Below are 269948 nucleotides of genomic sequence, written 5' to 3'. Positions count from 1 at the left end.
ATACAAGTGAACAAATGTGGAAATAAATAGGGAACGAAAGCCCCAGGCACTCTGTCTCAGCCTATATTATGGAGCACACAATTAAGCTTATTCACAGATGGGATTACACTTCATTGTGCTTAAATCGGATTTGAAAAGATTTAAGCTCAAAATGCTGAAAATATTTGGGGGGAGATTTTATGTGCTAGTACTTTGATTCACTATTTTTTTAGCAATCTGTGTCTAAAGAAATAAGTATTACTACTAACTGGAAGGTTGAAGCTGATGTCTTTTAGCATTGTTTTGGGATTCTAATAATAAATCTATTCCTCATAAAGCGCTAATGGGCTTTTTCTGCACATCTGCAAGATTAGGAATGTAATATAATTGGAAAAAATGAATTGTTTATTTCCAGTTGGAAAAAGAGGATTGGGTACTCAGAGGAAAACTCATTATGAGTATTCATGAAAACAAATAAATAATGACCAGCCATTATTCTATGGAACATGGATCTCATTTGCCCATTATTTTAACTAGGGCAGCAAACATTATTGCCCACTTGTTTCATGCATAATTTATGGTAATATTTGTAAACTAATCATTAAATAAATAAATCTGGATTACATTGGATGATTTTTTTTCCTGTGTGTTTCTTGCTGTGTTGATTTCATGCATCTGGCTTTTATAAAACTAACAATCCTTTTCAAAAGAAACTGATGGGAACAAATTTGTATTTTTTAGCAGTTGGAATAAGCATTAGTATATTCCATCTTTTAACCATACGAATCGGAGACCTTCAAGTCTTGCAGCTATGGCTCCCTCCAATGAATCTCCATCAGCAATGTATTCTTCCTATCTTATCACTTTCGCCCTTACTAAGCATTAGTGTCTTTTCTGGTGGGTCATGTTTTTCCATGATATGGCCAAATTCTAACTATCTCAGCCAGTCATCTTGACTTCTAGAGAGATTTCTGGACTGATTTGTTCTGGGATCCATGACTTGTCAGGGAGCTTTGACTGTGTGATCCTGCATGGCAGAATGGACTGGATAGCCCTTGTAGCCCCTTCCAGCACCATGATTCTATGAGGGTTGAATGAAAAGTAATGCCTCCACCTTCGTTATTTGGATTTGGATGGGAGTATTTTAATAAATCAAACGCAGAAATAATCCTTAGAATGTGCTATTTAACTACCACTATTCACTTTTCCACATAATCATCAGACAATTGGATACATTTCTGCCAACGATGAACACGTTTTCTGAAGCCGTCATGGAAGAAGTCGACACTCTGTTTCCGCAACCAACGTCTCACAGTTCCCATTGTGCACAGATCTTCCGATAGCCAAGCAAAGAAATAATGTGACCCACACGTTCTTGTGAAATGCCAATTATGCTTGAAATTTCTCTCTGAGTGATACGACGATCGTCCTGAATCAATCTGTCCACCTTTTGCTTGTGAAACTCGGTGGTTGCTGTCACAGGATGTCCAACTCTTTGTTTGTCACGCAAGTCCGATGCTTATTTATTTATTTATTTATTACAACATTTATATCCCGCCCTTCTCACCCGAGAGGGGACTCAGGGCGGCTTACAATAAACACACATATAAAAATTATACAATACACTATAAATCAAATTAAAAATTATTAACTTACATCAACATTCATAAAAACATTCTAAAATACAAATGGACATATTCAAGTTCAAAAGACTGGGTCTGTCAATTGAGTTCTGGAGTGCATAATAATAATTGGTGCTGCTGATTCTTATTCCCACCTCAACATCCTTAAACTTACTCACCCAACGACGCACTTATTCACTCACATCAACACAATCACTGTAAACAGCTTGCATTCTCTGATGAATCTCCTTTGGGGTGACACCTTCTGCTGTCAAGAATTCCATGACTGCACGTTGCTTGAGTCACATTGACCGACCATCTGCGTAGGGTTCCATACTTTGCACTTTGACAACACAACTGTTCAATGCTAAGGCTTCCCTCACATGGAACTGTAGAGGAGAGTCTACTGAACAAGGCAGTACCTGTCGCATACGAGTACTACCATTTGTTGAGGAGTTACGAAGGTGGAGGCATTACTTTTCATTCAATCCTCACATTTCAGCAAAGAAGTAAATTCTCCCATTTAGTGCAGTAAGACAAATGAGTTGGAAATTGCAGCCTTAGGTCCCCTTCACAGTACCCTATTATATCTTAATTAATTGTCATGGTCCTTTTCTGTGGAATCAGGGGATTTGGAGGCCATTCACGGTTCTCAGCCAGAGAACTCTCCTACAAATAAGAATCCCCAGGATCCCATAGAACGTAGTTTTGGACGTTAGAGTGGAATAAGCTTGTGTGTATTTTTAGATCACCTTTAGTGAGGCAGATTAAATGTTGTACATTGCCTAGAAAATTTAGGAATAATAGTAATAGGGTTTTGATTTTAGCATACACTTCTCTTTTATATCTGCAAAGAGGCAGGTGCCCCTGTTTTCCCTTGTTTTCATTTATTTGTGGGTACAACTCTTGCTTGTTCCCACAAAGAGTCTTCCATATGGAACATAAAAAGAATTAGTTTTCTGTCACTTGTGGGGGGATCCTAAGGTATGCCAAAGGTTAACAGTTTGAAGTTCTGACATTTCCAGACATGTATGGAAATGAATGGAAATGCTCTGGCAGTTGGAAATCCGAAAGAACTATTGCTGCTCCATTCAAATGCACTAAATGCTGCTAACCCGCTAGGGAGAGGGCCCTTAGAAATCTTGTTTCTATTAACAATAACATCCAGAATCCCCAGTTGTTCCAGCCCAGCTTACTTATTATTTATTTATTTACAGTATTTATATTCTGCCCTTCTCACCCCGAAGGGGACTCAGGACGGATCACATTGTACACATATAAGGCAAACATTCAATGCCATATAACATAGAATAGAGACAGAGACAGACGCAGAGGCAATTTAAACCTTCCCCAGCTTCCAGCCTCCTGAGGGTATGCTTGATTCCAGCCACAGGGGGAGCAGCTGCTTCATCATCCACTGCGACGGCAACTTCCTCATTCCAACGGCGGCTGGGTGATTTTTATGGTGTTGTAAATTAGCCTCCCCACGTATAAGTGTACCTAAATTTCCTACTTGATAGATGCAACTATCTTTTGGGTTGCTTAGGTCAACAACGAGCAGGGGCTATTTTTTTAAATTTTAATTGTCGGGTGCTCAACCCGACATGGGCTGGCCTCGAACTCATGACCTCTTGGTCAGAGTGATTTATTGCAGCTACCTGCTAACCAACCTGTGCCACAGCCCAGCCCCTCCTTGTCCAAATGCATCTCTATCTATGACCCATCTCGGAGGTTAAGATCATGGCGTTTGCGAGGGTGGTGGGACTGAGAGCAGGGCCTTCTCAGTGGTGGCCCCTCAACTGTGGAACCCCCTCCCCAATGAAATCAGTACAGCCCCCTCCATCCTGTTTTTCAGAAAAAAACTTACGACATGGTTATGGGACCAAGCATTTGAGCAGTAACTGTAGCAGTATAATAATGAGTATAATTTAAAGTGGTTGACTAATGGACTGACCTTGGACTATGATTTTGAACTTGTGTGATTTTGATCGATGTTTTAATACTTGGTTTTTAATTGTAATAGTTAATTTTGAATTGTATGTTGGCATCAAAATGCTGCCTGTTGTAAAGACGCCCTGGGTCCCCTCTGCGGTGAGAAGGGTGGGGTACAATTATTTATTTATTTACAGTATTTATATTCCGCCCTTCTCACCCCAAAGGGGACTCAGGGCAGATCACATTATACACACATAGAGCAAACATTCAATGCCCATAAACACATCAAACAGAGACCAAGACAGACAGACGCAGAGGCAATTTAACCTTCTGAGGGGATGTTCGATTCTGGCCACAAGGGGGAGCAGCTGCTTCATCATCCACTCTGATGGCACTTCCTCATTCTAGGTCGTAAATTAGTTAAACTTGCCTCCCCACTTTTTTATAAGTGGTACCTTATTTCCTACTTGATAGATGCAACTATTTTTCGGGTTGCTAGGTCAGCAACGAGCAGGGGCAATTTTTTATTTTTAATTGATGGGTGCTCACCCTGCCACGGGCTGGCCTTGAACTCATGACCTCATGGTCAGAGTGATTTATTGCAGCTGCTCAACAGCCTGCACCACAGCCCGCCACAGCCCGGCCCATCTCTTTTTAGAGAGATAAAGTGGGGTAGAAATCAATCATCATCATCATCATCCAATTAATTTATGGGAAATAAATAAATACATTGCTGTCCATAGAGAGTAGGGGATTATTGGAATTTTACTCCCAAAGAAATATTATTTTGATGTTCAGGTTAGAAACAGGGAAAGGCACAAGTTTCATGTCAGTGGAGCAATGAATCCACTCCAGTCTTTGAAGGCGGTCTCCAAGGTGCTGAACCCTATTTCCAAAATAGGAAAAAGGTTAATGTTTAGGCCTTTCAAGTCTAAACAAATATCTCAAATGGATGCACAATCTTACCCAATCTCGGAACCACAAGCACCTCTAAATGGCCAAGTTTTCTTTTATCTGCCAAAGTAACAATGTAATCATTGAACAATATAGTTGTGCTATATCTTGTTGTATCCTTTCTATATGAATCCCAACACAAGGTGGCATTCATTTGTGTGTTGCACAAAAGGAAAGATTTTTAGGAATAATTTCTTGCGCAAAAGCAGGGAAATTGAGCCAAATTCCTTCCTGGAAATACATAAAGCTGTGTTCTTCTGAACAGCATCATCTAATTGCTATTTTTGAGCTGTTGGAGTTTTTGTAGTGAACAGAATAGTTAAGTGGACCTAAAAATCTGAGAGCTTTTCAATCAGGCAATCAAGGTTTTTTCTTTCCAGAACAAATATTGTGCCTTTTCTTATAATACATGAGAAAACACACATTTGGTTCAATATACTGTTTCCAATTGCAAGTAAATTGCATTCCCTAGAAATAAACCATAGCATTTGATCTCTGCAAATGCACTCAGCATGAACTTCTGTTGTGCAGATAAGGGCGATGTGTTTTGGCAACATCACTGCAATAAGCAGCTGATGCCACTTTTTTCTTAAGCCATGTTATGGCTTCTATTTACATTCCTATATATATACACACCAAAATCTAAGAAGTAAGGAGTAGTCGGGCAGGACCATCAGATTTTTTTAAAAGCACCCCAAACAGGGATTGAATAGCAACATGGCAATGTTAGAAATTGTGGCTGCTTTGGATTTATTTTTAGAGAGATAAAGTGGGGTAGAAATCAGTCGTCATCATCATCCAAAAAAGCAGCTTTCCAGTCTTAGCAAATGTGTAGGGAGATGGGAAAGAAGTCTTCCCATTGCTGTGATTTGGATCCAATGACCATGGCATAGTGAATGGAAGAGATCCTGCATTTAGCAAAAGATTCAGGGTCATTTTGCACAAAATATCCCCAAGAAAAACACAACTGAGATTGTGTTGCCAAAGGCATTCATGGCCGGAATCACTGGGTTGATGTGAGTTTTCTGGGCTGCATGGCCATGTTCCAGAAGCATTCTCTCCTGACGTTTCACCTGCATCTATGGCAGGCATCCTCAGAAGTTGTGAGGTCTGTTGGAAACTAAGCAAGTGGGGTTTATATACCTGTGGAATGTCAAGGGTGGTAGAAAGAACACTTATCTGTTTGAGGCAAGTGTGGATGTTGCAATTGATCACCTTGATTAGTACTGAATATCCTTGCGGCTTCAGAGCCTGGATGCCTTCTGCCTGGATGCCTTCCTTTGTTGGGAGGGGATTAGCTGGCCTTGTCTGGAATTCCCGTTTCTGAGTGTTGTTCTTTATTTACTGTCCTGCTAACCACCTCCCATCAAAAAATTCCCCCAGGCATGAAACAGCCAAGCTTTGAAGCTGTAAGGCTTTTCAGTGCTAATCAAGGTGATTAATTGCAGCATTCACACTTGCCTCAAACAGGCTAGAGTTCTTTCTCCCACCCTTGACATTCCACAGATATATAAACCCCACTTGCCTCACAACCTCTGAGGAAGCCTTCCATAGATATGGGTAAAACATCAGGAAATAATGCTTCTGGAACATGGCCATACATCCTAGAAAACTCACAGCAATTCACAACTGAGATTGTATATGGGCTTGCAGAAAGTATGCTTCGATTGTGCAATAAAATGCTGGGAACTGCAGTCAAACAATATCTGAAGAGCTGCAGTTTGCATAACCTTTGTCGTTACTTGCTAACGCTACGTATGAATGAGAGTAAAATGAGATGATTTACCAAGTGAAAGCTTGAACAATTGGAAAAGACCATAATGTTTGGCAAAGTGGAAGGCAGTAGGAAAAGAAAGAGACCGTGGGTTGATTAAATCAAGGAAGCCACAGTTGCTCGGAGGCCCCTTCTACCCTGCCATATAATCCAGATTATCAAATCAGATAATCCACATTACTGCTTTGAACAGGATGATATGAGTCTACACTGCCATATAATCCATTTCAAAGCGGATAATCTGGATTTTATATGACAGCATAGATGGGGACAGAATTTGCAAGACCTGTGCAGGGCAGTTGATGACTTTCTATCAGTTGCTTTGTTTAGAGGTCTCCCATTCATAGGGTCACCATATGTTGAAGCCAACTCAACAGCCAATAAACAACAAAAAAAAAATTGGATACAATTGCTAGCTGGGGAAATTCTGAGAATAGCAATCCAAAAAAAATAATTTTCCCCATGTACTGGAAGTTAATTTTTAGTCTACAGCATTGGAAGAGAAGCGCTCAGGCTCATGTGTGTGCCTTCAAGTCACTTCCTAACTTGTAGTGACCCTATGAATTTTATAAGCTTTTAGGCAAAGAAAGGAGGTAGTTTTATTAGTACCTTCCTCTGAAATATAAACTTTCAAGGCCACAAAGATGAAAAATGAGAGCTCTCCACAAGATCTCTTTTGTGTTCTCTCTAAATTAGGTGAGACTTGTATGTGACCATATCCATTTAAACCTCTTCTCTAAAGATTATTAAGCAGAGGATGGATGGACATCTGTTGGGAGTGCTTTGGTTTGAAAGGGCCTTGTGGTCTCTTCCAACTCTATGATTTATTTATTTATTTACAGCATTTATATTCCACCCTTCTCACCCCAAAGGGGACTCAGGGCGGATCACATTACACATATAGGCAAAAATTCAATGCCTTTTAAAATAGAACAAAGACAAGACAAACATAGGCTCCGAGCGGGCCTCGAACTCATGACCTCCTGGTCAGAGTGATTCATTGCAGCTGGTTGCAGCTGGCTTGCTCTCCAGCCTGCACCACAGCCTGGGGCCCATGATCCTATGATTCCGTGACATATGCTTAGCAAGAAGCTCGTGTGTCATAATGATTATAGTGCTAGACTAGGCCTCTGAGAGACCTACTTAGCTTAGGAAATTTATTGGATGGCCTTGGGCAAGCTTTGCACAAATCTGTGACAGGGTCATTGTAGGTTGGAGTCAACTTGAAGGCACATAACAAGAAAAGGAAATAAATATGCACAATGTTAAGCGTGATATATCTTATTTAGGAAGTATTTTTAGGATAGCAACTTAAATGAACAAATAAACTTAAGCTGCAATAAAATCATTGAGCTGGAAGAGAACCCCAAAAGACTGATACACAGAGCAATGGATTCAAAATCCAGGAAAGGAGATTTAATCTAACATTAAGTAGAATTTCCTGACAATAATAGCTGTTCAACAGTGGAAGATGCTGTCTCAGAGTCTGGTAGAGTCTCCTTTGGAAGTCTTTAAACAGAGGCTGGATGGCCATCTGTTGGGAGTGTTTCACTGCATGGCGGGGGAGCATAAACAAGTTTGCTCCATCTCCAATATGACATCCTTTCAAGTATGTTAGCATAGCTATCATGTCTCCTCTGGAGCAGCAAAAGACAAGGGAGATACATCTTTGTTATGCTGAGCAATAATCATGTTTCTGCCGCTTTGTTTTGTGTTCTTTCAAATCATTTCCATTTTATGAGGTCCCTAAGTTTTGCTGGCAAGATTTTTCAGAGGGGATTCACCACTGCAGCACCCTTCTGAGAACGAGTTTACTTGGGTTTCAGTAATCAAGCAGGGATTTGAACTTTGATTTCTAGAGCCATAGCCCAGTGCTCGATATCACTCAGACTATTACACCATACAAAATTTACTGTGGCTAAGCTATATATGTAGAAATTAGGTGCACTTTTTCCCCCCTCATGTCAGGAGCAACCGGAGTTGCTTCTGGAGTGAGAGAATTGGCTGTCTGCAAGGACATTGCCCAGGGGACGCCCGGATGTTTTGATGTTTTACCATCCTTGTGGGAGGCTTCTCTCATGTCCCCGCATGGAGCTGGAGCTGATAGAGGGAGCTCATCCGCGCTCTCCCCGGGTGGGATTCGAACCTGGCAGCTTTCAGGTCAGCAACCCAACCTTCAAGTCACAAGGCTTTAATCCACTACACTATTGGGGGCTCCAGTACTGACATTAAAGTGTATTTTAGGATTGAAGAAATAAAGTATGTGGATTTTATAGCACATTTGTTCACATCGACACCCTATCAGGCAAGCATGGGCTATTCAACAAAAAGCTAAGTTGTCATTTTGAAGGCCACAAACCTTTCTTTTTATTTTTAAAATCAGCACCCAGCTTCTAGTAATAGTTGAATAGTGTGTATGTGTAAACATAAGCACAAAAAAACTTCCCACTTGCAACTGAAAATATGTCAGTGCTGGCTTGACAAATTGAGTCAAGGAAAAATGTATTTAAATCGTGCTTGAGCAGGAAAAGCGGGGGTTTTCTGCACTTTATTAGAGGTTCTCCTTTTATTTCTTATTCCTGCAGCACTTGGATGCTTGGATGAAGATGAGGTGCACTGAAAGGGTGTGATGTATTAACTCATTTGCCAATGTGCAATACCTATATTCATCAGCAGGTTGTAGCATTTCACTAAAAAGATAGCCACTCTGAGAGAAAAAGACTGCAAACATCTTGTTCCTCCAATGACATTTTGATTTGCAATGGGCAGCAGTTGCTTTGACTTATCACAACACCTTGTGGAAGAAGGCCTGGATCTGTGATTCAGTATTTGTGTCAGGGCTGCTAGCTGGTTGAAATAATCTGGTCTAATTAAATCCTTTCACCTGATTTTGGTTCCCAACCCAACCTTTGGAATTCAGAAGCCTTTGTGACGCCCTTCTTGTCAGAAATGTGGAATCCAAGGCAGAGGATTCAGACCTTGAAAGGCATCTTGTTCAGGTGATGGTTCTCTCCCTGAATCTGAGCAAATCAGGAACTTCAGGAAAGTGAGGCCCTAGACCAGCCAGAATTGAGCAGATGACCCCATCCTTTGCAGCATATCTACAGGAGTGGCATGGAAGGAGGCTTACATGACAAATGTTGACCAGATCACCACCTGGCCTCTGAATATCAAGCAGCTATAAATTTAGTAGCAGCTGCTGGTAGTTTTTATGGTACGCAAATATTTGTTCTACTGGGCTGCCTCAGTGTGTGTTGAAGTTGCCTTCGCTGGTGGGCTTTCAACAGAGGTCGACTAGCCATCTGTCAGTGGTGCTTGGATTGTGTCTTCCTGCATGCATGACAGAATTTGGTTGGATTGGATGATGCTTGGAGTCTCTTCCAACGCTATGATTCTCCTAAACCAGGCATGGGCAAACTTTGGTCCTCTAGGTGTTTTGGTAGATTAGGCCCGGGCTGTGGTGCAGGCTGGAGAGCAGCCAGTTGCAACCAGCTGCAATGAATCACTCTGACCAGGAGGTCATGAGTTCGAGGCCTACTCAGAGCCTATGTTTGTCTTGTCTTTGTTCTATGTTAAAGGCATTGAATGTTTGCCTATATGTGTAATGTGATCCGCCCTGAGTCCCCTTCGGGGTGAGAAGGGCGGAACATAAATGCTGTAAATAAATAAATAAAAATAGATTGTTAGGAATGGTGGGAGTTGAAGTCCAAAACACCTGGAGGGGCGAAGTTTGCCCATGCCTGTAACCACTAGGCACTACTGTGATTGTCTCGGGATCAGAGTTTGGGAATGATATTGCCAGGATTCTTTGTCCAGAGGATCCTGTTGGTGTCTTACCTGTTGGACGCTGTTGTCCATTACTCAAGACCTACATCCTATTATTGGTTCAGGTTGAGTAGAACCATTGGATTAATTGAATGTGTAGCCTCAGCCTTGAAGGATGGATTCAATGGGCCTACTCTAGTTGAGTCTCACCAACAGATTCCAACCCATTGTCCTCACTGGGTTCAAAATCAGAGAAGCAAAATTGTGCATGTGCTGCCATAAGCATATGCATCTCATGTACAGGCATGCAGTGAGATTTGCATGTGCTTGAGATGTATATTGGCCTATTTTCGTTTGCTTTGCTTGTATATTCCTTCATGCAGAACAGGGTTGGACTGGATGGCCCTTGGGGTCTCTTCCAACACTAACAGGCTTCGGTATTATCTACCATTTCCTGTTTCCCCCAATAAATTCAGTAATGTATATCTCCTGCAAATATGGGTTATACTATGGTTTGTGGCTACAACAGGGGGGACATCAGATCATACTCACACTTTACCACAATTCAGTCATTCTTTCAGAGAAACTGAATGACACATTCACACTCAAACTGTTTATCAATCCATAGTGTGTTCAAGACAGCAGCCGAACTGCATTTCTAGTATTTATTTTCTGTGAAAGCGCCAAGTGAATATGTGTCTCTTGGTTTGTATCGACACACACTTTCATCCTGTATTTAGACAATAATAATATTTATATAGTGTGTTTCATTTCGTCCTTATTACAGCAGAAACCCAAAGTTTAAGAATTGCCCAAAGTAGGTGCCAAAAGACCTTGGCTGTCCCTCCTTGCCCCCAATACCTTTTTTGATCCTAAATAAGATAAATTGACTAAAAGGGTGAGGGATGTTTCCTCTGAGGTTGGAATGAGACTGTTAGGGAGAAGCAGACTGAGTTCTCTTTTCACTTCTGATTGGGAGCTATAGTGTGAGGCTGGAAGAAAGAGTGCTTTATGCAAAGGAAACATTTCGCTTCTCAAACACATTCCCTCCACTTGGCCAGAGCTTATCAGAACAGCCCTTTCTATGGCACATTCCAAAAATTATTTGCATGTTTTTTTCCAGGCTTCCATTGACGTCCCTTTGCATCGCACTTAGCCTCATTGGTCAAGATCCTAGAGCAGAATAGTTGCAAAGATCCCACACATTTGCAGGTTTTACTTTTGCGGATGAAATATTGTCTCTAGGTCCTAGAGAGACTCTATGTTCAACTTCCTCCAGTCGTGCTGGAGAACCTAGAAATTCCTAAGGAGGTGTTCTCTCAGGTAAAACAATAGCTATTTCTTCATTCATGGTTTTTCACTTTCACAAGAGACCCTATGCCCTAAACCCAGCAAATGTGGAGGGCTGACTGTATAACAGAGCAAAGTCATAAGCATCTAGGTCTTTGGAAGTCCAGAGTTCAAATCCCACCATGAAAACCCACTGTGTGGCTTTGGAAACGTGACATTATCTCAGCCTCACGGGAAGTCATGGCAAACTCCTCTAAACAAACCAAGAAATCCCCATGATCAGTTCACTTTAGGGACACCATAGGGCAGGAATACTGATGTCTCTAATAGGATGCTGGTCACTGTATCTCTATGACTTGATATGATAGCTAATCAGAATTCTGATACGTTTTTTAATCAATATCTTGATCAGGCATCTGTTCAAACTAAACTGTAACTAAAAGAGAAAAGTATGGAGAACAGAGCTGGAAAATCATTTTGATATTTTGCAGGCTTCAATCCATGTATTAAAAGTTGTGAGTTCTTATCATTTATTTCATTTATATCTTCACTTTCTGCCAAAACTGGGGCGCGAAGTTGCCTTTCACCCAACATGATGAACAATACAGAAATAAATGTCAGCATAATATAATAGATGTAAACAGGTTCTCATATTAAAACGCTGGAATTAAAAGCAATTTCATTCATTCAATTAAAAGCAATTTTAATTGTTATCATAATTAGGTTACATAAGGTGCATGCATATCTCTTTGTTTCTTTCATATACATGGCATGTGCATTCCTTTCGGGCTTTTTTAAACCTGCCATTCAGCAAAAGTGTCCAATCTCATGGTAGATCTATAGAAATGCTATATGTACAGCTGGCCCTCCACATTCACAGGTTTGGCATTTGCGGATTTCATTATTTGCAGGCTTGCCATTCTTTCCCCATGAAGACTAAGGCTACCATGCGCATGTTCATGCCTTGAGCTTCAGGAACAGGGAACACCATAGATCTCAATGGTTGTTGTCAACCAAACATGAGGCCCAAACTGCTGTTTGAATGTGTGCTGTGTGGAGCAAAAGGACTCTCCTTCACCCACCACCTGTGGAAGCCAGAGACTACATGGGCTTCAGGAGATAATTAGTGGACCATTGCTTTCCCTTGCTAACCACCTCTGCAAGCTAGCCAATGCATGGCTTTAGAAAACAGTTGGTGGACCATTGCTGCTCTTTGATCCCTGAGTCTTCAGGGGATATGCAGCAACAGTGCTTTCTCTCTCCTGCCAACCACTTCTGGAACCAAACCACTGCATGGGCAGGCCATCACTTCTCTTTGTCCTTCTCTGGATCTTCAGGGGAGAAGCGTCATGCCCTGTTTGGACAGCAAGGAGAAAGAGCAGATGGGAGTACCAGTGACTGAGATGAAAGTGAGCAACTCCCAGCAACCTGCCGTGCCCTGCTTGGAAAGTGCAGAAAACGAGCAGATGAAAGTACCAGCAGCTGAAGCAAGCAACTCTCAGTAGCCTTTGCAAGTTCCAGTGATTGAACCTGAAGCAAGCACTTCGCAGCAAATTCCAGGAGGTGTAGACATCCCTACAGTATTGTAGAGGTATCGCCAAAGGGAGATTTTGCTGGCTTTCTGAGAAATGCTCATTAATCAAGGAGAAGCTGAGACGTTGGCGTGGAGCTATGCATCCAGTAGTTGGCAGCATTTCCTTGCAGTGGACAATGGCTCCATTTCGATCTGACTTCCAACATCCATTTGTGCCTCAGACCTGATATCTTCTGGAACTGGGGATATTTACCCTGCAGAAGAGAAGGTTAAGAGGAGACATGATTGCCATTTTTATATCTGAAAGGATGTCATAAGGAAGAGGGTGCAGGATTGTTTTTTCTGCCCTGGAAATTAGGACTCAGAGCAGTGGATTCAAATAACAGGAAAGGAGATTTCACCTGAACATTAGGAAGAATTTCCTGACTGTGAGAGCTGTTCAACAGTGGATCTCTCTGCCGTGGAATGTGGTGTAGCCTCCTTCTCTGGAGGCTCTTAAACAGAGGCTGGATGGCCATCTGTTGGGGATGCTTTGATTGTATTTTTCTACATTGAAGGTGTTGGGCTGAAAGGGCCTTGTGGTCTCTTCCAACTCCGTGATTCCATGAAATATGCTTAGCAAGAAGCCTCTGTGCCATAATGATTATAGAACTGGACTAGGTCTCTGGGAGGCATGGATTTAAATCCATACTTAGCTTTGGAAATCCATTGGGTGACCTTGGGCAAGCTATACTCTTCTAGCCTCAGAGGAAGGCAATGACACACAAATATATGACAGGAGTCAACTTGAAAGCATATAACAATGAAAAGATACTAACTTGCACTATGTTGAGTGTAATTGTTAGTGATTCCTCTTTTTCAGAAGAGGAAGGGGAGCAGGAAAGTATTCGTGAATCAGAGGGGCAGTTGGAATCTGAGGAGGAGATTTTGCAAGTACCCACATTTCAGGAAAGGTGAAAGAAAACAGAGCAGAGACTTTGTTCAGCTAGAATAGCTGCCAGAAATGCAGCTGAGTAATTGGGAACTGCCCTAGCAGCTGTGAGGGGACTCAGGGCTATAAAGCAGAAGCGGGTGCAATCAGCTTTTGCTGGTAACAAACTGACTCTAATGCCTTCACTCCCCTTGTGCCTGCTTCGAGTCTGCATCTGGAAAACTGCTCCTAAGGATTTATTGCTGTTGCTTTGTCTGAAGCAAGACTGCTATTTGATTTGGGAATTTATCAGAGATTAAGAACTGTGTTTGCCCTAAGACTTCTTTGCTTTCTTTTGCATTATTCCACTGAGTGTGCTGTTCTTTATGTTTTGCTGAAGTAAAGCAGTTTTCATTTACTTACCACAGTGTTTTAAGGCTGTTCTTGAAAGACAAAACAGGACAGTAATCTATCTTCTTTAGTAAGTAGTTTTGGGATAGCAGCTTGAATGAACAAATAAATAAATAAATCATAGAACTGGGAGAAACCCCCAAGGGTCATCCAGTCCACTCTCCCGCCATGCAGTAATACACTTCCAACAGATGGCCATCAGTCTCTGTTTAAAGACTTTCACAGACGGTAGCATATTCTACACTGCAAGGCAGGAGGTTGGACTAGATGGTCTCTTCCAACTTTATGATTCTATGATTAGGACAAAATGGAACCAGAATGCCCTACCTTGAAAACCACCTCTGAAAACTGGATGCTGCATGGACTTCAGGAGACAGTTGGTGGGTCCCTGCTGCTTCACTGCCCTTCCTGGGTTTTCAGGAGAGATGGAGCAACAGTGTTTCCCCTTTCCAACTACTTCTGGAAACTCACACAGCAGCAGCTTCCAAAGGCGGTTGGCAGACCATCATTGACCCTTGCTTCAACAAATTCAGGAGGGGGTTTGTCATTGAGATTGTGGCTGCTTCACTCTATTCCGTAACTTTGGTTGAACCAGATCAGCTCTGATCTACAAGACAAACTACTTCTTGAACCACTCTGCTACGAGGACTTCAGGAGGCAGTTGCCCGAGCCCCAGAGTTATTAGCAGTTTTTCCAGTTTTGTGCCACTATCGGCCACAATTGCCTCTGTTAACAAAAATTGATGCATTCTTGGGCATGACTTCCCTCGCAGAAATGTTGGTGCCACAGCATGAAAAAAATGTTTAGGTCTCTACATCATAAAAAAGAAGAGTAGTTCAATGTGTTTGAGCAAGCATTTCATTCAAAAACTAACAATATACACATGTGAAATGAAACTGCCAAGTCAGCTAAGCCTTGCAGTAGGAAACAAAAGCATTTTGAATCTTCTAGAGATTACCTGAAAGCGTTTTCTAAGAATCTGCAGAGTAAATCCCGTGCTCCCTTGACGTGGAGTAAAGTCTGGATGGAGCGATTGTGCTGCAAATCCAGCTATGTATCATGCAGGCTGTCTGTAGCAACCGAGTCCAGATTATTTTGGCTGTGTAGACACAGATGTTGTTATGAACAAATGTGAAATTGACATAGACGGGGAATCGGTTCGTTCCCTCCCTTGTAGTCTAGAAGGTCAGAAATTATGGTTAGAATAAATGGCAAAGAAAAGAAACTCAGCATGATGCTAGGCCTAGAATAGAGTGGACAACTGTGGGAGATTATTATTATTATTAGTAGTAGTATTAGTAGTCGTAGTAGTAGTAGTAGTAGTAGTTGTTGTTGTAATAGCAGCAGTATACTGGGGAGAACTGTTCTCCATTTTTTTCTTTCATGAGGGCAACAAAAATGTCCTGGAATTGACCCCTTTAAAAACAGAATCTAGCCTACACAATAAAGGTTTATTACTTTAGACCAGCATTTCTCAACCTGGGGTTCGGGATCTTGGCGGGTCACAAGGAGGGTGTCAGAGGGATCGTCAAATACTAGTATTTTCTGTTGATCATGGGGGTTCTGTGTGGGAAGTTTGGCCCAATTTTATCATTGGTGTGGTTCAAGGGGGTCCCAGAAATTACAAATGTCAAGGTCTGTTTTCCACAAACTCCACCATTTTTCAAATTTGGGCATATTGAGTATTTGTGCCAAGTTTGATCCAGATTCATCATTGTTTGCTTCCACAGTGATCTCTGGATGTAGGTGTACTACAACTCCAAAACTCAAGGTCAATGCCCACCAAACCTGCGCAGTATTTTCTGTTGGTCATGGGAGTTCTGTATGCCAAGTTTGGTTCAATTCCATCGTTGTTGGAGTTCTGGATGCTTGTTGATTGAAGGTGATTGAAGGTGATTGATGCTTGTTGATTGAAGGTGATTGAAGACTGAAGGCAACTATAACTTCCAAATGACAAAATCATTCCCCTTCTCAACCCCACCACTATTCAAATTTGGACATATCAGGTATTTGTGCCAAATCTGTTCCAGTAAATACAAATACATCCTGCATATCAGATATTTACATTACGATTCATAATAGTAGCAAGAGGAGTGTTATGAAGTAGCAACAAAAATATTTTATGGTTGGGGGTCACCACAACATGAGGAACTGTATTAAGGGGTTGTGGCATTAGGAAGGTTGAGAACCACTGCTATAGGCGATCATTTGTGGCCAAGTGTGACTGTCTTCCAAGGTTTGTATAATAGTTGCATGATGTACTAATTTAAAATGATGTATTACCACTGTAAACCCATTATGCAGTGGGATATAAGGATGTACCCAACGTGCAAAATTACACTGTTCTTTTGCAAAGGGGATCTTCAGGTTTTATAGAGAATGAATCATTCCCTGTGCCCTACTAGACATATTGAGTAAACATCCCAACACACAATAATCACTTGTACTAATTAAGGGTTGACGATTAAGAGGGAGACGGCAGAGGAAGACGAGACAATGGAGGAGAATCCCGTAATATAAACCTCCTGCTCCTCTCCATTGCTTTCAGCCAGTTGAACCTTGCAATTGAATGAAATGGATCCCTGTGTTTTGCTGGCTGAGAGCTTCTTGCTGGAAGCTCAGGAGTGGGCGAGAGCAGACGTTCCAAAATAGGCAGCCATACAATGGAAAGAGCCAGATGTAGGTACAACAAACAGATCAATCATTCAACATACGCTTGTCCCACGCTGTGTTTAAAATGCCTGGCGCACACAAAGGAGCTGATAAAGAGGGATGGAAACTCTATGCTTCCTCCGCATCATTATACAGGGGAGGATGGATGGATTGGAAACTGTCTCTTGTAGTAAGCTTAATTAGGTTGCACACTTGTTGCCAGGCTCATATAGTATCTCGGTTAACTGGAACGCAAGCAGCTGGAATTCTCAAGCAACCAGCAAAAAGGGATGAAATAATATGTTGTCAAAGGCTTTCATGGCCGGGATCACAGGGTTGTTGTATGTATTCTGGGCTGTATGGCCATGTTCTATCAGGTCCTGGAACATGGCCATACAGCCCGGAATACATACAACAACCTGATGAAATAATACTTTTAAAGCTGTTTTTATCATACAGTTAAAACGTAAAATTATCTTATATTACTTTTGTTTTGTTTGTCTGAATTTGCTTTAATTTAATTTAATATTTTAATATGAGTATCAAGTGCAAAATAGATTTTATGGTATGGTATAGTGTGGGTTGCTCCTACTTTTAATAGGAAATCCAAACAACCAATAACTTGAATATGTGAGGATTTGTAAAAGAGGCACCATGATGTAGTGAGCTGACTGGAAAGAGCATGTGTCGACAGCTGATAGGCTGAGCCAGCCAGGAGCCAGAATTCCGATTGGCTGCTGTCTCTAGCTTAGTGCTAAGACAAACGGTTTTAATTGCCACTTTCATCTCGGAGAGGGAGGAGAGCAGCTGACTGAAAATGGTCAGGGAGGAAATGGCTGCCATATTCTCTGAAGTTTGATTATTTATAAGGCAAATGAGGCATATTTAAAGGCTGTTTAAAGGGACTGTATATTCCTTCTGTTCTCTGTGTGAATTCAGAAAGACTGCTATATATATTGTTGCCCTGTTTGAACTTTTGAACTGAAGTAAAGATACTGTTACTTGTTACACAAGCCTGAGTGACATTTGATTATACTGCAGGGTTTATTGTAATTCAGAAACTGTGGTAAAGCTTCTATTTATTTATTTCTACACCCCCCAACAGTATATTTATTCAGCATCTACCTATCCCCATTGGTGCCAATTAACTGTGTATGCTTCAAACCATGTATGGTATGCCTCATAACCTCTGAGGATGCCTGCCATAGATGTGGGCAAAACGTCAGGAGAGAATACTTCTGGAATATGGCCATACAGCCTGGAATATATACAACAACCATGTATGGTAAGTCTCCAAGTTGCAAACATCCAACTTACAAATGACTCATAGTTAAGAACTGGGGTGAGACAATAGGAAGTGAGAGAAATCTACTGCTTGGAAGGGAAATTCACTCCTGAAAGAATTATCATGGGGAAAAGGTCTCTCCACACTGAAGCTTTGTTAGGTTACTTAGGAGGGAGAGAAGAGACCTGAATCCTGTTCTTCCCAGTAGGATCGGACAAAAGCTTTCTGCTGCAGACTCTCCAAGCTTCTCTTTTCTGCCCTATTTGATATCTTTTTTTTTAAGGCAAGGGACTTTATTCCATCCATGACATATTATTCAATACAAAAATAAGCCTTTTGGGGGAACCCCTTCCTCCCTGCTTCCTCGTCATCGGGCGTAGGCCACCTCCGCTTCCTCCTGGAAGACCTGAAAGAACTTCTCCTAGGAGACCCTCTTCTCTGGGGTGAAGGTCCTCTCCAAGAGGTCGTCGAAGGTGCAGAGCATGGCCTGGAACAGGAACTGGAACATCTCAGAAGGCACATGGTGGATGTTCTTGTGGTTGTTCACCAGCCGCTCCAGCAAGACACAGGCCTGGTTCCAGTTCTCCATGTTCTCGATCGCTTGGCTGAAGGCCACCATGATCCTCCAGCTGTGGAAGACCACCTGGGAATGCGCCTGCAGGTCCCCATCCGTGTGGACCGTCTTGAAGTACTGCTTGCTGTACTTCAAGACATCCGGGAGATCTGGACCGTGGTCTTTGATAATAACATTTGATTTCTTGACCAGATTTTGATGTTGGTTTGCTTGGTTTTCTTAGTTTTCATCTATGAAAAGTCATGATCGGTGTATATATGTATACCCAGAGAAAAAGCCAACATGGTGCAGCCGTTTGAGCATTAGACTATGGCTCTGAAGCCCAGGATTTGACTCCTCACTCAGCCATGGAAACCTATGGATGAACTTAAGGAAATCACACTTTCTAAGCCTCAGAGGAAGATGAGGCAAATCTGCTAAATGCAAATCCTGCCAAAGAAACTCCATTATAGATTTGCCTTAGGGTTCCTACAAGTAAGAAATGACTTGAAGGCCCATAAAACAGCAACATACATTGGGTACATCTACACCATGGAATTAATGTTGTGGTGCCTCTCTGAAATACAGGTCCCAGAATTCCATAGCACTGATCCAAGGCAGTTACTGGTACCAAACTGCATTAATTCTACAGTGTAGATGAGTCCATAGACGGAGTAATTCTGAATGATATTTCGTGCATTTGATGAAACCAACCATAGTGCACAAAACCTTACACTGACTAGATAAATCACACAATATGTGCAATGAATTAAATAAGGAATGCATCCTCGATCTCAGAGCTTGGATTAATCAATTTGGGATGCATCTAAACAGTAGAATTAATGCAGTTTGACACCACTTTAACTGCTATGGCTCAATACTATGGAAATATGTTATTTCTAGTTTGGCACTCTTTTATGGAAAAGGCAAAAGACTGTACTGTGTACAACTACAACTCCCATGACTCCATAGCACTGAGTCATGATGGCTAAAAGGGTGTCAAACTGCATTAAATCTAAAGGATAGATGCACTCCTGGACTACTGGCCTGGATGGCTGCGGGATTTTGGGAACTGAAGTACAAAATAGTGAGTTTCCCATGCTCTCCTCTCTTTTCATCGCTTAATCTTTCATTCCTCTTTCCGTACCACCAGCAGCGAAACAATATGCCTTGAGGGTCAAGACAATAATTGTTTGTCTTCTTTTCTAAACAGATTTGTTTTTGTACAAAAAAAAATGATTGGACGAGCTTAGCGATTAGCAACATCCAGCTGTTGCTCAGAGGATTCAAGCGGGGAAAGGGGGAGTTTGCCAGGGCACAAAAAATAGATGTGGGTTTACCCACACTCCCAGCCTGGCACACACAGAATATTTTAAGCTGCTTATCTAAATTCTGCAAATATTTCTAGGTCAAAACCGTGGCGCTTTGGTCCAAAACCAGACAGACCAGCTTTTTACGCTGAAGAGGCACACGAAACCAGGTCACCGAGAAGGATTGGGTTTTTGGAAGAGCTCACCCAGTATTTCCTCCCAGTTCCAAATAATTCAATGCATTGTTGTAAGGCTTTCATGGCAGGAATCACTGGGTTTTGCAAGTTTTCTGGGCTGTATGGTCATGTTCCAGAAGCACTCTCTCCTGCAGTTTCTCCCACATCTATGGCAGGCATCCTCAGAGCCTTACAACCTCTGAGGATGCCCTGCCATAGAGTGGGTGAAACGTCAGGAGAGAATGCTTCTGGAACATGGCCATACAGCATGGAAAACTCATAGCAATCCAGTGATTCAATGCCGTTTGATTACAGTTTGTAAGTCTGGAAAGCATTGTAATTATGGGGTCCGTCTGAAGTGGTTCATCAATGTGCCCAGGTTTTAAGAAATCGTGTTTTCTTATTTAAGAACATTACCACCTTTTTAGAAAGAAAATAGGAGAGAACCATTAACTATGGATGCATCTGCTCTATATAATTATTGCACTTTGACACTACTTTAACTGGCATGGTACAATCCTATAGAATCACGGGAGTTGTAGTTTTGCAAGGTCTTTAGCCTCTGCCAAAGAGTGTTGGTCTCTCACTAAACTACAGCTCCCAGGATTTCACAGCATTGAGCCTTTGCTTCTTTCATTCAGTGGGGTTTTTGCTTCAAACCGAAGGATTTGTTTTCCTGTTAAGAGGGATTACCTTCTTTTTTCGAAAGTAGGAAAACACAGAGAGGAAAACACTTAACTATGGGTTCATCTACACTACAGGATTTCCCAAAAGTTGCCATGCATAGGGAAAATGGGAAATTGTAGTGAAAAGAACCTTTATTTACAAAATATTCATTACAAAATCTATATATATAATAAAAGTGAAATCGGAGTATGTATCAGCGTTTTGATTGGCCTGGCGGAATATGTGCTCGCGTTTTGATTGGCCACCACTATCCCAGGCCACTGAGACCAACAGGAATGACGGATCTGCACCAAACTTGGCACACTTCATCCCCACGATGCACTTTATGACCTGCTGCCATTTGGGGGAGGATGGACCACAGATGATGGGATTTGCAGTACTTTCAAACACTTTAACTCCCACAGACTACTGCAATGCCCACCAATGATAGAAATGGACCAAACTTGGCACACAGAACTCCTGTCGACCCCTTTACATCCTGATGTATATTGGGGCAGGATGGACCAAGGATGATGGAATTTGCAGTACCTTCCCTCACTTCTTGAGACCACAGCAACTGCCACAAATCACACAACTGAACCAAACCAGGCACACATATCCCAAATGACACACTTCACATGCTGCAGCAGTTGGACGGAGGGTGGACCAAGGATTATGGGATTTGCAGTACATTCATCCAATTCACCTCCCACAAACCACTGTGATGCCCATGAATGACAAAACTGTATCAAACTTGACACGCAGGTGCAGGGTAGCCCACTTTACATCCTGGTGCAGTTTGGGGGAGGAGGGACCGTGGATGAGGGGACTTACAATATCTTCAGTCACTTCCTGGGACTACTGTGACCCCCACCAATGACTGATCAAGACCAAACTTGGCACATAGAGCCACCATGGCCCACTCTACATCTTGGTGAGATTTGAAAGAGCTTGGACCTTGGATGATGGGACTTGCAGTATATTCATTCACTTCCTGAGACCACTGTCACCCCCATCAATGTCTCATCAAGACCAAACTTCAAACAGAGAACACCCATGACTCACTCTACACCCAGGTGCAGGTTGGAGGATGATGGACCATGGACGATGAGACTTCCAATACCTTCACTCACTTCCTGAGAGCACCGCGACCCACACAAATGACTGATCAAGACCAAACATGGTACATGGAGCCCTCATGACCTATTCTACATACTGGCTCTGTTTGGAGGGGGATGGACACTGGACGATGGGACTTGCATATGGGAGTTGGAGCTCACCCGCACCCACTGAATCCAGCTGACATTGGATATAGGCTACACTTGGAACACAGGCAAACAATGCCTTTCTCAAATGACCCGGGCATCGCCGGGTCTCCAAGCTAGTATATAATATAAATCAATATATTATATTAAAATATAATATAAAATAAGGGTTTGTTAACTTTGCCTATGTATGGTGACTTTTGGGACCCTCTATAAATAATTAATGCAGTTTGACACCACTTTTACTGCCATGGTGCAATGCTATGGAGGCATGGGAGTTGTAGTTTTGCAAGGTCTTTAGCCTCTCTGCCAAATAGCTTTGGTGCCTCACCAAATAAAACTCCCAGGATTCTATAACATTGAGCCAAGGCAGTTAAAGCAGTATTGGAATACATTAATTCTATAGTGTAGATGCCACTCATGTTGCCAGGAAAACCAAACATCTCTAATTGCCACGGTGCATTGTTGACTTCATTACCTGGCACAAAATTCCAGAATATGGCAACACTGACTGGCTTAATTGTATTTTATTTACTTACTTTATTGTCATCCCATCTTCCTCCCAGTCTAGGGACTCAAGGTGGCTAACAATAAGTATAAATCGATGTTCATAAAACCATGCAAATACATACAAACATGTAAAACTCAATTTCAAGAAATTGGATATTCAAACCCTCAGATTTAAAAATGTTAAAATGTATCAAAACTTCATCTCTACCTAAAACTCCTAATCACAAGGCCAGTAAAAAAAAAAACCTACCCTTGCTGTTGTAGAAATGATTGATGGCAGAGAAATGGTTTTACCTTCTGATTAAAGTCGAGCAGAATTGTAGCTTCAGGATATAATAGACATTAAAGAAGGTGGTCAAAAGAGGAAAATCCACCACTCTTTTCTATGGAAGAAATAAAATGGTACCCTATTGTGAACAGTGCAATCGGATTCAGTGACTTTGCAGGACAATTACTGCAAAGATCATGTTCTCAACCTCAACATTATGAAATATGACACAACTCCTTTGGGACATGTGCACCCACATTGCTTTTTCACTTTTTGCCCTGTAATAACCTCTCATGAATTTTGTTGGAATGTCGGCTCACTACATCTTGGGCATTAGGAGATGATTCCTCAAATTATCAAAAATCCTTTCACAATGAACTGGGAGACTCTGGGCGGGGACACACACAGTGATCTTGCATAAGAGCCCTTGCATCTTTTTTCCTGTTTCACCTGATATGGTCTGGGTTAACTTTTCCTCTCCTGTGCCCCAAACCAGACCCATACATGTGACACCCATTGGGATGATCATCACCTTAAGCACCCAGTGTTTATCCATAGTAACACCATTGTGTCAACCAGAGGTAGAATATTAACCCGATTATTAATTGTCCTATCACATTCCTTTCCAATCACACCCTCTCATGGGCATATCAATAAATGAACATATGCTTCAAATTAATCCTATGACGATATATAAAGTTTCCTGCCACAGCAATACCGTCGGGCGGAGCCCTGCACCACTCAGGGAACAGATCCTTGCAGGACATTTTATGAGTTAAAGTAGACTTCAATATTTGTTAAAACACTGGTCCAGGCCAGGGTTAGCACAGCAGGTGAAACCACTGTGCTGCAGAAAGATCCTGCTGATTGAAAGGTCAGCAGTTCAAGCCTGGGTTGGGGGTGAGCACCCGCCATTAGCTCCAGCTCACCTGCCTACCTGGCAGGTCGAAAGAAGAAATGCTAGTAGATAAATATGTACTGCTTTTAGCAGGGAGATTATAAAGACTCCCTTAAGGACATCGATCAGGAGGAAGTTCCTTGGCATGGAAGATGGAGCGCCAGTACCACCACCACCCCATGGACAGAGTTGAGCACTGCCTCCAAGATGCCAGAAATAAGATTGTTTGTCCTTGTTAATTGTATAATCGCATTGAATGTTTATCGTATGTGTGTTCTGTAAAACTGCTCTGAGTCCCCTTTGGGATGGGGTATAAATACTGTAAATTCATAAATAAACACAATAAATATGCCATGCATTTGTAATTGATATGTCAATTCTTTGGAATGTTTTCTCCGCTGACATCCTCTCAGACCATTGCAAAATAAACCTCTGATTATGTCTTCAATCTGTCTGTGTCTCATCTGGCCTTCTGGAAAGCTTGACATGTTGGGCTCCAAATCTGCAATTCTTGCCGAAGCAGGAATCACTCAACAATCAAATTTCTCTACATTAAAATCTACATATAGGAATGTATGTATGTATGTTGGATGGTTTGCAACATAAAGGCTCATACATGTCTTGATGGATCTGGACCAAACTTGATACATATATCCTTCATTATCCAACTTCAAATAATTGAGGAGTGTGAACTATAAAGACATGCCTTTCAGGCCTAGAGTTGAGAGAAAGAAAAGGATTGTGGATTGGCTGTGGCTAGGTGAAAGATTGACTGTTGCTTGTAATGTGGATATCATTGTGATGCCATGGGAAACAATAGGAGTGAAGTGGCTTGTCTGCTGCTAGGTACCATGTATGGTGGGGAGTGGGGGAGAGGGCAGAGAAAAAGAAGAGAAGGGAGAAAGAAGAAGGAAAGAAGGAAGGAAGAGATAAGAAAGATAACAGAATCAAACTTTTCAGAATCCCCTTTAAGACTCATTCCAGGAAATAAGTTCCATTTAGCTCAATTACACTTACTTTTGAGTAGCTATCTCTTGAAGTAGACTGTAAGAGGGCCAATAAAATTAGTCATAATGCTTTTATGTACATAAATAAACCACCCGTTTGCCAGGCTCAGGGTCACGTCAGGGCTTACTCACAATAGAGGATCAAGAACAGCTGGAGAAAAGTCCAAGGCCGAAAGAAAAGAGACAGCTGCACACATAATAGGTATGGTTCCTAATGCGTTTTTTTTTTAGGGGGGGGGGGAACCTTTGTCTAGGCAATATCTCCTAAAAACATGCAGGTTTTTAAAAACAAAATTAAGTTGCACACATTTAATTGACTTTCCCCAAACTGCATTTGGTAACAGTTTTTATTTTTCAAAAGGTATATCATTCCCCATTCTTTTTCCAGGCATTTCCCTTGATAGAAGAGTTTCCTCCAAAAGCATTGAGGGCCGTATCTATTGTGTGTGCAGCTGCCGTTTGGGGGAGAGGGGCTGCAAACAGGGGCTCCCTGCAAGACAAAGATAGACCCAGTTGCTAAGGAATTTGACAGACCAGAGAGGTTAATACCCTCCTTGACTCCGTGGGTGACTTTCTCCCTCATCGAGATATAGAGTTGCCTCTCCAAATTTGTGGTTTTGTGAATATTATTATTCATGGATTTGATTTAACATGTAATCTCCAGGAGGTTTTAGGTCCTCCAGTGCGACTCTATGGACAATTTTCTCCAATGGTTTGTGTTAAGTGTAGTTAGCCTTTAACCCATGGCTTGTACATTTGCAGGTTTGATTTTTATGGATTTGATTATTTTGGGATTTCAGTACAAATGCTCTCTCTAGGAATCTCGAGGTCCATCAGTACTACACTATTGTCAGTTTTCTCCAGTGATTTCTGCTAAGAGCAGTTAGAGTTTAATCCATGACTTGTACATTTGTAGATTTAATTTTAATGTACAGTAGAGTCTCGCTTATCCAGTCCTCACTTATCCAACGTTTTGTGTTATCCAATGCAGTCGGCCTTTTAGTAGTCAATGTTTTGTAGTCAATGTTTTGGAGCTAAATTCATAAATACAGTTACAGTAGAGTCTCACTTATCCAAGATAAACGGGCCGGCAGAATGTTGGATAAGCAAATATGTTGGATAATAAGGAGGCATTAAGGAAAAGCCTATTAAACATCAAATTAGGTTATGATTTTACAAATTAAGCACCAAGACATCATGTTATACAACAAATTTGACAGAAAAAGTAGTTCAATACGCAGTAATGCTATGTAATAATTACTGTATTTACGAATTTAGCACCAAAATATCATGATGTATTGAAAACATTGAATACAAAAATGAGTTGGATAATCCAGAAGCTTGGATAAGCGAGTGTTGGATAAGTGAGACTCTACTGTATTACTACATAACATTACCATGTATTGAACTGCTTGTTCTGTTGATTTGTAAAATCATAACGTAATTTGACATTTAATAGGCTTTTCCTTAATTCCTCCTTATTATACAACATTTTTGCTTATCCAACGTTCTGCTGGCCCGTTTAGGTTGGATAAGCGAAACTACTGTATTTGATTATCCATAGATTGGATTACAAATATTCTTTCCAGGAATCTTTAGGTTCTCCAGTGTTACTATATGACTAACGTCCTATAAGAGTTTATGCTAAGTGCAGTTAGAGTTTCCTCCATGACTTGTACGATTGGCCATCTGTTGTGGTAATCTCTGAGTGGTTAGACTCAATTTAACCCTCTCTGGGGGAGATTCCACCAAAATCAGCAGAGTAGCAAAAGCAAAGCTTTCAAATGCAACAGTTACTTACACTGGGCGAGCAAGAGAAACCTTTAGGATTGCAATGGACTGCAGAGTCTCAATAAAAGTTCAAAAAGTATTTATTCAGGTAAAAAGAACTCCATTGTAGATAGAAAGGCTTGGGAGCTGTCTAGTCTACTCTAGACTGGTTTCTAAGGAAAAATAACAAACATCCAAATAGTTACATCTTGCCAGGAGAGATGGCAGGATGTGTTGTTAGCTTGAAGAACAAAGGGAGACGAGAGAACCAAAATGGTTCCAACCTCATGGTCCAGTTTATTGGGGCCATAAAAGACATTCTGACCAATGGGAAGTTAGTGTCCCTGGAGAGTCACATTTCTACTAACTTCAAAGTAAGGGATGTGACGTAAACAGGGTAGAGTGAAACACAGTAAAGCCTGTCTAGGCATGCTTTGGAAACAGGGAAAGGATTCCCTCAATCTAACTCTATCATCTATCTAACTACGTTTAGACTTGAGTAGTCCAGGATGATTTCCCAACACCCTCCACATTTGCGAGTTTGATATTTGTGGATTTTATTAGTCACAGATTTGATTTTGAATGTTCTCTTGAGAAATCCCTCGGTCCTCCAGTGCAGTTCTATGGCAGGGTTTCAGAAGAGGTTTGTACTGTGTCATGTTTGCTGTTAGCTGCCTTGAGTCTCTGTATTGGGAGAAAGGCAGAATAATAATAAAGTAGTTAAATACCGGTAGATTGTGAGATTCCTAGAGAGATGTTCTCTCAGGTTAAAAAAAAAAAAACCCAGCAATTTCTTTATTCGTTGTTTTTCACTTTCTGGGGGTCCTTGCTCCTAACACAGAGCTTTCCAGACATTTCATGTTGGTGACACACATTTTAGACAAGTACCATTTCACGACACAGTAATTCAGTTTTACTAGCAAACCAGAAGTTAAACCAACTCCTTATTAGAGACACAGACACATAAAAATTGTAATAACAAAATGTATGGTGACAAAACGTATCTCATGAAAACCTTATATTTATGTTTTATAAAATGTATTCTGTTTTCTTATTTCACATAGACTAAGAGATTTCTCATTACATTCATGTGACACACTTATTCGTTGCATCCGAGACACTAAACATCTTGCAACACACAGTTTGGAAAGCTCTGCTTAACTCTAACTAATGGAGATAACTGCCTACTTCATTAAATTCTACTTGCAATATGAATTCTCTATTTTGTGCACAAGTAATAGCAATGCCAGGAGCCCCCAATGGTATAGTGGGTTAAAGCCTTGTGACTTGAAGGTTGGGTTGCTGACCTGAAGGCTGCCAGGTTCAAATCCAACCTGGGGAGACTGCGGATGAGCTCCCTCTGGCAGCTCCAGCTCCATGCGGGCACATGAGAGAAGCCTCCCACAAGGATGGTAAAAAACATCAAAACATCCGGGTGTCCCCTGGGCAGCGTCCTTGCAGACAGCCAGTTCTCTCACACCAGAAGCGACTTGCAGTTTCTCAATTCGCTCCTGACAAACAAACAAAAATAGCAATGCCAACAACAAGAGCAACAATCACAATCATACATGGCTTTGGCTGCTGCAAGGCGACATTATTTTATGGCGGTAAAGTCTGCATTTCAAAACTAGCCAATTCCATTACAGTCCTGACATTTGTACCATGTTAATTCATTCTATGGGCAAAAGCCTAAGGAAATTGAAGGAATGCACCGACTCACCACCTGGCCCCTGTATAAACCCTTCCTTGGCTTGTTAAACATTAAACCCGAGAAAGATCAGAGTCCAATAAAGACAGATTCAAGGCCAAGAAAGGTCTGCAGGGCTCATAAAAAGCTGGCCCTCCTCTCCTCCCTTTTCATGCCACTTTCTTGCCTTTGAGAAGGGTCTACCTCCCCCTTCTTCGTGCTTCCCTTCTGCAGACCCCTATTTACGAGGTCTTTAGCACTTTATTTAGAGAGGAGATTTTGGAAGCTTACCAGTTATCTGGTTTATGGAACTGGGAAGGGTAGCTGCCCTCACATCCTGCTCATGGGCTTCCCGCAAGACCTGGCTGCTTAATGCTGGAAACAAGAGTCTGGACCAAATGAGCTCCTGCCCTGATCCAACTGGGGTCTTTAGGTTGCCCATATTCGGAACAGACAGACAGCTCTCCATATTTGCTGTGGTTATGAGCATAGGATCCCCATGACAAATGTGAGTTAAAAATTGCTCTGTTTTTACACTTCTCTAGGAATTTCTAAGTCTTCTAGCAGCACACTTTGGAAATTGGGTTGTGTAAAGGAGGGTAGCCTAGAAGACCCAATTAATAACGAATAGATGTCCCAAATAACAAAAGATAACTGCCACCGATTAGTGGAAATGCAGCCACCACTATGTGGAGAGACACCTTTAGATTATAAAAGTGCTCAACCACCCAATAGCTCAGAGGAAGCCTTTTACTTTATTCGGTGTTAAAATGGTAGTGCAATTGTGCTGAGGGAGTCTATAGACGACAGAGGCTTTGATGTAAAAAGAACAATATCAAGTTTATTCAGGCACAAGCTTGGTGGTTACAAAAGATGTTTCACTTAGAGATATTCTTATTAACAGTTACAATACTAGAATTAGATGAATCAAACTCTCTAAAGTATCACTTTTTTTACTTAAAGTAGTTAAAACGTCTTCTTCTGCTTCTTTTAAACTGTTACTTCAATGGATCTCTGTGAGTCCAGCTGGGATTGGTTCCCAAAGTCTGAAACTTGGACTATCCAGTGACTTCAAATCACAGTCACCCCCGTGATATACTATCACAGATTCTCTGTGCCTTTCCAGGACACAGACTACATTAAATAAGTCACCAAACATATTTAAAACCGACTCAAAATGAACAATTGAGTCTCCTTGATCCCATCAACCTGGAATCAATCTTCCCTGTGCCTCATCAGAGCACAGACTGAGGCTTCACTTTTAAAAAACCTCTTCACTTCTCCTCCCTTCAGCAGGTGGCTCCACCCATACCTCCATGGCAACTGCCTCAGAGGAGAGCCACTAAATGGCTGCCGCCATCTCACACCTACCCAACCAAACCACAAGCACATAGTTAAACACAACAAACATGAATACAAAACTCATACTTCATTACAGGTTGCTGTGAGTTTTTCAAGCTGTTTGACATGTTCCAGTAGCATTCTCTCCTGATGTTTCACCTGCATCTGTGGCAAGCATCCTCAGAGGTTTGTTCAGAGGACACATACCACATATGCAGGTGAAACATCAGGAGAGAATGCTACTGGGACATGGCCATACAGCCTGAGAAATTCACAGCAACCCAGTGATTCCAGCCATGAAAACCTTCAACAACGCACTATGGAAATATCTAGGTCCTCCACCATAACTAGAGGTAGTTGACCACAGCATCCCACTAAAGGATCTAGACAATCCTAGAGATATATTATCTTTAGTAATAATAATCTCTTTGTAGTTTTTTTTTCCTTCACAGAGGTCCTGAATATCTAATCCCAGTAAATGTGGATGGGCTGTCTCTGTATTCTTATTCTATGGCCAACCATGAGAGTTCTTCTTGATAAGCACAGATGTTATCTCTACTAATCATCAATGATGGAACAACAAAAACTGTGGTTTGTTGAGCTTTGATTCCTGAAGAGTTCGTGGTTGGTTCAACCCATTGTGCTAAACCATGGTTCTGATTTATGGTTGCACTATATAATTATTAATGACACTTTTATTTGTTCTTGGCAGAAGGTTGAGTTTATTTTTCGGTGGGGGGGGGGGGGGCTAAAGGCAATATGCTTTTTCTGTGTTCACTTATCTTATTATCTCTTCTGATAATGTAAGCCTATCATATTTGTATGATGTCTCGTAATTCTGCCCGGCTGGTTTGGCTGGATATAGCAATGACAACGAGATCGGGATTCCATAGCACTTAAAGTGATATCAAACTGCATTAATTCTACAGTGTGGATGTATCCTTAAGCCCTAGTAGAATCATACAATCCTAGAGTTGGAAGAAAGTCCTAGGGCAGGCATGGGCAACCTTCGGCCCTCCAGGTGTTTTGGACTTCAACTCCCACAATTCCTAACAGCCTACCGGCTGCTAGGAATTGTGGGAGTTGAAGTCCAAAACACCTGGAGGGCCGAAGGTTGCCCATGCCTGCCCTTTGCCATCCAATCCAGCCAATCAAAACACTCCTGACAGCCCCTCCAGAGAAGGAGACTTTACTAATTCAGTGGTAAACCACTGTTACTGCCTTCCAGCAAGTCCCATGAAGCTAGTTTTGGGGACAACAACTCCCAGAATCCTCCAGCCCATAGTAGCTGGTGGATTCTGGGAGATGTTAGTCCTCAAATGCAACTTTTCCACACTCTAGGATAGAAATTCATTTGGTCTCTGAGGCCAGACAATGTTGTGGCTTCTTAGCTGAACTACTGCATGCTGTGCTTTCCTGCTGTTGGAGATAGCAGGATTCAGTTGAGATTCTGTTGTTTCTGGCAGACTTATCGGGAGGAAAGCCGGGTCAAAGGGATGGAGTCCTGCCTGGCAGAGTCAGGTGATGGCTGGAGATAGCAGTCACATGCCAGTGTGAACTGAGACAACCCTGCCTTGTGCCTTGCAAACCTTTGGGGGTTAGGCAAGCAGATGGGTTTTGCAAGAACTCCTTCCCCTCCTGTTTGATATGCATTCCTTCATCAGATGCTGGAATATAGCCAGCTTATTATAAAAGGCATTGGCTGCAAAAGATGGCCCGTTTACACCAGCAAAGTATTATGTCTATGTGTGCCGTACTGGATAAATGGCAACAAATCCATACTCAGCGATGCAATCCACTGGGTGGCCTTAACAACTACCCTGTTTCCCCTAAAATAAGACATCTCCAGAAAATAAGACCTAGTAGAGGTTTTGCTCAATTGCTAAATATAAGGCCTCCCCCGAAAGTAAGACCTAGCAAAGTTTTTGTTTGGAAGCATGCCCGCCAAACAGAACACCAGAGCATGCAGGATCGGTAAATGTATGTACCATAAAATGTTGTACATGGAAATATTGGTAGTAACAAGAAATTCTTGATAGGATTCACAGTTTGTCTGGTTGTGCTGGTTTGTGATGACAACTACTGTACATTATATCATAAATGTTCATTTTTTCCCCAACAATAAATGTGAATTCTTCTTCATGGAAAAATAAGACATCCCCTGAAAATAAGACCTAGAGCATCTTTAGGAGCAAAAATTAATACAGTAGAGTCTCAGCTATCCAACATTCGCTTACCCAACATTCTGGATTATCCAACGCATTTTTGTAGTCAATGTTTTCAATATATCGTGATTTTTTGGTGCTAAATTAATAAATACAGAAATTACTACGTAGCATTCCTGCATATTGAACTACTTTTTCTGTCAAATTTGTTGTATAACATGATGTTTTGGTGCTTAATTTGTAAAATCATAACCTAATTTGATGTTTGATAGGCTTCTCCTTCATCTCTCCTTATTATCCAATATATTCACTTATCCAACGTTCTGCCGGCCCGTTTATGTTGGATAAGTGAGACTCTACTGTATATGACACTGTCTTATTTTCGGGGAAACACGTTATCCCAGTTTTGTGGGGAAAATCCTTGTTAATTATATGTCACTTTAGTTTTGTCGCATCCATTTAAAATACAGTGTTCCCTCGCTACTTCGCTTTTTGCTTTTTGCGCCCTCACTGTTTTGCGGTTTTTCAATAAATATTAATAAATATTACTGTACACCATTTATCGTGGTATTTTCGCTGTTTCATAGGTTTTGGAAGGGGTGAAAGGCAGAAATAAAGGGAGAAGGGGGAGGGTAGGGAAGGGTCGGAAATAAAAAAAGGGGTTATTTAGTTTCCATTCTTCTTCTCTGCCGGTGTAGTGTATATTGTAACTGCTAAAGTAAAGTAAAGCTCTCTTATTCCCACTCCCCCCCTTCTTACTCCAGTTTGTTGTAAACTGAGTTTAAAGTGGAAAAAGTGGTTTGTATTACATTCAGTGGAATAACAGTTTTATAATGATACTAGCTGTGCCCAGCCATGTGTTGCTGTGGCGAAGTATGGTGGTATGGGAAATAAAGTATTGAGGAATTGGTGGTAGTTAAGGTAAAGGGTAAAGGTTTTACCTTATATTAAGTCCATTATAAATGGGTTATATAGCTGTGTGGAAGGGCCTTGAGTCTACACTGCCATGTAATTCTGTTAAAATCAGATAATCTGTATTTTATAGGCAGTGTGGAAGAGGCCTAAGTGAGGCCTAACTCTGCCTGTCCCCTGGGCTGAGTGGGTTGCTAGGAGACCAAGTGGGCAGAGCTTAGCCTTCTAACTGGCAGCAATTGGATAAAAACAATTATTCCTCTCCCTCTAATTAGAACTTTATTTTTCTTTTCTTTTTGTTGTATGAACGTAGAGGCATGGATGAGGGGTTGTGCTGCCAAGTTTAGTGTTTCTGGGATGTGTAGTTTTGTTGTTTTGTCCTAGGCCGAAATTTCATTACTCTTTTATATATATAGATAGTGTGATGAATTCCTCAATCCCAGCCTGGATTCATTGGCCCACATGTGTCAGTCATTCTTTCTCAATTGAATCTCACCCACAGTTTTTGGTAATGATATCTATCTATCTATCTATCTATCTATCTATCTATCTATCTATCTATCTATCTATCTATCTATGTATTGTAGTGGTTCTCAACCCCTGGGTCCCCAGATGTTTTGGCCTTCAACTCCCACAAATCCTAAAAACTGGTAAACTGGTTGGGATTTCTGGGAGTTGTAGGCCAAAACACAAAAGAACCCATAGGTTAGAACCACTGATATATGGTACAAGGGTTGAATGAAAAGTAATGCCTCCACCTTCGTAACTCCTCAACAGATGGTAGTACTGGTATGCGGCAGGTCCTGGCTTGTTCAGTTCCATTTGGCAGGAAGCCTTAGCATTGAACAGTTGTGTTGTTAAAGTGCGAAGTATGGAACCCTGCGCAGACGGTTGGTCAATGTGACTTAAGCAACGTGCAGTCACTGAATTCTTGACAGCAGAAGGTGTCACCTCAAAGGAGATTCACCAGAGAATGCAAGCTGTTTATGGTGATTGTGTTGATGTGAGTACTGTGTGTTGTTGGGTAAGTAAATTTAAAGATGTTGAGGTGGGAACATTTGACTTGCGTGACAAACAAACAGTTGGACGTCCTGCGACAGCAACCACCAAATTTCACAAGCCAAAGGTTGACTGATTCAGGATGATTGTCGTATCACTCAGAGAGAAATTTCAAGCATAATCGGCATTTCACAAGAACGTGTGGGTCACATTATTGCTTTGCTTGGCTATCGGAAGATCTGTGCACGATGGGGACTGTGAGACGCTGGTTGCGGAAACAGAGTGTCGACTTCTTCTGTGACGGCTTCAGAAAACTTGTTCATCGTTGGCAGAAATGTATCCAATTGTCTGGTGATTATGTGGAAAAGTGAATAGTCATAGTTAAAGAGCACTTTCTAAGGATTATTTCTGCGTTTGATTTATTAAAATATTCCCATCCAATCTGAAGTAACAAAGGTGGAGGCATTACTTTTCATTCAACCCTCATATCTTCCCTTGAGATTCAAGGAGAGAAATGGGATACAAATTACATTTGTTTGCATTCTAACGAAAACAAGTTAAAATGCAAATTGAATACTTGCTATGAGTATGAGTATAAGCATTGCTTACAAGAAGCTGTGCCCAGGACGAGAAGATGTGAAAGGGCATTTTCCACACAAGAACCAATAAATTACTGGCAGAGAAAATCAACTTGAATTCCAGCAAAGGGGAGTCCTGGCTGGAGGGCAACTTATATGACTTGTTATCATGGAAGGAGGGGAAAAGTTTTAATGACTTTAATGACTGCTCATCATTGACCTATTGATCATAAATTCCCCAGGCATTCGACAGGCGAGCATTCCTGAGATTAGCCTAATCCAACCAGCTGTTCCAACTGGACACAGAGAAGGAGAAAACCCTGAACTGGTGAAATCCGCTTCCCAGGATTGTACAGTGGGAATTTTGCCACGAACTCTGGCAAGATCAGCACTTTTCTATAAAACATCTGTGACAGTCGGTCAGAGCCAAGCCTCTTCCAGTGGTGATAACCGAGCTCTCTGCATCCCCAAATATTATTTCAGTGTAGTCCAACCATCACGGAGAAATCAGAACTTAATAGCTGGGCCAGGAGCCAATCGCTTTAACTGACAGATTATAAACCCCAGATGCCCTACAACACATTTCCAAGGCTGTAGCCACAGGCTCCGTGCCATGGGGATGGAATTGGAAGGGGCTGCAAGGGACATCTAGTCCAACCCCGTAGGGATACACAACTATCACACTCTTAAAGATTGCACATCCAAAGACCTCTAATGCTACAGTCTCTATTTTATTGAATGGCAATGTTATGCAACTACACCAAAGTGCCAAATGGCCATGATAATCTATGTGCAAGGCACATCCATTAATACTGCATGCTCAAGGCCAACCTTGAGCCAAATACAGCTATTCAGCTTTGAGCAAAAACATCCAACTGAATGCCACCAACAGTCTTCCAGCCACAGCATTAGTGTTTGTAATCATTTTAATGCTGAGTTAATTTGAGATCTCAGCTGCTGATGGGTTTTGCCAGCAAAGTTGCCACGAAAGCATTTAATTTCTGACAGCTAATTGAAGCAGTCCTGATTGTACGTCAATTTAAATGCTTCCCAACTCTTTGGGGTATTTGTATGTTCGTGTGCAGGATTGAGATGGAGAGAGAGAGAGAGAGAGAGAGAGAGAGAGAGAGAGAGAGAGAGAAGGAGAATATATTACAGTCAGTCCTCTGTATCCACAGAATTTGCATAAGCCAATTCACTTGTCCATGGCTATACACACACACACACACACAAACATTCATATGAGGGTTGAATGAAAAGTAATGCCTCCACCTTCGTAACTCCTCAACAGATGGCAGTATTGGTCTGCGGCAGGTACTGGCTTGTTCAGTAGACTCTCCTCTACAGTTCCATTTGGCGGGAAGCCTTCGCATTGAACGGTTGTGTTGTTAAAGTACGAAGTATGGAACCCTGCGCAGATGGTCGGTCAATGCGACTTAAGCAACGTGCAGTCATTGAATTCTTGACAGCAGAAGGTGTCACCCCAAAGGAAATTAATCGGAGAGTGCCAGCTGTTTATGGTGACTGTGTTGATGTGAGTATGTGCATCGTTGGGCAAGTAAGTTTAAAGATGTTGAGGTGGGAACATCTGACTTGCGTGACAAACAAAGAGTTGGACGTCCTGTGACAGCAAACACTGAGTTTCACAAGCAAAAGGTTGAAAAATTTATTCAGGACAATTGTCGTATCACTCAGAGAGAAATTTCAAGCATAATCGGCATTTCACAAGAACGTGTGGGTCACATTATTGCTTTGCTTGGCTATCGGAAGATATGTACACGATGGTATTGTGAGACGCTGGTTGCAGAAACAGAGTGTCAACTTCTTCCGTGACGGCTTCAGAAAACGTGTTCATCATTGGCAGAAATGTATCCAATTGTCTGGTGATTATGTGGAAAAGTGAATAGTGGTAGTTGAAGAGCATATTCTAAGGATTATTTCTGCATTTGATTTATTAAAAATTTTCCCATCCAAACCCAAGTAACGAAGGTGGAGCCATTACTTTTCATTCAACCCTATGTGTGTGTGTGTGTGTGTGTGTATACACACACACAGCTATTTTATATATGGGACACTACTTTACCATGCCATTGCATGCAATGAGAGTTGAACATTCACAGATTTTGGTATCCATAGAGGTTCTTAGAACCAAACCCTAGCAGATACCACTGTACTTAGGGGAAAAAATCAAGTTTCCTGGGGCACATCAGATAAAACTATTTTAGAAACAAAAAAGAATGTCACATATAACTGAGATCTCAAACATTTATGTAATTGTGTCTTGTGTCACTGTCCTATATACCTTTCATTAATACCTCATCCCTTTGTTATCAAGGAAAAGTTAAAATACTGTTGGGCTTCGATCATCCATAATGGATTGGGCACTTCATTGCCTTCTGGAAGCATAGAATCATAAAGTTGGAAGACATGACACAGGCCAGTCATCCTAATCCCCACCTACCATGCAGGAAGATACAATCAAAGCACCCCTTACAGATGGCCATCCAGCCGCTGCTTTAAAAACCCTTGAGAAGGAGAGACTACCAAACTCCAGGGCAATATATTCCACTGCTGAACAGCTCTAACCATCAGGAGGTTCTTCCTAATGTTAAGGTGGAGTGTTCAATATTCAAGACTCAATATTCCAGGTAGTTCTGATCAAATTAAAATATAATAATACCATTACCCTCGATCTAGATGCCATACTCCTTCCTGCTTTTGTAATCTAGAATCACATTGGCTTTTTTATCTGCTACATCGCACTGTTGACTCATGTTCAGTTTGTGGGCTATTAGATATCTTAGATCCCTTTCACATATAGCCATTTCCAAGTCAGGTGTCATCCATCCTATATCTGTACATTTCATTTTTTCCTTCCTTTCATTTCATTGACATTCATTTTGTCCATTTTGACCCAGCTCTCAAATCTGTTAAAGTTATTGTGAATGCTAATCCTGTCCTCTGGTATAATAGCTAGCTACTCCTAATTTAGTGTCATTGGCAAGTCAAATAAGCATGCCTTCTATTCCCTTGATCAACTCATTTATTAAAATGTTGACTAGCCCTGTGGAATCCTGGGAGCTGTAGTTTTACCAGGTCTTTAGCCTTTGCTGCCAAAGAGTGCTGGTGCCTCACTAAACTACGAATCCCATGCTTCCATAGCAAAGACCCATTGAAGTTATAATAGTGTTAATCAGCATTAATTGCATAGTGTAGATTCAGTATTGTTTCTCAGGCTTCTCTTCCATTCAAAGGCTGGTTTTTTTCCTGCATAACTAACATGAGAATGATAAATGCCCTTACATTGCTGCTGGAAACTATGAATAATAACACTGAAATAATAAGCGCTTGGAGAATCGGCTACTCTCAGGGGCAACCAGAGCTATTTGCAAGCAGATCTCATTAATGACATTTACATATCGTGAGTTAATTGTGACTGTTCATGTATATTTATAAGTTTGTTACATTCATCTAAAGAAGCACATGGCACACCCCTGAGATTTCAGTATTTCAGGGGGGTTGGTTGAGGACTATACTCTCCTAGATCAAAAATTCCTTGATCTAGGACAGTGATGGCCAACCTATGACACGCGTGTCAGCACTGACATGCCTAGCCATTTTTGCTGACACGCTGCTGCATGCAGATTGATTGGATAACTAATGTCTTTTGTAGCCAAATTTGGTGTGATTTGGTCCAGTGGTTTTGTTGTTTACTTCATGGGAATTATGCACATTACATTTATATATATATATATATATATATATATATATATATATATATATATGTGTGTGATGGCATCAGGGCAGCAGACAAAACAACAAAACTACAGGCCCCCCAACCTCGAAATTTGACAACACAACCCGTCATCCATGGCTCTAGGTTGATACAACAAAAAGAAAAGAAAAATAAAGTCCTAATTAGAGGGAGAGGAATAATTCTTTTTATCCAATTGCTGCCAGTTACAAGGCTAAGTTCCTTCTCCCACTTGGTCTCCTAGCAACCCACTCAGCCCAGGGGACAGGCACAAAAGTTTGGAGAGACCCCTAAGGGCCATCCAGCCCAATCCTTTCTACTATGCAGCAGGACACAATCCAAGCATTCACAACACATGGACAACGTATAAATACTATACAATACTACACAGGGACATAGACCCCCTCTACTCTCACCACTTTCACAGTACACAAACAACCAAATGCATACTAAACATAAGGACAACCATACAACAGACATTCAATACCACCACTACCTCAACAAGTTCTCACCAACACCACCAGACAACGCCACAGCAACATGTGGCCGGGCATAGCTAGTGTGTGTGTGTATATATATATATATATATATATATATCATTCTATTATTATTCTATTATTATTGTAGTATATTATTATATTATTACTATTATATTATTCATTATTCATGACTACATTGAAACTAAAATAGAGAGAAATCGGCGTGGAAACTGCAAGAGGTACCATAGATTGTTGTACATGGAAATAATGGTAGTAAATAGTTTTTTGATTTATTAAATACAGTTATATATTACATTTATATATTTTTGTTATTTAAACTATATATATTGTGAAATTATGGGGATTTTTTCTCGAAGTGACACACCACCCAAGTCATGCTAGGTTTTTTGGTGAATTTTGACACACCAAGTGCAAAAGGTTGCCCATCATTGATCTAGGAGTATAAATGGGCCCATTCACACAACACACTTATATATTCCACCTTAACTGCATGGGATTTGGAGTTTAGAAATGTGTGTTGAGAATCTGAATTGCATTTAGAATTACCAGGTAGAGAATTCTAGTGCCTTACTAAACTACTTACCCCAAGATTTCCTCAGATGCAATCATGGCATTTGCAATTGAATCACAGTGCTCTCATTGTGTTGCATGAATGATCCCAGACTTTGCTAACTGTGCTCCTACAAGTAAGAGCCAATTTCTTCTCATGTAAAGAGAGGCTTCTGCATCATTTCCAAACACTATACGTCCTCTAACACTTTGCTGGGGAAAATTCATTTGCACACAAAGACATCTATACCCATATAAAAAGCATTGGTTTTGCACAGAAGATACATGAAGCATGTACACTTGGATTTTATTGGTGCGATATGAGCATAAATTCCCTTATGGAAGCATTTGTATGTTTTTGTTTCATGCAGAATGAAGGTTGTAGAAGTGGATGCCGTTGTGCATGATTGTGAATTCCACATGGATGTACAGAGATGGGCATGGATGCAAATCCACAATGATAATGATAATGATAATGATAATGATGATAATAATAATAATAATAATAGTAATAATAATAATAATAATAATAATAATAATAATAATAATAATAATAACAACTTTATTTTTATACCCCGCCCCATCTCCCCGAAGAGACTCGGGGCGGCTTACATGGGGCCAGGCCCGATAAAACAAACAAAACAGTAACAAAGCAATAAAACAATTATCCCAGTAAAAAACATCAACATCAATAAAAACAATCATTAAAATCAACAAGCAGGATACAGTGTTAAAAACAAGAGACTAATTCGTAGATCCCAGGCGAAATGCAGAGTGTTACGAAATGGGAAAAGGAAATCTCAAGTTGAATTATTGTTAATGACAATCTACAAATCAGATTATTGCTGATCATTGACTAAAAATAAATATATATGGACGAGAGATTTCCAAGTCAATCTATCATCCATAGCTGTGTTCAGACCTTGTAGACTATATAGATATAGGATGGGTGACCACCTGGCTTGAAAACAATTCATGTGAATAGGATCTAAGAGTCTTAGTAGACCACAAGTTGAACATTAGTCAACAGCTCATATGACACAGCAGCTAAAAAAGTCAATGTGATTCTAGACTGCATCAATAGGAATATACAGTAGAGTCTCACTTATCCAACACTCGCTTATCCAACATTCTGGATTATCCAACGCATTTTTGGAGTCAATGTTTTCAATATATCGTGATATTTTGGTGCTAAATTCATAAATACAGTAATTACTATGTAGCATTACTGCATATAGAACTACTTTTTCTGCCAAATTTGTTGTCTAACATGATGTTTTGGTGCTTAATTTGTAAAATCGTAACTTAATTTGGTGTTTAACAGGCTTCTCCTTAATCTCTCCTAGTTATCCAACATATTCACTTATCCAACGTTCTGCCGGCCTGTTTATGTTGGATAAGTGAGACTCTACTGTAATATCTAAATAGAGGGAAGTCTTGATCCCACTCTCTTCTGCTTTGGTCAGACCTCACCTGGACTAATCATGTGTCCAGTTCTAGGCACCACAATTCAAGAAAGAGATGAAGAAAATGTAAGGCGACCAGAGAAGGACAACCAAAATGGTCAAAGGTTTGGAAGCCAAGAATCCATATGAGGAATGGCTTAAGAAGCTGGGTGCGTTTAGCTTGGAGGAAAGGAAGCTGAGAGGGGATGTGGTAGCTGTGCTTAAATATTTGAAAGGAAGTCACATTAAGAAGGGAGCAAGTTTGTTTCTGCTGCTCTGGAAACTAGGGCTTGAAGCAATGGATTCAAATTGAAAGGGAAAAAAAAGATTTCACCTAAACATTAGGAAGAACATCCTGACAGTAAGTGCTCTTTGGTAGGGGAATATGCTGCGTGGGAATCCAGTGGAGTCTCCTCTAGAGGTTTTTAAGCAGAGTCTGGATGGTCATCTGTTGGGAGTGATTAAATTTTGTATTCCTGAATGGCAAGGGGTCACACTGGTTGACCTTGTGGTATCTTCCAGCTCTATGATTCTAAGAGTTTTTGGAGACTCAAGGTAACTGTGACTTTTTTGATATTCTATCCATTTGAAATGTCTATCTGCAGTGTGGTCTTCTTCTATTGTCTTCTACCTTACTGTTATTGTCTTTTCTCTTGACCCATATCTTCTTACTATATGTCCAAAATACATCTTAGTTTGGTCATCCTGGCTTTTAGGGTGAGCTAAGCTTGATTTGTTCCAGGTTCCATGGATTTGCAGTTTTAGTAGCCTATGGTATGTATCAAACTTTTCTCCACCACATTTCAAATGTGTTGGTTTTCTTCCTATCACAGCCCACCTTTCGCAACTATACACACATAGAAATGGAAAAGATGATTACATAGACAACTCAGTTTTTCAGTCTAGAAGAGATTTCTGCACGTGTTGCTTTCAAAAGAGGGTGATTGAGAAGCACTTTAGAGTCCCACTGGGCTCTCCAAGACAGACCAAAGGGGCTTGTCCTCCTCCATGGTAATTGGAATATATTTATGGAACAGGAGAACTGTCTCTGGCTGGCTGTATGCCAGCAACAGCAGCAGAAGCCTTCCTGATGAATAATAGCCCAATAAAATATGTCTTTAAACACAAGTGCACATACAAAGCCATTAGCTCACATGGTGGGGAGGGGGTGTTTCTGTCTTAGTATTCCAGACACCTTCCTTTCATTTCCTTCCACAACATTCTTGGGCTCCAGTTTAGTGGGCCTCACACACTCATATATATTTATATACACACAATGGGCCCTCTGGATTTGTGGTTTTGGGGTCCACAATTTTCAGTGACCATGAATCATTGTATCCCGTATTTATAAATGGTGGTGACATGAATGAGAACTTCCTGAAGAGTGTGCATTCACATCACATCATAACATGGCCTGTGATTTTCAATATTTTTTAATATTCATATAGGCCAAATCCCTAAGGATACAGTGGGCCAAAAGAGAAAGGCAGAGTGTGCGTGCGTATACATTCATACACACACAGAGACACTCACATATCTTCACCTCGCTCTTCCACTTCCTCTTCTCTTCCTTAGACAAACAATAAAAATTATATTGTGGCCCAAGGAAAGGAGTTACAGTATTTTCCTTCCCTGCTTTTAACTTAATGCACATTTGCTTTTTTAAATTGCTTTATCCAGAACCAGGGACCTATTTTTGAAATGGCAGTCAAAAATAGGCTAATGAGGAAAGTATGTGTCCACACATTTCAATTTGTCCCACGCCATGAATAGAACAACTCCGCCCATATAGTTCTCTATATTTATTAGGGACTACCTGTTCTCCACATTTATAGGTAACCCAAAAATGAAGGCAAACACTTTGTTGATACTTTGTTGGGCCCGGGCTGTGGCGCAGGCAGGACAGCAAGCCAGCTGCTGCAATTAACTGCAATGAATCACTCTGACCAGGAGGTCATGAGTTCGAGCCCCGCTCGGAGCCTATGTTTGTTTGTCTTTGTTCTATGTTAAAAGGCATTGAATGTTTGACTATATGTGTAATGTGATTCGCCCTGAGTCCCCCTCGGGGTGAGAAGGGCGGAATATAAATGCTGTAAATAAATAAATAAATAAATACTAAGGAAGGATGTGGAATGAATATTGTGTTTTTACTGTGTTGTATTCTGCTTTGAGCTATTAGGGGACGTGGGTAATAATAATAATAATTATTATTATTATTATTATTCCTCCTTCCCTAAGATTTGTGCCTTGCTTCGAATGAAGACAAGTGGATAGACTCCACCAAGGAAGCTGTGATAATGAGTTCTCCCAATATCTGGCCAATGCAACCTTGGGTTTACAATTGGATTTAGTGGAAGGGGTAGCATCACGAAGGAACCAGAAAGCAATAGCCCAATGAGAAGAATCATTGGGAAAAGATTCTAGATGCTTCTACAAATAACTGATAAAAGGGGAGAGAAAGCAACACAAGTAGAAGGCCCAACTCATAGCTCCCAAGAACAACTCAATCCACAGTTACCCAGAACTGTTTTGGGGCAGAATGTCTAACAGAGTGTCTGAGCTAGCAATCAACACATAGATGAGAAACTGAGGACCTCAAGAGTGACAAGAAGTGGTCCTTAATGCATTAGTTGGTGACTCCCATGTCAGGTCAAACCATGGTTTAGGCCACACATCAAAGGAACTCTCCAAGGTGCTGAACCCTATTTCCTCTACCATCCCAAATTCAGCATTTTGGGGAGAACTTTGGAGACTTCAAAACTATTACTCTGGAGATCAGGGTTCAAATTCCCACTCGGCCATGGAAACTGACTGGGGGACCTTGGGCAAGTCACACTTTCTCAGCCTCAGAGGAAGACAAAATGCAAATCTGTTCTGAATAAATCTTGCCAAGAAACTCCCATGATGGTAATGTTTGCCTTAGGGTCGCTTTAAGTAAGAAATAACTTGAAGGCACATAACAACCAAGGTGTGCTGATACTGCTATCTAAAGAAAGAATAGCCTGAAATTAGGTCACTGTCAAGTGACATAAATTTCTGGGACTTCGGAATTCTAACTTGTCTCTCTCTCTCTTCTTGAAGACCAGATTTAGTGGCATTTCCAAAGTGGGATCTCAAATGGCATTGTTTGAGAATTGCTTCCACTAAAGCAATCTAGTAAGGATTAAAGTCCTACTCAGTATCTGCCAGAGTCTGGGAAACTTGTTGGGTTTTTTAAACTACAGCTCTCAGAATCCTCCAGTCAACATGATAGATAGATAGAGCATTTCCCAAACTTTTGAAAAAAAATATATAGGGAGAGGTTTAATCCCAGAGGGGATTCTCAGAATTATACTCCTAAAAATCATTATCATCATTCAAACTCTGGCATCTGTTAATGTAAAAACAGAAGTTCCATTCATTTTATTGACTTAAAATATTTATGAATCATCTCTTAGCCTACCAGGCACCCTAAGGCGATATACAATGAATAAAAATGATTTTAAAAATAGGGGAATAGAAAACTTTAAAAAACAGACTAGTGCAGTTCATTAAAATAATTTAAAATCAGATAGTTGAAACCAGCCATAGCTTGTTGAAGTACCAAAAGCTATAGGTATCACCATCTTAGCTCCATCCTTTGTATCTCCAGCATTTGTCTGCATCCTATTTTTGTATTTTGTTAGTGATCCTGGTAGGTGCTAAAAGCCCTACATTTAAGGACCTGATCACACAAAGTTGATAATTCACAATTATAGCAAAATTAGAGTAAAAATAGCTAGTCTATGTCAGCCCAATTTACCACCATAGGCCACACAACTTTGTGAACTCCAGTTGGCTTCTGTAAATTAATGTAATTATTTGTTAAGATTTTATGTCATTATATAATTTTTTTCTGACTATGTTGCTTTAATTTATATTGATGTTATTGATGTTAGACTTAATTCACTGATGTTAGGTTTAATTTGATGTTAGGTTTCAATTGCTGTTTTGATATGTGGGGTTTTGCTGGGATTTTATGTGGATATTTGTCTGTTTTTATTAAGGCACTGAATGTTTGCCATTGTATGTTGGAATCCGTCCTGAGTCCCTTTGGTGAGATAGAGTGGAATAGAAATAAAGTTTTATTTTATTTTATTTATTATTGCATCTTTGGCTGTGATTTGTCATGCAATGTCACGTCTTTCTTGTTACTGCAATGCATTTTCATCATTACTGGATCACATTTTTTTCACTGCTTGGACAAATCTGTAAATGGCTACGGTATTGCTGCTGTCAATTATAGTCAGATCTCCATGTTTGCAGATTTCACTTTAATGCATTTGATTATAATTCATAAAAGAAATGTTTTGGTGTCTTGGTTTTCAGGCCTGTTTCTGGGGTTATTTAGTGCCCTGATTCAGAAAATTGCAATAGATAGACCACATAACCTCTAGTTTCTTAGATATGGTGATCTTGGGTTTCTATAGGTAAACAGATGATAACTGCTTTGTGGCATATATTCTGTATCTCAAAATCTGATAGAGGAAAACTGGTGCCATTTTTGGAATCAGCAGGCCAATTATACTCAGAAACAGGACTAACATTTGAGGCATGTGTTGGTCAGTTTTCCTGGATATCATTAATATGTTATTTCTAGAAATCTTTAGGTCCTCCAGCATGATGTCTGCATCAGAAGGCCTAAAGATTTCTTGAGATCTCTGCCATATGTAAGTCCATATGTGACTTCATCATTTAGATTTGGCAGAAGTTGGCCACAGGTAACACTGAAGGAGTTAAGAGACACCCGAAAAAGTGTTCTCTTTGGTGAAAAAAAAAATGTTTTTCCCCTTTTCAGAGCATCCTGCACCCTTGACTCCAGAGAACTTGGAGAGTTGACTGTAATGTTTATTTTTAAAAACATATTTTATTAATATAAACCACAAATCCCAAATGCTATTGGATGACGTTTATTTTGCAGTATGTGTCCCAACATCTGTTTTTATCACTACTGCTTTCAAGATAGGTGAGTCAGTAGCCAGAAAATTCTGTTGATATCATATGTATTTTTAGTTTCTCCAGTTTTTTTTTTTTCCGTGTCAGGAGCAATCAGAGTTGCTTCTGGAGTGAGATAATTGGCCGTCTGCAAGGACGTTGCCCAGGAGACGCCCGGATGTTTTGATGTTTTTACCATCCTTGTGGGAGGCTTCTCTCATGTCCCCGCATGGAGCTGGAGCTGATAGAGGGAGCTCTCCCCGGGTGGGATTCGAACCTGGCAACCTTCAGGTCAGCAACCCAACCTTCAAGTCACAAGGCTTTTATCTCCTAGGCCACCGGAGGCTCCTAGTTTCTCCAGTGGAAGCAATTGGATATTGTTGTTTTATAACTGTTCATTGATGTTATGTTTTTATTGATATGACATTGTTTTATTGCTGACCTTGTTTTATTGTTTTATTGCTGTTATTGTATTGTTGTCGGGCATGGCCCCATGTAAGCCGCTCCGAGTCCCTTCGGGGAGATGGGGCGGGATATAAAAATAAAGTTATTATTATTATTATTATACTATGCAGAACAGAATATTAAGTTTAAGGTTGTGGGAGAAGAATTGTGCATGTAGTGCTGTTGTGGATGGCCTTCCACCATTCATGGTTGAGCATAGACACAAAAAACATAGTTACCCATGGACGTGCACTGCAGGTGGTTATGCATTGTGTATGCAGATGCACACACACACACATGCATTGTCACAAATAACACAATTTACTAACAAAGGAGACTTGTGCAATGACCACATAATTCCACAAACTTAATATTACACTCCATCTTTTTGATGTTGGACCTCAGACAATCACAATAGGAAGGCACATGAAAGCTTCCCTTCTAAACCATACAGTGCTGCTGTGCTTTGTCTGGTGGCAATGAACCCAATGAATTGCCTTGGCAGAAATATACTTCCAAGTGGACAACCTGTGACAACTTGGAAGAGGCAGAGCTGCAGTCATCCAGGCACTTAAGACTCAGGTTATTAATGGCTTCCGATGTCATTAGTTAGACAGTGAATTCTGCACATCCCATTATCGCTCCTCTGAGTCATTTGGTCTCTGCAGGTTTAAGCTGTTTACATCAAGGAGGCGGTAAAAATAATTGCACAGGAGAGAATGCTTTTGATGGACAGCACACCACTCTTTCTTCTTCCCAAAGCCCTTTTACGTCAATTTTTGTTCCTGAACTTAGCTCATGAGAGAGATATGTGACTTTTTGGAACAGCAAAAGGGATCTAGTGTCCTGCAAAAACTATGCCGGATTGCATGCTTCCCTTATCTCTGGCATTTGACCTTCTGTTCCGGACTCTTTATGAACAGCTCCCTGGCCTTTCTCAACCAAGAGTTTTCTTTCTGAGATACATAAGATTGAGTCAGGAGATGGTCCTGTAATGACATCTGGATTGTAGCTTGTTTGACTGGCAGGAACTAGCCATAAAGACCGTTTTGGGGAAATGAGAACATCTCTATCTGATATACAACCTAAGACTACCACATAATCTTGAAAACACCAAATCTTTTGCCAAAGAGTGCCTCACCAAACTACAGTTCCCATGATTCCATATTAATTAGTAACAGTGTTATCGAGCTACCACCCCTCCCCCCCAAATTAATTTCCCACAAAGTACTGTATATACTCGAGTATAAGCCTAGTTTTCAGCCCTTTTTTAAGACTGAAAAAGCCCCCCTTGGCATATACTCGGGTGAGGGTCCCGGTTGGCTTATATTTGGGTCAGCTTATACTCGAGAATATATGGTACATTTATTATTTTTCTCTATTATTATTGGTATTATTACATTTATTATTTTTCTCTATTATTGTTGCTACTATTACTATTATTATTATTATTAATACATTTATTATTTCACTCTGATCTTATTATTATTGCATTTATTATTTTACTCTTATTTATTATTACATGTATTATTTTACTCTATTATTATTAAAAGGATACATAAGCACATTTACATTGAGGAAGATGAGAATAATGATTTGATCAGAGTTGGACAGTCTTATCTTAAATTTGAGCTTTATGAAAATATTCAAAAACATTTAACCTACTGATGCTTCAATTAATGTAATTTTATTGGTATCTTATTTTTATTTCTGAAATTTACCACCCTAGGCTTATACTGGAGTCAATGTTTTCCCAGATTTTTTGTGGTAAAATTAGGTGCCTCGGCCTATATTCGGGTCAGCTTATACTCGAGTATATACGGTATATGATTTTCTTTTTCTTTTAAAATCTTTTTCTGCCTCATTGAAGTTTTGCTATTCCGAAGCCACTGAAAGCATTGGGAAGACCTAACAGCAAGTGTACCTCAAACTATATCAAGCTAGACCCTTTAATAAATGTACTGAATTATATTTTGATGCATATTGTATTAATTGTGTTTTATATTAATTCAAAGTGTATAAAGTTAAAATCAAATGTATTGTCAAGACATCTGTTCCCTCTAGTCCCCTCTATTAACATAAATCGCAATAAATGGAGATCATTGAGCATCAGGAAATATCCTTCCAGCGATCTCCCAGACCTGAAAATGTAATCCCTTTTGTGTACGAGTAAAAGACAGATAATCCTTGTATCAGTAGGGCTGTGTTTTCCATTGTTTACCTGGCCAGATGTGGCCAGAGGCTTATGGCTTCCATGGAAGGCAAGTTTAAACAAAAATGATATCCATACCTTGCACATTTGTTCTTTCAGAACTGAACATTTAAGTCAAGCAAGAGAACATCTGTATACTTACATCATCACCTTCTTTAGTTTCATGCCCCTCACAGAGGCATTTTCCCATCGTGGATAATCCTTTCTTCTGCCTGTGATACAGAGGGAACCCCTGGCCAATCAAAGTGGGAATCCTAGCCAGCTTGGTTCTGTCAATCAGGGAGAAGTCCGAATAGCTGTCAAAATGTACAAAATGTCTTGTATTTCTCTGTAAGGGTGTGCTTGTACATTTTCGAGTGGTGACTCAATACTTGCAACCCTTTTGGACCAAGTATAATAAACTTCTGTAATTTGCCTTCAGACCCGAAGTCCTGTGTTTTATCTTCTAACTGATTTGGTTTAATGGAAGCTCACCAGGCATGGACCATCCATACGTGGTCCTTTCTGAAATCACTACAATAGCAGTTAAAGTGGTGTCAAAATGCAATAATTTTACAGCCCCTAGTTGTTGTTGGGTTTTTCTCCCACTCGATCTTGGGGTCCACCAGTTGAATCCAAATTATACTGGCAAGCGTTAGGTTTTTCAAAAACTAAAATGTAAAAGAACTATGCTGCAGTTTTGAATAAAACTTCACACAGAAGTTAAAAAAACAATTAAACAAAAGTTTACAAAGATTAAACAATATAATACACAATGAAAACATAGTGAAACTGATAGATACACACACCCACACACATAAAAAAAAACCTTGTTGCTACACAAATTAACTATTTATGTAACAAGAGTGACAGTGATATATATATATTTTTAATTTCTATTTCTTCCCTCTCCCCAAGACTCACTGGAGGATTCAACACAGATAAAAAGGCAATATATAACAAAGAAAACATATAAAACCATACACAACATATAGATTAAAAATGCATAAACATAAGTCTGAAACACAAACCATAACCCATTAAAATCATCCATACACAGACATTAAAATGTCAATTTAAAATTCAGAGTTTAAAATCGACTGGATAAGCCTGCCAGAAGAAATATGTCTTTAACGCTTTTAAAAATCCAGACAGCATGTTTATCAAGCACATCCTTGTATGCATTTTACTTCAACCAGTGAATCTGTTTTTAAAAATTCCATTCACTTTTAATTAAAAGCGGAAACAGGTGGAGTCCATGGACTGAATCATCCATGGCTTGAAAATATTCCAAATAATACAAAAAAGCAAACATCGAATGTTGTTATTTGATATAAAGGACACTATTTTATTGTGCCACTGTATAAATTTAGACTTGAGCATCCATGAATGTTGAGGTCTACCGTGGGGTCCTGGAACTATATCTCAAAAGATACCAAGAACCTAGAACACGACCATATAGCCCGGAAAACTCTCAGCAACCCAATACCATGATTCTATTGTATGAACAAATCTATGGTTGAAATATGTGGAAAAAATTATGCACCAAGACGTATTGTTCTGTACCTTCCAATAGGATTATACCTTAGAGAGCTAGTTTAAAATATGGACTAAAACTCAATGTAAGTTCATTGACTCACTGGCAATAGAATCATAAATATGTGTGCGTCTACACTGTAGAATGAACACACTTCAATGCTACTTTATTTGCCATGGTGCAATACTATGGAATCCTGGGAGTTGTAGTTTTATGAAATCTTTAGCCCCCCTTTCAAAGAGTGCTGGTGCCTCACCAAACTACTACTACTACTACTACTACTACTACTACTACTACAACAACAACAACAACAACGGGCTGCTGTGAGTTTTCTGGCCTGTATGGCCATGTTCCAGAAGCATTCTCTCCTGATATTTCACCCACATCTATGGCAGGCATTCTCAGAGGTTGTGGCCGAAACGCCAGGAAAGAATAGATGGGGCAAAACGTCAGGAGAGAATGCTTCTGGAACATGGCCATACAGCCTTCAAAATTCTCAGCAACCCAATGACTCTGGCCATGAAAGCCATCAACAGCATAATAATAATAATAATAATAATAATAATAATAATAATAATAATAATAATGATGATGATAATATCTCTATAAGCAGGGCCGGCCGGAGATATTTTTTGATGTAAAGCGGGGGCGCTGAAAAGCGCCCCCGCCACCGGCGCCCTGGCCCCGCCCAGCGTGCCCTGGCCCCGCCTCCCACGCTGCGTGGGAGGCGGGGCCAGGGCGAATAGTGAGGGGGCGGGGCCAGAGTTGGCCCGCCCCCCGTGCCCTGGCCCCGCCTCCCACGCAGCGTGGGAGGCGGGGCCAGGGCACGCTGGGCGGGGGGGCGGCGTCAGAGCTGGCCCCGCCTCCCACGTTACCCCCGCTCGCCCGTCTGGCCTTGTGTAGCAGGCCAGACGGGCGAGCGGGGGTAACGTGGGAGGCGGGGCCAGCTCTGACGCCGCTCCCCCCCCCCGCCCAGCGTGCCTTGGCCCTGCCTCCCACGCAACGTGGGAGGCGGGGCCAGGGCACGCTGGGCGGGGGGGGCGGCGTCAGAGCTGGCCCCGCCTCCCACGTTACCCCGCTCGCCCGTCTGGCCTTGTGTAGCAGGCCAGACGGGCGAGCGGGGGTAACGTGGGAGGCGGGGCCAGCTCTGATGCCGCTCCCCCCCCCCCGCCCAGCGTGCCTTGGCCCTGCCTCCCACGCAACGTGGGAGGCGGGGCCAGGGCACGCTGGGCGGGGGGGCGGTGTCAGAGCTGGCCCCGCCTCCCACGTTACCCCCGCTCGCCCGTCTGGCCTTGTGTAGCAGGCCAGACGGGCGAGCGGGGGTAACGTGGGAGGCGGGGCCAGCTCTGACGCCGCTCCCCCCCCCCCCGCCCAGCGTGCCTTGGCCCTGCCTCCCACGCAACGTGGGAGGCGGGGCCAGGGCACGCTGGGCGGGGGGGCGGCGTCAGAGCTGGCCCCGCCTCCCACGTTACCCCCGCTCGCCCGTCTGGCCTTGTGTAGCAGGCCAGACGGGCGAGCGGGGGTAACGTGGGAGGCGGGGCCAGCTCTGACGCCGCTCCCCCCCCCCCCGCCCAGCGTGCCTTGGCCCTGCCTCCCACGCAACGTGGGAGGCGGGGCCAGGGCACGCTGGGCGGGGGGGCGGCGTCAGAGCTGGCCCCGCCTCCCACGTTACCCCCGCTCGCCCATCTGGCCTTGTGTAGCAGGCCAGACGGGCGAGCGGGGGTAACGTGGGAGGCGGGGCCAGCTCTGACGCCGCTCCCCCCCCCCCCGCCCAGCGTGCCTTGGCCCTGCCTCCCACGCAACGTGGGAGGCGGGGCCAGGGCACGCTGGGCGGGGGGGCGGCGTCAGAGCTGGCCCCGCCTCCCACGTTACCCCCGCTCGCCCGTCTGGCCTTTTCTAGCAGGCCAGACGGGCCAGGGCGCACTGGGCGGGAGGCGGGGCACCGTCAGGGCGGTGCCCCGCCTCCCGCCCAGCCTGACGGCGCCCCCCCGGGCCTGCGCCCGAGGCGGCGGCGTCAGCTGCCGCATGAGTGGGGCCGGCCCTGTCTATAAGATATACTGCTGGCATTATAAATTGGACACAGGCGGAACTGGACAATTTGGACAGAAAAACAAGAAAACTATTGTTTTGTATTGTATTGTATTGGAGAATGAGCACACAAAGATACTATGGGACTTCCGAATCCGGACTGACAAAGTTCTAGAACACAACACACCAGACATCACAGTTGTGGAAAAGAAAAAGGTTTGGATCATTGATGTTGCCATCCCAGGTGACAGTCGCATTGACAAAAAACAACAGGAAAAACTCAGCCGCTATCAGGACCTCAAGATTGAACTTCAAAGACTCTGGCAGAAACCAGTACAGGTGGTCCCGGTGGTGATGGGCATGCTGGGTGCCTTGCCAAAAGATCTCAGCCGGCATTTGGAAACAATAGACATGGACAAAATTATGATCTGCCAATTGCAAAAGGCCACCCTACTGGGATCTGCGCGCATCATCCGAAAATACATCACACAGTCCTAGACACTTGGGAAGTGTTCGACTTGTGATTTTGTGATACGAAATCCAGCATATCTATCTTGTTTGCTGTGTCATAATAAAATAATATCCCAGGATTCTATAGCATTGACTCGACAATTAAAGCTGTGCTGAACTGCATCAGTTTTGCAATGTAGATGTACCCTGTGTCAATCTGGAGTTTCCCCTACAATGTTTCTTTGATATCTTTGATCAAAAGGCCTGAACCTTTCTGGTTCTTCCCATCACCCTACCTCTTCAAACTTTTGCAATAGATTTCATTGCTGACAAGGGTTATATCAGTTATCCCACCAGAGTTGTCTTTATCCAAGCTTCCACTGGCAGTTGTTTTGATCTCCCAAGTTTGATTTGCTCTCAAAACATTGCCATTAATTTCCCCGCATTGCTGAAATGCCCATCTGCACAGCCTGATCTTATGTCAGGAGGCTATTAGAGCACATATTGCACTCCAGCAATTGGTGATTGAGAAGACAGAGAGAAGGAGAGGGAGGCAGAGGGAGAAATGAGGAGGAAAGGATGCTGACTCAAGCAAAAGGCAGCACGCTGGAAAAGGGACATTTGGAAAACACAAAGTGACAGACAGGGAACATCTCACTTTGCGGGGGAAAGAGAGCTATGGACAGTTAAACCACCAAGTTAACAGCCATTTGGTTAACATTTGGTGTGTAGAGCCACCTAATAGCAGTTTTCCTCCAGATTGTATATAGATGTACTGTATATACTTGAGTATAAGCCTAGTTTTTAAGCCCCTTTTTTAAGACTGAAAAAGCCCCTCTCGGCTTATACTCGGGTGAGGGTCCTGGTTGGCTTATATTTGGGTCAACTTATACTCGAGAATATATGGTACATTTATTCTTTTTCTCTGTTATTATTGGTATTACTACATTTATTATTTTTCTCTGTTATTGTTGCTACTATTACATTTATTTTACTCTATTTTTATTATTATTAATAATACATTTATTATTTCACTCTGATATTATTTTATTATGACACAGCAAACAAGATAGATATGCTGGATTTCATATCACAAAATCACAAGTCGAACACTTCCCAAGTATCTAGGACTGTGTGATGTATTTTCTGATGATGCGCGCAGATCCCAGCAGGGTGGCCTTTTGCAGTTGGCAGATCGTAATTTTGTCAATGTCTATTGTTTCCAAATGCCAGCTGAGATCTTTTGGCATGGTGGCACCCAGTGTATTATTGCATTTATTATTTTACTCTATTTATTATTACTTGTATTATTTTCCTGTATTTTTATTCTTCTTCTTCTTCTTCTTCTTCTTCTTCTTCTTCTTCTTATTATTATTATTATTATTATTATTATTATTATTATATGTATTATTTTACTCTATTATTATTAAAAGGATACATAAGCACATTTACATTGAAGAAGATGAGAATAATGATTTGATCAGAGTTCGACAGTCTTATCTTAAATCTGAGGTTTATGAAAATGTTCAAAAACATTTAACCTACTGATGCCTCAATTAATGTAATTTTATTGGTATCTATTTTTATTTCTGAAATTTACCACCCTCGGCTTATACTGGAGTCAATGTTTTCCCAGTTTTTTTGTGGTAAAATTAGGTGCCTCAGCTTATATTCGGGTCGGCTTATACTCAAGTATATATGGTAAATTAGTAGTGCTCAAGATCAAGCTAGTTTTAGAATCATAGCACCATATAGTTGGAAGGGATCCCTAGTTCCATCCAAGCCAACTCCTTTCTAGGAAGACACAATCCAAGCACTCCCAACAGATGGCCATCCAACCTCTTTAAACAGGAGACTCCCACACCATCCCTTCCGACTTGAGTGTTTCTATCTTGAAAGCTCATAGAATCATAACACCCTCAAGTTGGAAGAGACCTGTGTGAGTGATTACAGAGAAACAGTATGATGTAGTGCTGTGATTTCCAAATTTTGGACTTTATCTCCCAGAATTCCTGGCTGTTACACAACCTTACTGTTGCCCAATCAGGCTGGGAGAATTCTGAAGTCTAAAATATCCAGAAAACAAAAATTTGGGAACACTGGTTAGACTAATATTGGGCACTGGGTGTATTTACACAGGATAATTAATGCAATTTGATGCCACTTTAACTGCCATGGGAGTTGTAGTTTTACAAGGTCTTAAGCCTTCTCTGCAAAAAGAGTTGTGGCCTCACCAAAGTAGAACTCTGCCAATTCTATAGCCTTCAGCCATGGCATTTAAAGTGCTGGCAAACTGCATTAATCTTACAGTGCAGATACGCTCCAGGCTTCTGGGAGATCAAGACTTGAATCCCTGCTTAGTCACAGAAACCGACTGAGTGACCTTAGAGAAGTCAGACTTTCTCAGCCTCAGAAGGACAAAAACAAACCTCCTTTGAATAACTCTTGCCAAGGATGATCATGAATTGGAGTTGAGTTGAAGGCACATAAGGACAACAAGAAAAGATTGCATTTATGCAGACATGAATGGAATGTGTCCATTGCATAACAGCCAAAACGAGTACAACCACATACTATGTAAAGGAACTTAGATATGTGTACAACACCCACAACAGCCCAGCCTTTGTGTCTTCTGATAAGAGAATCAGGAACTGGGTGATGGGAAAACCCATTTTCAAAGAGATGAAGACTTAGGAGACTAGATCATCATCATCATCATCATCATTTAATTACTTATTAATCGCCCTCCATCCAAGATGCTCTAGGCGATTTACAAGATAAAATTGTAAAGGATAAAAATACATACCTACAAATATTGATAAAATTAACATAGATGAACATCCAACCTGAATTGACTTAAAGCTGCTTTTCATCTTCCCTTCACTTTATCCCATATGATCTAATTTCAGTACATTTATTCATCATGGGGAAAAGACAGAGAGGGACTTGAAAATATTAGTCCCCAAATAACATTTATTTGTTTGTTTGTTTGTTTGTTTGCAGTATTTATATTCCGTCCTTCTCACCCCAAAGGGGACTCAGGGTGGATCACAATGTACATATACATGGCAAACATTCAATGCCATTAGACATATGACATACAGACAGAGTCAAAGACACAGAGGCAATTTACCATTTTCCAGCTTCCGGCTTCATGAGGTTATGCTCGATTCCAGCCACAGGGGGAGCTGCTGCTTCATCATCCACTGTGACTCCGAGTCCTTGATGGAATACTTCCTCATTCTTCCGCATGCTGCTGGGCGATTTTTATGGTGTCATAAATTAGTTAAATTAGCCTCCCCGCATAAGCGGTACCTAACTTTCCTACTTGATAGATGCAACTATCTTTCGGATTCCTTAAGTCAACAACGAGCTAGGCTACTTTTTATTGGTCGGGCACTCAATCTGACCCGGGCTGGTTCGAACTCATGACCTTTCGGTCAGTAGAGATTTATTGCAGCTGGCTACTAACCAGCTGAACCACAGCCCGGCCCTAAGCCTGTAAGGCCCTAGATTCCTCAAGAACAAGTTATCTGAGAGACTACCTTCTACCCTGTAAACCACCTTAATCCTTTGTGTTAATGGGGATGAAGCCTCTGGATCTGCATTGAACATATAATGCAGTTTCATACCGCATTATATGGGAGTCTAATTGGTGACGGAGACTTAGTTATAATAACAGGGTAATACACTTTTCATCTGTAATCACGTATACTAATTGTGCTGCCATGATTCCATGTAATCACAAACTTTTGTTAATTTCTAGGAAAATATATCAAATCCAAAATGTTGCTTATAGAGGTAATATAAATGGAGACTCACTTGTACTAAGACGTTTCCTCCTATTATTTGGTAGCCTTACCCAGACTCCACTGAACTGCAGATTATGATTCCAAAACCCATCAAGATTGCCATCACCTCCAGACATGTAGAAAACATATCTTATTTCTGTCCCATACTTTCTGTAATCCAGTTATGACCAACTTTTGCAAAACCAAATCCAGACTTGGATTCTTATGATCTCTCCAGTTTAGAGAGGAGTTCTGTGTCTGTGTTGTTTGGGCTTTGGCTTTGGGTGAGTGAGCTCTTTTCATGTGACCAAACAGGCGCGAAGTGATCAGCCGTCTAGAGGAGGATCAAGAGGACATGTTGCTGCCTGCATGCGCATGGGTAAGCAGCATGCACTTTCTACCACAACAGCTGACAAGCCTGCCTGTCTGGCATGAGAAACTGCAAAGGCTGGTGGTTTCCATCATGTTGTTTCTGGTGGGCGACTCTCTTCTTCTGCCTGAATAGCCTCAGGAACTGCACAGTTTGGCTTGTCCACAGATTGGATACTTCTGTTGGTCTTTGCATTCTCCTAAAAGCCAGAGAAGACTGAGACAGAGAGTATATCTGCACTGTAGACTGAATGCGGTTTGACACCACAGTTCAATGTTATGTGATCTAGGGAGTTGTAGTTTAGCGAAGCATCAGTAGTTCTTGGCAGAGAAGGCTAAGTATCTAGTAAAGCTACACCTCCCATGATTCCATAGCACTGAGCCATGACAGTTAAAGTGGCGTCAAACTGCATTAATTCTACAGTGTAGATATGATGATGATGATGTAGGTACAGTAGAGTCTCACTTATCCAACATAAATAGAATGTTGGATAAGTGAATTTGTTGGATAATAAGGAGGGGTTAAAGGAAAGCCTCTTAAACATCAAATTACATTATGATTTTACAAATTAAGCGCCAAAACATCATGTTTGACAACAAATTTGTCAGAAAAAGCAGTTCAATACACAGCAATTTTATGTAGTAATTACTGTATTTACGAATTTAGCACCAAAACATCACAATGTATTGAAAAAATTGACGACCATAATAATAATAATAATAATAATAATAATAATAATAATAATAATAATAATAATAATAATAATAATAATTTATTCTTATACCTCACCCCATCTCCCCGAAGGGACTCGGGGCAGCTTACATGGGTCCAAGCCATGTAAGCTGGGTCCATGGGTCCACAACAATATAAAAGCAAAACAATAAAACAGATCAATCAACAATAAAAACAAGTCATAAAAAATCACATACAAAAATAAAATGATAAAATCATGGCTTGGATTAAAAGGATCTCAGCCAAAAGTGCAAAATATGTCAATGTACAATCAACATATGTAAAAAAAACATTAACTACTAAAAGGCAGACTGTGTTGGATAATCCAGAATGTTGGATAAGTGAATGTTGGATAAGTGAGACTCTACTGTATGTAAATCCTTGTAAAGTCTGTTCTAGCTGGTAAGAATCAGTATGTATTATTTTCCTTGCTGTGCAAAGGTCATCAAAAAGTGTACAGCTTTCTAATACAGCATGCATTTTGATATTTTGCACCCTCCAAATTTCCCATTTTTGGTTATAAAGCAGTATTCCCTCTGCAGGAAACTACAGTAGAGTCTCACTTATCCAAAGTTCTGGATTATCCAAGGCATTTTTGTAGTCAATGTTTTCAATATATCATGATATTTTGGTTCTAAATTAGTAAATACAGTAATTACAACATAACATTACTGTGTACTGAACTACTTTTTCTGCCAAATGTGTTGTATAACATGATGTTTTGGTGCTTAATTTGTAAAATCATAACCTAATTTGATGTTTAATAGGCTTTTCCTTAATCTCTCCTTATTATCCAACATATTCGCTCATCCAACGTTCAACCGGCCTGTTTACGTTGGATAAGTGAGACTCTACTGTATGTTTATTGTGTTTTGGTATATGTGATTTTATCTGTTTATGATTTGTTTTTACTGTGGAGTTTTATATTGTTTGTTGCCTGGCCCTGGCCCCAAGTAAGCCGTCCTGATTCCCCTTGGGGAGATGGGGCGGGGTATAAAAATGAAATAATAATAATAATAGGAAAAACTCAGCCGCTATTAGGACCTCAAGATTTAACTGCAAAGACTCTGGCAGAAACCAGTGCAGGTGGTCCCGGTGGTGATGGGCACACTGGGTGCCGTGCCAAAAGATCTCAGTCGGCATTTGGAAACAATAGACATTGACAAAATTACAATCTGCCAACTGCAAAAGGCCACCCTACTGCACTCATCATCCGAAAATACATCACACAGTCCTACACACTTGGGAAATGTTCGACTTGTGATTTTGTGATATGAAATCCAGCATATCTATCTTGTTTGCTGTGTAATAATAATAATAATAATAATAATAATAATAATAATAATAATAATAATAATTTGTACCCCCCAAATTGCCCATTTTTGGTTATAAAGCAATATTCCCTCTGCAGGAAACTTTATGTTTACAAAGGACATGTTTGTGCATACAAAAAAAAACAACCCACGGTATTTTCGGCGGAAAATGCTGTTTTTCTTAATTAATTAACCATCTTGAACAAACACATGTACTTGACCCAGTTGTCTTAGTTTTCACCTGTGAAATGTTGGGGTATATGAGGGATACTGATCCTATGAGGTATAAGATTGTCTGTCAAAAAAATAAGAGCCTTCCCTTATAATGGAGTACATTGGGCAATACTAAGTAAGGTGCATTTATATGATACTAGCTTTGCCCGGCCACGCGTTGCTGTGGCTTAGGGGAATCCTTTGTTGGCCAGGTGGAATAGCAGTGAATAGCCTTGCAGTCTGAAAGCCTGGCCGTTTTCTGGAGTAGCTGGAGCTGTTTATTGTATGAACGTAGAGGCATGGATGAGGGATTGTGCTGCCAAGTTTAGTGTTTCTGGGATGTGTAGTTTTGTTGTTTTGTCCTAGGCTGAAATTTCATTACTCTTTTATATATATAGATAATTAATGCAGTTTAGACACCACTGTAACTACTCAATGCTAAGGAATCCTGGAAGGTAGAGTTTGGTGAGACACCAGGACTCTATAGTTAGAGAATTTGCAAACCAACAACTCCATCGATCTGATCGCATAGATCTATAGCAATGTTTCTCAACCTTTGAAATGCAGCAACCCCTTAATACAGTTCCTCATGTTGTGGTGACACCCAACCATAAAAATATTTTCATTGCTATGTCATAATGGTCATTTTGCTACTGTTATGAATTGTAATGTAAATATCTGATATGCAGGATGTATTTTAATGCATTAGATGAAATTTGGCACAAATACCCTATATGCCCAAATGTGAATACTGGTGGGGTTGGAAGGGATTTATTTTGTTATTTCGGAGTTGTAGTTGCTGGGATTTATAGTTCATCTGCAATCAAAGAGCATTCTGAACTCCACTAATGATGGAATTGGACCAAACTTGGGACACAGAACTCCCATGAGCAACAGAAAATACTAGAAGGGTTTGGTGGGCATTGACCTTGAGTTTTGGAGTTGTAGCTCACCTACATCCAGAGAGCACTGTGGACTCAAACAATGATGGATCTGGGCCAAACTTGGCATGAATACTCAATATGCCCAAATTTGAACACCGGTAGAGTTTTGGGTAAATATACCTTGACATTTGGAAGTTGTAGTTGCTGGGATTTATAGTTCACCTACAATCAAAGAGCATTCTGAACTCCACCAATGATGGAATTGAACCAATCTTGGCATACAGAACTCCCGTGACCAACAGAAAATACTGGAGGGATTTGGGAGGAATTGACAGTCTTTGGCGACCCCTCTGACACCCCCCTTGTGACCCTCCCAGGGGTCCCGACCCCCAGGTTGAGAAACGCTGATCTATAGCCTTTAAAGTGTGGTCAAACTGCATTAATTCTATAGTGTAGATGCACCTCTAGTTATAATGGTTTCTGTTCCCATTTCTGCCCATCCATACACTGCTGTTAACGTTTGATGCTTCCTCCAACTTGTTTCTTTCCCTTAAAAATCACTAAATGGTAGGGAATTGTTACCAAGCACCTGCTGTTCAAAGGCAGGCGGTATACGTTTAAAAATCATGTGTACAGAACAAAGGGCTGCTCTTGGTTTTTATTGTCTTCCACCGGAGTTTATTGTGTTTTATGCTGTATCTTTCTAGATCGCCACGAGATTTGGCTGTAGAATGGCTCACATGTTTAATGAATAAACTGTAAACGGGTGAATGCAGCTAGCTTTGAACACGTTGAGTGCATTTTTCTTCTAAGTCAGTGTCGTTGGACTGCAAATCCCAGCAGCCCTTGTCATCATAGGTGAGAAGTGATGGGAATTTCATTTCAACATCTAGAATTCCATATGACTCTCATTCCATCTTCTCTCTATATAAAAGTAAAAATATGTTTGGGTTGCTGTGAGTCTTCCAAGCTGTATGGCCATGTTCCAAAAGCATTCCTTTCTGACGTTTTGCCCACATCTATGGCAGGCATCCTCAGAGGTTGTGAGGTCTGTTGGAAACTGGGCGAGTGGGGTTTATATCAGTGGAATGTCCAGGGTGGGTGAAAAAACTCCTGTCTGTTTGAGGCAAGTGTGAATGTTGCAATTGGCCACCTTGATTAGCATTAAATGGCCTTGCAGCTTCAAAGCCTGGCTGCTTCCTGCCTGGGGGAATCCTTTGTTGGGATATGTTAGCTGGTCCTGATTGTTTCATGCCTGGAATTTCCCTGTTTTCTGAATGTTGCTCTTTATTCACTGTCCTGATTTTAGAGTTTTTTTAAAATAGCGGTAGCCAGATTTTGTTCATTTTCATGGTTCCCTCCTTTCATTTGAAATAGTTCACATGCTTTGTAAATGACTTCTCTGTGTAGTCTGCCATGGCGGTTGTTGGTCCAGCATGTTTGTTTGTTTGTTTGTTTGTCCGTTTGTACCACAAAGGCTGTTGCTAGATGAAGTTGTTCTCTGTGATGTCACTGGATTGGCTGTTGCTATGTTAAGGAGTCGCTGTTGCTAGGTGAAGTGGCCCCCTGCAATGTCACCGGGCCCCCTTCTACATTGCCATATAAAATCCAGATTGTCTGCTTTCAACTGGATTGTATGGCAATGTGTAGGCTCATACAATCCAGTTCAAAGCCGATAATCTTGGATGAGATACTGGATTATACGATAGTCTAGATCCAATCCAGAAGTGTTTTGGATTTTTAATTGTTTGGATTTTGGTATTTGCAGGTATGCTGGAGATGTGATCCAACTCTAAATGTGAGATTCATTTATGTTTCACTCACATCTTATACATGTACTTTTGTACAATATTTTTGATAATTGGAGGCATGAAACAAAGTTTATGTACATTGGACCTCCAGAAGGCAAACATGTCACTCTCTCAGCCATCCATGTGAATAATTTTGGGTTCTGGAATATTACGGATTTTGTTATTCCAAATATGGGATGCTCAACATGTAGTAATAACAACTAAATGCCTTTTAAAATGTACTTGTCTTGTTTTTAATATACATATGTCAATGGCCTATGCTTTCTTCTATGTATTTTATGTTATAGCCTACCACTAGCCTCGAGGAGGCATATGATGATGATGATGATGATGATGATGATGACACAGCAAACAAGATAGATATGCTGGATTTCGTATCACAAAATCACAAGACGAATACTTCCCAAGTGTCTAGGACTGTGTGATGTATTTTCGGATGATGCGCGCAGATCCCAGTAGGGTGGCCTTTTGCAGTTGGCAGATTGTAATTTTGTCAATGTCTATTGTTTCCAAATGCCGGTTGACATCTTTTGGCACGGCACCCAGTGTGCCGATCACCACCGGGACCACCTGTACTGGTTTCTGCCAGAGTCTTTGAAGTTCAATCTTGAGGTCCTGATAGCGGCTGAGTTTTTCCTGTTGTTTTTTGTCAATGCGACTGTCACCTGGGATGGCAACATCAATGATCCAAACCTTTTTCTTTTCCACAACTGTGATGTCTGGTGTGTTGTGTTCCAGAACTTTGTCAGTCTGGATTCGGAAGTCCCACAGTATTTTTGCATGCTCATTTTCCAATACTTTTGCAGGTTTGTTATAGCCTACTACTAGCCTCGAGGAGGCATATTATTATTATTATTATTATTATTATTATTATTATTATTATTATTATTTTCATTGAGGAGAAATGGGTAAAAATTGTTGTTGTTGCTGTTATTACTATTTATATTTTGCCTCAGAAGTAGGATTTTCTTAGGTCCCTTCCACACTGCCATATACAATCCGAATTATCTACTTTGAACTGGCTTACATGGCAGTATAGACAAATATAATCCAGTTCAAAGCAGATAATGGGGATTATCTGCTTTGACAATCTGGATAATATGGCAGTGAGGCGGCCTTGGTTTGGTCATTCCTTTCTATCAGAGAGCAGGCTGTTCCCCATATTTATTCATTTTTCAATTGCCAGCTTAAAGCGTATCTATTTGTACAAGCCTCCCTTCCAGGAAATAAGCAGGTGCCTTATTCATCTGTTTGTTTTGGTGCTTATTACATTTTAATCAACTTTTTAAATTTATTCAAGCCTACATAATGCATGCATAAAGTAAATCCTGTTATTGTTGTGTGCCTTCAAGTCATTTCTGACTTTGGGTGACCATCAGGCGATCCAATCATGGGGTTTTCTTGACAAAATGCATTCAGAGTGGGTTTGCACTGGCCTTCCTTTGAGGTTGAGAGAGCGTGACTTACGCATGGCCACCCAGTAGGCTTCCCTGATTGAAAGGGGATTCAAACCCTGGTTTCCCAGTGTCTTAATCCAGCCCACAAACAACTATATTAGTTGCCTCTCGAATATAAATCTGCACCACCCTTTTTGGCAAAGATTAGACTATGCAATAATTGTGCAACTAATTGCGTGTCTGTAAATGTGGGCACTGTTTCAGCAATGCCAGTCAATAAAAAATGTCCCATTAAAGGCACCAATAAATTGTCATGCACCATCCAAGAACACACAGCTACGCATATGTCAGTTACACTTGCAAAACTCTTCTTGCTTAACTGAATACCGATATTATTCCAGGGTCAAAACAATGCAACTGCATACATTTGGGCACATACATGCGCCTAAAACCCAACCCCGAATGCCAAACAATGTCTTAGAGCTTTATAATTGTGTATTTGTCATTTGTGATTTTAGCCACTTAATGGTATGTAGATTGCTTGCTGCCCTGAATTCCTGTGAGGAAGGGCAGGGTATACATTGAATTAACAAACCAGTTTAGGAAATGAATGTATGTTTTCACCTTGAGTTTCAATCCTAGTGGGAGAGAGGTTGTTATAAAAATGTTGAATGCCCACAACACTAATGTTTTCACATTTAAAAAAAATGAAATTGTATTACAGTAGAATCTCACTTATCCAAGCTTCTGGATTATCCAAGCCATTTTTGTAGTCAATGTTTTCAATATATCGTGATATTTTAGTGCTAAATTCGTAAATACAGTAATTACAACATAACATTACTTCGTATTGAACTACTTTTTCTGTCAAATTTGTTGTAAAACGTGATGTTTTGGTGCTTAATTTGTAAAATCATAACCTAATTTGATGTTAATAGGCTTTTCCTTAATCTCTCCTTATTATCCAACATATTCGCTTATCCAACGTTCTGCCGGCCCGTTTATGTTGGATAAGTGAGACTCTACTGTACTTACAACCTGTATCGCTTCCAGTTACAGTAGAGTCTCACTTATCCAAACTAAATGGGCCGGCAGAAGCTTGGATAAGCGAATATCTCACAATGTATTGAAAACATTGACTACAAAAATGCGTTGGATAATCCAGAACGTTGCATAAGCGAGTGTTGGATAAGTGAGACTCTACTGTATACATACACTGGAGACCCCATGGTACAAGGTTTACTTGGCAGGATCTGTTCAGAGGTTTGTCTTTGCTTCCTCTGAGGCTGAGAGAGTGTGACTTACCTGAGATCACCTGCTAGATTTTGATGGATTCAAACCCTAGAGTAATAGTCCAATGTTCAAACCTCTATGCCAAGCTGGCTATAGGGTCTGCAAAAACACTCAGAGACCTACTTTACTTACCTCTCATCACCAGTGGCAGTATTATCAACAAAATACAGCAGGTGATGACTTCCCAGTGCCAGAAACCAGTTGGTCCAGTGCTCATTTAGGGCAACATGCTTTGCACATAAACCTCTTTCTTCTGGGGATTAGGTCTTGCTGACTCGTCTTCAGTAGTTCACCTGCAAGACAAGGGAGCCCTGAGTCTGAGGAGTTCCAGGCAAAAGGCACATGGGAAGGTTTCACAAGGCAAGGTGTACAACTACACAACTCCTTTGTGCCTGCTTGGCGCTGTCACAGTCATTCCACTTGTGTCTCTAAGGAAATGGCTTGAAATCAGATTTGGACATTTGGGACATGGGATAAATACATGTGTGTGTATTTGTATATGTGATGCACGCATGTGCATACACAGTAGAGTCTCACTTATCCAACATAAACGGGCCGGCAGAATGTTGGATAAGTGAAAATGCTGGATAATAAGGAGGGATTAAGGGAAAGCCTAGTAAACGTCAAATTACATTATGATTTTACAAATTAAGCACCAAAACATCATGTTTTACAACAAATGGACTGAAAGGTTGCCGGTTCGAATGTGGGGAGCGGGGTGAGCTCCCGCTGTTAGTCCCAGCTTCTGCCATCCTAGCAGTTTGGAAACATGCAAATGTGAGTAGATCAATAGGTACCACTCCGTCGGGAATCTAAGGGCGCTCCATGCAGGAAGCAGCCTCCCCAACACCTGGGCAATAGTGTGTGTGTGTGTGTATACACACACAGACACAAACACATCTGCACACACACATAATACTACTGCTACTACTTTTTATTACTTACCTGACTACTCTGAAGGTAGAGTTAAAAAACAGTAGATAAAAACATAACAGTACATGGAAAGAGAAATCCATTTACAACATATAGATTAAAAACCCATAGACAAGATTAAAATGCACAATAAAAACAACCATAGCTGAAAAATGTCCATCTAAAATGCATAGTTGTGTGTATGTGTATGTATCAGTGTGTGTGCATATATACACATGTGCATACATATTAGTAATACTTTTTATTTCTTGCCTACGTCTCTCCAAAATATCAAGTGAGTTACAACAGTTAAAAGTTTACAAAAGCTAAAACCAATCATAGCTATAAAATATCAATCTAAAAATTAATAGGTATGAGTATATGCTCATATGTGTCTGTGTATATATATGTATGTGTGTATATACATTTATAAATGTGTGTTAGGTGTATAATGTTTATATATATTTGTATGTATATATCTGTACGTGTGTGCATATATGTGTGTATACATATTTGTTTATATGTGTTTGTTATCTGTATATGTGTTTATATATATTTGTATGTACAGTAGAGTCTCACTTATCCAACATAAATGGGCTGGCAGAATGTTGGATAAGCGAATATGTTGGATAATAAGGAGGCATTAAGGAAAAGCCTATTGAACATCAAATTAGGTTATGATTTTACAAATTAAGCACCAAAACATCATGTTATACAACAAATTTGACAAAAAAGTCGTTCAATACGCAGTAATGCTATGTAGTAATTACTGTATTTACAAATTTAGCACCAAAATATCATGATATATTGAAAACATTGACTACAAAAATGTGTTGGATAATCCAGAATGTTGGATAAGCGAGTGTTGGATAAATGAGATTCTACTGTATATATATATATGAGTGTGTGCATATATGTGTGTATACAGTTAAAAGTTTGCAATAGCTAAAATCAATCATAGCTATAAAATATCAGTCTAAAAATTAATAGATATGAGTATATGCTCATATACGTGTCTGTGTATATGTGTGTATATATGTATGTGTGTCCATATATATATGTGTGTATATATATATTTGTTTATATATGTGTGTGTTATGTGTATATGTATATGAGTTTTTATATATGTGTGTGTATATGTGTGTATACATATTTGTTTATATATGTTTGTTATGTGTATGTTTATATATGTTTGTATGTATATATATGTATGTGTGCATATATATGTGTATACATATTTTATATGTGTGTGTTATGTGTATATGTGTGTATATATGTGTGTGTGCATGTGTGTACTGTGTGCATATATGTTTAATATATGTATATTATGTGGACGTGTATATATATATATATATGTGCATATATGTGTGTTTTGTGTTGTATATATGTGTATGCATATATATGTGTGTATATATTCACACACACATCTACATCTTTTAGGTCAGTGATGGCCAACCTATGACACGCGTGTCAGCACTAACACGCCTAGCCATTTTTGCTGACACGCTGCTGCATGCAGATTGATTGGATGACTAATGTCTTTTGTGGCCAAATTTGGTGTGATTTGGTCCAGTGGTTTTGTTGTTTACTCCATGGGAATTATGCACATTACATTTATATATATGGATGGATAATTATTATATCAGTCTATTATTATTATTCTATTATTATTGTGGTATATTATCATATTATTACTATTATATTATTATTATTATATTATTAATTATTCATGACTACATTGAAACTAGAATAGAGAGAAATCAGCGTGGAAACTTCAAGAGGTACCATAGATTGTTGTACATGGAAATAATGGTAGTACAGTAGAGTCTCACTTATCCAACATAAACAGGCCGGCAGAACGTCGGATAAGCGAATATGTTGGATAATAAGGAGGGATTAAGGAAAAGCCTATTAAACATCAAATTAGGTTATGATTTTACAAATTAAGCACCAAAACATCATGTTTTACAACAAATTTGAAAAAGCAAATTTGCAGTAATGTTATGTTGTAATTACTGTATTTACGAATTTAGCACCAGAATATTATGGTATATTGAAAACATTGACTACAAAAATGGCTTGGATAATCCAGAAACTTGGATAAGCGAGGCTTGGATAAGTGAGACTCTACTGTATATGTGTGTTATGTGCATGTGTGTGCATATATATCTTTATATATGTGTGTGTTCTGTATATATGTTATGTATGTTCATATATGTGTGTTATGTTTATGTGTGTATATTTGTTTATATGTTATCTATATATATAAAAGAGTGATGGCATCACGGCGACCCACAAAACAACAAAACTACAGGCCCCCCAACCTCGAAATTTGACAACACAACCCATCATCCACGCCTTTAGGTTGATACAACAAAAAGAAAAGAAAAATAAAGTCCTAATTAGAGAGGAATAATTGCCTTAATCCAATTGCTGCCAGTTAGAAGGCTAAGCTCCTCCAACTTGGTCTCCTAGCAACCCAATAAAAAACACTAAAAATTAATACAATAAAATACTATAATAACAGAAAATAACTAAAAATAATACAAGAAAATAATAAAATATAATAAATAGAAATATAACTTACAATAAAATTAATAAAAAAATGAAAATAACGTCAAATAAAAATTACACAACAATTTTTAACCAATACCACCACCACTTTGCCACAGCAATGCGTGGCCGGGCACAGCTAGTGCGTATATATATGTGTGTATATGTGTGCAAATATGTGTTTATATATGTGTGTGCATATATGTGTGTTCTATGTATATGTGTTGTGTGTATGTATTTGTTTGTATGTATATATGTGTATATATATGTGTGCATGTTTATGTGTGTGTGCGTGTGCATATATATTTGTTTACATATGCGTGTTATGTGTATACAGTAGAGTCTCACTTATCCAACGTAAACGGGCCGGCAGAACATTGGATAAGCGAATATGTTGGATAATAAGGAGAGATTAAGGAAAAGCCTATTAAACATCAAATTAGGTTATGATTTTACAAATTAAGCACCAAAACATCATGTTATACAACAAATTTCACAGAAAAAGTAGTTCAATACACAGTAATGCTATGTAGTAATTACTGTATTTACGAATTTATCACCAAAATATCATGATTTATTGAAAACATTGACTACAAAAGTGCGTTGGATAATCCAGAACGTTGGATAAGTGAGACTCTACTGTATATGTGTATTGGTGTATATATGTGTGTGTGTGTGAATACATTCGCACGTACATATACACTAAATACACACACACTTTTATCTTACAGGTTATGCCTTGGGCTGCAACCGGCATCAAGGCAACCAGAAACCGACCAAGAAGGAGAAGGCGGGGGGAGCAAGAGGGCCGCGCGCTGCTTGCTGGGAAACGTAGTCTTTTCCTGAGAGCCGCCTTCCTCGGGGATACAGCGTTGGGACTCCATTTCCCGGCGAGCAGCGCGGCGGAGGGGGGCGTGGCTTCCCCGGCAGGAGCGTCCGTGACGCCGCCGCCGGGTTGACCAATCGGAGCGGGAGGGGATGATGTCACCCGCGGGCTTGTAAGGCTCGGCGGCGGCTTGGCCGGAGGAAGAAGCGAAGGAGAAGGCAGCGGAGGCGGCGGCAGTGGAAGAGCCGCAGCTGGAGCCGCGGGAGGCGGGGAGGGCGAGTGAGCTGGCTCCCTGGGCGTCCCTCCGGGGCTCCGGCGAGGAGGATGCACAGCGAAGGCTGCGGCAGGTAAGGGCGCCTCCCTCAGCCCCATTCATTTTGCGCACGATGCCTGAGGGAAGAGGAAGAGGTGTTTTGGGCTTCATCTCCCACCGTTCCTCACAGCCTCAGGCCCCTTCCTTTTTCCCCTCAGCCGCTTAAGCGGCTGAGGGGTAAAAAGGAAAGGGCCTGAGGCTGTGAGGAACGGTGGGAGATGAAGCCCAAAACACCTGGAAGGAGAACCCAAGTTGGATTCCCTCAGGCAGGAAGCAGCCAGGCTTCGATGCTGCAAGGCCATTCCATGCTCTCAAGGTGGCCAATTGCAACATTCATCTGAATCCATAATGGATAATTATGGGTTTATATAGCTGTGTGGAAGGGCCCTGAGTCTTTATCTGCAAAGGGATGAGTCTGTGTGTATGTCTCTATAAATTGGGATGTTTTCATTGAAGCACCGCTTTCTTCTTCTTACTCTGCGTTATCTCTACTGCAGGAGACTCAAAGTGGCTAAACCCGCCTTCAATCTCTTCTCCACTGTCCAATTTAGTCTTTATTTATTTATTTATTTATTACATTTATAATAAATGATATATAATATAATAAAGTCACCCCGGAGGGGACTCAGAGCGGCTTACAAATTAAATGTACATAAAATATATTATTAGGAGAGCACAATATAAACATTAAATTACTATATTGTACTATATCATTGTATGGTACTATTATTAGTAATATTACATTTAATATATAATATGTAATTAATATTATTATATTATTATTAGTATGTATTATAAATAATATATAATAAATAGAGTCACCCCGGAGGGGACTCAGAGAGGCTTACAAATCAAATGTACATAAAATATATTATTAGGAGAGCACAATATAAACATTAAATTACTATATTGTACTATATCATTGTATGGTACTATTATTAGTAATATTACATTTAATATATAATATGTAATTAATATTATTATTATATTATTAGTGTGTATTATAAATAATATATAATAAATAAAGTCACCCCGGAGGGGACTCAGAGCGGCTTACAAATTAAATGTACATAAAATATATTATTAGGAGAGCACAATATAAACATTAAATTACTATATTGTACTATATTATTGTATGGTACTATTATTAGTAATATTACATTTAATATATAATATGTAATTGATATTATTATATTATATTATTATTAGTATGTATTACAAATAATATATAATAAATAAAGTCACCCTGGAGGGGACTCAGAGCGGCTTACAAATTAAATGTACATAAAATATATTATTAGGAGAGCACAATATAAACATTAAATTACTATATTGTACTATATCATTATATGGTAGTATTATTAGCAATATTACATTTAATATATACTATATAATTAATATTATATTATTATTAGTATAATATTGTATTACATTATAATATTATTATCAATATTATAAGTATATACAATATATTCAATCTCTTCTCCCATGTCCAGTTTAGTCTTTATTTATTTATTTATTATTTATTACATTTATATTCCGCTCTTCTCACCCCGGAGGGGACTCAGGGCGGCTTACAAATCAAACTTACATAGAGTATATTATTAGGATATAGCACAATATTAGCATTAAATTACTATATTGTACTATATCATTATATGGTAGTATTATTAGCAATATTACATTTAATATATACTATATAATTAATATTATATTATTATTAGTATAATATTGTATTACATTATAATATTATTATCAATATTATAAGTATATACAATATATTCAATCTCTTCTCCCATGTCCAGTTTAGTCTTTATTTATTTATTTATTATTTATTACATTTATATTCCGCTCTTCTCACCCCGGAGGGGACTCAGGGCGGCTTACAAATCAAACTTACATAGAGTATATTATTAGGATATAGCACAATATTAGCATTAAATTACTATATTGTACTATATCATTATATGGTAGTATTATTAGCAATATTACATTTAATATATACTATATAATTAATATTATATTATTATTAGTATAATATTGTATTACATTATAATATTATTATCAATATTATAAGTATATACAATATATTCAATCTCTTCTCCCATGTCCAGTTTAGTCTTTATTTATTTATTTATTATTTATTACATTTATATTCCGCTCTTCTCACCCCGGAGGGGACTCAGGGCGGCTTACAAATCAAACTTACATAGAGTATATTATTAGGATATAGCACAATATTAGCATTAAATTACTATATTGTACTATATCATTATATGGTACTATTATTAGCAATATTACATTTAATATATTAGCCCCAGCTCCTGCCAACCTAGCAGTTCGAAAACATGCAAATGTGAGTAGATCAGTAGGTACCGCTCCGGCGGGAAGGTAATAGCGCTCCCTGCAGTTATGCCGGCCACATGACCTTGGAGGTGTCTATGGACAATGCCGGCTCTTCGGCTTAGAAATGGAGATGAGTACCAACCAACCCCCAGAGTCCGTCACAACTGGACTTAATGTCAAGGGAAACCTTTACCTTTACTATATACTATATAATTAATAATATTATTTTATATTATTATTAGTATAATATTGTATTACATTATAATATTATTATCAATATTATAAGTATATACAATATATTCAATCTTTTCTCCCATGTCCAGTTTAGTCTTTCTTTATTTATTTATTTATTACATTTATATCCAGCTCTTCTCACCCCGAAGGGGACTCAGAGCTGCTTATAAATCAAATGTACATACAGTATATTATTAGAATATAACACAATATAAGCATTAAATTACTATATTGTACTATATTATTATATGGTAATATTATTAGTAATGTTACATTTAATATATAATATATAATTAATATTATATTATATTGTTATTAGTACAGTATTGTATTACATTATCATATTATTATCAATATTATAAGGATATACAATATATTAAATATTATATTATTAATATAATATTGTATGACATAATATTATTATCAATGTTATAAATATATACAATACATTATGTTTTTATACATTATTGAATATATATATGTATGTAAAACTAGCATAGCATGTTGCTATGGCACAGGAGACTTTGGAAAGGATGCATATTGCCCAGTAGTAGATCCTCTTTAATGCCTGAGCCGAAACCAAATGCCAACCCTAAACCTCTCCCTTTCCTATTCAAATCAATGCAAACCATAGGGATATGTTTTATCTTTGCATGACACAAAGTTGTGAGGAAATATCACCTCCTGAAAAGGATTCAAGACAAGGATGGTTTTCTGTTCATAATGTGGGAAAGCACACTCTAAATCTTACCCCAACCCTCTATGTTCATAGTATGGGAAAGCACACCCTTATCCCAACCCTCTGAAAAATATAATATGTTATATCCAACATTTGACAATTGGGCAATATCTTTCTTGGTGCCCTTCCAAATAATTTGATATTTAGATCCCTTTCCACCAGTCTAATTGCGGGAGGGGTCTGCCTGTGGAAGGACCCCAAACCGGCACTGCTTTTCTCAACCCAGCCTCCATCTTCCTCCTGTTCTTCCCCACCCACACTATTCTTTTTTAGGGTCTTGCTTCCCGTTGTTTCCTTTACAATAGGATGCTCGTTTAATATATCTTTGGGTGGTCCTCCTCCTTTTCTTGCTGCGGGGATAAATCAGGGGTACAATGGCTTGTGTGACATGTAAACCCCCCCCCCCCCAACGAATACGCTCATTTTCATTATTTCCCCCCTGTGTGCCCTACTGTCTCTGTGCAGCAGTAATAATAATAAAAATGAGAAACATCACCCCAGTTGAGGAGGTTTGAAGGAGACTCTGCAACAGGAGAGAGAAAGAGGAAGGGGCCCTGGAAATGTAGTTGCTATGGTAACCCATGCTCTTGAAATCACTGCCTTCCGTGGATCTGGATTTTGAGGAGGGGGCTGCCGGGTACCAGCCGTGCCCAATAACTGTGGATGGGTGTGACTGGTCTCTTATTTATTTCCCTGCCTTTTGAAAGGTGAGATTGGTATGTCTTTGGAAAAGGGGACTTCGTAAACCTTCTGCAGATATTGCAAATATATATATAATATATATGGGGAGGGGGCTGAGTAACCTTGAATGCTTCTTTTGGTTCTTTTCCTTCCTTCATGAAAGGAGGGTCCTTGATTTGCAGGCATTTGGTAGGATAAAATGACAAAAATGAAAGGAAGTGGGAAAAAGAAGGGTGGCTCAACTGGGTGCCGGGTGATGCAAAGAATATTGTGAAAAGGAGGGATGGCTGGCACGTTTTTCTTGCTGTTGCTTGTGGGTGGGTTCCCCGCTCTGCGTATACCTATTCCTTTTTAAAGCCCATCTCCTGTGCGGATGCGTAGGCAGGCATCAGATGCATTCATTCCCCAGGGTGTTTCCTTCTCTATTCCTCGCCTTTCTTGCTGACTCCACTCCTCCATTGACACAGTTGTTCATCGGCACTTGTTGCGAGGGAGGTTTTCCTCCCCTTTTTTTTGCATAGCTTTGTTCTTCTTGCACAAGGTCTCCAGCATGTGTGTGTGGGGAGCAGCGTTGGGAAGCCTTGGGCGGAGGCTGAGACTATCAAAAGAAACTGGCAGAGCTGACTTGGGAAACGGAGGTTGCCATCTGTGTAACAGTGTTGGAGGCCAAATCCTGTCCAGCTGAAATACTGACCATGTAATGACCTTTGAAGATTGCTTGATAGTGCGGTGGTTATTCAGTGGGTACTGCAGCGCATTTTAAGACTGGATAAACAGAATTGGGGGACAGTCCAAGGTAAAGCCATGATTCTGTATCAGTGTACTCTACTGTAAACCACATCACATGGTAAAATCAATTCTGCAGAATGCAAATTTTATGGGGTACCCAAAGTGCTGTGCTGATGGGCATCCTGCAGCTGATTCTGGAACCGGTTCAAGGCCAGCCTCTATGGTGCACATGAGCACCATTCAGCCCCTGGTTCAAAGACTTTCAGTGTATCATCCGCACAGTGAAATTCATTTAATGCTCGTTGAAGATTGTTTGACAGTGTGGTGGTGATCCAGCATGTGCTGCAGCGCATTTTAAGACTGGATAAGCAGAATTGGGGGACAGTCTGAAATAAAGCCCTGACTGTATATCAGTGCACTCTACTATAAATCACATCGCATGGCGAAATCAATTTGTAGAATGCAAATTGCCAAGGGGTACCCGAAGTGCTGTGCTGATGTGCATATGTGCATTCTGCAGCTGATCAAGGCCAGCCTCTCTGGTGCATGTGAGCACCATCCAGCCCCGGTCCCAGGACTTTCAGTGTAATCATCCACACAATGAAACTTCTATCCACACTGGTTTCACCCCACATTAAGTGGTCAGTGTGGTTGTGTCCAGTGTCTGCTAATTACTTTATCATGTCGTATCAATAATGTACAGGTATGAAGTGTACCGCTTACACCAGACATTGGATTGATCCATAATGCAATATCAGAAAGCTGGTGATTTAAACAGATGTAAACATACCTTGGAATCTATTTAACATATTTTGTCAATGCCCAGACTTGTGGCCACAGCACAGGATATGTTAGCCTCTCCCTTGGTAGTACAAGGACCAGAGGTTTGCTAACCTAAATGGACTGTACCTGCCTTTCCTGAAAGAGGGGCTGTCTGGGTGGCTCTCCTTTCTCTCATTTTTTTCTTGGGATAGAGCAGGCATGAGTAAACTTCGGCCTTCCAGGTGTTTTGGACTTCAGCTCCCATAATTTCTAACAGCCAGTAAGCTGTCTTGGATTTCTGGGAGTTGAAATCCAAAATACTTGGAGGGCTGAAGTTTGCCCATGCCTGGATAGAGCCTTGAGGAGGCACTTAATAGAGGCATTGTGATTAATCTGGATATTGGACTCTTGAAGATGGTGTTCTTGATTCTACAGTAGGGCTCCCAGATTAGTTCCAGGAAAAGTCTCCTGTAATTTGGATCTTTACTTTGTCTTGGAACAGGATGGAACATGTCTTGAAATCTGCTTGGGAGGCCCTTCTCTCGTCCCACTGTCCTTACAGATTCATCTGTTGGGAACATGAGAGATGGGACCTTCTCAGTGGTTTTCTCAGACTATGGAACTCCCTTCCCAGAGAGGTCAGACTGGTATCTTATTCTCTTTCAACATACGGATGAAGATGTTTCCCTTTCAACAGGCTTTTGAGGACTGATTATACATAGCTTGTAGTGGTTTGAATATTGGAGTATGACTCTGGAGACCATGGACTTTTTCCTCACTTGGCCATGGAAGCACATTGGGTGACCTCGGATGAGCCATATCTTCTCAGTCCCAGAAACCCCTATGATAATTTGCCTTAGGGTTGCCATCAATGACATGAAGGCACACAGCAGCCCTGCCTAGGCAATGTGCTAGATTTTATTTATGTTGTGCTGTTTTTTAAAAAATATGGGTTATCTTTAACGAGTTTTTAATTTTAATAGTTTGATCTCTTTTTAACTTTTGTATTTTGTGGACTATTGAAAACTGCCTTGATTCTCAGATTGGAAAAAGCGTGGGATGATGATGCATCAAAGAGGATAAATATATGTGTACTTCCTCACTTTCCAAATCGCTATTTTCAGCCCTAGCTATCCCCACCCAACATGGCTGTTGTCTCCCCAAAAGTGTCCCTATTTCCCTTCCCTCTCCTTCCTACCAGCAAGGCAATAGCTTAATTAGGAGGTGATGGCTTTCGCCAATAATTGGGATTTAGAAGGTGAGGAAAGAAAAGTATCTTTGTCTTGCTTGACTGAACTTTACAGTACCTTGTCCTGTTTTAAGAGCTGCTAAGGATTAGTACTAAGTCCTGAATCCAATCTGGAAACTCTGTTCAGTGGGCAAACACGTGAGCATGATGCTTTCATTGCTATGACCCTCTGCTTGGATCTTCTCTCCATCTCTACGTTGGCTTTTGGTTCAGCATGTGGATACAACATGCAAGATTTGCCTTCATCTGGCATAAAGGCATAGATATATCACCTGGACAAGACGTTGGCTGGCGTTCCGTAATATTCTGATCTTCACAGTTGGAAGGGAACAACATATGTTTACAATCCTTATCTCTTTCATGTTCACGATCTCTGTGGATTACCTAAAGATGCCCCTCTGCCTTTATATGGGGAGCAGAGCCTGGAATTGGCGGTTTGCCCTGCCACCTGTTGAGTTCAAAGACATGCTGGGAATTGAATTTGGCCTTCAGGGGCCTGCTCCGCATCTTGACCCAACATCATCATCTTCATCTAATGAGAGTCCAAGCATGATTTGCCCAAGATGCATTCACTTGTCTTTTTAGCAGATCACGATTTTTGTAGAACTCTCCTCCTCCAGCACACTTTTATTGAGTTGATTTTCTCTCTCTCGGCTTAGCCAACCATGCACAGAAATCAAGATAGTCCTGATGCTGGCATTTAATGATTTGTCTTGCACTTGATAATCACTTGACAATCTTATCCGATCCCTTCTGGTCAAATTACTGAAGGAGTCTCCTCCACACCCTGCTTCTTGCTTGGGGAAGAAAATCTTCCCAAACCATTGTGTTCTTTCTTCCCTTCTGGTTTCCCAAGGCATTGCTGCAATGTCCCTGGGTGCAGCTGTAGTTCCGAAGCAGAGGTCATGACTTTTTGGAGAGACTAGTTTGGTTCTGTGTACCTTCAAAGCATTTTCAATTTATGGTGAGCCTGTCATGAGGTCTTCTTGGACTGAGACGTGTGACTTGCTCAAAGCCAACCAGTGGATTTCTATGGCCAAGCAGGGAAGATCAGGAGCTACCTTGATTGTCATGTAAAAATAGTAATTGTATGTTGCAAGTCTGTCTTTTGATTTTGAAGAACGATCCAAGGTCCCTGGACCACCAAAGGAAACAGCAGGAGTTATCTCAGTAGTCATGCTATCATGGGCCTTGGGGAAAATCCAGATCCACACTGATGTTTATTTCTATATCAGAAAGGATTTTTAATCAAAGTAGAAGAGTTATGACTTCATAGTGGTATCATCTTGCTTGTTCCCAGCTCCTTAGTCCCAAATGGAAATGGGAGCCAATTGCCAGTTTTTGCAGCGGGGAGGAATAAGAGGTCAATAAAAGATCACCAATCACCTCTGAAGGATTGGTTGCGACATTGCAGAAGGTATTCAGATGTCTTGGACTTGTGTTGCCAGGGAATGAAGACCTGTGATCCAAGACTTGTGCAATTGCCTGCCTGAGGCCTTTCTTGGCTTCTAGACTTGGGAGATACCCAAGAGAGCTGTCAGCCAAGGGAGATGTTGAAAGAGCCTAGAGACAAACCTCTCCACCAAAAGGAAGAGCTAGGCATCTTGACAAGGCAAAGAGAGGCCTGCGATGACTTCCTCATCTTTTCAGGTTGCTTCTCATTTGTTTTTGCTTGCTCTTTAGAACTATAAAAATATCCTAGTCTATATTCTTCTGGGATTTTAATCCGGCAACTGCTTCCCTGTGTTCCAAGACCTTTTTTTCTGGTAATTTCTCCTACAGCTACTTTAATTGTCCAATTGATAATTTGAGGACTTTCTAAATTAAAAAATAAAGATACTTTTCCCTACCTGAATGGATTTGATCAAAAGGGAATTCAGGTTGTGACCAGGAGCAGAGGGGGCTTGACCTTAATGTCAGGCTCCCTCTTACACTTCTTTTGGTTCACCAGCCAGAGCCTGGAGAGAGAGAACAATATTACCATACCAGTCTGGAGAAATAAGTAAGACCAACCATGCTGGAAGGGATTAGACTGCCTGTTGGTCTGAAACAAGGTAGTCAATACCTTCTGGGAGAAGGTGTGGCAGCCACAAGCAAACCTGGAAGAGTTGGACAGAAGGATGAATTAGGAGGGAGGTAGGAGAGCCAAGGAGAAGCTGCCATGGATTTACATGTATATCATCAGTGTAGACTTAACACAGATGCCCTTTTCTGATGACCAGGCTGCTCAGTTGGTGGCCTTCTAGATGTTATTAGACTGCAATTCTCATGATCCCTCACCACAGGCTATTCAGGATAGCAATTCATCAACATTTAGAGGGATGCAAACCCTTGTGAGTTTGAGATGACTTGAAGGCACATATCAACATTTCATTCATCTTTGCTGTTGAAAGACATCATTATAACTCAACAATCTGTGTTTTTAAACCAGTGGCATTCAACATTATGTACGCATGAAAGGGCATTAATTTTCTGTTGCCAATGACATCTCTTTGGTAAACTCCCTGCTCTGGATTTCCCTTTTCTCTCCAAATTGCCACTCTTCTGCAGAGCAGCTTTCCCTGTTACCAGCAGCAGCTGTCCCTCCGTTCTTCAAGTGAAGAAAATAATAGGGATGGCTAGCAAGCCTTTCTCCTTTGTCTCCTGTTGGCACCTCCCCGTTCCGTCTCCCAAACTATTCATTCTCCAAAATCATAGCTTAATTAGCCAGCCTGTTATGAAAATATAAGCCTGATGTTGGCGTTCTAGTTTTCTAGCATAGACGTGGCATGCAACTGTGATCATTATTTGCAATGAAAGGGTAGTTAAGTCATATTAACAGTAACAGGGATGCCCTTGGCTTCTCCTCTCTAGGGGAACTGCCCGCCGGCTTCTCGAAAATTGCTGGCCCCTTAAGCTGGGTGAAAGCTACCCGATTGCATGGCTTTTCCCAGCACCAAGCATCATCAAAAGTTATTAAGGCTGTGTGTTCTTACTCATACGGATCGAGGAAGGTGCCTGCGTTCTTGCTACCACTGGTGATACAGGTTTTGGGGAGGTGTCCTGGAGGGAATGTGTTGGGTAGAATAGGAATATCCCTTCAGGTGTATTATCAGTTGTGTTGCCAAGTTTCCAGAATGGCAAATTCATGCAAAATTGTCGATCACAAAGTTGGCTATTAACAAATTTGTGTTGTACCTGCCAGAGAAAAGTTTACTATTCCCCCTTATCCACGGATTCAAGATCCAGTTTCCCATGTTCAAAAAAATGTCAGCCTGTCTAGGTCATCCAGTGTAATTCTATGGTTGGCATTCAACCCAATTACAGTAGAGTCTCACTTAACCAATGTTCTGGATTATCCAACGCATTTTTGTAGTCAATATTTTCAATACATCGTGATATTTTGGTGTTAAATTCGTAAATACAGTAATTACTACATAGTGTTACTGCATATTGAACTACTTTTTCTGTGAAATTTGTTGTAAAACATGATGTTTTGGTGCTTAATTTGCAAAATCATAACCTAATTTGATATGTAATAGGCTTTTCCTTAATCCCTCCTTATCATCCAACATATTCGCTTATGCAGTGTTCTGCCGGCCCGTTTATGTTGGATAAGTGAGACTTGACTGTATAATGAAATTATGGGGCTTGCTATTATCCACAGTTTTAGCTACCCAAAGGGATCTAGCAACACATCTTCCATAGATATTGGGGCTGTTCCCTATTGATTTCACTTAAACTAACCATGTATTTCTTTTGTCTGAAATTCACATATTGTCCTCATTTATAAATTACAAAATTAACAAGTTCCCATCTTGATCAAGGATCCATAACCTAAATTTTTTTGTATCTGCTAAAGTTTGCCTCCAGGACACCTGTGGATACCAAAACCTGTGGATGTTACAAACCCCATTCTATACAAAGGCACAGTAAAATCGCATCCATATATAAATTGGAAAAATCAAAAATTACCATTTGGATTGGTTTGCTGTGAGTTTTCTGAGCTGTATGGCTATGCTCCAGAAGCATTCTCTCCTGATGTTTCGTCCACATCTATGGTAGGCATCCTCAGAGGTTGTTCGATCTGTTGGAAACTAAGCAAGTGGGGTTTATATATCTGTGGAATGATGACCAGGGTGGGAAAAAGAAATCTTATCTGTTGGAGGCAAGTGTGAATGTTGCAATTGGCCAGCTTGATTAGCATTGAATGGCGTTGCAGTTTCAAAGCCTGGCTTCTCCCTGCCTTAGGGAATCCTTTGTTGGGAGGTGTTAGCGGGCCCTGATTGTTTCTTGTCTGGAATACCCTTGTTTTCAGAGTGGTTTTTTATTAGTGGTAGCCAGATTTTGTTCATTTTCATGGTTTCCTCCTTTCTGTTGAAATTATCCACATGTGAATTTTAGTGGCTTCTCTGTGTATTCTGATATGGTGAGAGTGGTCCAGTATTTCTGTGTTCTCAATATGCTGTGTCCTGGTTGATTCATCATTTGGATTAAAAAAAAATAAAGAAATGGGCTGGGTTAATCAGTGGATTCAGAATAAAGAGGAACGTCTAAAAAGCAGTTTCTCAAATCTATGTAAAAGCGAACACCTTCTAACCTTGGAATGGGGGACATCCTGTATAGCAGAGCACATCCTCCATCCCTATAAGGGACAAGCTTTCCAGGCCTTTAAGTGGGGGTATCCCTTATAATAAGGGGCACCTGTCACCCCTAATTACGACACAGAATGTAAGTGCTATTTATTTAATGCTTTAGTGTTTGATGCCATTTGTCTACCGTGCCTTAAACTTCAGTGTATCTTACCTAGTTTCGGCTGGCAGTACTTGATCATTGCAGGTTCATAATTTTAGGACAAGCCTTCTAGATATTTTGGGCTCCACCTGCTATTAACCCTAGTCATCATGACCAGTGGCAAAGAGTTTGATTTCGCATTAAGCCTGACTTTCACATACAAGGTTTTCTTAACAAAATTTAGTCTAGTGAGCTTTGCCATAGCCTTGCTTTGAGGCTAAGAAAATCCTAAAATGTTTCTCCTGCCCTTTCAAAAGGAATTATTCTCCCCACCTTAAAAAAATCTAAATGTTTTGGAAATCTCTCATATCCAGAACCAGAATGCTGTATAGTGATTTGAATGTTGGGCTGTAACTCCAGAGACCAGGGTTCAAATCCATGCTCAGCCATGAAAACTCACTGGGTGACCTTGACCAAGCCACACTTTCAAAGGGAATCAAGGGAATACATGTACCTCGAAGAAATCTTGCCAAGAAAACCTTGCTATGTTTTCCACTTAGGATCACCACGGGTTGGAAATAACAACGTTCTTCCTTTGTTAAAATGAATAGTTTGTGAAGTTATGGTTAATCATAATGGCAGGAGTGGCAAATTGCTTTTTCCATGGAACTCTAGACAGTCCTTCGGGTGAGGTCACAACAGTTATTATGGTCCTGGTATTTTCTATCAGCTCAGCTCATTTCATTCTCATGTCCAAAATTATGTTCATTTCACTTAGGCTGCTATTCTGTATGTGTTCACTTACTGTCTGTGTAAGTACTGTATTGTTAAACATGTAAGTACTATTTTGCCTGGTGTACAGCAGATGTATTCAGTTCATGGCTGCATGCATGGAATTCCAGAAATGTGACCATTGCAGGTTGAATTAAAACCTTTCTTCATCCCAACTAGAGTTGAGTCATTGAATTATGTGGATTAGCTAAGCTATGTGTTGCCTCACCATTCGAAAATTGATTGAGTGTATAAACTTTATTTATTGTATATAATTAACCGATATTCTACTTTTCTCCCTTATGGGACTCTACTTGGGACCCACCAACAGGATTTGATCCATGCAGTTGCACTTTTGTGGGTGGTGCATAATTATGGAATCATGGGCCTCATAGTTTTAAAAGATCTTTAGCCTTTTCTGCTAAAGAGTGCTAATGTCTCAGCAAACTACAACTTCCAGAATTCCATAGCATTGAGCCCTGGCAGTTAAAGTGGAATTAATCTATACTAATTCTATAGTGTAGATGAACCCCTTGTCTTGTTATCTGTAGCAGCGGAGAACCAGCCTGTGTCTTCCTCTCTCCGTGACAGCCCTTGAGGTATTTAAGGAATCATGTCTCTTTAAATATTATATGAACTACTCACCCGTGACAGCTCTAGTTATCATGGTTTGGCTGACAGAATCAGTTGGTCCTCAGTTTTGTTTGAGAGGAAATGAGATGCAGCTCATTTTTGTCCACCTCCCCCACTGCAAAAGTTGGAGATGAGTGGATTGTTAATTCTTCCATCTGCAGAACGAGAGAGATGCTATAGCTCAAGGCCAGGGTGGGAACCAGTCATTTGAGAGAAACCCAGGGCTGTTATTGACTGCAGAGCTTATTGTGAATCCGCAAAGCTGGTATTTGCTGCATGACAGAAATGCTAACTTGGAGGTTTTGGGAATTGTGAGCTAAGGATACTTGTAAGCTAGGCAAGTCCTTCACATGGAGAAGGGACTTCATCCACGTCTCTGTCATGTTCAGATCAGTTCCGGCACTCATAAGAAGAGTTCTCCTAGATCTGAAGATGGGACTGACCTTATTTTTAATCGAAATGTATATCCCTTCCTGTATTCTGAGATGTCAAGGTGGCATGGTTAAAACTATACATGAAAGTATGTTGGGGTGAATTACCGAGACCTCAGAAGTATCAATGGGCATCCAAGTCGTTTTGTTATGGTGCGGCTTCAAGTCCTTTTCAATCTATGGTAACCCTATCATGGTGCTTTCTTGAGAAGATTTGTTCTCAAGAGGTTTGTCATTCCTTTCATAGAATCATAGAGTTCGAAGAGACCTCATGGGCCATCCAGTCCAACCCCCTGCCAAGAAGCAGGAAATCGCATTCAAAGCACCCCTGACAGATGGCCATCCAGCCTCTGCTTAAAAGCCTCCAAAGAAGGAGCCTCCACCACTTTGAAGCTGGGAGAGTATGACTTGCCCAATGGGTTTTGAGTGGGGATTTGAAGTTTGTTCTTCAGAGTCATAGTCTAAAGCTCAAATCACTGTGCCATGCTAGCTTTTCTAATGGGTTTGCGAAATATAATGATCTGTCAATTTGATGTAAACATTATTATTTACTCCCATTTTAGTGTACAGAGATAAGCAAGAAGGGGAGATGTTATAGGTTAGCTGGATTTAGAAAGTGAAATTGAGGGACCCTTTTGCTCAACCCTATACTAATACTATTAAGGGCCTAAAGGCATCAGAGCCTGTCCAATCTTTGAGATTAAATGAACAAATAAAAACCAATTGAAACAATATAGAAATGAAAACATTCTTGAAGCATAGTCAAATACCAATGTGATATTGTGTCATCCTTATGTTGATAGACACTATTTCTCTCAGTCAGGCGAAGCTGTTGGGCATCTGGATCAGCATCCAGGTTTAGCAATGGGCTGGATGATCGTCACCATGAGTTGAACCCTGCTGAAATGGAAACCAGTTCAGTAGTTCTCATGCTCAGCAACTAAATCCTTGGGTTTCCAGTTGAGTGGATCAGCCCAAGCTGCCCAATTGTCTGGTGGTCCAGTGGGGAAGATCCCAATATACGTACAAGATCTTGAAAGGTCAGCATCAGAGCTCTGGTTCCATTTCTTTTGCAACAACGCTCTCCGAGTTTTCTGATCTGCTCACTTTCAAGATCAGAGGCTGCCTTGAAAATGTCATCTGGCATCTCTGGAAATAGACGGCATACCTTTGCACCTGAGAATGACCTTGCCTTCCTTTCTTTCCTTGCCATCAATTCCATCTGAGAAACGGGGAGAGAATCGAATCAGGGAGTTGATTTCCCTTCACGCACCAAATTAAATCAGTTTGGCAAGAGCTAAAAATAGCCCCTCAATGCCATGGCTCATCACAGAAGTCGAAAGCAAAACTGTTGGCGCACTGGGAGCAACAGGAAAAGATGGGAAGAACGGATTGCGCTTGGGCAGAGAGCCAAGCAACTTACATATTGGTTGAAGACAGCTTGGGGACAGTGTTTGGAGATGAAGAGTGGTGTGGGTTCGGAGAGGAGAACTCGCTCGTTAAAAATAGACCAAGCTAGCAGTTCAGTTGGAAATTAAAATTGAATATTGAGATAACCTCATTGATTTAAATTGGTCTTTCAGTATTAACATTGCTTCAGAATTGAGGTGCTAATTAATGAAATGAGAGACTGTGCCAAAGAATGCTTACATTTTGCAAGATAACCCAATGCTCAGTTCTCTCAATTTTTTGCAAAACCCACTGTTTTTTTAATTATTCTTGGGGAATTACAATGATCAGGCCACAAGAGCCAAGTCACTTATTTTAGTTTATGATTAGACTATAAAAGCTTAACTAATTCCAGGATTCAAAGCTTTTAAACCAAGTAGTAAGGGCAGCTTGGAAGGGGTGGGTGGGTATTTTTTTCAGTACCCAAAACTGTGTCCCTATGTTCTTGTTGTATTTTTAATTCTGTGTCCCCATGTTCTACACTAAGCACTGGATAGAGTTTCTCTGTCTGTGGGACTTTGATACTATCCTTGTGAACTAAAGAAAGGGTGACGATAAAGAGATTAGACTAGGATATGGGGAAGCAAGTCAATTATTCTTGGTGGGGTGGGTGAGAAAATTGGGCTTTCAGAATTCATGTGTCCGTTTCTGTCTTTCCCAATCTCAAAGCAGGGGAAGAAGAGGAGGCTGAAATAAAATCATGGATGGCATGTCCAGGGTCCATCTACCCTGTGGAATTAATGTAGTTTAATCCCACTTTAACTGCCATGATTCAATCCTATGGTTGTAGTAGTTGTAGTTTGGTGAGGCGCCAGCACTCTTTGGCAGCAAAGGCTAGAGACCTGGTAAAACTTCAGCTCTCGGGCTTCTATACTATTGACCCTTGACATTAAAGTGGTGCCAAACTGAATTAATTCTACAATGTAGATGCACCCCCACTTTCATTCCAATAAGTTTTTTAGTGCAGGCATTTAAGTGTAAAATGGCAATTTAACTTAAACTGTAGAGTTCGACTCCCCTCTCTTCTAACATAAATGTAGTTGAATAAGAGGGGTTATTCAGAAAAGGCATTACGTGTTTTCAGCTAGCTGTCCTATCTCTGCTCGGGCTGTGGCTTTCTTGGCAATTGGTAAGAAGAATCAAATACTCCTGAAAAGTACAGATGCTATAATATGCTTCAATGCTTGATTCTTTAATGCACCACCTTCCAGTAAAGAAATGTAGGTCAAAATACTGGCTGTGGTGTCTTCGGTATTGTGCAACTGCCTTGGCAAGTCCACTGGGCAAAGTCAGAGATTTGGAGTGTTCTGACAAGGTACAGAAAGCAATGCTTTGGAGGTCTTCTATCTCAAGACTTGAAGCAATGGACACAAGTTGCAGGAAATTCCTGCAAGCAATTCCACCTCAATGTGTGGAAGAACCTTTTGATGGGCAGAACTGTTCGCCAGTGGAAACTGCTGCCTTGAAGTGTGGCAGAGTCTCTTTTCTCTGAAGGTTTTCAAACCATGGCTGAATGGCCACCTGTCGGGAGTGCTTTGATTGTGTTTTCCTGGATGGCAGAAGTGGGTTGGGCTGGATGGTCCTTGGTTGGAGTCTCTTCCAATTCTATGATTCCAGACTGGCCATCTTCATGTGGCTTGGAACCATGCTATCTGAGAGAATAATCCTCTTCTCTCATGCTGCTGGCAGGGAGATTCTGGGAGCTGGTTAAGATTGTTTTTATGCTCTATATTTATGTTGTTTTAAATTGCTGTGGATTATTATGTTTTATGTAATGGTATATATGTTTTTACTTTTTGGTTTTATGTTTTATGATGTTGATTGGACTCGTTCCCCTTGTAAGCCTCTCCGAGTCCCTGCGGGGAGATGGAGGCGGGATATAAAAATAAAGTTATTGTTGTTGTTGTTATTATAGCTGCTGTCCAAAGCAAGAGCACTGTTTTCCATGCTTAGTAGTAGTAGTAGTAGTAGTAGTAGTAGTAGTAGTAATAATATATTGTAACCTGCCCTATCTCCCCGAGGGGACTCATGGGGTTTCCAACAGAAAAATGGCAAATACTCAGTGCCAAAGATGAACAAATAGCAGGTGCATCAAAGCATTTAGCAGAAAAATATCAGGTTTTACTGCCTCTCCTTTACCAATGCACAATTTCCAGGAAACTCCATTTCTCTGATAGCATACACAAGCCCTGAGTTGAGGATTGGCTGGAGGAGGCATGGTGTTTTTGTTTTTTGGACCCAGAAACCTACTTTGCATCTCTCGAAGAAAGTTATGTTTATGTTCCTTTGCTTTCCCTCTGGCCTGTCACATCCTCTTTTTTCCCTCCCAAATGTTAATCATAGAATCATAGAATCATAGAATAGTAGAGTTGGAAGAGACCACATGGGCCATCCAGTCCAACCCCCTGCTAAGAAGCAGGAAATCGCATTCAAAGCACCCCCGACAGATGGCCATCCAGCCTCTGCTTAAAAGCCTCCAAAGAAGGAGCCTCCACCACGGCCCCGGGGAGAGAGTTCCACTGTCGAACAGCTCTCACAGTGAGGAAGTTCTTCCTGATGTTCAGGTGGAATCTCCTTTCCTGTAGTTTGAAGCCATTGTTCCGTGTCCTAGTCTGCAGGGCAGCAGAAAACAAGCTTGCTCCCTCCTCCCTATGACTTCCCTTCACGTATTTGTACATGGCTATCATGTCTCATGTTAAGAGCAGAGGGATGTGAAAAGAGACTTTTCATCCAAGGTCCCAAAAGCCTTTCTATGGTATCCAGGTTCTTGGAAGTATTAGTTCTCCCTGCATTTATGGAGCATTCACAGCTTCTATGTAGAGTCTCCTGGCTTGCTGCTTGTGTCATCTTCTTAACCAGAGCTGTGCATGCTACCATTGCATCTACACTGTAGAATTAATGTATTTTGACCCCACTTTTTCTGCTATAGATCAGTGCTACGGAATCCTGGGAGCTATAGTTTGTGGAGACACCAGCACTCCTTGGCCAGAGGGCTAAAGTCCTTGTGAAAAGTACAATGCTTCTGTCACATTGAGCTGTGGAAGTAGAAGTGGGATTAAACTGCATTTATTCTGCAGTGTAGATATGCCTTGAGTTAAGGCAGGCACGGAGCACTTTTGCCTACAGCTTGTCATCAGCAGCATTGGGATGAAACAGTCTTTCTCCGAAACAGCTTTCTCTTTAAGCTTTGCCAAGTACGTCTTAGACTAACACTGCTTAAATACACAAGCACAGAAGCAAATCCATGTCGGCCTTTCAGAATAAATACAGATTCCACCCCCTCCCCTCAAATGTGGTACACTTAATCGCTTCATGTTCAGCTAACAGGCAGAAAGTGTGTCCTCCATAAAATGGTTAAGAAATGCCCTGAAGTTCAGGCAATGTGCTTGAAGGTATAAACCCAGGAGGATGGCAAAGTCCACATTTGCAAAAAAGCAACACTGAGAATTCACCCTGGGATTTTGCAAAGCTGAGTGCAGAACATTTTTTGTTTTGCGCCTGGAGGGGGAGAAGGAACTGTTCACAAAACTACTGTAACAAGTGAGATTATTAGAATTTTTTGTGCATGTTTCTCAACTGTTTATATGTGTTCTCAGCCTTGTTTGTCAGATAAGACTCAGTGGTTACTTTTAAAAAGTTCCCAAGGAAGGGACAGACTGTTAACTTGATTAGGGTTGTTTTCTCCTTTTTATTTCCTTTGTTTTTTTTCTGGGAAGGCTTTATGTAAGATTATTGGGGAGGGTGTCACCCCAAGTGGTTTAGTGACCAAGGGACCTTTCCACACTACACAAATAAAGCACATCAATTTCACTTTAACTGTCATGACTGAATCCAGGCACTAGAGCTCTCCAAAAAAGAATTCTAAACACTTCTCCTTAAACTTCAATTTACAGGATTCCATAGGATGGAACCAGGGAAAATAAAGTGGAACCATAGCACTATAATTGCATAGTCTGAAAGGGCCCCAGGTGAATAAATGAAAAGCTAGCAATACTCCACCAGAGTAAATCATAAATATGATTCAATCACATTGGGTGCATCTACACTGTAGAATGAATGCAGTTTGACACTACTCCAACTGCTATGGCTCAAGGCGATGGAATTCTGGAAGTTGCAGTTTGATGAGGCCTTTAGGCTTCTCTGCCAAACAGTGCCAGTGCTTTAGCAAACTACAACTCCCAGGATTCCAAAGTTGGAGGCATTAATTGCCATGAACCAGTGCTATGGATTCCTGGGAGTAGTAGTTTGCTGAGGCGACAGCACTTCAAAGCAGAGAAGATGAAACAACTTGTAAAACTACAACTCCCAGGATTCCACAGCATTGAGCCATAGCAATTAAAGTGGTTTCAAACTGCATTCATTCTACAGTATAGATGCACCCTGAGTCACAAACGCAGCTCCATTACAGTCTTGCCTGCTAGACACCTTGATGGCTTTTCTAGTGATGCCCATGACAGTTTTCCTTCTGTCCTAGATTTGCCAGGACAGGTTTGACAACAGACAAAAACACATTTTGCTTAACATTTTGTGAATGGCACTTTCCTCTTTTGGATCTGTCCATGTATGTTAACATCCTGTTGTGTGCTTGTCACTGCTGTTGACTCCATTATAATTTTCCAACAAGCAGGAGTGTTGCTGGATGTAACATTTACCTGGGCTCCGTTTCCTTTAGAGAGAGTTCACTGCAAATTTGGTATACACTTGGGGAAATTGGCCACAGAGTTGTACTGGGGAACGTAAAGGTTTGTAGTGATACCATATCAATCAGATCCATGAAAAATAAAATCTGCAAAGTCTTTAAACAGAGGCTGGATGGCCGTCTGTTGGGGGTGTTTTGATTATCCTTTCCCTGCATGGCAGAATGGAGTTGGACTTGAGACCTTGGGGTCTGATCCGACTTCATGATTCTATGATTCTAACTCTGCAAATGTGGACGGTTTACTGTCATCCTTCAGTACTGATACACTTCAGCTTTGGCAGTATTGCCCTAAATGTTTTCTTCTTTCCCCAACTAAAATTGGAGGAGCACAGAAAATCAGATTTCCAAACCCAGATATCCAAATTCCTGACAGTATGAAGAGGGAGTAGACGTGACTAAGTCAACTTTCTTTGCGCACTGCATCTTTCTGTGGATTGCCCAGCACATTCCTTTGGGGAGATAAGCACTATATGAAGCCACATACTTCTCAGCCCACATGACAAGGGGATGTTTTCCCTTTGGTGGATGAGGCAGAAGAACTGTTTTGTGGCACCTGGAAGTCTAACAAATTTTATCTGATATAAACATGCATGGATTCCAGCTCACTGAACCAGATCTACTTTGTGGGTAGAAGAGAGCTTGAACTTTGTGAGTTGTGGTCTTGGGAAAAATATCAAAAGACAGAGGATTGAACTTTAAAAAATTACTATGGATTTTAAACCCATTTATCAACAACTGCAGTCCTTCCTTATCAACAGCTATTTGTTTGAGGAAAGCTAACGATCACAGCCTTACATTTATGCAACTTAATGTATTTCCATCTAATCCAGTCATTGCTCATAAGTCTCCTTCCCAGTTGAATAATCATCCCTCCACATTCGCTGAGGCTGGGGCAGAGGACTCCAGTCAAAATGGAAAACCATTAAAAGGACAGGGTTCTTGTGAGCTTTCTAGAAGCATTCACACTTGCCTCCAACAGACAAGAGTTCTTTCTCCAACCCTGGACCTTCCACCGATATATAAACCTCCCTTGCTTAGTTTCTCCATATACCTCACAACCTCTGAGGATGCCTGCCATAGATGTGGGCAAAACGTCAGGAGAGAATGCTTCTGGAACATGGCCATACAGCCCGGAAAACTAACAACAACCCTATGATTCTGGCCATGAAAGCCTTTGACAACCCATTAAAAGAACATTAGGGCTTTTTTAAACGTAAAAGACCATCTCCATAAGAATTTCTAGGTTTTTCAGCAGGACTCAATGGTCAACTTCTACTAAAAGCTGTCTGCAGAATCACTTTGGAGGACATGGAGATTCCTTGAGTCTACTTGAAAAGGGTTCTTAAGATTCCAGAGATACTTGAAAAAGTGAAAACTAAATATGTTTGTCATCTGAGAGAATACTTCTCTAGAATTATCTCAGTTCTCCAGCATGGACACTGTGATGAGCTTCCAGAAGAAGTTGACCAGAGTCATCCTAGAGTACCTGATACAGAAAATTGCATTGGATAGACTGCATCAGCTCTATTTTGTTAGATGTGGTTATCATTGTCTTCTATTAGTAAGCAGATGATGACAGGTATATGGCATATGTTCTGTATCTCAGAAACTAGGGATGATAGAGAGAAAGAGTGCAATTCTGGAATCAGCAGGTCAAATATATGGAGAAATAGGGTTAACATTTGAGGCAGTGTAGATCATGTGTTGAAGTAAGATCGGTGACATAGATGAAATACGATTTCCAGATTTCTTCCCTAGCTCATTCTTGGTTGCTGTTATTCAAGGACAACTTTAAGTAAAGACATTAATATATTTACCATGAAGGATGTGGGAATCATACCCTGTTTTCCCACAAAATAAGACCTACCCTGAAAATAAGACCTATCATGATTTTTCGGCATTTCTGAGGATGCTCGAAATATAAGCCCTATTTCAATAATAAGCCCTAGATATAGTTCATTTAAAAATCAGTTTGGAAAAATAAGACTGCCCCTGAAAACAAGCTCTAATTCATCTTTTGGAACAAAAATTAATATAAGACCCTGTCTTATTTTTTGGGGGAAACAGGGTATCACAGTAGATTTACCAGGGATACAGGAATCTGGGCAATAGTGAACCATACGGAAATGAACAACTTCTGCTAAATGTTACTATAGAGTCACTCTCTAGGAATTTGCTATATCCTCCAGATGGATGCATACCATAAAATTGAATGATTTCAAAAATTCATTGAAAGGACATCTTTTATTAGATGTGGGTAGGTTCAAGTCTTGCAAGTATCGGAATCGTACTGTAAGGTTTTTGTCCTTACTCTTTTGGACCCTTTGCCCATAAACATTCGGGATGTCTTCAGAAGGTCTTATAGGTGCTCATTTCAGTCTATTGGAACTAAATCCCTTGCAATCAATGCATGCAAAAGTTATGGGAGCTCCAGCTTACTTTTATCTCTAAACCTTTTTTTTGGAAAGCCTTCAAGCTGTTCTTTAATTCAGTAACTTACTTGTGCATATCCAATTGTTGTGCATAGTTTAGAAACTGTTTTGTGAGTATCTCAGAAATAGATTTAGGGTTAATTAATTCCCTTCCATCCTTGGCTCTAATGTGCCTTCCTTGAAAAGATAAAGAAGAGCTAATATACCCTATTATGCAACTTAACCCATGCTGTTTTGCTGAGTCTCTTGTGATCTTTTTGCCTCCAGGGTTCTAACAAGTCAGTCGCTTGGCAGGTGGCCAAGTTTCTAAATTCAGCTGTTTGAACCAGATCATCCGCGATTGTGTAATTTATATTATATGTAACCTATTTTTAAAAAATAAATACTGTTTCTGTTTTAGACGTTCTAATTTGTACTGGGCACAGTTTACCAAAACGTGTGTTGTAATAATGCTTTTCACACAATTTTTATGGTTTTGTGACTTCAGTAGAGAGATGAAAGTGAGGATGGTCCTGAGGCTAGAACACAATCCAATGGATTCAGATGATACAAAAGGGATTCCACCTAAACACAGCAACTAAAAAAGCCAATGTGGTTCTAGCCTGCTTCGATAGGCCTCTTGTGACTAGGGAAGTAATAGTTCCACTGTATTCTGGTTTGGTCAGATCTCACCTGGACTTCCTGTGTCCAGTTCTGGGCAAAACAATTCAAGGAAGACATTGACAAGATGGAATGTGTCTAAAAGATGACCAAAATAGTCAAAGGTTTGGAAGACAAACCCTATAAGGAGCGGCTGAGGGAGTTGGGTTTGTTTAGCTTGGAGAACAGGACGTCGAGAGATGACATGATAGTAATGTTTAAATATTGCAAAGGATATCATCTTGAGGAGGAAGCAAGCTTGTTTTCTGCTTCTCCAGAGGCTATTGGAATTAATGCAGTTTGACACCACTTTAACTGCCATAATCTAATTCTATGGGACCATGGGAATTGCAGCTTTATAAAGTCTTTAGCCTTCTTTGCCAAATAGTGCTCATCAAACTACAGCTTCCAGGACTCCACGGCATTGAGCCATGGCAATTCAAGTGGTATGACATTGCATTAGTTCTGCAGTTTAAATCGGGCATGGACAAACATTGGCCCTCCAGGTGTTTTGGACTTTAACTCCCACAGTTCCTAACAGCCGGTAGGCTGTTAGGAATTGTGGGAGTTGAAATCCAAAACATCTGGAGGGCCAAAGTTTGCCCATGCCTGGTGTACATGCACCCCAAGATATGGAAGAATTGAGTCATACTATAGGAAAAGCAATTCTACCTAAGCTCTTGTATGCAGAGGCTTGGACTAGATGACCTCCCTGGACCCTTCCAACAGTAATATTCTATGGAATTAATGAGTCATGATGCATTTTTGGGGACAGAGGAAATAATCTAAATATTAAACACTGATCGTTTTTTTTTCGGGTCCAGTAAACAATATCGAGGTTGGTTTCAACAGTGCTAATCCCCCAAAGCTCTGGAAAAAAAGGTTGTTTGAGGAAAAAGAGTTTTCGAACGTGTGAGTTTGCAAAGCTTTCCACAAGCCCTTTGCAGACCAGGTGTCCATATATGCCAATGTTTGGGTCTGAAAGTCAAACAGCCTGTCGCTGACGTGGAGTGTGTAATCCTGCAGATCTTCTTCAAGCCAGATCTCCATTCTTTCCACTTTCGTTTATCTGTGACAAATGAACTGCCTTTTTCCAAAGATAGCATCTTTCAGGTTACTTCCATGAAAAGCTTTGACATTGGTTATGAACTTGGCGTTCCCGCTGGCTGCCCAAGGAAGGATCAAATTGGAATGATCTTGGATGCTTGAGTGTTTTGGGATGGTGCTTTGAGATAGAGGTTGTCCTTGTTTGAATCTCCATTCTGCTTTGAAATTGTAATAACTTCCCCAGCCTGTTGCCCTCTGGATGTACGGGAGGACAACTCCTACCATCCCCAGCTATGCTGGCTGGGAATGATAGGAGTTGTCCTCCCACACATTCAAAGGGCAACAGGTTGGGGAAGGCTAAAATGGATGGATATACAGACTTCATGTAATGCATCTTCCAAAGAGCTCAAAGCAATGACAGGTGCTCCCTATTGTGGTCTGTTTGCGGCACTAGGAATAAAACCATCCTTTCCCAGGGTGGATTTGCATCTCTTCGCTTTGCATAATCCTGCCGCTTATTATTTATAGAGCTCACGGTATATAGCCCTATGTTCGTGGCCTGACTGTTAACTTCTGCAACCAATTCCCTTGCTCTGACTGCATGGGTTTTGGGATGTGATTATTTTGTGGCTTAAACATTGCTGTTCCTTTCTCTCCTCCATCCTTCCCAAACTCATTTTATTGCTCATCTTCCCTTGCCATCCCATCACACGGTAGGAACAATTTGCCTTGATTAATGATTGCCTATATGTTTGCTTGTATCACTGGGTGCATATTATTATTTCTGTTATTTAATTAATGTATAGGGCATGTTTTCTCCTAATATTTGGACCCAAAGAAGCCACCAAAAATAAAGTCAATATGCTGGAATAATAATAATAATAATAATAATAATAATAATAATAATAATAATAATTTGTTACTTGCCTCTCTTTATGAATTGTGGCAGCAGGCAACATAGTAAAAATGTATTGTTGAAGGCTTTCATGGCCAGAATCACTGGGTTGCTGTGAGTTTTCTGGACTGATGACCATGTTCCAGAAGCATTCTCTCCTGACATTTTGCCCACATCTATGGCAGGAATCCTCAGAGTTTGTGACGTACCTCACAACCTCTGAAGATGCCTGCCATAGATGTGGATGAAACGTCAGGAGAGAAAGCTTCTGGAACATGGCCATACATCCCGAAAGACTCACAGCAACCCATAGTAAAAATGCATTGACAAAACCAAATACATATATTAAAAATATAGAACAAAAATTAAAAAAAAACAGGGCCGAGCAGCTGCCAACAAGCCTAGAAAAGGAAAAACCCTGAATGTCTTTTTTTTCCAGGTGTTACTAATATATTTTACATGTGCGCATTCATGGAACATAACTTTTGGATGCCTTTTCCCTTCTGGACAGATGACAAGTATTCTTCCTACATATTTTGAATTATTTTCCTCATTTCAGGTCTTAAAAATGAAAACTTTGCACAGTTTTCAGGGCAAAATGTTTTTGCATAAAATACAGTGCTACTGCTCAAATAATATTGCTCATTGTGCAAATCCCTGATGAAGAAAAGAAGTGTTGGTCTTGTCATTCTCAAACAGGACCAAAGAAAATGCATGGCAGTTGACAGTTTTTCAGTGGAGCGTAGAGACACCTTTTCATTGATCAGAAAATGCATGAATATTCTCTGCAGCTCTGCTGTCAGCTGGAGATGGTCACCCGTCCATCCGATGGGAGTGTCTTCTGGCCTGTGAAAACATCTACAGCAATAAAAACAATTCACCTTTGACAGGACACTTGTTTGCATTTGCTGCAACAGTCTTTCCTAGCCTCCCCTCTGGAATTTGGCTGTGTTTACACACAAAGTCCTGAACTTAAGACCATTCTGTTGAATATAACCTAAATGGGATGGACTGCTGACCTCTTCCGGCACTGGAGGATAAAGGGCTAAAGTCCTTTGTTCCAGTAAGTGGCTTGGGTTGAGAAATTTTCCACAGCTCACATTTCTATGATTTGTATGATTCACTGTCCCCCAAAAAGGTTTTATAAGATTGATTTAGCAATACAGCAAGTAAGCATAATATATTGTACATCAAACCAGATAAGTAGAATCATCATATCGTAGAGTTGGAATGGGCTTCATAGCCATAAAGGCAAACTCTATACAGGAAATCAAGCTAGAACAGGCCTGGTCAAACTTGGGCCCACCTTGGGTGTTTTGGACTTCAACTCCCACAATTCCTAACAGCCCATGCCTGAGCTAGAACAACTCCTGGATGTAGCTGTCAAGATCCTTTTTGAATATATTTGAGGAGACAGAGACCCCATCAACTAGGCAATTGATTCAATTATTGGACAACTCGGACAATTGAATGTTCAGTCAAAGAGTGGAACTGATATATAGTACCTTTTCTCGATCTAAGGTTTCATTTTCTATGGTTTCAGTTATCCATGGTCAACCTTGGTCTGTAAATATTAATTGGAAATGGAAATATTAAATGGAGAGAGAGGGGAGGCAACATGCACACAGTGTAGTATGGTAGGCTGTTGATATCTGCTGGGGTTTGATTCCAGAACCTCCTGTAGACATCAAAATCCATGAGTGCTCAGATCTTGTTGTATGTAATGGTGTGGTAAAATGGTGCAACTTATGTTCAAAGGCAAGATGAAGGGGTGCATTTTTGGAATTTCTGGTAAATATTTTCAAGTTGTGTATAGTTGAATCCATAGATGCAGAATCTGTGAATAGGGAGAGCTGACTGATATATGGAATTTGATACTATCTGTAGCTTCAGGTATGCACTAAATGTCTTGGAATGTATTCCCCAGTCCAATCTAAAATGCAGACCAGGACAATATTAGCTTCTCTGGCTCTGCTACCAATGCTTTTTAGCTTACATAAGGATAAAAGACTCAGAGGAAGAAGGCATAATTGTCAGCATCTGGTGACTTGTTCCTTGAATAACAGGTCATGTTGACAGTATGTTGCCTCCATATTCAGAAATGTTATGCCTCTCAAAAACATGTCAGGAGATTATGATGGAACTCGTGAGAAGTTCAGTAATATGAGGCTGGGGCTGTTGAACTCATGTCTTGCTTGGGATCTTTAGAGCAAACTATTGGGGTCGTTTTGGGGTATGGTGTTTGCTACCTTTCGGTCATAGATGACAAAAATACAATAACCCTGTATATTATGTGAGGGAGCGGTCCTGGGACCTTTTGTGTGATACAGTTTTTACATAATCTCAAATCCTATTTTTTTCTTACCTGGAAAAAATATTTTGGGCTTCGGTATCCCATGGATTCACTCTGGGGGACCTAGTGTTACCTTGAAAAGTGTTTTCTCTAAGCCTTCAATGTGATGTTTGCAACTGAGCTTCATATTCTTATCTCTAGTTACTCAGGAGAGGATGGTCATTTCAAATGGGGGAAACACATGCAAACAATGGGAACCTATCAAATGATGATAATTGTGATTTTGGAGCTAATAGGGAGCCACATTGGTTTAGTACAGGGATGTCAAACTCATTTTCATTGAGGGCCACATCAACCTTATGGTTGCCTTCAAAGGGTTGTTCAATCCATGGACAGGGAGTCCGTGGATACAATGGGCCAACTATATATATTTTACATAGCTTTAGTTTTTATGAAGTTTAGGTCCTCAGTTGCTCTTGAACAACAACTCCCATCATTTGACTCCATGTGGACTGGGGATTATGGGAATTGCAGCCCAACAGCACTTGAGGCTCAGATTAGGATCAGGTTTAAGGACAGTTCACAGTTAGTCATCACATCTATAATCCTTGTATCTCAATTCAAACCCCACTCTCATGACTAAACAGCCTTCCAGATGTTACTGTATCACAACTCCCAGCAGCTTTAGTCATGATGTCTCAGAAGTTGTAGTCCAGCATCTGGAGAGCCACATAAATTTACTTACTTAGGCGATCCCTCATTGTCCGAGTATGATGGCCTTCCAAGTGTAGAGTCTTGGCAGTGGATACGTGGGTGACTGTAGAACCTTATTCTTGATCCTCATGTTCTTCCACATAAAATGATATGGTGGGCTGTATTCACCCCATTGGCTTTGAATTTGACACATTTGGTGTCTTGGTTTGAGTGGTTGGGTTCAGATCCCTGATCAGCTATAGAAACTCATTCCATGTCCTTGGCCAAGTCAGTCTTAAAGGGGAGGCAATGGCAAGCCTCCTCTGAAGCCATTTTGCCAACAAGATAATCATAAACCAAAGTCAACTTGAAGGCATATGAAAACAAGTACCAAAGGGGTATGATTTCCTAGTGAACTCCAGGAGCTGAACTTTCCCACTCCTCCTTTTTATGATGAGGGGAAACTGTTGAAGTGTGAGTCATATGCCTCATGCAAGTTAGAGGAGAGCTAATCTAAACAGCCTTAGCAGCTCTTCATAAGGATCTGAAGCTCTTGGACTGGTGAGTTTCCAAAGGGAGTTGAATGATCTTCATTCAGCTTCATAGCAATTCTGGTTGCTTTTGAGAATATAAGGGAGGGGGCTGTCATTCTGGAAAGATGAAATTTACAGCAACCTCTTTCTGCAAGTGGTTGCTTGGAGCATATAATAAGCAGATTACCAACTGTATTTGTGGAATAAACCTTCTTTGTTCAGGTCTGGCTAAGGCCAATTAAGGCTGTCTTGATCCCTAAATGAGATTTTTGCCAAATGTCTTCTCCAACTGAAGTGTCCGCTTCCAGTAATAGTAAAGAGGATTAAGTTAGTTGAATGTCCTGGACAAATATAGAAACACACATTGTTGTGGCTGGAGAGGGACATAGAATCATAGAATAGTAGAGTTGGAAGAGACCACATAGGCCATCCAGTCCAACCCCCTGCTAAGAAGCAGGAAATCGCATTCAAAGCACTCCCGACAGATGGCCATCCAGCCTCTGCTTAAAAGCCTCCAAAGAAGGAGCCTCCACCACGGCCCCGGGGAGAGAGTTCCACTGTCGAACAGCTCTCACAGTGAGGAAGTTCTTCCTGATGTTCAGGTGGAATCTCCTTTCCTGTAGTTTGAAGCCATTGTTCCGTGTCCTAGTCTGCAGGGCAGCAGAAAACAAGCTTGCTCTCTCCTCCCTATGACTTCCCCTCACGTATTTGTACATGGCTATCATGTCTCCTCTCAGCCTTCTCTTCTGCAGGCTAAACATGCCCAGCTCTTTAAGCCGCTCCTCATAGGGCTTGTTCTCCAGACCCTTAATCATTTTAGTCGCCCTCCTCTGGACGCTTTCTAGCTTGTCAACATCTCCCTTCAACTGTGGTGCCCAAAATTGGACACAGTATTCCAGGTGTGGTCTGACCAAGGCAGAATAGAGGGGGAGCATAACTTCCCTGGATCTAGACGCTATTCCCCTATTGATGCAGGCCAGAATCCCATTGGCTTTTTTAGCAGCCGCATCACATTGTTGGCTCTGTAGGAATCTCTGTAGGAATCACAGCGTCTGGAGTTTGGTTTTTTAAATCATCCTTTTGAATCATTTCTCAAAATTGTGTGGTTAGGTTTGTTAGGCTTTCCACACAACCAGGCTAATTATGGTCGTTCATGGGCACTTTGGGGTCATTTTTCCAACCCTGTTTTTCTTACATGGAAAACAGTTATTTTCCATGTAAAATTTTCAATTATTTTGTAATGTACATGTGTAATAAAGAAGCAACTTGTCCACTGAGTTGCCTAGAGATGATTTTTGTTGTTGAGTGAGTAATGGTGGTGGGACAGGTCTGACTAGTTCAGCATGTGATTCACTGCGTCCGAATGCAAATGGTAAGTCTCTCACTGACTTTTTCTACATCTATGTTGGTTTCTTATGTATGGTTGTGAATGTGGAAGCTTAAATGACACGCCTCTACAAGGAATATCCTTCCTAAACATGCCTCTCCAGCAGTAATAGAACCATGTAGTTCGGAGTAGTTTGAAATTTCTACCACTACTTCTAGGAAAATTCCATTCAAGAAGATGGTTTAATTGTTCTGCCTTCACTTGGGATCTTTGAAGGCTGGGGGATGTTCAAGGAGCCACCCAAGTTGCCAAATCTGTTTGGGGTTAACACCAACTATTTGGGTTGGTTCTTTAAAGTTCAGGCTGAAACTCAGACCTGATTTCTTGCCTCACTGACATGGGGGCCACCAAGGAGGTTGAATAAAACACATGGCCTAAAGATCTTTTTTATCCGCAATATTTTAAATAATTTTCAATGATTGTGTACATTGAATCCTCAGAAAGCAAAAGCATCATTATCCCAGCCACTTATATGGATAATATTAGACTTTGGAGTATTTCGTATTTGAGAATCCAGGATAACATATGCTCAACTTGCACTGGGCTATTCTTCCTGAGTCGTGTAAGAATTTATTTGTCCGAATGTTATGTTGTGATCTCACATCTAGTTGCTTCAAACAGCTGATGTCTGAATCTGTGGATTCCACTTGGGTACCATGTCTAATTTCCTCTGGTAGACCATGCTTCCATGAAATTCATATTCTCCTGATGTCTTAAAGCCGCTTAGCTGGGTTACTGCTCTGCTTGCAAATTAAGGTTTTTGGTTTTAAAACGGTAGAGTAACTGTTCTGGGAAATGGTCCACAGCAGGGCTTTCTAACAGTAAACCATCAGGCTTTCGTTTACAACAAAGATTTTCATTGTGCAGTGGGGTTTACCTTTAGAAGGCAGAGAACAGCCGGTGGAGATGTTATATATATATTTATAATGTTCATAAATCTACTTTATTAACAAAGGCAGACAGAGCTGCGAGCGATTACTAGCAGAAGGCCACCCATTTAGTTTCATAGACGAACTGGGGTCTAAACATGGAAACGTCCAAGTTCCAAGCAAAGAGTTTTTGGCATCCCCTTGGCTCTAGACTGACATGTGTTTAATTCACCCAAGAATTAGTCTCAAATAATGCAATACAATGGCCTCCCCTAGCATTATCTCCAGCCAGCATGACTTGTGGCTTGGGATGATGGAAAATGCCATCCAATAAATCTGGAGTCTTGTCAAGCTGGCAATGGCTTGGAGAAGAGAAGGCTTTTATCCATAAAATGATGCTATCTTAACCAGGGAGATGATAGCCAAGTTCAAATATTTGAAAGGATATAATATTGAAGATGTTTCTCTTGCTCCGAGTACTAGGACACAATGGAGCCATGGATTCTATTTATAGGAAAGTAGATTCCACCTGAACATCAAGAAGAAATTCCTGATAGTGAGAGGAGTTCGAAGATGCATACACTACGTTGAAGTCTTCTTCTTTGGAGATTTTTAAGCAGAAGCTGGATGGCCATCTGTCAGGAGTGCTTTGACTGTGTTCTTGCATGGCAGGGGTGGTCTGGATGGCCTTGGGGTCTCTTATCAGTCTAGAATTCAAGCAACAGAGAGACCTGCCTTTATTTGAGCTGTGCTGAAGAGAAGAGAGCTGTGTGCTGGATTGCCTGCTTTGACCCCATCATGAAAGACTTCCCTAGGCGCTGTCGAGTGACTTTTCCAGCAGCCCGTAGGGACTAGAAACTTGTCTTCTACATTTAAGGAAAATTTATTGTGAAGCAGAATTATGACCCAATATAATTTACGTCCTTGCAGGGTGCTGACTGGACTTAGACTTTACTTCTCACGAGGCAGAAGGCTTGATGCTAAATTGCAGAGAAATGTCCTGTCATTTGGATGCTCCACTCTTGTGACAACTCCACTTGAGAAGATGACTGCGACTGGAGTAGACGGAGCGACGGGGGCTTTGCAGGGCTTGTCATGTCGGCTACAGGGTATTAACTCTTGTCTTCTAGCTGCCCAACTGGAAAGCAGTCATCTCTTTTGGAGGGGAACGGACGTGGGGTTGGAAGTGAGTGAAAGGAAGAGTCCTCTAAAGAGGAAATGTAGGCTAGGAGATTGAGATGTTGCTCCAAGGCTTTTGTTCCAATCCTTGTGGTTCTGGAGATGACCTTGGTGGCAGCGTTCCTATTGCTGACTTCTAGTGTAAATGAATAGAGAAGAGAAGAACAAATCAGTCTGTCCCAGCATGCTAGATGGAGAGACAGATATACAGATAGATCTAGAATACATGAAAACAATGGGCTTTGCACTCTTGCAAGTGTTAAGGGATGCATGAGCCCCAATGAGAGAAAAAAAACCACAAATGAAAAAATACTAATTTTTTTTAGCCATCTTCTAGGAATCTCTAGTTTCTTTAGTGCGACTCTGTGACCAATTTTAAGAGATGTTGTCTATAGATTCAAGCTTTTTAATTGCTACAGGGAAAATATGAATCATATCTGTATAACGAATGTACGGAGCCAACTACGGTATATTGTTACTTTCAAATTAAATGAAACATAATAATAATAATAATAATAATAATAAAACTTTATTTATACCCCACCACCATCTCCCCAACGGGGACTTGGGGCGGCTTACATGTATTGTTGAAGGCTTTCTTGCCTGGAATCACTGGATTGCTGTGAGTTTTCTGGGCTGTATGGCCATCTTTCAGAAACATTCTCTCCTGATGTTTTGCCCACATCTATGGCAAGTATCCTCAGGGCATACAAACACAAATCAAGGAACATGAAAGGCACTGCAGACTAACTCAACCAGAGAAGTCAGCCATAGCAGAGCACTTGATGAACCAACCTGGACACAGCATATTATTTGAGAACGCAGACATGCTGGACCATTCCAACAACCACCATGTCAGACTACACAGAGAAGCCATTGAAATCCACAAGCATGTGGACAATTTCAACAGAAAGGAGGAAACCATGAAAATGAACAAAATCTGGCTACCGGTATTAAAAAATTTCTAAAATCAGGACAGTAAGTAAAGAACAACACTAAAAGAAACCAGGGGAATTCCAGACAGGAAACAATCGGGGCCAGCTAACACATCCCAACAAAGGACTCCCCCAGGCAGGAAGCAGCCAGGCTTTGAAGCTGTGAGGCTTTTCAGTGCTAATCAAGGTGATACATTGCAACACTCACACTTGCCTCCAACAGACAAGAGTTCTTTCTCCCACCCTGGACACTCCACAGATAAATAACCCCATTTGACTAGTTTCCAGCAGACCTCACAACCTCTGAGGATGCCTGCCATAGATGTGGGAAAAACATCAGGAGAGAATGCTTCTGGAACATGGCCACACAGCCTGGAAAACACACAGCAACCAAATGAAATATGGTAAACAGCTCCCCAATTCTTGTGGTGTTAAAGGTAAAGGTTTCCCTTTGACATTAATTCTAGACATGTCCGACTCTGGGGGTTGGTTCTCAACTCCATTTCTAAGACAAAGAGCAGGCGTTGTCCGTAGATGCCTCCAAGGTCATGTGTCCGGCATGACAGCATGGAGCGCCATTACTGCATGGAGCATTTTGTGGGGTTATGGACCTGTTTACTTTTTTCCCATGTTATTTCTGCAGCTGGTACCAAATTGTCAAAGATGTGATGCTCACCTTCAGCTAAATAATACCTTTGTTAATTGATATATCCATGTGTTTAATTGAGGTATTACTGATGGATGCTTAGCAGATGTTTTCCCTACATTTGCAATGCTGTCCTGATGCAATGGAATATTTCCATCTTTAGAAGCATCGCCTGATTTGAATATCTGCTCCAAACAGAGCCAGTGCTGAGATGAGACAAGCAGGCAAACCTTATTAAATGCCTTTTATACAAGAGTGGGATGCATAAAGAGCAAAAACAGTGATGGATACTTACTTTTTATTTCCTTGAGCAGGAAATAAATGATGACAAAACAGGATGTCCCCCTCCTCCAAAGACTCATTGCACCCACTGAAGCCAAAGGACAGGCTGTGCTAAGAAACAGTGTGGGAAGCAGAGGCAACTATCTTTAATTAAACGTAGAGGATGATTGAAAGGCTGTTGGTTTGCAGCAGGAAGCATTGGATCATGCTAATCTGGCAGAGACTGGGCTTGTATCTGGTTTAACAGCTCAGAGAGAAGGATCCGAGGCTTTCCTCGCAAGAGGATTGTGTCTCCTGAGAGTCCAATCCTGTCAAAATCCTTTTGAGCTCAAGTAGCCCAAAGCAACACTGCCTCTGAGCAGTTTAAGTCATGTTGAAGAACTGCTTTTAGATATTCCCAGGTGGTTTCTCTCTCTTTAGAGCAGGGCTCCAGATCTTGCTGACTGCATGTCCCATCATCCTTCAACAACAGATTGGGTCTGCTGGAAATTGTAGCCAGAAACATCTGGAAGAGGATGCAAATGAATGCTATAGTGCAGGCATGGGCAAACTTCGGCCCTCCAAGTGTTTTGGACTTCAACTCCCACAATTCCTAACAGCCTCTGGCCCCTTCCTTTTCCCCCTCAGCTGTTTAAGCGGCTGAGGGGGAAAAGGAAAGGGCCTGAGGCTGTTAGGAATTGAAGTCCAAAACATCTGGAGGGGCGAAGTTTGCCCATGCCTGCTATAATGCATACAATGGACCGAAATATGGGTTTCCAACCACAAAACTGCATGTATTTACTTCTTGGCTTAAATATTCCAGCATTTCTAATCCCCCCCTTCCGCCACCTTGATATTCTGTCTCTCTGCAAACTAGATTTCATAAAAAAAATGCCTTGATGTCATAAACACTTCTCCAGGAGTTTATAGATTTTCCAGAATGATTTTGTTGGAAGTTGACTTTAGAATTGCACTGGAGGAACTCAAGATTCTCTTAGGTAAAAAAAAAAAAGTGATGAGCTCAAAGTTTTTCCACTTTGATGGGGATCCTGTTCCCCTTGCTCCAGTGAATGTGGAGGAATAATATATGTTTGTGGGCATCTATCAATCATATGTATTCCATTCCAAGAAACCACATTACAGAATGTAACATGATTTTTGTTCCTGGGTTATAAATGTCATTTCCTAATTTGGTTCTATCATAAGAACATGGAAAAAGTTTATTAAACTGCAAACACTTTATTTTCGCGGGACTCCCTGCAGCACATTTTCCTATAGTTTTTCGATGAATATCTCATAGAGCCTTAACCAATTCAACCTAGTTTGTGGCAGCTACAAAAGCAAAGTTTCTGGAGTATAACAACTACAGTGTTCCCTCACTTATCGCTGGGATTAGGTTCCAGGACTACCTGTAATAAGTGAAAATCCGTGAAGTAGGGACACTATATTTATTTTAATGTTTATACATTATTTTAGTAGTTATATACTATTTTAAGTCTTTATCAACGAATCTTGTGTTGATAAATCACCTCCTTTTCCTCCCGTTGCTGCTTGGGCTCCTTTTCTCTCCCTTTGGCTTCTCCTTCCTCCCTTCCTTAGGCTGTAAATTGTAATTTTTTATGATTTATAATAGTCTTTTAGAGTTTATTGAAAAACTGCGATACAGCGAAACCGTGAAAAGTGAACCGCGAAGTAGTGAGGGAAAACTACTTTCAAAGTGAGGACCAAATAATTAAAGAGTATAACACTTTCAAACCAGGAACAGAAAATGTTTCAAATTTTGTTACATAGTATTATAAGATACACACTAATACCACCCACTGAAAAAGTGTGCTCTCTCTCTCTCTCTTTCTATAATATATACCCCACTTTTAGATAGGTTTGGGTCTTAGAATCAAACAAATATAGTATACACACATACATGTATACACCCTGTACTTAGATAGATAGATAGATAGATAGATAGGCATACACACAGACGCTTTAAGGTAGTGCATGTTTCTGAATTCTCATGTCTTTTAAATGCTCAAAGATCCTAGAGATGTTTAAGTGCTCAAGGATCCTAGAGATGTAACTTCCAGGAGAAAGCTGTGACTTAATGCCTGGCGAAACTCCTTTCGGCACGTTCAGACCTGCCAAAGGCAGTGCTCAAACTTCCACTCAGCTGGTAAAGAAAACCTGTCTTTATTTTTGAAACATTGAGCAACCCTGACACTCCATTCCGTTGCAGAGAGAAGGAATAGCCGAGGCCAATGCATCCTTAGTACTGGAAAGCAGGAAAGTGTGGCAGCTTTCAGGTCTGATCTGCCATGGAAAGTATACATTTCTATATATACTTGCCTTGGGTGCATCTACACTGTAGAATTAATGCAGTTCCATATCACTTTAATTGCCAATGTTCAATGCTATGGAATCTTAGGATTTGTAGTTAGGTGAGGCACCAACACTATTTTGGCAGAGAAGACTAAAGACCTTGTAACCCTACAACCCCCAGGATAATGTAATATTGAGCTATGGCAGTTCAGTTAAAATCATATCAAACTGCATTAGTTTTATAGTGTGAATCAGTCATGGGCAAACTTGGGTCCTCCAGGTGCTTTGGACTTCAACTCCTACAATTCCTAACAGCCGGTAGGAATTGTGGGATTTGAAGTCCAAAACACTTGGAGAACCCAAGTTTGCCCTTGCCTGGTTTAGATGCATCCTAGGTTGAGGAGCATCTGCTGAGGTGGCGTTTCTAGTTCTGTTCTACCTGAGAGCTTGCTAATTAAAGATCTGGAAAATCCCCTTATTAAAATTGAAATGTGTCTGCTTTCAAAACAAACCTGTTGCCTGGTATTGTTTAGGATGCTTTCGATACAATACAACATATGGTCCTTTCAAACAGGTTGACTCCTGAAATGCTGAATTGGTGCTCTGGCTTGTGGTTACCATTGAGTCCCTTGTAAATATTAAAAGCAGACAGCTGGTTTTCATTTGTATGTTGTGAACACCTATGATCCTTCTGTTTAAGGATATATGGGAGAGGTTCCATTATAAGCAGATTTTTATTGTCTTCACTTAAAATTAAATTATATACAGCAGACTCTTGATATCCATTGGGGTTTGGTTCCTGAATTCCTCATTGGTACCAAAATCTAGGGATGCTCAAATGCCATTGTATACAATGGTTTAGTAAGGTAGTGTCCCTTATATAAAATGGCAAAATCCAAAAATGTTTTGGATTTTTTAAATTCAATATTTTAAAGCTGTGGATGTTGAAGAATGTGCCACTGCAGAGGGTCATTTGCGTTGGAAATGGCAACCTCCCAAGCCTTTCACTAATTATTTGTTGATATATATATATATTTGCTAACCTGTATGTTGATTTGCCAATTTGACTGTACCACTTTGGTGTGGGAGGGGTCATAGACATGTAATTGTACTGAACATGTTCAGACTCAGGACTCTATTTTGTAGTCAGTCTGCTCTACACCTCAGTGGAGGTGGATGCATGTTGATGTTTTGGACTCCAGTAGAGAAGTATGGCTTATGGACTCACAAGATGTTTGTGAGTAAACAAGATATGTTATTTTTCAAAGAAGACTTTGTTTTTATTTATCTCTGAGTGCATATTTTAAACTAAGAGGTTTCAGGGGAGTGTATATCTTTTGCAACTGCAACTGCAGTTTCTACTTCAAAGAAACATCCATCCTCTGCTAACCAAATATATTTTTGTAGTGGCATGTCTTTGTCCTTGGCAGTTCAAATACAGGGTTCTTCAATTTAACAGCTGAGTTACCTGTGTGCCATTACATAAATGCTTATGAATATCCTTTGTTCAAAGGGTTGACTTGTAACAAGGTCATGCTTTTCTTGACTAGTGGTTTTCAAAAGGTGGTCTCCACATGTTCATAGAGATTCACATTTGCCAAACGGATATGACATCATTTTTTTCCTTTTCAATAAAGTTATGATTGCCATTTATTTCCAAAGGGATATATGCCCAGAGAGTGGGTGCAGTTTTTTCCAAGAGGTTATGTCCAATAATTTGTATCCCAGACTGGAAAACCTGTGGACTTCAATTTTTTTCCTCAGGATCAGAATTATTTCTTCCCTTTCCTCTGCATACACATATAATAAAACCCCTTTTTAAAAATGCATTTTAAGAACTTCCTTCCTCTCTGTCCCCAAATGGCTCTTGAGGAGTTAAGTGAAACAAATGCCTTCTAGAAATGTGTAATAAAACAAAGGATTGATCCTTCAAGGGCTACAATGACAGAGAGAAATTCTTTGTCCTGGTGGGTCTCCCCAGAGGAAAAAAAAATGGTAGGTTTGTAAAAGTACATGTAAATGTACTCTTTTTTACTATCCTTTTTTCAAAAATTATCCCAAGGGTGTTTATAATAAAAAATAGCACCAAGTAGCAGATGAATCAACATTAAACTGGGAAAGCCAGCAGCCAAAGCAAATGTGTTAAAAGACAAAAGACAGAGCAAGTTATGTTTTGGAGTGCACATCCCCTAATTCTTTGTTCATCTGGGCAGTGGGTTGGGGATTATGGGATTTGTAGTCAACAAATTTGTGGGGAATGTCAGGTTTCCTTAATTTTGAGGCATTGTGAGGCTAGACTAGATGTTGCCCAATGTCTGAAAGGTTGGAAATATGGACTAACAGTTGGAAGGTCATCTAGCCCAAACTATTGCCATGCAGGAATACACAATCAAAACCTTCCCAACAGATGGTCATCCAGCTTCTCTTCAAAAACTTCCAGAGAAGGAGACTGAGAAGCAAACAGTTCTTTTCCATGTAGAAGGGGGCTGCGATGGTGCAATGACTTGAACCCTTGTGCCGGCTGAACTGCTGACCTGAATGTTGGTGGTTCGAATCTGCGAAACGGAGTGAGCTCCTCTCTGTCAGCCCTAGCTTCCCATGCAGGGACATGAGAGAAGCCTCCCAGCAGGATGGTAACACATCCGGGTGTCCCCTGGGCAACGTATTTGTAGACAGCCGATTCTCACACCAGAAGCAACTTTCAGTATGTTCTCAAGTTGCTTCTGACATTATTTTAAAAATGCATGAAGAAGTTCTTCCTAATGTTTAGGTGGGAATATATTTTCCTATAGTTTGATCCCATTGCTCCGTGTCCTGGAGCAAGAGAAGCTTGCACCGTTATTAATATGACCTTTCAAATTATTTAAACATGCCTGTCATGTCTCTTCTTAACCTTGTCTTCTCCAAGCTAAACATGAATATAATTCCCTTCCTAGAAGCCCATCAGTAACTCACCTGCTCTCCAGTATCTCAACATAAATTAATTGGTAATTTGGAGGAAAATTGGCTTTACGGACATATCTGAGTTGGCAGGCAGAGTGTTTATGTGTAGAACATTATCCATATACTACACCAGGTATGGGCTTGTAGGAATTGTGGGAGTTGAAGTCCAAAACACCTGGAAGGCCCAATTTTGCCCATGCCCGCAATACATTATTCCTGCTACAACAAACCAATGGCAACCTATGCTTTTGGTAGGGCTGTTGTGGAGTTTTTCCCACTATCCCTTAAAGCAGCTCTTAACAATTATTACTTCTTTGATCAACTTCTGGCCATAGCCCACCAGTGCTAATATTTTTTTAAAATAATTTTTGGTGATTTTGCAAGCTACCCAGAGATGTGGACAGCAAGATTGTCTAATGAATTTTCTTAATTATTCCTATTATCAGTGACTAAATCAGCTTTAAATGATGGCAGTGGCAAAACTCCTTTAAAGATATCTTACCAAGAAAACCATCGGAGAGGGTTGTCATCAGACAGCATTGACTTGAAACATTAAATCAGCAACAACAACAATCTGAATTATTAATCTCCTTTTAAAAACCAGATTCTAATTCATTGTACAGTATTGACCTTGTCCATACAATACAATATTCCTGCTAAAACAAACTAGTGACAGCCAAGGCTTTTGCTAATTTTTTATTATTCTTTTTACATATCCCTCCCAATATAGGGACTCAAGGCAGCTTGAACTCCTAACATTTTTTACTACTTCGATCCACTTCTGGTCATTGTCCATCATTCCAAATATTTTTTTAAATAGCATTTTAATGATTTTGTAAATTAACCAAGGACATGGATACCAAGATAGATGAATTTTATTAATGTTGATAACACCATGTAAGACGATTTTTTGTTGCTGGGTTATAAATGTCATTTCCTAATTGAGTCTGTCATAAAGACATGGGAAGAGTTTGTTAAACTGCAAAAACTTTGTTTTTGCGGGACATTCTGCTTCACATTTGATTGTTTTTCAGTGAATATCTCATTGAGTCTCAACCAATTCAACGTAGTCTGTGGCAGCCACGAAAACAAAGTTTCTGGAGTAGAACCACTACTTTCAATGTAAGTCCTGCACATTTAAACAGGAAATAACACTTCCAAACTAGGAACAAAAATGTTTCAAATTTTGTTACATAGTGATTTCCCCCCCTCTCCTAACAATTCAGCCAGTCTTAACAGAGAGGAATGGATGCTGCTAGAGCATCTCCCTTTAGCAACTGGAATCTAATATAGCGTCGTGGCCCGAGGCTTCAGCTGGTCGGAAATGACCAGGCTCCGGTGGGAAGCAAAGCGGAGACAAGAGAGTGACTCCTTTAACCTCCTCCCCTGGACTGTGTGTTACTGGGGAAAGCAAGCTTCCTTTTACATGGGAAGCCGTCTGTCATCTTGTCTGAGCACCAAAGCCTGGCCAGAAAGGAAGCACCTGGGTCCTTTCCCTTTTGCTTTTGCTCCAGCACAGTTGCGGCTCTCTCTCTCTCCATTGAAGGCTTCTCTCCTTGGGTCTCTCTCACAAGACTTATCAGTTTAGATTCAATGCCGGGTGGAAGACATTCAGCTGCTGATAATTTGGACACAACATCATCCAACGATGACGCATAGAGAAACTTGGAGACTTGACAAAGGGGAGGAATTGGGTTTCTAATGCTGAATCAGTAGAAAAGTGCTGAGTCCCCCATATGTGCCACCTTTGGGGAACGTTGGGTCTGAACCCATTAGCACAGGTATGAACAAACTTCAGCCCTCCAGGTGTTTTGCTCCCATCATTCCTAAAAGCTGGTAGCAGCTGAATTTCTTCCACCTGGCACTGAATCTAAAATGGTAAGTCTTCTGAGATAGTCTAAAGGAGTCCAAATTGGGAGTCAGTCAAAATGTATCAACTCTGATTTCAAAATAAGAGGTTACAATATTACAGTCAGACCTCATTTACTGGAATTATAGGCACAGGAATCCCCATGAAAGTGAAAAACTGCAAATAAAACCTGAGAGATCACTTGTCCACAAAGTTCAAGGTCTTCCAGCACAATGTTACTGGACCTAGAGATTCTTAGAAAGCACGTTTTATATTTATTCCATGATAATGAAATCCGCAACAGTCAAAATTGCAAATGTGGAGGGACAACTGTATTGTTGTTTCTTTATTCAGTCGCTTCCGACTCTTTGTGACCTTACGGACCAGCCCATGCCAGAGCTCCCTGTCAGCTGTGGCCATCCCAATCTCCTTCAAGGTCAAGCCAGTCACTTCAAGGATACCAGCCATCCATCTTGCCCTTGGTCGGCCCCTCTTCTTTTTTCCTTCCATTTTCCCCAGCATCATTCTCTTCTCCAAGCTTTCCTGCTTTCTCATTATGTGACCAAAGTACTTCATCTTTGCCTCTAATATCCTTCCCTCCAGTGAGCAGTCAGGCATTATTTCCTGGAGGATGGACTGGTTGGATATTCTTGTGGTCCAAGGCACTCTTAGGATTTTCCTCCAACACCACAGTTCAAAAGCATCTCTCTTCCTTCGCTCAGCCTTCTTTATGGTCCATCTCTTGCATCCAAAGGTTACTACGGGGAATACCATTGCTTTAACTATGTGGCCCTTCGTTGCCAGTATGATGTCTCTACTCTTCACTATTTTATTGAGGTTGGTAATTGCTCTCCTCCCAAGAAGTAAACGTCTTCTGATTTTCTGGCTGCAGTCTGCATCTGCAGTAGTCTTTGTGCCTAGAAAACGTCTGTCACTGCCTCCATGTTTTCTCCCTCTGTTTGCCAGTTATCAGTCAGTCTGGTTGCCATCATCTTGGTTTTCTTAATGTTTTACTGCAGCCCAGCTCTTGCACTTTCTTCTTTCGCCTTGGTGATAAGGCTCCTCAGCTCCTCCTCACTTTCAGGAATCAGAGTAGTATCCTCTGCATATCTAAGGTTGTTAAGGGCAACTGTATAATAGATATTAAATCCAGTATTAAATTATCTCATATCTCTGGGGTCATATGTTCTTAGACTTACCACAGAAACATGAAACTGGGGATAACTGCGAACCCTGTTGAAATGAATTATGGTACATCTGGAAGGTGTATATCATAGAGCTGTACTAGAAGACTTGGAAAATACAGAGAGAGGCTACCTCTCTAGCATTTCTAGACGGCATTCTTTTCATAGGCTCAGGATTGTGGGAGTGATAGTCTAAAGTCTTTGGCAAATCAAAGGTTATTCGAATCGAACTGGAGGGATTGTTCCACTTGCAAATGGATAACTGCTGAAGAGATGCATTTGGAAAAGGCTGCTGGCGCTGGAATGGTAAAACACTTTACTCAGTTAGCATTTCTGTTTGATTGATATTCTATGCTGTTCACTGTGTCCTGTTCCTGATAGCAAAATATGGGAATACATTCTTAAAGAGTAGTGTTAAATGGAAAGCAATGGAAATCTTTTTATTACGATTTCACCATTTATGTGTTTTAAATGCAATTTTTTATCCTGTATTTTTGTTTTAATTGATATATTGTTTTACTGTTTTATCTTTTTATAGTGTGATTTGTATTATGTCGCTTATGTTTTGTTCTATGTTGTTTGGGCCTCTGCCCCATGTAAGCCGCCCCGAGTCCCCATGGGGAGATGGTGGCGGGGTATAAATAAAGTTTTATTTTTTATTTATTTATTTAAATCTCTAAATAATACAGTACAAACCCATGTATCTGTAGGACCATTATCTGTGGTTTCATTTACTCTGGCAAAATAGGTCCTATTCTAGGCATTTCCTAGGAAGAATCTATAGCAGGTATGAGCAAACTTTGACCCTTCAGATGTTTTGGATTTCAACTCCCACAATTCCTAACAGCCGGTAGGCTATTAGGAATTGTGGGAGTTAAAGTCCAAAAGACCTGGAGGGCCAAAGTTTGCCCATGCCTGCTCTATAGTGTGCTTCTCTTGAAAGTCTTCATTCAGTAGAGTTCACTTATGACCTGTGGTTTATCCATGTGAAATCCTGAAACATATCCCCTGTAGATATGGAGTTGTACTATACAGTATGCAGAAACCATTATGAAGCTGCTTTAGTCTATTGTAGTAGAAACAAACAAACAAACAAACAGCTAGTTGTACTTAAATGCAAACAAGGGGATTTGGCATGGGCCCATTGGGCTGCTGTCCACAAAAGCTTAAGCCACATAAAACATACTCTGTAAATTGGGCTGTGGTCCGATGTGATTAGAGAAAGGCCAGTTGCCCCGGGCCACGCTTGAGAGTTCGTTGTCACCAAAGGCCAGTAATGGAAGGGATGACGGATTGGATGTAAATTCTGCACAAAACGACGAAAACAAATGTCTGCACATTAGCATATTGTGTGGGGAGGCAGCCTCTCTTTCCTTCGGCCAACAACACGTCGTGACCTACTGATTTGGGCATGTTTCTATAATAGGTCAACATTGTAGACACCAGACTTTCATTCTGTGTCTCAGGGATCATCTGCATGAGCTGCTTTCTGGGGGCGTTTTCCATGAATCAATAATGAACAAAACCATCAAGTACTCATGCCTTGCGGGTTTGCTTTGCTCTATATAACATCACGGTCTGTTTGTTCTGTCCTGCGTTGGGACTCCTGCTTCCAAAATGTCATCTGTTGCCAATCTGACAGTGAGATATTTATATTGGCTTGTGTATAATGCATGTATGTATAGTGTTAATGGGTGATGCATTTGCAAAATGCTTCCTTAGAAGACAGCAGTGGGTACACTCCACCTGGTTAGCATTCATCTATTTTTTTATATAAACCAATGCTATGGTGGTTATGGCAGGAGTTGGTGGTTATCCAAAATGTTTATGTGCCAGTAATCTTGGGCAAATTACATGCTTTTAGCTTCAGAGGAAGGCTATGACTTGAAAGCAACAATGCCTCTATTTGGTGGTATTCCTCATGATCACTTTTGAATAATTCAACGTACACATGCACAAAATATTTAAAAATGAATTTGTCAATTCATTTATTTATGACACAATTAAATACTTGTGTCATGAGTGTAAAAGTTAGGATACAGTTAAAATTACATTTTAATAACATTTAAATACATGACAATCCCCAAAATCCCACCCATAGCATCCCTTCAGGCTATGTTTAATATATGAATTATGAATAACTTTTGTGCTTAGACTTGGGTCTCATCTTTAAACTATGTCATTATGTATGCATATATGTACAAACATAGGTATTCCACAATCTGAAAAAAATCCCAAACATTACTGGTCATAAGCATTTTGGATAACAGATCATTCCCTTTCTGATCTATGTAGAATTCTTTGTTTGGAAATCTTCAGAATTGATCAGTCCTTGTTACAAAGGATTTCTCATCCATCTTTAGATTTCCAGGTCCTACTTTCCGAAATCAGAAGCTCTACATTGTAGATGCAAAGATGCTTATCCTCTGCTTTTATCCCCTCCTTTTTGGATATTTTCTGGGTTCCCTTGGGGGTCTGGGTCTGCTCTGGGTCCCCTTGGGGGAGAAGAGTGGTATATAAAATAAATAAATAAATGAAAATAAATATTTTTCCCCTACATAGCCCAGAGCGATAGCTTCTACCTTAGCTGTGCTTTAACACCAGTGTGGGTTGGTGGTATCAGGAGACATTGAGTCAGCGATGCCCTCCAAAGAAAAACAAGTGGAGAATTCCTTGTCTGTATTGCTCCAGCTAAACATTGGGTAATCATGTGTGTCTGCTTCGATTTCAGTTGCTGCTGGCTATAGAGATATTATTTTAATGTCTCTGAGATTGGAAGTTTCTAAGAACTGGGGGCTGGAGTTAAAGTGGCGCTCCAGGAGCAGCAGTCCATCCACCCACATTTGGGGAGTAATCTTGGGTTTTGGGAGGATCAGTAATGGATGAAACTCATTGGTTGATCAAGGTAATTTTCTATCACAGGGTTGTTATGAGAATAAAGTGGAGAGGAGGAAATCTTGAGCTCATTAGAGGAAACAGAAATAATAAATAGTTCCTTAGTCCACTTTTTGATGAATAAAGACATGGATTTGAAGATCGGGTTCTTTATAAACAAGGAGACGAGAGGTCCTGGTGTTTCTCTACGCTGCTGGGTCCAGATATATGTCATGTGAAAATATTGCCCAAATCAAAAAGAGTAAAGTGAGAGGCAGTATGAGAAGAATAAGAATGCATTATAGATGGATAGAGTCGATCAAGAAAGTTGCATGAGTTTTCAAGATGTGGACCAGGCTGCTAAGAACAGTATTTCTTGGAGAGGCAATCTCTCATTCATAGGGTTTCATTAAGCGAAAGTCCACTTATAGAATGAGAGAACTAGAAGAGAGCCTTAGGCCCATCCAGTCCAATTCCATTCTGCCATGCAGGAAGACACAACCAAAGCACTCCCAAAATATGGCCAGCCTCTGTTTAAAAACTCCCAGAGAAGGAGATGCCACAATACTCCAAGGCAGTATATTCCACTGCCAAACACCTCTTTCAATCAAGAGATTCTTCCTAATGTTTAGGCAGAATTTCTTTTAATGCAGTTTGAATCTTTTCCTCTGTGTGTTTTGTTTTTGTTGCTTAAGTGTAGGCCACAAAAACCATACATTTATCCCTATTAAAATTAATTGAAATTCATTTTGTTAGTTTTGATCCATCTCTTTAATCTGTTAAGGTTATTTTGGGTTCTGATCCTGTCCTCTGGAGTATTGGTTACTCCTCCCAATTTGGAGTCACCTGCTGTTTTGATGAACTCTCTATTCCATTGTTAGGTCATCGATAAAGCTGTGATATCTCTAATGATTATTTGGCAAAATCCTTAGCTTTGGCCCTTCTATTAATGTAGCTGATGTTGGCAGAAATCTTATAGGTCAATAGAAAAGTTCCCTCTCTATAGACTAAGATTTAAAAGCAACAAAAATATCAATTTTAGGTAAAGTATGCACACACACACCCCAATTTCATGTTTGCTTATAATTGCTGACTTGCTAGATCAAGTTTGGTTGTGTTATGTCCTTAAAAAACTTAGCCAGGATAATAATTTACTGTCTGCCATATGTGTGTGTTTTCCTTTCCCTTTGGAGCTTTCAAAGGGCGTATTTACCTTTCAGCCTGTTTTTGGTCTGAAGCTTGCTTAATCATTTGAGACAACATCTGATCTTTTGAAGCTGTCCCAGGGCTTATGCAAGTCGGAGAGGGTGCGGAAGAACTCCTTGGCACCTGAGGTTGGCTGGCACACGATGCTGTGTGAATATGTCTGGATATGTTTTTCCACCCTTCTCTTTTTGACCAGGTAAAACCATTCACATTCCATTGAAGGTTGTGGAAACGTAGTTGAACATTCAGTGTTGTTGGACACATGGCATGGTGCATTGGACATATGGCATGGGACATTGCACATGCAGATGTGAAATGTGCATTGCAATCTTTCATTTCACATTCATTTGCATGGCTTTGCAGTTCCGTAGTTGTTGCCCAGTTACAATATGACCCCTGAATCCGTGATGGAAATATCATCATCATCATCATCATCATCATCATCATCATATTTATATCTCGTTTTTTTCTCTCTTGAAAGGACTCAAAGCAGATAACGGGGCTAAAAATAATTCAATGTACAATTTGAAACCTGAAAACTCTAAACACGAAAATAGAATTAAATTTAGAGCTATTTGAAGATGAATAGTTATTATTATATTTATTTGTCCGGTGCTTTTTCTCTTAACCGAGACTCAAAGCAATGAACAGTGCTAAAAATAATGCCATATACAATATAAAGTCTAAAGACTATCAACATTCAAATAAAATTAAACCAAACGCTTTTTTGAAACAAGGAGTTTAAATCATTTAAAACCTATTTAAAATACATAAAACATGGATACACGAAACCATGGATAATTGTGAACCCTGATTAAATGAAGAATGCCATATAATTGTGCTGGAGGACCTACAAAATGCCTAGAGATGCAGCCTGTGCTGGATGGGGTTACACTCCCTCTGAAAACACAGGTTCGCAGCTTGGGAGTTCTTCTGGACTCATCGCAGAGCCTGGAACCCTAGGTTTCGGAGGTGGCCAGGAAAGCTTTTGCACAATTAAAACTTGTGTGCCAGTTGTGCCCTTACCTTGGGAAGTCTGACTTGGCCACAGTGGTTCACACTCTCGTTACATCCCGAATAGGCTACTGCAAAGCACTCTATGTGGGGTTGCCTTTGAAGACTGTTTGGAAGCTTCAAGTAGTCCAACGGACAGCAGCCAGATTGCTCAATGGAGTGGTGTACAGGGAGCACATAACCCCCTTGTTGTATCCGCTCCACTGGCTGTCAAGTCTGCTGCCGAGCACAATTCAAAGTGCTGGCTTTAGCCTGTAAAGCCCTAAATGGTTCTGGTCCAGCTTACCTGTCTGAATGTATCTGTGATCCACCTCGGAAGTTGGGGGAGTCCCTGCTCTCAGTCCCACCCCCTCGCAAGCACGACTGGTGGGGATGAGAGACTGGGCCTTCTTGGTGGTGGCCCCTCATCTGTGGAACTTCTTCCCCAGTGAAATTAGAGCAGCCTCCTCCCTCCCAACCTTCAGGAAAAAACTAAAAACATGGCTTTGGGACCAAGCTTTTGGTCAGTAAACAGGAGCAGTACAATAAAAGATTATAGGCCCAGGCTGTGGCGCAGGCTGGTGAGCAGCCAGCTGCAGCCAGCTGCAACAAATCACTCTGACCAAGAGGTCATGAGTTTGAGGCCAGCTCGGAGCCTGCGTTTTGTCTACTTTCTTTGTTCTATGTTAAGGCATTGAATGTTTGCCTAATATGTGTAATGTGATCCGCCCTGAGTCCCCTTCGGGGTGAGAAGGGCGAAATATAAATACTGTAAATAAATAAATATATAACATAATGACAACTTGAAATATGACCTGGATTGTGTGAATTTTAATTGATGTTTCCATGTTTATGTTTTAATGGGTTTGGATTTTAATGCATTTGTCTATTTATTGATATGAATATGTATATGCGGCATCGAATTGTTGCCTTTGTAAAGCCACATGAGTCCCTTTTTGGGTGAGAAAGATGGGGTACAAACATGGTAAATAAATAAAGATTTTTTCGTACTATGAGTACTGGAGGGCATTCTACCCAGTCAGTTTTAAACCATGGATTTAAAATTTACATATCATTAGTATTGTTATTTAAATCTATGTTTTTAATACATATATTTTATGGTCTTAACTGCATCTCCCATTGACTGTAAGCTATGGTCCTCTCTTTGATATGGGATTTCGACCATTGAATCTGACCTATTGGAAGTGAAACTCTCACTAACAGCCAGTGAGATATAAAGTGGCCTTGTTTGGTATATGCGCTTCCCTTTATTGTTTGCAAATTTGCACAAACGTGGTGACAAATCAAGCTTCGGGTATATCAGTCCCGTGACCACCTCTCTTTGCATTTTAAAAACAAATTGTCTGTATTGAGCCGCGTTTTCTGCGATAACAGCCTATTATGCGTTGCGCTTGCTGAGTTTACCTTCAGTTAAGAAGCAAAACATTTATCGTACAACCTTTCTGCCTGGAGCGGAATAAGAATTACCCTATTAATGCATTCCTCCCGTGTATCTCCAAAAGACTGCACACACTCCAGTGACGGAGCTTTAGGCAAAACATTTAAGAGGTTTTTTTCCTTTACGCCCCTTTTCTTTCTTTCTTTCTTTCTTTCTTTCTTTCTTTCTTTCTTTCTTTCTTTCTTTCTTTCTTTCTTTCTTTCTTCCCGACTCCCTGGAGGTGGGGAAACCACCAGTTGCCGAGATCCCATGTGGTGCTCATCAGATGATGAAATTACAAATTGTGCATCACATTCTGCAGGTGGGAGTGAGATTTTCAGGTTGAGATTAAAATTATTTATGTCTGTTCCCCATTTCTTGTCAAACGTCTTCAGAAAGGTTTATTTATTGTGATTAAAATGAGTATCCCAGGATGATTTTACGTATTTTTAAGCAGGCTGTACTAGACCCTGTTGAGGGTTTTTTTTTGTAATGCAGCTCATATCTTAGACTGAGATACTTTCTAAGGGGTGCATCTATATTATAGAATTAATGCAGTTTGACTACCATGGTTTAATACTGAAGAATCCTGGGAGTTGTAGTTTTACAAGGGCTTTAACCTTCACTGCCAAAGAGTGTTGTTTCATCACCAAATGACAGGTGCCATGACTCCATAGCAGTGAGCTATGAGAGTTAAATTGGTTTCAAACTGCATTGATTCTATAGTGTACATCAGACATGGGCAAACTTCATCCCTCCAGGTATTTTGGACTTCAGCTCCCAAAAACCCAAGCCAGTTTACTGGAATTGTGGGAGTTGAAGGTCCAAAACACCTGCAGGACCAAAATTTGCACATGTCTAGTGTAGATGCATCCTAGGACTACAACTCCTGGGAGAAAAAAATTGAAGTTGGGGAAACAAATAGCACAAAATAGGTATGTAACGGAATACTTGGAATCTATGTGTAAGGTATCAAGGAATCAAGACCAAGTCTTGGAGATGGAAAAAGTATATCCATAATGGAGAATTGTGTTGCTTCCACCTCTGGAACAGTGTTTGCAGCAATCTTGTCATTTCTCTAGCAGCTGATTTTATCCAGATTTGTATGAGGGGTATTTATACCCCATCTCTTTTTCAATTCTGGTCACCTTATAAGTTACTGAAACCAATATAGATTAAAACAGTGGTTCTCAACCTGTGGGTCCCCATGTGTTTTGGCTGGCAACTCCCAGAAATCCCAGCCAGTTTACCAGCTGTTAGGATTTCTGGAAGTTGAAGGGGACCCACAGGTTGGGAACCACTGGATTAGAAGTATATGCTGAACCAGATATCTAAAAGTTACTCAAGAGACAGAATGATATAGTTTTGGGATAGGAATCCTGGAGACCAGGGTCCAGATCCCTAATTGTCCATAGAAACCACTGGATGACCTTGGGCAAATCAGTCTTTCAACTTCAGAAGCTAAAGAAGTCTTGCCAGAAAAACTTCATGATAATTAGGGTCAACATATTTTGTACATTATAGTATGGCCCCCATCCCCATGGGGCCAGGACCCACCGTTTCACCTATCTGCATCTGTCAAAATACTTTCACTCTAGGAATTTTCTAATCCTTCCAGGTGATTATATGATATGCTTCTGCCAGGCATAGCATTAAGTTGTGTTGGACGACCTAGCAAATTCCGAGGTAGAATATCTAATTAGGAATTTTCTTGGTTTTCCAGCCCAACTCTACAATAATTTCCAATGGAAGTCATTCAGTTCAGTACTGTTGGCCTTTATCCACTGTAAGTTCAGGAATGTATCATCCACAGAAATTGAGGTCTTACTGTGCCATTTAAAATACCAATAATTAAGAAAGACATTAAACAGTTCATTCAAAGCATGAATTTGAAACAGTTAAAAGCACATTGATACTACAGTAAAGAATATATCACATCTCATTTTTAAAAAATCTTCTTCCACCAGTTCAAAGCCAAAGTTTCATAGCCTAAGAGCATTCACCAGAATACTTTATCTTGTGTACTTAATAGACCAACCTGCCCAACTGGTGCCAGCACTAGTTTCTTTCCAATAACAAGTCAATACATGATTTTTTAAAAATACTTTTTTTAAAAAAAATCTGGGAGAACACCTCTCTAGGAATGTCTAGATCAGGGGTCCTCAAACTTTTTAAGTGGAAGGCCAGTTCATGGTCCCTCAAACTGTTGGGGGGGGGGGGGGAACTATGGCGAAATAGTCCAAAATTAGGATTGTTGTTGTTGGTGTGCCTTCAAGTTGTTTCAGACTTAGGTCAACCCTAAGTCTAAAGTTCAGGATAGGGACCAGGATAGGGCCAGATAAATGACCTTGGAGGGCCGCATCCGGCCCTCGGGCCTTAGTTTGGGGACTCCTAGTCTAGATCTTCCAGCGCAATTTAGTGATCAATTTCAGATGGAAGGTAACTATAGGATAGCACTTTAGGACTGAAGATACTTGAGCATTCCTAGGTCATCTAGCATGACTTCCAGCAAACGTTCCTCATAGAATTGAAATGGAGGACACTAGTGGATTCACTGGAGGGAAGGATATTGCAGGCAAAGATGATGTACTTTGGCCACATAATGAGAAGACAGGAAAGCTTGGAGAAGAGAATGATGCTGAGGAAAGAGGAAGGAAAGAGGAAGAGGGGTCGCCCAATGGCAAGATGGATGGATGATATCCTTGAAGTAACTGGCTTGACCCTGAAGGAGCTGGGGGTGGTGACGGCTGACAGGGAGCTCTGGTGTGGGCTTCTGAGGAGTCAGAAGTGTCTGAATGAATAAACAACAACAGAGATTCCTAAAGAGAACATGTTAATAAAATCTGCAAGTAATCATACGGAGAAGTCAAGCTCGCAAATGTGGAGGGCCAGTTACAGCTTTATGAAGAACGGGAACAAAGGTATTCTAAGCACAGAAGGAGGCAACAAGGTTAGTTCTTCAACACTGGTGAAATCTTCCTTCTCCTGGTTGTCCTTGGTTGATGAGTTTTCTCATTTTCTCTGCAAGGTGGAGGTGTGCGTTCCCAGCCGTTCTGAGCTAAAATGTTCCTTTACCTTAGTGTGACGGAGCAAATTTTTGGAGAGTTGAAGCTGCCTCTTTGTGGAAAGAACAAACTCCGAGCTGGTTTAAATTTCGGGAAGGAATTTGCACACATGGAAGCGAGGTTTCCAGATGGACTTCAAATGGGAGGTGATGGCTTTGATCATGGCAGCTATAGATCAGGAGAAGGCCTTTCATTTTTTTTGTTTGGTCCGAAGCGAGCTGCAGAACTTGGGCAGACAAAGGCAATAAAGGCCTTTGATCTCAGACTTATTGGGAAGTTGGTGGAAATCTAAATGAAGAGCATATTTGCGCTCATGTTCTTCTTTGCTGGGATCTAATGAATCTACTGCTCACATGCTGCCAATAACAGATGGATTTGCATAAAACCAGGGCTGGATCAGTGTTAACTCAAACCTCGGCAGAAGGGATTCCAACTTTTCATGGAGACATCTGTGTCGAATTGGCAGCATGTGGCGCCAAAGAGAGTTGGTACAGGTTGAGTAACCCTCATCTGAAATGCTTAAGACCAGGTTTGCTCCATAGTTTGGATTTTTTTTTTAAGTTATGGAATACTTGCATATATATAATGAGATATCCTGGAGATGGGATTCACACCTAAACACAAAATTAATTTGTTTCATTAACACTTTGTAGCTTCAAGGTAATTTGCCACGCAATATATTTTTAATAATTTTGTGCATGGAACAAAGTTTGTGTACAATACATTGAACCATCTAAAAGCAAAAGTTTCACTCTCTCATTCACCCATGAGGAGAATTTGGCTTTTAGGGTATTTTGGACTTCAGAATTAGGAGTTGGAAGAGGCCATAAAGGGCCATCCTGTCCAACCCCCAGGAATACCCAATCCAAATACTCCTGACAGATGGCCATCCAGGCTCTGATTTAAAACTCCCAGAGAAGGAGACTCCAGTGGACTCCGAGGTAGCATATCAGGGGGGTTTCAGGACTGAGTGTGTGTCACTTGACAAAAATAATCCAGTGGGTTTTCATGGCCAACTCTAAAGTCATTATCTGGTGCTTAAAACACTACATCATTTTTCTCTAGAAATCTCTCGCTCCTCTAGCCTGTGAAGGATGTTGACTATAGAGACTCACTGGACAATCTAGATCAGTGGTTCTCAACCTATGGATCCCCAGATGTTTTGGCCTTCAACTTCCAGAAATCCTAACTGCTGGTAAACTGGCTGGGAATTCTGGGAGTTGTAGACCAAAACAGGTTGAGAATCACTAGGCCTCCAACTCCAAGAAGTTCTAGCCAGTTGAAGTTTAAAGCACCCAGAAAGCTGCAGATTGTGCAGATCTGATCTAGAGATTTCTAACGAAAACATTTTAATCAAATCCCTGAACAATCAAATCCTCAAAAGCCATAATTGCAGATGTGGAAGGTTGGCCGTGTAGAGTAGTGCTGGAGGATCTAGAGGAACACTTATCTAGGCATTTATATGTCCTCTGGAATCATTCTATATAAAGTTATCTATAGAATTGTACTAGTGGATTTAAAGTTTCTGAGATAGGTTTTCTCCCAGGTTAAAAGAAAGATAGTATATTTGTATCCTTCCCCCTAATTTTCAATGAGTTGGATCCTGCATCCCGAACCCCAGAAAATGCTTCCACTGACTGTATGCCTTTCTATGGTATCCAAGAACAGCTTAGATTGAGAACAAAGTGCAACTGGAAAAACAATGAAGATAAAAAGTGAAACCATTAAATATGCGATCTTATTAGCACCACTCACTTAAAATAGCATAAAAGGCATTTAAAAAAATAGCAGTGAGAGTGTAAAAACATAGCAGAAAAGAAATCCAACTCTTTGAAAACAGAAATCGGAGTATGTGGTTCTACGAAACCTTGATCTAGCAGGAATTATTTTCTTCTATATTTGGATTTATTTTTTAAAAGGTTTTTTTCCTCTCCAAACCAAGAAGCATAGCACCATGCAGGCTTTATTCAAAGATTTAAAGGATCTCTGATGTCATTTTGGGTGTAGTGGGAACATTTGCACATCAAATCTGTGTGTGCATTGCGTTTGAGAGGGCTTAACTACTCCATTAAATGTATTGAAGAATCAGCAAAATGACCTGAAGGAACAAGGTCAAGAGAGAATCTATTTTATGGAACCAGTCCTTTTATTACAGAACTAGTTTTCACAGATTTTGCGTTTAAGCTGTTTCCTCTCTAGCCCTCATTTTTAGGTGTGGATAGCTTATGTTCATTGCCGAAGGGCTAGTTTTATGGAAACATATCCTGTGTGAACTGGCTCATTTGGAAATAATGCAGTCACCCAAAATATAAAAGCATTGCAGTGTCTTTGTAGCAGTAAATACATGCTAATGTCTAAATACCATAATTTGTGGATATGCATAAAGACAGAGACAGCCTTGCCTTTCTGTTGTCCTTTGTAACTTATTCATTCTGGATTCCCACTAGAAACCAAAATGACTAATCTGAGGCTGCCATACTTTGGGTGTATCAGGAATTTCATAGGGTTTTCTTGATCAAGGAATACTCACAAATGGTTTTGTCAGTTCCTTCCTCTGAAATACAGCTTCCAGAACCCAATATTAGTTGATGGTCTCCCATCTAAGCACTAACCTGAGCTGACCTTGTTTAGCTTCCAGGATCAGATGGGATTTAATGCCTTTAGAATAGTTAGACTCATCCAAATGTTTGTGTGTCCTTGCAGGGAAAAAATTGCACAAAGAACTGATATCGTTTGAAGTAGTACTTTCCTAATGTTTCATGTTGATGAGACACTTTTTAGAGGTGCATCATTTTGCGACACAGTTATTCAGTTTTACTCGCAAACTGGAGATTAAAACAACTTCTTATAAGAGTTACGGACAAATATATATACCAAAGTAATGACATGTATGGGGGCACAACATATTTCATGAAAACCTTTCAGTTATATTTTTGAAAACACAGAAGTTTTCTCGTTATGTTTGGGCAAGACACCACACAAATGTGTCGCAACACACAGTTTGGAAAGCCTTGATTTAAAGTCTACTGAAGTCGTTTCCTTCTCTATTGAGTTCACTCTGACCCAAGTGGTCAGTGTAGATGTGCCACTATGGCTACAAATGTATACAAAAACTCCAAACATGGCTTAATTCCCCATCTCCTGATATGCGTGTGCTACTACTTCTTCAGAACAGTACTTTCTTATTTAGGCTGTGCTCTGTGCTGCCTTCTGAATGCAGCATTCTTCAGCAAAGTTATTTGCATGCATTAGTGAGATGGAATCAAGAGCATTGCCAGTAATCGATGGGGGAAGGAAAACATTGTGCTTGGAGGCCATTCAAAGACTCCACCGCAGTTGCCTCCGTCCCTCTCCCCAAATCTCACCCCACCCTGCTCTCTTTCATCCATTGGGGTTTTGGACTGCAAATGATATTTTCCCTCATTTTTTTCTTTTTAAAAAGGCAAATTCCAGGTAACATGGCTTCCTCTGTTTATGTTTGCCTATGCATTAAGTTGGATGCAAATGAAGCATTTCTTAAGGCTTGTTGGGAGGCAGAATCACAGAATCTATGGCTGCTCAAACCCCATTGGATATGAAGGCGTAGTAAAATGATATCCCCTTCTGGAGTATAATATGGTGATATAAAGATTTACTTTAGGGAATTTGAAAAAAATGTTTTCAAGCTGTTCAATCCAAGGATACAAAATGGTCAAGATACAAACACAAGAACCCATGCAATACAATAGAAGGCAAACTGAGAAAGAGGTCAATATTAGTTTAAAGAAATAAAAGAAAGGGAAAACTGGGACATGTCCACTTACATTAAATAGAGAAGAAGGATTCAAGATGCTTTAAAAAATATTGGGGGCAAGTCAATTATTCACTGGAAAGATACCCATGAGTTTGGGACAACCAATTATGGGATTGCTGTGTGTTTTCTGGGCTGTATGGCCATTTTCCAGAAGTATTCTCTCCTGACGTTTCGCCCACATCTATGGCAGGCATCCTCAGAGGTTGTGAGATATATGCCTCACAACCTTTGAGGATGCATGTCATACATGTGGGCGAAACGTCAGGAGAGAATGCTTCTGGAACATGGCCATACAGCCCAGAAAACACACAACAACCCTGTGATTCCAGCCATGAAAGCCTTCAACAACACATTAATTATGGGATGTCCCTTTCAACTGGTATTAAATTCCTACTACCTACCAATTCCTCAATCAAGGCATGTTCAAATTTAATCAGTGGCCAGAGTAAATTGTCCTCCTGCTTATGTTATATATCTGAACTACAGCATCCTTAATCCCCCAGACAACAGAATAATTGACGACAACAATAACAACAACAACAACAACAACAACAACATTATTCTTATACCCCGCCACCATCTCTCTGAAGGGACTCGGGGCGGCTTATATATGGGACAGAAAGTCCAGCAGACATAAAAGCAAACAATCCATTAAAACAAAAACACCACTAAAATAAAATAAAAGCATCATAAAATACAGCAATCCAAATAAAATACAATTAAACATAAGAGAAAAAAAACCCAGCAGCATTGAGACTCCAATAGACAACGTTCAACAAAAACCAAGGACCAAAATTACAAAAATGGGTGTGGCCAGGCTATAAAAGGGCCGGGCATAGGATAGTGCAAAACGATGTACCATAGGGCCGGGGAAATGGATGAGGTGCAGAGAACAGAGTATTATCTGGCAACCTGAGGACTGGGCATTTAAAGCTAGGGACTAGTCATTCTCAAATGCTTGCTGGAACATCCAGGTTTTCAGATCCCTATGAAAGGAGGACATTGTGTGGGTTTGCAGAATCTCCCCGGGGAGAGCGTTCCAAAGCTGAGGGGTCACCACCGAGAAGACCCTCTCCCATGTCCCCACCAGCCGTGCTTGTGACGGTGGTGGAAACGAGAGGAAGGCCGCTCCGGTGGATCTTAGAGCCCGCACCGGTTCATAGGAGAAGATGCGGTCACGAAGATAGGCAGGGCCCTATCATGGTGGGTTTAGGAATTTGGGGATTTATAGTCTAGAAAAGTAATTTTTTCAGGATTGTTTCTGATAAATCTAAAGGATCCCAACTCCTCTAAAAGCAGGCATTTTCACCATGTCTTGGACATTTTGGGTTGAAATTATATTTTTGAAAAGAAACGAGCATCTGGTCACTTCTTGTTTTTAAAAAAAGGCATTCCCTGCCAAAGACCCTCCGAAAGTAGCAATTACCCCATGACCACAGAGTTTGCTAGAGAGCAAAAAAAGTTTTGATTGTTTAAAAAATATTTTGCAGGCTTCCTGGAGAGTTATTGTGTTTCCCTCCCAACCTCTGACAGCTATACACTCCTGGATTAGGGAAACTAGGCTTCTAAGGTGTTTGTCCCTTTGCAGCCATGAATAGTGTAGCTGCTGCTCATTTACACACCTTGCATTTCCCATGCGTTGAGAATACATTGGCTAAGATCCTGCGTCATAATTGCATGGTTTATATGTCCACAGGTGGAGTTTATGCATGCTTGTGCTTGTATAATTCTTGTGTTGAATGGCAAAGTTGCACCCCTAAATACTCAGCCAAAGGAGTGCCACCACCAATTTCAGCATGGGCGGACAGACATGCACCATCCAAAAATGTACATGCAAACACAAGCAGTGCATGCGCAGTTCCACTTCCATGAGTATGAACTGAATGCAGGTGTGGTGCATCAGTGTCCAACTGTTTCCATAATTTTCTGTGAAAGACATCAACTGCATCAGTGCTATCATTGTAATCATCATCACCATCATCATGATCCACAGCCAGCACCAGGGAAAGCATTAGTAGAAATCATGGACAAACATTAGGCATTGGGGTAAGATCTAGATAGATGGAGGGTGCTCTCTCCTCTTGATGTGATTGCATTGGTAGATAGGTGGAAATCAGGCTATTTATTTTTCCGGATGCCACTTTTCCATTAGAGAATGCAAGGGAAGGAAGGTGATATCTTGAGCAACCGCCGTCAAGCTAATTCAATACACTTGCCCTGTCTTTGACAGCTGTGACATAGGACCATCTAGGTATCAGTTCCAGCGCCCGTCCTATCAAGTCTCTTCCCACCTGTGGAATTTTCACAGTCATTTATTATTTTGCAAAGCAATGGGATTTCAGTGTCAAAGGAACTGTATGTTGGCGAAAGAGAAAACAGCACGATTATGGCACATGTGTCAAACCTAAGGCCTGGAGGCTGAATCTGGCCCATTATGGCACACCCAGATGCTGGACTCCAACTCCTGTATTCCTCACCATTAGACATCATGACTAGAGCTGATGGGAGTTGGGATACACTAACATCTGGAAGGCTGCAATTTGTTCTGTTGAGTCTGGAGAGTGAGGTTTGAATTTAGATACAAGGCTTGTGGATATGATGCCTGACTTACAAATATCCTCTAACCTTTCTGCAACCTCAGAACCACAAGTGCTGTTGAGTGGCAATTCCCATTGTCCCTAGTCCATATGGCAGATAATCAAAGGTGATGGGAATCTTTCTTCAATAACATCCGAGTACCCAAATTGGGTAAAAACTAAACAACACTGACCACTATGTAAAAAAATAGTTCCTCCTCTGTTTCCATGGATTCTCTATTCATGGATTCTAAGGCCCTTTGAAGGCAACCATAAGACTGATGTGGCTCGCAATTAAAATAAGTTCGACATTCCTACTTCAGGGCAACCCTCCCTAATAAAGAAATATACACTTGTTGATTTCTAGATAAGATCCCGTAATCCCCAGTTAGCATAGCTGCTGGCTGAGATGATGGGTATAATGGTGCAACGCATATAGAAGGCGATAGTTAAGGAGAAATGGTTGCTTAAGGTTTAGAGCGGTGGTCCCTGGATCTATGCTGGTCCCTGAACAATTTCCTGTCATCAAGAAGTTTCCAGGAAGTAGTTATACTTAATGGACAAAGGTTTAGCACTATTTCCTGGTACAAAGGGGGGAAAGCAATGGTTGATCCCTCATATAAACCAGGTTTAGATCAGTTTAGATCATGCCAATTTCATGTGGAAATTGGTAGTCGTATGAGATAAGGGAGTTTCTGATTGGATGAAAAGAAGACAAATTTGGCCAAACTTCACCCATCTTTGCATGCATCTACATCAGGCATGGGCAAACTTCGCCCCTCCATGTTTTGGACTTCAACTCCCACAATTCCTAAAAGCCTCCCATCTTTTAGGAATTGTGGAAGTTGAAGTCCAAAACACTTGGAGGGCCCAAGTTTTCCCATGCCTGATCTACATTGTAGAATTAATGCTATTTGAAACTGTATGGAATTTGAAATGGTATGGAATTGGGATTTTGTAGTTTCCAAACCTTTTGCCTTTTTGTCAGTGAGTGCTGGTGCCTCAGCAAACTACATCTCCTAAGATTGCATAGTGCTGAGCTATGGCACTTAAACGTTGTGTCAAACTGCATTAATTCTACAATGTAAAGGCACCCTTTGAGTCACAAAGAAATCATGAGGAAGCAGGTCTTTAAGTAGCTCTTCCTCCAAATACTCAGTTTCAGCCAGAACAAATGTTTCTCTGTCCCACACATGCTGGCTTTTTTGAGTGGACTTTCATTAACTTCACATTCAGATGAGGAATTTTCTCCAATTGCCAGGAATTTGCAAGAAGAGTTGGGGAAATAACTCCTCTTCCAGTTCATTTGTGCAAAATCCGTGTCTTTTAATAAGTTCCCTGCACATCTGGGTACATATTTTTTTAAAAAAATCAAAAAATCTCATTTAAGCATTGCAACCTGCAAATCCCAAAGATTTTTTTTGTGTTTTCTTTGTGAGGGAAATGCTTCCTTTATGTGAAAGCAAATAAAAATGGGTTTCTGTATTGGGTTTGGCTGAAACTGGGTGGGTGGCATTTCAGTCAAGCCCTGCAACCACACTCTGAATGGCCAAGAATAACTCACCCAGGAGTTGACTTTCCTGAGGTAAAAAGCCAGCTATTGAATTGCTTTGGGTTGACTCCCAAACCTTCCTAGGTGGTAACGCATACTTCCTAGCCTGCGACGGGCCATTAGCCTAAGTACATTATGGATTATGAAAAGCACCAGTCTTGTCCTCTCCCTGAATATTTAAAAAAATGAAAATAAGTAGTGTTATTTGTATCGGTCTATGTGTGTGCATCGCAACCTTTATTTGTACTCCAAATTATACTTCTGCAAATGTAACATTGTTTGTCATCATATAGAAATGTCAAATATTAGAGTGATGCTCTGGATTGATAATGGAATGTAGCTGAAAATAGGTAGAATCATAGAATTAGTAGCACCAAGTTTAAAAACTTTCAAAGGACTCTTACCAAACTCCAATACAGTGTATTCCATTGTTGAATAGCGCTCACTGTTAGGAAGTTTTACCTAAGGTTTAGATCAGGCATGGGCAAACTTCGGCCCTCCAGGTGTTTTGGATTTCAACTTCCACCATTCCTTACAGTTACTGGCTGTTAGGAATGATGGGAGTTGAAGTCCAAAACACCTGGAGGGCTGAAGTTTACCCATGCCTGATCTACAGTCAGATGCTATACTCCTGTCAATGAAGTCTAAAATTGCATTGGCTTTTTTAAATGCCCCATGATAGATTAGCTCAAGGAATGGTATTCCAGAGTATCTCCTCTTCTTCTAGCATAGAAGGAACAAAGCTGGGAAGCATTATTTTGGATGCTAATGTATTAGCATGATAGCCACCCATTCCTGTTCTTCATTACTGAATAGTACGGAGGAAGTAGAATGCCATATCTGTCATACCCAACATATTTCGGTCATTGGGAAGGCGTGGGGAAGGGAGTGTCACCTCTTAGCTTTATGCAGGTCATTGCAGGGCGTGCATTTTTCTCTCTATTTTACAACTTTTTAATACGGTCCCTTTAATGCTAAGAATTTAATGGGATCCACTGGCATTTCTGTTCCTGATTACGTTTCTTTCATTATGCATGTCATTTTCAGCGTTCCCCTTAATTCAGAAAGTCCGGCTTGTTGTCAGTACTTCCTGGGAGTTGCTAGGGATGCGTTTCTTGACATCCTCAGGGGAGCCCTTGGAATAATTTCCAGGTCTTAGGGAATTCCTGCATAATAGATATTGTATCTTGTTGATGTTGTGTGCCTTCAAGTCGTTTATGACTTATGGGGATTGTAAGGCAAGCCTATCCTGGGGGTGTCTCAGAGTGTCTGGGGTTGAGACATGTTACCATGACAGTTAAAGTGGAATCAGAACGCCATCAGTGTGTAGTGTGAAGGAGCTCTTGAATAGGCCTCCTGGGCATCTTCAGAGGCCACAAACCCAAAGCAGAGTCTCAGAAGACAGTCTTTGGTTGGACATAAAGGGTTTCTCTTGTCTCTCATCTCTCTTATCCTGACCTGTCATGCTGCATTCACTTCTGGCCATGACAATTCATGAAGAGTATCCATAAACTGGAATACATCCAAAGGAGTGCAACCAAAATGCTAAATGGTTTGTAAGTCTTGAAATACCTACCTAGGAGGAATGGCTTAGGGACCTGCGTATATTTAGCTTGAAAAGAGGGGGCATGATAATTGTGTTTAAATATTTGAAAGGATATCATGTTGCGGAGGGAGTAGTTTGTTTTCTGTTGCTCCAGAGATTCAGAAAAGGGATTCTATCTCAACATTAGGAAGAGCTTCCTGAGGGTAAGAGCTCTTAACAGTGGAATATGCAAACTTGGAGTATGGTGAAATATCCTTATCTGGAAGATTTTGAACAGAGGTTGGATGGCCACCTATTGGGAGTTCTTTGATTATGTATTCCTGCATGGCAGTGGGTTGGACTGGATGGTCTTGTGGTCTCTTTGAACTCTGTGGCTCTATTATTCTATGTGGAAGAATATACTAGTTGCCTTCTTTAGCAAAGAGAGGCTTTTAAAATGTTTTCCACTTGCGATCCCTTTCCTCCCAGAAATTTTGTGTGAGCCCGGTTATATCTATATATATATAAAAGGGTAATGGAATCACGGCACCGGACAAAACAACTAAACTAAACACCCCACAACCTCGAAAATTGACAGCACAACCTCTCATCCACGCCTCTACGTTCATACAACAAAAAGAAAAGAAAAATTAAGTCCTAGCCACAGCAACACGTGGCCGGGCACAGCTAGTAGGTATATAAAATAGGTATACAATCAAGCATTTACTGATAATAAATCTGCATTTGCCAGAGTTGCTAATCAGGCTGATTTTCCATTTGATGAAATACAGCTGAAGATCTTCTGCAAGTCCACTGTAACCACTGCATATTCTATCTAACAGATTTGTGTAAGTGTGTGGCATTCAGAAATGTTTTACTGTTGCCAAATTTTTTGTGACCCAAACATTGAGCTAAGGGGACCCCATTTGGGTTTAGGGTTCATGGTTTCAGAAGCAGTAACACAGAGAAGTTTTGCAATGGCACAGGGGCATTGACACTGAGTATCAAATATGGATAGTACTTATGGGGTTGTAAGTGGGGTGTAAGTTTGAATGAAAAATGTTACCCACCCCTGATTTAAGGCACTCTTTCTCTTCCTTTTAGTGCTTTTTTTGCTTGAAGTAGAAGGAAGAGTTGATTTGACAAAATAAGCAGTGGAAAGTAACTTTGAAATGTTTAATCTTCTGATCTTTCCTGCATCCTAGGCTCTGATTATTCTGTTTGTTCTGTGCCTGGCATATAATTCAGAATAGAACCGTTACTCTCCCTTAAACCAAGGGCCTGTTTCATAAAAAGAACCATATTGGTCAAAGCTGTAAGTGGGGTTGATTCCTTTATTAGGTGACAGATAAGCTCTTTCAGCTGTGAAGAAAAGTTCCTTCAGGATACATGCCAGAGAGGTTCATCCATCTCCGTTTCTTCTGGATGTTTGCCTCTTGGCTTCGTACATCAATTACTCCTTTATAAGGACAAAGTAAAGGAAAGAGCATTTGGGAGTTGGAAGAGATTTGGAACAGGAAGATCTGAGCAATGCATTTTATGGGTGCAAAGTGTGCAGGAGTGAACTTCAAGCTGGATTTAGGACATCTGGCGGTTTGAGTGTCCAATCAGGAGACCAAGGTTTACATCCCTACTCAGCATGGAAACCCACAGAGTGACCTTGAGCAAGGCCCGAGAAGAAGGCAATAGCAAATCTCTTCTGCATAAATCTTCACAGCTCAGGAGACCCTATGATAAGGTCACCATAAATTGAAATCAGTTTGAAGGCACATAGCAAAGCAAACTCGTCTAGGAGATAATCCCAAGAGGTTTTGGTCAAAGAAGGGACTGGAGATTTCATACTAGAGCTGCAGTATGAAATTCTACAGTGTAGATGCTCCCCAAGTCTGGAACATCAGAAAAGAACCTTTCTCTCTTTTGTACACGATACTCTGTCAGATATCTCAAGGTTCTCCAAGTTAAACAACTCCCTAAGCTGTTCCTCGTCATTCTTCATTTTTAGACCTTTGATCGCTTTAGTCACACTTCCCTGAACAAATTCCAGCTTGCCAACATCTTTCTTGAACTATAGTGCCCAGAACTGGATGTAATAGTCTAGGTAAAATCTAACCAAAGTGGAATAGAGTGGCACTGTTCCTTGTTTTGATTTGGAAACGATTCCTTTGTTGACACAGGCTAAACTTGTATTCAACTTCTTGGCGTTTACTTCACACCGTTGACTCATGTTTTAGCTTGTGGTCTCCTAAGGGCCCCAGATCCTTTTCACATGTACTTCTTTCAAGCCATGGAATTTGCTGTGCTCTACTGCTCAGCTAGTAGCTCGAACTTCATATATTCCTCATCCAGTGTGAAAGTGGGTCTTCTGGATGTAGAAACTGTTATGGGCCCGTGATGCTTGCAGGGGTTTGGTTCCAGAGCCCTCTGTGGATACCAAAATCTGTGGACATTCAAGCATCGTTATATCCAATATCATGATAAAATGGCAAAATCAAAATTTGCTTAATGGAATGGAGAATATTTTCAAGTCATTGATAGTTGAATCATGGATACAGAATCCATGGATTTGTAGCACCGACTATATTTTTCCCTGACTACCTGAACCACTATGGTATATTGACCAATCCACACGTATAGCCTCAAAATTTTCTCTACAGATAGTCAGTAGAACCTACAATCTTTTCTCACACTCAGATGACAACTGATTGTCTCTATAGGCCTATTCCCATTGAAACAGATGGAAAGTTTGCTCCACCTGCTCTTTCTTCCTCCCACTTCAACACTTTATAGTGATGTACAGATAGACACTGGACTAGAAATGTCATGATGGATATATGGGTGGAGATGGGAGCCTGTCTGGTGACTGGTATAGAAGGGAATTGAGGAAAGGCAGAGCAAGAATTTTGCTCTGCCCCAAATGCATAATCGATCTTCAAAGTGTGACTGTCCCTGGATTTCCTCATGTATACTCCGTATAAAATGTTGGGTCTGCCTTGTAGAGGAAATGGAAATTTAAATAGACATTTGTGCCCATTGAATATATAGATGGCACAGAAGACATACCAGGAAGGGAGATCTAGTCAGGCTTCCTAAGTTGACTCTCTTCTTGAACAACATATTTTTTGCCTTGCAAACTCCAGTTCTCCATCCAGTGGGGCAATGAACCCATTCCAGCTTCCACATCAGTGGGGCAATGAACCCATTCCAGATATTATCCTCAACTTTAAAGAAGGTGCTGGATCTTTTTTTGGTTATAGGATTTTGTACCTTTAATATCTCATTTAAAATTTGGACAAAAACCCAGAGCGAGTTCACAGTGAGCAGCACCGTAGGGCTGACCTCCAGACTTGCATTTGGCCTTTCTCCTGGTTTCCTGCAGACTCTTGTGAAGTTGTGTCCCGACTTTTGTTTTCCTTTGGAAGAACTTTCTTTGACTCGAAGGAGGCCCTTATAATATGCTGGAAATGATTTTCTCCTCAAATTTCTTCTTGTTCCTCCCTCAGAACCAAATGTTTTCCTTCAGTCACCTTGTCTACTGGGGAGACGTGATAAAAGGGCTTGAGCTGTATGTGTGTTTGTGTGAGTGCAGACTTTGATCTAAAGATAGGCCTTTAAAAGTCAAACACATCATTAGCAGCAGGAGAAGCACTTCCCTGTAAACAACTTATTGGTGACTCAGAATAAAAAATCCTGAAGCTGCTGCCGTCTCCTCATTTCAACTCCTCCCAGAGCAAGGATGCTGACAACACAAGAACTTTCCTGGCCTGGTGCCATCCATTAGGAAACATTTTTTGGGTCCCATAAGCATTTTTCTGCATTTACAGTAACTTCTGATGTTCCCGATTGAGGCGTTCAAGGTTTGGCATCCAATGCTGGCTCAACCCGTCCAGCAAATCTCACCCTTCCTGCCGATCTGGCTCTGCACGTGCCGGAAGACGCTTGTTCTTTCTGGTTTTCCTGTAAAAGCAAGCCAGGCGTGTTGGGTTGGCATGGATGTATTAATTTTTATTTTGGTGAAACATTTACGTCCTATCTTTTATCGCAAGATCTCAGGGCGGCGTACGAATGAAATCAGTTTGCACATAGCAATAAAAATAATTTTGAAAATGAAAAGCATACTCACAAGTTCAAAGAGGCTAAAATAGTTTACAACTGGATAAGCACAGATATTTGGAAAGCTAACTTTTAGCTTGGGAGAAAAATGTAACCAGTGGTGAAAGAACTGGACTGGGAATTTATAGAATGGCTGAATTTACAGGGAGAATTTATTTATTTATTTACAGTATTTATATTCCACCCTTCTCACCCCGAAGGGGACTCAAAATTGGATTAAGCATCCCAGCTAGTCCTTATAAAATTCAGACTATAACCCAGACTGGGCTTCTTGCCTCATTGACAAAGATGCTTCCAGTTGCTCCCGCCCAGTGCAGACCAAGTAGAGCTTAAAATCTGTGAGAGTACACATATTATTGATATTTTGATAAATTGTGATATCAGTATAGACTCAAAAGCCATCTACTCACATTTTCTGCCAATACAGGAAAAGCTGCTAATGCATCCTTGAGCGATACCTAGTCTACCTTCTGTGCAGCAAAACTCTCTACTGTCTGATCCTGGGAATGCTTTGGTCAGACCTGACTTGGAACAGTGTTTACAATTCAAGAAAGATATTAACACGTTAGAAAAAAATGTGTCCAGAGAAGGAAAGCCTAAATGGTAAAAGGTTTTCTAGCCAAGCCTTATGAGGAATGGCTTGGAGAGCTGGGTATGTTTAGCCTGGAGAAGAGATGGTTAAATGGTGTCATGATAGTCATGTTTAAATATTTGAAAGGTTCTCAGGGAGCAGGCTTGTTCTCTGCTGCTTCCAGACAGGCCCTATATCCCAGGATCTCATCCCAGGTTTTCTGCTTTAAACTGGATTATATGAGTCCGCACTGCCAGATAATCTGGGATAAACAGAAAACCTGTGATCAGGTCCTGGAATATAGGACCTGTCTGGACTCAGTGCAACTGATTCAAACTACAGCAAAGGATTCCTGTTGTAAGCCGCCCTGAGTCCCTCCGGGTGAGAAGGGCGGGGTAAAAATGATGTGAATAAATAAATAAATAAATAAATTCCACCTAAACAATTAAGAAAAACTTCCTGACCACAAGAGCTGTTCAATATTGGAATACTCTGCTTGGGAGGTTTGGATGAAGATCTTTCAGGAGTGCTTCAGTTGTGTATTACTGGAAAGCAAGAGACTGCATTATATTATCCCTGTGACCCTTTCCTATTGTAATATACCATTTGGGCCTTTTTAGGTTGTCCACTGCAACTTTATTGTCAACCTGCATTTCTACCCCGAGTGAATGTGGAGGGCCAACTGTATTTGTTTTATATGGAGGAACATCTGAGCACAATAGCAAACTAAAAGTGAAACGGACTGGAAACACAAGTTGAGGATTACTTGAGTATGTTCAACCTGAGGGAGAGAAGGTGAACACAAACTAATGGAAATCAATCATAAGAACAGAAATTCCATCTTCATATCGGGCAGAACTTCCTGACAGTAAGAGCTGTTCAGCCATGAAATAGGCTTCCTTGTAGCAGGATAGATTTTCCTTCATTGGAGATCTTTAAACAGAGGTTGAATAGTCATCTTTCAGGAGTACTTTGATTGTGTAGCCCTGCAGTAATCTGAAGTAGATGACTCTTGTGGTCCCTTCCATCTGTACGATTCTAGAGTTATAAGACTGAAAGGTGATAAAAAGAGAATGTTATTATCTGATAAGAAGATGGAGAGGACTTGTTTTCTTTTGCTTCAAAGGGTAGGACAATAGAGTAAACATTCTGATCAAACTTGTGAAAGAACCCCTAGATGGTTGGAGCTGTTGGACAATAGGTGGTGGAGTTTCCTTCACCTGGAGTTTCTAAACCATGGTTAGATAACCACCCATCAGGGCTGTTTTTGCTGTAGGGTTGGACTCCATCAGGAGGTGGTGGAGTCTCCTTTACCTGGGGTTTCTAAATGGAAGTTTGATGGTCACCTGTTAATGTTGCTTTCACTGTGGGGCCTTCATTGGCAGGTAGTGGATTAGATATCCTTTGGGACCACGTTTAATTCTGTGGGCACCTACAGATGTGCAAAACTCATTATGATCCAGCCCACAGAGAGTGCGAGATCTAGCAGGCATGTCTCCATGCCTTTGGCTTCCTATGCGCTAGCTGGGTGGCTTGGGGTAGAGGTGGCCTGGGAAAGAAATAATTGTTTCCATTGCCAGCTTTCTAAAATGAGAATATGTGAGACTGAATTGGGTTGTTTTCCCACTCACAAAAAAGCACTGAATGGGGAAGAACCAGTCTTGTTATCTCATATAATCCTTGAGCGCTATCAGTAGGGGAGAATAATAACATTCAAAACAGTATTGCAACAAGGAGAGGTTTTAGGTCTTGGGGGCTGGTGGAGATCTGCAAAATGGGGAATGGTAAAGTCCTTCTTCCCATGGCTGTTAATATCAGGCAGATGAAACCCGGGGAATTATTTCCACTCCATTCAGCTGCATCAATGACATGACAAAAGGACTGTGCTTTTTGTTGTTGCCTGCTTGCTTTAGTTAAGGGAGATTGCATTCTTAATTACTTTTAGCGCAATGAGTGCATTTGTGTGGGCCTTGATTTGCCAAACACAAAGCTGCCTTTGCTGGACGTTCCGTTTCGCTGCTCACTGTCTTTCGTCTGTTAATCCCCGGGGTGCGACAAATTGGAAGACTCGGCCGGACAACTATGCAGGCTTCCCCTGTTTTAAGCCTCTTATCTGGCAGATAAATCAGAATTTCCAAATCGCTCAGAATCCCCCCAAACCTTTTGGGTGTGTGCATCGGTTTCTGTGCGAGTCACTATAGAAACAAACTCACTCCAGCCTGGGTAACTTGAAACAGCATTTTTGAAATTGTTTTGGATTATAACAGGTTTGTTGGGGTTGTGTTTAATACCCTCCAACAGCTGCTGTGTTAGGAAGTTTGTTTTTCCTTGATTTGATTAAATAAGCAGAATGTTATCCTGTTCTTTAGAGGCTGATATGGTTTTTGGAGTACTCTGAATTGTATATTTAGAACAATTGGTGTGCCTTTGCAATCCATTGTGAGAAATGTGACTTGTGCAAGGTTGTCCAGTGGGTTTCCATGGCCAAACTGGGATTTGAACCTGGTCTCCTAATGTCCTAGCCCAGCACTCAGACCACTACACAACACTGCCTTGCTGACCTTGTATGCTGCTGTAGTTGTGTAAACCAACAGCAGTCCAAGTGGTGACCCATAGACTTCTTTGTTATCCATTGCTGGTGGTCCTTAGCATGTTGTAATGGATGCAAATATGGTGCCAGTCTCTGCCACGTTGGAAAGAAAAATCCTGTTCATCCACTGTATGAGTTAGCTTAAAAAGTATTGATTTAAACTATGTTTTTGAATTCTATTGTTTGGTTTGTTATACCACGTCTAAGGAAATTTGGTCAGTCATGCGGGAAGCAGTATGCGTATGCCTGAACCAAGGACTCAAGCAAGGAGCAAATGTTTAGCTTCAGGAGAAAATAGCATACATCTGCTCTTCCTTTTTATCCATACATTATCCCAGTTTTAAATCTATGGGATCTACTCAGAGGTGCAAGTATGAGGAAGTAGTGTTTAATGGTTTCAATATTGGACAACAACTCTAGAAACCAGGGTTTGAGTCTGGCTTGGCCATGGAAACCCACTGAATGGCCTTGGGTGAGTCACATACACTGAGCCCCAGAAAACTCAATGGGTCACCATAAGTCAGAAATGACTTGAAGGAAACAACAACAGCAACAGCAGAGAGAGAGAAAGAGTAGAGTGTGCTGTCGAAGGCTTTCATGGCTGGCATCACAGGGTTGTTGTATGTTTTCTGGGCTGTATGGCCATGTTCCAGAAGTATTCTCTCCTGACGTTTCACCCACATCTATGGCAAGCATCCTCTGAGGTTGTGAGGTAGTCTCTCCTGATGTTTCGCCTCTGAGAATGCCTGCCATAGATGTGTGCGAAACATCAGGAGATAATACTTCTGGAACATGGCCATACAGCCCGGAAAACATACAAAAACCCAACAAAGAGTAGAGTAGTGTTTGGGCATTGTTTTTACTCTCAGAGAATTGTGGTCTGGCTGGAAGAAAGGCAGATCCCCTAAGGCAGAATATAGGAGGTCATGAGCAGTACGTTGGATAGTAGCAACAAGATCAATGCAAACATTGAAGAAGGGGTCAATAGAACACAACTCAATAGAACTGTTGGAGCCAGTCAGCATTGATCAATATGTTTCAGTAATTGTTGGGATGCAAAACATACTGGACAACAAACAGAAGGTTTAACTAGCAACATTTCATTAGTTTGTAGAATCATAGAATTGGAAGAGACCAGAAGGGCCCTCCAGTTTAACCCCATTCTGCCACACAATCCAAGTCTTCCTGAGAGATGGCCATCCATCCTCTGTTTAAAAACCTCCAGAGAAGTAGACTCCATCACACTCTCAGGCAGCAGATTGCATTTTCAAGCAGCTCTTACAGTCAGAAAGTGCTTCCTAAGGTTCAGATTTTCTTCTCCTGAATTTGAATCCACTGCTTTGTGTCATATTATCAAAAGCAGAAGAAAACAAGCTTGCCTCCTCCTCAATATGGCATCCTTTAATCATGGCTGTCATGCCCTGTTCAGCCTTGTCTTCTCCAAGCTAAATATACCCAGCTCCCACAGCCGTTCCTCATAGGACTTGGTTTCCAAACTTTTGACCATTTTGGTCACCCTTCTCTGGACATGTTTTAGCTTTTTAATGTCTTTCTTGAATTGTTTTGCCCAGAACTGGACACATGGTTATTATTCCAGGTGAGGTCTGACCAGAGCAGAAGAAAGTGGGACTGTTACTTCACTTGATTTAGGCATCATATTCCTGTTGAGGCAGCCTAGAATTGACCTGGATTTTTAAGATGTTGACTCATGTTCAGTGGGGGTTTTATTCACATTATGTCCATTTTTACAGGGGTCTTTCACCCCTAACTCTGGTAAAAGTGGAGGGTTTGCTGCATAATGCTGCAGTCTGAATATGTGTTTCATAATTAGCAGAAGGGCAAGGTTGTGATTCCATCACCCAATGCCTAGCTATCTTTTACACAATGTTGTTGGAACATGGAGTGACTTTCCTAAACAGTTTATGCGAACTTGTATCTTTAAAAAAAAAGAAATGTTGCTGTTTTGTTCCTAGATTACATGTAATCAAAAACTTCCCAACTTCCATAACCTCTGGAGTTTATTTTATTATAGAATGGATATCTTTTATGTTTTGTAAATGCTATGTGTGCCTCTCAGTTTGGCATTTTATGAGAATTTCTACTTGGCCAAGAAACAGAGCCAGCAGTTTTAGTGTTAGACCGCAATCTGCGTAATCCAGATTTTGGTCTCCCTTGAACCAAGAAATCCCTGCATGGCTTTTCAACAGACACTCCCTCCCATCCTGACCCACTTTGTAGGATTGCCATTGTGAGAATAGAGTAAGAGAGGAAAGTTCAAGGCCTTGACCACAGTGGAAGGAAAGCAGGATATTGAAGTTGAGCTTTCCTTATCTGGAATTCTGAAATACTCCAAAATCCAAAATTGTTCCCTCAAGTGACTGAGATAGTTTCACCTTTGCTTTCCAATGGTTCTGTGTAGACAAACTTTAGTTTCATGCAAACATTTATTTAATGTTTACGCTATATGTATAGGGTGTATAAATGAAATATAAATTTATTCTGTGTTTAGAGTGTACTACAAATGTGAGTCAGTTAAGTAGCCATGGCCCTGCGCTGCAAGACATGAGCAGAGTGGTTGGTGAATGGGGCTTGTGTAGGTTTCATAGGGTCGCCATAAGTCGAAGTCAACTTGAAGTTGAATAACACCAGCAACAAATGAATCCTCCGTCATAGTCAACTATCCTGAAATTCCTAGAGAGGTGATCTCTCGCATTTCCTTATTCATAGTTTTTCCCTTTCTCGGAGGTACCATGTCCCTAACCCCAGCAAATGTGGAGAGGTCACTGTAAAGAGTAACCCCAAATCCAAAACATTTCTGATCCAACCATTTTGGATAAGGGATATCCAAGCTGTAGTGGGAATTCTAAATATTCCTCCTTGAACTACAAATTTCAGGAATCTGTATCGCAGTTGCACATTTGGTGTCTTTGTTTAATTGCATGGTGCTGTCATTCAGCGTAAGGGATGCATGGCACAGTTAATGCATAACTCGGAAATCGGATTTTAAGACTCTCCAGCCTACGTTAATGAATGTTACGGTTTAACTATGTACTTTATGAAATGCATATTCGTATTCGAGTTTTAATTCTTGGATCTGATCGGATGCTTGCTGATGCCAGCCACTTGACATTTAGGCACTGAACATTTTGCTGCCTGCATTTTAATGCCTCCCCCTTCTCCAAGAACTTGACATTCCTGAATTTTGCATGGTTTTTACCCTCTAAGCTTTTTTGTGTTTAATGTTTGGGGAAGCAGGGAGTGGTGTGTAGAAAAGCGGAGCTCACTGAGGAGCAACTATTACTTTGTGGTTTTTCTTGAATCAACTCTGCCGACCAGCTGGCTGAAGAACTGAGAGAAGGAGGGGCAAGCCGAGGGAAGGATGCCCTTTTAAACCCCGGGGTTTTCTCCTTCTCAAGAGGAGATGGTTCCCAAGGAGCCCTAAACCCTTGGGAAATCTGGAGGCAGAAGGCCTGTTCCTCGACAAACTCATAGAAAAAATCAGTTCTGTTTTTTTAAAACCCGTTGAATTGGAGGGGAAAAAAATCAATAGCGCTAAATAAGAGTTCATCCAAACTCCATTTTCCAAATAATAAAGTCTTCAACAACACAATAGAGTACATTGTTGTGTATCCTTATTTACCCTTTGCACTTGGCACTTCAGTGTAGGGTAGACCAGCGCGGTGGTCCCTGGACTGGTCTCCAAGCCATTTGTGGTGAATCTGTGCTGGGTTTCCAATTACAAACAAAGAAGGAACCATTGTAATCAATGAGCACCAATATGAGTGCCTGTCCCCTACTTTCAATAGCCCAAGTAACACCGGTATACATTTCTTCTGTTTTTCTTGCTACACTTATTCTGAGGCAAGATTAAGGGAACATTTGGTATTCCAGGTATTTTTGGCTTATAGCTTTCATTAGCCTCATCCAACATGGCTAATCATCTGGAATTGTGGGAGTTATGGTCCAAAAGAACCAGCACAATGTCATAGTTTAGATGTTGGGCTAGGACTCAAGACACTAGGGTTTGAATCTCACTTGACCATGAAAAACTTTGAGCATGCCCAGGAGAACCTTTCATATGCTTCTGGGCTTAGACACAGTGGGATTGTTCCTCCTCTTCTCTTGCTCTGAAGCCAGGGCAGTGGCAGTTGGAATAGAGGAAGGACCTTTCATCTGACTCTGGGACTAGGCATGATGGAGCTGTGTCTCCCCCTTTTTCCCTCCCTCCAAGGCCAAGGCAGTGGTAGCGAGAATGGATGGAGGGCCTTTCATCTGCTTTAGGACTTAGGCATGGCAGAGTTGTCCTGTATCTTCTCTCCTTCTGTGGCCAGGGCAGTGGCAGTTGGAATGGAGAGAGTGCCTTTCATCTACTTCTGGTCTTAGGCATAATGGAGCTATGTCTGCATCCTCTTATGTCCCTCTGAGGACAGGACAGTAGCAGTTGTGATGGAAGGAAAGCTTTTCATCTCCTTCAGGCCCTAGGTGTGGTGGAATTGTCCCTCGTCTTGTCTCCTCCAAGGCCAGGGAAGTGGTTGTTGGGATGGATGAAGAGATTATAATCTGCTTGTGGGCCTAGACATTATGGAGGTATAATAGATTGTGAAAAATGCCCCTCTCCCTGAATATTTTGAAGTTGTGGCAAGCTCATATCGGAAGATGCAGTCCAACAGATAGCCTGGATGCAAACCACCTAGGGCAATGTCAGCTCTTCGTATTTCCCATACATGTATGGGAGGGCTGTTTCTCAGAAAGGCACTCTGTCCAACTCTTTCTGTTCTGGGTGAATGAGAAAGTGAAATTTATCCAGCTCCCTTTTTGCTCTATATCCTGGGTTGAGCAGCCCTAGAAAACTGCTAATCTGCAAGAAATGAACAGTAGTATGTGTTCAGTATGTAACCGCTTATCAGCAGCACTCCATTTCCAAGTGCAATGCCATCTTACCAGTTGTTAGGAAAGGCCAAATAACCCCATAAATTATACGCTTAACAAGTCTGCTCCATGACTCCACAGTGAAGCCTGAGCTGCAAAGTCCCAGAAGCGACATGTATTACATGTTGAAAAAAAAATGGCTTGCTTTCGGCATAAAGAGGTTGTATGCTCCTATTGATTCCAAGTGGAGTTAAACTTGGAGCCATGTTCCAAAACATCTTGATATACTCTGTCTATACAATAACAGCTAAAATACCAGAATGTGATAGAAAGAACAAATGTGACGTACATAGTTTGAAAACAGTGCTTGCTTTTTTATGGTTGACTTCATATGGGAGTTGTAGCTTTTTGTTGCTTCGTTGATGCCACATGTTTTGGAAGATTTCTGTATAAAGTTAGCTTAATTGCTTGTTTGAGCTACCAAGCCAGTGTCCACCCCGGCGCTGTGTTGTTAAATAAACTGCTGAGTTCAATGTTCTCCCAGATTCCATTCGTGAAACTTACTAGCCCCGATTTTAATGCTCTCCCTTTTATTTCTGTCTTCTTTTAGGATCTAGTGACTAAAAGGGAAAACCATAAGGGCTTCAACCATGGCCCCAAGAAAAAGGAGCGGGCGAGGGATCTCGTTCATCTTCTGCTGCTTCCGAAGTAATGACCACCCTGAGATCACGTACCGGCTGCGGAATGACAGCAACTTTGCCCTGCAAACCATGGAGCCGGCTTTTCCCATGCCGCCGGTGGAAGAACTGGATGTTATGTTCAGTGAGCTGGTGGTAAGTAATGGTTTTGTCCTGTGAGGGGTTAAATATTGGAAAAGGTCAGGAAAGAAATAAACTGAAAGGAACAAATGGATGAACAATATAGTATGACTGCCATGTCTACAGAGGCTACATTGTTGAACTTACCACGGAATCAGGAAACCAAGAAAGATAGTGAACCCCATTGAAATGAACGGGTTCTGCTGAAAGGACATAGGTTCTATGGCACGCATGGGCAAACTTTGGCCCTCCAGGTGTTTTGGACTTCAACTCCCACCATTCCTAACAACCTGTTAGGAATGGTGGGAGTTGAAGTCCAGATCATCTGGAGGGCCGAAATTTGCCCATGCCTGCTCTAGGGTCATGTCAGGAGAAAGCATGCAGTGGGATCATCTGGAGAACCTAGCAGATTTTTTGTCTGATGCCAGTAGGTGAAACTATAATTTGCAAATTATAAAAACCTTAACTATAATGAGGTTTTCTTGTCCAAACGTCTTCAGAGGGAGTTCGCCATTGCCTTCCTCTGAGACAGAGAGAGTGTGATCTAACCAAGTCCTTCCAGTGGTTTCCATGGACAAGTAGAGATTCAGACCCCAGGGTTTGTGCTGTATTTAGATTCAATTCCATCCTCAGAAAATGAAACAAAGGTGTGCATGAAAGATGCCAAAAACAAATGTTAGTAAAGGACTGACTATAAGAGTTGGATTGCAAGAGATGAAAACATTCCCTTATTTAGCAAAGTCGTGAGTTTGACAATAGCAAATTCATGGGCCTGTAATAGGGATGGCAGGCTTTGTAATCTGGGCATTTGGCAGGTTCATGGGAATGCAGTGCCAGTTGGGTTTACCACTCATAAGAGCTTCGATTCTCAATGGTAACTGTCCCTCTGCATGCTCGAGCATGACACTATAGAAGCCATGCAGTTTTAAAAATATTCTTTCTTCTTTAAATGCAAACACTGGTTGCTCCTGACTTCTTTGATAAGGCTTCCTATGGGAGGGTCCCCAACCATGTTCTTTGCTTTGGTCAAGATGGCATTTGACTGTTGTTCAAGAGCATGGTTAGAGTAATTTCTTGCCAAGAGAAGTTTATGTTTAATACATGTAGGGATTTCTAGGTCTATCAGCATCTGAACATAGAATCTCATTGGAGAAGATAGAAATTCCTATAGAGGTGTCCATTTTAGAAATCTCTAGCATGACTAGAGGAAGTAGATCAACCATGGGCAAACTTCCTACCTCCAGGTGTTTTGGACTCCCAACTCCCACAGTTCCTATCAACATACCAGCTGTTAGGAATTGTGGGAGTTGGAGTCCAAAACACCTGGAGGGCCAGTGTTTGCCCAGGCCTGAAGTAGACCATAGTTTCACATTGGAAGTTCCTAGAGAAAATGTTTTTAATAAAGTGCATGAATAATCAAATCCACAAAAGGGAAAATTACAAATGTAGAGGGCCAATTGTCTGTGTACTCAGCTGTGCTTAAAAGTCAGCCATGACTGGTGTCTTGCACACAGGTGAATTGGTGGATTCGCTCTGTGTTTAGCCTGAACTTTAAAAGAACTATCCAGGGTTTTGAACTTTGTACCTCAACTAGGTTCAGCACATTGGATAGCTCTTTTCAACTCTGAACGAAAAGCCTGCACCAAGTATAATGAATATAATTATGAAGATGACCTTGTAAGGGAAGTGTACATTCCATTGGGAATGTGTGACTCCAGAACATGTATGGGCTTGGCTGGCACAAAGGGTATCCCATGATCTGTTGCCAGGCTTCCTAAGTGATGAGTTGTGCTCTTAGGTAACACTCTCTTTTCATTGTTAAATTGCATCTCCAGCTCACCCCCCATTAATGGCTGGTAACTTCTGTCGCATTGGAGGATCTCGTGATTCCTTGAGTGCTGTTCTCTATAGCCATGTGTTGGCCCTCTAGTATGGCTAAAGGAAGTTGAACATAGAATCAAACTGGGAGAGTTAGAGATCCCTAGATAGAATATTTTTCATCAAATCCAAATAAATATGCAGGGACATCTGTAGTTTGCATTTTAAAGGAGGTGATGCATCTGTTTTGAGGATGGGGTCCAGCACTCTGTATCACTTCTTTAAAGACTTCCTCAAAGGACTGTATGTGAGTCCAATGGGACACAATTTCCACTGAAGAACAATAGAGCTATGTTTCCAGAAAAGTTGTGTGCTGGGTTTCAACCTTAGCTAAATGGCTTGGAAATGCCTTAGCTAAATGCCAGGTGTAACCTCACTGTCTGGCTTTTGGAATCTGGTCAGAAGAGGCTTAGAAGGAGATTTCTTCTTTAAATAAATTCCGGTAGCACGGCTACACCCATTGGCAGGATGGAAGTTCTTGCCATCTGTGATTTAATTGTCTCGCTTTTTACAGAAAAGACGAGGTGAAATATTGTTGGCAACAAAGGTTGGCAATTATACAAACAGAGGTTTCTTTTCAAAATCTGGAATCCCCAACAGAAGGACTCCCTGCCTCCACATGTCCTCCTTCTTTTATTTATCTCGTAGGCTTATGGCCTGCAGATCCTTTAATATATAACTGAGCTATGAATCCTCTGTGAATTTTAGTTCAAAGGAGCTGAGCACTATCCCAGAAATAGGGTTCAGCATTTTGGACAGCTCTTTTAAAGTTGGAGTAGATTTCCAAAGCAAATTCACATGTAGCATGTGTATTATTGTCTATACATTGACAGCTTCCTGTGCTTCTAGTGTGATAATATGAATTGTGTGTTTCAGGCTTTCTTTAGACTTGCTTCCTTTTTTGAATTGTATGTTTTATTCCAGAAATAGCAACAAGATAAAACAAGTAAGCAACTTTTGGGTATATAATATTAAAAACTACACAACTAAATTCTGCCTGCTACTACAAAACTACAGCTAAACAAAACTATTAAAAACACCAAAACAGAAAAACAAAAACACAGCACACCACATACACACAAAACCAAAAAAACCCCATAGCTACTGACTTTTTCTCTGTTTGATGGTTTTTATCACTTACTATTCTATTGCCTTTAAATGATACTGAATTCAAGAAGGCAATGAGAAATGAAAATAAAAGTTTTTTTTCTTATTGAAAAAAAGCTGAATTGGCATCTGTTGGGAAGGATTTGTTTGCATCTATCTGAAGTGCAGAAGAAGACTGGACTAGATGGCCATTGGGGTTTCTTTCAGCTCTGTGATTCTCCGATTCGGAGCCCCTTCTGTAGAGTTTTCCACTTTCTGCTAGTCGTGGATGGTCATGGTGAAGCCTGCGAGTGCCAACAGGATTGTGCTGCCAAGAAGGCTTCCTCCTCCTGCCAAGCCCCCTTCAAAAGCATGAATGGCCATACGCCGGGGTATTTTGAGGTGGTTGGCACTGGCGGATCCAAATCTCCATCCAAACAGGGCAAACTCCTTGTCCCGTTGTCGTCTGCCGGGGCCACGTCTGCTCTCGCTGCTGCCACACAGGGAGAAAAGGGGTTGGGTGGAAAGAGACATTCACAAAAGCCTGCCGGAGCCTGGTCAGCTGCCGCTTTTGTTGGTGCCGGCATTTCCCGGCGGCTTTGGAAAGGCTCAGCGTTGCTGGGGAAACCTGCAAGATTTCCCTGGACCGGTGATGACGGGGACATGCCTTGCTGGCTTCCAGTATTTTCAGTCTTTTGCCACAACTTGCTGGATGAATGCCCTCTGAATATTTCAAGAGGAAGGAGAATAGGGGAGAACGAAAGGTCACTTGGGGCAAAAGCTGTGACCGGGAGGAACTTCTGATGCTAACCCATTGAATGTTGCAATGCTTGGGTCGAGTCTGGCTTTATTTTTTAAGACATCTCCGATTTAGATGCTCTTCCATGGAATTCCCCCCTTCCTAATCTCCCTTTGTTGCAGCACCATCTGGCAATGACGTCCATATAATGCCACCAATTCATCTGCCCATCCATGCTGCCTTGCTTGCAGTAATGATGGGCAGATGAATTGCATCGCCTTTAGCCTTCTTCTGATGTTCAAACCAGAGTGTTTTTAAGGGTTAAAAAAATAGACTCTAGTTTCCAAGTTTCTGGAAGTTGGAATCTCCAAAATAACATAGAATCACAGAATTGGAAAGGATCTCAACATCTTTGATTCCAGCATCAGACAGTTCTGGAATCTGCAGCCAAAGCATCCCTGACAGATGGGCATCAAACATCCGATAAGAACTTCTGACAATGGAGAATCCACCATTTCCCAGACTGTCTGTTCCACTACTGAACGGTTCTTACTGTTAGGAAGGTCTTCCTCATGTAAATAAATTACCAGTTATTTGTTATATTGGCTTAGACCAGCCATGGGCAAACTTCAGCCCTCCAGGAGTTTTGGTCTTCAATTCCCATCATTCCTTTCAGACAGTTTGCTGAAGTTTGCCCATGCCTGGCTTAGACTGTAAAATGAATGCAGTTTGATACCACTTTCACTGTCCTGGCTCAATGCTATGGATTCCTGAGAGTTGTAGTTTTTTTTAACAAGGTTTTTAGTTTTCTCTGTCAAAGAGTTCTTGTTCCTCATCAAACTATAATTCCTAGGAATCCATCGCCCTGAGCCATGGCAGTTCAAGTGCTGTCAAACTGCATTCGCTTTACAGTGTAGATGAACCCTAGGACTTGGAACGGCAGATACGAAGGAATTAGGGAACCTCTGAGGATGCCTGCCATAGATGTGCGCGAAACGTCAGGAGAGAATACTTCTGGAACATGGTCATACAGCCTGGAAAACAGACAACAATTCCCAATTAGGGAAGATCCTGAAATGTCAAGAATTATGATAGCCATCTAATTAAAAAAATAGCCACCTGCTTCATTATCTCAGTTTTAGATCATTTCCAATTAAGTGTGAGTACAAAACTAGTTCTGGAGGAAAAGGTGTGCCACCTTTGTGTTAAGACAATGCACCTACAAGCAATTGAAAATACAATCATTTAGGGTCGTTCTGTTCTCTGCATGGAGAGTTTCTGTAGGAAACATTGAGACTCTCAGATGTCATTGGACTGCAACTCATAGCATTCCTCATGGTTATCTATACTATTTTGAAAGAAAGTCCTGTAGCAAAAATTTCTCTTCCAGAATCATGAAAGCCTTGAAAATTATGAGTTTGAACTACAATAAACTAGGCAGCACAGTCACAGGAGAGGGAAGAGGCCAATTGCATTTATTCAAGAGGAGATTTGTGGGCTTCTTGCAGTAATTTTAAAGATGGCCACATCATCTGTAAAAATATTGGAAGAAGCAGAAGGGGAGACAGAAGAGAGCATGTTTTCAGTTGACTGCCTTGGTTCTGTGAAATGGGCATAATTTTATAGCAATATGCTGGGTTCTACTTTGTTTTCCCAGAATGGTTTGGTTCTTTTTAATGAAAGCTTATGTGGCTCCTTTGGCTATTGATTAAAGCTGTGTAACCCTTTAGCGTATCAAGGCATGATATAGCAGAGGCAATATGGGTACAGATGTTCCTCATTGCAGATGAAAGGTATGGTGCAAATAGCTTAGCGGCAGATTAACCCAATGGGTTTTTGAGGATACTTTAACCTCTCATGTCAGCTACAAGCATCCCCAATATGAAGCCATTTAATCGTTAGATCATGCATTATGGATCAGTCTTGATCTTACCGTAAGCTTGCTATCCGACAGAAGGACATGGAGTAAATAAATACAGTCAGTGGGGATGGTCTCTATCTTATATTATTTTGCAAAGGAATGAGACACATTCATGGAAGAGAAGAGAAAATTTGGTAAATTCATGGAGGTGTGTCCATTTGTGCCATATCCTCCAATTGTCCAGTTTGGAAAGGAAAATCCAAGGGTGCATCTACAATGTAGAATTAATACACTTTGACACCACTTTGTCAATAGTTTAAAGCTAAGGAATCGTGGGAAGTGTACTTTGATGATGCACTCTTTGGCAGTGAAGGCTGAAAACTCTAAAATCAGGACAGTAAATAAAGAACAACACTCTGAAAACGGGAATCCCAGATATGGAACAATCCGGGCCAGCTAACACCTCCCAACAAAGGATTCTCCCAGGCAGGAAGCAGCCAGGCTTTGAAGCTGCAAGGCCATTAAGTGCTAATCAAGGTGATTAATTGCAACATTCACACTTTCCTCCAACAGACAAGTGTTATTTCTCCCACCCTGGAAATTCCACAGATATATAAACTCTCTTGCCTAGTTTCCAACAGACCTCACAACCTCTGAGGATGCCTGCCATATATGTGGGTGAAACATCAGGAAAGAATACTTCTGGAACATGACCTTACAGCCCAAAAAATTCACAGTAACCCAGTGATTCTGGCCATGAAAGCTTCAACAACACATTCTGATATTGCTTGGCCATACATGCCCCACTTATTAGTGATCATATCTTAAAAGGTATGAATTAAACTTTATTCAGATGAAAGTATCTGAAACCTAGGAAGAGGTCCTAATATTTGGGCAGAGAAAGGGAAGGATACGTCTTAAAACTGACTAATAATAATAATAATAATAATAATAATAATAATAATAATAATAATAATAATAATAACGCTTTATACCATACAGTCTGTAAAACTCACAACAACCCAAGGCTGAAAACCTTGTAAAGCTACTACTCTGATGATACCATATAATTGAGCCATCAAAGTGGTGTCAAATTGCATTAACTCTACAGTGTAGATGCAGCCTGACTTGTTCATAATGTGAGTGAAATGTGAGTCCAAATGCCGTAGACATTTTGTTTGGTTTTGTGCCAATTTTCTCACACCGAAGCTCAAATTTAGGCATAGATAATGCTGGAAATGCATGGCCTCCTAAATTGGAAAACTTTCAAGAAAAATTACTTATTTTTTTGAAGAAATAACATTTACTGCTCTGAGAAAAGATGCCAAATGTTTCTGGGTGGCAAACCATTTCTGGCAGGCTTCATTCAGTCTTTCCATTATCATTCTGAAACAGCAAGTCCGGTTCAGTAACACTAATACAGGGAGTCACATTATCCAAGCAGCAACAGCAACAACGACAACTTGGATGCCAGATGTTCGGATTTTATGGAGGCAGGTGGAATGCGTCTCCCGCATCATGGCTCAGCCTTGGAAGTGGAGGGTGTTGCTTCATCGATATGGAGCCACTTATCCCACTTTTATGCCATCTCCCTCCCTCACTCACTCCAGAGCTTCAAGTGGTGTCAGCTGTGTTTGCGGCAACATTATCTTCTCATAAATTAAACACCAGGCGAGATAAACTGACTTCAATTCGATCCCTTGGATTGTTTCAGCCCATCAGGGCTTGAAACTGGCAGGATTTCTAGTGTTTCTTAAAGTGTTTTGCTCTTGTTTTCTAAAACTTCTATATTTCTGACATCTAAAAAATGATTTTGATATGTTTTTTTCCTAGCAGTAAACACATAGCAATCATTTAAAGCCGATTGCCGTGGGCCAAAGCAAGAAAAAACTCTTCTAATTAATTTAGAATATCATGTAGCACGAGTAAGAAGCGTGTCTAAGAATTCATATACACCAGGCATGGGCAAACTTCGTCTCTCTAGGTGTTTTGAACTTCAACTCCCACAATTCTGTGGGAGTTGAAGTCCAAAACACCTGGAGGGCCCAAGTTTGCCCATGCCTGATCTACACTGTAGAATGAATGCAGTTTGACACCACTTTAACTGCCATGGCTCAATGCTATGGAATCACAAGAGTTGCAGTTTTACAAGGTTTTTCGCTTTCTCCGCCAAAGAGTGCTGATGCCTTCCCAAACTACAACTCCCAGGATTTCATTGTATTGAGTCATGACAGTTAAAGTGGTGCCAAACTGCATTCATTCTACAATGTAGATGCATCTTAAGTGGAAGATCAGTTGTCCAGCAGAACATCTACAGCTGAGATGCACTCTTATCTGAAACATTGGCGACCTGTAGCCTCTCATGGTAGGCCAAGAGGGAAAGTTTAAACCATAGGTCTCATGTAGTTCCAGCATCTTCATTTTTCAGCTGCTAAGGCCTCGCAACACCTTCTAGTTTCTCAGTTATTGATTGCCATTGACTTCAGATTATGGTGATCCTATGAATGAAAGACCTCCAAGTCACCCTGTTATCGACAGCCTTCTTCTGGTCTTGTAAACTCAGGGCTACCGTGGCTTCCCTGACCAAATACATACATCTGGAGTGTGGTCCTCTTCCTTTCCTATGACCTTCTACCTCAGTGGTTTTCAACCTGTGGGTCCCCATGTGTTTTGGCTCACAACTCCCAGAAATCCCAGCTCGTTTACTAGCTGTTAGGATTTCTAGGAGTTGAAGGCCAAAACATCTGGGGATCCACAGGTTGAGAACCACTGCTCTACCTTATCAAGCAATATTGTCTTTCCTAGTGAGTCATATCTTCTCATTGTACGTCCATAATACAACAGTGAAATTGCTTCTTCTTAGGGTCTGCTACATATGATAGGCTTTTTGATGGAGGACAATTGGCACCATAGCTAACACTCATTGGTACTGCACAGAAGGAGGCACATGCCAGCCACTTTTGAATGTCTCGTTGTATGATAAGACAGTATAAATCTTCAGACATGTTTTCCAAATGATAGAATCCTAGAAGAAACCCCAAGGGTCATCATACAACCCCATTCTGCCATGCAGTCGTACACAATTCAAGCCCTCTCCTCCAGTCTCTGTTTAAATATCTCCAGAGAAGGACTCTCCACCACACTCTGAGGCAGTGTATTCCACTGCCAAACAACTCTGAAAGTGCCCTAAATATTCCTAAACAATGGGAATAAGCCAAAACTCCATCCTAAACACATAATTTGAAGGTAATCTTATGCACAATTTATAGAAATAATTTCTGCATGACATAAAATTTGTGTACATTGAACCATCAAGAAGTCAAGGAGTCACCATCTCAGCCACCCGTGTGGTCAGTGTTAGAGTATTTCTTTGATGTCTTAGTAGAAAAGGAGAATTCAGCCTGTGTGGGTTGTTGTCTGGTTGTATGACAAGTAATGTCTGCTCTGTATTTTTACAACCATTAAACGTACAGCATGATTAAAGCATTGGGCTATGACTTTGGAGACCAGGGTTTGAATTCCTTCTTGACCATGAAAACTCATTGAGTGACCCGGGCAAGGTGATAAACGCTGAAAAACCTTATGATAGAATTGCATTAGAGTTGCCATAAGTCAGAAATGAGTTGAAAGTACACAACGACAAACATGTAGGCACCCTCTCCAGTTTTCCGTCTGGCAACCATAGCCTGCGGTTGGCCTCCAGGCTCACTTTTAGGAGCCAAAGAATATACATCGACATGTTCGGTTTTTCTATGATGATCAAGCCTTGTCTCTGTCTCCTGATTTTGTTCCAAGTTAAATATTTCTCCAGTCAGTATAATTTGTCGTCTAGGCTTTACATCCATCTTGAGTCTTGTCTGTGCTGGATTTCATCATGAGCTAATGTAGTTCAGTTCCTCATATTAGAAGGGGAGCTCTCAATACTCCCCCTCCCATCCAATTCAAATTTGACATAATTGTTAGAATAATACACTTGTGGAGTGTATGGAAATGCTGAGCAGCTGCCTAAAATTGAGTGCCTCACAGCTTTATTATGTCTTAATCCAAACCTCAATCTCATTACACAGAAATGCTTGAGCTGAGTTGCAGTTGCCCTCTTGAAAGCCAGGACTAGGGTCTAATGTTGCTATCAGAGACCTTTTTGTTCCCGTTACTACACTTAACCTGTTCTCTGGTCATACTTTTAAATTAGGTCAACTGCCTTTACTCATCCATGAATTAATATTCTATAGATAGGGATGGGAAAGGCTAAACAAATGCATCCTCCAAAAACAAGTGCAAGAAACCATTGGAAAATGTGCAAAGATATTCTTCTACTGTTGACCAGCAGGGCAAAAACGTTGGAAATGTTTCATTTTGGCAGAAGAGAGCATGATTTCACTAATCTTTGGTCCCACTTTCATGGAGATTAGGGTTAAAGGGCCCCTGAGAAGGTGGAGAATAGTTTTTTGGTTTTTTTAAAAGAAAAGCTATTGGCAAGAACATCTCTGTAAGAATGTTTAGGTCCTCCAGTGCAGTTGTCTTCAGTAGACCATAAAATCGCACCAGAGGAACTAGGTTCTCCTAGATGTTCTCTAGATCCTCCAGCAAGTTGCTATGGTAAACATGCGTTGGAAAGACCATAGAGTTTTACTGGAGAACCTAGTAATTTCTAAAGAGACCATAATAATCAGATCTGCAAACAATCAGATCCTCAGAATGTAAAACCAATAATCCTTCTAGTAGTCACTAGGTCCTCCAGCACAACTCTCTCAAGTTGAACATTGAATGACTCAGGGTGCATCAATGTAGTTTGACACCACTTTAACTGCCATAGCTCTATGCTATGGATTCCTGGGAGTTGTAGTTAGATGAGGCAGAGAAGGCTTATAGAAAACTACAACTCCCAGGATTCCATAGCATTGAACCAATTGCATTAATCCCATAGTGTAGATGCACCCCTAGAGATATTCTCTAGGTCAGTGATTCGCAACCTGTGGGTCCCCAGGTGTTTTGGCCTACAACTCCCAGTTTACCAGCTGTCAGGATTTCTGGGGGTTGAAGGCCAAAACATCCGGGGACCCACAGGTTAAGAACCACTGCTCTAAACCCTCCAGTGCGATTCTATGGTCAACGTCCCCTGGATTTACATGGAATGACGTAGTGATTCCTGGAGAGAACACAGTGGTCAAATCCTCAAAAGTGAAACCCACAAATCAGGATGGCCAAATTGATTTGTTACTTCTGGAAGTGTTTCTCTAACTTAGCTTATAAATAATAAGTAGCTAGATTTGTCTGGTGCAAGAAATACGTATATATTGAGACACCTTAAAAAGGCTAAACAAGGTTTATTGAGCATAAGCTTTCCTGGGGTTGAAGCCACTTCATCACATGGATGCAGCAAAGTGGGCTGGAGTCCATGGAAGCGTATGCCAAACACAACATTTCCAAAGAACCCCTTGAGTTTATAAGCAAAGGATGTCTCTTTCTTTAGCTTCCAGCCTCATGCGTAAAGAAAGCTTGGATTGCTTTCTTGGAAGGGAGTGGTTGTTGACAAGCCAATGTAAGAAACGCCAGGCGAAGCTTTTATATCAGAAGTTTTAAGCGTAAGCTGCTTACTAACAAGGAGGGGTCACCATGAGTAACTTTCTGTAGGGTGTGGATGGCATGCTATATCTTAGAAAGAAAGTTGCTCGTCTGACTCTTCAAAGTTTCCGATCAAGAATGTAGAAATAGTTGGGATGCAAGTTGCGGACTCAGCAGATTCCTACAGTTCCTTGGTTCATTCCCATGCAAAATGAAATTGCATTATGATTATATTTATTTGTATCCTACTTTCTCCTGCAAAATTGGGACTCAAAAGTGGCCTAAAATTTAAAGGTCAATAGAAGGACAAGAAAGAGAGGTCCATATTGCTGATTGTTCTATTTTTTGAAAGCAAATTACAGTGAAGCATCCTGGAAAGTAATATACAGTAGAGTCTCACTTATCCAACATAAATGGGCCGGCAGAATGTTGGATAAGCGAATATGTTGGATAATAAGGAGGCATTAAGGAAAAGCCTATTAAACATCAAATTAGGTTATGATTTTACAAATGAAGCACCAAAGCATCATGTTAGACAACAAATTTGGTAGAAAAAGTAGTTCAATACGCAGTAATGCTATGTAGTAGTTACTATATTTATGAATTTAGCACCAAAATATCACGATATATTGAAAACATTGACTACAAAAATGCGTTGGATAATCCAGAACCTTGGATAAGCGAGTGTTGGATAAGTGAGACTCTACTGTATTTATATTTCTTCTTCGTGGTCTCTGTAAATCGCACTAATAGTAGAGAAAGAGAGAGAGCATCTAACATGTAGAATTAATGCAGTTTGACATCACTTTAACCACTTTGGCTCAATGCTATGGAATCACGAGAGTTGTAGTTTTACAGAGTTTTTGACATTCTCAGACAAAGAGTGCTGGTGCTTTAGGTAAAGGTAAAGGTTTCCCCTGACGTTAAGTCCAGTCGTGTCCGACTCTGGGGGTTGGTGCTCATCACCATTTCTAAGCCGAAGAGCCGGCGTTGTCTGTAGACACCTCCAAGGACATGTGGCCGCCATGACTGCATGGAACGTTGTTACTTTCTCACTGGAGCGGTACCTATTGATCTGCTCACATTTACATGTTTTCGAACTGCTAGGTTGGCAGAAGCTGGAGCTAATAGCAGGCGCTCACTCCGCTCCTCGGGTTTGAACCTGGGACCTTTCGGTCTGCAAGTTCAGCAGCTCAGCGCTTTAACACACTGAGCCACTGGTGTTTTACCAAACTAAAAATCACAAAGTTCCATAGCATTGAGGCATGGCACTTAAAGTGGTGTCAAACTGCATTAATTTTATAATGAAGATGTACGTAAGGGGAGAGTGAACATCCCAATATGCCTGCTAGTTCTATTTATACTCGCCCAAATTCTGTATATTTGCTTCTCAAACTGTGACATCCCTAAAAGGCTACCACATTTTCAACAAAAGGATAAGGAAAAAAAAAACTTTCCCAGACTGTGTTTCTTAAAGATACCCTAATTGAAGAAATTGGCTTGGAAAACCTGAGATTTGAGAAGGCTCATTTAGAGTGATTTTGATTTCCTTTGGAGTTTCCAAGCAGCTCTGTTCTTCGCCAGACAGCATCCGTCTGCAATGGGCCTGTTTATCTTTTGCCTTCTTTCTTCATTCTTCTGTGCAGGCTCTAATCCTGCCCAGTCAAAGAACAAATTGCAGATGGGCCATAAAGCTAATTGCCAATTGGCATCTCCCGCTCACTAATTAGCCCACTTCATGATTGTTAATTGAAACGGCATGGGATGGAACTTGTGCGCAAATCGCTGGAGGGATTTTGCGGCAGAATTTCTGCTCAGGATAGAAAAATACTGCGTTCTGGTGTTACAAGGTGTTTTCTCTTTGCCAGTTCAGCCTGATTTTTGGGCAAAAAGAGGCTGCAATCTTCATTTGCCTTGGAAAGAGCTCTGAATTTCTGCCCCATGTCTACATGTCTGTCCATGCATTCACCCCTTATCAGCGGTATCTCAAAAATATGGGGATTTCCTTGTGCTATGCTCTGGAAAGTGCCATGTTATTTTAGGTATCCCATTGCCAGGTAGATATTATCTTGTGCAGGCATCGTGCCATTGAGCTAAAATGGGAGAACTTCCAAGTTTGGCATCATGAAAAAAACCAAAACAAAATAAAGATTCTGAGATATTATATTTCTCCACTTGTCATGGAGAAACAAACAGACTCCAAGCTCAAGTACAGACAGATCCTCTTTGGGGATTCTTCAATTTTTCAAAAAAATAAAATAAAATACAGTCGGCTCTCCAAATTTGCTAGAGTTAGGGGTGCAGGACCTCTGCAAAAGTGGAAATCATGCTAAAGGACATACAGGTGCATAGATAAGTGTTCCTGTTAGTAATTTCTAGATCCTCCATGCAGCTGTGTAGTTGAAGGTGATAACAGAGCCATGCCAGAGGAGTTAGAGCAGCAGTTCTCAAGCTTTTTTTGGTCATGAAATGCTTCGGAAAACTTTTTTTTCTCCTGCAGAACCATGAATCTGTTCCTAAACATTGTGAACACAGAAAACCCTTCCTTCTTTAATCTACTCCAATTGCTACATGTTTTGTAGAATGTCATAAGTTTGGAAATAAATAAAACATTTTAAGCATAACCACAAATCTTTATTTTGATACAACAAAGCATTGGATGTAACCACAAACATTTATTTTGGTATTCTAAAATATTATATGCACACTTAAAGTGATAAATGAAATAGTTCCATTCTTGTACTTAAAACAGAGTGCCCAATTTAGTTTTGGTGTCAGCATAAGCTGGAAGGCCTAATTTGCATCAATAGGTGGACATGATGGAGAGCATTGCTCAGATAGCTTTCTGGCTACCGAGAGCATACACCTGTTTGTCCTGCTCAAAAGTCATTCACAGATTCAAATTTTGGTACATTGAATTTCAGTAAAATCTTCCTACTCCAGCATTGATATATATATATTCTTAAAATATTTTTCATGGAATCCTTTTGTGCTTTTGTGGAACGGCTGGCCTAGAGATTCCAAGACAGAATATAGTCCTCAAACCCATGAATAAGCAAATCCACAAAACTGAAACCTGCAAATGTGGAGGGCTGACTGTATTTGTATTTGTTTTGCTAAGCTGTAAAAAGCCAGACTCAGAGGCTAAGATCCACCACTACAGTAAAACACACACACACACATACTCATGGGTTGCCCTCTACTATCAAGCAGATGGGTTTTAGAGTCCCTGTTAGCACCAGGGCAAAATGTTAACTCCTGCTCACTGGCTTGAAAGGATTCATTTGTATTTATGACCTTGTTGGTTGGGGACTTTTTGCATTTGCTTTGCAATTTGAAACTGGAAAAAAGATATGAAGGCTGAGAACGGACTGGAGGAGTGAATTTGCCCCTGTTGCTAACCTGATTGTCCCATTTGGAGGAGATAGATCATACTTTTAAATTTTGGTTTCCTTTATTTCCTTCTGCATTGTATAACCTTTGCCTCTGTTTTTTTTAATCAATAGCCAAGAGATGGTTGGACACAATTGGTTTGGGGTTCCAGGTCTTAGCATTTTAGCACCCTTGGAAGAGGCAGGATGCAAATACAGTCCCTCCCTATATGTGGTTTTGACTTTCATGGATATGATTGTGCATGTAAGCCGCCCTGAGTCCCCCCGGGTGAGAAGGGCGGGGTATAAATTCTGGAAATAAAATAATAAATAAATGTATTTGATTTGAAATGTTCTCTGTAGGAAGCTATAGGTCCCCCAATGTGATTAGTCTACTGTAAACTTTCTCCAGTCTTGCTGGAGAACCTGAAAATTTCTAGAGAGAACATGTTAAACATTCCTCCAGTGAGATTCTGTGTTTAGTTTTCAGTGGAGATTCACCATAGAGAGTCATGCTGAAAGACCTAGAAATGATTATCTTAGGTTACAAAAAATCTTTTTTTTCCTTTCTTTTTCTTTTTTCTTTTTTACTTTCAAAGGGACCCGGTGCCCCCTTACTCCAGTGAATATGAAGGGCTGAGCGCAGTCCAACGATCTGATTTGCCAGTTAGGTGTATCTTTGTGCTACGTCCAAATCAATAAACCATGGTTTGAATGCCATGTAATGTTATTGTTATTATTACTCTTAAAAATGTGGAAACCTGTGGGTACCTCTAGGTGAATAACTTCATAGATTGGCAAGATTCTGGTGGAATCTCTCTGAAGCAAGTTATACCTCACTTAACAAAGTAGTTGTGTGCTTGGGCATTATTTCTTTAACTGAGAACTGGATGCCAGGAGTAGAAATAACATGGAAATAACAGATTCTTTTGCTACAAAATAAGACAGGCAGTTCAAGTGCATTTCAGCAGATATTTCATTCAGAACTAACAATTTGCACATGTGAAATAAAACCACCCGGGCAGGTAAGCTTTGCCTAAGTAAACAGAATTTTCTTGGACCTACAAGAGACTTGAAGGATTTTTCCAAAATGCATTTAAGGTTGGCTTTTTCTTTGACCAGCATCTACTTTGCTTTCCATTTTGGTGCCCAAACACACAGATCTATTGTTTTGCTTGGTTTTTAAATATACTGGAAATAGCTGGCAAGGCAGGGTTATTTGCTGTCTCCTTTCTCGCTTGTTTCGCTGGTCCTTAATGTTCGGTATGTGCAATGTGTTGTGCCCTTGTGCTGGCAGGCCTGCTGACCGAAATGTCCCAGGGAGCGGGGTGAGCTCCCATCTGTCAGCTCCAGCTCCCCATGTGAGGATATCAGAGAAACCTTCCACAGGATGATATTACATCTGTGCAACATCCTTGCAGATGGCCAACTGTCTTACACCAGAAGCGACTTGCATTTTCTCAAGTCGTTCCTGACATGAAAAAAAATGTTTGGTAAGAGATTCTAAAAGAAGCTGCAGTTGACCTTGCCTGTTGAAGGCAGATGCACAGAACTGCTGTAGAATTAGAGTAGAATCTCATCCTTCCCCAGCTCAATCTTTCGCTTATTACATTATTATATCTGTGCTACTGACTCCTGACACTGAATTCCTTCTTCACCATCTTTCCAAAGTTACTGCTGAACAGAAGTTGGACACTATCAAAGCTAGGAGACCTTGGAGAGATACTAGCCTGGGAATATTGAGATATTTCCACCATTTTTGTAGACTTTTGTGGAGAAAAGCAACTGTGGATGATAATGAACCCTACTGAAAGGAATGACTTTCACTAAAGGTTACCATAGGGCTATGTTGGAGAACCTCAACATTCCTAGAAAGGTATTTTGGAAAGGCCACAGTAGTGGAAAAGATGCCAAAGTGGCCTCCAGCTGTATAGAATCCTGCTGGTCGGAAACACAAAACATTCCCTTTGCCTTGTTTTTGGAGATTTATTATGTGATTTATGGGGTTACAGATCTTTCATTACTGGACTGGATTTTGAGGGGTGGGGGGGCTAATAAAATACCTAAAGGAGATATGCTGTTATTAGCATCACATTCTATTCACTTCAACCTAGGAATTGCTTTCTGGGAAAATATCAGATAATTCTAGAAAAGGAGAGACTGTAATACAAATTATAGTAGCAGCAATAGTAGCTGTTGTTGCAAAATAATAGTAGTTGAGGAAAAGGAGGAGCAGAGTAGTATATTAACATCTCCACATTTACAGGTTAAATATTTGCAGATATAATTATTTGCAATGCTGCATCTGCCCTCACCTCCACAGCTGCTCCACACGTGACCGGAAAATATGTTTTCTCTGGGCATTTTTCGAGTTCCTCCATTGCAATTCTGTTGCCAACTTCTGCAGGTCCTCCAGTGCATATTAAAGAAGTCGGCAAGTTAAACAGCTCAAAAGGCTAAAAGGAATTTTGGCTCCAAAGCTTTTGATGAATAGCAATGTTTTGAGTCAGCAGAACCAAGCTCATTGTTTGAGTGTCCCTTGTGAGATTTTAATGCTTGATGGATAGGAAGAGGATGGCTGAGTAATAAACACACACAAAGTGAGGTGAAGGAGTTCAGGGAATTATGCACGTGCCACCTTATTTATCATGTATGCCAACTTGACTCATTTTTAGAGAGAGATTCATGGAGCGACCTCAGCTCCAGGGATTAATTTGGAAAGTCCTCATCAAGGTCTTCAGTGAACCATGGTGATATCTTGACTTAGTTCTTATAGATAATTGCAGGTCATTTCTCTTCTGAATTAGAGGAAGACAAGAGAGAGGTTACCCCCTTCCCTCGATTTCAATACAGGTTGAACATCCCTTATCTCAAATTCTGAAATCCAGAATATTCCTAATTTATTATATGCAGCAAACACTCATATCATACAACAGTTGTTAGAGAAAGCACTGTGAATAAAAGAACTATTGCATGGACATGATATGTGAATACCAGTATAAATACAGTTTAAGGATCCAGTATCTGGAATTCCAAAGTCTGAAATCCTACAAAATCCAGAATTGTTCACGAGTGGCTAAGGAAGTGATACATTTGCTTTCTGATAGTTCAGGATACACAAAATTATTAATACTATTTTGTATCTAAAGACCTTCAGACTTTGCATGTAAGTTGTATATGAAGCTTGAATGAATTTTGGATTTAGACTTAGTTCTCAGCTTCAAGATATCTCATTATGTATATACAAGTATTCCAAAATCCACAATATGTAGGATACATCTGGTCCTGAGCATTTTGGTTGAGTGATCCTCGACCTTTATTATACAGCAAATTTCAGTCGCCTTCACATTTCCTATCTGTGGCACCCAAAATATGAAAAAATTCTAGCAACAGTGAAGGATTCAAACGTCCTCCATAAACATCAGAAATTGTGTATCAACAGATTGCTTTGAGCTTTGTGTTTGTCCCATTGTTGATCACCAGAAAGGAATAGATGAAAAGCTTGCATAAAAGTTGCCTAACTTTTGTTAGGGCTAGCAGCTGTTAGAATTTATATAGAAATGGAAGGTCAAATGTTTGTGCAGTGCAGAAATGGTACATTTGCCTCTAAAGAAACTCATGGATTGGGCAATCAGAAGGCAACTCTGTTTTCCCTCCCGTGGTTTGCGCATTGGGCTATGACTCTGGAGACGATGGTTTGAATCCCTGCTTAGCCATGGAAACCTTGGAACCTCTCAACCTCAGAGGAAGGCAGTGGCAGCCCTTATATGAACATATCTTAGCCTGTATCACCATAATGTGAAATGTCATTGAAACAAATAGGTAGCCCAGATCGCAGAGTACGATATATAGAGGAGAGTCTACAGTAATATTATCTGCAAGGCAGAAAAGTCAAGATTACTCTAGCCAGAGAACTAGAAAGTTAGTTGTGATTAAAAAGGTATCGACTAGGATCTAAGGTACATCTACCCTGTAGAATTAATGAGGTTTGACACCACTTTATCTGCCATGGGTCAATGATAGAGAATCAAACTGCATTAACGCTACAGTGTAGATCAAGCATGGGCAAACTTCAGGTGGAATAAAAATAATGCAAATAAATAAACCAAAGAAATTCACAGATGTGTATATATTAGCTGATTTCCTCTGAAAGTTATTAGATCTGTGTCCTTAAGCACAGTCCGGCTCCTTAGCTCACTTGCAAGAGCTACCTTGAACCTTCTGCTGAACCGGTAATCTCATTGAACCAATAAGGTTACAAACGATATTGGGATAATTGCCGAAGCAAGGCTAAATCAATTTGAGCCACTTGGAAGGATAAGGAAATCACTTCCTCAGTTGTAATGCCTCCCAGTACAATTAATTTGATGATTTTATGATACATGCCCTTTCCTTATTTTTCTTTTCTTTGTAGGATGAGCTTGATCTTACAGATAAGCATAGAGAAGCTATGTTTGCACTTCCGGCAGAAAAGAAGTGGCAGATCTACTGTAGCAAGAAGAAGGTAAGAAAACCTAAGAACATTAACTCTCCTTCTCCTATTTTACCTGTCTTTTAATACTGGACTATTTTGAGAAGAAAATCAGTCAGAATGTATTAGAATTATTCTATAGAACTTGGGGAAATGCCCTAACTCTTTGAAAAAAAGAAACATCGGATAATCACCTGGCTTTTAATCATCAGTTTGTGTTTGCAATTTGGTATATTTAGAGCAGGCATGGGCAAACTTCTCCCCTCCAGGTGTTTTGGACTTCAACTCCCACAATCCCTAACAGCCTATCAGCCGATAGGCTGTTAGGGATTGTGGGAGTTGAAGTCCAAAACACCTGGAGGGGCGAAGTTTGCCAGTGCCTGATTTAGGGCCATCTCAACGTCCAGAAAAGTGAATCATCATGAATGTTGACCCATAGGGAAACCAGCTGAAAGATCATTTTGGTTTTCACACCGGTTACATCAGATTTGCAGATAAGGTTGGGTGCTTTTTTGAAGCCATCATCTGTTTTGTGTTCTCCTCCTTTTTCTTTGCACACTTGGCTGCCAAACCGTTCTGCTCGTCTGCTTTGTTAGGAGTAATCAAGGGGGCTCCGAGGGATAAGAAACAAAAGCAATCCAGATTCAGAAGGATTTGGATTTGTTACTGGCTGTGGGGTCTCAGTGTATGTGTGTATCAGAGAGAGAGAAATCTGTAGAGTAATAAGCAAGTCCCTGGGCACTGACCCCAAAGCAAGAATGCAGCCTCCCTTAAACAGAACAGCCCCGCTCTCCTTGGGAGAGGAATTTTCAGATTAGGGAAGGAAAGGGAGTTTGAAGTCCTTTTTAGGCCAGTGTGACCCCAATGAAGAAAGAAAATTAGGAAAGACTAAACTAGAAATCTTTCATAGTATGGTTTCCTCTACAAGTGACAATTTGTTGTGTGCCATCAAGCCATTTTGAACTTGTGGCAATCCTATCACAGGGTTTTCTTGGCAAGATTTTACCCCATGAGGTTGAAAAACTTGTCCAAGGTGGGTCCAAACCCTAGTCTCCATATCTAACACTCAAAGCACAGCAAAAAAGAACTTGCTTGTTGTGGCTTTGGGTATCATCACAAGTAATGTTTGGAGAGATCTTGAGATGAGCAATGAAACCCTGGAAGCATCTAACATAGCTGATGTTGCAATGATGTGTGACTTTAACTCCCTTCACACTTAACTGAGTAAATAGTCATATACATTCACTGGGGTTAGGGACATAGGCCCTAAAAGTGAAAAAAAAATGAATGAAAAATGCTATTTTTTATCTGAAAAACAATTCTGTATTAATCTCTAGGCCTTTCTGCATGACTTTGGCTGGAAGTTGACCAAGAAACACATCGAAGGACCTAAATATTCAGAGAAAGATATTCTCTTTACACGTTTCTAGGTTCTCCAGCATGACTGGAAAAGGTCAACAATTGATTCACACTGGAGGACCTAATGATGTCTAAAAATAATACTTTTAGTCAATTCTGTGAATTGTCCAGTCCACAAAAGTAAATACTGCAAATGTGGAGGAATGATTGTACACGCATTCTGGTCAACTAAAGAACTAAAAAAAAAATTCAAAATAAGCATGTCTTCAAGTTGTGGAATGAATCAACATTTATATTTAATATGTTTAAGTTATAAGAAGGTAGACTTTGAATGAACATTACAAGAGTCTTCTTGACAACAAAAACCACTTAGTAATGAAATTAAGTATTACCTAGGGAGATGATGGTGTCTTCTTCTCTGGGTATCTTCAAAAGGAGATTGGAGAGCTGCTTTCTGGGAATGGTTTAGCTGCAGATCCTACACTGAGCAGGAGGTTGGACTACATGGCCCATGAGGCCTCTTCCAGTGCTAGGATTCCATGTTATGTCCAGGGGCATGCTTGCTTTCAAATCTGAAAAATATTATTGCTCTCGGGTTTGGTTTACAGAAAAACTGCTTGTACTTTTCCTTCCTTTCCATATTCCAGTTAGTCAATAGTTGCATTGTTGCAATTGCTCCAGGCACTTCAGTGACTCACAATGTATACCAAAAGGAAAAAAAATGTATTTTGCTTCCTTTCCTTCCCTAGCCATTTCTAGGACTCCCCACACTGAATCAAAGCCATTTCATCACCCCACTGATATGGAAGTTGCCAATGACACTAGAAAAAGCAATTTCTATTATCGGATCCTTGAAATACCCTCCGCATTGTTTGCTGGAACACTCCACTTTCCATCTCATTTTACTTGCATTTACGCTAAAGTGGATAAGTGAACAATATAGACTATGAGACACCTACATACACACCAGAATTGTGAAAGACAAAGACTGTTTTAGTAACACTTGAAGAGCATGGTTGGACGATTTTGTTTTGTTTGATTTTTTGCTTGAATTTGGGTATGCATGTTATCTGTAAAATGAGAACAGGGAGTGCATGAAGAATGTGGAATAACCTGAGCATCGGTCAAAGCGAGATTGCAATCATCTTTGATAACTTAGCACAATTGGCCAGTTGGAAATGGCCGAATGGTTAAAATGGATTGCAAAGAATAAAGCCCCTGTTCTTTCTAAATCTAATGTTTTTGAGAAGGGGTTTGTTTGGAAGTGACCACAACCAAAATACACTCTGTCTAGCCCCAAAAGCTACTGGAGTAGCTTTTACTTGCTATTTCAGATCTCCTTTGTAAAAAAAAAAAATAGGCTTTTTCAGTACTTGAGCACCTTTGCATAAATGTTCATTTCTAAGCTGAGTTACTTAACAGTAAAAGGCAAACAGCTTTTCCCTTAAAGCTGTAAAATTAGCAACTTCATTTGGTGCAAAAGTGAAAACAGAGCCTCTTTCTCTCACACACCGCTCAATTCAGGTAACTGAAACCAAATTACATTTCTGGATAAAAATCCTAGTGACCAGAAAGCATGTAATAAAAAATCACAGGGTCCTATACCGGCAATAATGAATGCTTTGTATGCATTGAGAACTGTGATCAAAGTGATACCTTGGAATCATTTTTTTCCTTGGTTTTATTTGGTTTTCTCCAGTTTGCAAGTTTTATATGAAGTAGGACTGAAAGCTTAGAAACATTTCTTTTATTTTAGCAATGCTGCCAGAATTCCTTCGGGCAGCATGGCCAAAAAAGTAACATTATGGAGTCTGTTGGACACACAAATGCAGCAGAATGGACTTTAAGAGACTAACGTTAGACCTCACCTGGAATACTGTGTCCAGTTCTAAGGCCCACAATTTAAAGAGGGATATGGACAAGCTAGAAGGTGTCCAGAGAAGAGCAACTAAAATGATCAAAGGTCTGGAGACCATGAATCTCTGTGAAGAGCATCTTAAAGAGCTGGGTCTGTTTAGCCTGCAGGAGAGAAGGTTGAGAGAAGACATGATCGCCATGTATAAATATTTGAAAGGATGTCATAAGGAAGAGGAAGCAGGCTTGTTTTCTGCTGCCCTGGAGAATAGGACTCAAGAGCAATGCGTTCAAACTGCAGGAGAGGAGATTCCCCCTGAACATTAGAAAGAACTTCCTGAGTGTAAGAGCTGTTCAGCAATGGAACTCTCCGCTTCGAAGTCCAGTGGAAGCTCCTTCCTTGGAGACTTTTAAACAGACGCTGGGTAACGGTGGTTAATCTCCCTCTGATTTAAATCTGACTTTTGCAGGAACTGTCCATGGTTCAAAAAAAATTTTTTGGATAGGTAATAAGATAGCACTCTCCATTGCATCCGAGGCTGCATCTACATCAGTGGTTCCCAAACTTTGGACTTCAACTCCCAGAAATCCCATCCAACTTACCAGCTGTTAGGAACTGTGGGAGCTGAAGTCCGAAACACCTGGAGGCCCAAAGGTTGGAAACCACTGTCCTACACTGTAGAATTAATACATTTTGACAAAGCTCGATGTAATATAATCATGGAAGTTGTGATTTTACAATATATTTAGGTTTTTCAGTTGAAAAGTACAGGTGTCTCAGCAAACTGCAAAGCCCAGGATTCCTTAGTATCGAGTCAAGGTAGTGAAAGTGGTGTCAAACTGCATTAAGGAGCAGAGGGATAACTACGTGGCATACTCACATTTGTTTTCCAACAGATGGGGACAGTGAGGGAAAGTCCAGAAGAATAACTAAAAAGCTAGCATTTCCCCTTTGTCCCATCATTCGGTAGGATTTGAAATCTCAGCCCTAAAGTCTTTCCCAGATGAGACATGAAGCTAGGATGAGCCCTGATACTGAGCAGGAAGGCAAACAGTCAACAAACCATAACTTTGATCAAAGGAACTTTTTTCATGTCAGGAGCAACTTGAGAAACTACAAAGGATCTGCCAAGGAACTGCCAAGCCCAGTGCTGCTTTCAGTCCGACCGACTCAGAGCATTGATCGAGATAGATAAAAGTTTCTTCAGAGTTACACAAAGACAAAGTGTGCATGAACAATATCTGATGCTTACATAGTAATCCTTATGGGAGGTCTATGTGACCAGTACATATCATTTGTTGTTTAAGAGGATGTTCTCAGGGTCTGGCACTGTATGTAACCATAATGCCTGTTCCTGGGCACATCTTACTGCAGTTACAGCATTTCTAGCATAGCACAAACAACAAGAGCTCAGCAAATAATACAGGCCATGGGAGAAACATTAGGTGTTCTCAAGGTGGAGTTGATCAGGCTCATGAAAACAGATCACCATACAGATGCATCTTTTATTTCTTATTGTACACCTGAGGCCTAATTGGCAAATCTGACCATGTTCATGGGTGTACCCCAGACTCTTGCTATTATTTTTATTGTTTTATTGTTGTTGTTATTACCGTAACTTTATTTCTATCCCACCTTTCTCCCCTTAGGGTCTCAATCATATAATACAACCTCACAAAAATAGGAGCCCCTAGTGGTGTCGTGGATTAAACCACTGAGCTGCTGAACTTGCTGACCAAAAGGTCAGCGGTTCAAATCCGGGGAGCAGAGTGAGCTCCCGCTGTTAGCCCCAGCTTCTGCCTACCTAGTAGTTTGAAAACATACAAACTTATTTATTTATTTTATTTGTTTACAGTATTTATATTCCGCCCTTTTCACCCCGAAGGGGACTCAGGGCAGATCACATTATATACATATAGAGCAAACATTCAATGCCCATATACACAGATAGAGAAGACACAAAGGCAATTTAACTTTCTCCTGAGGGGATGTTCGATTCTGGCCACAGGGGGGAGCAGCTGCTTCATCATCCACTGTGACCGCACTTCCTCATTCCAACGTCGTAAATTAGTTAAATTTGCCTCCCCACTTTATAAGTGGTACCTTATTTCCTACTTGATAGATGCAACTATCTTTCGGGCTGCTAGGTCAGCAACAAGCAGGGGCTATTTTTTATTTTTTAATTGATGGGTGCTCACCCTGCCATGGGCTGGCCTCGAACTCATGACCACATGGTCAAAGTGATTTATTGTAGCAGGCTGCTCACCAGCCTGCGCCATAGCCTGGCCCCAAATGCGAGTAGATCAATAGGTACTGCTCTGGCGGGAAGATAATGGTGCTCCATGCGTCTACAGACAACGATGGCTCTTTGGCTTAGAAATGGAGATGAGGACCAACTCCTAGAGTCGGACATGACTAGACTTAATGTCAGGGGACAACTTTTACCTGTACCTTAAAGAAAATTAAAATAAAACAAATATATATATATATTTAAAAAACTATATATTTGTGAGTAGATATACCGTTAAAATGCAATAAATATAATTAAATTTAGATTTAAAGCTCATAGGACTAACAATTTCTGGAGAGAAGAACAAGGTATAATGGCTATTACTCTCTAAACTGAGTTTTTATCTTTCCCAGAGGTATCTATCCAGCCACTGTTTGAAAGCACAAAGTGGAATTAGATACACCCTTCCTCTTATCTAGCATATTATATGCATATGATGGTACTTTTTCCATACGAATTCACTTTAGCACTGAATAGTTTTGAAAAAGACTCTCCTTTTGTACACTTCCACATACAGTACCTGCTCTTGACTTTTTGGCGTTTTTTTCCAGGGTGGGCTTCCACTCAGCTGCCAAAAAGTGCATCTGTTAGCAATCTTTAGGGTTTTAAACCAAAGCTTTTTTCAACAATGAGCCATTTGACCATGAACGGTATTTGGTCATGCTGTATTTGCTTATTGTTATACATATATATGATTGTGGTGGTGTTAGGGGAACACCAGTATAGAAAACTAGGAAGAAACTTAGGAGTGGGGAATGAAACCTAAGTAGAGGAAGAAAAAGAAGAAGATAGGCTTGTGAGATGTTTTGAAATCTGACCAGATCAGATCAGGAGAATAAGATATTAAATTTCAATCTTGCCTAGGGAACTCTGGCACAAGTTGTGTATACACCCATGCATACACGCATATTGATTTACAGGGAAGGATCATATCTTTTTATGGAGAAAGTCAGTGTGTGTACACTCCATATTTGTAGCAATTTGATAGCACTTCAGCTTTAATTGTTTACCTGGTGGACTTCCCAGATGGAACTGGTTGCTACGGTGGAGAAAGGATGCTGGGCTAGATAGAGGTTTGACTGGAATTGGCATGTGGTCTTATGTTCCTCTTCATGTAATAGGGAAGAGCCATGTCTCTGGCTTCTTTCTGCTTCACTCCATGCCTTGTGAGGCTACATGGGTTATGTGGAAGACATTTGGAGACTATTGTCATGCCCTGCTTAGAGAAGGGAGCTTATCCCATGAGCAGTGGGAAAGCAAGGGGAGCCTTCTTACCGCATTCCCTCCCGTCTTTCCTTGTATTCTGGGGTCATGATCTGCAGCCTTTCATCCAATGCATGGTCAGAGGCAATCTGAGATTCAAGCCATAGTCTGTCCAAGGAAAAGGAGCAAGCAAAGCAAATTCCAGTGTCAATTCCAGATGATCAAATACATAGAGTCTCACCAAAAGGTCCAAGTCCTAAATCAAAAGAGCATGGTCCAAGGTTCACTGCATGAGGGTCACTAATAGTATGATTGGCTGTAGCACTAACACAATTACTCCTTCCAGCTGATTAGACCTTTGCAGCTGGATGGCATCAGCCCTTTACTGAAGCCAGGTGGGGAGAGTTAACTCCTGCTCTTTCTCCTGAAGAGCCTCATCCTGCCTAGACTCATGTACCTCCATTCCTGAAGGGTCCTGCTCCTGCTCAGCAGTAACAGTCTCCACAGTGTCAGGCTGCTCATCCACCTTGCACCCAGATTCTCCTCCTTATCTTGCCCCAAGGTCCTGACAGATGGCCAGCCATTCCACATGCTTTCCGTGCATTTCCCTGCCTTCTCTGTGGCTTCTGCAGTTGGGAGTCGGGTAGAACCCCAATTCCTGAAAACAGAGTCTTCCCTGCTCTGCCGCCACAGAGTCCTATGGGAAAGTGGCCATGCATCATGTGATGGTCTCCCTGGCACTCCATTTTGGCAGAATGGAGAAACAGAGAGAAGACAGTCTCACCCCAGCGTGGGATGAAGTCGGAGGTCTCTTTAGACAAGGAATTAGAAAGCCAAAAGAACAACCTCCTTGTGGACTCCATTCGGATAATGGATCAGTACCAGTAAATCATATTCACTTCATAGCTGAAGTAATTCCTTTGACACCACTTTATTTGCCAAGGATCAATGCTATGGAATCATAGGAGCTGTAATTTCACAAGGTCTTTAGTGTTATCTGCCGTGGAGCCTCCGGTGGCCTAGGGGATAAAAGCCTCGTGACTTGAAGGTTGTGTTGCTGACCTGAAAGCTGCCAAGTTCGATTCCCACCCGGGGAGAACGCGGATGAGCTCCCTCTATCAGCTCCAGCTCCATGCGGGGACATGAGAGAAGCCACCCACAAGGATGGTAAATACATCAAAAACATCTGGGCGTCCCCTGGGCAACGTCCTTGCAGACGGCCAATTCTCTCACTCCAGAAGCAACTCTAGTTGCTCCTGAAACAAAAAAAGTATTCTCTGCCAAAGAGTGCAGGTATCTCACCAAACTACAACTCCCAGGACTCTATAGTACTGAGTCTTGGCAGTTAAAGTGACACTTAGAAACAGGCGAGGTGGGAAGCAATGGCAAATCACTTCCTCCAAATTGATTTACCATTGCTTTCCTTTATTTTTTGCACCCAGAAATGGCAGGAGGGTGTCCCTGGCTCTTCCTTTCTGCTTGGGTCCCCTACTTCTGCTGTCTTTCCACTCAAACAGCATCCCAGCAGAGCCCCGCTGGCAAAGGCGCTTGCTCATATGAGGTGCCCAACCATGTGGGAGTTAATTGGGATACCTTCCCATCATAGATTTCATGGCTGGATGTCTTATTCTGCATCCAAGCAAGTAACTTTCCCAGCTGGACTCTGTTGGGAAGCTGCTTGGGAGCAGGAAAATAATTTTGGAGAAGAAAGAAAAATAAAAACTATTCTAATTGGAATTTGGGGTGTGGATGGCAATATAGTTTCAGTGTGGTACGTATATTACAAATAGGTGTGGCATTACTGGAGCAAATCCAGAGCAGCTCTGGGGGTGATTAATCTGAATTGCGGCTTGGTTATTTACATGGTGTAGAGGAGACCAAAGAGCCAGATATGGAGCCATTTCAACCCTCTGAGCATGGTGGAAATCCTCAAAAGAGCAGGAGGGGTCTTGGCTGACCTTAAAAGTAACCTGCTGAGATAATTAGGCCAGCTGTAATAATTTGTAGCTAGCACAGCCAAGGCCACTGCAGAGTCTCTGTACGTCTTTGTTTTGATGGTCCTTGCTACATTGCTTCAGACTTTGCCTTGGTCCTTTACCTATTCTCTCCAATTAAATCCACCTTTTCGCATTTGGGCAGTTCCTGCCTTTTAACAGGACAGAGGTGGATAATTTCAGGCCATCTCTGGAAGAACAGCACTATTGTGGTTAACCTACTGTGCCGTTTGCCATACAAATAGTGCCAGATGCTTATACTGAGTGGGCCCCAGGAAGTTCACAGGTTGAACGGTCTCATCTCATTCTGTTCCAGGTTTTGACACTGGATGTATCACAGCCGTGCTGTTTCCCCCAAAGATATTTGAACGCCCAGCTGTATATTCCTGGAAAGCCTGCCACAGTTAATGAGACGTTCCTGGCCTCTCATTTGCCAGTTTTGCTCGAGGGCAGCAGCAATTGATATGAAATCAGCTCATCCTTTTTTTTTTTTTTCAAGTGGCTCTTCGGGTAGCAATATACTCTTGACCTTCAAAAGCCGTGGTGTGAAAGTGAGCAAATTGGCACATCTGTCAGGATAGTTCTTTAGGAAAAAGCGACAATTCCAGGCATGGATCTGAAATGTCACCATGTTTGTGCCTTCTGGCCAGATCTTTGGAAAGGCAGATTGTCGACGAAAATGAAGAGAGAAAAGAGGAAATGTGTTGGACCAGTTTGCTCAAGATAATTATTAATAAGATGAATAGAAACAACAATATATTGGGTGCAAATAGTACAAAATAATCCCCTTTCTTTGAGCACACAAGGGTCATTAAACGCAAACAAGAGTGGGCAACCTGTGGTCTTCTGAATGTTATTGGACTCCAACCCCCATCATGTGGATTGGGTAATATAAGACCTCCATGTGTTTTCCCAAAAGACAAATTATTGCCTCCAAACATCCCCTAAAATGTTTGGGACAATTTTGGCACATTTTTATCCCAGTGGTCTGTTTTAGTGGTTTGAGTGTTGAACTTCGACTTCAAAGTCCAGGTTTCAAATCCCTGCTTGGCCATGGAAACCCACTGGTTGAGCTTGGAAAAGTGACACTCTCTCAGCCTCAAAGGAAAGCAAATCTCCTTCACTTCACTTCACTTCACTTCACTTCACTTTATTTCTTAATTAGTCGCTCTCCACCAGAGTGCTCCGAGCGACTTACAATTTAAAATATCATTCCACAATAGAAAACATTCATCATAAAAACATTCATCATAAAAACATTCAACCTAAAAACATTCAACAGTGACTATTTGGCAAATTAGATCTGATTTACTTAAATGCACAACCAAACATCCAAGTCTTGAGCACTTTTCCAAAAGGTCGCAACTCCTCTAAAGTAATGTTGCCAAGAAAGGCTATAGGTTTACCTTAGGGTCACCATAGGGACCAAAGTGTATACATCACAACTACAAATGTCATTTTTTTCCCAGCAGGAAGTATAGTTTCCTATTAGGAAAATGACCCTACTGGCTTAAAACCTCATGAAAGTGCCCTCCCCAACTTTGGGGTGCTGAGGACATATAGAGACAGTACCATGCTAAAATGGAAGTATAGAATCAGTGTGATTTGGATATTCTGAGAGGCAAGAGTTTGAATCCTCTCTCAGCCATGGAAACCCACTTGGGCAAGTTTTTTTAATCATTTCAGAAGAGACTTGAGAACATACTGCAAGTCACTTCTTGTGTGAGAGAATTGGCCATCTACAGAGATGTTGCCCAGGGGATGCCTGGATGTGTTAGTTGGGAAGCTTCTCTCATGTCCCTGCAAGCTAGAGCTGACAGATTGGAGCTCACCCCCTCTCGCAGATTCGAACGGGCAACCTTCAGGTCAGCAACCCAACCTTCAGGTCAGCAGTTCAGCTGGCACAAGGGTTTAACCCATTGCGCCACCATGGCTCCTACTTGTGCAAGTCAGAGTGTGGCAATTGCAACCTCCTTCAGAACCAATCTTACAAAGAAAGCAACAATAAAAGTGTCAACATAAGTCCAAAACGAGGACTAGCCTCCTGGAATCCCTATATCGCAAGCATGAGCAAACTTGGACCCTCCCTCCAAGTGCTTTGGACTTCAACTCCCACAATTCCTAACAGCCTACCGGCTGTTAGGAATTGTGGGAGTTGAAGTCCAAAACACCTGGAGGGGGGGCAAGTTTGCCCATGCCTGCTATATCAAGAGAAAGGCAAGGATAAAAATAAACTAAATGAATGTTAAAGAGTTTTTGTCCCTTTTTGATTCATCCTTGCATTTTCTCTTTCTTTTCTTTAAACCTATTGCAACAGTGTGTCTTTGTCCCACATCAGGGGTGCTGGGTGGCTTATATCATCTTTGCTACTGTGCCAGAAGGTTGTGTACCCAAATGTTCTGCTGCCAGAACAGGGCTGGGTTGACTCTAGGAATCCTTCCTTGCAGCTGGTTTTTTAAAAGGTAAAAATAGGCAGCTGTCATTAGTAGTCCATCCCTATGAAACTTGTTCCCAGGTAAAAATGTGTTATGCTAAAAAAAAAAAAAGAAGGAAAAAAGATGTACTTTCTAAGCAGAGAGCATTTTAAAACCGCAGTGTCACTAACTTTGACAGTCCTGGCAGTTTGTAAAAATGCACATCTGCCTGTCTTTCCAAAAAGTTACTTTTTGCGCTGAGTTTCCCAGAATCTTCCATCCTGGGCATGCTTCTACATGTTTGCCAATGAAATGATAAAGTTGTACAGGATGTCTCTGACTGGAAGCAGACTTTGAATTCCTTAGTTAGTAACTTATTCATTGGAGCCATGCCTACCATGTCCTTGAATCTATGAAAATAAAATCTGAATTTATCTTAATTTATGGGATTTGACAGCAAAACAGTGTGCATCTACACTGTAGAGTTAGTGCAATTTAATACCACTTTAACTGCCAGTGACCCAGTGCTATGGGCTCATGGGAGTTACTGTTTGTTTTGTGTCAGGAGCTTAAGTGAGGAGCATATTGCTAGAAATCAAGAATGCCTTTTTTCGTGTCATGAGCAACTTGAGAAACAGCAAGTCGCTTCTAGTGTGAGAGAATTGGCTGTCTGCAAGGACATTTCCCAGTGGACACCCGGATGTTTGATGTTTTACCATCCTGTGTGAGGCTTCTCTGAGGTCTCCGCATGGAGAGCTAGAGCTGACAGGTGGGAGCTCACCCCGCTCCTCGGATTTGAACCGGCGAGCGGGATTTAACCCATTGCACCACTGGGGACTCCAACAATTTTTGACAGAAAGGCAACTATAACTATAACTGATTGATTCCATAGCATGGAGCCATAGCAGTTACAGAAGTATTAAACTCATGCCAGGGATTGAACTGGGTTCCAAGGAATTTCTACCATTCCCTTTGAAAAGCCCTAAAACTTGTTCAGCCAGACAAGATAGTGGGGAAAAGAAATATATGTACCTCTCTGGTACACAATTGATCTATAGAGCCAGCAGTTGGCTGATACATCTCTAGCTTTGCTCACAGTCTCCCTCAGCCCTTAGAAGGTTTGCTTTGCAAAGAAATAGCTATTCCATGGAAAAGGCTATCTTAAGTTCAACTGTGTTCACTTCCCTGTAATGCATTTAATGGCACCAATGTGGTTTGTTAGTTTGAGTGTTGGACTAGAACTCCAGGAGACCAAGTTTGAATTCTCAAATGGAAATCTATTGCGCAAATCACTCTCTCTCAGATTCAGGGGAGGGCAAAGGCAAACTCCTTCTGAACAAATCTTGTCAAGGAAACCCTATGGCAGGGTCGCCTTTGGGTTGCCGTAAGTCAGAAGCAAATGCAAAGAACAGCAATGCATTTTAACGATTGTCCTTTGAAGGAACAACTTGACCAGTATATTTCCTCTGTTGTACAGTTGAGAATCATGTGCGTGTGCTGACGTTGTCGAACTGTGGCTCCCAGCTTTCTCCACTATCTGTGATGCTGGCTGTGGCCCCTGGGAGTTGCAGTCTGCCAACACCTGGACAACCACACAATTCCCACCCCTAGCCTGAGTCCTTGAATTTATTCCAGCCGACAGGCATGGCAATCTGTGTTAAATTAGCTTTCCCGGTTGCAAATTTTGTTGTGCTTCGTTGAAAGTAGTATCCTTGTGCACCATCTCCCCGAGGAGGAAACCGAGGTGAGGAAGGAGGAAATTGCTCTCCGTTTCAGCTGCAGAATTTGGAGTGCAGCCTCTGTGCCTCCCTCACCTTTCTCCCTTTTGGAGACCTTTTTTCCCTCCGCTCCCTTGTTTCCGCCTCTAGGTTAAGCCCAGCTTGGCCACCTGTCTTTTCCTCCTGACCCCGGATTGAGGTGGTACAGATCTGCGTCCTGTTCTGTCCGCACTTTGGCAAAACACAGGAAGCGGCGATGAGCCCAGAACTGGGATTGAGCCACAGGTGTAGAGGTGGAGGCTCTTTTCCAGTTTGTCTTATAGCCCACTGCCCTGTTTGGAAGGAGAGCGGAGCCAAGTTTTGGTGGGGATGTTGTTTTTCATGTTAACGCTTCTCAGCACAAAACAGAGCTTGGATGAGTCACTTTTTGGAAGCAGCTCCAAGAATTCCCTTCCCAGTTTGGCCCTGTTGGGAGTTGTAGTCCAGAGGAATAACTCTTCCTAAAATAGAAATAGGATTATATACATTTGTAAGGTCAGTTATTTTCCAGTTCATTACTTATACCGCTTATGTACCCATTAAAACTGACTTATGGGCTGCCTTGAGCTGTTGTGATCCAATGTGAGTCTCATTTAAGAGAGGAAAGTGGGGGAAAGATATCAAGATAGATAGACAGACAAACGGTGTGTGTGTGTATATACACACATACATACATACATACATACATACACACACACACATGCATACACACACAAGGGTGGGTCAAATAGTTTTGCCTCTTACTCATAAAAACATTACAAATGAACATATAATGGCAGAGGTTGCTACAGGTCATAACCTGAACTATCCCCTACACAAAACTACCATTCAACATAGTCACCAACAGTTTGTACACATTTGCGCCATTGTTTAACTCAGACATCAAAATCAAAATCACGAAGCAAAATTCAGGGTTTTGCTTCGTGACCCATATTTTAAAGCTGTTTTAACGTCATTCAAGTCATTGAATACGAAACCACGTAGGTTGTATTTTTGGACCTCTGAAAGACAACCTACATCATTTCAGATTCAGTGACTTGAATGACGCTTGAAAATCATGGGTCACAAACCAAAACCCGGAATTTTTCCCAAATAGTTTTGATGTCTGGGTTAAACGATGGGGCTAACATGTACAAATCGATGGTGACTATGTTGAATGGTAGTTTTGTTTGGAGGATAGTTCAGGCTATGATCTGTAGCAACTTCTGTTATATGTTCATTCATAACATTTTTATGATGCTGGAGGCGAAACCTTTTGACCCACCCTTGTGTGTGTGTGTGTGTGTGTGTGTGTGTGTGTGTGTGTGTGTGTGTATACACATACATACACGCAACTTCCCCACTCTTCCCCCTCCTAACATAATGATCACAAAATAAAAGAAATTGAAATGTTACAATGAACTTTTCATCCCCTAACTTTAAGACACGATGAAAATGTTACTGTCACCCCATTAACTTATCTTAAACACTTTTTGATTCTACCTTACTATCTCAGTGTTTTATTTCATCTTCAAAACATTCAAAGCATTTTCACATTTTACTTTTTATTTTACACATGATGTGAGTGGTTCCCATCCTTTTAAAAATGCTAATTGACTTCTCCTTTATCAAACAGCATAGAGTCATGCTTAAGGATCTAGAAATTCCTAGAGAGATGGTCTTACATTCCAGAAGCTGGCTTTGTAAAAAAAAAAAAGCCAGCTTCTGCAATATTAATCTCTTACTCTACCACTTGTATGCTGGTATTTTTTACCCATATTAACAGAGAAGGACAGAAAAATAGTATTTTTGGTTCCCAAAGTTGGTACCTGCAGTTCTCCAGCTGCAAAGAGAATATTTGTGGTGATGAGATAAATCAGATTTACATTTTTGATACCCCAAGTTGGTATTTTTGATTCTTCCTTTGCTCTAGCCGTAAACAGAATATTTTCACTGATAGGATTATGGAGCAATGAGAGGGCAAGATGTTGACAGGAGATGATGATAACTGTTCTGCTTTTTTGCAAGGAAGGCATCAAAGCCCTTTGCAACATTTGCCTGAGGCAATTAGGTGCCCTTCCTCTATGAATAGACTCTCTGGAGAGCAAGAAGCATCATGTAGCAAATGGTTCTGTTGGGCCCAGTTTGAGAATGTGATTGCCAGCCCCTGGGAATTGCAATCATTCTAAAAATTGGGTTAAAAGATTGCTGCCTGTTTTTATTACAGTTGCCTTTATTGTTTTACGGTTGGAATGTTTAATGCTTGCCTTGGGATTAATTGCATGCAGTTGCTATAAGATGCTGAGAGAGGCATCATAAACGCTGATTGGGATTTTTTTTTTAGGAATAAGCCATTCCTTTGCGGGCATCATTATTTGAAAACATATCAAAATACACTTTGTTTATGTGTGTGTGTGCAACCCATTCACAACATGGTGTCCTCCAAACATCTTGGATTTTAGTTTCCATTGTTCTGAGTAAGAATACACACTACTGTATACAATTCAAGATGGATATGGACGAGCTGTAAGGTGGCCAGAGATGGGCAACCAAAATGCTAATAGGTCTGGAAGCCAAGCCACTTACTAGAAATGTTCAGCTTCAAAAAGGAATGGTTGAGCATGGGCATGATAGCCATGTTTATATATGTGAAAAGATGTCATATTGAAGATGGAGCAGCTTGTTTTCTGTTGCTCCAGAGTCTAGAGTAGACAGCAGTGGATTTAAACTACAGCAAAAGAGATTCCACCTATATATCCTGGCTAAAATAACTGTTTAACAATGCAGTATTCTGCCTTGGTGTGTGGAGGAGTCTCCTTCTCTGGAGGGTTTTAAGCAGAGCTTGGATGGCCATCTGTCAGGTGTGTTTTGATTGTGACTTTCTATGTGGCAGAAGGGGGTTGGACTGGATGACCCTTGAGCTGTTTTTCAAGTCTGTGATTCTCCAGCTCTGTTAAAATGCTGTTGTTGAGGATGCATTAGTAAGTCTTAAAATCTTGGTGAGTCAATAGGTGAGTTGTTCTCAGTCTTGGTCAGTAAGTAGGTAAATTGGTCTATGTGTGTTCCTTCCCTCCTTCCTTCCTTCCTTCCTTCCTTCCTTCCTTCCTTCCTTCCTTCCTTCCTTCCTTCCTTCCTTCCTTCCTTCCTTCCTTCCTCTGTTTCTCTTTCTCTCTCTGCCTCCACTGCCCCTTCGTTGTGCTTTGGATTTCGCTATCTATCAATCAAAGTCTCTCAGGAAATCTTTTCATTTAACCCCTCTTCCTCTCCAGACACAAACTACCAGATGGGAGGAAATCAGGGAGGTCAGGGTCAGGGTAATGGCCTATTGCCATTTGGTGACACTCCCTTGTCCTTAATGAAGCCTCTCGGGTTTTCTTCCCCCCTCCCTTACTCTGTACCAATTAAGATCTCGTAATTGAAAAGAGAAGAGTGCTTTGGAGGACTTAGGATAAGGTCTGGTCTTTTGGGATATTCGGGCACCCTTTCCACTCAAATCTGCCATGGCTGCATCCTATGGAGTCCTGAGATTTGTAGTTTGGTGAGGCACCAATGCTCTTGGGCAAGTAATTTTATATACTTTTCCTTCCACTACAAATCCCAGGATCTCAAAGGATGGCAGTTAAAGAGGAATCATAGCTTTGTAATGCCATTCCATAGGTCCGTATATACTCGAGTATAAGCCGACCTGAATATAAGCCGAGGCACCTAAGTTTACCACAAAAAAACTGGGAAAACATTGACTCCAGTATAAGTCGAGAGTGGTAAATTTCAGAAATAAAAACAGATACCAATAAAATTACATTAATTGAGGCATCAGTAGGTTAAATGTTTTTGAATATTTACATAAAGCTCAAATTTAAGATAAGATTGTCCAACGTTGATTAAATCATTATTATCATCTTCTTCAATGTAAATATACGTATGTATCCTTTTCATAATAATAGAGTAAAATAATAATAATGTAATAATAATAATATTATTATTATTATTATTACAGGAAAATAATACATGTAGTAATAAATAGAGTAAAATAATAATAATAATAATAATAATAATAATATCAGAGTGAAATAATAAATGTAATGATAATAATAATAGAGTAAAATAAATATAATAATAGAGAAAAATAATAGAGAAAAATAATAAATGTAATAATACCAATAATAATAGAGAATATATATATATATTCTCGAGTATAAGCTGACCCAAATATAAGCCAACCAGGACCCTCACCCGAGTATAAGCCAAGAGGGGCTCTTTCAGTCTTAAAAAAAGGGCTGAAAAACTAGGCTTATACTCGAGTATATACAGTACTTGGGGAAAAGAGTATATATAATATGGCCCCTGTACTTGCAGTTTCTGACAAAATATGATAATTTTCACAGTTCTTTTTTTTTATGGCATGCCCAATAAGGCTGATCTCATCATGATGAATCTGGCTATTCTCTCTCTCCTACATTTGACTCTCTGATCTTGCAGACATTGTTCTCATGCATTGTCTAATTAGAAGAGATTGAAACTGTGATCCGGTCAGGAGATGCCAGATAGTTGCAATTAATATGGGGGGAGCCCACTTTGTGCTCTTGGGGTAAGTGATCATCAGTCAAAGAGCTGTCAGGCCTTCAGACTTCCCCAGGATTTGATTCACTGGCTGCTTCCAGACGGTTCCTTGTAGTCTGATGCATTGTCCATTGTTCTCTTTGGCTTGGGCGCAGCCCTTTTTCAAAACTTACTACAAGTATTAAACTTCTTTCCACACTGAGTGCAGAAAGGCAGGTTGCAAAGGAATTCAGGAATGCATTCCATGCGGGCGTTAGCCAAATCTGGCAGGAAGAGGCCAACATCCTTCAGAAATGACACTTGCAAGAACCTTCCTTTGCCTTGATGTAATTTAATCAATGTGACCTGCAATTGAGTCCTCATCAGCATTGCAATCTAATGCAGCTAAACTGCATTATATGAGTCTACACTGCCCATCTAATGCAGTTTGAAACTGCATTATATTTCAGTATAGATGAGGCCAAAGTCCATAGCGCAGGATACACCTTTCTTGAGATGTTAGCCTCCCCATTCCATTTTTCTCTTCCATCTCTTTAACAGCCCAGCTGCTGAATATAATCACATCTCCTTCTCATTCAACCTTTTTAAAAAGCTATTTGAGACCTTGAGATTTCCTCAAGTTTGCCAGTACATCCTCTTCTCCCTATTTTCTGTTTTTGTTTTTTAATAGATAAGCAGGCTGACTAAGTGCCTGAACATCATCTAGGAAAAAGGAAATGGTTTCATTTTTATTTCACTCTTATGTCATTTAACGGAGGAGTGTATGCATTGGTCATCCTTTGTTGTTGCATGCCTCCATGTAACAATCAGGACAAAAATCTAATCATGGGATTTGAAGCACAGCGTGTTCAAAGATACTTCGGTTTTGCCTTCATATGAACTTGTGATGTAAAATTTCTATGCTTGGATTTTTATTTCCTTATTTGTTTATTTTGAGTATATATACCCCACTGTTCAGCCACAAAAGCTCTCATAGTGGCTTACAAATGGTTTATTTTACAGTTCCTTTGCCTTTAGCCTTATCATCTAAATAAGACACAACACAAAAGGAAAAGGGACTGGCAGTGGGAAAGAGGATGAAGTCCAGCAGATACTTAAGTTCTTGGTTCCTCTCTACTTTCGATGTCAGGGCAGTGGCAGTTGGCTACCAATTTTCACCTGCTTCTGGACCGACCTAGGCATGGTGGAGCTGTGCCTTCCTCTTCTTCTGCTTCTTTCCCTCTGATATCGTGGTAGTTGGGATGGAGGGAGGACCTTTTATCTGAGTCTTGGTCTTGGTTTAATGGAGCTGTGCCTGCCAGTCAGTTATTGGACCCACCACCAACATGCTTCATTGAAGATATAGATCTGAGGGTATTCATCTTGTTGAAGGGTCTGGAGACCAAGCCTTATGGGAAACAGGTTATAGAGCTGGGTATGTTTAGCCAGGAGAAGAGAGGACAAAGAGGTGACATGATAGCTCTCTTTAAGTATCTGGAACATCAAATAAGTCTATATGTGTTGCACAAGTTAAAACACAAACAAGTAGATTCAAATTAAAAAGAGATTCTGACAAAAATTTAGGAAGAACTTCTAGAAGGTAAGAGCACTTCAGACTATTTCAGAAAGTTATGGACTCTCCTTTGAAGTTTTATTTTCTAAATAAAGCACCTCCTGGGGTATTTTAGTTACAGAGATTGATTCTGGCAGAGGGCTGAAGTGAATGGCTCTTGTGGTCCTTTTATGGTTCTGCCAGTAGAACCATACTCAGAGGTGGGGTTTTTTTTTTACCAGTTCCTTTCTCTGAAATCACCTGGTATTTTTTGGTCCCCCATCCAAGTACAAACCAGGATTGGTCTTGCTTAGGTTCCAAGAGCAAATAGGATCTGGCACTTTTAGAAGCTATAGATGGATGACTACATAGGTAGATAGTCCATCTGAAGTCCACATATGGATCACTGCCGTTTCTGTAGGACAACCCACTTTGATGGTGCATCACATGCCCATCTCAAAAGGCATGTCATTGTCCATCACTGGAAATGTTGGAAGAGGTACCATGGGCCATCTAGTCTATCCCCTGCTCAGTGCAGGATCTCCAGTTCAATTATTCCCAGCAGGTAGCTGTGCAACCTGTTTTGAAGACATCCAGGGAAGGAGAACTCAGCATCTCTCTGAGCAATTGGTTCCATTGCCGAACTGCTCTTACACTTGAAACTGCTCTTACATTCACCTTCTTCAGGAAGAGGGAACAAACACAGCCTTCCGTGGATCCTGTCGGAAATGAATGGCATTCCTTGGCTTTTAAACAGTAGGTGTTAGATTTCTTGACAGTCGCGAAGGCCTCTTTCTTCAGAAAGGATGAATTTAGCCGGCCAAACCCAAGTTTTTTGGCAGGCAGCTGTTTCAATGCGTGCCGCTCAACGGGGCCAGAAATGTAACGGAGATTGGCAGGGATAAAACATGTAGGAAACCTGTGGCTGCTGTGGGGTGGAAATCAAATCAAATCAAGCACTGAATTGGCTATTCAAAATAGGGTACTTTTCCAGAAACTAAACCTGTTTCCTTCATTCAGTGAGAGTAATTCCAAAAGATTTATTATGTTGGTTGACGGCAAATAGAGAGCACAGTAGAGGCAGCTGCTAGTTTCTGTGTCGGTGGAATAAGGAAGCGTTGTCATGGATCTGGTCTGGGTTTTAGTCCAAATCTTTTGAAAATATTATTATTATATGTATTTAAGGAGAGTCATGCCTCAAATGTCAGAGGATCTCAGAGCAATGTAAAATAAAGGAGCTATCCAATGTACTGCACTTAATTGGGGATAATAACTCCTTTAAAGTTTGGACTAATACCCAGAGTGGGATGCAAATGACAAAATGGCAGGGATGCCTTACTTGCTGACACTTCACTCAAGAATAAAGATTCAATAGGATGAAACAGCGGCCATTCATTTGGGTATCACAAGTATTAAGTTGTGGGGCAACCGTGTAGATAGGAAGAGTCGACAGCCTGAGAACGAATTGCAGCAACGTTTGTTTCTTGTCCCAAAGGATTGGATGGAACTAGATCATTGGAGCGATTTCTTTCTTTTTTTTACTTCCAGTTTTTCTTGGGTGATACTATAATTACCAGGGAAGAATTGAAAAGCATCACAACATTTGCTTGGAGCTCAACAGCTGAGAGAAATAAAAACAGGACAAATTTCAGAAGCAATAGACTCACAAACAAAAAAACCTAATTTGTTAGCATTAAAATCTTCTGTGTCTATTATGTTTAAAGCATATCTGTCGTACTTGAAGATGCCCATGAAATGGCAGAGGGTAGATTTGTATGCAAGTCCTGCCATTAGGAGGACTAAGATGATAATGACAATCAAGAAAGTGTGTTGTCGAAGGCTTTCATCGCCGGAATCACTGGGTTGCTGTGAATTTTCTGGGCTGTATGGCCATGTTCCAGAAGCATTCTCTCTTGACGTTTCGCCCACGTCTATGGCAGTCATCCTCAGAGGTTGTGAGGTCTGTTGGAAGCTACGAAAGCGGGGTTGATATATCTGTGGAAGGTCCAGGGTGGGAAAAAGAACTCTTGTCTGTTGGAGGAAAGTTTGAATGTTGTAATTAATTGCCTTGATTAGCATTTAATGCCCTTGCACCTTCAAGGCTGATTCCTGCCTGGGGGGGGGGGGGTGGATCCTTACCTGGCCCTGATTGTTTCATATCTGGAATTCCTGTGTTTACTGGATTGATTTACTGTTGATTTTAGGGTTTTTTAATACTGATAGTTAGACTGTATTCATTTTCATGGTTTCCTCCTTTCTGTTGAAATTGTCCACATGCTCGTGGATTTCAGTGGCTTCTCTGTGTAGTCAGACATGGTGGTTGTTAGAGTTGTCCAGCATTTCTGTGTTCCCAAATAATATGCTGTATCCAGATTAGTTCATCAGGTGCTCTACTATGGCTAAATTCTCTGGTTGAGTTAGTCTCAAGAAAATATTTCATTTATGGTTATTTTTAAAAATGTACTGCCATAAAGAGCAACCTGTATTTTATTAAATACACACTAAACAAACCTACAAATTAGCAATCCACACACTAGCAATATAGGCACATCAAACACACTAAAACAATACCAACATTCTTCAAACACCTTCAATTTCATCTTCTCGCTTCTCATCATCTTCATTGTCTACTCATATTATTCTTAACTGCAAATACATACATTGGTTTTGGCATACAATAAGTACATGACATGTATTTACCTAAAAGCTTGTATTCTGCAGTATTGTCATCTTATATGAAACAATATTTATTAGACACTTTCTAGATATGTTAACCAATAAAAAGTTGTGGAATTTCCCAAATTAGATCTCACAAATAAAAATCACATATCAATCTATATCAGTCTCACATAACATGTCATTGAATAAAAACCCAAAGCCTAAATAATAAGGAAAATAAAGATCCATCCTTTTCCAAGGCAATACTCTCCCCCTCAAATTCTTCTCTCTTATCCATCCCCTGATGTATACAAACCCAGTGTCTCTATATCCGAAGTCACCCTGTAGATTAGCGAGCCTGCCATGGAGGTGTAATATACATTCCCAAAGGGTTGGGTTTAAAGAATGAGAAACATGGGTCTATAGATGCATCCACACTGTAGAATTAATGCAGTTTGATGCCACTTTGACTGCTAGGGCTCAATGGTGTGGAATCATAGGACTTTACAAGGTCTTTAGCCTTGCCTGCCAAAGAATGCTAGTGTGTCACCAGGCTACATATCTAGTATCCCGTAGCATTGAGCCATGGCAGTTAAAGTGATGTCAAATGGCATTAATGCTGCTGTGTGGATGCACCTTAAGCCTCTGTGTTGTCTTTTTATTTTTTCTGAGTCTCGGCTGCCACCACAATTCAATTTCCATTGGGGCTGGAACTTGCCGCGTGAAAGCACAACTGTTTTCTGTTCCTGTGAACTCGCTCACACCGGCTCTTGGCTCTTCGCCAGCCGAGTAGGAACGGGTTTTGTCTGCGAGTGACCTAATTCTCCTGCTGTGAATTGTTTGGCGATATCCACTGCTCAGGGTATCTTGGTGTGCCCAGCTTTTCCCCAGGGATGGCGGGAAGTGACCGTGAATGTGCCGGCTTTGTCAGCAAGAGGGAGCGGATCCCTTTGCGAGCTTGGATTTCTTAGAAGATTGCCATCTCTCCCTCTTTCCTTCACTCTCTTTTGTATTATTTACTCACTTAGGTCTGTTGTAATGATAAATATCAAAAGTAGTCATTGTTTGTTTTGGGGCTTTATGAACGGTCCCATCAGAAAATGTATAACGATATGGGTGAACTACAACTCCCATCATTCTGGTGCAATTCCCTCCAAATGCTGCCAGTATTTAAAGTTGGCCATATTGAGTATGCATACCAAGGTTGATCAGTTGAGTTCACAGTGCTCACTGGATGGGAGTGAACTATAAATCCCAAAATGCAAGATCAGTTCCCTCCAAACTCTGCTAGTATATAAAGTTGGCCTTGATGGGTACATATTAAGTATGGTACAGATCCATCGTCGGTTGGGTTCACAGTGCTTTCTGGATAGAGGTGAACTATAAATCCCAAAGCGCAAGGTTAATTCCCTGCAAACCTTGCAAGTATTCAAAGTTGGCCATGTTGGCTTTGCATGCCAAGGTTGATCCAGGTTCATAATCAATTGGGTTCACAGCGCTTGTTGGATGCGGGAAACTTTAAATCCCAAAATGCAGGGTCAATTCCCTCCAAACCCCACTAGTATACAAAGTTGGCCTTAATGGGTTTGTGTGCCAAGTTTGAAAATCCATCTTTGATCCAAGATCCAAGTTTGAGATCCATCTTTGTTTGAGTTCACTGTGCTCTCTGGATGTGGGTGAACTATAACTCCCATAATTCAAGAACAATTCCCCTCAAACCCCTTCCAGCATTTCCTGTTGGTCATGGAGTTTCTGTTTGCCAAGTTTGGTCCAGATCCGTCACCAGTGGCAGTCTAAACAGTCTCTGGAAATGGGAGCTATCTCCAGAATATCTTGAATATCTTAAAGAGTTTCAAGGGACTCATAAAAGGAGATGTAGCCCTTCATATAGCTTGATTCCACAATCTGCCTCTTTGATAGTGTTCCTGCGGTGTAGGAAAGCAGCTAATCCTTTTGGCAGACCAAATAACACCAGCAAAAACACTGTGATTCCGTTGCTAAGAGTCAAGCTGTATAATCCATTTTGGAGAGGCATGACTTATCTCCTTGTTCAAAGATGAAAAATGAGAATATGCTGGATAAAGGCTTTCTGTGATTTCTAATATGAGCTGCAAGGATAGTAAAAGTCACAGTATGGAAAAAAAGAGAATCTAACAATATAGAATTGGCTAAATAGGATATAGGCCACAGCTTTATCTGAAAAATTAACATAAAAATAAGATTAGAGAGAGGAGACATAAAATAGAAATAAAAAATGGAAACCACATATTACGTGTCAGGGCAATAGCAGATGGAGGCATTGTTTGATACTATGAGATTGTGGATATCCTCTTTCGAGAAGGCATGATCATCAAGTCTGCAGACGGGACCAAATTGGGAGGGATAGCGAATACTCGAAAAGACAGGAGCAGAATTCAAAATGATTTTAACAGATTAGAGAGATGATTGTCCGAAACTAACAAAATGAAGTTCAACAGGGACAAATGCAAGATACTCCACTTCAGCAGAAAAAACAAAGCAAAGATACAGAATGGGGGATGATGCCTGGCTCGGCAGCAGTACATGTGAAAAAGATCTTGAAGTCCTTGTGGGGAGGAAGGTGAACATGAGCCAACAATATCATCCAGCTGCTAAAAGAGCCAGTGGGATTTTGGCCTGCATAGATCCAGGGGAGTCGTGCTCTGCCTTGAATCTGCCATGATTAGACCACACCTGGAATCACACTGTGTCCAATTCTGGGCACCGTAATTGAAGGAAAATGTTGACAAGCTGGAATGTGTCCAGAGGAGGGCAACTAAAATGATCAAGGGTCTGGAGAACAAGCCCTATGAAGAGTGGCTTAAAGAGCTGGGCATGTTTAGCCTACAGAAGAGAAGGCTGAGAGGAGACATGATGAGGGCCATGTATAAATATGTGAGGGGAAGTCATAGAGAGGAGGGAGCAAGCTTGTTTTCTGCTGCCCTGGAGACTAGGACGCAATGGAACAATGGCTTCAAACTACAGGAAAGGAGATTCCACCTGAACATTAGGAGGAACTTCCTCACTGAGAGACCTGTTCAGCAATGGAACTCTCTGCCCCAGAGTGTGTTGGAGGCGCCTTCTTTGGAGGCTTTTAAGCAAAGGCTGAATGGCCATCTGTCAGGGGGTCTTTGAATGCGATTTTTCTTCTTTTTGGCAGAATGGGATTGGACAGCATGGCCCACAAGGTCTCTTCCAACTCTATGATTTTATGAGTCTCTAAGGAAGCCTGCCACAGATGTGGGCAAAACATCAGGAGAGAATGCTTCTGGAACATGGCCATACAGCCTGGAAAACTCACAACAACACAACTCCCATCATCTCCAAAAAGCATAACCACTGGTCCAACTGGTCTGGCTTCCTTGGCTTCTCCAGTATATAACTGCTAAGTTGCTTTTACATATTTGATTTTAAGCAAAATTTTAAGCTGCTTTGAAAGAAAGGAAAGATACAAATAAACTAAATAATGCAGTTTCTTTATTGTAGGTGTGAATATGAAATTAACCAAAAAATTGAGTAATGCAACCTATGTTTTCTGACCTTGTTCTCTCATCTATTTATTTCAGGACCAAGAAGAAAATAAAGGCGCCACAAGCTGGCCAGAGTTCTACATCGATCAGCTTAACTCCATGGCTGCTGTAAGTAGAGTTTTTGGAAATTAAACTCCTGCTTATGTGGAAAGGGGACATGGCATGCTCAAGGTTGTATGTGTTCACAAGTTGGGAAAACATAGAAGATTAAAATATTGCACCTGGCATGAATGATGCAGATTTGTACATTGTATAACAAGATAAGATAGAAACTGGTGTTTTTAGAATATTAAGATCCTTTGGCCCAGGTCTGGTCTACATTGTATAATTGATGCATGTTGACACCACTTTAACCGCCATAGCTCCATGCTATGGCAGTTAATGTAGAAGAAGAAAGATTATTAGATCTGGAGTCTAAAAATGTTTCCCGTTAGATGTTGTAGGTGTAGTGTGAAGGGCATTGAGATTTGCCAGTGATCTGCAGAAAAAGAAGACCCCCAGGTGATTAAATACAGGGCTGAAGAAGCCAACATTGAAAAAATGTGAAGATGGGCTCTGCTTTCCAGCTGTCCAAGCAACTGCAGTGGCCAAGAGCCACATGTTCATGCCTGCAAATGTGGGGAAGGTTTGTTTCTGTAGACCTTCCAGGGCCTCCAACAAAAGCCCCTTGATCAAAGGAAACAGACCTTGCTTGTCTGTAAGTAAACTGATTTATAGGCCCTTCCACCAGCTGGAGCTCTTAGCTGGCAGAGGCAAGTGGGAATTTTACAGACGGTTACAGACACAGAGGGTTCCTCCTCATCCCTTTTCTTCACCCCCCACCCAAGCATAACATCTGCCGCTCATTCAACAAGGGAGTTTGGCATCATGTCTTCTCTGTATGAATCTCTAAGGGATTGCAAAGGGTCACTAGAAGCATGCAGGTCCTTTCCCGTTCACTGCTTGTCCTGTGTACAATATTGGGAGGAAAGGTAAAAGCAACAGATGGCACCTGGCTTTTGAAAACAATATATATGAAAGGGATATAGGAGTCTTAGCAGACAACAAGCTGAACATGAGTCAAGAGTGTGATGCAGGAGCAAAAACAGCCAATGTGAATAATAATAATAATAATAATAATAATAATGAGAAGGAGGAGGAGGGGGAGGGGGAGACGACGACAACGACAAAGAGTGAATACCATAAAAACACAATCCAGAGCAGAAGAGAAAACTGGCAAAAGAAGGCTCTCCATGGACAGTTCCTGGGAAAAATTGAGAGCCAAATTGACAAAGAAAAAACATCGCTTTGGCTCACAAATGGAACTTTGAAAAAGGAGACGGAGGGCCTGATTCTGGCAGCCCAAGAACAATGCAATCAAAGCCAAAATTGAAAAGTCGACAACAGACCCCAAATGTAGACTCTGCAAGGAAGCAGATGAAACAATAGATCACATCCTCAGCTGCTGCAAGAAGATCGCACAGACAGTGTTGGACTGGATGATCCTTTTGGTCTCTTCCAACTATATTATTCCTATGTTAATACTCTTGTATTATATCACACACTCCAAGTATTCCAATTTTGTAAGGATAGTCCTAATTATTCCAGTGCCGTCCCACTTTTTCAGCTGCATAAAATGACATGGAGGGCCAGATGCAACCCCAGACCTTGAAATTGACACCTGTGCTCTAGCATCTTCCATTGCTTGTGCTATGCTGCTTAGATCGAAGAAGGAATTGTTCAGAAATCTATTAACCCTCATGCTCTTGCTTGGGGCAATCTAGTGTCCCAGAATCATGTTTTGTTGCATAGTCTGCACAAAACCAGACAAGCAGATCATTGCCTTTTTGCCCTCAACAGTTTATTTGTTATTTTAATAAATATCTTGCCCTGGATTCAGAGTGGCTTACAAATTGTCATTTCGGAATTATCTACAAAAATTGTCTCTCTAAGGCAGGGGTCCTCAAACTTTTTAAGCCGAGGGCCGGTCCACAATCCTTCAGACTGTTGAGGGGCCGGATTATCATTTGAAAAAAAAAAAAAAAACAAATTCCTATGCACACTGCACATGTCTTATTTGTAGTGCAAAAACAACAACAACAACAACAACAAAAGAAAAAACCAATATTTAAAAATAAAAATAATTTTAACCAACATACATTTATCAGGATTTCAATGGGAAGTGTGCTCCTGCTTCTGGCCAATGAGATGGTCAAGTTAATTAAGGTTGTTGTTGTTGTTGTTGTTGTGTGCCTTCAAGTCATTTCAAACTTTGGGCGAGCCTAAGTCTAAATTGTATTTATTTATTATTTATTTATTTACTGCATTTATTTACTACATTTGTATCACACCCTTCTCACCCCAAAGGGGACTCAGTGGCTTACAAATTATATGTACATACAATATATTATATTATTAGCATAGCACAATATTAGCATTATATATTACTTTATTGAACTATACCACTATACTGTAATATTATTAGTAATATTATATGTAACTAGCTGTGCCCAGCCACGCGTTGCTGTGGCATTTTCTGGTGGTGTTGGTGAGAAATTGTTGAGGTAGTGGTGGTATTGAATGTCTGTTGTATGCTAGTCTTTATGTTTAGTATGCACACTGAAGTGGATTATATGGCAGTGTGGAGTCAAGATAATCCAGTTCAAAGCAGATAATATAAGATTCTAAATGGGTTATATAGCTGTGTGGAAGGGCCTTGAGTCTACACTGCCATATAATCCAGTTAAAATCTGATAATCTGTGGAAGAGGCCTAAGTGAGGCCTAACTGTGCCTGTCCCCTGGGCTGAGTAGGTTGCTAGGAGACCAAGTGGGTGGAGCTTAGCCTTCAAACTGGCAGCAATTGGATAAAAACTATTATTCCTCTCCCTGTAATTAGGACTTTATTTTTCTTTTCATTTTGTTGTATCAACCTAGAGCCGTGAATGATGGGTTGTGTTGTCAAATTTCGAGGTTGGGGGGCCTGTAGTTTTGTTGTTTTGTCCACTGCCCTGATGCCATCATTCTTTTATATATATAGATATAGAATATATAATTAATATTATTATATGGTATTATTATTAGTGTTATATTGTATTACATTATAATATTATTATCAATATTATATGTATATACAATATATTATATTATAAAACTGAGGGCGGGGGCCAGGTAAATGACTTCGGAGGGCCGCATCCGGCCCCCGGGCCTTAGTTTGGGGACCTCTGCTCTAAGGTGTTGCTAGGTCCTCCGAGTGTTTCTTTGTCATGCTACCCCAGGAAGTTACCATAGAATTACATTGGAAGATGAGCAAATCCCTAAAAAGGCATAGATTGGTTGTAATTCATTTGGAGATGAAGGACTATTTATTTATTTATTTATTTATTTATTATTTACAACATTTATACCCTGCCCTTCTCACCCGAGGGGACTCAGGGCGGCTTACAGAAATTGGCAAAATTTAATGCCCAAAAGTACAATCGTAAAATCAAAACAATACATATAAATCCATTAATAATATTATAAAAACCTTACGAACATATATGTAATTAAATCCATTCGTCCAAGGACCTCATGCTTCATCCTTAAATCAGACCATGTCGACTACTTTTGCTCATGTTCAGAGGCACTCTTTTTGAGTGATGTGTGGTGGGTGACATAGAGGTGTTGAATTGCCTCTATGGTGTGATTCAGTTTGAAAGAAGCTATCCAAATTGTCAAACGTAAGATCATATAAGGTTCAACAACTTTCGGTCACAGTCTCAAAGGTTCAGGCTTACCTGTATACCTAACCTTTGAAATTGCTTTGGCTAAAGCAAATTTTTAATAAGCAAATCCATCGAAAGAAGCGATAGCTGGAAAGCTTATAGTCTCGATTGTGGGGTCAAGTGGGCAACCACAATGGCAATATTTCATTTTTATTTTAAGCATCCATCCCTTGTGGTGAGACCTAGCATTGTGGGCACGGCTGCCAATTTCGGCGGTTCTCAGATGTGGGCATTCCTCCACTAAAACCATGAAATGCCAATGTTCTTTTTCTCTGTTGCATCTAAAGTACTTTGGTTGAGCTTAGAGAAAAGTGTGTCCTGTTGGATTTTTTACAGTGAATTGCCAGCATGAAAAGGTGACATCATTAGTTAAATATTTCTGCAAGACACCTTCCTCCTTTAACTTCCCGGGTGACAGCTGTCCCATTGCATCACCAGCTTAGAGAAAGCTTTAGCGGAAACAATGACAACATTTCAGGAAAACAAGGGCAGAATAAAAGAGCCACCCATCCCAGTTTTATTATCCACAGATGGCTGAACATTATTTCTTTTTATTTTGGGTGCCGAATGAAGCCAATACGTGACACAAGGGTTGCATCTAGACTGCCGAATTAATGCAGTTTGACACCACTTGAACTGCCATGGCGCAATGCTATGGGATCCTGGGAGCTTTACTTTTACAACAACTTCAGTGTTATCTGGCAATGAATGCTGTTGCTTCTCCAAGCTACACTCCCATGATTCCATAGCATTGAGCCATGACAGTTCAAGTGGTATCGAACTGCAATAATTCTACAGTATAGATGCAACCAAGGTGGCACTTTGAAACCAGATCCAGGTGGCTACTGTGGGAAGAGGGTTGATTTCTGGTTCCATGATAGAACACATGATCGTGGTTCTTTTTAAAAACAAATTGTCCCTGTGTGTCATAATATTAATTCAGAGTTATGAAGCATCTTTCCTACGTAAAAAATCCTGTATTGAATTGTAATTTATTTTCATAATAAGAAGGAAGTCATTGCACAGCTGCAATTGACACACATTACTGTCTATCATACTTTTTATTATCCTGTCCACCAACAGAAAAATACCTAAATTAGAAAGAAAATCATAATCACTGTCCTATACGTCATTAAGACCACAGCTCCAAAAGCCAGCTCTGAATAGTTTGCCAGTCCAATAAAGCAAATTTTGGGATTGAATAGAGAAGACAGGTTGTTCCATTCCCCAAATTCAGTTTCCAGAAACAGTTTGAACATTAAATGCATTCCATTGTGTTTCGGCCATTATCTTTCCTCAGAGGATGGATATCCCAACATGGGGATGCCACAACGGGAAAAGCCCTCTTCTTTGTAAATGCATTTTGTTTCTCTGAGTGATAGTATACAGGGACTTGTCATATTCACCTCATTTCTGCGAACTTCTCAGAGAATAATGTATTTTTAAATAAATTGAGGATGTTAATAAATGGCTTGAGAGTCATTCATAGTTTGTGCTCATATTCTTCAGAGAAAATCATTGATCGCGCTGGAGAAAGAAGATGAAGACGAGAGAAACAAAACCATCGAAAGTCTGAAGACAGCACTGAGGACCAAACCTATGAGGTGAATAATTTATTTTGTATTTTGTTGCTGATACTTAATATTTTGGAAAGGCATGACCTTTTTAGAGATTGTAACCTTTTGGAAAACCAGAATCTCCATAACCTTTTGGAGAAAAATGTAATTCACAAATCATAATCATTTGAAGATCTTCCAGAGAAGAGCCAAAACTCATTTGAGTAAAATCTTCTCTTCAGTGGTATAGATCCACATGTACTTATGCAAGGCAATTTGCTTTCAGTTGTTAGACTGATAACCTAGCTGTCTCTGATCTGTTAGGAACAGAGATAATACCAATGCACAAAATCAGCAGTTCTTCAGAAGTGTTTCTTTTCAGTGCCCAAAAACATCTACTCTCCCATAAAATATCATGTTTCTATATCATTCTCTCAAGAGACAAAAATAAAGTAGACTTTGTTAACATATTTGGTTTACTCACAACCTTCATGTATTCAGCATATAGGTACATAACATATCCATCCAGTTACATATAGGAGTTGAGGTAGTTTCTCTGTGCAGATAACACAGAACATCTTTCTTATAATCAAGAGCAACATGAATTTGCTTTTAGCAGTCCAAAGTCTACATGGCATCTCTGTGTTTTAATGGAGTCAAAAGTCTCAACAGTCCCGTGGCTAAAGCATTTCTGTGTTCTAAAATGGAGTCTGACATCTCAGCAGTCCCAGATCTGATCATGTGTTTTGCAGTCCCTCCCACAACCTCAAGAAACATAGGGTAAATGGAAAGCTGCATACTAAAGTATACATACATAATACAGTAAACAAACAGAATCATATACAAAGCAAATTACTAGTGGAGGCTTGAAGAAGGTTGCTATTTCCAACATAATCATATCAGCTGGCTTTCTCGTGGTTATTCCCAACTGGAGTAGACCTAGTCTTGATCCACATGGAGAGGTGGGTAAGAAATGATGACGATGATTGATAATACTGACAGTAACAACAATAGTATCAACTGCTTGTTGTTTTGGGAGGCTTTTTTGAGGCCCAGAAAGTTTGCCCCTTCTGCCAGGTGTCCTTTGTTATATTGGATGTCCTCTGAGAGAGGGAAAGCTGCTTCTTTTATATAGTCTTAATAAACTGTCCTCCAGAAGTCCCACATTTTTGCATGTGGGCTTTCCATAATGTATGAATATGAACAATATGGTAATACTATAGAGAAAACGCATGGTTAGGTTAACAGAAAGCAACACTTACATTTGGTATTTAGGTGGAATACATACTTGTCCATAGCTTCTTTGTGATCAATGAATTTTGACCATCACTTATTGCTATTTTCAAAATCTAGCAAGACTAGTCAGAGGCAGGAAACATATGGTCCTCCAAATATTTTTGGATTCCAACTTCCATTAGCCCATGACCAAGGATCAGAGATGATGGAAACTGTAGTACAGTGTCCAGCTTTCTCAGTCAGCTTCTCATTGAAGATAAGCCCCATTCAATTCTGATGTACATACACACCTGTATTTTTTTTCATTCAGGTTTGTAACCAGATTCATCGACCTGGATGGCTTGACTTGCATCTTGAACTTCCTGAAGAGCATGGACTACGAGACCTCAGAGTCTCGGATACATACCTCTCTCATCGGATGCATCAAAGCACTGATGAATAACTCTCTGGGGAGAGCTCATGTCCTGGCGCACTCGGAGAGCATTAATGTAATCGCTCAGAGTCTGAGCACGGAAAACATTAAGACCAAGGTGGCAGTGCTGGAAATCATGGGCGCTGTGTGCCTGGTTCCCGGGGGCCACAAAAAAGTGCTGGAGGCCATGGTGCATTACCAGAAATACGCCAGCGAACGGACTCGATTTCAGGTATGGATTTGCTTCGTGATGTTTTGTTTGGTTGAGAATTCAAGGGCTCCATTGACTTAAGTGTCCTGTTCTCCTAATGCTCCTTATTGAGGAGATTACAGCTTCCAAAATCACCAACTGGTCAGAGATCCTGGGAGTTGTAGTCCAGAAAGGAGATATTCTGTTTGTAGGGGTATTAGATTTTGGGCTTTTTGTTTGTAAGTTGGAGAGTAACAAGTAGACTTCGACACTAGTTTGAGAAACTCTTGATCACAGGGAGGGAAAGTGTGACTGTCCAGATGTTATTGGACTACAAAACCTAGCATTCCTCACTATCAATTATACTGCATATGGTTTGTGGAAGTTGCAGTCTAACAACTTCTGAAAGGTTGCACTTTGCCTTCCCCTGCCTGATATAAACATACGTTGTTGCTATCCCTCTGTTGACTTTGATTTTGAGGCTTTTAAATCTTTTCTGTTGGAGATAAAAGTGGGATGAACATTTTTCCCATTCACCTCCAACTCTCCCAGCACATTGTCTTTTGTCTTTAATACTATCTATGACCACATGTCGCAGTTATAGTACCTTGAGCCCACTTTAACTGCCATGTCTTGATCCCGTAATAAAATGCAATTAAAATATAGAGGCAAGTCATTTACTCCGAGAGTGTTTCCCTCCTTCTCATCTATATGAAATAATGAGATGGTATTAATTAATAAACTGTGTCTTCCACAGACATTAATAAATGACCTGGATAGAAGTACAGGACGATACCGGGATGAAGTGAGCCTCAAGACAGCCATCATGTCCTTCATCAATGCAGTTCTAAGCCAAGGAGCTGGTGTGGTAAGTGTGGGAACTGGAGGCATTCCCAGTCTTGGATATGGGCTCTGTGGATGATGGGTAGCAAGTCAGTGAGAATTCCTACAAGGAATTTCAGCAGGTGTCTGAAATTTTCCATTGAAGTTCCTTGGATCCTATAGACTCCTGCAAGGCAGAGTGTAATGTTGAATTTTATACATATCCGAGTAAGGGGTGAAAAGTAATAGGTTCCTTCTAGAATTTAGTGCAAGCTTTTAAATTGCTCACCAAGTTATTGAGTCCTATTCCCGAAATGGATTCAACACCTTGGATAATTCTGTTCAAGTTTGAAAGAAAATCCAGAATGGAGCCATTCCTCATTTACCCAACATTGGTGGCATGGTCACACATTTGGCAGAGATGCTAGAAAGGCCAAAAATCAAAACAAATATCTCACCCCTTGGTTTTCTCCTTTGAGAAAGTTGGAGGTGGTTCTTAAGAAACCATTGGCACTTCTCTGTCTGGGAAGATGCAGTGAAAATACTTTGCCAGAGGATTTTTCAATTTCTTCAGTTTCCTCTATGCTGAGTGTAAGATATATCCATAGCTTTTTTTCCTCCTTCAAGTGGTCAGTGAACGGGCATGCTATGCCTCTTCTCAATAAAGGTAAAATGCACAGTGAAAGTGATGATGTATAGATATGTTTTTGCACAAGACAAAGATGTTGGGAAATGGGAAACACGAAATACTTTAGTGTGGTGTTAATCTTTCAAACTTTCCTTCATTCCAAAAATCATAATAATAATAACAATGATAATAATAATACTTTTTATTTATTACCTACCTCTCCTGATAGCTCACAGTGGGGTAGAATAAATTCAGAAACAAATGAACATAAAAATACAATTAATTGCTAAATTACATAGATAAACACACACACATATATATGAAAATTTATACCAAACATAGCTGGCTACCATGTTTTGAACTAATTGAGGTTTCCAAAATTGGTAGAGAAGTAACTCAGTGTACAGCGTATTGCAGAAATCCAACCTTGAGGTTATCAGTGCGTAGTCCACTATCTTTAGGTCCTCAAAATCTAAGAAGGATCACAGCTGGCAGATCAGCCAAAGCTGGTAGTAAACGCTCCTGACTGTCACATCTACCTGAGCTGATATTTGGAGAGATGGATCCAGGAGCCCTTGTCCCAAGCTGTGAACATAGTATTTCAAGGGGAGTGTAACCCCATCCAGAACTGTTTGTCACAGCTCCATCCCCAAATTAGGACCCTTACTGGTAAGCACTCCTGTTTTGTCTGGATTCAGTTTCAATTTGTCTTTCCCCATCCAATCCATTACCTCCTCCATAGGACACACACTATTCATAGCTCAGGCTCTTTTTGAAGGCATGGAAAAATATATTTGGGTAACATCAGCACATCACCATCCCCTTACTGGGTTGATGTGTAAGGAAGGGGCCATTCTGGCCTCCTTGGGGAGGGACATCTAGAGAAGTCGAGAAGACCTCACCAACCATCTTATCATGTCCCAACCAACCATATTATCTCCCTCATAGCCTAGACGTGGGCCATATAGGGCTTCATAGGTCATAACCAGCATTGTATCTGGAAACAAACTGGCCATAGTGGAGCTGTTGCAACAAAGGTGTTGTGTGATCCCTGTAACCAACCCCATTTAACAATGTGTAGCTCTTTGGACCTGCTGAAGTATCTACTCATCAAAGGGATCCCCAAGTAAAGCATATTACAGTAATCCAAATGGGATGTAACTAAGGCATGTGCCACCATGGACAAATTGCGTGTCTCGGGAAATGAGCTTCTTGTGACGATTGCGACAGGATTGTAGCTCACTGGTGAAATACTCAAGCCATCTTTCTGTTGCCTTTGCTTTAGGGACTCAGCAGAATGAAACATTAAAGAAACAGGTGATTGATTAATACTTTGTAGAAACATTAGAAACTCCTTTCTGGTAGGAGACGTGTACTTGACAGCCAGGCACAATAGTGTTGTCAGACTCTTCTTCACCTCCAGAGTTAAATAAGTCCTTGGTCTACATTGCTGTGTTTATCCTCTATCCTAGTATTGGCAACATAAACTTCAAAATTCTACTTTGGGGTGTATTTCATATTAATGAAGGATGCCATGTATTGGGTAGCACTTCATTGGCAATAAGAGCTAGTGGAAAAGTGACCAATTTGTGTCCTCCCTGTCTAAATCCTAGTCGTCTTGTTTCCTAATCTAGTCCATTCCTTCTACTGGACACCTAGGAACTGTGATACATTTTAGGAACCTCCACCCATAGAAATGCTCTTGCTGGATATGTAAAATGATTCAGGAAAATTATTCCACTATACACTCTTTTCATTCTTTCCTCTTTTTCAGGAAAGTTTGGACTTCAGACTCCATCTGAGATATGAATTCCTCATGCTTGGAATTCAACCTGTCATTGACAAATTAAGAGAGCATGAAAATTCCACATTAGATAGGTAAGTTTCTATGGCTGACACGAGCTATCATGTTTGATGGTCTTCTTTTTATCCTTTTTCTTGTATTTTATGCATATAGTATGACTCCCCTCTTCCCAAGACCTGGTACTGACACATATGGTTTCATCTATCCATATCCCACAAAATACACCATCTCTAGGGATTTTCTATGTTCTTTGGGCAATTTTGTGATGTGATTCTGCCCAAAGTACTTAGCCCTTGCCAGATTAAAATAACCCAACCATTTGGGTGGGAACAATCACATGGGTCCTGGCCATGAAATCAGCACATTGCTTTGAGAAAGAAGGAGGTCAGATCCACAAGATGAGCTCTCCCTTTTTTATAGAGTTAGGTTCTTCTGAAATATTAGCAGAACAGCACAAATAATTGCTTCTGCAACAACCTTTTTGTTGAAATGAATGACTTCTGCTGGAAGTTGCCATAGAGTCAACTGGGAGGATCTAGCAACTTCCTAAAGTGGTGGCATCTCTAGTTCCTCCAGAATGGTCCCTTTTAACTTCACGTGGAACGGTCTAGAAAATACCTAGAGAAGACATATTTTGTCAGGTGTGGGTAGAGGAAACCATTGGTCCCAGTCCCATGGGCAGTGGGGTCGTCCTGTGCTTCTGAATGTAATGTCAGGAAATGGCCCACTTAGTCCAAAAATTACCAAGTAACATAACCTTTTTTGGCATCAATTGATAAGAGTTTCTTCCCTTAATCCATTCCTGGATGACTCTTTTTCTTTTTCACCCCCCTTCCCAGGCATTTAGACTTCTTTGAAATACTCAGAAATGAAGATGAATTGGAGTTTGCAAAACGGTTTGAGCTGGTATGTATTTTGAACACTTAACTTCTCTTGTGCTGTTTTGTGCCATTGCAAATCCTCATTTTGATTCAGCACCCAAAAAAATATGAATTACCCTATACCACAGGGATGAGTAAAACATAGCTCTTGAGATATAGTTAGATTGCACTTAATAATAATAATAATAATAATAATAATAATAATAATAATAATAATAGTTATAGTTTGTTGTATCATACTGTGTCTTTGTGTCAATAATAATAATAATCCTTAGCCACCACTCCTCATGACTCTAGGCGGGTTATAGCATACTGGCAAAAGTTTATGGTATATCATGGACACTTACAGGCTGTTATTTGGAATTCACATGTAAAAAAACAAAACAAAACATTTTACCATGGGATTTACCCTTCCCCAAACTTAGAAAGTTTATTTTTAAATCTAATTACTTTGTTACAGAATTCATTACATAAACAAGTGACATTTTTCATATTTCAAAAAGGAATTAGTAGTCACTTTGCTGGTTAATTTTTGGACCTTTTAAAGAATTTTCAGAATGTATAAGCAAATGGCCAAAATATGAAGAATTCTGCTTAGAATGTCTCTTAACAAAGTAACTTAGTAACTTAACTCAAATACTTTTTCATTTTTAAAATGTAATTAATTGCTTTGATAGTAAATTTTTGTACCTTTTTTTAAAAAAGCCTTTAAATTTATAAGCAAAAGTCCTAAAATGTGAAATGTTCTGCTTATGATGCCTTTTAACAGAGTAACTTAGTAACTTAACTAAATAAAATAACTGAGCTAGAAAAAGTTAAACCCACCCAAAAAAAGAAGTCCCAACATTCCCATTTATTCTGTTATTTTTTAATTTTTTTTCTGTTTCCTGTGCTCTCCAATCTACCAAACTGCAGATAGTTTTGTATCTGGTAACTCATTACATTCTAATTCTGTGCCTGCATACTCATCACTTGACAATGTCTTTGCTCAGTATCCTGGAACAATTGTAATTCCCATTGACAATGTCTGGCTATCTATGGGAAGTTTAAGCAGTAGCTTAATTTCAACCTTATTGTCTCCCCATCACAACAACACAGGTCCATATAGACACAAAAAGTGCAACCCAGATGTTCGAGCTCACCAGAAAAAGGCTGACTCACACAGAAGCTTACCCGCACTTTATGTCTATCCTTCACCACTGTCTCCAAATGCCTTGTGAGTGAAATACGGCTTTTCTATCTATACTCATAGTTGAGGTTTTGGAACTGGAAGCTGTGCCAGGCTCGGTTCCTTTGGGTGAAGCCAGAAAATGCTGTAGCTGTGATATGTTCTGTAAAAGTTGAGACAGATACTTTCTGAGCACTTTGATATGATCCCATGCAAGTTCATCAGCTCTTTAACTTTGTTTTGCAGCAAACTATCCTTTTGTACAACCTATTTAATACTCCTGCCAAAGAACAGTTACAGAGCTTTCTTTTTTCTTAATATTTCTTCCCTATTTCAATATTATTTTCCTTGAGGCGGAAAAGGAAAGGGCCTGAGGCTGTTAGGAATGGTGGGAGTTGTAGTCCAAAACACCTGGAGGACCAACGTTTGCTCATGGCTGGTGTAGATACACCCTTTGATTATGTCACCAATTGGATCAAATGGTGTTTTGTTTCTCTAAGTTATTTAAGATGCCACTTACTGCTTCAGAACTGTCTTGCAGAAACTCAGTATTGGTCCGACAGTTCACCTGCATTGGATGGTTGCTCAAAAGGTGAAGATGTATATATATAAACATCGTTCTTTCTTAATTGGAAAGGCATTCTGAGGAATGCCAAGTCCTCTTCCCTCTTGCCAAAGAAATCCCTAAAGTGCTGCCTTCTTAAATATTTCACATAGCCGACAACAGCTTTCGAGTGATTTTTGCATTCCTTCACAATCCCAATAAATGCAGCGTTCCCTGAAATCGCTCTGTTTCTTGCTGCAAATACTGGTCTGTCTTCACTTGTTGATCCTGGCAGGAGAGAGTATTCAAATCCATAAAAAGTTAGCCACTTGACATTTCGTTTAGTGGATCTAACATTGTTGGGACTAACAATTGGATTTAGTATCTAGGCTCCAACCTTGGAAATATTTTGTCCTATCTTTTCTGTCTCCCTCCCAGCTTTTTTGCGGGAGTAGACTACTCCATCATTCCATTTTTAATCATTATGTATGTATGAGTACAGATAATCTCTCGGAATGCCATTGCAATGCCTGCTAATCCTACATCCTTTTCTGGTTTTGACCTATCAGTGCTGTTTTATTGGAACTTTCTGAACAAGGATGTTTAATGTAGTTTCTGTTTGACAGCGTTCTGCTTCTTTTCACTGGAAAACGTGCAAGAAGCCTCGCTCTGTAGTTTATGATGTAAAATTTATTCTTTTTCTCCAAACAGCTTTGGCAAGCCCATTACCTATGTTGTTCTATCCCAGTGTTGAACACTTATCATTCACTGTTAGCAGTGAATTTTGTGCATAGCTAAAGAAATGCTCAAGCAAGACTTTGCTGTATTTTTAGGTGCCGCCCTCTCTGACCACTCTTTCCTGTAAGACGGCATTTGCATTCTTCTTCCAGTTTTGGTACCCTACACATCTGAATATATAAAAATTTAATGTGCATTTTTCTCACGGAGTAAACAACAAAACCACTGAACCAAATCACACCAAATTTGGCCACAAAAGACATAGTCATCCAAGCTATGTCCTTCAATAAAAAAAACCCTAGAAAATTAAAATCCAAATTACAGCAAACGAGGAAGAGCCATTCTCCCCCTGGCTGCCAGTCAGAAGAATAGGCCCCACCCCCTTTAGACCCTGCCCACTTTGTGTCATAACAACCCCCTCAACCACAATGGCGCCCAGGGGACAGGCAGGGTTCACTTAGGCCTCTTCCACACTGCCTATAAAATACAGTTTATCTGATTTGAACTGGATTATATGGCAGTGTAGACTCAAGGCCCTTCCACACAGCTATATAAACCAGAATGCCAAGGCAGTTAATCCACAGTATCTGCCTTGAACTGGATTATCTTGAGTCCACACTGCCCTATAATCCAGTTCAGTGTGGATTTTATACAGCCGTGTATAAGGAGCATCATATAATCCAGTTTAAAGCAAATAATATAAGATTATAAATATTATAAATAATAATTACTGTGGTATAATAATACAGAATCCCACTTCCCTGATTTCTTCCTACCACTGAATAGCCTTGCAGCTTTAAAGCCAGGCTGCTTCCTAACCAGAGGGATCCTCCGTTGGCCATCTTGAATAGCACTGAATAGCTTTGCAGCTTCAGAGCCAGGCTGCTTCCTAACCACAGGGATCCTAACCACCAGACTACACCACAGCAACATGTGGCCGGGCACAGCTAGTAGAATTATAAAATTGGAAAGGGACCCCAGAAGCCATCCAGCCCCACCCATTTCCATTCAGTAAGACTCTATCAAAGCATTCTTGACAGATGGCAATCTCTGTTTAAAAGCTTCCAGAGAAGGAGATAGTGGGAGTGATAACTGATAACTGAAGCTTTATTTACATTTACCCAATTAATCTGGGGTAAAGCTCACTGGAGCCCAGGGCACATTGTGGCCAACACTGGCAACAAATAACTTCCCAAGAGGCTTGCATTAACCTGCATTAATAGCTGGATGCAGTACTTCCGTTGGATTTTCAAATTCAGTCATACATTCCTGAGCAATTGTGTAGACATGACAACTGATAGCAATTTATCAAGCCACTTTCCCACTAAAATGATTTGGCCAGAGTCCAGCGACTAATGTATCTGAATGGGAGACCTATTGCCTCACTTGTTGTTATTGTTGCATTGTGCCTTCTAGCCAGTTCCAAATTATGGTGGTCTTATCTTAACACAATATCTTTAGAGGAAGGTTCCCATTGCTTTCCTCTGAAGCTGAGAAAGTGTTATTTTTCCAAGATCATGCCATTGCTGAGCTGGGATTTGAACCCTGGTCTTCTAGAGTCCTAATCGAACACTCAAATTATTACTACCTCATCTACACTGCCTAAAATCCAGATTATCTGATGTGAACGGGATGATATGGCAGTGTGTACATATAATCCAGTTCAAAGCAGATAATGTGGATTATCAACTTTAATAATCTGGATTATATGGCAGTGTAGAAGGGGCCTACACACCACACTGTTGAAGCAGTTGCTGAATTGTAAGACACACTCTGGCCCCATCTACACTGCCACATAATGCAACTTCAGACTGCAGTTTAACTGCATTGAACTGAATTATATGAATCTGCACTGCCATATAATCCAATTCAGTGCAGTTGAATTGAATTCTGAAGTTGCATTATATGGCAATGTAGATGAGATCTCTGTAAATAATGATCCAGGATTCCATAGCATTGGCCAATGGCAGTTGAAGTGGCATCAAACTGCATCAAATTATTCAATGTAGACCAGGCCTGGGAAAACTTCGGCCCTCCCTCCAGGTGTTTTGGACTTCAACTGCCACAATCCTAATAGCCGGTAGGAGTCAAAGTCCAAAACACCTGAAAGGCCGAGGTGTACCCAGGCTCCCATAGAATCATACTTTAGAACCTAGAGTTTTCTAAAGAGAACATATCAATCAAATTGCAAATAATCCAATTCACAAAAGTTAAACTCACAAATACAGAGTGCTGATGGTACTTCAGTTGGAGACTAAGAATTGGACATAGGTCTCTTTCCACAATCTCTTGTTGGATTTGCATGCAGATCTCCCCGTGTGCTAATGGTTCTCTTGTCTTTGGTAGAATTATCCCAACAAGAATTGGGTTGGTCCACAATATATAATAAAAGGATGCAAAAATAAGGGCATTGCCTCCTTCCAATACTCCCCCTTCTTGACATTTTCCATTCAGTCCCCACATTTTTAGCCTTCTAGAGTTAAAACTTCAGTTTGGGATTTGGAAATACAGTTTAAGCAAGCAAAGAAACATGGCGGGCACTTGCCCAAAGGAATGAGGATGCAGCAAATATAAGAGATCTAGGTGTGAACAATTTCACTATGTAACAAAATTTGAAAACATTTCTGTTCCTGGTTTGAAAGTGTTATTTCCTGTTTAATTGTACAATGCTTATTTTGAAAGTAGTTGTTCTACTCCAGGAACTTCATTTTTGTGGCTGTCACAAACTATGTGAAATTGATTGAGATTCTATGGGATAGTCATTGAAAAACTAGAGCAAAATGTGCTATAGCAGGATAAAGTCCCTCCTGCAGAAACCAAGTTTTTGCAGTTTAATAAACCTTTTCCATGTCTTTATGGTAGGACCAATTAGGAAATGACATTTATAACCCAGGAACAAAAATCATGTTACATAGTGTTTTCAGAGTCTCATGCTTTGTAGTGCTAGAAATTTGGGGATTGAAGGACAATTTTATTGGGGAAGAGATTTCTCATTTGGAGGAGAAATGCTTCAGTTTATCTTCTTATCCATTGCTACATGCCTGAATATAAAAGAGGAAAGTGGGATGATAGTAGTAGTAGTAGTAATGTGCCTTTGACACACAATTTGCTTGTGAAACTTTTTGTTCATCACCCTATTTTCTTCTTTTCCTTTTTAGATAAGAGAAATGGCAACACTGTTCAGTACTGGTTACTGCTGGACCGTATTATTCAACAAATAGTTATTCAGAACGACAAAGGGCAGGACCCGGACTCGACACCCTTGGAGAACTTTAATATTAAAAATGTTGTCCGAATGTAAGATTTCTACCTCTCTGTCTGAAATGCTAGAATTGGAAATTCATTTTTCTTGATTTGGGTGTGCTTTTGTTTAATGTATTTTTGTTTAATATCATTTCCTGACTTTGTGGGGGTTTTTTGGGTTAGACTAGAGTATAGAATCCCTCCGGCTCTGGAGAGATGAGGCGGGATATAAATAAAGTTTGTTTATCTATATATATTAAAGGGTAATGAAATTTCAGCCTAGGACAAAACAACAAAACTACACATTCCAGAAACATTAAACTTGGTAGCACAACCCCTCACCCATGCCTCTACGTTCATACAACAAAAAGAAAAGAAAAATAATTAGAGGGAGAGGAATAATTGTTTTTATCCAATTGCTGCCAGTTAGAAGGCTAAGCTCCGCCCACTTGGTCTCCTAGCAACCTACTCAGCCCAGGGGACAGGCAGAGTTAGGCCTCACTTAGGCCTTTTCCACACTGCCTATAAGATACAGATTATCTGATTTTAACTGGATTATATGGCAGTGTAGACTCAAGACCCTTCCACACAGCTATATTACCCATTTATAATGGACTTAATGTCAGAGGAAAACCCTAACCCTTTACCTTAACTACCACCAATTCCTTAATACTTTATTTCCCATACCACCATACTTCGGCACAGCTAGTTTATTTATAACCAAGCCCACATTTGCCCCCTTCTGTCAAAAAGAACATAAACCAGAGTAATCCCATCAAAGGCTGTTGTGGTTTTCCATTTTGTTTTCTACCATGGTCAATATGGCACCTTGTATAGAAGTACAGTAGAGTCTGACTTATCCAAGCTAAACAGGCCAGCAGAAGCTTGGATAAGCGAATACCTTTGATAATAAGGAGGGATTAAGGAAAAGCCTATTAAACATCAAATTAGGTTATGATTTTACAAATTAAGCACCAAAACTTCATGTTATACAACAAATTTGACAGAAAAAGTAGTTCAATACGCAGTTAATGTTATGTTGTAATTACTGTATTTACAAATTTAGCACCAGAATATCACAATATATTGAAAACATTGACTACAAAAATGGCTTGGATTATCCAGAGGCTTGGATAAGTGAGGCTTGGATAAGTGAGACTCTACTGTATATAATGCAGGACTAGAAGGCACTATGCAGCCTGTTCCTCTTGAACAACTAGAATTCAGAAGTACATTGCTTCTGATCCCAACATTTAGCCCTCTACATTTCACATTTCATGAAAGTGAAAATAAGGGGATTAAAAATCTGCTCTTTTTAGAACTTCTGCTGGGAGTTGACCATAAAATTACATTGGAGGATCTAGAAATTCCTGGAGAAGGTGTTCTAGGTTTTCCAGTGTGATGTTCTAGGCCCTCCTAGAGATCTGTTGTTTTCTAGGAGTTCTTAGTTTTTACCCACTTATGAGCCATTTTCACCTGAGAAATTTTCATGTGGCCTCAGGTATATAGGTATATAAAATAGGTATAAAACGAAGGATCTTACTGATAAGATACCAGTATTTGCAAGGCTTGCTAAACAGGCTGATTTTCCTTTATGTGGAGCACAGTTGAAGCATTTTCTGCAAAGTTCTCTGTTAGCACTACACATTAGTGCCAGCCAATTTCTGGAAATGGGTGGTATTTATAAACCTTTTACTCTTGCCAAATATTTTGTGACCCCAACATTGAGCTAAGGGGAACTCATTTGGGGTTGGGAATCCACAGTTTCAGAATCAGTGCCCTAGGTCACTAGGAAGCTGATCATAGTGGTGCACTGGAGGACCTAGGCCCCATCTACACTACCATATAAAATCCAGATTATCTGCATTGAACTGGATTATATGGCAGTATAGACTCGTACAATCCAGCTCAAGCAGATAGTGGATTATCTGCTTTGATAACTTGGATAATATGGCAGTGTAGAAGGGGCGTTATTGAGTCCCAGAGATAACATTTTAACGAAAACCATGAATAATCAAATACACAAAAGTCAAACGTGCAAGTGTGAAAGGCCGACTGTATTTCACCATTATGGCCAATCATTTTTGAAAGACGGTGCTTTCTGTTCTAAAATATTTTTGGAGAAATTTAAATTAGAAATTGGCTCTTATTTCCTCTAAAAATTAGATAAATAAATACAGTTAATTTCCAAATAATTTTTACATTTTTCACTAGGACTATGGAAGATCATTTTCAGGAAAGAAGGTCTTATTTTAATCCATTCCTCTCCCGCCAATCATATTATTATTATTATTACTATTATTATATTTGTTTATATCCCGCTTTATCTCTCCCAATGAAAACTCAAAAGCAGCTTAGCATAAAATCATCAGAACAGCATACAATTCAAAATATACAAATATACAAACATTAAAACAGGATTAAATATAAACAGTATTTCAAAATTCCCAGTTAAAAACCATTAAAACATATTCAAAGTTCCTGTCAATCATAGTGTTGACCAATTGCATACATTGAATCCCATGCTCCTAGTCAAGCATTAGAGTTGCCATCTTGGAAGTGACTTGAGTGGTTTCCATGCCTTTCGTTTCCCAACATTTCATACCCTTGATGGGTAATATTCGGTGAACATTCCTTTGCATCCTAGTTAGTATTTTCCATCTGACATCGTCCTAGTCTCTTTTGTAAGAGAATGACTGTTCTTTGAACAATCTGGGAACACTTAATGAAATCCAAGCATTATGAATCACATTCAAGGTAGGGACAAACAAACCAAAACCTGCTGTTGCCATTGCGAAATATTTCCCAGGTGGGAGGGGAACCCTAATTAAGACAATTACATATGGAGACAATCTTCTAAGATTTACTTAATCCTCATTTTGGGGGAGCCTTGTTTTTGCAAAATGTGTGGTGCTTATTGTTTTCCTGAGGGAATCACAACTCTGTTTTTTTCTAGGTTGGTGAACGAAAATGAAGTGAAACAATGGAAGGAACAAGCAGAAAAAATGAGAAAAGGTGAGTGAGGAAAATGTGTTTTTGTTACACTTTCTGGAGCTTCCTAAAGAAGGATGGGTTCAAGGTGGATGGAGTGAGCAATCAATAGATTAGGCAGGTAACCATGGCAACATGACATTGATGTGGCATCATATACAGGTTGGATATCCCTTATCCAAAAGGCTTTGGGTTTTGGAATACTTGTATTTTCTTATTTGTGCATTTTATTTATTTAGTGTCAAAAGCATTGCATAATAAATAAGTTTAAAAGTGATAAAATAAAGGAATCACAAACAGCTAAATAGTTTTGGACCAAAAGCGGGCAACAGCAATCGCATTGTCCATAGCTTTAAACAACTCCTCCTCCGTGCATGAGGCAGGGCATTTTGGGCAAGCATACATATGAGGAATTGTTTGTTCAGCTCCACAGTCACACAAGGTGGAAGATTTCTCCAGGTAGTGCCATCTTGCCAGGTTGTCTTTTGATCTGCCCACTCCGCTTCTCAGTCTATTTGTGCATAACAAAATATCTTGGAGATGGGAACCCACCTAAACAAGAAATTCATTTATGTTTCATGTACACATACCCTAAAAGGAAATTTTATACCCAATATTTATAATATTTTTAATAACAAGGTACATTGAAAGAGCAAAAGCGTCACTATCTTAGCAGACTTTTTGGATTTTGGTATTCAGACTAAATAATTTTTTTCATGTCAGGAGCAACTTGAGAAACTGCTTCTGGTGTGAAAGAATTGGCCATCTGCAAGGATGTTGCCCAGGGGATGCCTGGATGTTTGATGTTTTACCATCCTGTGGGAGACATATGGCATATGTTCTGTATCAGAAACTGGAGCTGATGTGGTTTATCCGATGCAGTTTTCTGAATCAGCACCCCAAATAACCAAACCAAATCTAAAGTTGACCAAAAACTGATTCATAACCCTTTTGGTACTAATGTTGGAGAGTGGGCCCCGGTCCTAAAAAGGTTGGGAACCATCGCTGTATAGGAAACAAAGTAGCCATAAGATAATCATTAAACAAAAGCTTTTGCTTAAGGTCTATCCAAAAAAGAATGGGTAAGATCTTATTCTGAAGCCAATGGGTGCATCTACCCTGTAGAAGTAATGCCATATCCGACCACTTGAATTGCCAAGGATCAAACTGCATTACAAGGTAGTGTAGATGGGTCTGTAGTTGAAAACAATGGTTTGTGCATTGCAGTACATAATAAAGGTGGTACTTCCAGAACCTGGTCCCTAGCTTTATTGGCAGGATGTACCACAGATGAGCTCATTGACTTGAGGTACATCTACAGTGTGCAATTAATACTGTTTATTTATTGTTTGTTTGTTTAGATATATTTTTACCCTGTTCCTCAGCTACAAAGGCACTAGGAGCGGCTTACAAAATGTTAATTTTCTCTCAGACTTACAGTGAACATAAGATCAATAGTTATTGCATAAATATTATGTAAGACATGGTGTTGTTGTGTCTCACTGGCTGCCTTCCTCCCAGTCAGTGGCCAGTGGAATGGCAGGTGGAGGGTCTCCCAACAACCATAGGATAATGGTAAAAGCAAATATTACAGAAATTTGACATTTTAACTGCCGTGACTCCTTGATATAGAATCCTGGGAGTTTGTTTTATTAATTATTATTTTTATTTATACCTCACTTTTTCTCACTAAAAAGAGGCTGAAAGTGGTAAAGTGTTGTAGTTTGGTGAAGCAACAGTCCCTCTTAGGCAGAGAAGACTATAGTCCCAGTAAAACTGCAGCCTCCCAGGATTCCTTAGCATTGAGACCTGGCAATTCAAATGGTGTCAAACTGCACTAATTCTACACTGCAGATACACCCTTGAACTTTGAGGGTTTTAAGGCAATATGGAAGCAGTGAGATGTGATGTTGGAGATAAGAAGGTGGAGACTTGGTTGACATTTTGTTACTTGGGAAATTTTTTCACATTGGCTTTAGTCCAAATTCAGCTACACCTGTACCATTTTGGCTGAGGTTGTGGAAAAGTTAAAGCACATTTTACAGTTTGACATCATATATATCCACAAACCTTGCATCTAAATTCAAACCTCACTCTCCTGACTCCACAGAACAAACTGCAGACTTCCCGATTTGATTGTATCCCACCTCCCAACTCTCATAAGCTCTAGTCATGATGTCTAATGATGAGCAATGCAGGGATTGTAGTTCAGCATCGGGGGGGGGGGCACATAAAAGGCCATGGAGGGGCGGATTTAAACCATGGGTTTTGAGTTTGGCTTAGAGGATGCATCACCAAGGGACTCTGTTCCCAGTGAGTTGGTTTTCCTATTGCTGTGAGTCCCCACACTTAAATCAAGAAGGCCTTTTCCACCATTATTTCCTAACCATCCAAGTCAACAATTAAAAATAAAGTGTTCCCCCTGTATTTGCTGGGGATACATTCCAAGATACACATACCTTGAAAATTGTGGATAATAGCAAACCTTATATTTTGATTAAAGTTGTTGCAGAACCACACCATAAAATCACAGTGAAGGACCTGGGATCTTAAAAACAGTTCAATTTGTTGGTCTCTGTAAATTCTTCAGAGATATTCTAGGGTATGCTTGGGTATGAAATGTAAAGGAGAATAGCACTGGATAATCTAGAGAGCCCACAAACACTTCTGGGGAGAGGAGATATTTTTGGAGTGTGGGATATCAAATCCATCCATGGATTTAAAAAGCCACACTGTAATTAATATTGTGGAGAAAGATATGTAAAGCCTTCCTTTTCCTTTTCAAAAGAACATCATGAACTCCAACAGAGGTTGGAGAAGAAGGAACGGGAGTGTGATGCCAAGGCCCAGGAGAAAGAGGAGATGATGCAGACCTTGAACAAGATGAAGGAGAAACTTGAGAAAGAACTGTCGGAGCATAAACAAGCCAAACAACAAGTGGTAGACCTCACGGCACAGATCCACGAACTCAGCAGGGTGAGGCCAGGGAATGGGTTCTCTTCTTCATTTTCTGGTACAAGGGAAACGGGCCAGAATTCCATATTATTTTTAGACCACTTGATGCTGTGGTTTGGCTTCAAAACTGGGGTTTGAGGCCACAAACTCAGAAAATGGTTCTCATTATGAAAAGAAGGAGGTGCCCGAGGGCTTGTCTACACCAGCCCTGCAACCTGAAGCAGTTCAGAAGTTAAAACTAGTGGTCCAAACAACATTGAAGGACCTCTGGTCCTTAACATGGGGTGAAGAACTGAACTGAACCAGTTTAGCCCTTCATTGAGCAAAGTCTGGAATTGCTCTGGAGTTTTGCCCAAACCCGAGAGCAGCCATCCATTTTGTGGTGAGAGTGGCCAACAGATTGTGTCCAAAGCAAACCATTGCAGGGGAAAGGAGATGGATCAGGATCAGGTTGCCTCCCTTGCTGCAGCAGGGAGCAATAGAGATTCGGAGAATTAACATCAGCAATGGTTCCCACGCAGTAGAATAGAATAGAATAACTTTATTGTCATTATACATTGTACAACGAAATTAAATGTTTTCCCCAGCACACATCACAAAACAACACACGCATGCCTCCACACTCCCACTCCCACCACCACCGCACAGCCCCCAATGCCACATCATTGTGAAGCCATGGAGTTCAATATCATTTCAGCTCTAGGATAAAAGCTGTCTCTCAGTCTGTTTGTCCTTGTCTTGTCACCCTGTAAGGATCGGTGTGATAAAAGGACAAATAAGAGCAATAGTCCTGCCAGTTTAGCCCAGTGGGACTGTCTGGACTCCACCATTGCCTCAGATCAGATGCAGGGTCAGTTTGGAGCAGAAATGGTCCTGGATTGTTTGAATAAGTGTAGATGTAGTGTAGAACCCAGCTCTGCTTGTGCACATAGAGGGGAAATTCAAGATGTTACCTCTGTTATTTTTTGCTCAAGAAGATTGGCTTTGCTGCATTGTGTGTTTCTCCCAGAGAGACTAAATAGTTGGAGAACTCAATGAGAGAACTCTTTCCTGGTTGACTAGAAGACTACTTGTTTTCTTCCCCCTGTAGATCTGTCAACAATCCAAACACAATTCAATATGTACATCTGTTCAGTAATCCTTCAGTGGTTCTGATAATCCTTCTTAGCTTGGTTGTCCCTTTTTAGTTGGCCTACATCAGTCATGGGCAAACTTGGAACCTCCAGGTATTTGGGGGGCCTAAAGCTGTTAGGAATTATGGGAGTTGATGTCCAAAACACCTGGAGGGCCCAAATCTGCCCATGCCTGGTCTACATCACTTATCTTGACTTGTTCTGTTGCTTCTTCTTGCAGAGAGCAATCTGTGCTCCAGTACCTGGGGGCCCGCCTTTGCCTCCTGGTGCTCCCGGGGGCCCATTACCTACAGCCGCTTTGGGGTCTCTCCTCCCGGTTCCTCCGCCGCCTCCACCTCCTGGGGGATTCCTCCCACCACCACCTCCACCACCACCTCCTCCGGGTGGCCCCCCACCTCCTCCAGGACCCCCTCCTCTGGGAGGACTGCCTCCGGCTCCAGGAGCCCCGCTGGGGCTGGGACTCAAGAAGAAAAACATCCCACAGCCCACAAACGCTCTGAAGTCCTTCAATTGGTGCAAGCTCCCTGAGGTAAGACACCTTTCAATTCTGTTCAGTTCAGCATCATGCAATTTCAATTCCATCATGCAGGGATGGAGAATCGGTGGCCTTTAGACTCTTTAATTCCATCAACCCCAATCAGCATAAACATCGGAAACTGTATTCCAACCATTCATTTAAATCTTCTACTAAACATGGACAAATGTGTCAGGTCTAGCTATTGGGGCAACTCTCTCTATCCCACCTCTTCCACATATGCATCCTATGTTCTTTCTATGAGGTTACACATGGATACCTTCTGTTGTATGCTTTTGACTTGTGGCAGAGGAGGTTATCTTGGCAAGTTTTATTTACTAGAGGTTTGCCATTGCCTTCGTTCATCTTGCAAAATTTTCACATTAATTGATATGTTGATTGAATTTCTTTCAGCGACTGTTTCCTTAGATGCCCAGCCTAAAATTTATTTTTAATTTGTTTACTATGTCTGTGTATCATGGACATTGTTAATCATCCTCTTTTGCCCATTTTATCTCCTGGATCATGCTTCATAGGTGCCAAAATTAATTTGCCTGGAATTGAAGTGGAAGTTACAGCTATGATACTTGGCATCTGTTTTTTCTTGGTTATTATTGTTAAGTATCTTAACAGGTTGATGGTGACCTGGGATGGACCTAAAACAGGCCTGCACAACCTGCAGCCCTCCAAATGTTTTGGACTTCAGCTCCCAGAATTCCTGACCATTGAACAAACTGGCTAGGGCTTCTGAGAGTTGGAGACCCAAATACCTGGAGGGCTGCAGGTTGTGCAGGCCTGCCCTAAGACAAACCTGTCATGGGGCTGATGTTGCTTTTGACAAGATTTGGGCAGAAGGGGTTGTCCTTGCCTTTATCTGAGGCTGATAGAGTATTACTTGCCCTAGGTCAATGGGTTTTCATGGTCTAGCACAGGCATGGGCAAACTTCGGTCCTCCAGGTGTTTTGAACTTCAACTCTAACAATTCCTAACAGCCGGTAGTCCAAAACACCTGGAGTGCAAAAGTTTGCCCATGTCTGGTCTAGCAGGAATGCATACCTCATTTCTAGAGTCATGATCTAGTTCTCCAGTCAGTATAACACATTGTTTATGTACACCCAGGGTTATTTTTGTTGTTTTTTTTACAGGGGATGGTTTTACAAAAATTGCTGTTTATGAATGTATCAGTAACTTTTACTTAAATTATCTCAAAATGTGGAACATAGCCAAAATTGCATTTCTTCCAACTTCTGCCCATTTTCTCTCTCTGTCTAGAACAAGCTGGAAGGCACAGTGTGGACTGGCATTGATGATGGACGGGTGTTTAAGGTGCTCGACCTTGAAGACCTTGAAAGGACGTTCTCTGCGTACCAGAGGCAGCAGGTAATGTGTATTTCTGGGCTGTCCAGGTAACTCATCCTGCCTCCCTGGGAATAAATGGAATGCACGTGTTTATCATCTTCATTTTTACTTGTTAGCACCATTTTGATTTGTCACATCAACTGAGTTCAATGCATCCATGTTGGTGGTCTCGAATTTTAGGTTCCAACCCAACAGGAAAGGTCATGGCAAATGCGTGTGCCACTTGACCATGTTTCTTCATTGGTTAAGCATGCTTTTTGGAATGAACGCAGATGACAATTTCATTGGGAATGGTGAAAAGAACTAACGGTGGAGGTCATTGCATGTGAATAATCATTCTTTCCAATTTTATGAATGTGTTTTCATGGTTTATATTTCAGTCGTAATCATTATTTCTTTAATGAAGCCACACTATCTTTAAATCATTAGTAAACTAGTTAATCTCAGAATGCGTTGGTAGCAGATGAAGGACGAAAAGGAAAGAGCGATGCAATTTTTGTTAATAAAAAGACTTGATATTCTCCAGGTCTGGCCAAATCAGAACAGTTGGAGAGTGCAACTTTAATTAGCAGGTTGGCTTGTGTACACTGATGGTACCAGCTGGTAAATACGTAAAGGGATCTGCAATCTGTCAAGGATCTCTGGAGTAAATTTCATTTATCTCCCTTGTGTATATTATTATATCACAGTGCTTTCTTTCAGTATGAAGTGTGAATTGGGCTGCACATGACAACTTCTGCTTGGAATAGTTCAATACAGCCCCTTATCTTCAGTCCTTAAGGACTTTCTCCATACACTTGAGATACATACCTAACAAACTGTGTAACTTACTTGCCATATGCCATAGATATAGATATAGATATAGATATAGAACATATGCCAAGTAGGTTACACAATTTGTTTGTTAGGTGTGTATCCCAAGTGTATGGAAAAAGCCCTTAAGGACTGAAGTTTTGCAGCTGTATTGAACTATCCCCCCCCCCCCCACACACACACACACACACACACAGAGTCATCTAAATAAATGCATTCTGCATCCATGAATTTGACTATCCATGAATAAAAACTATTCACCCTACAAAACATTCCAAAACCAAAACTTTCATTTTGCCAGTTTTAATATAAGGGACACCACTTTGCCATGGCATTGCATATATACTAGAGTCTCACTTATCCAACCTTCACTTATCCAATGTTCTGTATTATCCAATGCAGTCTGCCTCCCACCAGGATCCAAAGCTGTTTATGTAGGCAGCAACACGCAGCAGGCCAACACACCCAACAACAATACAAGTGCTTTTAAACAAGTGGCAGACTTTGTTGTAAAACATGATATTTTGGTGCTTAATTTGTAAAATCATAACATAATTTGACATTTAATAGACTTTTCCTTAATCCCTCCTTATTATCAAACAATTTTGCTTATCCAACGTTCTGCTGGCCTGTTTATGTTGGATAAGTGAGACTCTACTGTAATAGAATTTGAGCATTCATGGATTTTTGTATCCATGGGAACCAAACCACAATGAAAACCAATGGGGCTCCTGGAACCAAACCCCAATGAAAACCAAGGGCCCACTGTTTCTTCAGAACTATTTCTCTGAGAGTTTGTCTTACGGCACGTTTCTCCACTCAAGAGCAGTTTATGAGGTGCTTGTTTCTTTTGTTGGGAGAAAAGGCAGAAATGGGTGTGAATCAGTATTTCTATTTGGATTCTTCTTCAAGCAAAGAGTGAATTCCTAATATCCGAAGTGCAGAAACAAAAGTGCGGTATGTATGTGCTTATGTGTGAGAGAAAGAATAAGTGGAGCAAGCACAGTATGGAGCAGAGGTGTTGAGGGTTTCGAATGCTGTGGTTAATCAGCTTTGTCTAGTCTGCTGGAGTAATCTTTTGGAGAGGCAGTGGACTCAGACAGTCTTTCAGGAGAAGGAAGAGTGTCAACAAGTAAGCCCTTTCGAAGGCACAATTTTAATCTTTTCCTGATGCTAATCTGGGAGCGGAGTGGCCTTTGGTTTAAGAACGAGGTCAGGTGTCAAAAGTTATCTGGCACCAGTGTCAGAGTCACTTTTGCTCTTCATTTCTCCTGATGCGTTAAAGCTCAGACACATCAAACCATGAAGGAGCTTTCAGCAAAGGGTCAGTTGAACATATGAAGCTGCCTGGAGCTCAGCAGGGCCATTGGGGAAAATAGCCAGTAGCTCTCTAGAGCTTTGGTTAAAGTCGGTAGGCCCAGAGGTCCTTAAACGTGAGCATTCAAAGGACTGAAGCTGGAACTATGTGTCTGAAGACACCACATCTAAACAATTTGGAAAGAGTGTAAAATTTTGTGCAATGTCCTTTATTATATTGTCTCATCTGGGATGATACTGTGGCACTGATATTTCAGTCCTATCCTACAATAGGACTGATGATTTTTGTTTATTATGATGGCCATCCCCTAGCAGGTACCTCTTATTATAAGGGATGTCCCCTAATTGAGGGTTACGTATGTACAAAGCAATATACTCTCTCCAATCCAGTTTTTTTGTGATGTGGGTTCTTCATAAAGACAGAAATGTATGCAATCACATAATTTCATGTGCACAACATGTCAAGTTTACATAGGAATCTGTGGCTACGTTAGCTGCAATCAAGCTTTGGTGATACAAATTGAGTATCCCTTATCAGAAATGCTTGGGATCGGAAGCATTTTGGATTTCGGATCTTTACTTGTATATATAAATAATGAGATATCTTAGAGATGAGATCCAAGTAATTTGCATTTCATATGTACAGAACAGGCATGAGCAAACTTGGGCCCTCCAGGTGTTTTGGACTTTAACTCTCACAATTCCTGGGCACACTACCTGGAGGGTGTGCCCAAGTTTGCCCATGCCTGTTATAGACTATTTTTGTTGCAATACTCTAATGTGTGTCTGTGTGCTTTCACACACAACTCATGCTACCTCCCTAGTTCTAGATTTTCATGTATTCAGAGAGCATGCAAGTGGACCTGCTGCTTCCAATGCAGGAATTTGTCACCCGTGAAACGGTCTTGTCCTTCTCTCCTTCGTTCTCCTTCATACAAAGGACGTTGCTCCTTTTGAATGCTCAACTCAGTTCAATCCATTGTAGTGCTTTTTGTGCAAGTAGCGTTTGTTTCCATTGGACGCTGGCAGCACTCCAGTTACTGATCGGAATGCTAATGCATCGGTTGCTTTGAGAGCTTAAATTTCCCCGATAATTTAAACTGAAATATTTATAGGAGATAGTCACAACTTAAAATAGGCGCAGCGAGCACACACAAAGCATTACAATTCCTCTCTCCAATTAATGCGTCATTGACGCCCACAGCAGAAAGTTGCCTTTTGGTTCAATGTATTGTCGAAGGCTTTCATAGCCGGAATCACTGGGTTGCTGTGAGTTTCCGGGCTGTATGGCCATGTTCCAGAGTAATTCTCTCCTAACGTTTCGCCCACATCTATGGCAGGCATCCTCGGAGGTTATGAGGTATGCCTCACTACCTCTGAGGATGCCTTTCCATAGAGCTGTGCAAAACATCAGGAATGAATGCTTCTGGTACATTGACCATACAGGCTGGAAAGCTCACAGCAACCCAGTGCCTTTTGATTTGTTTCTTCAGTCAAAATATTGGGCTTTTCCTTTACATTCAAATTAAGGTGGAATTATAGGTTTTCTCCATTCTTCCTGGTAATGTAATAATTCCACCCAAAAATAATGCATTTAATAGCGCTGGTTAATCTCCTGAGAAGGACAACCAAGATGATCAAAGATATGGAAATGAAGCCACGTAAGGACTGACTTAGGACCTCATCCCATGAGTTGTGGAAAGTTGGGGGGTGGGGGAGAAATGAAATTGGATAATATTGTCAGCCTCAACACACCCAATTTCTTTTGACCATTTCTATCAAAATCATCCATGTTCTGAGCTTTCACATGAGCAAATGTAATCCCCCCCCCCCCCCCAATTCCACATTTTGTTAAAAGGAGAAACACCGATATCGGGGTAGTCCGAAAGCTTGTGGTAATACAAAGACAGGAGTTTAGGTATAAAGTTATTTTTAAAAGGAATTACATTATCAGCCTTAAAATTATAACTTTTGTCACCAATGCAATATGAGCACTAATAAACGGTATTCTAAAACATAAAGCAGAATTAAGTTATTATAAATTCCTTCAGGCTTAATAGAAGGCCAGCACTAGTATTTCTTATAATTCACAATTAAAAAGGGGGTTATTGAAAAACAATAATAAATAATCATCATCATCCTTGGAGGGACTCAAGAGTGGAAAACAGACCACATATGAGGCAAACATTCAATGTCTTTTTACACAATGGCATATAATATCACAGATGGAGGTAAACGTCTTCCCCCTTTTTTCATCTCCGGCATCTGGAGGCAATGTACAACTTCTGGCCAAGGAGAGGTGTGTGGGGATTTGAAAAAAGGCACCATCATGTAATGGGTTGACTGGAAAGATATGTGTCAGCAGCTGATTGGCTGAGACAACCAGGAGCCAGCATTCTGATTGGATGAGCCAGCATTCTGACTGGCTTTGACTGGTTTGAGCAGGCATTTTTACCTCCGAGAGTGAAGAGAGTGCTGACTGGAAACAGCCAGGGAAATAATGTCTGCCGATTCTCTGAAACCTGATCATTTTTAAGGCAATGAGGCATATTTAAAGACTGTTTTAAAAGGAATGTTTATTCTCTCTGTTCTCTGTAAGAAATCAGAGAGACTACTGAATATATTATTGCTCTGAAGTGAAGTAAAGTTACTGTTACTTGTTTCACAAACCTGAGTGGCACGTTATTACACTGCAGGGTAAATTTTGATTCAGAAGCAGTGGTAAAGCTTCTATTTATTTACATCTACAACCTCCAACAAGGTGCTCTTGTTCCATCCTTCCATGCCTAGGAGCCGTTATCCGTAGATATCTCTGATCTTTTTGCCGGCATGTTTTGCATATCTGCACGGGGCAACCTTTTACCTTCCCACCGAGGTGGTACCTATTAATCTACTCACAATGCTTGTTTTCGAACTGCTAGATTGGCAGAAGCTATGGCTGACAGTCAGGAGCTAGCTATGGCGCCATTTGGAAAGCCAAGGTTTCAATGAAGGAGAAAGTACAGCATCAGCTAAATAGTGATATCTGAAAAATGTGCAATTCCTGACGATCTAATTAATTAAAAGACATTTCCATAAAAGGATTTTGGATGTGAAATAGAGCATCGATGCTCATATGCAGACCATCCATAGGAACGCCCCATTCTTCAACATTACTAAAACGATGTAGAACGGGTGAATCTCAGAAATCCCATCCCACATGTAAATAAACATCTGCCGTTTCCGTGTGAATCAGGAGCTCAGAATATGGTTTTCCCCCAACCACAATTCCCTTCCCATCTCTAAACACTTTTAAAACAGTTTACAGACGGAATACCACGGGCAACAGGCGGAATTCATTTTGCATCAAAAGTATGTAGAAACAGGGGTGGAACTTGCGTCTGATAAGATCCTTGGAGAACTTGGAGTAGAGAAGACAAGAGAGTTGGTATTATTACAATCTTTCAATACCTGAAGGGATGTCATGTAGAAGATGGAGCCGGCTTGTTCCACTGCTCCAGGGACTAGAACATGAATTTATGGATTCAGGTTACAAGAAAAAAGATTTCACCTGAACATTAGGAAGAATGTCTTGATTGTAAGAGCTATTTGATAGTGGAATAGACTGTCTCAGATGTGGTGGACAGTCCATCTCTGTAGATCTTAAAACAGAGGTTGGATTGCCATATTTAGGGAGTGCTTTGGTTGTATATTTCATTTATGGAGGGGAATTGGACTAAATGTCCCTTTCAGTTCTGTGGCTCAATTGTGATTGTCCCTTCTATCAATGGAGAGACACCACTGAATATGACCCAATAGTTCTGCAGTAAAAAAGTGTGAACAAGAGTAGAAATAAATCTTATTAACTGCTGTTCCGAATCTTGCTGTTTTAGAAAGGATATGCATTTAATTTAGATAGTTCCTGCATAATGACAAAGATTTATTTACAGTATTTAAAGATGCAAAAGCTGTGCTAAAAGCATCCAAACAATGTTTTGTATTGTCTTTTATATAATGTTGTAAGCCACATTGTGCCCCGTTTAGGGAGAGGAGCGGGATATAAATACAAATTTAATAATAATAATAATAATAATAATAATAATAATAATAATAATAATAATAATAATAATAATAATAGTTTCATCTGTATCCAGTTATCGTTTATTTGGATTTTTGTGTTTAACCAAACTATTGTAAAAGTTGTTAAACAATAGCAAATTAGGGGTGGGAGTTGTAGTTTTACACAGTCTTTAGCTTTCTCTGCCAGGGTGTGGGTGCCTCCCCAAACTACAACTGGCAGGATCCTATAGTACTCAGCCATGACAGTGGTGTCAAACTGCATTAAATCTACAATGTAGATCCACCCTTATCCATTAAGGTGCTACAAAATCCCTTTGTATGCAGATCTTCCAGACCAGTACAACTGTCTTTGGGTAGTAAATAATGCTTCACGTGTCCTACAAATTAATTAAACCAAAATAGGCTTGTGTTGAGAAAACATCTAGTAGACATCACGCCCCCATGTTAATTAATTTGGGTACATCGCATTGGAGTTTTTTGTGCCTGAGGCGGCGAAAGGTCTTGAGCTAGCTTAGAATAAACTAATCCTTTATTCTGCATTTGTAAATATTTGCATAGGGACGATTGCCATGAACATCAGAATGAAAGCCAGCTACTGCACTTGTGAAAACAAATCCTTGCATGCTAATTTTACAAAAAGAAGGGGGAGCCCTTGATTTGGCCTCCTGCCACCATCTCTCCACAAAAATGTGTCTATCTAGCAAAACAGGAAGGAAAGAGTAGCTTTTCCATACAAGTTTGAGACTCAAAATATATTTGCATTCCTGACACTTGCCATCAAATTTTCTTTGGTTTAAAAAAAAAAAACAGAAAGGCTCCAGCTGTTCAATTTGGTTACTTTGGACCTTGTTTTTTTTAATGTCTACAAACAAAACAGCTCCCATTATAAGGGAGAGTGGTAAATTTTAAAATATCTAGGAATCTTAAGGTCCTCTAACACGATTCTGTGGCCAACTTCTATTGGGGGACTTAGAGATTCCTCAACATTTGGATCAAATGTTGTCAGGACCCAGGCTGCAGAGCACCAATAACCATACACAGAGGCCAGAATCTATCTAATATCTTTATTGAAGGAATATATAAAGTTAATAAAAACAAGTGTAGAAAATAGTCCAGAAATAGACCTTTCAGGAAAGGTCAAAATTAGTCCAAAGAAACAACGTCCAATATGAAATATTAAGGTCCAAAGTTGTAATCCAGTAACCGAAACACTCACTTTGCCAGGCAAAGTGAGGGGAGATGACAAGGTCCTTTAGTCCATGAAACTTGAGCGAGGCTATGGAGTAACTTGAAACAAGGCTTGATACAAGGCAGCAAGGAACGAGGAGCAAGGACAAGATCCGTGGAATTACTTGGCAAAATCCGGAAAGCAAGGCAAGGCTGAGTCCTGGAAAAACAAGGCTAATCCTAGGAAACAAGGCAAGATCCGTGGAGATAAACAAGGCTGGAAACGGGAACGAAGGCTTGGAAACAGGAGCGAAGGCTTGGAATCAGGAGCGAGGGCTTGGAAACAGGAGTAGCGCTGTCCACACACAACCTACTCCAGTAGCTGACGAATTGACTCCGCAAGATCCCTTCGTGGGCGAAACACCTAAATAGGGTCTAGTTTTCCCACCAAAGAGCAGTTCTCTGGAGAACCAGAAACGAAAGCTATTCTCTGAGTCCAGATGCATGACTCCTTAAAGTTTCCCATGGAAAGCAGGCTTAATCAGCTGAATGCTTAGCAGCTATCCTAGCACTCCTGCGAGACGCCGCTTGAACTCCCCTCTGTTGTTTACAAAACTCATGGCGAGAAAACGTAGGAGATTTAGGCTCAGGGCTTGTTTGACAGACTTCTGGAAGACAAATCTCTTGCAGGTGCAAGGTTTCCAAATCTGGCTGGGAAAGTTCCAATTCTGACTGAAACGGTGAAAAACCCAAGTTTTCCTCTTCATCTGGCACCACAGTGCCAGAAACGGGACTACATGGCCCATGACTCATCACAAATGTGGAGGGCCAACTGCATTCATAAATAAACCATTGAGTAAGAATCATGCCTAAAGCTTGCAAATCGTTTACAATGCATGCTTACCCTGTGTCCCTGAAAATAAGTCCTAGCATGATTTTTGAGAATGCTCGAAATATAAGTCCTATTTCAAAAATAAGCCCTAGTTACAGTTCATAAAAACTCAATTTGGAAAATTAAGGCATCCTTGAAAATAAGCCCTAATACATTGTTTGGAGCAAAAAAAAATATAACACCCTGTCTTATTTTTAGGGTAACTGAGTATGTGCTATTGGTGTAAAGCCCTAGAAGAACTGGGTCAAAGAGTGCTTTGGTCTACTCTACAGTACTTGCTCATATTAGTGTGTCTGCACTGTAGAATTATCTCAGTTTGACACCACTTTAACGATAATGGCTCAATTCTGTACATTGATGGGGTCGTGGTGGTGCAACGAGTTAAACCATTAAACTGTTGAATCTGCTGACCTAAAGGTTGGCAGTTTGAAGCCATAAGTTGGGGTGAGCTCCCACTGTTAGCCCTAGCTCTTGGCAACCTAGCAGTTCAAAAACATGCAAATGTGAGTAGATCAATAGGTACCACTTCGGCGGGAAGGTAATAAGGTTCCCATGTAGCCATGCTGGCAATACGGCCAGGAAGTGTCTATGGACAACAGGCTCCTTGACTTAGAAATGGAACATGATGATGATGATTATGCAGTTATGTGAGATGTAGTTCTACAAGGTCTTTAGCCTTCTCTTCCAAAGAGTGCTGGTGCTTCCCTATGATACCACAGAAAAAAAGGTATATCAATAATAATAATAATAATAATAAGAAGAAGAAGAAGAAGAAGAAGAAGAAGAAGAAGATGATGATGATGATGATGATGATGATGATGATGATGATTATGGGAATTGAAGTTTTACAAGGTCCTCACCTTCTCTGCCAGGATACTTCAGATCCCAGCACCCCATAGCATTGAGCCATGGCAGTTCAAATGGGGTGATATTGCATTAATTCTGCAGTGTAGATGCAGCCTTTCTCTCAACTCGGACTCTAGGCATAAAAGTAATCTATTAAAGGGGCAATGGCTTTATTTCCATACAATTTCTAGATCTGTAATACTTGGAATGGGACAAAGAAGGGAGCATAATATATATGGAATTCTTTATTACAAACAGAGGAGCTTTTTAATGATCTCCGTGTTGCGGAGCACGTCCCATATTTATTACATTGCTTTCCATGCAGATTTTTGAAGATGCTCCCTTCTGACCTAGTAAAGGCAATAAAACTTTCAGCTAGATAGCTGTTTGCATAGAGGTCGGTCTCTGCAGAACTGAATTATTTTTATGAGCCATAGCCGTGGCGCTTGCAGCTTGCAGCGTTTTGCTTTCACACTTTGGCCTGCGATTCCCAAACGTCTCTTTGTTCTCCCTCCAGGGTCTGGCACATTTGGGAGGATGCAAAATAATATTCTGCCCCCATAGCATCCATTAATGGGAATTAGAGCAAGAGCTAACATCCATCTTCTGTGACATTTAAAGCTAATGAAGTCATTAAAGCCCACTTCAGCTACAACATTAGAGTCAAACCAGAAGCAGGGCTCTTAATCCCAAAAGTTCACAAGCTAAACATTGAATCATATGAGCCAAAAATAAATCATAGAAACATAGTGTTGGAAGAGACTCCCAAAGGCCATCCCGTCCTGCCCCATTCTGCCATTTATGCGTACACAATCAAAGCACTCCTGACAGATGCCCAGACAGCCTTTGTTTAATAATAATATGCATAATACACGCTATTTATATTCCACCATTCTCCACTACGGGACTCAGAGCAGATTAAAGTATTTATTTACATACATAGACAAACATTCAATGCTCTTACAATCACAGATACAGTGAGACACACAAACAAAGGCAAGGCTTCTCCTTTTAATTATCGACTTCTGGAGGCGGTGCTTATCTCTGGCTTCTGGGAGGTGCTTTTCTCCATTTTCAAGCCGAGCTAGTGTTGTTACCTCCTAATCGTGTGGCCGGTTGCCATGTCTCTTGCCTTTTCCCGCTGAAGCGGTACCTATTTATCTACTCACATTTGCATGTTTTCAAATTGCTTGGTTGGCAGGGAGCTAGGGCTGACAGACAGGAACTCACCCTATCTCCCGGATTCGAACTGCCTTCAGGTCAGCAGTTCAATCAGCACAAGGGTTTAACCCAGGCATGGGCAAACTTTTTTGCCTTGGGGTCTTATTGTGGGCCCAGCCAGGAGGGATGGGCCAGGAGGGGGTAGTGGGCACACGCTGAGTGGGGAGAGCCTGGGAAAGAACAGAGCCAAGAGGGAGCAGGTGTCCTGTTTTGTCTTTCAAGAACAGCAGGAAAACATAAAGTACAGCACACTCAGTGGAATAATGCAAAATGAAGCAAGGAAGTCTTAGGGCAAGCACAGTTCTTAGTCTGTGATAAATTCCCAAATCAAATAGCAGTCTTACTTCACACAAAGAAACAGCAATAAATCCTTAGGAGCAATTTCCCAGATGCAGGCTTGAAGCAGGCACACGGGAAGCGAAGAGTCAGTTTGTTACCAGCAAGAGCTGGCTGCACCTGCTTCTGCTTTATAGCCCTGAGTCCCCTCACAGCTGCTAGGGCATTTCTTAATTACTCAGCTGCATTTCTGGCAGCTATTCTAGCTGAACGACATCTCTGTTGCAAAATCTCCTCCTCAGATTCCAACTACCCCTCTGATTCATGAACACTTTCCTGCTCCCCTTCCTCTTCTGAAGAAGAGGAATCCCTAAGAGCAGGGCAGGGCCTGTGTCATCCTCAGGTTGTCCTCCCAGCATAAGGACAGGGCTGCTTGTCCCATCTTTATGCTGGGAGGAAGGTGGGACATGCGACAACTGTCCCAATTCACACACACACACACCCCCGATCCTTGGGCTGGCCTCTTGGCATTATGCCAGGAAGAGGGCAAGACAGTCAGTTGAGTGTGCTCCGGAGAGCTATCAGCAGCTGCATGCCTTTCTCGAGGTCACTCGCACCATCATTATGCCAGGAGGGCTCTCAGCTGCTATGTGCCTTCCTCCCCCGTCTTTTTGGCATAGGGACATGATGAACCACCGTGTCCTTATGTCAAGAGGACAGGGAAAATGTGCAGGGCCTGAGGTAAGCACCCAGGGGGCCATATCCACCCCCCAGGCCTTAGTTTGGTTTAACCTATCGCGCCATCACAATTCCCTTAAAAAGAAAGGAGACCCCCACCATGTGTGAAGGCAATGGCATATTCCACTGTCAAACATTTTTTGCCATCAGAAGATCCCTTCTCTTGTAGTTTGAATCCCTTGCTCCATGTCCTCATGCCCAGAGAAGCAGAAGACAAACTTTCTCCATCTTCAATATGACATCCTTTCCGATATTTAAACATAGTTCTGACTATGTGAATGATGAAGAAATCATTTCTTAAACTTCTGTTTTCTAGGCTGAACATACCCAGCTCTCCAAGCTGCTTCTCAAAAGAATTTGTGATTTCTAGACCTTCTTTGCCACTTTCTGTGCTACCTCCTTTCACACAAGGATGTAGTATTTCATCCCATAGTTAATCCTATTAAACTTGGAGAGTAGTCTTAAGAGTGCATCTTCACTGTAGAATTAATGCAGTTTGACACCAACCTAACTATACCTCCTGGAGGGAAATTTAAGCAAGCAAATGCTTTCTGGAAATAAAGTAGACAAACCTACTCTTCACCTCCCACCCTTGAAGGTTTTTCTGTTTTTAGATATAGCCATTATTTGAATAAGCCCAGTGTCTTCTAGTCCCATTTTGTGTTACCACAAAATAAACAATTCTGTCTAAATATGGGAGGGAGATCCTGTAAAATGTTATCGAAAACCTACCCTGGTTTTGTTTGTTTGTTTTTGTTTATTCTCGTTCATATTTTTCCCCATCATAGTTGGTTATTCATCCTTTAAAACAAAATGTTATTTTCAATTCCTCTGGGTGCTGGGCAAAATCTGAACGTAGTGGTTGAATAACTATTAGTTTTGTTGGCCATCTTAGAAACTTAAAAATAAACAACATTCTACTCCATCCCAGTGCTGTAAAAGATTGTTATTTAAATGTAGACGTGATGGTATATCTGAGCAGAAGTTCAATGGTATAGGTTAGGAAACCCAGACATCCTTATGCATCCATGAGAAAAAAGAACAAAGATATTATTATTATGTTATTATGGCAATCACGCTTCTAACCAACACCCTGTGATGATCCCATAGGACATTTCTTGCTCAACGTTCAGTATAAAGCAATCTTTTGTGTTCTTTTAGTCTCTAATACTGCTATAATGCTCACAGTGTGACCAGGCCATAGGCATGGTTATAGTGTTAATTTCTACCAGTTTGACTTATGGTGACTTTATGAATAGGAGACCTCCAAGTTGCTCCATCATCAAACGCCCTGCTCAGGTTTTGCCAACTCAGATCTATCATGGCTTCTTTGATTGCATAGGTAGATAAATAGATAGGGATCTTTTCCTACTTCCTTGTACCATACCAATCATTACTGCCTTTTCTAGGCAGTCATGTCTTCTTTTGATATGTACAAAATATGACCGCCTAAGTTTAGACATCTTGGCTTCTAGGAGGAGTTCAGGCTTCATTTGCTTAAGGATCATTTGTTGGTAATCCATGGTATCTGTAGAGCTCTCCTGCCATAGCATACCCTCAAATGAGTTCATCTTCTGTTTTCACAACCATACGTAGAAATTGGAGATATATGATATGGACAATCCTAATTCAATGATACGTATTTCCGCTTCAGATCTGGTCTCGTTGCTTCTGAGTCTTCATCTTCTGATTTCTTGACAATAGTCTGAGTCAAAGTGTGGGAAATCTTGAACTATGTCAATGTCTTCATTGTTACTACAGGAAATCCCCATATTTACATGCAAGATAGGCTCTGTAGGTTGATTCTTAAGTTGAATTTGTATGTAACAGTTAAGTGTTACTCCAGCCAATTTTAAAAATTGTTTTGAATAACATAGGGAAGGGTTACTGCCCATGTAACATTTGTTTTGCTCTCTGTGCCCCTGTTGAGAAGGTTTTACCTCCCTTCCTGTCCCTGTGACAATTGGATTTTGAAAATTTTGGGTTGTCATGGAACCAAGGGTTTGTGATAAAGTTTCAGTAGAGACCACTTTTCCCCAGGATAACTCTTACAAGAGTGAATTTCCCTTCTATGAGGAAGATTTCCCATCACTTCGTGTTGTCTTACCCCCTTTCTTAACTAGGAATTGTTTGCAAGTCAAATGTTTGTAACTTGACGATTGTCTATATCACGCTTTGTAAATTCTCTGTGGTGTTTATTTTTCTTATCTTAATGTGCAGCTGATACTGGCCAGCATTACTACTAGGAATTCTGAGAGTTGTTACCCCGAAAGTACTTTTTCCCATAGTGTGATGTTGCACATGTGTATAGCTTTTCTATCTCACAGACCAGGGAAACTGCTCATCCGTTAATCATACCTTTCAACATCTACCAAGGACGGCAAACTTATCTACTGGGTTGAAAGCCAAGTGTGTGAAAGATGGGGATTAATCTTCATTCACTGGCCTTTTCTTTTTCCCCTCCAAGATGTACTGAAACTAGAGCCAAGGGGATAATAGCTGCCTTTTGTTTATAGAGTCTTAATCATATCGAAGGACCAAGAGAGATGTTCTTTTAGATTTAGAAAAATATTGGTTTTTATAAATTAATGGTTTTTCCACTTTTGAGAGGGTCCTTTGCCTCAAAACCCAGCAAATGTGAAGGGTATACCCTCATCAGGTGTGTTAGTTTCACTTCTCATTCTTTTACCCCATCTTAGTAGAAACATGCATGAATGATCAATGAAGGTAGCATCTTCCTAACCAATGTCTTGCTTGTTGCATATCTCTTGATATGGCATGCTTTGCTGCTTTGGTATCTTTCCGCTAACCTTTTTTGATTGTACCTGGTCTGCATTATAACCAATGAGTTGGTATTTCCATAGAGCTGTAGGTTGTTGTTGTAGTAGATTATTTATTGCAAAAAGAAGCACCGCTGAATTATATATTCCTTCCAACTGTGCTTTGACTCTTCTCTCTCTGTTGTTGTTCTTTCTGTTTTGTGGTTGTTCTTTATTTTATTTTATTTTTTTGCTGTGACCACTGAACTGCACGCTTTTTTCCTGCCTATCCCCATGCTTCTGCTCTGGCTGTAGGACTTCTTTGTGAACAGTAACTCCAGACAGGTAAGTACGTTTCTGTCCAAGTCTTTGGTCGAATAAGTGTGTCGTTCTCACCTGATGTAACTTCAGGGATTCCCTCTTCATTTATTAGGTTGCTTATCTCCTAAGAGCTGATAAAGAGAGCTGCCTCAGTGTATCAACTATAGCAGAAGCCCCATAGCTGTATACTATACAAAGGACCTTCTCAGTATTTTTACATGAACTGTTGGCACAATCTTTGATGTTATTTCACCAAATGGTGAAGACCTTCCTCTTCAAAGCTTTATTTCCTATTTTTAACCTGCTGTATCTGTCTGTCATTCATAAATGTTGGGTTTAATTATTGTGAGCTTCTTTAAATGGTGTGAAGGCATCAGAGGGGCAAGCTGTAAGCCATTGTTGGGCATGAATAAGTTGGGATTTGTATATACATTTTCAAAAGAACAATGGAATAATAGATGATGGTGACTAAGAATATTCTGCATCCTTTTTTGTGATACCAGAAATCCAAGAGTCTTGGATTTCTCACTTTGTACGTGAAACTAAATTAAGTTATCATTTGATTAATTGTGTCTTGTTCTTGTGTCCAAACTTATCTCTGCAAACAAACAATATTTTATTAGTAACTACAAACCAGACAGAAGCATTGGCTGATTTTTGGGTTTCAAACTCTAGCCTGTTTAAACCATGGCCCATGGTTATATCTGGACCCAGAAGGATGCTTAATCTTTAGCTGATTTCTAAGGTCCCATATACACTGCCATATAATGCAGTTCAATTCCGTTAAAGAGAGCCTACATTGATCATCTAATATAGTCTGAAACTGCATTATATGGCAGTGCAGATAGGGCCACCGTTTTGTAAGCTACCAAAGGCAGTGAGAGATAGATCAGAAGTTGGAAGTAAACTCCTGTTGTGTGTAATTGTCTCCAGGTTTGTCTAATTGTCTCATGGTTTAAGCAGCAAACCTTGACAGACCATGGTTTAGCATCATATGCAAACATAAATTGACCTTTATTCAGCAAAAGCAGCACTGCAAAAGTTTACAGTCATCTTCAGGCATTCTTGATTTCTAACAATGTGCTCCTCACCTTTTCTGGTTTGATAATTGCATATTTTGGGGGGAGCAATTGGCTAGTATTGCATTTTGTTTATTCAGAAGTTTTGTCAGTCCGTCAGTCAGAGTACTGGGGACCTTTCAGTTCATATTCAGTCTTTTCTTGTGGGTGATCCATGCCACAATATCACAAATTTCAAACATCTTATACCAATAATTAAGGTCTGCTAAACAGTTGTGGTCCAAGTCCATCATTTAGTCTCAAGTGCTAGAGTAGACCCACACTGAATGAATGAAGCTTATATGTGTCTTGACTTACCAAGTTCCCATTGGTTTAGCGGTTTGACTCTAGTTGGGACTAATGGCTGCATTTGGGCTAATAAATGTAATACAAACAGGAATGGAAGACAAAAACATCCTTGCTTAGTATACCAAAGCTTGCACAAGTATATATACTTCTAACTGGCACCTGAAACAGTAGGTAGAAAAACTATATCAAAGGAGAAAATAATGCCACTCTCCAGATATTGATGATTTGCAACTCCAATCAGCCTTAGTAGCAACCCTATGGTAAAAAATGCTGGGAGATGCAGTCCAACAATATCTAGAAAGCTCCATGAATTCAGTCTAGATTCACCAGTGGTTTGATTCAATATAATGTGGGTTGTAATAAGAAAATGCTTCATATTGAATTAGAATATTGATCAATTTGACAATCAAAGGTCTTTCCTAATGGAGTTGCTTCCAATCCCTGTTTAACTATTGATGTCAGAATTTGAACTTGTGGTCTTTTGTGTGCATAGTATGTGCTCTTCTTCTCAAAATCCACATCGGAGTTTGAAACTCCAGAGGTATTTCTGCCAGCATCGTAGCTGCTGGTAAAATAGCTTTAAATGGAATATGGCAATTTGTGTATGCCAGGGAAGCCTTTCCATGTTCCTCAATGTCTACACACTTGTGGGTTCTTAAATCTTTCCATCTGGATAAATATTTATACACTTGTAACTAATAGCCTCCTCGCACACGCACATACACAAAGAACATTCCAGTTTATGAAACAGCTGATTGTGTTTCAGTTGCAGGCTCTGGATTTTAATCATCGGCTTCAGTAAAAGTTCTTGATGGATGCTGGGTACGTTGGCATGCCCCGGAAGCTCCGAAATGCCCTTGCGCATCAGCTTATTAATGCATTCTTTTCATGCTTCTTGCAGAAAGAAGACACCCTCGACGACACGCTGAGCGCCAGGCATAAAGTCAAGGAGCTTTCGGTTATAGACGGCCGGAGAGCTCAGAACTGCAATATTCTTCTCTCAAGGTATCGCTTTGTTGCTCTCTCTCCTCTACGGGAACTGCTTGTTCTGGGACTGTAGCTGCAGGACGTCTCCGTTAATATTTAAAGATGCTTTGAGGGTCAAGTACAGACACACCCTGTGCTGAGTGACTCATTGCATAGAGAAATAAATATAGATGTGGTCCTATAGGCAGGTAGAAATACCTTCTCCATGTGTATGTACATATTAATGAAATATAGCCAGTCTGCCAGGAGGAATACCATATATGGCTGCAAAATGGACACGCATTATGCCTGTGAATTAAATTGGCCTTCCCAATACATGGATTCTGCATCCACAGGTTCAACCATCCAATTATTATTAATAATTATTATAATTATTATTGTTATTATTAGTATTTTATTTCTTACCCACCAGGTTGCAGACTAATTAAAACACATGTGTAAAAATAGCACAAATACATATTTTAAAATGTATTTTATAAAAGATACACGTTAAAACATATTTCTATAAAATACATATTAAAATTCACAAAACAGAGATTAAACAAAGGACACAGGTTTAAAATTCACGCTTAAAAACTGGCTGGGTAAACCTACTGGAAGAGATAGGTCTTTAGATGGTTTTTAAATTACAAGGCTTGAAAATATACCTTCCCAAAAGAATCCACATAGCAAATCTTCTTTTTGCCATTTTACATAAGGCAAAGGAACAGAGGTTTATTTACTTTTGGGTCTGAAAGGATGTCTGATACAGAGTCTCCACTCAAAAGGAATTGGACATTAGCAAGCAGTACAATGCAAGACATTTTATACACTTTGACAGCTATTCAAAGTCCCCACATCCTCCTTTGGTCAGAAATCGGCCCGTTTTCAGGAGAGATAAAAAGAAATACTTCTTCACGTTGTAAATTATGGGATTGATTGCCAGAAATGTAGTGATGGCCACCCATTTAAAGGAAGGCAAGACAGACTCATAGAGCTATCAATGAGTGTTATTCATTTGTAGCTGTGTATGATCCCTGGGCTTAGAGAATGTATCCCTGTCAATATCAGTTGTCAAGATACACGAGTACTGCAGTACCAAAAAACCCCAATGCAATTCAACTGGCGTATGGTCTCCAGATTGATGGCAGTAAGAGTACAGCTCTATTCTGCTTCCATGAGACTTTACCTGGAATATTGATTCTGTTCCTGCAGTTCAAGAAGGATAATGACAAGCTGGAATACGTCCAAAAAAAAAAAAGCAACCAAGAAAATTAAAAGTCTGGAAACCAGGTTCCACGAGGAATGGTTTGGGGAGCTGGGTATGCTTATCTTGGAGAAGAGGAGACTGAAAAGTAATATGGTAGGCTGGATCTAAACTGTCCTATATCCCAGGATATGATCCCAGATTATTTGCTTTGAACTGGATTATATGAGTCTACACTTCCAGAAAGTCTGGGATAATAAGATAATCTGGGGTCATATCCTGGGCTATACAGCAGTGTAGATCTAGCCATAGTCCTCTTTAAGGATATTTGAAGGTTGTTGTGTGTTTTCCAGGCAGTATAGCCATGTTCCAGAAGTATTTTCTCCTGTTGTTTCGTCCACATCTATGGCAGGCATCCAAATTTTGAGTTTACAACTCCCATTATCCCTTGTCATTGGCCATGCTAAGTGGGGCTGATGGGAATTGTAGCTCAAAATATCTGGAAGGCCAACCATTTCCCTACTCATATCATAGACATTTGGTTGGTTTCTATCACAAGCAAGTAGGGATTTCATTTGACCCAGACCCTTTCTTCCTGATGTTTGTATTTTTACAGCCATGCATTTATTTCAGAAAGCAGAACACTTTTGAAAGATTGGGTTGGAGTTAGTACAGTGGGGGAGATCATGGTGAAACTAGCAGCAGAGGGGTGTGGCAGGTTAACATTGGTTAGTCTATCTCACTGGACTTCTGGCAGGATTTTTGGGAAGATCATGTTCAACTCCAGGGATGGTAAATCAAACAATTTTGCTGTTAGGAAGGCCATTTGGCATATTGAGAGCCCCACCCTTAAAGAACCCTTTTTCATACTGTATTTTTCATCCAACACTGAGTTGATGAAAGATTTCTCCATCCAAAACAGTCAACCAGGACCAGTTCCTAATTTATCCTAGACATTTATAAACCCAGCCAGATATTGTCTGGCATGCAACTGAGAAAGAGCCTGCCTTGCGAGATACTTTATCTCTTTCTGCTTGACTTTCCTACTCTGGGAAAATGATTGTACAGTGAGGTCATATTAGATTTCTTCTCATGCTGGCAAATGTTTGTGCTACTCAGTTCCTCCCCTCTACATACACACAGAGAGAGTTTCCTATGAGTACAGCATAACCATGTATGGCTTCATCATTTGGAAGCAAACCCTTCCCATTGTGTGGGGTGAGTGTTAAGTGTAGGTCAGCTTTGCACCTGGGCCAGGTATGCAACTTTGAGTCTTCCTCTATTGAAGGTTTTGTTTGGAGGTTAATGGAAAGTTGTTGGACTTTGACACCTTTCCAGTTCTAGGATCATGGGATTGCTGCGTAGAAGAATTTTGGGCTGACTTCTCTCTTTCCACCCTTTCCCAATGTAATGCCCAGAGTGCATCTACACTACAGAATTAATACAATTCAACACCACTTTTAACCGCCATGGCTCAGTGCATATGGAATCATGAGAGTTGTAATTTTGTGAGACACTCCTAGATATGATTTTACAAAATGCCCTTAAATTTTTCCTTCATTGCTATTCCACTTCTTCTCAGACACTGGTCAATAGATGCTTGCAGTTGTATCTTTGTCATTAATATGTAAGTTCACCAAGCTAAGAAGCACTACTGTCTATGGGAACATCTACATCAGGCATGGGCAAACCTTGCCCCTCCAGGTGTTTTGGACTTCAACTCCTACAATTCCTAACAGCCTACCGGCTGTTAGGAATTGTAGGAGTTGAAGTCCAAAACACCTGGTGGGCCAAAGTTTGCCCATGCCTGATCTACATTATAAAATTAATTCAGTCCATCTCAGGGTGAATGTTGATTGATTACACTTACCTTCTACCCTTTCTTAATAGGAGATCCTAGGCCTTGTGTTCTGTTCCTGAAACCCCTGACTATAACACCTCAAGTTTCCTCCCTCTTCCGTGATTTTTTAAACCATCTTTACCTGACAAGCCAGTAGGCTTTTAATCTAGCATGACAAAAGTAGTGCTTCCTAGTAAGCCTAAGAAAAGTGCCAGCAGTGCGTCCTCCTGGAGAGATACTTTATTTGTATTCCGTCCCGAGTCCCCCGGGGAGATAGGGTGGATTACAAAGAAAGTGTTGTTGTTGTTGTTGTTAGTTTGGTTTTATTTATTTGTTTATTTATTTATTATTTCAATTATTTATACCCCGCCCTTCTCACTCGAGGGGACTCAGGGCAGCTTACAAGTGGCAATTTAATTAAAACATTAAAACAGTTAAAACAGTCATAAAATACAATATACAAAGTTTAAAACAAGGCGAAGTGCTTATGCCATTCATCCACCAGACCTTATACAAGAGCCTTAATTCAGACCGTGTTGAAGCCAACACATGCTTTTTTTTTGCATTGAAATCTTCACCTAGCCCTACTCTTTGCATCACTGGCCAGTTAGGTTTTCTTTTCATTCTTCCTGATTTGAATCATTCTAGACGTCTCCAATTTTAAAAGTCATAGCTGCAACACTGTTTTTTGTTGCCTGGTGAATAATAATAAATAATAATAAAATTTTATATACCTCCCTATCACATCAAGGGATTCAGGACGATTTCCAACATACCAAGAAAACCATACAACAACTTACAACCATACAACCACTAAACATAATACAATAATGGGCACAAGTACACAAAACATAGAAATCAATCAATTAACTACAGACTTAAAAACTAATAACAAAGTACTCCTTCAACGGGCCATGTCTGTGTTTGAAGTTGCTGGAGAAATAATTCAGCTAAGTGCTTTGAAATCCTGGGAGTTGTAGTTTGGAGATGCATCCACACTCTTTGGCAGAGAAGGCTGAAAACCTTGGAAAACGCAACTCCTGCCATTCCATATCATTGAACCATGGCAGTCAAAGTGGTATCAAACTTCATTAAATCTACAGTGTAAATAAACCCTGGGTGTGTGAAATGGGGAGTGGGTATGTTTCTATTGTTCTGCATGCCTGCTATCAAATCCAGCCTTTTGACCAACTTGTTTGGCTAGGTTCAGCCCAAAATCATATTGTTCCACTTCCATATTTGTTTAGTTCCCAGACGCATACATTTTCGCTCCATGCGAGCATTGCTCTGTCTCACCAAAGCCTGCTCCTGATGCTTGTCAGGCTTTGTGAGCCGCTGTGTCCCATTGACAAGTTTTCAGGGCTTAAATCCTTGCGGCCGTCCATGCCGTGACCCAGTTCCACCCGGCAGCTGTTGCCAACAAAGATAATTACTGTGGCTTCTCTGGATAGGCTTATAGCTTTTTTCTGGCCTCTTTCCCATCACATTGTCAGAGAAGAGGTTGTTCTCTTTTGGCACCGCAAGATGTCTTGTGCTTGCACTCCTCCTTCCTCTGTATACATTCAGGAACTCTCTAGGGACATGTTCTTGCAGAGCTTTTTGTGTCCTTGTTCTTTTTTTTTTTTCCAGGCCTAGAGCACATCCTGATGCCCAAAGGCCACATGATGAGTTTGCTGAAACCGAGCAACTTCTCATGCTAGATCATTCATCAGGCTGGGGCATCAGACCCATTGCTTGACAGAGCCTCTCACATGATGTGCAGTTCCTCAATTAATCTCCGGTTCCCACAATTAGTTACTTGTAATTCAGGCAGGCTCTGGCTTTTATTTCAGCATGAGAATAAGAAAGAGGTTTTTATTTTTATTTTTATTAAATTTTCAAAAGAATGCAACTTTATTTCTTGCCTTCTACCAGCTGTCTATGAGTCACAGGCTGTTGACCATACTGGTTGATGAATTACATTGTAGGTAAAGATAAAAGTTTTCCCCTGACATTAAGTCCAGTCGTGTCTGACTCTGGGGGTTGGTGCTCATCTGCATTTCTAAGCCGAAGAATTGATGTTGTCTGTAGACACCTCCAAGGTCATGTGGCTGGCATGACTGCATGGAGCGCTGTTACCTTCCCGCCAGAGCAGTACCTATTTATCTACTCACATTTGCATGTTTTCGCACTGCTAGGTTGGCAGAAGCTGGGCCTAACAGCGGGCGCTCACTCCACTCCCCAGATTCGAACCTTCGACCTTTCGGTCCTCAAGTTCAGCAGCTCAGCGCTTTAAACCGCTGCACCCCCGGGGACCCTTGACCAACACATATTTTATATAATGTTTATAATGATTATGTGTCCTTAGATTTCTTGTAATCCGCCTCAAGCAATGTGGAGAGGCAAGTAAGAACTTAAGCTATTATTATTATTATTATTGTTGTTGTTATTATATTTGGCCACCTCAAATGCTAGACCTGTTTCTCAATATATCTGACCTGCCGATTCCAAAAATGGCACCAGCTTTCTCCTACCAGCTCTAGTTTCTGAGATGCAGAACATGTGGCATCTATGAGTTGCCATCTGCTCACCCATATCTAAGAAATTAAAGCTGATGCAGTTTCTCCAATGCAAGTTTCTGAATCAGCATCCCAAATAATCCCCAGGAACAGGGTTAAAAACCAAGACACGCAGTTTTTGTTTTTAGTTGGACTGTGTTATGGAGTTTGCAGTAAGAAAGAAACATTTTCATGTCCTGTTGTAGATGTGTAATCACACAATCTCTTACTCAGTCCTCCCACAGGTTCAAATTTAGGAAACAATATTTCTATTATTTATGAATTGCAGGTATGCCCCACCTATTTGGTAGTAAGCTTGGGACAATATAAACAAGTTTCCTCCTAAGCACTTCATCCTCAAAACAACCTTATAGGTAGGTTGGGTGAGAGGAGAGAGTAACTGTCCAAAGATCACCTGGGAAGTTCATTGAACAGGTGATTTGAATCTCCTAGGTATATTACTCTGTGAGCTATACCATATTGTGCAACTTTGACTTTTCATAATCAGAACCTTATATTTCTGTTGATACACCTAGAAGTGTGTTGCATCTTTTGGCTGCTAAATTACAGTGATCAGGATTCATATTTATCCTGTATGTTAGAACAGAGTTGTATAATTTCTCCTTCACTTAAAATAACTAACATGATCCCTAACAGAAATCTTTTGTAAAACCTTGAAGTTAGGTGTGTGCAACACGTTGCCCTTCAGATAATGAATCTTGCAACCATAAGGTTGGAAGTGACCCTCAGGGCCATCCAACTCAAACATGCAGGAATACACAGTCAAATCTCTCCTGACAGATGGACATCCAAAGTCTATTTTAAAACCTTGAGAGAAGGAGACTCCACCACACTCTTAGGAATCATAATCCACAGTCAAACAGCTCTTACTGTCAGGAGTTCATCCTAATGTTTTGGTGGAATCTCTTTTCCTGTAGTTTGAATCTTCTGCTCCTTGTTTTGGTTTCTGGAGTAGCAAAAAAAACAAGCTTGCTTCCTCCTCAGTATTACAGTACCCTTCCTTCATTGGCCTTAGACAGTGAGGAGAGGTGACATGACTTACATTTGATCAGGAAAGCCTCAGCCAACCTCCTATGGTCTAAACCTGCCACCAGCAAAAATTACAGAGTGAATCAGCTGAGTAGCTGTTGAGCAAGAGCAAGAAAACACCGCTCCCTGCTGGCTATTGCTGCCTGTTTCTGTAAAAAAATGCATTTTACATTTCTCTTCCATATCTGATCCAAGACTGATTGTGTTTCGCTGTAGTAATGGGAATAATCAGAAGTTATAGTGATGCCATGCTAGCCAGTCTGCCCCTTGCTGTAAGATCAAGATTGGCTTGAGATTTCAAAGCATGGCCTATTCTTTTCCAAGAATCAGTGTTGCCTTCTGCTTTCTGTTCTTTCCTTCCTTTTCAGGCTGTATTTGAACAAAGGGTTAAAATGAACCTCATAAACTCTTGTAATGTGCTCTATATAACACCACAACCCTGCTTTGTCTAGGAACTGACTGCATATTTCAATGGGAATTGTGGGGCTGCTTTGGGCTGATGAGAGAGTCAAGTTAACTAAGATGTTGTTGTAAGCCTTCAAGTTGTTTCAGACTTAGAGTGATCCTCAGTCTAAGGTTTAAGGTAGGGGCTGCATAAATTAGCTTGGAGTGCCGCATCCGGCCTAAGGGCCTCAGATTGGGGACCACTGGCATTGGAAATAATGGTTAGGAACCTTCCTCTGGAACTGGAACTGGACTCTAGAAAACTGGTTTTCTCCCTTGTTGTGAAAGTTGAGTTGAACAGATTTTGTTGTTGCTTTTTGCAGGCTGAAATTATCAAATGATGAAATTAAACGTGCAATTTTGACAATGGATGAGCAAGAGGACCTGCCGAAGGACATGCTTGAACAGGTGAGTCAGACAGCTGTATAGGTGCTCGCACAGTCCTCTGGGAAACTGTCTACGATGCCATTACAACACAGATTAAACTGGATTATATGTAGACTCATATACCGGTAATTCAGTTTAATGCAGTTCAGTCCGCATTATATGAGTCTACACCAGGGGTCCCCAAACTAAGGCCCGGGGGCCGGATGCGGCCCATCGAAGCCATTTATCCGGCCCCCACGGCACAAGGGCAAAAGAAGGTTGGGCTAAATGATCCAAGGGGTCTCTTCCAACCCTCTTTTATTATTATTATTATTTTATTATGACACAGCAAACAAGATAGATATGCTGGATTTCATATCACAAAATCACAAGTCGAACACTTCCCAAGTGTCTAGGACTGTGTGATGTATTTTTGGATGATGTGCGCAGATCCCAGTAGGGTGGCCTTTTGCAGCTGGCAGATCGTAATTTTGTCAATGTCTGTTGTTTCCAAATGCCGGCTGAGATTTTTTGGCACGGCACCCAGTGTGCCCATCACCACCGGGACCACCTGCATTGGTTTCTGCCAGAGTCTTTGAAGTTCAATCTTGAGGTTCTGATAGCGGCTGAGTTTTTCCTGTTGTTTTTTGTCAATGCGACTGTCACCTGGGATGGCGACATCAATAATCAATTATTATTATTATTATTATTATTATTATTATTATTATTATTATTATTAACATTGAAGCTGGGTGGCCATCTGTCAGGGATGCTTTGCTTGTGCTTTCGGTGCACAAAGGCAGAAGGGGATTGGACTCAATGGTCCAAAGGGTCTCTTCCAACCCTCTTTTATTATTATTATTATTATTATTATTATTAATAATAATAATAATAATAATTGCTCAGTGGCCAACTATAGTTCGGCCCTCCAACAGTCCGAAGTATCGTGAACTGGCCCCCTGCTTAAAAAGTTTGGGGACCCCTGGTCTACACTGACCAGCTGTTCTGAGTCCCCTTTGCGGTGAGAAGAGCCGGGTAGAAAAATAGCAAATAAATAAATAAAATACTATTCAAACTGCATTATATGACAGTGTAGATGGGACCTAGGTCCCTACTTCTTAAACTGTGGGTCCCAACCCCAAATAGCTCAATGTTGGGGTCACAAAAAAAATTCTGAATGTCACCTAGTGGCTGTTTAAGACCATTACATCAATCTGTTGTGCAGTGTTTACAGTAGACGTTGCAGAAGATGCTTCAGCTGTACTTCATAAAAAGGACAATCAATTTATTTAGCAAGCCTTGCAAATACTGACTTATTATCAGTCAATGTTTGGCTTTTATACCTATTTTATACACCTTGGGGTGAAGTAAAAATTTCTTAAACCGAAAGGGAGCTTGTGTGGAAAAGTTTCAGAACCCCCATAACACAGCCCAAGGTGATTCTATGGTGTATTCTCCTGGAAATTATTAAAGAGTTGCTTTGAGGACCTGGCAAATTTCTAGAGAGGGTATTTTTCTACAGTAATCTCTCGATACTCCAATCCAACTGTGGCATGGTGGGACTAGAAGGGAAGTCTATACGATTTTGACCTGCCGGCTCCTGAACTGCCATTGTCATCAAGGAATGTTTTGGGAGGGAAGAGGTCTGTTTTCTCTTCAGTATGAACTAATGCCTCTTTTTGACTTGAGTCTGAGATTGGGCCTGGGAGGTGATAAAAGCAGTGCTTCAGCTCACAGCAGAAGAGTTTGGCTTATCAGTGGAAAGGTATGCTAGGCAATATCACCACACCCTAACAAGTGATTAAATTTGCTTTCCTGAAACAACAGCAGTTCATTTAGTTTCAAATAACACCATGTAACATGATTTTTGTTTCTGAGTTATAAGTGTCATTTCCTAATTGGTTCTATCGCAAAAACATGAAAACAGTTTATTAAACTGAAAACCTTTTTCTTTGGGACATCCCGCAGCCTATTCTTTTATAGTTTTTCAATAAATATCTCACAGAGTCTCAACCAATTAAACATAGTTTGTGGCAGCCACAAAATTGGATTGTACCTTCCAGAATGTCCAGACAGCATGGCCTTCTATTCTGCTTTTTCCTGCAACACTGGGACTCAAGGCAAATTGCAAAAATTGGAACATATACAGCTGAAACACCTGCAAAGTTATTATCTTGTTGGGGTCTTAGGTCTTTATAAGGCAATTTATGTCTGTATCGATTTGACCTGGGCAGTTCTGTAATGTCTCTGTGCAGTAAAGAGTGTCTGTTGCATTATTACCTAGGTAAGCCTGTGAAATAAATGACCAAAATGTATTGGGACTGATATACATGGTATGTGGAGTGCCAATGCACATTGGTATAGAGCAGTGTTTATCAAGATATGCTTCCTGGTATTCCATTACTATCTTTACAATTCCTAACAGTGTTTCTTAGTGCCTCTGGTACATAGAGAAGTATAAGGAAAGCTATGTAAAATACACCATTGTAGAGGATCCTATCTTGATGATTATTGTTGCATCATTGTAGATGGTACTACACCGATAGTAAAATGCAGTTAAATTACCCAATTTAAAGGAGCCCCTGGTGGCGGAATGGGTTAAACCCTTGTGCTGACCGACAGGTTGGCGGTTCAAATCCAGTAAGAGCAAGTGAGCTCCCTCTGTCAGCTCCAGCTTCCCATGTGGGGACATGAGAGAAGCCTCCCACAGGATGGTAAAATATCAAACATCCAGGTGTCCCCTGGGCAATGTCCTTGCAGACAGCCAATTCTCTCACACCAGAAGCGACTTGCAGTTTCTCAAGTCGCTCCTGACACAAAAAAAATCCAATTTGAAAACAAATTCATTGCATTTGGATCATTAGAATAAACAAACAAAGAAAAAACAACAGAACAACACGGTTTCAAAAGCCTTAGCAATCAAATCCTGAAATCATAAAATTATTCTTGTTGAAAAAGACCACAAGGACTATCCAGTCAAGTCCAATTCTGTCATGCAGAGATACACAATCATGATTTTTCCCTTGCAGATTGAACAACAATAAAGAGGGCAATTGCTGGGTTCTCCAATGGTCAAGTTACGATCAAAACAATCCCTTTCCAAGCTCTGGAACAGACATTTACTGCAAGGATATATTTTCTGTCTCTGGTTCAGATTTCCTGCATGATTCACACTCTTCCTGGCAAGATGCATTTATAGTAACAAAAGATTTATTTCAAGTGTATAAAAATTATTACGAGTACATGAACAAAAGAGGACCTGTAGAATTCAGATGGCTCAACTCTACCTCTCTGGTTTTAAAACAGACTCTCTTAAAGGGATGTTAAGAGATTTAATTCAGTGTCTATAACAGAGGGATTTGAATCCCGATCTCACTGGGTTCATGCTGGGTTGAAGGATGCTATGTTACAAGATCTCAAGGTGTCTTCATGGTTGTGTTTCTCTCATTTGAGGAAGGAGCTAGAACTCATGTGGAGGGCAAACAGATCTTTAAAAGTGTGTCTTGTGTTTCCTTTTTTAGCTTTTGAAATTTGTTCCTGAAAAAGCGGACATTGACCTCCTGGAGGAGCACAAGCATGAACTGGACCGGATGGCTAAGGCTGACAGGTTCCTCTTCGAAATGAGCAGGTGATTGGAGCAGCACTTTATCCAGCATAGTGGTCTTGTTTGCTGTGTACTAATCTTGTTGTGTATCTAATAATACAATGTGGAAAGGTGCAACCTTGTTGAAATAGGCAAATCAGCCATTATTAGTTCTAGGAATTATAGTCCAACATAGAATCATAGAATCATAGAATAGTAGAGTTGGAAGAGACCACATGGGCCATCTAGTCCAACCCCCTGCTATTTGGAAGGAATGAGAGAGCCATTGGCCGGCCTGCCAAGACTGAAATGTTTTACGAGCTGTCCCTCCTAATGTACCTCTTTCTCTGCTCTACTGCAGGATAAACCATTACCAGCAGAGACTGCAGTCTTTGTATTTCAAGAAGAAGTTTGCTGAGAGAGTTGCTGAAGTTAAACCTAAAGTGGAAGGTAAGTTCTTCATGTGGGTCTCTGTGACTTACAAGCAAGAGTTTGGTCTGTACGTCTGGAGAAACTATGTTCTAGAACTGACTGGTGCCTCCCCCATAAGTTCGCTTTTGTCTGTCACTGCTGCAGCTTCATTTTGGAAACTGCTAATGCAGGTTGAGTGTTTTCTATTTGAAAGTCCAAAATTGTCCACATGAGTGACTGAGACTCTGGTAATTTTACTTTCTGATTGCTCAGTGTATACATCAACTTTGTTTTAGGCACAAAATTATTAAAAATACTGTGTATAACATTTCCTTTGTGCTATGTGAATGTGGTATATATGGAACATGAATGAATGTTATGTTCAGACTTGTATCCCATATCAAATTATTCCAATGTCTGAAAAACATCTTTCTTCTTGCCCTCCATAGCAATCCGCACCGCTTCCACAGAAGTGTTCCAGAGCAAGAGCCTGAAGCAACTGCTGGAAGTGGTTTTGGCCTTTGGCAACTACATGAACAAGGGCCAGCGGGGCAACGCCTACGGGTTCAAAATCTCTAGTCTGAACAAGATCGCAGACACCAAATCCAGCATCGACAAGTGAGTGCCTTCCACCTGAAGATAGGAGTTTGGGTTGGGTCCCTTTTCCACTTTGAGAAAAATCTGGGGTTTTTCAAGATATGATTACAGGCTGTCCACGGGTTACAAGCATCTGACTTACAAACGACTCATAGTTGAGACAACAGAAAGTGAGAGAAATCTACCCCTCAGAAGGGAAGTCCAAGCCTTAAGGAGTTCTCAAGGGGAAAAGGTGTCTTTAACTGAAGCTTTATCATTTCTTGCACCATTGTGGTCCCCCTAGCAGAAAAAGCTAATGTGGTCTTTGTTCCCACTCTCACTCTTCTGTGTACTTTAATCCTTCCTCATCTTATGACAACCCTCCAGCATACAGAGGGGTGGGGTTTTAAAGCAAGGTTTCTTCTGGGATGGTTTACTCTTGCCATCCTGTGAGTCTGAGAGAGTGTGACTTGCCCAAAGTCACCCAGTAGGTTTCCATGGCTGAGCAGGGATTCGAACCCTTGCCTCCCACAATCATAGTCCGAGGTTCAAATCACTACACCAGGCTGGCTCTTCTTGCCATAACGCAGGCTGTTTCACAAAAGATGTACTTCTTCTTCTTTCTTTTCTATTTACTACATGTCAGTATTGGCTGGTGGGACAGTGAACCTGCTCTGAGATTTAAAGATTAAAAATGATAATAACAATTTTGTAGTATATGAAAAAAATACAATCTTCAAAATTCAATAATTGAGCTCATCAAGAAGGCATGATCATCAAGTTTGCAGGCGACACCAAATTGGGAGGGATAGCTAATACTCCAGAAGAAAGGAGCAGAATTCAAAACGATCTTAACAGATTAGTGAGATGATTGGCCAAAACTAACAAAATGAGGTTCAACAGGGACAAATGCATGATACAGTAGAGTCTCGCTTATCCAACTTAAACGGGCCGGCAGAAAGTTGAATAATCGAAAATGTTGGATAATGAGGGATGAAGGAAAAGCCTATTGAACGTTAAATTATGTTATGATTTTACAAATTAAGCACCAAAACATCATGGTTTAGGACAAGTCGACAGAAAAAGCAGTTTAATACATGGTAACGTTATGTAGTAATTACTGTATTTACAAATTTGGCACCAAAACTTCGCAATGTATTGAAAACATTGACTACAAAAACATTGGCCACTAACAAATTGACTACAAATAAAGCTAGAATTGCATAAAATGAACTTACAGCAACAACATTGTCAGAAGTTAAATCCGTAAAAAGTTCGGTCCTTGCTGCCTAGAGAAACAGCTGTGGATCCGGGTGGGAGGCAGACTGCATTGGATAATCCAGAATGTTGGATAAGCGAAGGTTGGATAATCAAGACTCTACTGTACTCCACTCAGGCAGAAAAAATGAAATGCAAAGATACACAATAGGGAGGACACCTGGCTCGACAGCAGTACGTGTGAAAAAGATCTTGGAGTCCTCATGGACAACAAGTTAAACATGAGCTAACAATGTCATGCGGCAGCTAAAAATGCCAATGGGATTTTAGCCTGCATCAATAGGAGTCTAGTGTCTAGATCCAGGGAAGTCGTGCTACCTCTCTGTTCTGCCTTGGTCAGACCACACCAGGAATCACACTGTGTCCAATTCTGGGCACCACAATTGAAGGGAGATGTTGACAAGCTAGAATGTGTCCAGAGGAGAGCAACTAAAATGATCAAGGGTCTGGAGAACAAGCCCTATGAGGAGTGGCTTAAAGAGCTGGGCATGTTTAGCCTGCAGAAGAGAAGGCTGAGAGGAGACATGATGAGGGCCATGTATAAATATTTGAGGGGAAGTCATAGGGAGGAGAGAGCAAGCTTGTTTTCTGCTTCCCTGGAGACTAGGACACGGAACAATGGCTTCAAACTAAAGGAAAGGAGATTCCACCTGAACATCAGGAAGAACTTCCTAACTATGAGAGTTGTTCAGCAGTGGAACTCTCTGCCGCTGAGTGTGGTGGAGGCTCCTTCTTTGGAGGCTTTTAAACAGAGGTTGGATGGCCATCTGCTTTGAATGTGATTTTCCTGCTTCTTGTCGGGGGGTTGAATTGAATGGGCCACAAGGTCTCTTCCAACTCTATAATTCTATTATTCTGTGGGCTGTGAAACAGACATAACTAATTTAAAGGACATAATATTTCCCCAGTCCCACCACCTCCCCATTCTCACCCGTGAACCACCACCCATGACTAGTATCTAACAAAACTCTCTTCCAACTCTGGTTCTATGATTCTCAGTTGATTCAGGATAGCTTTTCAGAAGCCTGTTGCTTTATTCAGGATCCTGTGCTTTTGCTTCTGAATTAGGAAAATCATCCAAAGGTTTATGACAACCATACTTAACTTGCTTTTCCCTGATGTTCATTTTTCCCAAAGGAACATCACCTTGTTGCACTATCTCATCACCATTGTGGAAAAGAAATACCCCAACGTGCTCAACCTGCATGAAGAGCTGAAGGATATCCCTGGGGCTGCCAAAGTAAAGTAAGTGCCGGACTCACATCCATTCGTTCGCTTGCTCGTTTAGTTATGTTTGTGAACTGCTATATAACAGGAAGTTTTTTCAGAGCAAAGAATAGAGTGACATAGCCTAGAGAGGTCTTTGGTTTCTCCTTCTCTAGATGTTTTGAAAAAGAGGCTTGGCAGCTCTTTGTAGCAAATGCTTTAACTGGACATCCTGTATTGAGCAGAATGGGGAGGGATTAATAGGCCATGAGACCCCTTCCAACTCTAATACAGGCAGTCCCTAAGTTACCATCATCCAACTTACAAATGACTCCTAGTTAAGGATGGGGCTGAGATCACAAGAAGTGAGAGAAATCTACCACACAAAAGGGAAATCCACTCCTGGAAGAGTTATTATCATGGGGAAAAGGGGTCTCCGCCCAAGCTTTATATCAATCCTTATTTCCATAAAAAGACAATTTTTTTTCAAAATCCAATTATCACAGGGACAGAAAGTGGAGTGAAATCTTCCAAACGGGTACAGACAGCAAAACAAACACCACAAGGGTATTAATATATACATACATACATACATACACACACACACACACACACACACAGTAGAGTCTCACTTATCCAACATAAACGGGCCAGTAGAATGTTGGATAAGCAAATATGTTGGATAATAAGGAGGGATTAAGGAAAAGCCTATTAAACATCAAATTAGGTTATGATTTTATAAATTAAGCACCAAAACATCATGTTTTACAACAAATTTGACAGAAAAAAGTAGTTCAATACATAGCAATGTTATGTAGTAATTACTGTATTTACGAATTTAGCACCAAAATATCATGATATATTGAAAACATTGAAAATATTGACTACAAAAATGCATTGGATAATCCAGAACGTTGGATAAGTGAGACTCTACTGTATGTGTGTGTGTGTGTGTATACATACACACATACATACATACATACATACACACACACATACACACACGCGGAGGACCCGGTGGTGCAGCGGGTTAAACCACGGAGCTGCTGAACAGAAACGTTGGTGGTTCGAATCCAGGGAGCAGGGGGAGCTCCCGCTGTAAGCCCCAGCTTTTGCCAACCTAGCAGTTCGAAAACATGCAAATGTGAGTGTATCAATAGGTACCATTCCGGCGGGAGGGTAATGACGCTCCATGCCGACCACATGACCTTGGAGGTGTCTACGAACAATGTTGGCTCTTCAACCCCCAGAGTTGGACATGACTAGACTGAATGTCAGAGGAAAACCATTACTGTTTATATATACACATACACATTCATACATACATACATACAGGGCCATAGCCAGAGGGGCTAAGGATTCAAACTCCCACCCAGTATGTGTCAGGTTTAAAAAAAAACAGGTTTACTCATGAATTTTAACTGGTTAGCCAATTTATGAGTAAACCAGGGTTTTTTTTAGCCTAACACATTTTTTAGGGGGGGGTGTGAACCTTTAATCCTCCCTCCCCTCTGGCTACGGCTCTAACTATCTATCTCCAGAGCTACCCTTAAAAAAAGTTCCTGTTCCGACTTACATATTCTATAATTCAGTGACTTCCTGCACTATTTTTAGTAAAAAATCAATTGGATTACAAACACTAATCCAATCAACTGTTTAAAATTGTTAGGAATTTAGACTTAACATCCATAAGCCAAGACTCAATCCAGGCAAGGAGGTTGTGGGTGGGATGGTAGGGAGGATAATTTTAATTATATTTTAACTTTATATCCATGCACTAATATTTAGTTGTGATTCATTTTAAAAATTATATGGATTTCATTTTACATTTTTGTTGGATTGTGTGGTTGCTAGCCGCATTGAATCCCTATGGGGCAAAAGGCGGGATATAAATGATGATGATGAAGATGATGATTGAAAACATACTGCCTGTGCTCCCTGGGGGATTCTCGGAGTTGTTTTTTGTTTTTTTAAAGTAACTTTCCCTATCTCTGAATAGTGCAATTGCCTCTTTAGAGCGATGTGCACCTATTGTCATGGGCTTCATAGCCGTACTCAGCATTAGTCTGAAAGCGTTTGGCAGTAAGAGGAGCCCAAGAGGGCTTTAGAGCCTTGGCAAATTAACATGCTTCCCTTTCCCCTTTCCCCCTGGCAGCATGACGGAGCTGGAAAAAGAAATTGGCACTTTGAGGAGCGGCCTGAGGGCTGTGGAGACGGTAAGTAAGCATTGTTTACCCGCTTAATGGTCCCCTGCTGCGACTTCAAGGAGCAGCCCTGTAGCATCCGTCCTCAGAGAGGAAAAGAAGGGAAATGCTGGCGGAAGGCCCTTTTATCTCTCTTCCTAGAGGCCAGTTTCTTTCCTTTTTTGTTTTCCTTCCTGACCTGCATCTCATTATGCCTTACGACAGTTTTAGAGAACTCTTAATGACCCACAGGTCTTTGATCATGTGTACTTAAAATAAGAAAAGGTTTATTTGGAATAGACGGACAGAGTGGATGCAGATGTAATATTTACACTTTTGGAAGTTCAAGGGGCATTGATCCCTGTGAGCAGAGCTTGGCAAAAAATCCTTTAGGCTTGATTTAAAGCATTGAGTTTTTTCTTAAAAGTTTAGAAAGAATTAAGTTTTGGTCTCTTTAAGACTATAGATTGACGTTACATATCTCCAAGATCTTGCTCCAAGAGCCATTGTCAAATAAAACCCAAAGGATATCGATTTCCAGCAGGGTTTTGGCCATAGTTGTTGCCATTTGCCATTAAGTCAACTTTGACATCTAGTGACCCTATAAATGAGAGGCCTCCGAGAAAAACATGTTATTTGCAGCTTTGGTCAGGACTTGCAAACCCAGGGCCATAGGTCTGTTGATTGACTTCTTCCACTAAAGTAAGGTCTTCCTCTTTTCTGATGTTGTTGTTCTTGTTGTTGTTGTGTGCCTTCAAAAGATTTCCAACTTACGGCAATCGTAAAGTGAACCGGTCATTTACTGAATATTACTAGTGTCTTTTCTATTAAGTCACATCATCTCATAATAGGTCCAAAGTAAAGCCCCCCCAGTTTAGTCATTCAGGAAGAAATCTAGACTCAATTTGTTCTCTTATTTATTTTGATGCCCATGGTATCCATCGGACTCGCCTCCACTACCACATTTCAACTGAGTTTGTTTCCTTTTGTCCAGCTTTCGAACCCATAAATAGAAATCAGAAATATTCTGGCTTGGATGATTCCAATTTTACTTTTTAATGATGTATATTTACTGATGTATCCTGTCTTAGTCTTCTGATTTCTTGTCTACTCTCCATTTTTTAATTAATTTATATTATTATTTTAATTTCTTGAATTTGTACCCCACATTCCTCCTGGGATGAGGTAAATGACTGAGTTGAAGTATAGGAAATATGTGACTATATTCTGGTTATGCCAGTTTTAAGTACTTTTCTCTTGTACTCATGTGTTGTCATTTTTTTCAGAAAGTGTTTTGATTATTGTGCGTATTGCTCTTAAGCGAGATTCAATAATTGATTGATTGATAAAAGTTACATACAATTTTTAAGATAAAATGCATTTAATGAGGGGGAAGGATTGGTGTCGAATTGCATAGTCCCTCCCCCATTTCTTTATAAAGAGATCTCCCCATGCTTAACCATGGTTCATCGTGATGCACTAATGTCAAACATGCACAGCTAATGCTAATCAGGATATGCTTAATCAATACTATGTGGGGTGAGTCTTGGACCCTTTCACACTACAGAATTATAGTGCTGCGATTCCACTTTAATTGACATATTTCTATCCTGTGCAATCCTGGGACTTGCAGTATAGAGAACTGTCTGTCAGAGAGCACCTTCTTGAGCCTCACCAAATCACGAATTCCAGTGGAATCAAAGTGTTATATTTATTTATTTACCACATTTGTACCCTGTCATTTTCACCCCGAAGGGGACTCAGGGCGGCCTTACAACAGGCAACAATTTGATGCCAACAACACATAATTCCAAAATAAACAATTACAATTAAAATCCAGACAATTACAACATCAATTATTAAAGCATCAGTTAAAATCACACAGATTCAAATCACTTCGTAGGGTGGACTTGAGCCCTTAGCAGCTTAGTAAACCCTCCTCCATCCTTTGAGTTTATCCCTGCTTTCATTCCCCTCCTTAAACAATGACCGTAATCAAATTCTTTCTTCCAAAGGAACTGGAGTATCAGAAAACCCAGCCTTCCCACCCAGGAGACAAGTTTGTGTCTGTCGTCAGCCAGTTCATCACGGTGGCCAGCTTCAGCTTCTCAGACGTGGAGGATCTTTTGTCTGAAGCCAAAGAACTGGTGAGAAGGAAGACTCATTGGAGCTCTCTGTGGCTCCAGGTCTTTCCACTTTCTTGCTCTACTTGCAAGTTTGGGTAGAACGGGATTTATTGTTACTTTACAGTTTTTTAGCTGAAGCCAAGAGAATGAGTGTTGCTGCTCTGTTAAGTTCTCACTCAGCCTTTTCAGAGTCACTGTGATAATCCCATGGTGGCGATCGCACCTCAACATTTCCACCAATATTGTTTTGGTCACCCTTCTCTAAACACACTCCATCTTGTCAATATCCTTCTTGAATTGTGTTGCCCAAAATTGGCACAGGGTTATTCCAGGTGAGGTCTGATCAGAGCAGAATAGAGTGGGAGTATGACTTCCCTCAATCCTTGCTTGATTCAGTTTCTCTAAAATCTTATTGGTATGAATAGTTGCACTTTAAATTTGCACACTTTAGCTCAGAATACCTTTTTAGTGACCCAAGTGGTAGCTGTGATTATTTCTAGAGCTCCTCAGAGGTATAATAAGAATAAGAATAAGTAGTAGTAGTAATAGTAGTAGTAGTATCATTGTCGAAGGCTTTCATGACCAGAATCACTGGGTTACTATGAGTTTTCTGGGTATGGCCATGTTCCAGAAGCATTCTCTCCTGACATTTCACCCACATCTATGGCAGGCATCCTCACAACCTCTGTGGATCCCTGCCAAAGATGTGGGCGAAACATCAGGAAAGAATGCTTCTGGAACATGGCCATACAGCCCGGAAAACACACAGCATCCCAGTAGTAGTAATATTAGTAGTATTATTTATTACCCTCTTCTGGTTACAGATTGAGGCAGGGCACAACATAGTTAAATACATTACCATCATAAAAGGTTGGCAGTTCGAATCCATGAGATGGGGTGAGCTCCCGTCTGTCAGCCTAGCTTCCCATGCGCGGACATGAGAGAAGCCTCTCAGCAGGATGGTAACACGTCTGGGCATCCCCTGGAAATGTCTCTGTAGATGACTGATTCTCTCATACCAGAAGCAACTTGCCTCAATTTGCTTCTGACACGATATAAAAAGTTAAATAGATTGAAACAGAGTTCGGAGCAAATATGGATGAATCCAGAGGGAGATGAGGATGTATATTCCTGCTGAGCAGGTGGAAATCTACTCCTTTTGTGTGTGACTTAGACGTTAATTTGTCTACTTTGTTTTTCAATAAATGCTATCCAAGCTAGTTGTCATAAAAAGCTACCAAAAGTGAGACAACACACCAAAGTTAGCCTTGATCACATGAGTTGGCTGTCTTTGTTGGTTTGCTTCTCTTGGGCATGACAGGACTATACACATATCATTCACTTGTTTCATCTTTGATTTTTAATTGGGGATGTTGCTTACAAAAAGATCAAACAAACGTTATATGGACATGAGGGTGGTTTTCAGAAACTTCCTGCTTGGACGGATATCATTCCCTTCCAATAGGACAAGGATTCGGGGGACAGAATCCTTTTTTCCTAAAGCTTCACTTGCACATTTGGTTCTAATATGTAAGCATATGGCAACGATAAATAACATACAAGAGCAAACCTTCAAAGAGAAGTTGAAAGTGCAAGTTTCCCCTCTCCCGTGTCATGTATTTGAGTTTTATATCTTCTGCTCAGCAATAGCAAGCTCTGTTTGGCTTTATTGCTCCTAAGTTAATAGGAAAGAAAGAAAGAAAGAAAGAAAGAAAGAAAGAAAGAAAGAAAGAAAGAAAGAAAGAAAGAAAGAAAGAAAGAAAGAAAGAAAGAAAGAAAGACAGACAGACAGAAAGAGCTAGATAATCAAAGGCATAATAAGCAAAAACAGGAGTGTAACTTGGTCCACTGCTTCGAAATGAAAAATGAGGTTCATGAGAAGGAGTCATGACAGTTTGGCAGAAGAAATGGGTTTATGGAGAAAGCAAAGGGTCTCATTGGTGATGTCTCCAAAGTTTGGAACAAAGTAGAAGGAAGGCCAACAACAAGGGTTTCTATATTTTAGCCCCAGACCTGTTATCCACCCACCTTTCTCTTTATGCTCATTTCCTATCTTCATTTTTCTCTAAATCCAAATTATATCTACCATTGTCTCACAGTGCCCTTTTCTCTCTGCAGTTTTTGACCATCTAAAAATGTTCCCATACGACATTGTTTCTGCTCTTAAACACTTACTTAAAATGTCTTTAGTCTGGGGTATTGCAGTGGATCTTTATCTCATACTGTTCTCCCAAATACCCAGCTCCATTATCATAGGCTCGACATAGGACTCATATTGTTTGTGTTGTATGGAGTGTTTGATTTAGTCCTTGTAGGCAGTTTTGCAGTGATTAATGAGTGGAAGAAATTGTTGGGTGAGTGGGCTTATTAACAAAAGGCCCTCCCTATAAATTTATTGTAGAGTAACTTGTTAGCTGCAGCGTAACCCAGCCCAAAGTGATAAAAAGAACAAAAACACACAGACCTTCCTTAGATCTTCCTTAGGAGGCCTTTCTTTGTAGTAAAATAATATGGTTGCACTATTTACAAGGACTAGGTTTCCATAACACAAATAAAGTTCTTTATACTTCCTCCTTTGCTTCCATGTTGGGTTTCTTTCTCATGCAGATAAACAGCTTCACTCTCATTGCATCCACTTAACCCTTTCAATGCTTGACTCACATTTTGTAATTAAAAATACCTTGTTAATTTTTAATATTTCTTTCAGAAATTTCTTTAGATTTATCTTAATAAACCTTGAGGTCCAAAAATGTATTACCCTCCACATCTGAAATCTCCAATGACTTTCTATTTATTTTGCCTGCTGCCTTCTCCTCTTGGCTAAATGGTAGTTTGTTTTCTTTGTACTGGAGTGTTTAATCGGTTCTGTGTTATAGGGTTACGTATATATCATAGGTTGTTGGTTAGTTCATTGTGATCCATTCAATCAGTTTCCAAATGATGGATGGACACATAGGAGAATCCAGCTGATCCAGTGCCTCGACTGTAGTTGGGATTAGCAATGGGATTTAGATCTTGATTTAAGATGCTGTACACTGCCTACTAAAAGCATCAGCACCTTGGATAACACCTGGGATTAAAATGTTAGAATGGTGCATCTGCTCCATATCCAAACATTAATGGAAATGGGAGCCACCAGCTGGCATGGCATGATCTTGGTCACCATAATTGTCTTCTGGTCCTGACCAAGACCTTTCCTTCTTCCTTCAGTTTTTTGGTTTATTATAACAGGTAATCACAACTTGAGAACTTTCTCACTCAGGACTGCTCAAATGACAAATATCACAGGCTTGGACCACTGAAGCTCAGCCTTCGGTTTGCCAGATATTTAGGACTTCAACTTCCATAATCACTGGTAACCATTTTGGGAGCTGGGTTCCAAGATATCTGTAGGATAAAAGGCCTTCAAGCATAAAAATCTCAATGATATAATCAATTGGATGAGGGATTTTGGATTGACCATTATCTAGGATAATAGGGTGAGATAGACACTTTCAGTGTTTTAAACCAACACCTATTCTCCTTGCCTATAATGAGATTAAATATTAAGAAAGTTACTTTTGGGAATCATAGCTCTTTACCTCATCCTCCTCCAGCTTGATCAATAGCTATTTTGGGTGAGATTCTTTGTAGCCCCAAATGTGTTTCCAGCATCTAAAAGAGGGCTATCTCCTTAAAATGGATGTTTGATTGAGAAAGGTGCATTTGTGAATGTTGCATTTGACTGGTAGGTTTTTGCAGTCACCCTGACAATTTCTTTCATCTAGTTAACCAAGTCCGTGAAGCATTTTGGAGAAGAGCCGAGCAAGATGCAGCCGGATGAGTTCTTTGGGATCTTTGACCAGTTTCTCCAAGCTGTGAATGAAGCCAAACAAGAGAACGAAAACATGAGGAAGAGGAAGGAGGAAGAGGAAAGGCGGGCACGAATGGAAGCACAGGTGAGAACCAAAAACTTGGGAACCAGGGAGCAGCCAAAGCAAGGAAAGTGTGTATGTTAGAGGTTATTAGTAGAGGTGGAAGAGACCCAAAGGCCATCCAGTCTAACTCCGCACCATGAGGAAATAGACCATAGAAATCGACACATTTGTTTTTGAGCATAATGGTTCAGAACATGAACTATAAGCAAGAGGACCCTAGTTGAAGGTGCAACTGAGTTGTGAACATGCTGGTTGGCCTCCAATGAGCTATGTCTCTTGACTTTAGGAGCCTTCCTCTTTTTTTTCTTTTTTTCTTCTTTTTTTGATATGGGGATAACAATGCTAACTTACTTTACATCATTGCTATAATGATGATTGACATAATATACAGGGTGTTTCAAAATGATGCACCCAATTTGAAATTTTGAAAGTTTGCCCTTGCCTGGTCTAGATCCAGCCCAGAAGTGTTTTTGGATTTTTCAATTGTTTGGACTTTGGAATACTCATATTTGCAGGTATGCCAGAGATGTAACCCAACTCTAAACGTGAAATTCATTTGTTTCATACACATCTTATACATGTACTTTCGTACAATATTTTTGATTTTGGAGGCCGGAGGTTTGCCCATGCCTACACTAACGTGGAAAGCTCTGTGGTATAGTTTGTACTGATATCAGCATAAGGGAATGCCAGACCTTGGGAAAGTTCCTTTTTGGGACTCTAGAACCCAGCACTCATACACCCAATAGTTGCTTCCCTGCCCATCCTTGTTGTAACTGGTGAAGTTCAGAAGGCCTCCCTGGTGTTAAAAATCTCCTTGTTGACCCTCCATTGTCTCTTCTTCCCCAATCCCAACCCCAAAATCCAGCTCAAGGAGCAGCGAGAGAGGGAGCGCAAAGCCAGGAAGGCGAAAGAAAACAGCGAAGAAGGCGGGGAGTTTGACGACCTCGTCTCAGCCCTGCGATCTGGCGAAGTCTTCGATAAAGACCTTTCCAAACTGAAACGCAACCGCAAACGCATCACCAACCCGCTGGCAGACGGCAGCCGCGAGCGGCCCGTCACAAAACTCAACTTCTGAGCTACCTTGTTTTTCCCAAGTGTGTTTTTAAAAAAAGAAAACTGACTATTATCCTGCTGGAGAAAGCCCAGGGTTTTTGGCCTTCTGCCTTGTCAAACAGTGGCACTCTCCCTCTCCCGTTGTGTCTTAAGGCGAGTGTGAGTGTGCCGACAGGCTGTATTATAACAAATTTAGTCGAATGGGTGCGGAGACGGTGGGAAGTGTGCAGTCTGCCTGCATGCCTGCTCCCTTTTCTATCCCTTTTAGTGACTTTCCAAAAGAAAAGAAAACAATAAGAACCTTCTTGGTTGTCAAAGCACAAAAGTTGGCAAGCGAGACAGGTGGCAAAAGAGAGAGGAGAGCGCTAGGACCCTGTCCAGCAGAATTCAGATGCTGAACACAACTACTTACCTGTGCTTGTTGTGAGGCTCTTTTATATAAATATAAATATATATATATTAAAAAAAACTGTTGGAAAAGCGAAATCGAGAGGGGGCTGGTGGGAAACACAAGGTGTGTCCATTGTGCTACATTACAGAAGGGCATCTTGAGGTGGATGATGGTTGAGATACCAGCTCTGTTGGAGACGGTGGTGTCAGAAAAGTCCATTCAAATGGCTCTTGAATTATGTTGCTGGGGAAATACTTTTTTTGGGGGTTTTTTTCTATTACTTTTCAAAACTTGAACATCCCTTGTGATTGGTGCGTGGTGGTCTCCCTTTGTATCTCTGTTTTTAAACAAATCCTCCCAGTTTGGCGGTCACGTCTCCATTTGTCCCAGCACCTTCAAACGCCTGGGGGAATTTTGTAATTGACGCCAGAAGGCATACATAGAGTATGTACATTTTCTTAGCCGAAGGCCAAGGGGGCATTGGGGTTGGGGTGGGTGCCTTTGTGTGTACCTCCCTCTCTTTTAATGGAACAGAAAGGTTTTGTGTTCGTCCTGTTTTTATTTCCCATTCCTTGTCCAATGGGACGCAACTGTATTCTCTGTAAATATAAGTCAGAATTGGATCGGGCCAGTTCTGCATTGCAAAGTTGTCGGATGTGGGAGTTGGGGGAAAGGGATATGCTGGCAACCGATGGGCAAAAATCAGAGGCCTTCAGAAGCAAAATTTGGAAGATCTTCAGAGGCAAAATCCCATGGCCTTCAGGATGTCCATATCCCAAAAGTTGGGTTTTCAATTTGTCTCTCCATCACACTATATGTGTCTCAGGCCTCCATCCGTTTACACACTGACAGGATTGCTTCTGCTCTCCAAATGGTAAATCTGGATATTAAGGTGGCAGATTTTGTCCATATCCATGAACCTCAGCAATCCAGAAATTGCAGTTGATGAACCATGGGGTTATTTGGTTGAGTGGTTTCACTTATTCCGTCTTAAATCTGTGCAAAACCCATCCCCAAAATTAGAGCCCCGTTATCTCAAAATGACATTGTTGGAGATGGGCTTCTATACAGTGTTTCACAAGGGACCTGGAGTCCAAGAGGAAGGATTTTGAGACCTAATTTATAGTGCAAAGTAGCAAAGCCAAGGAGGGAGAATCTATTCTTGAAAAAATTGTGTTGCTGTTCTCATTTGTCTTGCGGATTTGTAAGCAGATCTACCTGTCAAGATGTTGATCCAAAACCTACTAAGCCCAGATTTGCTCAGGGAGTCATTAATAATTTAAAGAAGAAAAAATAGTAATGCAGAAAAAAATTGGAAAAAAAAGTTTTAAAAAATGCCAATTTTATAGCCTGGCTTAATATTCTTAAATTATAGAGAATATAGATGACTGTTACTTTTGTTTTGCTTTGCTTTGCTTTTATTTATTTGTGGTTTTACTCTTTTAAGTGACTTTTATCCCATCATCGTTCTGTTGTAATCTGGAAAAAAAAAGAATGAGGTTTATTATTTTTTTCTCCCTTTTCTTGTGGAGATTTTGAGTTCTGTCCCTCTTGCACTAGATAGTTGATGTTGTTTGCAAAAATGTGGGTTTTTTTATTTTTGTGGGAGGAGAAGGGGTTTGGGAGGGTCTTGTAAAGGATATGAACGGGTGGGGAATTGGAATGGAACGGCATTTCTTTTTTCCTCTGTGTGTACTGTACAGCAAATGTGTGGTTTATATAAAATACAAGTTTGTACAAAAGGCAGGGATTTCCCCTCATCCCAACGCAATGTAAAAGCTGTGAAAAATCACACTACCGAGAGCGATGCGAGTGTGTGTATGTGTGTGCATAGTTGTGTGTGTGCGCTTTATTCTCTTATCGTGGTTTTGTTTGTCTTGAGTACAGTTTCTCCATTGCACCGCTTAGGCAGGTGGCTCTTCAAGTAGCTGGTAAGTGCAAATACTCAGTTACAACACTTTGCCTCAACACAAAATAAATGAGTTGATCGTAACTGTTACTTACTTAAACTAAAGTGCCTCTCGTATATATATGATAGCTGGAGGAAATTGGGTCGGGTACAATTTTAGGGTATAAATAAAAGTCCAGGCTGTTCAGTTTGAGCTGAGATCAGAACACAACAAGCTGCAAACGCAGCAATATTTTGGATTTGAAAAGAGCAGGAACAATATTCAGTCCAGAGGTTGGAAAAGCAAAGTTTTCCTCATTCCTATAATCCCACAGACAGATTCCACCTAAACATTTTAAAAAACCTCCTCTAATAAGAGTTTTGAGGAGGTAAAATAAAAAAAAATGCTTTTCCATATTTTGTTTCAATCTGGCTAAGGAATCTAACAGATCTAGAGATTCAAAAATTCCACAGCTTTCTGTGCCCATTCATGATCTGCTGGAGATGCCTTGTATTTGAGGAGATTAAGGCTATTGATCAATTGTTTGAGCTATCCAAATATTGCTCCTAGAAGTACACTAAATACAGGGGGTCTGTTTCCCACAATTTTTAATAAAATGTTGGCCATAGAGAGAAAGCAAGAGGACTGCCATCTGATAGAAAGCAGCACTAATCCCTATTGGGAGTGTTGTTCATTTTGGATTGACTGAGCCAAGGTTGATGAGATAGGGTTGTAATTCTCCACATTTCTCTGTCTGGTGGGTGGGAATCATAGGAGTCCCACAACATCTGGGAATAAGATTTCCAGTCCCTACCTTGGCCCTATCAATATCAATAAAAAGTTGCAAAGCAAGCAGTTTTAACCACCCCATTGGAAACAAGGCTGGAACATTTAGGGATGCAACCATATGAAGGACCATCCAAGGGTCCTCATGAACCTCTCCAAAATAAATAACACTGATTGAACCATGAGGTTGTATGGATTAGATTTTGAAGGTCCTCTTGCACTGCTCATGGTTGACCTGCTTAAAACCATCCATAAGTTAACACAGAGATTCCTCTAGACTCAGGGGATGCAGGTACATCCAAGTATATATCACAGTAATCCATTCAAGGATCTCAACTCAAAACTCCAATGTTCGGTGCGTTTGGTGTCAACTTGGGTCTTAGCCGAATACTATTTCTGCTCTACAAAACCTGAAGAAATGTTGAAAGGTGAGTTTGGGTTTGCTCTGCAAAATGGATCACCGACTCTCGCTGGAATCCGATGCTGTAACAGATTGCAAATTGGTGGAAGCAGGGCATTGGTGAAAACCGTTCCTTGTGCTTCTGGACCATGCAGATGTCACAACAAGCCTTGCCATTTCTTTTGAGTTCTGTCTTTTCTGAAACGAGACGTCTATGTGCAAATACATTTTATTCCATGTGCCATTTGTTGCAAATTACATTACGACCGGTGCTGGTGGAAGTAGCCACTCTTCTTTGTTTGTTTGTTTCCTCTCTGTGTCTCTCCTGGATGTGTAATTTTTACAAAAAAAAAGTTTTTGTTTTTTAAAATTCATGCCAAAAAAGAAAAAGGAAAAAAAGACAAAAAAAGGTGATAGTTTGTTAACTGAAGTATACTAATGTAGCGTAGTGGTAGCAAACTGTGTAGTGGTGCCCAGGTGCAAGGAATGTTTTTCTAGGTAGCAGGAAATGCTCTGTATGTTATGAGACTGTACATTTTTTTAAAAAAAGACAGTAATATGCAATAAAGAGTGTACATAACAACATTCAGATTAACGTCTGTGGGATCAAATTTCATTTTGAAGAAATTGTTTGGTGTGGTATGCAACATTACATGCAGTAAGAGACAGGTGTGGAGTTTGTGTCCAAATGTACCACAATATAGGTGGAAGCATACTGTTGTATGTGAGTAAAATCTTATGTACTGACCAAGGCTTTCAAAATGTACCAAACCATATGGCACACAGTTTGAAAAATTGCATTGAATAGCGAAGAATGCATATCCTCAGCACATTTTTCTGATTCCAGTAAAATTTGTTCAGATGGATTTGGTACCTTTTAAAAACAAATTCCACAAAGGGATGGGTCAATGAGCAAATCAAGGTGAAACTCGGGCAGTCATAATATGATGTCGATGGCTTTCATAGCCGGAATCACTGGGTTGCTGTGAGTTTTCTGGTCTGTATGACCATACAGGCTGGAAAACAGCAATGAGTTTTCTGGAACATAACCATACAGCCCAGAAAAGTCACAGCAACCTGAGGCTGTCATACTTTGGACACATAGTCATCCATCCACATGTATGATTCCAACTTTTGATTAATTCATCTAATTCAATGGTTCTCAACCTGTGGGTCCCCAGGTATTTTGGCCTACAACTCCCAGAAATCCCAGTTTACCAGCTGTTATGATTTCTGGGAGTTGAAGGCCAAAACATCTGGGGACCCAGAGGTTGAGAACCACTGATCTATTTGATAAAAAAATAGTATTTCTAGACATCTCTAAGGCCTCCAGAGTGATTTTATGGTCAGCTTCTTCTAGTCATGTTGGAGGACCTAGAGATTTTCAGAAGGGAACCACTGTCTAGGTATTTCAGTGTGATTCTGTGGCCAGCTTCCAGTAGAAGTTGCCCATAGAGCCATTCTGGAAGAACTAGAAATTCTGAGAGTGTTCTCTCTCAAGTAGAAAGTAATTTCTTCATTTTCTAGTTCAATGAGGTTCTCCATGCCCCTAATCCCAGAAAATGCAGAAGGCTGACTAAGAAAATTTAAATTATGATGGTGCTTGGTAAAGTGAGTCGGAAAAGATGTCTTACAGATTTTAATCAAATCAAGCAGCCATGGCCTGAGTTTGCAAGACTTGAGTAGAGCTGCTGGTTAATGGGGGGCTCTTGGAGGTCTGCCATAAGTTGAAGTTAAGTAAAGGTAAAGGTTTCCCCTGACGTTAAGTCCAGTCATGTCTGACTCTGGGGGTTGGTGCTCATCTCCATTTCTAAGCTGAAGAGCCGGCATTGTCCGTAGACACCTCCAAGGTCATGTGGCCGGCATGACTATATGGAGCGCTGTTACCTTCCCGCCGGAGCGGTACCTATTGATCTACTCACATTGGCATGTTTTCTGCTAGGTCGGCAAGAGCTGGGGCTAACAGCGGGCGCTCACTCTGCTCCCGGGATTTGAACCTGGGACCTTTCGGTCTGCAAGTTCAGCAGCTCAGTGCTTTAACACACTTCGCCACCGAGGCTCCTAAGTTGAAGTTAACTTGAAAGTAAATAATAAAAAATGAACCCATAATTTGTCAGCTTCCTTGGATTCCTTGTGTGAAAAATGCCTACCATGGGTGGGAGGCTGATGTGGTGCAACTGTGTGTCATAATTCTACATGCAAACTTTCACCCACAAACAATGATTTTGGACATGGCCTTCAAGATGAAAGTCTATCCTAAAAGATTTATGCCATGACTTCTAGATTTATGTGCAGACCAGTGCGATTCAGCTCCAGTTCCTATGGCTGGCCTGGCAGAAAAGGGTCCCTGGGATGCAGTTCTGGACACCAAAACTCAAGAAGGATATGGACAAACAAGAAGATGTCCAGAGAAAGATGAGCAAAATGATCAAAAGGTCTTGAAGTCAAGCCCTTTGAAAAAGCTGGGATGTTTAGCTTGAAAAAAGATGGCTGAGAGGAGACAGGAGAACCATGTTTAAGTACTAGACATCACATTGAGGAAAGGGCTGCTTTCTGTTGCTCTGGAGACTAGACAGAGCAATGGATTCAAACTTCAGGAAAAATATTCCACCTAAACATTAATAACTTTGTGATGTTAAAGAAATGTTTGGCAGTGGAATAGGCTGCTTGGGTAAGTAGTGAAGTCTCCTCCAGAGGTTTCAGAACGTGCTGGATGGACATCTGTCAGGAATGCTTTGATTGCATGCTCCTGCCCTTGGGTTTTCTTTCAGCTCTAGGCTTCTATGATTCTGGCCAACTTCACTATAGCCTGCGGTTGTATTAATAAATTCATCACTGGCCCATGCCAAATTCCACTCCCTGGAGGATTTATGTGTATATATATTTGGAAGGATATAACTAAGGCAAAGGTGGAGATAAACAATGAGAGGATTCCCTCCTCAACTTCCTTTCCTTTCCCAGGGGAATCCTCTGTGTTGGCAGTGATGCTTGGGAAGATATTTTGTGTGCCTTGAAAAAAGGATACAGAACAATATAGAGAACTAATTTAAGCAAGATTGTCTTGTCTACCAAAAAGCAACAGTGCCATCTATGGGAAGAGCTGGCATTTTCTTGCCCATTGTGCACTTTCTTTCTGAATGAAGTTATTACCATAGAAGCATAAGAATTTCATTTTATTAATTTCAGCCCTGTTTTCTAGTTTACATTCATATTTCTTAATGTTACTGTTGGGTTAAAATCACACTTCCCAACTTGTGTTCTCTTCATCTCCCTTTCAGCAAAACTGTGGCAGGATTTTGGTGCATGCGAGAAAGATAATTATTGCAAGAATCTCCTTTTCATAACAGTTCCTTCTTGCAGCTTAGTCCTAAACGCATTCACTTGAAATAAAGACCTACCGCTTTGGCCAAGTTGGCACTTGATGGGTTGCAATCCTGATAATCAGTCCTGAAGGTTGGCAGCTCGAATCTGCGAAACGGGATGAGTTCCCGTCTGTCAGCTCCAGCTTCCCATGCGGGGACATGAGAGAAGCCTCTCACAGGATGGTAAAACAACTTGGGCAACGTCCCTGCATATGGCCAATTCCCTCACACCAGAAGAGACTTGCAGTTTCTCAAATCGATTCTCGCACGATCAAAAAAATCAGAATGAAAGGCTTCCTGCTTGTATATTTTTATGTTGGATACTACGTATTTCAAGTAAACTTGCAAAAGCCATGAAATACAGAAGCCAAGACAATTTCATTGTGCTTGTCTAGTGCAAATCTACATTCCCAATTGCCGTGCATTTTGTTAGTTAAAATTATGTAAATTAGACCCATGACTTTATAACTGCTCCCCATTTACAGGTACAATCATGGTTCCATCGACATCATCATAAATGACCCCGAAACCCACCAGAAAGTCAAGTCAGTGGTACTAAGGCGTTAAATCTGTGATGCTCACAAGCATGGTGCTAAAGGACGACATGCCCAGTCTTACCCCGCCAATAATTTGATGGTCCATTAACGAAATGCAAGAGTCTTTGTTACTACACGGGGTAACAAAATTTGGAAAAAATCTGTTCCTGATTCAAAGTGTTTTTTCCTGTTTAATTGTGCTTAACTTACTTTGAAAGTAGTTGTTCCACTCCAGAAACTTAATTTTTGTGGCTGCCACAAACTAGGTTGAATTGGTTGTGATGCTGAGATATTCACTGAAAAACTATAGCAAAATGTGCTGCAGGATGTCTTGCATAAACAAAGTGTTTGCAGTTTAATAAACTTTTTTCCCATGTTCCTATGATAGAACCAATTAGGAATTGACATTTATAACCCAACACCAAAAATCATATTACATACCATAGTATTATTATTATTGTTGCTACTATTACTATTGTATTACTATTGTATTTATGTTTCTACTTGACACACTGCTGGGTTCTGGTAGAAGGGGTGTGAATTCATCATAGTTCAGTGATCCACTTGTCAGCACTGAAAATATCTGTCCCTTCTTGGGTCTGGCTGGATTTTAAGGTGAGTTTTGATGGTCAGATCTGGAGACAAGTCATTGATGTTAATGTGGGATTTGTGTATAGTGTTTAAATGAAATTTGTGTCTTGCCTGTATTGCATACTGATTGCATCATCCAGAGTGTACTATAGTCTGGAAAGAGATAATTGCTAAGAAGCTGTAATGACCTTGATGTGTGGCTGGAACTGGAGAGTGTCCAGACACAAGTGTTAACAGCCGGTAGGCTGTTAGGAATGGTGGGAGTTGGAGTCCAAAACACCTGGAGGGCCAATGTTTGCCCATGCTTGGTCTAGACTTCCTCTTTACTAGGAAAAATAGCCACTCAGCAAATACATCCCACTCTTTGCCAACTCCTTTGAATGAGTGTTAATTGTGATGTGCTTGGCACACACACAAGAAAAGGGGATATTGCCACCACTTGCAGGGAGGAACAAAAAGGGAAAGCTTTGTTTATTTCTTGGCTCACAAAATAAAATAACATCATACTTGCCAAAAATACAAATACATATACTTTCCTCTTTTAGGGGTTACAATTCTAACAATTTTGTACAGCTTGCTCAGGAAACCCCAACTGGGTCCAACCAATTGCCAACTGACCAAGAGACATCGCACAGATTTGGCATTGAGAAGACGACCTGAATTTGATAAATAAAATAGACTCCACCCCTCTAAAACCAACGGTTAAATGGTGAGTCAATATATAAGGGTTCATCTACACTGTGGAATTAATGCAACTTGACACCACTTTATCTGCCAGGGTGCAATGCTATGGCACCATGGGAGATGTAGTTTTGGGAGATGTAGTTTTACAAGGTCTTTAGCCTTCTCTGCCAAAGAGTTCTGGTGCCTCACCAAAATATAACTCCCATGATTACTTAGCATTGAGATATGCCAATTAAAGTGGCGTCAAACTGCATTAATTTGACAGTCTATGCACCCATTGTCTCCTTGGTTCAGTAGGTCTACCTCAGTTGGGCTAACAATCAACATTGCTTATACAAAAAACACAAAGAACTAATAATAACAGTTTGTCACAGTGTGCAATGCAGCTTCTTGTTCTTTGACTAGGCATCAGAGACCATTTTTAGTCCTATTTTCTACTCTTTCTCCTTCATTTGGCACTGACGTTTCATGATGGATAGTCATGTACAAGTTCTGAGTCATGTGGCATCAACCTCAGGTATGTGCAATGAAAAGGCAATTCACCTTAGTGCCGAAGTTGAGATCGTTCAATCAACTGTGCATCTCCGAGCAATGCTATACAGATGATAAATAATAATATCCACATGGAGAAAAAAAATAGCATCACATTTAAGCCCAGACATTTGAGAAGAAAGCCAGCTTGGGATAGGAGGACCTCAATGTTGCCAGAGATCCAAGGCTCTCTCTGGACAATCTGGTTCTTTCAGAACGGTTACATGGTAAACATTGCTTCATCTGGTACATTGCGTTCAATTCTGCATGCCTCATTTGAAGAAGAATACAAACAAATTGGAGCATGTTCACAAAAAGGATGGTTAAAACTATGGAAAACAAAACACATAAGGAAAGGTTGGAGGAACTAAGTATATTCAATGTGTTGTTGAAGGCTTTCATGGCCGGAATCACAGGGTTGTTGTGTGTTTTCCGGGCTGTATGGCCATGTTCCAGAAGTATTCTCTCCTGACGTTTCGCCCACATCTATGGCAGGCATCCTCAGAGGTTGTGAGGTATATTGGAAACTAGGCTAGTGAGGTTTATATATCTGTGGAAGGTCTAGGGTGGGAAAAAGAACTCCTGTCTGCTGGAGGAAAGTGTGAATGCTGCAATTAACGACTCAGAACAAAGGATTTCTCCAGGCCAGGATGTGAGACTGGGAAGGCCATTTAATGCTAACAAAAGTGATTAATTACATCATTCACACTGGCCTCCAACAGTTCTTCCCCCCACCCAGGAACTTCCACAGATATATAAACCTTCCTTGCTTAGGTTCTCCATACCTCACAACCTCTGAGGACGCCTGCCATAGATGTGGGCGAAACGTCAGGAGAGAATGCTTCTGGAGCATGGCCATACAGACCAGAAAACACACAACAACCCTAAGTATATTCAGCTTGGAGAAGAAAAATGCATGAACAGTATGCGAGTCCATTTCGATGGAAGAAATAGAATTAAAAGTCAAACCGAATTTTGTATTTAAGTGATGCCTGGTGGACAAGAAAACTGGGAATGAACTGGAATAAAGGAACTGAGCAACTCAGGTAGAATATTTTAAGAATACTTCTTTATACAGAGGGTGGATTGGTGAAATAAGAACACTGAAGGGGAAAATGCCATGCTGTCCCAGCTCAATGCTATGGAGTCATGGCCATTGTAGTTTGGAGAGGCACCAGTACACTTTGGTGAAATATCTTGTATAACTATATCTCACAGGATCCCATAGCATTGAGCCACAGAGGTTAAAGTGGTGTCAAACCGCATTAACTCTGCAGTGTAAACACAGCCATAAACCAGAAAGGCTACACATTTAAGTCACAGTGTTTTCTACCTCTGTAGCCCAAGAGCTTGAGAAGTAACAGACCCCGGAGCAGAAATCCAGTTAATAGTTGCCAATATTTTGCAGCTTTGTAAATGGGAAAAACTGTCACACAAAAAGCCTAGGAAACAAAATTGACCCATACTGTTTTCCCTGAAACCATTTATTTTAGGAGTGCATCCATGGAATACCTAAAAAGCAAACTGACTGGCAACCGGTCAAAGACTATTTTAAAAGACAAAAAAGGAATTAATAATTTAAAAGAATATATCAGAAATGTTAGGAGGAGTTTCTGAACCCCTGTGGGACCACAAAGAGAGCCCTTGGAATAAAGTCTACTAAACCTTCTCAGCAAACTACAAATCCCAGAATGGAATAGCAGTGCTTTAACAGCAGGGTGTGATAATATCTGTAAGATGTTCTTTTTCCTTCTGGGAGACAAGGTTTTTAGATAATTTTTCACCCCACCTGAATGGACCAATCTTGGCACTATTACACCAGCAATGACTGGCTTGGTTGTTGTATGTTTTCGGGGCTGTATCGCCATGTTCTAGAAGTATTCTCTCCTGACGTTTCGCCCACATCTATGGCAGGCATCCTCAGAGGTCGTGAGGTATGGAGAAACTAAGCAAGGAAGGTTTAGATATATCTGTGGAAAGTCCAGAGTGAGAGAAGAACTCTTGTCAGTTGGAGGCCAGTGTGAATGTTGTAGTTAATCGTCTTAATTAGCATTGAATAGCTTCATCTTCTGGCTTCTTCCTGCCTGGGGGCATCCTTTGTTCAGAGTCTTTAGCTGCCCCTGGTTCCCATGTCTGGAACTCCTCTGTTTTCAGAGTGTTGCTTCTTATTTACTGTTCTGATTTTTGAGTTTTTTTAATACTGGTAGCCAGATTTTGTTCATTTTCATGGTTTCCTCCTTTCTGTTGAAGTTGTCCACATGCTTGTGGATTTCAATGGCTTCTTTGTGTAGTCTGACATGATAGTTGTTAGAGTGGTCCAGCATTTCTGTGTTCTCAAATAATATCCTGTGTCCAGGTTGGTTCATCAAGTGCTCTGCTATGGCTGATTTCTCTGGTTGAGTGAGTCTGCAGTGCCTTTCATGCTCTTTGACTCATGTTTGGGCAATGCTGTTGCGTTGGGTGGTCCCTATGTATACTTGTCCACAGCTGCATGGTATCCGGTAGACCCCTGCAGAGGTGAGAGGATCCCTCTTGTCCCTCTCTGACTGTAGCATTTGTTGGATTTTCTTTGTGGGTCTGTAGATAGTTCTGTAGATAGGATTTTCTTTGTGGGTCTGTAGATTCATACTGGCCTCCAACTGACAAAGAGTTCTTCTCTCACCCTGGAGTTTCCAAAGATATATATAAACCTTCCTTCCTTCCATTCCTCACAACCTCTGAGGATGCCTGCCATAGATGTGGGCGAAAGGTCAGGAGAGAATACTTCTAGAACATGGCCATAAGGTAAAGGTAAAGGTTTCCCCTGACGTTAAGTCCAGTTATGTCTGACTCTGGGGGTTGGTGCTCATCTCCATTTCTAAGCTGAAGAGCCAGCGTTGTCCGTAGACACCTCCAAGGTCATGTGGTCGGCATGACTGCATGGAGCGCCATTACCTTCCCGCCGGAGCGGTACCTATTGATCTACTGTGGTGGGCTGTGGTGCAGGCGGGAGAGCAAGCCAGCTACAATTAACTGCAATGAATCACTCTGACCAGGAGGTCATGAGTTCGAGGCCCGCTTGGAGCCTGTGTTTGTTTGTCTTTGTTCTATGTTAAAAAGGCATTGAATGTTTGCCTATATGTGTAATGTGATCCGCCCTGAGTCCCCTTCGGGGTGAGAAGGGCGGAATATAAATGCTGTAAATAAATAAATAATAAATACTTACATTGGCATGTTTTCGAACTGCTAGGTTGGCAGGAGCTGGAGCTAACAGCGGCTGCTCACGCCACTCCCGGGGTTTGATCCTGGGACCTTTTGGTCTCCAGCTCAGTGCTTTAATGCACTTCGCCACCGGGGCTCCGAACATGGCCATACAGCCCGGAAAACATACAACAACCCTGTGATCATACAACAGCCACGAAAGCCTTCGACAACACAGTGACTGGCTTCCTTGTTGCTTCCCACAACATTGTTTTGTCTCAAAGGCTTGTATCACAAGTAGCCAGTTTGGGCTGTGGGCATCCAGCAGCCGTGCCAGGCTTCCCATCGCGACAGAAGAGGACGGCGGGGTTTTTACAGGCCCACATGGCCAATTCGTTCCCGCTGGCCGGGCTGGAGGAGGTCAGGGTGCTCCCGGCGGTGACCCCGCTGTGGCTGGTGTAGCACTCGGCCCGGCCCTTGGCATCCAAGCGGCGTCCTTTCGTTGCCGCGAAGAAGGCGGCCACGTTGTTGTTCCGGGTCCGGTAGCCCCCCTCGCGGCTGCGGCCCAGGAGCAGCGAGATGTTGGGGTTGCGCGCGACGTAGATGAGGGGGTTGACGGCCCCGTTGGCCCAAGCCATCCAGCTGGCCGCGGCGTCCAAAGTGGGCGAGAAGGAGAGATGCCCGACGGTGGCGGCCAGGCCCAGGAGGCAGTAGGGCCCCCAGCAGCAGATGATGGAGACGATCATGATGAGGACGGTGGTGGCCGTCCGCATCTCGCCGTAGAAGCGCAAGAGGTGCCCGTACGTGGTGAGGGGCCGCACACGGCTCTCCGACAGCCGGACGGCTCGGCAGATGTGGTAGTGGCAGAAACACATGACGGAGAAAGGCAGCAGGTAGCAAAGGACGATCAAGGTGGCTCCGTAGGAGGCTCCCAACCGGGAAGAGCTCCATGGTAAGACATAGAGGCAGTGGTCGGCCGCGGTAGGTGCCACATTCCCGGACACGGCGACCTGTTCTTCCTCCTCTTCCTCCTCTTGGGCTAGAAGATACCACGGGCTGGAGAAGCCCAAGGAGGCCAACCAGACGGCAGCTAAGAGCTGGGCAGCACGGCGGCGGCTCATCTTGTGTCGCGGCTGACGGACGATGGCGCAATAGCGGTCAAAGGCAAGCAGGGCCATGGTGAGTGTGGCGGCGACACCGAGCCCTGCGTGGAGGGTGGCACTGGCGATGCAAAGACGTGGACCAAAGAGCCACAGGCCGCTGAGGAGGCTGAAAAAGGCGGGCGGAAGGCACAACACGGCGGCCAGCAGTTCGGCCAAGGCCAAGGAGAGGACGAAGGCGTTGGTGACCGTCCGCAATTGCCGGTGCCGCACGATGACCCCCACCACGGCACCGTTGCCCAGGGCGGAGAGGGCGAAGATCAGGAGGAGGAGCAACGCTTGGGAGGCCAACGCCGCCCCCGATGAGCCCCATCGCCTGGGGTCCGGTGCCCAACTCGGCCCTCCAAAGTCCATGCTCCCATTGCCATTCCCAGACACATTGCTCGGTAGGGTGGGCAACTCCATGGAATACGAATACAGTGGACTAAACTGGAAATTAAGCAACTGGAACTCTAAAGCAACTGGCCATGAAAGAAAACCAAAGAAATAATACTTTATATACAGTAGACTCTCAGTTAAGAGGAACTCAAGCAACCAGAACTCCCAGACACATTGCTCGGTAGGGTGGGCAACTCCATGGAATACGAATACAGTGGACTAAACTGGAAATTAAGCAACTGGAACTCTAAAGCAACCAGCCATGAAAGAAAACCAAAGAAATAATACTTTAGATACAGTAGACTCTCAGTTAAGAGGAACTCAAGCAACCAGAACTCTCAAGCAACCGGAGAGTAGAATTTTCAAAAAAATAATACTTTAAATATACAGTAGAGTCTCGCTTATCCAATGTAAACGGTCCGGCAGAACGTTGGATAAGTGAATATGTTGGATAATAAGGAGAGATTAAGGAAAAGCCTATTTAACATTAAATTAGGTTATGATTTTACAAATGAAGCACCAAAACATCATGTTATACAACAAATTTGACTGAAAAAGTAGTTCAATACACAGTAATGCTATGTAGTAATTACTGTATTTACGAATTCAGCACCAAAATATCATGATGTATTGAAAATATTGACTACAGAAATGCGTTGGATAATCCAGAATGTTGGATAAATGAGACTCTACTGTAGTTGATTCTCGGTTAATTGGACCTCAAGTAACCGTCAAAAATAAGATAAAAGAACTAATAGTTGACATACTTCAATAAAAAAATTAAAATGAAATTGTTTTAAGTATCTTCATATTGTGTTCACAAATATATAGTAACATAGTGAAACCATCTTACATTATATTTAAGTTTGTCTTTACTTTACTTAATTTTAATTATTATGTTTTAATATTAATATCAAATCAACACAGAATGTATCATATAGTAATATGGGAAGGAGCCCTGAGTGGCACAATGGGTTAAACCCTTGTGCCGGTAGGACTGCTGACTGAAAGTTTGGCAGTTTGAATCTGGAGAGCAGGGTGAGCTCCCGTCTGTCAGCTCTAGCTCCAAATGCGGGGACATGGGAGAAGCCTCCCACAGGATGGTAAAACATCAAACATAAGGGCGTCCCTCAGGCAACGTCCTTGCAGACAGCCAATTCTCACACCAGAAGCGACTTGCAGCTCCTGACATGAAAACAAAATAGTATGGAGTATACTATTAGTTAGGTCTAATTTTTAATAAGAACTCTCAAACAACCAGAAATGATATTATACTGTTTTGAGTTTGTCTTTGTCTCGAATGGCTTTTAGTAACCGTACTTCAATATGAATATCAAGTGTCAATACTGGCTTTATGGTATAGCATGAGGTGTTAGTGGGGCATAGTTAGGCCTAATTTTTAGCAAGAACTCTCAAACAACCAGAAACGATATTATAATGTTTTGAGTTTGTCTTTGTCTCGAATGGCTTTTAGTAACTGTACTTCAATATGAATATCAAGTGTCAATACTGGCTTTATGGTATAGCATGGGGTGTAGTAATAGTGAGGCCTGTTTTTAAATACTGGGAGTAATTCTCAAGCAACTAGAAACAACATTAAAAGCATGGCATCGACCAAGTCCCCCATGGGTGCCTGTTAACTGAGAGGTTACTATAGTAATATTAGAAAAAATATGGGGTGTAGTAATAGTGAGGCCTGTTTTTAATACCGGGAGCAACTCTCAAGCAACTAGAAACAACATTAAAAGCATGGCATCAATCAAGTCCCCCATGAGTGCTTGTTAACTGAGAGGCTACTATAGTAATATTAGAAAAAAAATGGGGTGTAGTAATAGTGAGGCCTGTTTTTAATACTGGGAGCAACTCTCAAGCAACTAGAAACAACATTAAAAGCATGGCATCAATCAAGTCCCCCATGGTGCCTGTTAACTGAGAGTATACTATAGTAATATTAGAAAAAATATGGGGTCTAGTAATAGTGAGGCCTGTTTTTAATACCGGAAGCAACTCTCAAGCAACTAGAAACAACATTAAAAGCATGGCATCAATCAAGTCCCCCATGGTGCCTGTTAACTGAGAGCATACTATAGTAATATTAGAAAAAAATATTATATTATAATATAATAAATTATTAAAATGATATTGGAAAAATAGTCCCCCATGGGTGCCTATTAACTGAGAGCATACTATAGTAATATTAGAAAAAATATTATATTATAACATAATAAATTATTCAAATGATATTGGAAAAATGAAATAATAAAATGTCACTGATTTCTATTTGTTGCTACTCGCCTCTGCTGCTCAATGCTTATGGAAGGCGAAGAAGAAGGTGGCAAGCAGGTTGCTCTCTGGCGCCCCCGCGAGGCATGGGCAGGAATGGCGCGCCCATCCAGGGAAGGGACGCTTGGCTTGCTTGCAATGAGGACGGCTCAGGATGCTCCGGAGGCTTCCGAAGATGCGCCGCTGCAAGAAAGCGAGGGCCGGGGCCAAGGAGCGGCAGCCAGCCAGCCAGCCGCCGCCTCCGCCTTCTCCTCCTCGCTTTGCCCCGCTGCCGGTGACGTCTCTGCGGCCGCGTTGTCCCGGGAAACCGTGGGAGGGAGCTTCGATCCCCGGCGGAGCCTTGGCCTCCTCGCACCTGCCTGGGCGCTGCCCTCCTTCCGTCCAGCAGGGGGAGCTCCTCCCAACGCCGAACTGGCAGCCACAGGTGTCTGTCTGTAATGCAGTTGCCTAGAGCAGGGGTCCCCAAACTAAGGCCCGGGGGCCGAATGCAGCCCATCGAAGCCATTTATCCGGCCCCCATGGCACAAGAGCAAAAGGGGGTTGGGCTAAATGTTCCAAGGGGTCTCTTCTTCTCTTACAACCCTTTATTATTATTATTTTATTATGACACAGCAAACAAGATAGCTATGCTGGATTTCATATCCCAAAATCACAAGTCGAACACTTCCCAAGTGTCTAGGACTGTGTGATGTATTTTCAGATGATGCATGCAGATCCCAGTAGGGTGGCCTTTTGCAGTTGGCAGATTGTAATTTTGTCAATGTCTATTGTTTCCAAATGCCGGCTGAGATCTTTTATTCTTATTATTATTATTAACATTGAGGCTGGGTGGCCATCTGTCAGGGATGCTTTGCTTTGCTTTTGGTGCGCAGAGGCAGAAGGGGGTTGGACTAAATGGCCCAAGGGGTCTCTTCCAACCCTCTTTTTATTTTTATTGTTGTTGTTGTTGTTGCTATTATTATTAACATTGAGGCTGGGTGGCCATCTGTCAGGGGTGCTTTGCTTGTGCTTTCGGTGCACAAAGGCAGAAGGGGATTGGACTCAATGGCCCAAAGGGTCTCTTCCAACCTTCTTTTTTATTGTTGTTGTTGTTGTTATTTATTATTGCTCAGTGGCCAACTATAGTCCGGCCCTCCAACAGTCTGAAGGATCGTGAATTGGCCCCGTTTAAAAAGTTTGGGGACCCCTGGCCTAGAGCATCAGTAATGTTTCCTGCCTGCTGAAGGTTT

At 40.9% G+C, this 269948-nt stretch overlaps 2 protein-coding genes and 3 long non-coding RNA genes across 7 annotated transcripts; 1 reads left to right on the top strand and 4 right to left on the bottom strand.

Moving 5' to 3' along the window:
• Positions 1-12005: 12005 nt before the first annotated feature.
• Positions 12006-17101, bottom strand: LOC134295609 (uncharacterized). Its single transcript, XR_010002238.1, has 2 exons — positions 15133-17101; positions 12006-13107 (listed from the first exon to the last, which is right to left on the bottom strand). It is a non-coding gene; the product is annotated as an uncharacterized LOC134295609 (long non-coding RNA).
• Positions 17102-26581: 9480 nt separating this feature from the next.
• Positions 26582-68148, bottom strand: LOC134295608 (uncharacterized). The gene is made up of 4 exons (XR_010002236.1): positions 68066-68148; positions 64004-64164; positions 55201-55320; positions 26582-27218 (listed from the first exon to the last, which is right to left on the bottom strand). It is a non-coding gene; the product is annotated as an uncharacterized LOC134295608 (long non-coding RNA).
• Positions 68149-68330: 182 nt separating this feature from the next.
• daam1 (dishevelled associated activator of morphogenesis 1) lies at positions 68331-256603 on the top strand. 3 transcript variants are annotated; one of them, XM_062968612.1, is made up of 27 exons: positions 68331-68509; positions 114161-114285; positions 141782-142004; positions 160904-160993; positions 186145-186216; positions 191362-191456; positions 192955-193288; positions 194004-194114; positions 196471-196574; positions 197340-197406; positions 198480-198597; positions 202990-203128; positions 206031-206089; positions 208854-209041; positions 210374-210682; positions 211940-212047; positions 226430-226459; positions 228704-228807; positions 236170-236254; positions 239734-239840; positions 240157-240245; positions 240656-240824; positions 243198-243305; positions 245422-245482; positions 247465-247596; positions 251343-251513; positions 252361-256603. In XM_062968612.1, the coding sequence occupies exons 3-27, from the start codon at positions 141822-141824 to the stop codon at positions 252568-252570; spliced, it is 3243 nt and encodes a 1080-aa protein (XP_062824682.1). In that variant the 5' UTR covers positions 68331-68509; positions 114161-114285; positions 141782-141821; the 3' UTR covers positions 252571-256603. The 3 variants fall into 3 exon arrangements, with proteins under 3 accessions (XP_062824682.1, XP_062824683.1, XP_062824681.1); XM_062968611.1 differs by lacking the exon at positions 114161-114285 and having other exon boundaries at positions 68332-68509; XM_062968613.1 differs by lacking the exons at positions 114161-114285; positions 226430-226459.
• LOC103279840 (uncharacterized) lies at positions 155750-168074 on the bottom strand. The gene is made up of 3 exons (XR_507007.3): positions 167475-168074; positions 162712-162891; positions 155750-159287 (listed from the first exon to the last, which is right to left on the bottom strand). It is a non-coding gene; the product is annotated as an uncharacterized LOC103279840 (long non-coding RNA).
• A 4339-nt stretch (positions 256604-260942) lies between the features above and the next one.
• On the bottom strand, positions 260943-269119 carry gpr135 (G protein-coupled receptor 135). The gene has a single exon (XM_062968614.1). It carries the CDS (start codon positions 266461-266463, stop codon positions 265177-265179), a length of 1287 nt encoding a protein of 428 aa, XP_062824684.1. The 5' UTR covers positions 266464-269119; the 3' UTR covers positions 260943-265176.
• Between the last annotated feature and the right edge of the window lie 829 nt (positions 269120-269948).

Source organism: Anolis carolinensis, chromosome 1 (genome assembly GCF_035594765.1).
Source record: "Anolis carolinensis isolate JA03-04 chromosome 1, rAnoCar3.1.pri, whole genome shotgun sequence".
Lineage (NCBI taxonomy): Eukaryota > Metazoa > Chordata > Lepidosauria > Squamata > Dactyloidae > Anolis > Anolis carolinensis.
The sequence above is the reverse complement of the archived record's forward strand: the minus strand, read 5'-3'. Positions and strand labels throughout refer to the sequence as shown.

Coding starts and splice junctions, on each gene's coding strand:
- gpr135 (XM_062968614.1), bottom strand. CDS start 266,463: ATGGAGTTGCCCACCCTACCGAGCAATGTGTCTGGGAATGGCAATGGG.
- daam1 (XM_062968612.1), top strand. CDS start 141,822: ATGGCCCCAAGAAAAAGGAGCGGGCGAGGGATCTCGTTCATCTTCTGC. Junction 191,457..192,954: donor CTGAGGACCAAACCTATGAG/GTGAATAATTTA, acceptor TTTTTCATTCAG/GTTTGTAACCAGATTCATCG. Junction 196,575..197,339: donor GAAAATTCCACATTAGATAG/GTAAGTTTCTAT, acceptor CCCCCTTCCCAG/GCATTTAGACTTCTTTGAAA.